Source organism: Lepus europaeus, chromosome 15 (genome assembly GCF_033115175.1).
Source record: "Lepus europaeus isolate LE1 chromosome 15, mLepTim1.pri, whole genome shotgun sequence".
In the NCBI taxonomy this organism is placed as follows: Eukaryota; Metazoa; Chordata; class Mammalia; order Lagomorpha; family Leporidae; genus Lepus; species Lepus europaeus.
In genome coordinates this window covers 27,832,406-28,120,763 of record NC_084841.1, presented here as the reverse complement: position 1 = coordinate 28,120,763, position 288,358 = coordinate 27,832,406, and the positions used below count along the sequence as shown (strand labels likewise).

Here is a 288,358-nt window from a genome sequence, read left to right as displayed (position 1 = left end):
TTTCTCAAAAAAGCAATTCAGTAGTTTAATTGAATTCTGTCCTCCTGGTGTTTCCACAGTAGTGAGGTAGACTGGCTTCTCCAACTTCCGTTCCTTGTTCTTATTCAGTTGGCAATAGGATCATCTCTTTGTCCTTCACACTCATACAGACATTATATTTGGGATAGTGAATAGGTTCTCATGAAAGTTAAATAGCTGCCATTGCTGCATATATGGTAGTTTCCTTAGAAAGTGTGTGTAATCTAAGGAGAGCAGAGAAGACCCATGGAAATTTTCAGCTTGTTTCACCTAAGCGCAGGGGAAAAGGAGGGTGTTAGGAGCTAGAGGAGGTCTCACATCTGATATGATATCTTGTCCTCATGACTAGATTGCATCTGGACTCTGCCCTGAATAATCTGCCATTGTTGAGAAATAATCTGTAAAGATGTTTAGACATGGATTTTTGAGCCTCCTGATAAATGCATCCAAGACAATGTAGAATATAGTAGTTCAGGGTCTTTATTTCCCTGTATGAGTGAAAGATGAAACTATAAAGTAAACCATCATAGTCTGGTGTTAGATGTGGGCATTTGTATTTTTGTTTATTTTAGCACATAGTTGCTTGGAAGTTATAGCCATCTAGTTTTTCAACATTGTAAATTATGGGAATTGTTCTGCACACTTAGAAATCCACTGGCATCATCCCTTACTTGAAGTGAAACTACATCTGATTTTGTGCCACCCACACTGAATGACTTTTCAGGAAAAATCTAAGGGCCACATAATCAATCTACTCAACCCACAAGGCTACTCAAGTACCATGATTTAGCCACAAGGGACTTGTAAAGAAAAAGTTGTCAGAAGAAGGAAATTACTCAAGCTTCTAATTGGGGTATTGCTGATAGCTACCACACACCAGCTCAAAAGAGTTGCCTGAACTTTATTTACACCTAGTTTTTAAAAGAAAAGACTGCATATTAAATCCATTACACATAATGCCAACATACACTAGTATGAGTATTTCTTCACTCCTATGAAGTAGGAGAACAGAATGACAACATATAAATCCACTGATTTACAGGAAGATTTTCTCATTCCATAATACGTTCATTGAGAATATGAAACTGAACAAAAAGTTGGCTTCCAATTTATTAAGTCAGAGTCCTATAGCCAAATATTCTGGACCACCCACATCTATGAGAATATTTCAAAACATATGTGAAAAATGGATTGAAAATGTTTATTTCAGTGCAAATTTTTTTGAAACACATGCATAGATTTTTTTTCATAACCCATATTCTCCGTGAACCTTTTGTGGAGACTCCCCATATCAAAACCAGGTTTCTTCCTTTTGTGTTTAGCAGCCTCCAACATGGGCCCAGTGATTGCTCTCTCCATGCTCTTGGGTATTTTCCTCCTAATTTTGCCAGAGTTGTCTGTGTGAGCAAGATGGTATGAAAAAAAGTGATAGCTTCTTTCTTCTGAAGCTAGTACATAAAAGCCTTGTAACTTTGCCTCATTCTGTCCATGCTGTGAATTGTTCACTGTGGGATAGGTAGCTGCTATGTTGTGAAGACATTCAAACGTCCTCATGGTGAGATTCATGAGGAAAGAACAACTGGGGCCAAGAGCCCATGAGTTATTGAGGAGTCCCGCCAACAGCCATATGAGTGAGCTTGGATGCAAGTCCTCTAGCCCAGTCAAGTCTTGGATGACTGCAATCTTGGCCACTATCCAAATCACAAACTTGTGAGATATCTTGAACCAGAATCACTCAGCTAGGCTATTCCCTAAAGCATGACTCATAGAAACTATAATATATATATATTGTTTTCATTGTTTTCAGCTGGTACATCTTGGGAAAATGTATTATACCACAGTAGATGAACTAATAAACTTTCTTATCTATATGATTAGTGGTTGATAATATTTATATTCCTAAATGTGTGCTTTCTAAAGTTATTTTTTACAGCTTCTAAGAGTCTAATATCAGGAATTTCTTTAACTCAAATGGCATTTCAAATCTTATTCCAGGGGGACATTATGAAAAGACTTCACAATCTTGTTAGATGTAGAGATCAGACACAAGCTTTTCTTGGAGGATTGGTCACAAAAACCCAAACACAGGAATGCAATTCATTGGTTGTTGATTCACACTTTATCAAGATATCAAACTGGGACTGTTATAAAAATCAAAGAAGATGGAAGTCACTTTAAGTTTATTATCTGCTAAAATGAAATCACCTCAAGAAATTTCTTATAATTATTTTAAGTAGAAAAATCTCTGCACATTCTCCATAGATTGTCAGCACCTAATAAATGAAGTATCTGAAACATTTTTCAATGCCAGCTTTCTCCTTATCTGAGAGGCAAACACTGAGCGTGACTCGTTCATGTCATGTTTCCCTGGTAAGTCCTCAGTGCAACTAAATAAACCGATTCAGTAAAGGTTTTGTGGTTAAAAATCTGCATTTTGCAATAATTTCCTAACATGCAGGTTCCTTCAGACTTGAGATATCCCACAGGAGAAGCATGGCCCCAGGCCTCTAATTCTTAATTCTCCAAGTTGTGTGTTAGCTTAAAATCCTATGCTCTCTATGTCAAATATACTACTTCTACCATCAAAGTGGGGTAGGGTTCAATGACTTGAGAAGTTTCCCAGTGAAATCCTTTTATGGTTCCAGCCTGTTTACTAAAAGGCATATTGAGAAAACCTAAATCATCATTGCTAAACTTTCTTGTGACTTTCTGAAATAATTGGATAATGAAAACAAATGGCTGTAGCCCTAATAAAAAGATACGAAAAAATAAAATTTATTCCCACATCTTTTTTTTGTTGTGGAGTAACTAAAAGTATGTGAGGCAATGCATATGTTAATTAACTTGATTTAGCCATTTCATGATGTCTATCCATTTCAAAACATCATTTTGTATAGCATAAATATGAACAATTTTTGTTTATCCAAAAATTAATATGAAAAATGCAGCTAATCCTAATAAATTATATAATTTGTGTTCCATAACAATTTTATTCATAATTTTCTTCTTACCTAATGAACTAGTTGACAGTGGAGGAAGAGCAATAAATATTAGCTTAACTATCAACAACTAAGATTTAAAAAAAGACATATCCAGTATATTTGAATGATCCCCATATGCAGTGCCAGAACATACCACAGCAAAATAAAAAAGATGAAGTAACTCTTACTTCATTTAGCATTCTCTAAATTTTCCAATTCATTAGTAGCCATCAATGGGTTTATCCTAAAGAGCTTAAGTTATTTTTTAATCTCATTTTTCATTTTTTCAATATTTTATTTATATAAGGTGAACACATTTTATATATTTTATATATACGGATTTAGGATTATAGTGATACTTCACACACTCTCCCCATTGCCACCAATGCTCCCACTCTCCCTCTTTCTCCTTCTCTTTTTCTTTTAATTTTTGCAAGGACATAAATTCAGTTTATTTTATAATCATAAGCTTACCCCTCCATTAAGTAAAGAATTCAACAAGTAGTAAGAAGAAACAAACACTATTCTTCAAAGTAGAGCCAAGAGCTATAAACAATAATCAAATTCCAAAATGTCAATTTTGCTCATATACATTACATTTTTTGTATTCTATTAGTTACCACAGATCAGGAAAAACATGATATTTGTCATTTGGGACTGGCTTATTTCATGATTTTTTTTCACAGGAAGAGTGGACAGTGAGAGAGAGACAGAGAGAAAGGTCTTCCTTTACTGTTGGCTCACCCTCTAATGGCCACTGCGGCCAGCGCGTTGCGGCCGGCGCATTGCAGCCGGTGCACCGTGCTGATCCAAAGCCAGGAGCCAGGTGCTTCCCCTGGTCTCCCATGCAGGTGCAAGGCCCAAGGACTTGGGCCATCCTCCACTGCACTCTTGGGCCACAGCAGAGAGCTAGACTGGAAGGGAGGCAACCAGGACAGAATCCAGCGCCCCAACTGGGACTAGAGCCTGGTTTGCCAGCACTACAGGCGGAGGATTAGCCTATTGATCCATGGTGCCAGCCAATTTCAAGATTTATGATGGTTTCCAGTTTCATCCATTTGGTTGGAAAAGTCAGGATTTCATTTTTTATGGCTAAGTAATATTCCATATATATATATACACACACACACATATATATATACATTTTCTATGTATATACATTTAAACATAGTATTCTATTTGTGTGTGTGTGTGTATGTATTTATCTAGTCATCAGTTGATGGACACCTGGGTTGATTCCATATCTTAGCTATCATTAATTGAGCTGCAATAAACATGGTGGTACAGATAAGTCTTTCATATGCTGATTTCCTTTCACCTGAGTACATTCCCAGGAACGGGAGGCTGGGTCATATGGAAGATCTAATTTCATATTTCTGAGGAATCTCCATAATGTCTTCCACAATGGCTATGCTAGTTAACATTCCTTCCAACAGTGGATTAGGGGATCTTTGCACCTATATCCTTGTCAGCACTTATTGTTTGTTGCTTTCTGTGTGAGAGCCATTCTAACTGGGGTGAGTAAAACCTCATTGTGGTTTTTATTTGCATTTTTCTGATAGTTAGTGATCTAGAGCATTTTTCATGTGTCTACAAGCTATTTAAATTGCATCTTTTGAAAAATGCCCTTTCGAGTCCTTTGCCCATTTCTTAACTGGATTGTTTATTTAGTTGTTGAGTTTCTTGAGCTCTTTATAGTTCTGGATGTTAAGCCTTTATCAGTTATATAGTTTGCAAATATTTTCTCCCATTCCAGTGATTACCTCTTCACATTGTTGAGTGCTTTCTTTCCCATGCAGAAGCTTCTTGGCTTGACATAATCCCATTTGTCTATTTTTTTTCTTTTATTTCCTGTGATTCTGGGGTATTTTCCAAGAAGTCTTTGTCTATGCAAATATCTTAAAGACTTTCCCCAATATTCTCTTCTATAATTTGATGGTATCAGGATATAGATTTATATCCCTCATCCATTTTGACTTGAGTTTTATATAAGGTATAAAGTAGGGGTCTTGTTTTATACTCTGCACGTGGATATCCAATATTCCCAGCATCTGTTCAAGAGACTGTCCTTGTTCCACAGATTGAATTTAGCTCTTTGTCAAATATTAGTTGGTTGTAGATGCATGGATTGATTTCCAGGGTTTCTATTCTGTACCATTGATCTACATGTCTATTTTTGTGCCATTATGAGACTGTTTTGATTATAATAGCCCTGTAATATGTCTTGAAATCTGGTATTGTGACTCCTCTGGCTTTTTATTGTTGTTTAAAATTGCTCTAGCTAGGTAGGTTCTCTTGCGTTTCCGTATGAATTTTAGCAACTTTTTTCTAGATTTGAGAAGAATGTCCTTGGGATGTTGATTGGGAGGATCATGTTTAATCTGTAAATTGATTGCAGTAGTATAAGCCTTTTGATGGTATTAATTTTTCCAATTCATGAGCTTGGAACATTTTTTTCATTTTTTTATCTTCTTTTTTTAAATTAAACTTTTATTTAATGAATATAAATTTCCAAAGTACAGCTTATGGGTTACAATGGCTTCCCCCTCCCAAAATTTCCCTCCCACCCACAACCCTCCCCTTTCCCACTCCCTCTCCCCTTCCAATCACATCATGATTCATTTTCAATTCTCTTTATATACAGAAGATCAGTTTAGTATATATTAGGTAACGATTTCAACAGTTTGCCCCCATATAGTAACACAAAGTGAAAAAAAAAATACTGTTGGAGTACTAGTTATAGCATTAAATAAGAGTGTACAGTACATTAAAGACAGAGATCTTACATAATATATTTTTTTAAAAAAATTAATTAATTTTCTATGCATTTCCAATTTAACACCAGGTTTTTCCTTTTTTCATTTCCAATTATCTTTATATACAGAAGATCGATTCAGTATATAATTAGTAAAGATCTAATCAGTTTGTACCCATGCAGAAACACAAAGTGTAAAAATACTGTTTCAGTACTAGTTATAGCATCACTGCACATTAGACAACATATTAGGGACAGATCCCACATGGGATGTAAGTACACAGTGACTTTTGTTGCTGACTTAACAATTTGACACTCCTGTTCATGGCGTCAGTAATCTCCCTAGGCTCTAGTCATGAGTTGCCAGGGCTATGGAAGCCTTTAGAGTTCACTGACTTTGATCTTATTCTGATAGGGTCATAGTCAAAGTAGAAGTTCTCTCCTCCCTTCAGAGAAAGGTACCTCCTTCTTTGATGGCCCCATTCTTTCCACTGGGATCTCACTCGCAGAGATCTTTCATTTAGGTCTTCTTCTTTTTTTCTTTTCCATGGTATCTTGGCTTTCCATGCCTACAATACTCTCATGGGCTCTTCAGCCAGATCTGAATGCCTTAAGGGCTGATTCTGAGGCCAGAGTGTTGTTTAGGACATAGAGATCTTTCATCTCCTTAGTGAAATTTATTCCAAGGTATTTAAAATTTTTGTAGCTATTATAAGGGGATTGTTGGCCGGTGCCGCAGCTCACTAGGCTAATCCTCCGCTTTGTGGCGCCGGCACACCGGGTTCTAGTCCCGGTCGGGGCACCGGATTCTGTCCCGGTTGCCCCTCTTACAGGCCAGCTCTCTGCTGTGGCCAGGGAGTGCAGTGGAGGATGGCCCAAGTGCTTGGGCCCTGCACCCCATGGGAGACCAGGAGAAGCACCTGGCTCCTGCCGTCGGATAAGCGTGGTGCGCTGGCCACAGCGCGCCAGCCACGGCAGCCATTGGAGGGTGAACCAACAGCAAAAAGAAGACCTTCCTCTCTGTCTCTCTCTCTCACTGTCCACTCTGCCTGTCAAAAAAAAAAAAATAAGGGGATTGTTCATACTAGTTCTTTCTTAGCCATGACATTGTCTATGTATACCAGGGGTATTAGGTTCTGTGTGTTGATTTTATATCCTGCAACTTTACCAAACTCTGTTATGGGTTCCAGTAGTCTGTTAGTGGAGTCTTTCAGTTTCCCTATATAAATAATCCTATCATTTGCAAAGAAAGATATTTGACTTCCTCCTTTCCAATCTGTACCCCTTTCATTTCTTTTTCTTGCCTAATGACTCTGGCTAAAACTTCCAGAATTATATTGATAGCAATGGTGAAAGTGTGCATCCTTGTCTGTTTCTGGATCTTAGTGGAAATGCTTCTAACTCTTCCCCATTTGATATGATGCTTGCTGTGAATTTGTCATATATTGCCTTGATTGTATCGAGGAATGTTCCTTCTACACCATTTGCTTAAAGTTTTTTTAATCATGAAATGATGTTATATTTTATCAAATGCTTTCTCTGCATCTACTAAGATAGTTATATGGTTTTTATTCTACAATTTGTTAATGTGATGTATCACATTTATTTTATTTTTTGTAAAAGATTTATGTATTTGAAATGCAGAGTTACAGAGGAAAGAGGGAGATGGAGAAGGAGAGAGAGAGAGAGATTTTGAAACCTTACATCTGCTGGTTCACACCCCAAATGGCTGCAATGACTGGGGCTCAGCGAGGCCAAAGCCAGGAGCCACCAGCTTTTCCCCAATATCCTACATGGGTGCAGGGGGTCCAAAGAATTGGTCCATCCTCCACTGCTTTCCCAGAAACATTAGCAGACTGCTGGATCATAAGCGGAGTAGCTGGGACTCAAACTGACATCCATATGGGCTGCCAGCCCCACAGGCCATGGCTTAACCTGCTGACCCTGATTTACATATTTTGAACTAACCCTGCATACCAGGGATAAATCCCACTTGGTCTGAGTAAATGATCATTCTGATATGCTATTGGATTTGATTAGCTAGTATTTTGTTGAGGATTTTTGCATCCACGTTCATACAAGATATTGGTCTATAGTTCTCTTTCATTGTTGTAACTTTTTCTGGTTTTGGAATTAAGGTGATACTGACCTTATAGAAGGAGTTTCAGAGGATTCTCTCCCTTTCAGTTGTTTTGAATAGTTTGAGAAGAATTGGAATTTGTTCTTCTTTAAAAGTCTGTTAGAATTCAGCAGTGAAGCCAACTGGTCCTGGGCCTTTCTTTGTTTGGAGGGTCTTTATTCAGTGTTCATGTTGGCTATTGTTCTGTTTAGGTTTTCGATCTTTTTATTACTCAATTTTGGTAGATTTTATGTGTCTCGGAATCTATCCATTTCTTCTAGATTTTCCAGTTTGTTGGAATATGGCTGTTTGTAGTAATTCCTGATGATTCTTTTTATTTCTGTGGTATCCTTTGTTACATCTTCATTTTCATCTCTGATTTTAATGATTTGAGTTTTTTCTCTTTTTTGGGTGGCAGGTTAATTGGGCCAATGATGTATCAATTTTGTTTATCTTTTCAAAAATCCAGCTCTTTATTTCAATGATCTTTTGTATATTTTATTTCAATGCTATCTCTTATCTAATTTCAATTACTTCTTTCCTCCTACTAATTTGGGATTTGGATTGTTCTTCTTTTCTAGGTCCTTGAGGTGCATTCATATCTCATTTATTTGATATTTTCCCGATTTCTTGATGTAGGGACCAATTGCTATAAAGTTCTCTCTTAACAGTGCATTTGCTGTGTCTTCTAAGTTTTGATATGTTGTATAGTCATCTTTATTAGTTTCCAGGAATTTTTTTATTTCCATGTCAATTTGTTCTATGACCCCACTGTTCATTCAGGAGCACGTTGTTCAGTCTCCATATGTTTGCATATTTTCTAGAGATTCTTAAGTTGTTAATTTCCAGCTTCATTCCATTGTAATCAGAAAAGATACATTGCATGGTTTCACTTTTTTTAATTTGCTGAGATTTGCTTTATAGACTAGTGTATGCTCTATCCTAGAGAAAGTTCCATCACTAATGAAAAGAATGTGTATTCTTAAACTGTGGGATGAAAAGTTCTGTAGATATCTGTTAGGTCCATTTGGTCCATAGTGTGGATTAGCTCTGTTGTTTCTTGATTTTCTTTCTATTTGATCTGTTCATTAAGTTATTTTAATTTTCAGTTGTTTCTCAAACATGACCTTAATTATAAGACTCAATAGACTGAATCTTCCAAAATACATATATAAATCATAAAGATATTACCAAGTGTCCACACATTTTTAATGAAATACCAGCTCTAAAATATTTTTGATATCATGTAGTTAAGCAGTCATAAAAAAAACTAGACTCACAACATTGCCTGATATAAAACTGTATTGTAAGAAATGTTCTGTATCTGCAGTATCCAGTACAATAGCCACTAACCACATATGATTTGGAGCACTTGAAATGTGGCTCGTGTGACTGAAGCATTGAATTTCCAGTATTTTTTATTATAAATCATTTAAACATCACTGCCATGCTGGGAGGTACAGATGAGATGAAGTCTCATGAATTAGTGCATTTGTCCTTCTGAATTCGATGTATTACATAGCTGAAAACATTATCCCAGGGGGTCCAAGTGGAATAAGATTCCATCTAACAATTTATATTTGTGAGCCCAGAGGCATCAGAGAACGGTATCTCAACTTCTGTGAAGTAGGAGATCTATTTGGTTGGTTTTCAGCACCATGGCTTCCCCATGATGCCTGTTGAATAACATGTTTCTGTGTGTGCTTCAGGATATCCCTTCATGGATTCTACAGAGGGTTTGAAAGTTACAGAGATCTGGGCTGGTGCTGAGCCATGTATTCTTTCATGTTGCTGAAACTGGCTGCTATCCAGAACTCACCCCCCACACACAATTATGAATTTTTTTCCATCACTTAACTCATTATGAAATATAAGTAGATGTTCAAAACATTTATGAGCCCTCTATTGTAGAGCAAGACACTCTTATTTTAGGTTTAAAATTCTCCCTTTCTTAACCAGGAAGAAACTGGTTTGTTTTGTTGGTTTTTGCATTCTGCTAGAGTTGCCCACAGAGGCACCAGCGAGCACAATTGAAAGCCATCAGCAAAGCACAAACACAATTGTTGAGTGTTCCCAACCATCAGACATTTATTGTGTGGATCAGTAATGTGTACCTCCCTAGTTCCATTCTCCTATCTTCTGTGCAGTTTAATATTTTCAATAGTTCCCATTGGACTAAATGTTACACAATGGTAAATAATACTGAACCAGATAGGTGAGTATCCAAATTTACACATTAGATATTATGGCTTTGTAGTCCCTGTCTAAAAGGATCAGCATTCATTCCTTTAGGCAGAAGCACACATAAGTATCAGAAAGTAAACACCTGTATACCAGACCTATTTTAGTAGATGTATATCAAATTGCTCTATTGCTCTAAGATTCTCAGTAACTTAAAACTTAATCGTCACATTTGCCCAAGAGCAATCCAAAGAAGTGCAAGGCAATTCTCAAATTATACTATAATGATGGAGAAACTATAACTTAGAGACATAGAAATTCACAGATTTATAGACAAGTAATTTTACTTAATATTAACTCTTGATTTTATCAAATAGTTAACTACGGGGATATATTTCTAGCATATTACTTTATGGGGAGCGCCCATTTCCACCCTTGCTTTAGAAGTAAAGTTCATTTCTAAGGAGAGAACCTAACATGTGGAGCTGTTCCAGCTTCTTTGGCTTTCAAGAACTGCCTGTTTCCCATCCCCAACGACCCTTTCTCATCTTCTAGGGGATCAGGCCCACAGAGGCTCCCTGTGCTCACAGATGCCTGGAGCCCAAGTCCAGTAACAGCTTGGTCTGGGGCTTCATCCAGATGTCTGGTTCCTCTTGCCTAACATCCTGGCTGTGATCCTATAATCTTTGGCTGATCTCACTTCTAGCGAAGATTTTGTCAGTTTAGATTCCAATACCACGTTGCTTTAGTTTCCAAAGTTCTGGCACATTATCTTATCAGATGTAACCTTACTCTTTCTTAGATTACTTTTTCTACCAGTTTCTTCCTGCCTTAGTTGAAGTTCACGTGTGTGACTTTTTCCCCACCTTAACTTGTATTTCTATGCATATTCTCCTGTTCCTTTGTCTTTGTTTTCTGGACTTGACTTACAAACCTTAAAAATGCACCTCAAGTGAATGAAATTATTTCCCCAAGGTCGTACAGTGAGTAAAGGGTAGAACACTGTGTTTATTGTCCCATCTGTCTCCCACCATATTTTCTTGGCAAAAAATGGGCTGAGAGCCACACTCTGCCTTGGTGGCAAGGAGGCCAGTTCTCCATCTAACAGCCCAAAACTTTGTCCTTCCATGGTGTCCTCACTTGAGTAAACACATAAATTGTAGAAAAGTAAAACACTATCAACCCAGGGACAGCCTATAAATTATAAAACACAATAAAACGAGTTTGCTTGTATGTTTGCAGCCTTGGGCTTAACATACATAACCTCTACATTGATTTATGCTTTCTTAAATAATAAGACAGTTTTATAGAAGCCTGACTCCAAACATAGCTAGCAACATAAAGTACTTTTATAATTGCAGAATTTCAGAGATTCATTTCAACTTCTGATGACCTAATAATTTAATTGAGAGAAAGGTGATGACTGTGTGTTTTCTTTTCCAACAATAAACAATGTCACTCAACTGAGTCATCAGAATTTATGATGAACTTAACTGATATTTTTCAGCTTTGACACTCCCAAGACAACTTGGTCTTTAAGAATGGGCCAAACCAATGACTTATGCCCCTTGGAAAAGTAAGGAAATTATTTAAACGCCTAACATCTCTCACTCTATCCCAAAATTATCATAACCAATATGGCAGATAGGCACCCTTTGACTTAATCTGCCTCAGCAAATATACATGAGAACCATTTCTAGGAGTGTCCATTGAATCTTTATGACTTTCTAAAAGATTTAGAGGCATCATTTGTGGAATTGTGATAAACAGAGTTTAGTATAATATTCAGATTAACATAATGTGCAGTCTAAGCCAAGGAACACTGTAAATGAGCTCACTTATTAGACATCCAAATCAGATTGAACAAAGGTAACATCTGACTTCATCTTACCTAAATAGTGACTGATGGGTTTCTGAGGCTAACAGGTCATTTTAAAAGTTTCTAAATATAAAAGGAGAACATTACAAAATTTATGGAAAATGGAATTTAAAAAAGATTAAGAGCAGGTGTGTAGGGTAATGATTAAGATGACCACATCCCCCATCACAGGGTTTGATCCCTGGCTTCAACTTCTGGCTCCGGCTTTGGGATGCAGTGCTGATGGCACAGTTGGATTCATCCTACCCATGAGGGATACCTAGACTGAGTGCCCAGCCCTGTCTATTGTGGGCATTTAGGGAGTGAACCAGAGAATGGGCTCTTGCTCTCTCTTTCTCTCTCTTTGTCACTATCTCTCTCAAATAATAAAATTAAATAAAATTTATTTTGGTACAAATTTTGAGATCTCTGCATACATTTTTCAAATGTATTATCTATAATTTTTTCAAAAGATTTATTTATTTATTTGAAAGGTAGAGTTTTAGAGAGAGAAGGAGAGACAGACCTTCTATCTGCTGGTTTACTCCCCAGATGGCCACAATGGCCACGGCTATGCCAGGCCAAAGCCAGGAGCCAGGAGCCTCTTCTGGATTTCCCACATGGATGCAGGGACCCAAGAACTTGGGCCATCTTCAACTGCTTAGCCAGGTGCCTTAGCAGGGAGCTGGATTGGAAGTGGAGCAGCCAGAATGTGAACCATAGCCCTAATGGGATGCGGCACTGCAAGTCATGGCTTAATCTGCTATGCCACAACATTGGCACTTTCCATAAATTTTTGAAGTCCACTCTATATGTAGATTTCAAAATTTTTTCCCAAAAAAAACTTATCTTTTCATTCTATTTTCCATGAAATTTTTAAGTACCTTGATATTTAGGGAAACTGATGTCCAAAATGCATTTCACTATAAAATATGTGTTTAGGTTGAGACTTTCTAATTCCCACAGCTTCATCACACACCCAGGACAGAGGGACAGTGTGGCAGCACTCTCTGCTTTCCAAGTAGGTGGTTAAGTAAAATAAAATTGACCACCACTTTCTTCTGGGTTTCATTCAATCTGCAATCAGCTGCAGTGTACAAGTCAACATCAGAAAGTCCCTGCCTCACATCTGCTATTTTGAGCTTGTTTCATTATCAGAGGGCCCGATTGGTGTAAGCTGAGATAACCAACAGATGGGCAGAACTGCACACCAAAGGCACGCAAGCCACAAAAGGCAATTTAGCAAAATAAAAAGAGGAATTATAAATATGGATATATAAAACTAACGAAGAGGTCTTTGGGCTCCACTCCATTACATCTGGAAAAGAAAAGTTGCTTTTAAGAGTCTCAAGTTTATCAAGACAGCCGTAAAGTCCATTGTTACCCCTGGTGCTGCTGCAGAATCCATCTAACCTGAAGTGTCCACAGGCACGTGGTGCCATGGCAACCGCGCTGCTGCAGGAGGGACCCCGTGAGGCAGCACACAGCCATGGTAGCTGAGGACGCTCTGCCCAGGGTCTGTGGGCCTGTCTCTGGCTCCATCCCCCAAGGTGGTCTCTTTTTCTGGGGGTAACATTCACTAGGGAAGACAACAAGACGGGTCATAATTAGGGCCGCAGAATGAGGAGAATCCAGAGCAGGCTGGCAGTGGCGTGCATTCGTGGTCCCTTCTTTATGAAGAGCAGTTCTCGTCTGAGCCCTGCCACGTGACCGCTCACCCTCAGACACAGGAGAGAGGGAGCCTTAAAGCAACGCTGCTGTGAGACAGTGACTCAAAGCAGGACTCCATTCAGGAGTGTTCATGGAATTTCTGTCCTCCCACCCACCCGCAAAAGTATTGGGATCCTGATGCTACAGAGGCCACTGCAGCTTTTTACTTAAGATGAAAGTTTTCATGTATTTTATCACCATTATTCACATCCACCAACTTCCCCTCTCCTCTCTTTTTCTCTGTTTTGCCAACTACCTCTTTGTTCACCAACTCTACACTGGTGATGAGGATTCATAAGTATTACTGGTTGTAAGAGAATAATATAATTAGTTGGGTGATACCATGAAACAAAGCTGAACATAGGAAGGCAAAGGGACCAGCATAAATTTGAACAACTCAAAGAAGACATGGGAATATTTTTCTTATCCACTGCAGTGTCACTTCATGATCTGTAAGGTTTTTCTTTTATCAGACTAAAGTCTTTTTAGCCTTAATTTGAGTCCTTTTTTTTTTTTTAAAGATTTAATTTTTTATTTGAAAGGCAGTTACACAGAGACGGATGGCTGTCAGAAGCCTTTCACAGGGAAGTCACCCTGGCCTACTGGCCAAGATGCACCCCGCAGTTCTCCAGGCTTAGGGGGATTTTTGCTTCTACCTGAGTAGGAATCTCGTTGCTCACCTCAGAAAGCAGGTTGCATCCTTACAGTGAACTGGAGGTCTCACTGGAAGAGGGAGATCTAGGTCATTGGGATTTGTCTGGAACCAGCAGAAGAGAAAATCTTGGGGTCAGAGTTTTACTGCACCGTCTAATGCAGTAGGCATCCGCTACCTGTGTAAGATGAGCACTTGAAATGTGACTAGTCAGGATCCAGACACTAATCCAAACACTAATAAGAGTGCAAAGTATCTCATTAGTATTTATTGCTCATTCCATATTAAAATCATATTTTACTTATTAGAGTACATAAAATTTGTTACTAAAATTGATTTCTGCTCTTTCTTTTAATGCTGTGTGACTTCTAAAATGTGTAAAATCACATATGTAGCTCATGTTGCATTTCTATTGAAAAGCACCAGTGGAGACCCTGGGTTTCTAATATCTGTTTTCTTAGGTGAGAAAAGGCTCAGACTGCTGCAGAAAAGCTGCCGCCCGAGTCCCACCCTATAACAAAGTGACATTTGGCCCCTCTAACACCAGGATTTTTCTTCTTTCTCTGGTTTGATGAAGCCCACGTCTTTTGGGTTAATGCAAACCCCTAGCTCTGGCAATAACATTGTGCAGCCTGAATCTGGGGGAGATAAGTACCAACCAAATTCTTGACCTCCCTATAATTGTTAACAGGCAGTTCTAGCTGTTAAAAATTGAAAAAATCTATTTACAGAGACTTGAAAAATCTGATGTGCTTTTTCTACTGGCTTTTCTCATTAACCTAACTAAACATGCATTGCAACCTATTCTAAAGCTGTACCTCCCATTAGCACAAAGGAAAATTTGTTCTCACACCTGATGCACTAGGGTAAGGAATACATACACATTTTCAGAAGAGAACCTTTTTTAAAGAAGAAAATTCTCTTTTCCCCATGTATTGTATCCTGAGAGCACAAATTAGACCTCTCAAAAAGTGTAATGTGGGTTAAGCCACCCTGCAGAAGCCCACATGTGAGAATGCCTTATTTGAGTCCTACTACAATCTTCCCATCTAGCTTCCTGCTAGTGGGCTTGGGAGGTAGCAAATGATAACCCAAGTACCTGAGATCCTGCCACCCACATGGGACACTCAGACGGAGTTTCTGGTTCCCAGCTTAGCCCTGGCTATCGTGTGCATTTGGTGAGTGAGTCAGCAAATGGAAAACCTCTGTGTGTGTGTCACTCTGTCTTTCACTTAGGTAAATAAATCTTTTAAAAATTTGTTGGAGTCGCTTAATGAGCCATTGCTCATCCTCCCATTGGCAAACTGAACATTTGGTAGAGGGTTTGGAAAGAGGTTAAAAAAACAGTTCATGTGGGCAGTTCTACTAGACTATACATACATGACAGAGTAAAGTATTTTAATTATTAGACTCAGTATTATTTACAAAAACCCAGGCATAATTACTACTGGACTGTGCTGTTGGGGTAGAAGATTTATTTAATAGGCCTGTCTTTTGCCTTTGGATTTCACCTTAAACATCCTTTTGGCTTATGAAGAGAACTGTACAGTGTCTACAATAGTCTCCCATTTCCATGCTGAGCACCCAATGTATGGAATAAGGAGTCCTTCCTGTTGACTAGACAGTATAATAAGCAATGCATTAAGCAATACAGGCTGCAAGCAAGCCTGTTTTCTCATGATTTTCCTTTTCTCTGGACCCCTTTAACCTTTCTGCATTAGTCTTTCCTTTTGACCTCTGCATTAGGTTTTCCTTAGATCTACAGAAAAGGAAGGCACATTCGGCTTTAATTACAGTCATGGGAGTCTAATGTAAAGAGTTGAAATGAAGAAGCCAGGGTGCCAGCTGCTTAACTAGTCCCTCACCCCCAGCGCCACGTGCACATGGGAAGCAGAGTCTTTGAGGAAGAGGTAGTTCACGCGGTTCCAGCCACCGAGTTATCTAATTGGCACTGTGGGAGGGTGACCTTGGAAGAGAGTTTTATTTCCCACTTTTGAGATGACTCAGCAATTGTGCTTGCCCCTCCTGGGGCTCCTGACCAGGCCCTCTGCCCTGCTCTGCCTCTGAATTCCCCACTCTGCTAGAGAAAATAAGTCCTGATGCAGCTGGGGACTGTCAAGCAGGACAGTTTTCCCATTCCTGTTTCAGTTCTCAGAAACTTTCATTGTTTTACATAATCATGTGAACCACTTCAGGAACTGTTTTAATCGTTTGTCTTTTGGCAATAAAAATCATTAAATGTGATCAAATGGAAACATTCCAGGCTTAAAAATAAAGATTAACAAATTTATCTTCATTTTAATACATAAGGACATTAAAAATGACTTCTAACAGATAATTAGCAATGAATATAGTTTAATGTGCTTTAAACCATTTAAGAAACATGATTTACTGAAAATTCATTTCAAAGGTATTATATTTGATTTTTGGTATCAAATGCAAAAATGCAAATTTAAGCTCAGTTATATTGTATTGAGGCTGAAAAAATGCTACCATGGACTCAAATTATTTTGTTTTGCTTTACAAAAAATTAACTGACTTATTTTATAATATCTATGTTTTATTTCAAATGACCAGACAAAAGGTTTAAAAATTTGTCAATTTTTCTGTAAGATAAAGATATGGACAATATTTAGTACTAGTGGATGGAACTCCAAATCAAAGTTGCTTATCATATTTTCTGTCTTTAATGTAGAGTTTTGAAATGTTAGAATTGTACAGGATCAAAATACTAGTTGTCCATATGAGTGCAATTTATAAATCTCTTAAAGGTCATCTTGAAATGAAATTGCAGACATCTGATCATTTTTATATTATTTATTATGTTTTATTTCAACTTTAGTACAACGAACTCTTGCTGACTTTAACTAATGTGGCACTTTAGGTTTAAAAGAATATATGACTAGGCCAGCGCCGCGGCTCAACAGGCTAATCCTACGCCTTGCGGCTCCAGCACACCAGGTTCTAGTCCCGGTCGGGGCACCGGATTCTGTCCCGGTTGCCCCTCTTCCAGGCCAGCTCTCTTCTATGGCCCGGGAGTGCAGTGGAGGATGGCCCAAGTGCTTGGGCCCTGCACCCCATGGGAGACCAGGAGGAGCACCGGGCTCCTGCCTTCGGATAAGCGTGGTGCACCAGCCGCAGCGTGTCGGCCATGGCGGCCATTGGAGGGTGAACCAACGGCAAAAAAAGGAAGACCTTTCTCTCTGTCTCTCTCTCTCTCACTGTCCACTCTGCTTGTCAAAAAAAAAAAAAAAGAGAGAGACTAAGAATATACTAAATAATTGTAAATTATTAACCGCAGACTCCTGTTTCTAGTAATATGGTAGATTAGATCCCTTGATCAACCCCCTGAATAGAAACAACTAAAAATACTGAGAAAAGTTAAAAGTACATTTTAAGTGTATAGTTTAGCTGTTATAAAAGTAAATTATTTGTTAATCTTACAAAACAAAGTGTAGGCAAGACTCCTGGTCGATTGGCGGATGAAGCAAACTGAGCTTTGCCCTGGGAGTTCTTGCCAAACTATGGAGAATTTAGTCTTCCACCTGTGCTTGTTTGTGTACATAGGCTACAGGGTACAGACAAAGCAGATCACTGGGGGATCTAAAATGGGAGCTCCATATAAACCTGGAATTTAAAATGTAGTCCTTTAGTGTTAGGATAAATAAATGATAATTCCAAAATGTATTCTATGCAAATTTTTGTTTTGAATTTACATGATCCAAAAGTTTAAAGTGGAGAATTTAAGTCAAGTATTGCTGGATTTTGTTGTGGCAGAGATAATAGTACTCACCCTGTATCACAGGGTTTCCTTACATTTTCCAGCTCCTTAGCAATTGGTCAATCCCTAGCAATTCAGACCAATTGGCTACAGGTAGAAAAAACACAATTTACTAGTGGGTAAAAGAATAGCAGAGCTGGTGAGACCTTCTCCAGCAATGTTGACCAAGAATAACATGTGTTTCAGATAAAATAATTACAAGAAACTGGAAACTCAATTATCCTGGATAAAAATCAGATGTCATGAAAAGTTCCTTGAACTTACAACAGAGTTTTCATGAACAGAAATCAAGCATTGTGGTATAAAGCAGCTGAAATTTGGGCATGTTAATCAAATCTGAATATGGAATGCTCTGCCTAAGTGATTGATAAAAGCAAATACAAATACAGAAATATTCAACTTACAGCAGTAGTCAAAGAAGAACTACACACGAAAATCCAAAGAACATAACCTATAGCCAAAATTTACAAAACGCAAAAATGTCACAAATGATTGAAATCTACATGAAACAAGTGTTAACAGAAACATACCTCAAAACTTTAAATATAAATATCCTACATAAGGTGAACTATCATTATTACATTTAAAGAAACAAAGAAGAATTTGAAATTTTAAACAGAGAACAAGAAACTGTAAAAATTATGAAGATGAAACAGGAATGAAGTAAAACTCCTGGAAATAAAACATGATTGACATTAAACAGCAGGTTATACAGCTGAAGAATTAGCAAATCTGCCAAATCTGAAGATAAATCTAAATAACACAGGCTACAATTCAGGAAAATGTGAAAGGGAGGTTAAAAGGAAGACAGAATTGAGGCAATCAAACATCTAATCCAAGTTTTAGAGAGAGATAGTAGATCTTCAAAAAGCAATACTTAAAGAGTTACAGAATGGTCAAGAGTTGTAAAAATAAACTAATTTTTAAAACCTGGAAGTCAATGGATTCTCAAGCAGAACCAACTCACTTAAATCCATTCTTAGACACATCATGGTGAAATTGCAGACTCCCAAAGAGAGATGTTAAACTTAGCCTGAGATAATCAACAGCTCCCTAACAAGAGAGTAGCAAAGTGAATATACTCTCAATAGGGATAACACAAGTCAGGAGGGAATGGAAATATATATATATATATATATATATATATATATATAATGCTGACAAAAAAAAAAAACATGTCAAACAAGGGCCAGATGCCCAACAAATGAGGGGAATATAAAGGCATTTTCACACAACCATAAATCTAGGGAATTCACTGTCAAAATAGGCAATGGAAGGAAATTGTAGGAAATGTACGTTAGGCACAAGAAAATTTCACTACACAGAAAGTCTGCAATGCAAAATAAGCAAGTAAAAATGAAAAGCAAGGATAATAAGCAAAAATATTGGTAAACAAGAGAATAATATCAAGCAAATGTTGAAATACAAAAACCAACAAAAATAGGGTGGATTAAAAAATAGGCCACAGTAAAAGACACTGGACATTACAAGCCTATAACTTACATGGAAAATTGGTCAGAGCTAGCGCTTAGATTGAGAGAGGTAACGATAATCTTGATTATATTAAGTATCCAGGAAAAATAGCGAGGGTGCCACAACAAGAATAGATATAGAACATATAAAATCCAACAAGCAGAGGAAAGAAAACAGAGCAATAAATCTCAATAAGATAGCAGGAAAAACAAAGGTAAATGATACAGAGGGCATCTAGAATGATGGTGGGAATCAACCAAATGCTTAAGTATTCAGAAGAGATGATATGAATTAACTCCTCAGTGTATGCCCTAAGGAAAAGCTACTTTACCAAAAGCAAGTTCTTGACTAGTCTGAGCAACATATTCAAAATGACCAGGAACTAGGATAGGGATTTAGCATTGCTGTTAAGATATCTGCAACCCATACCATCAGAGTGCCCGGGCTGAAGTCCCTGTCGCAAGCCTGATTCCAACTTCCTGATAATGTACACTCTAGAAAGCAGCAGTGATAGCACACATAGTTTAGGCCCCATCATCCACGTGGGAGACCAAGACTCAGTTCCTGGCTCCTGCCTTCTCCAGGGGCCAGCCCCTGCTGATGGGGACATTTGGGGAATGCCCCAGCAGATGTGAGTACTCACTCCCCACCTACCCACCTCTCTCCTCACTCTGCCACTCTCCCTCTCAAATACATAATTTTAATGGATAAAAAATAGAAATATTTCAGCACCTATATCACAGTGGAATAAAATAAATTTTGACATATTATACGTATGTCATATAGAGCAACAAGAATGAATAACTACATGCAGAAATATAGGTGAATCTCTCAAACACCACGTTTAGTTTAAGAGGGTAGGTACAAAAGAGAACATAGTATTTAAATGCATTTACATGGAGCACAAAAGCAGGCAAAACTAATCTATGAGGAAGGCCAGGATAGTGGTGGCGGATGGGAAGGGGATGAGACATGTGACTGGAAAAGAGAAGCAGAGGCTTCTGGGAGGTGGTAAGGCTTTCCTTTTCAGTTACACAACTGTGTCCTGTGTAAAAATTCATTAAATGACATATTCATGATCTGTGCATATTCTGTATGAATGTTAAATTCTAATAAATGGTTTTAGAAATCTAGTAACACGCTATTCATAAAAAATATACCTATCATTTAAAAAAACAAATATTAACAGTCAAAGAATGGAAAAAATTAGCAGTTAGTTACTGGATGATTAGATCAAATAGACAAAGACAAAGCTTTACTAAGGATAACAACATTCACTATAAAAGGTATAAAATACTAAATTTGCACCTAATTATAAACTCAAAATGTATAAAGTAAAATTTTACTAGAAAGAGATATTGACAAATTCACAAACATAAGAAACAGATCTGACCACACTTCTATCAGAAATCAAAAGATCAAGCAGACAAAAAAAAAATCAATACGATATAGATTAGAGAACAGCTTAAAATCTTAACCAATAGCTTTGTTGGGCACGAAAACTGAAGAACATATATTGTTCTTAAGCATATATTCAGCACTGCAAATACTGGTTTTATGTTAAACCATAAGGTTTCTTTAACAAATTTAAAAAATTGACTATATGACATTACTTTTTTTGTGATCACAAGGGAGTAGAATTAAAAATAATGAAAAAACTAATAAAAACAACACTATTTTGGAAATGTAAAATAGATACATATAACATTCAACTCATATATAAATAAATAAATCAGAATTTAAAAATAAAATAGAATAAATCACAATATAAAAAGGAGTTCAAAACCCAGGGTGGGTGACTGGAAGTTGTGGATATCAGGGTATCGATTAGATCCATGAGTATGGGGGAGTGGAGAGGGAAGACCAGAATTCCCTTGAATTGTGTTTTGATGCAATATAAATATAAAGATCACCGTGTATTCTATTTGCCTTCTAAAAGCCATTATTACCATTGTTAGAAGAGGGAATAAATTCAGGTACAGAAAACATGTGTTCATAGCCTAAACGATGGTGCTTGGTGAGTGTTGGGTATAAAGGTACCAAATGAGGAAGCCAAAGTTCTCGAACTGCTGCATACTTTGACAAGGAAAATCTATTTTTGTCTTCCAATCTACATGTATTACCTAAGTCAGGTAAATAGAACTGGTTTAAATTTAACATTTTGATGCAGACACTCTGTTATGCACTGTGGTTTCAGATGTGCAATAATATGTACAATGGTTTTATTCCCAAGGATGCCTTAAGCAGAACAAATGTGTTTTTCTATATAGCTCCTTGCCTTAATAAATATGTAATATAAATTTAAGCAAACTTCTATTTTGTATATTTGTAAACTACAAAGTAAAATGAACATTTTGTGGAGTTTGTATTTTGCATACTCAAGGTGAGAATTAAGTTTTAAATAAACCTATAATATTTTATCTGAAAAAAAAGGAGTTCATTAAAAGCTGAAGCTGCACATTCAGGTAAGTTTATTTACGCTAGAAATGAAGTCAAAATTAATGAGCTCTAAACATCCTGCTAATGTATTTAGCAGGGAAAGCAAGAGGATATACTCAAAGAAAGAAGGAAAAATTAGAGATAAGACTAAAAATTAGTCAAGTAACCAAGATATTAACAAAGCCAAAAGTTGACTCTGTGAAAAGCCTAATAAAAGTCAAATCTGAAAAGTAATAATAAGAAAAAAAAGAAGAGTAAATATAAGGGAGCAATAGTAAGGGTGAACAAGAGTACATAAAAGTTCTGCAAACATTAATAGAAAATAAAGAAAGATATTTTGTCATTGTACCAGAAAACTTTGGCTATGAGGTAAGTTCTATGAAAAACAGAGCTTATTAAAATTTATTTTAAAAGAAATATTTTATAATGGTAAAGGAAGTAGAGTCAGTTTGTATAATCTTTTCTCATATACAAAATTACTAGACCCACATAACTTTACTGACAAAACTTATCAATCAGGAGATAAATAATTTGTGATAATTCATGATAATAAAAGAGAAAAAAGTCTTACAATCCTGATAAACGGCCATGTTAATGTTGATATCAAATTCAAAGTGTGGGACATGGAAGAAAAGTGTCAGGTCAGTCCCATTCATGAATACAGATGGGAAAATCCTACATAAAATAGTAGCCCACCAAAACCACCAGTATAAAAGATAGTAAGTTGTCACCATTTTGGATTTACCTTAAGGAAACATAAAACTCATTATTTGTAATTCACTGCATTAAGGAGAAAGCATATGGTTATTTTTTGATAGATACAGGAAGAGCATTCAATAAACTGAAAATCCATTTACAACAGCATCTGTCAGTATAGTAGGAGTGGGAGTAGTGCTTATTATTATTCCCTCTGTACCCTCCAGGTCTGTTCTCTCTCTACCATGATTCAGGCTCTAAGATGCCAACCCCTAAGACCTGCATCCCGTAGATGCCTTACTGTCAACTGCATGTTGAGTTTGGTCAGTATGAATGCAAAGAGAAAGAAAGGAGGGAGGGAGGGAGAGGTGGAACCAAAACCAGCACACTTGTGCCAGCCCTGACAGCATATAATAAAGCTATAAGTCCCAGTGCATGTCAACACAAGGACTGACAAACAACCAATAGCAGAAAAGAGTAGATCAGAGAGGCCAGAGACAAGCCCAGGTACATTGGGAACCTGATTTATGAAAAAACAATTGTGATTTACAGATCAGTGAGGAAAAAGTAGATTATAACAAGCAAAAGCTTTTGGAAGAATTGGGGAAAATATATAAAATCAATTCCAAGTAGATTTAAGATTCAACATGAAAGAAAAAAGGACAATATTTTATAAATAAAAATAAGATTTGTTATTACTTTGGGGTAGGGAAAGATTTATTAAGAAACAAAAGTCAACACCAAAGAAGAAGATATTAATAAATCTGCATTAAATTTAGAACTTTAGAACATCAAGAGACACTGCAATAAAAAATAAGGGAAACACTACAGAAAGTTATTTCAAAGATATATAGCCGAAAGAAACCAATATTAAACTCTTCAAAGAATAAATAAGATAGATAATACAATCTCCTTCCACCAAAAAAAAGTAAAAGAAGTAGTTTAATTGAATATTAGAAAAGTACAGTGTTTCATACACAAAGTAAAAATTTTTATCTGCATTTTGTTGTCAGAGGAATGAAAAATCCAAACCATTATGAGATACTATTTCATACCTGACTAAAACAAAAGATCAGAAATCTTGTCAAACCAAAGAAAATGAAGTAATGTGAAATCTCATTTACATCATTGAGACTAAAAATTGCTACAGTCATTTTGGAAAACAATATTGCACTGCCCTGTAGAATGGTGTATGCACCTGGCCTATGACCCAGCTACTGCACTTCTAGACAAATAACCTAGGGGAATACTTATACATATAGACCAAGAGCAGGCATAGAAATATTCAGAAAAAAATGGTCCTAACAATATTCATCACTAATAGAATATACAAATCAATCATAATTCATATAGTAGACTAGCAATGAAAACAATTAAGCCAATTCAGCATAAACATGGCTGAATCTCAAAATATCATTGATTGTACTTACTTGAATGGGAGAAGGGGAGAGAGAAAGAGAAAGAATCTTCCAACTTCTGATTCACTGCCCCAACTGCTCATAACAGCCAGGGCGGGGCCAGGCCAAAGTCAGGGATCTGGAAATTAATCCAGTTCTCAATCTGGGACCCAAGTCCTTGAGCCTTTATCTGCTGCCCCCTGCCCCCAAGTACACATTAGTGTGAAGTTGGGTCAAATGTAGACGATCCCAGGGACATGAACTAAGCATCTACTGTGGGATGCAGCTTCCCAAACAGCATCTTAACAATTGTACAAAACAGCCCTGGTCCCCAGCTTTTCCCTTCTGCTTGGGATTAAGCTATACTTCCTGGAGTTGAGCTTACAGCCTTACTCATTTTTTATTAAATTTTTGCCATTAATTTCCTCATCTATTACACATATGCACACATGCATGCATGCGCATACACACACACCCTTCTCTTTCTAGAACTCCACTGACAAACATGCTAGATTGCTTTATCTTGCCCAGCTCATTGATCTTTATTAATTTTTTCAGTTTTTCCATTTGGATAATTTCTGTTACTTTGTATTAAAGTTTGCTCATGCTTTCCTCTCAGAATCTAATTCCCTGTTAATCCTATCCAGGGGTAAGCATTTGCTTTGGATATTTTCAATACCATTCACTTTTTTTCCTTCCCACTATTTATGCCTTCTTCCACTTTCTTGAATGTATGGAGTATATCTATATAACTTAACGTTCTTGGTTACTAACTTGATCATTTATCTCATTTCTGGGTCTGTTTATATTGGGTGCTTTTCTGTCCCTGGTGGTTCTTTGTATGTTGGGTAGTTTTTAATTGGATACAGACCTTGGGAATTTTGTATTGTAGGGTTGTTATATCTTGTTATATTCACTTAACATATTTTGATAGTTTGCTCTTAGATGCAGTTAAGTTCCTTGGAAACAGTTTTATCCTTCCCAAGATTGCTTTTAGGCTTGATGACTGAAACAGAACCCTTCTAGTCTAAGGATAATTTGAATGCACATTGGAGGCAGTATCTTTTTCAGGGCTTTACTTGATGCTTCCTTTATTAGCAGATCTCTCTCCTCTGGCTTCCAGAAGCACAAACGGCTCCATCCCTGTATGAACTAATTATGCTTCTTTTTCTTGTCCTTGGTAGTTTCCCCAAAGGCATCAATCAGTACTCATATTAAGACTTGAGTGGAAACCACCCCCCATCCCCAGAGCAGCACTTCTATGCTTTCTCAGCTCCCTCCCTTCTTCTTCCTCCCCTCTCTTCTTTCTCCTCACCTACCTGCAAGTTCTAGCCCTTGGGTCTCCCTAACTTCACATCTTTTTGCTTTCTACTTGAAGAGACAGTGGACTCTCTCTGGGCCCTTCACCATGACCTGGAATCTTCCTAGGCAAGAAACTGGAACCATCATAGGGGTTACTACTTGTTTCCCTTTTCTCAGGGATTACAGCCAGCAGGCACTGCTTTCTGTCCAATGCTTAAAACCATTATTTCACATGTTGTCTACTGTCTTTAACCCCCACAATTTGTCACTGTCAAATAGCATTACTAAATAGATTATCTCAAAAGTGCTGCCAAAAACTAAGTAGTGATTGCACCTGCTGTTGAGATCTGTTATCCAGAATTGAACAAACTCCACGTTAAGCTGATTAAATTCCCATGTTCCCAAATTCCTGCAAAACAAGAGTTTTTAGAAGCAGAAGATAGTTCATTTAATCTCTGCTGCTAGATAAAAGTGCAATAATGAGTAACCTTATCCCAGCCTATTCTTCAGACCAGTGTAGCAAAAACAGGTTAAAAAAAATGATGGAGCAATTTTCTCAAATGTACAATTAATTAAAAGTGGCTCCAAAAATATTGATCTTACGACTCTCAGTTGATCTTTAGAATTCATTTTCTCTTTAATAAGGACAGTTATGCATGAATATATAACATTTACAAATCTGAGGAGTAATGAATCATGGTTCCCTAAACTGTAACATCGAAGGAAGGGTGATTCAATTGAATCCTTAGAAAATGCTGGTGTTGAATGACTACTGTGCTCCCAAGCTGGGTCCAACCCAGGTATGCATTTTTAGAACATGGCCTCCTGAGCCACTCCTCAGCCTTCTAAAGCTTTCTCTGGAATATACAGGTGGAATGACTAGTGGCTGAGTGCATAACTCATTGATATGTGCATCACTGATAGTTAAGATCATCACAAGTAGCTAAGCGCATTAACTTGTGACTACAAGTATAACTAGTGACTAAGTGTATAACTTATAGCTGACATAGGCTCTCAGGCTAAGCAGACCTAACATTGTCTCGCTTCTCTGACTCTTACAAAAAACCAGTTACTTCATGTATAGTGTGAAGATAACAAAAGGACCCCATCTTGGATGAGCTGTAGGGTTTAAATAATTCAGAGCATTGAGATACTTAGCATTCCTTCAGAATATTAGTAAAAAATCAATAAATGCTCAGTGTTATCACTATTTTGTTCCATTGTGGCCATGTTTGCCTAGAATGCCTGCATTTACTTTTGCTCAGGCAAAGCCCTGTAGGGTTTGGCACAAGAGTCAAATAATTCTTTGTTCAACTACAATGATTCAAACCCTCTTTAAGCCCAGGTACCTGTATGTTTACCCCAGGGATATAATGCTCTTTTAATTAAATATTGTAAAATCTACAAAAATCTTGAAAAATGATGGTGAGCTGTGTGAAACTCACAGTGAGAAACAATGAACAAATAGGTCACTTGTAGGCTGAATAAATTATGCCCTTAGCGACACTGATTTTTGTAGGAAACAAATAAATTTTTTCCTACCACCTGCTGTACCTTTAAATTAAGTAGCTGGCCAATTTTCTCACCCTGCTGAAAAGTCATACCACAGCTGTGAAATAAGACATCCTCTGTTGCCTTCAGCAGTTGAGGGCTTGGATATTTGGCTCTGCCACCTTCAAAATACTTTGACTTTTTTTTAAAACATTTATTTAGTAAATATAAATTTCGAAAGTACAGTTTATGGATTACAATGGCTTTTTCCCCCCATAACTTCCCTCCCACCCGCACCCCTCCTATCTCCCACTCCTTCTTCCATTCCATTCACATCAAGATTCATTTTCAATTATCTTTATATACAGCAGATTGATTTAGTATACGTTAAGTAAAGATTTCATCAGTTTGCACCCACACAGAACATAAAGTGTAAAATACTGTTTGAGTACAAGTTATAGCATTACTTCACATTGGACAACACATTAAGGACAGAGATCCCACATGAGGAGTAAATACACAGTGGCTCCTATTGTTGAATTAACAATTTGACACTCTTGTTTATGGCGTCAGTAATCTCCTTAGGCTCTAGTCATGAGTTGCCAAGGCTATGGAAGCATTTTGAGTTTGCCGACTCCGATTTATTTAGATAAGGTCATAGTCAAAGTGGAATTTCTCTCCTCCCTTCAGAAAAAGGTACCTCCTTCTTTGATGGCCCGTTCTTTCTACTGGGATCTCACTCACAAAGATCTTTCATATAGGTTGGTGTTTTTTTTTGTTTGTTTGTTTGTTTGTTTGTTTGTTTTTTGCCAGAGTGTCTTGGCTTTCCATGCCTACAATACTCTCATGGGCTCTTCAGCCAGATCCGAATGCCTTAAGGGCTGACTCTAAGGCCAGGGTGCTGTTTAGGACATCTGCCATTCTGTGAGTCTGCTGTGTATCCCGCTTCCCATGTTGGATCGTTCTCTCCCTTTTTTATTCTATCAGTCAGTAACAGACACTAGTCTTGTTTGGGTGATCCCTTTGACTCTTAGACCTATCAGTATGATCAATTGTGAACTGAAATTGATCACTTGGACTAGTGAGATGGCATTGGTACATGCCACCTTAATGGGATTGCATTGGAATCCCCTGGTACATTTCTAACTCCACCATTTGGGGCAAGTCCGATTGAGCATGTCCCAAATTGTACATCTCTTCCCTCTCTTATTCCAACTCTATATTTAACAGGGATCACTTTTCAGTTAAATTTAAACACCTAAGAATAATTGTGTGTTAATTACAAAGGTCAACCAATAGTATTAAGTAGAACAAAAAAATACTAAAAGGGATAAAGTATTAAATTGTACATCAACAGTTAGGACAAGGGCTGATCAAATCACTGTTTCTCATAGTGTCCTTTTCACTTCAACAGGTTTCCTTTTTTGTGCTTGGTTAGTTGTCACCAATCAGGGAGAACATGATATTTGTCCCTTTGGGACTGGCTTAATTCACTCAGCATAATGTTTTCCAGATTCCTCCATTTTGTTGCAAATGACCGGATTTCATTGTTTTCGACTGCTATATAGTATTCTATAGAGTAAATGTCCCATAATTTCTTTATCCAGTCTACTGTTGATGGGCACTTGGTTGGAAGGATCAATATCATCAAAATGTCCTCTCCCAAAAGCAATGTATAGATTCAATGTGATGCCAATCAAAATACCAAAGACAGACATTCTTCTCAGATCTGGAAAAAAATGATGCTGAAATTCATATGGAGACACAGGAGACCTCAAATAGCTAAAGCAATCTTGTACAACAAAAACAAAGCTGGAGGCAGCACAATACCAGATTTCAGGACATACTACAGGGTAGTTGTTATCAAAACAGCATGGTACTGCTACAGAAACAGATGGATAGACCAATGGAACAGAACAGAAACACCAGAAATCAACCCAAACATCTACAGCCAACTTATATTTGATCAAGGATCCAAAACCAATCCCTGGAGTAAGGATAGTCTATTCAATAAATGGTGCTGGGAAAACTGGACTTCCACGTGCAGAAGCTTGAAGCAAGACCCCTACCTTTCACCTTACACAAAAATCCACTCAACATGGATTAAAGACTTAAATCTATGACCTGACACCATCAAATTTTTAGAGAACATTGGAGAGACCCTGCAAGATATAGGCACCGGAAAAGACCCTGGAAGCACAGGCAGTCAAAGCCAAAATTAACATTTGGGACCAAGTTTCTGTACTTCAAAAGAAACAGTCAGGAAAGTGAAGAGGCAACCGACAGAATGGGAAAAAATATTTGCAAACTATGCAACAGATAAAGGGTTGATAACCAGAATCTACAAAGAGATCAAGAAACTCCACAACATCAAAACAGACAACCCACTTATGGGCCAAGGACCTCAATAGACATTTTTCAAAAGAAGAAATCCAAATGGCCAACAGACACATGAAAAAATGTTCAAGATCACTAGCCATCAGGGAAATGCAAATCAAAACTACAATGAGGTTTCACCTCACCCCAGTTAGAATGGCTCACAGTCAGAAATCTACCAACAATAGATGCTGGAGAGGATGTGGGGAAAATGGGACACTAACCCACTGTTGGTGGGAATGCAAACTGGTTAAGCCACTATGGAAGTCAGTCTGGAGATTCTTCAGAAACCTGAATATAACCCTACCATACAACCCAGCCATCCCACTCCTTGGAATTTACCCAAAGGAAATTAAATTGTCAAACAAAAAAGCTGTCTGCACCTTAATGTTTATTGCAGCTCAATTCACAATAGCTAAGACCTGGAATCAACCCAAATGTCCATCAACAGTAGACTGGATACTTTGACTTTTTCACTGAGACCCACTTTTTAAAATGTCCATGAAAAGCAATTTTGTACTGTCTCTGATTCGTACTTGGCAACAGCTGCCAGTCACCTTTTCAAACTCTGTATTGCCAATAGATGTTTGTACAAGACAAAAATCTTAAAGTAAACTAGTGGGAAACCACTAGTACTGGTTGTGAAAAGGAATGAATAAGGGAGTTGATTTGCTAGGACAAAGCAGCCACCTTCTACTGCTAACCCTTTACCAGCCTCTTTAATGGAGACTATATGAACTGTAATTTTTTTAAATCCCTCATGTAATCTGACTTTAGATTTGGCAGAGAGAGAAGAAAATGAAATGTTACCAAATGTATTTGTGTCTCAGTGAAAACTGATGAAGGGAGACTGAATGACATTAAATTATTCCAGGACAAAAACAAATATTGACTCGGCAGGAAAACAGAAAATGCCAAAGACAGACAGAAGCACAAAACATCTCTCTTAAATTCTTACAAATTGCTACCAAGTTTTCTTGCTACAAAATGGACATAGCATTTTAAGGGCTATGTGTAATGTTTTTAACAGTTCTATTACCACTAACACAGCCAGGATATGAGTCTTACAATTTGATTCTCTTATATAAATGTTAACTAACTTTTTGTATAATTAGTTTGGCATGAGATAGAATCATGTTAAGGGAATAAATACATTTTCATAAATTAATCAGAGTCCATTCAAAGGCAAACACTTCCTTTTCAAAATAGCAAAAAAAAAAAAAAAAGTCCAGTTTGTTATCTTTACATGGATAATATCTCCACAGATCATCAAAATAAGACAATTCAATCTGCTATATTTTGAGGGCATAAAAATTCTTTAATAGCCAATTACACAGTTGCTTTTCAGTTGACTTATACTTTCTTCTCCAATTTTTTTTTTCTTAAAACTGGGCTACCGTTTGCATCTATGCACAAAATCCACACAATCACTATATGGGAAAGTGGCAGTGAATGATCATTAACAAACCTACATGGTGTGTTCACTATTTACCAGGCTTGATGGACATTGTCTCACTTGATCATCACAATAGCCATATATCCTAGGTGGGGACTATTTCATATATATATATATATATATATATACATATATTATATATAATATATATATGTATACAGGTATATACATATCTACATATTATACATGACAAATGAGAAGAAGGACCTTTCTGAATTGTGTTGCTCTTTCAGTCATAAACAGACCTGGTTAACACAGAGATTTGTAGAATACCCATATTCTTTATCAGTTGCTGTCCTCCCTATAGATTATGGTCACATAATCTACTTTTCTAAAATCATGTATTTATTTACCCACTTTATTTAAAAGGCAGAGAGATAGACACAGAATGATTTTCCTTCTACCAATTCACTCCCCAAATGCTTGCAACAGCCAGGGCTGGGCCAGGCAGAAGCCAGGAGCCAGATATTCCATCTGGGTCTTCTACCTGGGTGGTAGGGACTCAAGTACTTGAGCCATCACCTACTGCCTCCCAGGGTGCACATTAGCAGGCATTTGGATCAGAAATGGAGTTGGAACTTGAATCCAGGCACTCCAATTTGGGAGGCAGGTGTCCCAAGTGGAGACTTAATTGCTGCTCCAAGCGCCCCACCCTCATAATCTCCTTTGAACTGTTGATAATGACTATCTGTTCATGTGCCTGTTTGTTTAAATAGGGCCTGAGCAGATGTAGAAGTATGCCTGGGCCATACTCTCTGTTAAGAGCTATACTCATCAACAGCAATACATAAAGATATGAGGAAGTTTTGTATTAATTTATTCTTCTTTCCCATAGCAATCTGGAGATGCCCTATATTCTCTATGTCTAAAATAAGAGTCAGTCCCCTAGTTCAATCTCCTCCTAACTTTCTGTGTCATCTTGTGAGAACATCACCTTCTTCCTTTGGAGAACTTAAAATCACTTGCATTTCTCCAATTTCACACATTCAGAATATTTGTCCCTAATTTCTTCAGGTTTTATTTTCCTCTAATTCTCTCTGAAAAAAGCTCACTGCTATCTGTATTAGTTAACAGAAATGTTCATGCATTGCTACAGCTACCTTGCTTGCTTGCTCTCTCTAACTCAGCCTGTCTACCAGTGCCCTCTTGGGTGGAATATTCTCTTTGGTTTTCCCACTCCTCTGTGAAAACTCCTCTCACAAGGAATATCTCCTCCCATTTGAAATCTGAACTGAGAACATCACCCAGTACAAATGTCTGCCCTTAAAGAATATGACCATGTCTCAGTAGTGGCAATTTTCTGGCACAGTCCCCTTTTCTCTACATTTTTTTCCTTTTCACATTCAGTTATCCCCAAAGCATTTCATCGTGAATTTTTACTTTCGATTTATTTAACCATGTGTCTTTCTGAATACTTATTTTACCAACTCTAATTGTACAGTCTTACTATAGTGCTCACATTATTTTGAAAATGTTTTCCACCAAATGGGTTTCCAGCTATGGCTTCAGCAAACATCCGAAGGGAATCATTGTATATTTCATCTGCAATTTGGAAACGTGATTGAATGTAGATGGCTGCCTTTGTTCTTGTTGATACAGACTTTTTTTTCTCAATTTTATCTTGCTGTTCTGTATAAACTTGTTGGTCTTAGAATTAACAACTGTGGGACACTTCCCTAAGTACAGAGACTCACTGTCATACCCATGTATATGTTGGCTGCATTCTAGAATAAACTGGTATCAAGCGTAAAATTAAAAGTCTAGCACTTTGCACTAAAGGTGGAAAACTGAGAGACCAAGTTCTGTTTTCTACAGAAAGGAGATAAACAATTCTTGGACTTGGAGGCAAAGGCAGTGTTCTTTTCCTCACATTTGGGCCTGTACACACATTGTGTCCTCCAGATGGAAAATTCTTCTGCCCTCAGAACTCAGCTTAAATGTCATCAATCTAATCTCTGAAACTAAATAAGTTCTCTCTCTCTTTAAGAGTCCCTGGGCACTTGGTACTTTGTCACAGGACTGGACTGGAATTCTCTGTTTGCCTGTTTATGCTCACAGCAAACTATAACCTCCATCAGGCTTGGTAACTCACCTGCCCATTCACCTGGGCAGGTAGCCTGGGCTTGGAACACAGCTGCTGTTCTGTTAAATATTTATAAGCTCAGAAGACCAAGGGAGAAAGAAAGTGTGGAAAAGAGGAAGGAAAAGAGGGGGAGGAGGAAGATTAAGCATAAGCCAATCTGCTTTGCAAATAAATGTATAAGTAAATAAATCCCGAAAATAAACATTCTTTCTCATAGTTTGCCTCTTTGTTGTGAAAGTAGACTGTAGAAGCAAAAAAACTAAACAGTTTTAAGTTCTAATAAGCTGGTTACTGATGAATCAAGTTTTACACTAGATTTTTTTCTGAAAGTTTGAATATTTTAACACATTGACATTTAACAGATTAATAAATTGGAGGCTTTGCAAAGTATATAATCTCCATTTTTTTTTAAAATCCAAATGTCATAAATAGCGTTTGCTTTAAGTGAAAAATCAGAACAAGTATTTCACTACTACAGTAATGAGTTCTCTTAAAAGTTTCTGAGAAAAATCTTAAATGCATCACCTTAGTAGAAAGAAAAAATGATCACAGTGAGAACAAAGCAGGGCCCATATTTTTTAAAAAAAAAAACAAAATGCTTGGATTTTGACAAAAGTGTAATCTTTCTTACTTTCCATCTCAAACCCTTTACAATGACCATGCCCAGCTGTACCTCTGAGAGTCAGCTGAGATCTGATCCTTCTAAATATGAATTTATAAATATCTCTATGACCAAAATAACCTGATAGCTGGTAGGAATGCCATCTTTATATACCTCTAAATTCCTTCTGCATTAAGCTTAGTAGGCCAAAACCAATTTGGGTGGGATATTGTTAAATTTCTATTTTAACATCAAAGTGTAAAGGGCCCAGATATCAGTTTGTCCCTCATAATTTCCTCAATTCAGTTTACTTCTGTTTCTGTGATCAGCAGAATGACTTCTCTGCCATATTGAAAAAAATGATTGAGAGAAAGAGACGAAGCGGTAAACTTCATGGCCATACTTACAAGGAACAGTAGATATGAACACACACATATATGAAGATACTTAAAAACTTTCATGGAAGCTGAATTAAAAGATAAGTCTATTTTGGCATAAAAAATTGAAATCCATGTAGTTTTCATAATATGCACTTTTCATGAATTTTTGAAAACCCCTCAGATGTATGAATTTCTTAAAATTTTGCACCAAAATAAACTCACTTTTTAATCCCATCTTCTAAGAACTTTCTGAAGTATTGTCATTCACATAACACATACACATATTATTTCTTTAGTGCAAAGCTGTTATAAAGTACTTAATAATGCTATAATATATGCATAAATTTTCTTCTGGCTGGAGGATTAGATCAAGACTTAATCAGCTTTCCATTGAAGCTGCCAACACAACACTGTCCAGACAGTGAGAGGCCAAGAACCATGAGGCCTCCTGAACCACTCAAAGTTTCCTGTTTGGATAGGAAAAAAGATTTGCAGAGGCACAATGTGCAAGTTAGGAGGCAAGGCCAGGCATGTTGGGCTGCTGTTTTCAATCCTTAGGCAATCAAAAACAAAAGTACAAGATTTGTACTAGAAAACAATCATCCTCTTTATCTGGATTTTTTTCCATCTCCACACATGTGAGAACTGGGCATTGTTCTAGCAGTAGATCTAGCAGGATCCAGTGGAGCAGGCTCTTCCCTGAAGGCCACAGTGTGAGGGAGAACCTGGGAGAGAGAGTTACAAGAACCTCTCCCCATAAGGCATTCTGTGAGGGGGACCACTTGAGTCTCTTCATATCCAGAACCTTGGCAGAAAAATTAATCAATGTGTATTTGCCTTAATTATAGGAGATTCCATTTCTCTCTCCCACCACCAAGCTTGTTTGTTAACATGAGGAATATTTATGTTAATATGTGGCTCATTTCTCAGATATTTGCTGAAATTTACAAGTACTTATTCACCTTCTCACTTCTGCTTGTTTTATCCTTTGTTTATTTAGTCTTTTATACTTCAGATAAATACAGCCTGTAGCTACTTTACATTTAGTGAATTTTTAAAATAATTCTATCTCCTGAGAAACAAATATAACCAGTGTTATTTTTATAAAAGCATGGCTCTTTATTTTTTATTTTATTTTAAGCACTCATGGCCTTGGAAATATTTTTTCACTCACTGCTTTATAATTTATTTCTCTCATCAGCATGCTGTCTGCTTTAAAAAACAAAACTTTCTCTGATTATTTACATTCTTTTTATTCCTAAGATTCCAAGGCACTTTATCTGCACTATTTTTAATGTTTTTATGACAGAGAAGTCTATGTCTTTAAGCTTTGTATAGCTAGCGCTTAGCACAGACAATTGTTTATAGTAGGAATTCAATAAAAGTTTGCAAATAAATGCTGGACTGGAGGGATGTATTATATATTACATTATACTGAGTTAGTTACAAATCTTACCTACTTTTCTTAATTCCTTTTTGTGTTTTCTACAGTCCATGACAAAATATCATTCAACAAATGATTGATCTCTGACAAAATGAATAGAAAAGGGGATATGCAAAGAAGCAGTAGTTTGCCAAAGTTCAAGGACTTTGTCTCTTTATCTCTCTGAACATTTTTTCTCATCATTTCCTCCCAACCTACCCCCACCCCCCCCAAAAAATAGTGAATCATCTTTCTCATCTCTTGGGAATCCATTTCCAGAGAGGCAAGTGAACTCCAAAGGTACCAGTGTCCATTAATGGGGGAGAGTTTAGGGAAAGAGCAGAGTTTGGCAAAAGGAGAGCAAAAGCCATAAGGATGTTTTGGCCACTGTCAGTAAGGTGTGAACTGTGCAGCTTCAAAAGAGCAAGAGCCTCTATCTCTGTGGTCACCAAAACATGCCAATAACAAAGTTTTATTTTTACTTTCTTTCTTAAATGATCATAACTTAATTCATTATGTCTGCTCTTTTATAAGGAAAAGTATTTAAAATCCCTTTGGGTGTCTCTGTTCAAGAGTGAAAAACTTTGTTTATTCCTGCTATTAATTAAATCTTTTAGGCCGGCAACGAAGCTCACTAGGCTAATCCTCTGCCTGCAACACCAGTACTCTGGGTTCTAGTCCCAGTTGGGGCGCTGCTTCTGTCCCTGTTGCTCCTCTTCCAGTCCAGCTCTCTGCTGTGGCCTGGGAAGGCAGTGGAGGATGGCCCAGGTGTTTGGGCCCTGCACCTGCATGGGAGACCAGGAGAAGCACCTGGCTCCTGGCTTCAGATTGGCACAGTGCGCCGGCCAAGGCAGCCATTTGGGGGGGTGAACCAACGGAAGGAAGACCTTTCTTTTTCTTTTTTCTTTTTTTCAGACTTTTTTTTTATTAAACTTTTATTTAATGAATATAAATTTCCAAAGTACAGCTTATGGGTTACAATGGCTTCCCCCTCCCAAAACTTCCCTCCCACCCACAACCCTCCCCTTTCCCGCTCCCTCTCCCCTTCCAATCACATCATGACTCATTTTCAATTCTCTTTATATACAAAAGATCAGTTTAGTATATATTAGGTAACGATTTCAACAGTTTGCCCCCATATAGCAACACAAAGTGAAAAAAAAATACTGTTGGAGTACTAGTTATAGCATTAAATAAGAGTGTACAGCACATTAAAGGCAGAGATCCTACATAATATTTTTTGAAAATTAATTAATTTTCTATGCCGTTTCCAATTTAACACCAGGTTTTTTTTTTTTCATTTCCAATTATCTTTATATACAGAAGATCGATTCAGTATATAATTAGTAAAGATCTCATCAGTTTGTACCCACGCAGAAACACAAAGTATAAAAATACTGTTTCAGTACTAGTTATAGCATCACTGCACATTAGACAACACATTAAGGACAGATCCCACAGGAGATGTAAGTACACAGTGACTCCTGTTGCTGACTTAACAATTTGACACTCCTGTTCATGGCGTCAGTAATCTCCCTAGGCTCTAGTCATGAGTTGCCAGGGCTATGGAAGCCTTTAGGGTTCGCTGCCTTTGATCTTATTCTGATAGGGTCACAGTCAAAGTGGAAGTTCTCTCCTCCCTTCAGAGAAAGGTACCTCCTTCTTTGATGGCCCCGTTCTTTCCACTGGGATCTCACTAACAGAGATCTTTCATTTAGGTCTTCTTCTTTTTTTCTTTTCCATGGTATCTTGGCTTTCCATGCCTACAATACTCTCATGGGCTCTTCAGCCAGATCCGAATGCCTTAAGGGCTGATTCTGAGGCCAGAGTGTTGTTTAGGACATCTGCCATTCTATGAGTCTGCTGTGTATCCCACTTCCCATGCTGGATCTTTCTCTCCCTTTTTGATTCTATCAGTTAGTATTAGCAGACACTTGTCTTGTTTGTGTGATCCCTTTGTTTCTTAGACCTATCCAAGCCATCGAATGTGAATTGAAATTGATCACTTGGACTAGTGAGATGGCATTGGTACATGCCACCTTGATGGGATTGTATTGGAATCCCCTGGCACATTTCTAACTCCATCATTTGGGGCAAGACTGATTGTGCATGTCCCAAATTGTGCATCTCCTCCCTCTCTTTTTCCACTCTGAAATTTAACAGGGATCACTTTTCAGTTAAAATTTAAACACCTAAGAATAATTGTGTGTTATTTACAGAGTTCAACCACTAGTACTAGAACAACAACAACAACAACAAATACTAAAAAGGATAAAGTATTACATTGTACATCTAGAGTCAGGACAAAAGCTGATCAGGTCATTGTTTCTTATAGTGTCCATTTCACTTCAACAGGTTTCCCCTTTGGTGTTCAGTTGTTGCCGATCAGGGAAAACAAATGATATTTGTCTCTTTGGGACTGGCTTAATTCACTCAGCATGATGCTTTCCAGATCCTTCCATCTTGTTGCAAATGACTGGGTTTCATTGTTCCTTACTGCTGTATAGTATTCTATGGAGTACATGTCCCATAATTTCTTTATCCAGTCTACTGTTGATGGGCATTTGGGTTGGTTCCAGGTCTTAGCTATTGTGAATTGAGCTGCAATAAACATTAATGTGCAGATGGCTTTTTTATTAGCCAAATTAATTTCCTTTGGGTAAATTCCAAGGAGTGGGATGGCTGGGTTGTATGGTAGGGTTATGTTCAGGTTTCTGAGGAATCTCCAGACTGACTTCCATAGTGGCTTAACCAGTTTGCATTCCCACCAACAGTGGGTTAGTGTCCCTTTTTCCCCCACATCCTCTCCAGCATCTATTGTTGGTAGATTTCTGGATGTGAGCCATTCTCACAGGGGTGAGGTGAAACCTCATTGTGGTTTTGATTTGCATTTCCCTGATGGCTAGTGATCTTGAACATTTTTTCATGTGTCTGTTGGCCATTTGGATTTCCTCTTTTGAAAAATGTCTATTGAGGTCCTTGGCCCATCTCTTAAGTGGGTTGTTTGTTCTGTTGTTGTGGATTTTCTTGATTTCTTTGTAGATTCTGGTTATCAACCCTTTATCTGTAGTATAGTTTGCAAATATTTTTTCCCATTCTGTCGGTTGCCTCTTCACTTTCCTGACTGTTTCTTTTGAAGTACAGAAACTTCTCAATTTGATGCAATCCCAAATGTTAATTTTGGTTTTGACTGCCTGTGCTCCTGGGGTCTTTTCCAAGAAGTCTTTGCCTGTACCTATATCTTGCAGGGTTTCTCCAATGCTCTCTAATAATTTGATGGTTTTGGGTCGTAGATTTAAGTCTTTAATCCACATTGAGTGAATTTTTGTGTAAGGTGAAAGGTATGGGTCTTGCTTCAAGCTTCTGCACATGGAAATCCAATTTTCCCAGCACCATTTATTGAATAGGCTGTCCTTATTCCAGGGATTAGTTTTGGATCTTTGATCAAATATAAGTTGGCTGTAGATGTTTGGGTTGATTTCTGGTGTTTCTATTCTGTTGGAAGGAAGACCTTTCTCTCTGTCTCTCTCTCTCACTGTGTAACTCTGCCTGTCAAAAAAAAAAAATTAAATCCTTTAGTGTAATCATAAATGCTAATTTTCTTGCCTTGCTTAGGCATTATTGGCAGCAAAAATGGAAATAATTTATTCCTCCCCCTTGGTAAGTTCCCATTACTACCTAGTTTATGACAGTAAAGAGCAAAAGAAAATCCCAGAGTCAGGTGTCAATTGGAGCCCATCTGTGCATCCACAAGCAGGGGAAAAGTCTTAAGTCTCTGACTGGCTACTCCTATGAGCTGAATTCTTTCCTATGTGGCCAACTCTTTAGCATATGTCAAGGGAAGGGAAGCTGAACAACTAATGTCTTATTATGTGTGAGTCAATACATTTTATTTTTATTTTATTTATTTTATTTTTTTTATTTTTGACAGGCAGAGTGGACAGTGAGAGAGAGAGAGACAGAGAGAAGGGTCTTTCTTTGCACCCTCCAATGGCTGCCACGGCCGGCGCACTGTGCTGATCCAAAGGCAGGAGCTAGGTGCTTCTGGTCTCCTGTGGGGTGCAGGGCCCAAGGACTTGGGCCATCCTCCACTGCACTCCCTGGCCACAGCAGAGAGCTGGACTGGAAGAGGGGCAACCGGGACAGAATCCAGCGCCCCGACCAGGACTAGAACCTGGTGTGCCAGCGCCGCAAGGTGGAGGATTAGCCTATTGAGCCACGGCGCTGGCCGAGTCAATACATTTTAAAGGCTAGAGATTTTTAACAAGAATTTCACTGAGAAAAAAAGGCCAAGTCCACCCTTTTTTCAACTTTCAAAACCTAAATATGAAACTGGACACACACAGTTAGAACCAGGTTTACCAGGCTTGCCACTGAAAGCCTTGTAAAGTTTTCAGTTTTTGATGTGACCAAATTGAAGATTTTCTAAATTTGGAGATGGTCACTTTTTTAGATATTATATCCAGCATGTACAAATGATGAACTTTTATGAATCCATGAGGTCTCCCATCAACAGTTGCTATAATTGATTATTATTTATTACCTCTACAAGGGACAAAAAGCAAAATAAGATGATTTGATGGAAGTGTAGTCCCATACCATAAGCAAGTTTAGGACCACTGTCCTCTGAGAAGAGGAGGAGTGAACAAAAGACTCCAACATAAGTCTGGAATGAGCTTTATCCACTCAGCTGGGAAGCATGGAGAGTTGGCCAAGTGACTTTTGGCAAATCAAAGTAATGGAGGGTTCTTTCTCTTGATGCAGTCCCCCAAATACAGCCCATCCTGTGGGAAAAGGAACTTCAGGTCAAGACAGTTACTCACAAGTTTCTAAAACTGCTTGGCTCAGGTGAATACTAATAAAGATAACAAACTGGTTTGTCTTGTTCAGCATTTTATCTGTTTTAGCTGATGTGTGCACTAACATTTATTGAATGAAGAAATAATAATAGCACTAACAATAAAAATTGATTCTATTTATTGAGAACTCTGTAAGTGCTGGAGGCTAAGCTAAGAAATTTATGTACTTTCTCTTAATTTATCCCTGTACATTCTAAGGGGACAACAGACTAGGGATTTCAGAGGTAATTTAGTCCAATTCCTTAATTTTAGAAAAGAGTAAAATAGGCACAGATGGAATTATACCCAGTGTCACACAGTTAACTGGTGACAGAAATTGAAATAGACTTTTCTGATGTACAGCTGCTAGTGGGCTTATTTTGTGAATTTCTTTTACTCATCCCTTCTATATTATTAGAGCTGATAGTTTCCCAATAATAGTTATGGCTTGGGGAGTCACAGAATCCCTGCATCCTGTGTATCTGGGGTCAAGATAGCCTGCTGCCTGCACTGGATTCTCAATAAAGTGACTGTGACCCAGATTAGTGGAAGGGAAGGATTGAAATAACAGCTACACCACACCCCAAATTTCCTGTAAGCTTTTATCTGTACTACTGCCAATTAAATAAATTAATAAATAAATCACAAGGCCCCATGAAAGGTTGCCCTGTGGGTAATTTTCCTCTCATTCATTAGGCAGATCTTCCAAGGGAAATGTCTCAGAAACTCTGTTTTGTGGTTTTGTGTCTCTAAGCAATATCACTCCTCTGGCCAAATCCCACAGCAGGAAGGAGGAAGCCATGGTTGGAGCCTGGGGTCTGAAGTCAGAGCTACTTAGCCCTGCAAAGGTACCCTGAGCTTACTCTCCCAGGAAGCCACACTCCTGTTCTTATCTGTAAATAGAAGAGTAGCCCAGGATATCCTGACACCCAAGGGCCTTGGGATTGGTTACATTACATCTGCAAGCATGCTCACTCATCACTGTAGCTCACTCACAGGAGCCTTTAGATAATCTAAACATTACCAGAAGATGGAAATTCATTTTTAGAAAAAGAAAATCCATCATATTATGACATATTTTATAAGTGCAGCAAAGGCTGGCCACCTTTCACATGTTCTTCATCAACTCATGTGAAAGATGTTTCCCTTTCCCGCTAGGGAGCATCAAACTGTAACTAGCCTTTCCTGTTTTATGAGATGCTAACCATTTTATATAAATACATACTTACATTTTTTAAATGTATATATATATATATGTATATACATTTTAAAGCTCATCTTTACAATTTTCTCAATGTGTAGCTCATATAATCAAGAAGTTTATTGTATACTCATCTCAAATCTACAATGTATCTTAAACTTGAAAACATTGCATTTGAAAATAAAACTGTCATGCCATGCTGTCAAAAGTTTGGCGAATATCAGCATGGTCGATTTTTAGTTGGACAGTTGATTTTTATAAGATGAACTTGAATATGGACAAGATAGTCTGTCAACATCCCCATTAGTGAGGGAATCAGAAGCCACAGTTGTTGTCTTTAACTCTAGTGAAAAAGCCTTTATCTCAGAAGTATCAATGACTCTGATCTTCTGATTTCCGTCTTCTAGCAAGAAGGAGTCACAGGGAGTCAACCAGCTTGATCATCTAGTGTAAACAAGATTCTCTGTAGAGTAGACTAGAGGATCCAGACCTGATTCCAGCTTTAGTTGTTCCCTTATATAATGTCAACTCCCTCTATATGTTGATGCTCACATCAGGTATAGATTTGTAAAAACAAAATTCAAGCCCACCCAGCAGAAAATCTCTTGTATTTCATGAGTGGTGCCTCAAGAGCTTTTGTCAGCACCTTGCTCTTTCTCGTAGGAGGAGTGATTCAGACACTCATGGCCAAAAGACTGCCTGGAGTTGGACTCATGACTAGTTCCAAAGTGTTTAGCACACATTTATGGAGGCATAACTGAGCCTGCTGCAATGTTTCACCACACAAATTTGTTTCTTCATCTCATTAAGTGTCTAGAAAACTCAAACGAGGTATTTGGCAGCCAATTGCATAAATGTTCAAGAAGGAAGTTATGATAGGACTCATAACTTTCAGAGAGGAGATTTTTCCTCTTAATATTGACCACATTTTTAAAAATTTAGGATTTATAAACAGTTTAAGTATCAAAAACAGATCAAGTTAAGATGAGAATACTGTAACTAGAAGATTATAGGCTGAGCAGAAAAATCTAGCAGAAAATCAATTATCGGTTTTGCTGTTGTTATCAGATTAGTGTTCAAATATAACCACAGTTTAAGATTAAATGCTTCGTGGAGAATGGTCCAAGTGCTTGGGCCCTGCACCTGCATGGGAGACCAGGAGAAGCACTTGGCTCCAGGCTTGAGATCAGCGCAGTGTGCCAGCTGCAGCACGCTGGCTGCAGCGGCCATTGTGGGGTGAACCAATGGAAAAAAGGAAGACCTTTCTCTGTCTCTCTCTCTCACTGTCCGCTCTGCCTGTCAAATAAAAAATAAATAAATAAAAAATAAAAATAAAAAAAGATGAAATGCTTCAAAATAGCTGTTTTTACAGGGAAAAAAGCACAATGAATACTTCTTGTTAGAGAAAATTAGCCTTACCTATTGAGTTATAATCTTTTATATTTGCCAAATGGTAAATCCAATATAGGCCTAGCACTGGATAGGCTCAATGAAGAACCCTAAAGGTTCTTCCAAAAGTGAAGGTCACAGGACTGTCTGTAAACGGTAGATAGGAATATGCCCAACACCAAAACAAGTGCACAATTATATCCCCACCTCCCACCCCCAAACATGTTGCTTGGTCCTGGCAGGCAGGTGTCAACTAAACTGCCACTGAATGGCTAAAAGCTGAAAGGAAAAGGGGAAGCACTGTGTGTTACTGTATTGCATAAGACTTAACGCAGACAAGGTGAAAGGATGGCTGAGGGGGGTTTATTGTGAACCAGGAAGATGCTAAGTTACAGGGCATTCAAACTGGGAAGAACAATGTAGACAAGGCATGATGTCCAGCCCTGAGAAAGACTCAGGAGTGTTTGGGGGTTGGAGAGTGAGCACACCTGGAGAGGATGACAACTTCCGAAATAAGGATGGATTACAGATGTGTTGCGTGGTAATGGATATCTTTACTTGTTCTCTAATACTTTCAAGTCACGTGTTCTTATAAGGGACCTGAAAGGCACGAATAAGGCAGCTTATATCAGACAGTAGAAGATGCTGTAATGGTTTTAAATTATATCTGAATATTTTGATACCCCTTTCTTCAAAAGATAGAGCCTAGTTGTTCTTCCCTGAACTTGGACTAATTTCCATGACCCACTTCTAACCAGTAGAACACAGCAAAAGGGAGAGTAAGGCTAGATTATTGAAAACAAAGCTTCTGCCCAGCTGTCTCTCTTGGATCCCTCACCTGGGGGAAAGCCAACCCATGTGTTAAGGGTCGTCAAATAGTCCATGGAAAATACATGTGATGAAAAGCTCTGAGTGGATTTCAAAAAATTTTCCATGAGACATTCTCCTTTTAATTCCATGTTGAAGTACCCTCATAGCGAGTGGATACTCAAGATGCCCAATGGAGAGGTCTGTTGGGGGAGAAATGTGAGAACCCTCCCAACCAATAGTGACTAGCCAGCCCCATGAATGAACCACCTTGGCAGCATGTCTTCCATCCTGACCAGCCTTTAGCTGACTGCACCATTGAAGATCTCCCAACTTAAATTTAGGAGAGAGGTATTGAGCCCAGATTCCTCTGTTAACTGATTCCCGAGGTTCTGATACACAGAAACTGTGAGGCTGCTACATCTTGAAAATATTTGTTACAGAGCATTAGATAATGAATGAACGAAAAGGTCATTGTACCAACCTAGGACCTGGAATATGGTCTTTGCCATGAGAATTGTAAGAGAGAAATAAACCTAAACTTTTACAAGAGATAAGACCTAGGGGCTATTTGAACAAAAGAATTGAGAAAAAGAAATAAAACAAGATGGCTTAGAGAAAGTACAAGAAAGTTGCACCTGTGGTAGAAAATATCAGTTGAGAGTGAGTTGGAGAAATGGCTTTAGGAAAATCATCTTTTAACCTTGAACCTGTAGACAGCTAAACTACAGGGGCATTGCATGGTAGCATAGAGGGTAAAGCTGCTGCCTGAGATGTGAGCATCCCATATGGGTGCCAGTTCATGGTCTGACTGTTCTGCTTCTGACCCAGCTTCCTGCTAATGGCCTGGGAAAAGCAGCAGAAAATGGCCCAAGTGTTTGGGCCCCTGCCACCCACATGGGAGACCTGGATGAGGCTCCTGGCTTTGGCTTGGCACAGCCAATCTGTGGAGTAAACTAGCAGATAGAAGATGCCTCTTGCTGTCTCTTCCTCTCTCTGTAACTCTTTCACAACCAGTAAATCTTTAAAAAATAAATCTTATATTTAAAAAAGAAAGCTATGCTATAAAGGAAGCTACAATGAGAATGACAGAATGTTGAATTTAGAAGATCGCTTTGTCCAATCATTCCTTTTTCTTTTTATAACCCAGAACCCTTTTATTTAAGGTATACAAACCATGTATTTCAAAATATAATTTCAGGGACACAGTGATTCTTCCTACCCTACCCTCCCTCCCACCTGCACTCCCATCCTTCTTCCTCCTCCCTCTCCTATCCACATTCTTATTTAAAAAAAAAAGATTTAATTTATCTATTTGAAAGATTTAAAGAGAGAAGTCTTCCATCCTCTGGATCACCCCCAAATGGCCACAATGACCAGAACTGAGCCCACCTGAAACCAGGAACCAGGAGCTTGTTCTGTGTCTCCCAAGTGTGTGCAGGGGCCCAAGGACTTGAACCATCCTCCGCTGCTTTACCAGGCACATGAGCAGGGAGCTAGAACAGAAATGAAGCAACTGAGACTCAAACTGGCACTCATAGGGGATGCTGGCACCTCAGGCCGGTACTTTAACCCATTGCACCACAGTGCCGCCCCAACCCCGATTCTTATTTTTTACTGAGATGTATTTTTAATTAGCTTTATCCACATATGTTAACTTTATACTAAGTAAAGAGTTCAACAAATAATATGAAAACACAAACTGTTCCTCGACAATCAAAACAAGGGCTGTTGAAATTCATTGCATCTCCAGATAAAAGCAACACAATTTTATAAAGTCAGGACCCTGTGTTCAAAGGGGCCCCATGATTGGTTTAATGTTTTCTCTTGCCTACTTTGAACAAAGGTTCTTAAATTTTCAGCTTTCACTGGACCTGCAAATCAAGTATCCAGTTGCAATGCACTCTCTAACTTTACCCTGTTGATTACCATCCCTTGCTGAGTGTGGGATTATTCATAATATAATTCTCTTTTAAAAATATTTATTTATTTATTTGAAAGGCAAAGTTTCACAGGGGTTTTGGGGGAGAGGTATTCCATCCACTCGTTTACTCCCCAAATAGCTGCAATGGCCAGAGCTGGGCTGATCCGAAGCCAGGAAATAGAAAAGACAATAGAAAAGGCACATTAGCAGGGAGCTGGATCAGAAGTGGAGCAGCAGGAACCCGAGCCGGCACCAATATGGGACGCCAGCACCACAGGCAGTGGTTTTACCCACTATCAGAGTGCCAGTCCCTTCTCATATAATTCTAAAATTAGGGTGGAGGTTAGAGTGGTTTTGCTTGTCACTTAGTTTTCCTAACAGCCATTTTCCAGCTAATGAATCAGCATAACGGAAGTTGGTCTGAGACATGGATTTCCTTTACACTGCTAACAACTGACATGCCTGATTCTCCGATGCAGGCTCTGTTTCAAAGAGAAGGGGATCTCATTGTGGATATGCCGTCATCCTGCTGAATACTGCACCTGCCAGCTGAATGTTGCATGATGTTTTGTGGCATGGCTTAAATTATTTTATACAAGTTTACAGAGACTGACATAACTTTGGGCAAAATACTAAAGCAGTGCCACATTTTCTCCTTAGTGATTAGTTCATGATAGCTGAGCTAGATATATTTTGTCCAGAACTAATATTGTTGAGCAGGAACAAATTATTCCAAAAAGATAGCTCTTTAATTAGAAGGCAAACATTAAGAGAACTAGAATACAGTTAGTCTACTCCAACATTAATCTTGAAGAATGATAGTTGTACATTGTAATGAATCTCCCAATCCCAGCATCCAGCTACTTCATTCTTTTATTAGTTGTCAAAGAGGATTAGAGACACCTGAAATTCTGTAACTTTACAAACTATAGGGTATTTGTAATCATATTTTATTTCTGCAATGTTATAGTTTATTTAATACTTGTAGTTTCATTTATTGAGGAATAGAAAACATGTAAATATATCAGCTAGAAAAAAATCATAGCAAGTAATCACATTTGTTTTAAGTAGAATTACGATCAGTGTTTATAAATACAAAAAAATTAAACATTCAAAAGCAAAGAATGGTGAAAGGAAATAGGATACACCACAGGGGTGTTTTTATGTTTGAGTAATTAGTTCTTATAATGAAGTAACTGCAATGGCAGAAGGATTTTTCCCCTGACTATCCAACATTGTATGCTACTTCCTAGTCTGTCAGCAGAAAATGAATCCTGTTTTGCTCAACAAACATTCAATCCTGCAATTTTATAAGTGCTAGAGAAGAGCATCTTAGCCTCCATCTGTGGACTTCTAGAAGGTCCACAGGACTATGAGGTATTGATAACCTCTTCTGAAGTTGGGCATAAGACATGGTATGGATGTGGTTTTATGGAGACAAATACTTGTATTTCTCTACCAGGAATGCAGGCCCTCCTCCTGCCTGCCCCACTCCTATCTGGTCATATGGGTCCAACTCAAATCCTATCTCTTCCTAGAAGGCTTTTCTCAGCCACTTACTCCCTGAACCCTCCCTGCTCTTGGGAAACTCTCCTACCTTATGACTTCTTAGAAATTGCTCATCGCATGATCCATCCATCCTTTGGAGTATTTGGTCCATTTCCCCAATATCTTGGGAGGCTTTGCAGGGCAGGTGTGATTTGTGCTTCATTGTCTTTGTATCTCCAGCATGATATACAATAAAGGGATAATGGGGTCCTTCAGTGTGCACATGGTGATGCTGCCACTGCTGTTCAGGATGTCCTGGTCTCAGGGCCTCTCTCCTGGTATCCTCTGAAGGATCTATGAACCTGTTGCAAATACTTTCCCTGATTAGCTTGCCTCCACTTGCTGATCTCACTAAATTCCACTGTGTGTGTGTTGACCTTTTATTGAATATTTCACACTCATTCTTCCCCTTATACTCCACATTTATTGCATCTGTGTTGATAAGGGGTGTTTGAATTTGAATGCAGGGAAAAGTATTTCTGGATGATCATAATTTTGTTTGAAAAAATTATCTGGGGTTTTATGTTATTTCCCTGGTATTCTTGAATATACTTGAATATGCTCCAAAAAAGTATGCAGTCATTAGAATGCCTCAATCTCCTTTAGCCAGTTTATGATAAAATTACTGGAGAAATATAATGTGAAAAAACAAGAATTGCTTTAGAAATGTATAAGCCATTTAACATAGCTAGGCATGAGTGTGCATGCATGCTGGTGCACATGTTTATGTATTTTGAGAAATGCTGGTTCCCCATTCTGTTTTAATACCTATCAAAACCTGCTTTGTTATAGAATTACTTGCACACTTATTTGTCCTTCTCCTCTAAACTGGAGATTTCTAGGGGGTGGGGGCAGAGTATGTTTTCTGAAGGCCTTTCACTAGGTCTAGCACCAATGGTGCCTTGCTTGTGGAAGGTTCACAACGCATTTTAACTTAATTGAAAGTGAGTATTCACAGTTCCATGAAATGCTAAGAGAATGTTCATTGAACATCAGGTATAACTTATGGACATTGCTCCTTCCAGATGGGTGGTGAAGATCAGGCAGGTTGCAATCAACTATTAACAGAAGCAACACTTTCCCCCACTTGGAAAAACGTGGCCAATCTTACCAACATGGAAATTTCTGAGGCAGAGAAGATCCAGAATCCCAGTGAACTAGAACTTGATATCGATGTACAGTCTTTCCAAATAGCTCCTTAACAGAATGTGTGCATTTCTGAGCTGCTACAGACAGACCCTTCTTCTAGGTGAAGGTGCAGAAGCACGCTGTTTTTGTCCAGCTCTTCCCCTCAACCACCTTTGTGCATTTAGGGAGAATTCACTTCCAGGCTCTCTGCAGGTGCTTGCAACATCTGTGAATCAGTCAGAGCCTTAGGGGGAGGAGTTTCATTTTCTGCCAAGCACCACAGAAACCAATGTTCCAATGTGAAAGGGACCGGAGACTGTATGAGAAGCAGGGATTTTGGCACCCCCTGCCTCCAACCTCGCCCCACAACACATTTTGTCTACGTTGTGGAAGGCCTAAAGTAAACTTGCTTGAATTTTTTAAAGATTCTGTGCTGTTTATGTGAAACTTTCCTCCAAATGAAAAGTGAACTTCCAGATAAATCCCAAAAACCTTTTTGTGTAGATGGGCTCTGGAAAGTACATCAGGGAGAAAGTCTCAAGAACTGAGCATGTAATACCGTCTTTCTTTCTGGTTCTCAAGAACCATTTCTCTCAAAGCACTTTATGAAATGGAAACAAAAAGCCAGCCACTTTAAGACTAAAGATAGCAGCCAATCACTGCAGAATAGCTTGTCTTTTCTATTCCTGTTTCATTTGTAAAGTTTATATACAAAAGCAAATTAAAAAGCTTTTATTTCTCCTTTGGAAAAAGGAAGGTTAAAAAGTGAGAAAGATTCAAATATCCTACTTTTAGAAAAGATTTATTTATTTTTTTAATTTTTATTTATTTTTTATTTTTATTTTTTGACAGGCAGAGTTAGACAGTGAGAGAGAGAGAGACAGAGAGAAAGGTCTTCCTTCCGTTGGTTCACTCCCCAAACGGCATGCTGTGCCAATCTGAATCCAGGAACCAGGTGCTTCCTCCTGGTCTCCCAGGTGGGTGCAGGGCCCAAGCACTTGGGCCATCCTCCACTGCCTTCCCGGGCCACAGCAGAGAGCTGGACTGGAATAGGAGCAACTGGGACAAAATTCCGTGCCCCAACCGGGACTAGAACCTGGGGTGCTGGCGCCGCAGACGGAAGATTAGCCTAGTGAGCTGCAGCGCTGGCCAAAATTTATTTACTTTAAAGGCAGTTATAAAGTTGGAGGGAGAGAGACAGAGAGATCTTCCATCAGCTGGTTCACTCCCCAAAGGGCAGCAATAGCCAGGGCTGGACCAGACCAAAGCCAGGACCAAGAACTTCATCCAGTTTTCCCACTAGGGTGGCAGGGTACCAAGCACGTGAGTCATTTTTTTGTGCTTTCCCAGGTGCGTTAGCAGGGAGCTGGGTCAGAAGTGGAACATTTGGGACTTAAACTGAAGCACATAGGGGTTGCTGGCAGTGAAGGGGACTTGCTGCACCATGATGCCAGTCCCACAAACATCTTCCGTGAACTTTGACCTTCTCTCAGTTCTACACACTCTCCTAACCTGTCCCATTCATGTATAGTAACACTGGGTTTCTCTGAGAGCTCTTACTGATCAAGTGGCCAATGTTAGTATTGGTTTTCTAGACTTACATGCATAAACTAGATCTCAATATGTTTCCTTATTCCCTGCAGATGTATGTGGGATACTATATAATTTTGAAGTACTTTGGAAATTACTATCCATTTAGCATCCACTAAATTATATTTTGCTCAAGTTTGCTGTGGAGATTATGGAAATAACACATCTGATTAGAGTAACTACTTAAGGGAATTAAGTTGTGGGTGTCTCTTAACATATACTTAGCTTGAAGAAAAACAAAGGTACATATCAAGATCCTCTTAGAAACTACCAGGAAATAAAAATTGCAAAATACAAGAGTCCTTTAAGTGTTTGTGGAAAAATAGAATTAAAAGAGAAGTTTGGGTGCAAAATTTTTTAAAAACTACGTGCAGATCTTTCAGGAACTTTTTGAAGGGCTCTTGTATGCATGGCTTTAAACTTCTGCGTTAAAGTAAACTTCTTTTGATTCCATTTTTCATGGACTTTTTGAGGCGTCCTTGTACACCTTTGCCTTCTTATGAAGAACTAATACAGTGTCCCTCAACAAAATCCTGATGGCTACAGAGTGGCTTTGACTTTGGTTGTTGGCATCAGTGATAGCTGAAAAGAAGGAGGAAGATCTCAGCTCTTTTTTGGTACATACCCTCTCATCCATTTGGGTAACTGATGCCTGATTTTCATTGAATACCACACTGTTTACAACATTGTTTTTTAATTATGAAAGGGTGTTGGCACTATATTCCTTTTGTCTCACTGTGGAGCAAAAGGCAGTATTTTCTTTTTTTAAAAAAATATTTATTTATTTATTTGAAAGGCAGACTTACAGAGAGGCAGAGCCAGAGAGAGGTCTTCCATCCACTGGTTCACTCCCCAAATGGCTGCAATGGCAGCTGCACCGATCCCAAGCTAGGAACCAGGAATTTCATTCAGGTATCCCATGCGGGTGCAGGGGCCCAAAGACTTAGGCCATCTTCCACTGCTTTTCCAGGCCATAGCAGAGGGCTGCGGAAGTGGAGCTGCCAGGTCAAATCGGCACCCGTATGGCATGCCGGCACTGAGTTTGGTGGCTTTACCTACTAATACCACAGCGCCAGCCCCCAAGGCACTATTTTCTAATAAAAGAATGTCACCAGTTAAGGAGAGAGAATTTTTGGAGCTCCTAACATTGTTATGTAGAAAGGCAGATACTTCATCTGCAAAGGTGCAAATAAAATTCTTGCCAACATCAGAGATATGCATTGACATGGGTGGAGTATTTCCCAAGGCTTTCCAAGGAGTAGATGGGATTGTATTCTAAAAGTCTCTTAAACATATTTATTTCTGCATCTGGTCTTATCTATCTAGCATTGACTCATAGCATTGACTCATAGACTCAAGAAGGGAGAATGAAAGGAAGGAGGAAAAAATGGAAGATGTGGAAAATGAAAGAAAAAGAACAGGGAAGAAAGAAGGAAGGATGGAAGGACCCAGGGAGAGAAGGCAGGCAGGCAGGCAGGCAGGCATTAATTGAGAATTCACGATGTTTTAGGCACTGTGTTACATGCTTTCTCACTAAAGAGGATGCTATAATTCAAAAATGTTGAGTTATTTTCCCAATACAATATACCTATCAGGGGATGGACCCAGGTTCGTTCTTTATTGAAGCTCTTCTTTCAACAATGCTGTATTGTCTCTCCTCAGGATGCTTGCTATTTTTTTTTTTTTTTTTTTTTTGGACAGGCAGAGTGGACAGTGAGAGAGAGACAGAGAGAAAGGTCTTCCTTTGCCATTGGTTCACCCTCCAATGGCCGCCGCGGTAGGCGCGCTGCGGCCGGCGCACCGCGCTGATCCGATGGCAGGAGCCAGGTGCTTCTCCTGGTCTCCCATGGGGTGCAGGGCCCAAGGACTTGGGCCATCCTCCACTGCACTCCCAGGCCACAGCAGAGAGCTGGCCTGGAAGAGGGGCAACCGGGACAGGATCGGTGCCCCGACCGGGACTGGAACCTCGTGTGCCGGCGCCGCAAGGCGGAGGATTAGCCTAGTGAGCCGCGGCACCGGCTAAGATGCTTGCTAAATTTTAATGGATGATGATCAAATAAAAAAAAAACTCCATAAACAAGTGTGTATCTTCAAACACTTCTACCCTTTGCGGTACAAACATATGGGTCATCCAAAGTTAGTCATCCCCTTCAACAACTAAGACATATATCGTCTGCCTAATACTAATATATATATATATATATAATACATATATATATATAATATATATAACAAAGACAAAATTGTCTGCCTAATATTAAGTCCAATTGTGCTAAAGCTATTCTAAATACAGTCCTGATGTTCAATAATTTTTAGTGATTTTATTAAACATTGGTAAAAACTCAGGGTGGATGCTTTGGTGCAGCAGGTTAAGCTGCTACTTGGAATGCCCACATTCCAGGTAGGTGTGCCTGCTTTGAGTCCAAGCAACTCTGCTTCTGATCCATCTCCCTACTAAAGTGCCTCCGAGATGGCTCAAGTACTTGAATCCCTGCCACGAGTGTGGGTGGCCCTGATGGATTTGCAGCCTCCTGTCTTCAGCCCAGCCCAGTCCTGGCTGCTTCATGCATTTAGGGGAGCGAGTCAGTGGTTGGAGGATCTCTGTGTGTGAATGTGTGACTGTGTGACTCTGCCTTTCATATAAATAAAAATAAACAAGCTTTCTTTGTAAATGTGGGTAACATCTATGCAAAGCAAGTTAATGAGTGGATTCTTTTGTTTCTTCCTAGGTAAGATTTTAAAGGGCTTGCTGGGTGTTAGGAAGGGGTCATGAAGTTTTATAAACATCTCTCTGAGATCATCATTACTATTAAACAGGTGAAATGACAGTTCAAAGAAAGAAATGATTTAATCAAATAGTTCATAAGTGGCCAATCCGGGTGGCAAATCAAGATATTTTTATTTCCAACTCCACATAATTAGCCTCTAGGTGTACTATTGGCCAGTGGTGTATTTACACTGAATAATCTTGTCATGACTATTAGTCAATGTTATAATTATGCTGTTCAATTTTGGTATAACTTAAATCTGGGTCATTAGATTCAGTAATTAGTAACTATATGATTTTATCTTGGGAATAAATCAGTATATGCCACTACAATAATGATTCTAATTTGAAAATAAACTGTGTATCATTTGCAACTGGTTTGTAGGGAATCATATATAAAATTCTCTTGCTTGCTCTAAGATTGAATTAGAGTTAATCTTGTAATAACAAAGGAATAATAGTATCTAACCCCTCATTGTGCTTGATGTCATTACCAACATTCATGTAACTATTTTTCCCATTGTTAGATGGACTGAAGCAGAAGGGAAGGTACAAGACTACAGTTCCAGATTCATCAAAAACATCAGTGTAATGGAAGGCAGGATGATTGTTCTAGAATAAAAATTAACATCCAGTGCAGATATGATCCTTAAATGAATCCTGATCTGAGAAAAACACATATACATTGCCTTATAAGACACTTGGAAACAGTTTTGGAAATTTGGGTATGGACTATGTAGTAGATTCTATTAACTCCATGTTAAATTTCTTCACTATCATTGTATTATCATGGCCATGTAGGAACATGTCCATGTTCTTAGAGATTATATAATAACACATTTAGGGTTGTAGCCTTGGGATATCTGCCACTTTCTATCAAATAATCCAGAATACATACATACAAACACACACACACACACGTCCACAGAGTGAGAGATAAAGCAAATCTAGCAAATGTTAAATAAGCAGCTATGTGTTGGAGCAGAAGGGGAGATTTCTTTCAGCTCCTAAATTCTAAAAAGTAACCCCTCTTAGCTATTTACCAATCTTTCCCTGTTTTGTGTTTGTCTCACCAGTCACTTTAAATATGAATTCTTGCAAAATAGCTCTCATTTGAAATTCTCAACATTTTAATTCCTTCCATGAGTTTCTATGTCTCCTGTACTCCTAGCCCCCATATCTGTAGTTCACTTTCCTACAGGTTTTTTCTCTTTGAAACCGCATTTTCCAATGCTTCATCCTGGATGAGTCACACCTTTCTGGCATACAAAAGAGTTGCTTAATTTTGACATGCTTGGCTCACTAAGGTACTATTTACTGGGGACAGTGATAAGCAGGAAGTATAGGTCCCTCAGGATTTCCTGCCAGATGCAGTTGCAGTGCCTTAGGGATTTGTATAATTCTCGTGGAGCTCCAGGAGATACTGAGCAGACATTCACTAGAAGGTCCACCTTTCTTCAACATCATTATATATAGATTCTAGTCTTTTATCTGACACTGGCTTTTTATTGACCAGAAAAATTAAACCAGCTTCTTAGCTTTACATATCATGGCCTTGTTCTGAAAACTGCTTTTGCCTCCTTGTACTTTGCTAACACCTCTGATGAGAAGTTTTTGCAGAAATAAAGAGCATCCAAAGGTAATATACTGGATACTTTTGTTGAACATTCTATGTGGATTCTGAAGAAAAATTATGGCAATTGCAAATTACATCCATGGATGAAGATAAGTGAAAAAATGTCCTATATGAGACTAAACAGTGATTTTTTTTAATCAACATGTATATACTTTGCATCTCTATCCAATCAGCAATGAGTGAAAAAGCATACAAGTCATTTTGGCCTTTTACTGATGATCATGGAAAACCTACCTGTTATCTTTTATCAGGTGGTCTCTTATTTTTTTGAATTGTCTAACGTTAGTTTCTTTGTAATATTACAAAATATTAAAGCAGAGAAATGGAGGTAACCCAAAGGATGAGATATAGCAAATGAGGTGAGGTTTTAAGATGTGTGCAAAGGGTGTTGGAAATAACATATGTAGTAGGGGTCACAATCACACACTCATACAGCAGTCAGAAGCTAACATGAATGAGTGAAACATGTCTAAGTATTTTTTTTTTTATTTCACAGGTTGAGAGAGAGAGAGAGAGAGAGAGAGAGAGAGAGAAAGAGAAAGGTCTTCCTTCTGTTGGTTCACTCCCCAAATGGCCACTATGGCGGGTGCTATGCCCATCCGAAGCCAGGAGCCAGGCACTTTTTCCTGGTCTCCCATGCGGGTGCAGGGCCCAAGCACTTGGGCCATCCTCCACTGCCCTCCCGGGCCACAGCAGAGAGCTGGACTGGAAGAGGAGCAGCTGGGACTACAACCCAGCGCCCATTTGGGATGCCAGCACCACAGGCAGAGGATTAATCAAGTGAGCCACGGCGCTGGCCCATGTCTAAGTATAAAAGCCACTCTTCTCTTTGACAGTTAGAATCTCTCCACATTGCCCTAAAAACATAGAGTCCTATCAATTTAACCATTGTTTTAATAGTGAATTGGATACATAAAAAATATTTTTCTCATGTAATAAAAACAATGCAAATGACATAGTAAATGGTGGAGGTATGACTTCAGGGTTGAGAAATACAAGAGGAGAGTAGAGGGAATATGAGAGGGCAAATGTCACTTAGCAGAGTACTTACTTCTCAGCCCAAGCCCCTTGCCTCTTCTACCACTTGAGGACAGAGCAACAATGTGCCATCCATGAGGAATGACACCCACCAGATGACAAATCTCCTGATACTTTGATCATGTACTTCTTAGCCTGTAGATTGTGAGCAATAATTATTTATTGTTTGTAATTCATCCAGTATAAGGTATGTTGTTATAGCGACCTCAACACATTGAGAAAGGGATAGACACTGTTTTTCAAGAATTGTTGCAGAAACCAATTTTATGATAAAATCACTCAATTAAAAAAATTTGACCAAAAATCTTTTGTGCAAAATATTTTTTAAAAAAATTCCTTGAATTGCACTCAATTTTAAAGCTAAGGCTGCCCTTATGACTTCTCTATTACATACAAATGGAGTCATACTGTATCAAACATTGAAATATGAATTGTGGAATTAAACTACTAAGCAAGTTTAACACTACAGAAAGCATCACTTTCTGGGAAGATTCATCTAGTTGATGAAAACAGTTGTGCCCTTAAGAAAGGTGTTTATGAAAATGGTAAACACTAGAATAATTTTGAGCCAGCCCTACTTCACAGAATGTGTTTAAAATCTCATGATAGCTAAGGTCCAATGATCTTGAATTCAGGAAGAGAATAAACCAACTGGTTCAAGGAAAGAAGTAATTTTCTTGTGGCCTCAGAGCATGAAATAGCTTAAATCAACTTAAATGGCACATTATTGAAGGTACTTTGTACAGCTACAGAAAAAATAATGGTAGTTAGATAAGAGAAGTTCTTGTATTCTATTGCAAAATAGGGTAGTTGTAGATAATAATAATGTACTGTAAACAAATATACATTTTTAAGTTAAAGGAGAATATCTTTGAGTTTTTTCAGTTCAAAAAAGAGATGATAAATGTTTGGGGAATAGTTACATTTACCCTAAATTGAACATTGCACAATATATACAAGTAACAAGACCATACATGTCACTTCATAAATATGTACATTTTTTGTATCAGTTAAAATAAAATTTCAAAATAATACTTGAAAGATGCCATATTAAAAACATCTAATTAGTCTCCATTAGAGTGCTCCAAGCTTTTGTAAAAGGAAGCCCAGTCTCAAAACAGAGTTATCTCATATGGAATTTTCTTTTTTTCTAATTTTTATTAATATAAAAAGAAAAGATTTCATGTATTTCACAGATAAAATTCTACTAAGATAACCATACTTTCTTTCCTACCCCTCTCACCCTCATTCTCCCCATTTCTCTTTTTTCCTTTATTTTTTCCCTTTTATTTTTGCAATAACATACTTTCAAATTACTTTATAATCAAAGGCTTAATGCATCACTAACCATAATGTTAATAAGAAAAAAATAGAAAGATCACTATTCCACAGGAACATAGACAAGGGCTATAAATAATAGTCAAATCATAAGATATAAATTTCATTCTTATACATGGGACTTTTTTGTATTCTATATTAACTACCACATATTAGAGAAAACACAGTATTTTTCTTTTGGGGACTGGCTTATTTCACTAAGCATAATGGTCTCCAGTTGCATCCATTTTGTTGCATAAGATGGGATTTCTTTCATTTTTATAGCTGAGAAGTATGCCACTATGCATTATACCACATTTTCTTTACCCAGTCAACAGTTGATGGATATCTAGGTTAACTACATATGTTAGCTATTGTGAATTGCGGTGCTATAAACACAGGAGTACAGGTAACTCTTCCATATGCTGATTTCATTTCATTTGGGCAAATTGCTGGGAGTAAGGACAGCTGAGTCATATGGTAAATTTATTTTTAGATTTCTGAGGAATCTCAATACGGCCTTTCATAATGGTTCTATTTACATTCTTACAATAAACAGTGTGTCAGGGTACCTTTTTCTCTACATCCTCATGAACATAATTTTTTTAAAAAATTTTTGGGTGATAGTCATTTTAACTGTAGTAAGGTGATACCTCATTGTGGTTTGTATTTACATTCCCCTCATGGTTTCTGATCTTGAGCATTTTTTTAAAGATTTATTTTATTTATTTGAAAGAGTTACAGAGAGAGGTAGAGACAGAGAGAGAGTTCTTTCATCCACTGGTTCACTCCCCAGATGGCCACAACAGCCAGAGTTGCACCGATCTGAAGCCAGGAGCCAGGAGCTTCCTCTGGGTCTCCCACATGGGTGCAGGATCCCAAGGACCTGGGCCATCCTCTACTGCTATCCCAGGCCATAGCAGAGAGCTGGATTGGAAAAGGAGCAGCTGGGACTAGAACCTGCACCCATATGGGATGCCGGCACTTCAGGCCAGAGCTTTAACCCATTGCACCACAGCACCGACCCCTGATCTTGAACATTTTTTCAATTCTCTGTTAGCCATTTGTATTTCATCCTTTGAATAATGCCTGTTCATGTCTCTTTCCCATTTCTTAATTGGATTGTTTTGTTATTGTTGAGTTTCTTAAACTCCTAATATATTCTGGATATTGAGCCTCTATCAGATGCGCAATTTGCAAAACATTTGCTCTCATTCTGTCAGTTGCCTTTTCGCTTTGTTGAGCATTTCCTTTCCAGTGCAAAAGCTTCTTAGCTTGATGTAATTACATTTGTCCATTTTTGTTTTTATTATCTGTGCTTCAGTGGTCTTATATGAAAAGTCTTTGCCTACACAAATATCTTGCAGAGTTTCCCCAGTGTTTAGTAATTTGATGGTAACAGGTTGTAGATTCATATATTTGATTCATTTTGCGTTCATTTTTGTATAAGGTGTAAGGTAGGGGTCTTGTTTTGTCCTTCTGCTTGCAGAGATCCAATTTTCCTTACACCATTTATTAAAGAGACTGTCTTTTCTCCAGGGAATTATTTTAGTTCATTGTCAAAGATTAGTTGGTTGTAGATGCATGGATTAATTTCTGGGGTTTCTATTCTGTTTCATTGGTCCTCATATCTATTTTTGTGTTACAGTACCAATGGAATCCTCTCAAACTCCTTCTATGAGGCCTGCTTCATCTTAATTCCCAAACCAGAAAAAGATACAAAATAGAAAGAAAACTATAATATCCCTGATGAACAATGATACAAAAATCCTCAACAAGATACTAGCTAATACATCAAAAAGATCATCCACCAAGACCAAGTGGGATTTATTCCATGGGTGGCTCAACATAGGCAAATCAATAAGCACAATACATCACATTAACAAATTATTGAATACAAATCATATTATCTCAAAGATGCAGAGAGAGCATCTGATAAAAATACAACTTCCTTTCACAATAAAAAAAAATTAAGCAAATTGGGTTTAGAAGGAATACTCCTCAACACAATCAAGGCAACATATGACAAACCCACAGCCAACATCATATTGAATAAGGAAATATTGGAAGCATTTCCACTAAGTTCCAGAACCAGACAAGGATGCCCACTTTTACCATTGTTATTCAATATAGTTCTAGAAGTTTTAACCATTAGGCAAGAAAAATAAATCCAAGTGATACAAATTGGAAAGCAGGAAGTCAAGCTATTCCTGTTTGCAGATGACACGATCCTATGCATAGGGAAACCAAAAGATTCCACTAAGAGACTATTGGAACTTATAAGACAGCTTGGAAAAGTTGCAGGTTATAAAATCAACACACAAAATCGATAGCATTTGTATACAAAAACAATGCCATGACTGAGGAAGAAGTTGTAAGATTGGTCCCATTCAAAATGGCTATAAAAAATTTTTAAATACTTTGGAATAAATTTAACCAATGAATTTTCTTTTTATACCAATACATCAGCACTATCATCCACATGCTTCATTAGGTTGTAGACAACTAAAGATGACAATTTATTAGCTAAAAATAAGACGATGAAAAGAACAGGGTAGAAATATTTTTCCTTGGGTACATCCCTATAACATTATCAAAATGGTAAGGAGAATTTGGTTAGCACCAGAACCATGGTATATTCTAATGATGACTAATAGTTGCTTGTTTATGGATGAGTCACAAAATTTAAATCTTATCTGTAGAAAAAGTGCAAGTGTTTAATCTATGAGTCTTGCTTAACTTATTACATGTTGGTAAGAGAAAATGTGTAAATGGATGATGACAGAATAATAACAAAGTTTGAGGATAAAGGAAAAAGAGAGTTTAACCTACCAACAGATGAGGATAGTAGCAGACTAATATCACAATGAGGGCAGTTTAGGAATTTAAGGAGTTCAGAATGGAAAGCTATGATTAGCAGAACACAATTAATGGCGCACGAGGAATCAGGGTGTCAAGAGTAAAGAGCCAAATGCCAAAGTGTTGTGGGTCTTACAAGAGTATGTCATCTTCATCAATCTCAAACACCAGGGCAGTTTTGTAAGAAACTTTCTGAAGGAGAACTGATGGCTTGATCTTGACATTGGTAGAACAAGATGCTCTGCATGGGTGAATAGTTACAAAACACTATTTGGCTGGAATCTGAAGGAGGCACACCATTGTGCTAAGAAATTCTAGCATTTCATTAACCATAATGAGAACCATAATAAGGTTTATTATGCTCTTACTCACTCATCTCCCATTACATCCTGTTTAGTTACCCATACCCCATTACGCCTTGTTACAGAGGGTCCTTTGGAAGACTGGCTAGAAACTCCTCATATTCCATACCATTAAGGAAATTTATTTTCATACCTCAGGGCTGGCATTGTGGCATAGTGAGTAAAGCCATTGCCTGAGATGCCAGAATCCCACATGGGCATTGGTTGGAGTCCCAACTGCTCCACTTCCATAAAGTTCCCTGCTAATGTGCCTAAGAAAGCAGCAAAGGATGGTCCAAGTCCTTGGGTCCTATACCCACGTGGGAGACCCAGAAGAAGCTCTTTATACCAGCCCAGCTCCAGCTTTGCAGTCAACTGGGGAGTGAATCAGTAAATAGAAGTTTCTCTTCCTCCTTCCCTGCCTCCCTCCCTCTCTCTCTCCCCCTCTTTTTCTTACCCCCTCTCTGTAACTCCACCTTTCCAATAAATATCTTCTCAAACAAAATTCACACCTCTTCTGTCTTCTCCTACTTTTTTATTGAATTTATTTTCATGTGGTTTTTGTCCCAAGTTTTATGTGGGAATGGAGGTAGAGTTCCAGGAGTCCTTTCTGATCTTGATGTTATCTCACATCAGTAAAGCTCCTCCCTTTCTAGGGCATCCATGCCCGGCCATCGACCCCCTCTTCCTCACTGTCTCCTTGGACTCTGAAAAGAAGGCTCTTTCCACTTCCTCCTCAAAAAATAAGTAAATAAATAAAAAATAAAAAGAGCAAAAAAGAGAGAGTAAGGGAGGGAGACAGACAGACAAGACAAAGTAATACAGAAAAGACCAGCAAATCACTGCGTCTCAGCTAGTTTAAGCTGGGTCCCATGAATGTCCATGAACGGTGCTGAGGTCTGTCTTATACAAACAAGGAGCCATGTTGTTTGCCTTTCAGCCCAAATGCAGCATGATGTGTTTCCCTTGGCAGCTATGTCCTCCCTGTGCAAGATGACCTGGCTCACAGGACTACTGTGAATCACCTGACCTACCTTTGCAATAGTAGTCAGCAGGTGGCAGGGGATAAGTAATGAGGCCAAGGGGGAAGTGTCTCTTCCATCCAATCACATGGGCTGTTTCATTCAATGCAAACACTAAGGTACAGTGAGCTATGCTCACCCTGTCCTTACCACACGGAACAAGGCTTAGCTTGATTATTTCAGCCAACAGTGGAGCCTTACAGGTGTAGGAGAGACCCTGGAGAGCGACAGGAGAAGGCACTGACCACAGTTTCTTTGGCAGGAACAGGTGAGATGCCAACATGCCAAGTCCCCCAGTTGTGGCTTAACCCCTGTCACCCCATTGACAGCTTCTCCTACTGCACCAAGACACAATCTGTTCAGTGTATCCTATGATGAACTGAAAGAATCCATTTGCTCTTTTAAAACCTTTAATGAAGAAACAGAATGAATAGTGGCTAAAATAATTTCCTAGCTTTTGTCTTTCCTTCTTCAACTTCTCCAGGTTTGCTGAGAATTTATTCAGATTGTGAGTGACAAGGGTTCACTGCCTGTGCACTTCTCTTCTTGTTCCTCCTACCTCCTCCCTCTCACCATCCACTACCACACCCCAACCACAGGGACACTCCTCAAGGCATGGTAAACTCTGGAGACAGATGGCTTGGATAAAAGTGGGTGGGACTGAGAGCTTGTAGATGTGGCAGTGAGGCTGTGTTTCTAGCCTGAAGAAGGCCAACAGAAAAGATGCAAGGGCAGTAGGCCAGCAGTTAGGAAGAGAAATACCTTCATTCTCTCTTCCTTCCCCTCTACTACTGTTCCCACCCCTCCCCTCCCCTTTCCTTTCTCTTCCCTCTCCTTTGTCCCTTCCTTTTCTTTCTTTTCCCTTCCCTTCCACCTCCCTCTCTCCTCTCCTTTCTTCTCTTCTCCTCTCTCTCCTCTCTTTCTCCTTTCTCTCTCCCTTCTTCTCTTCTTTCTCTCCTCTTCTTTTTCTCCCTTCTCTGCTCTCCTCTCTCTTCTCTCTTCTCGTCTCTCCCTGATCCTCCTCCTCCTTTCCTCTCTCTCTCTCCTCCTTACTTGCAAGAATGAAAGATTAATATATTTACAATGCGGAGAAAACAAGCATTTGGGGACTTTATTTTCATTTTCCACATAGCTCATCCTGGCCCCTGCGATCCCTTTTAACTAGGTTACCAGGGTCTGTGACTTCTTTCTTCCTTCCCTTCCCTCCCCTTCCCTCTGCTCCCCTCCCCTCCCCTTCCTTCCTCCTCCCCTCCCCTCCCCTCCCTCCCTCCCTCCCTCCCTCCCTCTCTCCCTCTCTCTCTCTCTCTTTCTCTTTCTTTTCTTTCTTTCTTTTGTTTTTTTTTATTTGTTTGTTTTTACCTAAACCAGACTCTATAGCCACACCTCACATTGATAAGCCATTACCTGAGCTCTTCTATGAATCTCGTCCCTGCTAGGTATGCATTTCACCAAGCTCCCAAGCAAAATGAACAGTGAGCAGAAGATTGGAGCGATTATACTGGCTTTTAATATCATTACAGTAGTTCTTGTTCTGATTCTGGCGAAGGGCTTCGGGTTACGGCGGAAGCCTGCCTGACACCTTCTGGGTGGCAGTAATTGGAAGCATTGTTTTCTCAGAAGCCAGGAAAATGCCTTATGTCTATTTTTTTTAAACATAGGAAGTGCAAGAGAAGAGAAAAAAATGACAAACAGGAAGAGTGACAGGCTCTGAGCATGTTTTTCCAATCTAGAAAAAACTGGAATGAAATAATAATAAAGATGTTTAAGAAAATATCTTGGCTGGCACCATGGCTTAACAGGCTAATCCTCTGCCTTGCGGTGCCGGCACACCAGGTTCTAGTCCTGGTTGGGGCGCCGAATTCTATCCCGGTTGCCCCTCTTCCAGGCCAGCTCTCTGCTATGGCCCGGGAAGGCAGTGGAGTGATGGCCCAAGTCCTTGGGCCCTGCACCCGCATGGGAGACCAGGAGAAGCACCTGGCTCCTGCCTTCGGATCAGCGAGATGCACCGGCCACAGTGGCCGGTGAACCAACGGCAAAAAGGAAGACCTTTCTCTCTGTCTCTCTCTCTCTCACTATCCACTCTGCCTGTCAAAAAAAAAAAAAAAAAAAAGAAAGAAAGAAGAAAATATCTTTTAACAGGACACCCCCCCCACACACACACACACAGTGTGAATTTTGGGTTTGCTTTTTATGACTGTTGAGGGTAGTGCAGGCCAGGCAAGACCAAGGGAGGCTGTGTTTCATGCTAAGGTGCAAACAGCAAAGCAAGCCAAATCCTGATGCACAGAAGGCTGATGAGCTGGCAAGTAGACGCTATTTGCCAAAGCCACTTGATGGCCAGGCCAGGCTGCAGAACCCCAGGTCCTCAGAAATTTGTACACTGGCTTTCAGATGTACAGGAGACATCAGGTATCCTTTGAATCAGAGGGAGTTCTGGCTGGAGGTGTCTGTTCATAAAGGGAATTACCAATGTATGACAGCTCCTAGCCTTACATAGGATCTGGGACATCAAACTTGGCCTGGGCCCAGTTTTGTAACCTAGGAACAGCCTTCACTTCTCTGAACCTTGATCTCCCACTCTTCAAAATGAACAAATTGACCAGTGATTGTGAGTTAACACAACCTAGGCTAAAAAATGTGTTTTTTTTTAGGGCTCAATATAAATACAATCTACAGATTTAATTTAATTCACAACTTACTAACATTAAATAACTGAAGTGAAATATTTTTAAAACTGTATTTATACTTACTACCTGCCATTTACTCTAATGTTTTTTTTTTCTCTCTTCTTTAATGCTGGTCAGATGCCATTAATTTCATGACCTATTGAATAGATTACAACTCACAGCTTGAAATCTCTGCTTAAAAAATTCATTCATTCAACCTGTATTTATTAAACACCAACATGTGCCTGGTTGCCAGGTATTGCTAAGTTCACTGAACAAAACAGATAAAAATGTTTGCCCTTATAAATCTCACATTTCAGAAGTGTATAATATAGGTTATCACATATATGAGCATATATGTGATATAAATAATAAACTATATACCATGTTGTAATGTAACAGATATTCCCACTGCCCTACTCATATCCTTGGACTACATCATGTTGGAGTTTTCCCTTCTATTCCTGGGATTAGCATCTGCATCTCTTTGTTTGGGACTTTTTCCAAAGTCACAGAAGGTTTATTTGCCCACCTAGAGAAGTGCCTGGAACTTATCACTCCACTCTCAAGCAGCCCATGACCAGTGACTCCTGGAAGCTGGCATATAAATACTGCAGCTCCTTCTCCACTTGGGTGGGATAACCATGAAGTATTGCCCCCATAAACCACAGGCACTTAAATTCTTATATAAGGTCTAGTTCTGTGGGAACCCAAACTTTGAATAAAGGTAAGAACTTCTGTGGTATACAACGAATGTCAAGAGAATAGAGAGGGCCCTGAGACATCATTTTAAACAAAGAGGTCAGGGAACTAATGGGAAATAAGTGGTATTTCAGGAAAGACCTGAAGAAGGTAGGGAGAAAGGCATGTAGCTATGGGAGGAGGGGAAGTGAGCGTTCCAGGCAAAAATAACAGCAAGGGCAAAGTTCCAGAGACAAGAGTGAGTACATAAGTGCTACAGATTGCATGTCTGCATTCCCCCCCCCACCTGCCCAACTCATACATTTGGAACCTTAAAATCAAGTGTGATGGTGTCTGGAGGTTGGGCCTTTGGGAAGTGATTAGGTTCAGATGAGTTTGAGGCTGGGGCCTTCATCTCGGGATGGACCCTTATAAGGAAATAAAGAGAATCAGAGCTCTGTCTTCCCTGTGAGTATAACAAGAAAGGAACCATCTGTAGGTCAGAGGACCCTCACCTAGAACTTGACCAAGCTGGCACTGTGGTATATAACTCACTCTCCAGAACTATGTTTTTTGGCTTAGCCACCCCATCTGTGGGATTTTGTAATAGCAGTCCCAACTAAGAAAACAGGTGACACAAGGAGAGAAAGACAGAAGACTAATGGCAGGGAGATCAGAGATAAAATGGGCAGATCTAAGCAGGTACTTTCAACTCTAACATTTTATTTTATGACTGTATGTTAAAGATTGAATGTTGCAACACCTGACAACCTGATTAAAAAGTACACCTTGTCTTTTAAAGTTGGGAAATGTGATAATGGCAGGCAGAAAGGCTGATTGAGCTGGCAGTGTGCACTGTGAGTAAACATTTCAGTACTTCAATCCACGTTCACTGGAGGTTTTACTTTTAGCTTTCTGCACTGCCTTGCGTGATTTTCCATGATTAAATAATCCTGATTGCCAGGCTTCAGTGATACCCTAGTAGCTTTCATGTTTCTGATCATCAAGTGATCTTAGCCTTTTAACTTGCTGTCCATGACCCCCACGCAAGTGTTCCAGCATCAGACTCCTCATCTAAAAGATGGCTCTTCCTGCCCTGTCACAGACACATCATCATGACTACTTGGAAATAACTCGGCCACTTCTCTTGGCGAGATCAGCAGAGCAAGAAGATTCCTAGGGGGTGGAGGAATAACTTTTAGGTTATTCCTAAAGTGGAAGCGAGGAGCCTCCTATTTTTGTAGAGTCACATTACAGAAAATGGCATTCTTTCTCTGCCCGTTCAAAAGACCCCACTGTTTGCTGAACTCTTTCAGTTACAGAGATTCACTGCTCTGCAGTATGATCCTTTCAAATCTCAAGTTCTATTCTATTAAAAGTTCTCCATATTTTTGTCTTCAATTTCTTTCACCAATGTCTTATACAGACCTTTTTCCAAATTTTATTTTGTTATAAATGGGGCTGCTTTCTTCATTTCTTTTTAGATAGCTTGTTCCTAGTATAAAGAAATGCTCCTGAGTTTTTCCATTATTTTGAATTAAACTCCAAAGAACGTTGTGGGAATCTCAGAGGAAGCATCTCTTTCATGTGGCAATCCTGGCGCCAGCACCCCAGGTTCTAGTCCCGGTTAGGGCACTGGATTCTGTCCCAGTTGCTCCTCTTCCAGTCCAGCTCTCTGCTGTGGCCCAGGAGTGCAGTGGAGGATGGCCCAAGTGCTTGGGTCCTGCACCCGCCTGGGAGACCAGGAGAAGCACCTGGCTCCTGGCTTCGGATCAGCGCAGTGCGCTGGCCGCAGCGCACCAACAACAGCGGCCATTGTGGGGGTGAACCAACGGCAAAGGAAGACCTTTCTCTCTCTCTCTTTCTCTCTCTCACTGTCCACTCTGCCTGTCAAAAAAAAAAAAAAAATTGCCCTTCCATTTTCTTGGGTCAAATCATCATTAGGTTTATAGGACATTCCATATGTGACCAGATTAGCAGAACTTGGATATAACTTAGTTGATTGACTTATCAACAACAATATTAATTGTAAAGGTTACTATGTACACTATGTTCTTCAAAGTGCTTTTATGTTAATTATTTCCCACAATTCTTAAGGTAATGCTATGATATAAGTAAAGGTTAATCTATTATTCCTAAATTATATATGACAACCATATGAAACATGGAGGTTAATAATTTTCCCACAACACATAACCAGGAGGCTGTGAAACCAAGCATGCAGATTGGCTAGTTTGACTCCAGAGCTCCTGTTATTCACTGCCTCTCGCAATTACCACCTCCCCCTGACAAACACTTGGCTACTTAGGGTGAGTACAGCCAAGAACCCTGTGGTTTCCAGTTCAGTGCCTTTTCCTCCCATTACATTATCCTGAGTGTGCATACAATGTCCTTGGGAGAAAAGAGGAGGTACTTCTGGAGAAAGGAGTACAGCGTGGCATTCCCAAATCCAAATCCCCAGAACTGTTGAGCTGCTGCTTGTTACCAAAAGTAACCTTCCCTTTTTGTAAAATGAGACAGGAAAATGAGCATCAACCAAACAAAAGGTGGTCTTGATCTAGAAATGATTCCTAGAGGCTCCCCCATTCCCACACTTCAACCACCAGGGAAAACAGAGCACGGTGAGATTTTCACCTTGAACCAGGATAGAAATGATGGCCTCCAGCCACAGGTCCTTGTCACCTGAGACTGTTGACATGGTGAAAAATCCAGTGTGAAAGCTTCCTTTGTGTGGTGTTTTCCTTCTCCCTTAAGGAACTAAGGGGTGGGGACTGGAGGAAGAGAAAGCAATGGCTTTGGTTTACAAAGCTGACCCTGAAAGATTTCATCAGAAAGTGAACTTTCAGGAAGGGTTCAAGAGGCCAAAATCTCAGGGAAAGGGACCAAGGAGGAGATGACAATTGTAAATGGTGTCGTTTCATGGCAACAGCCAAAGTGATCCATAAGTCCACTGTATCACACAGCCCATTGGATGGGGGCTTATTACAGAACAGGCTGCACAGTCCTCGAATCATCACAGAGGTACTTCCTGTCCATGACTTAATTTGTACTCTTTCCTATCCCCCCTTTCTCTGTTTTGTTTTACTTAACACAGATCACTGCTTGGCATATGGTACATTTGTTTCCTTGTTTTGTAGAATGTCCTTCCCCACTGAAATATAATACCATGGAATACAGCTCAGGCTGAGTCTTTTCTTTCTTTTTTTTCCTACAGATCAGGACCTAGACCTGAGCCTGGCATTTGTTGTTGAATGACAGGGTTTTTTAATGAAAGCAATAAAATTGGGAGGAGGAAAAGGGAGCAGATGGATAAAGGTTATAACAAAAAGATCAATCATCCCAATAGCGAGCAAACATGAAAAATGAGATGTATAATCTTCCTACAGATAGGAAGGTGGAGCAAGGTGAGAGGAACTCTAAGTCTTTGTTGTTATAAAAAAAGAGAAACACTCATCTTGTGTACAAATGTGGAGTATATTTTAAGACTCTTTTCTGTCTGGTCTCACAAAAGTAAAGAATTTCAACAGCCAAACACATGATCTGAATTAGCTACAATCTTCACAATGAACCTAAAAGCAATGGATGGTATCCCTACTTTGAAGATAAGAGAGTAGGGGCAAGATTCAGCATTCCATTCAAAATAACCAAAAGGTAGACAACAACCCAAATGTCAACCAATGGATGAATGAATACACAAAATATGATACAGCCATACATTCAGCTCTAAAAAGAAATCAAGACTATAATACAGATAACCCTTGAAAAATAGTGTGCTGGAGCTAGCATTGTGATACAGTGGGTTAAGCCATCACTTGCAGCACCGAAATCCCATTTCAAAAGCCCATTCGAGTCCTGACTGCTCTGCTTCTGACCCAGCTCTCTGCTTATGTGCCGGGGAAAGGAGTAGAAGATAGCCCAAGTACTGGAGTCCCTGGAGCCCATGTAGGAAACAAGAATGGATTTCCTGGTCCTGACTTTGGCCTGACGCAAACCTGGCTGTTGTGGCCATTTGGGGAGTGAATAAACAGAAGATATCTCTCTGTGTCTGTCTTTTCCCCTCCCTCTCTGTTGCTCTAGCTTTTAGATAAATAAATAATACATTTTAAAAAAGAAAAGAATATGCTATATGAAATAAGGAAGATACAAAATGTCACATATTATATGACTGCATTTATAGAAAATAACCAGAATAATTAAAGCCATGGACACAAACAGTAAGCCAGATGGTGATTTCCAGCAACTGGAGGTTAGGGAAGGATAGGGAGTTACTGCTCAATGAATGTCTATGAGATCTACCTTGGGGGTGATAGAAATGTTTTAGAACTAGATAGAGGTAATGTTTGCAGAATGCTACATAAGAATGTAATAATTGTTAACTGTATTGTAATTGACTTTATATTGTATGAATTTTACCTCACTGAAATTAATTTAATCATTTAATTGAAAGATTACACAACTTGCACAAAGTCACACCACTAGTAAATGTTAGTTAAAATTTCAACCCATTTCTGGGTAGCTCCATAATCCAAATTTTTAGCATTCTGTCTTGCTGCTTTCAAGACTAAGATAAAGCCTTGGAGTTGATATCCTAGGAAATTCTGTTCAATAGTAAGCCTGAAAATCACAAGAGAAGAAAGCCACAAAAGTATCTGTATTGTATTTGTTTACTGCTTCTAAGTTTCTGGATGTTCTAGCTAGCAACAGCCCTTTCATTTTCCCTCTCAGAATCAGATAGTGCTAGAGGTGAAAAGTACCTGGAAGCACATTTAGTATAGGCTGTCTTAACTTAATGCCCAGGAATAAGATTCAGGAAGTCTATTAGCAGCTTAGAATAACATTCAAACTTTAGTAGGTAAGTGAATATGCAAATGTTTCTTTAGAAAAATGCATTTTTTCCTATCTTTAAAGTTGTCAAAAACATCAAAAGTTAAAGCAGGTATGGTCTGGGCCTCTCATTAAGAGATGACAAATTGCAGTGGCAGCACCTGAGGCCACGTCTGTGCAGGGCAGTAGGCTGTGGCAGGCGCTCTCCTGGGGCCGTGAGCAGGCAGCAGTGCATGGCACCCACTTTCCATTAACTTTAAACACAGAAGAGCAAACCTATACTAAGAGTTCAACAATTTGCACAAACAAAAACTTGTTCTTCAACAGTCCAGACATGGGCTGTTCAAAGTCATTGCATCTTGAAGTTAATTTCACTTCTTCTTCTTCTTTTTTTTTTTTTTTTTTTTTTTTTGGTAGAAACTCAATTAACTTTAAAGAAGCACCCAAAATGATACATAATTTGTGAGCACTTAGACTTAATTATAACTTATGGGACATGGGAATATCCTCCACATAACATTAAAAGAAAGTAAGTCCTTAAGAACAAGTTTTAGCATTAATTAAAGAAGCACTTAAGAAAACAAGTAATGGAGTTGGACACTTAGGCATAACTAAAACTTATGAGACATTACAATATCCTACACTGAATATACTAAAACAAAATAAATCTTTGGGAACAAGTTTTACTGTTAACTGTCATGATACAGCTCTTTGAGAACAGAGGTTCTGCATAAGAAGTTAGTGATTCCAGTTGTTAATTTAACAATCAATGTTCTTATGTATGACATTAGCAATCACCCAAGGCTCTCAACATGAGCTGCCTTTGCTATAGAAGCCTGTTTAATCCACAAACTCCGTCAGTATTTAGACAAGGCCATAAGCAAAGTGGGACTTCTCTCCTCCTCCAAGAAAAATACCTCCATCTTTGATGACTACTTCTTTCCACTGGGGTCTCACCCACCGAGGTCCTTCATGTAGTACATTTTTTGCCACAGTATCTTGGCTTTCCATGCCTTCATTGCCAGACCAGAATGCCTTAAGGGCTGATTCTGAGGTCAGTGTTACTTAAATCTATTGTCATTCTATGAGTCAGCAGTGTGGATTGCTTTACATATTGGGGCATTCACTCCTTTTTAATTCTATTTATGATTATTATCAGACACTTAATCCTATTTATATGATCACTAACACTTAATACTATCTATATAATCATTTTGATACTAAATCCTATACATATGAACACTTTAACACTGCAGATGGTATTTTTACCACTTGTTTTAAGGAGATTTGTGGTCCCATGGCAAGTTTCTAAACTGCACTCTTAGAAGTAAGTCCATAGGAATGTATGCAGAACTATACAGTTTTACAGTTACAAACTTCATACACTTCATAATTACAACTTCAGGAACATGGAGATTCTTCCCCCTGTGCCCACCCCCCCACACCCAAATTCCCACCCCATTCTTATTATTTACTGAGATCTTTTTCAATTGCCTTTATATACATATGATTAACTCTATATTAACTAAGGAGTTCAACAAATAGTATGGAGAAAACAAACTGTTCCTCAGCAGTCAAGACAAGGGCTGTTCAAGTCATTGCTTCTCAAAGTGTCAATTTCACTTCTACAGAATGCCTTTCAGGTGCTCTATTAATTATCACAGATCAGGAAGAACATATGGTATTTGTTCCTTTGGGACTGGCCTATTTCACTAAGTGTGATGTTTTAAAGATTCATACATTTTGCTGCAAATATCTGGATTTCATTTTTTTTTTACCTCTGTGTAGTATTCCATGGTATACAGATCCAATAATTCAATTATCCAGTCTTCAGTTGATGGGCATTTGGGTTGACTCCATGTCTTAGCTTTGTGAATTGAGCTGCAATAAATATGGAGTACAGATAACTCTTTCACATGTTAATTTCATTTCCCTTGGGTAAATTCCCAGGAGTGGGATGGCTGGGTCATATGGCGGGTCTATATCCAGATTTCTGGGGTATTTCCATACTTTCTTCCATAGTTTCTTTACCAGTTTACATTCCCACCAACAGTAGGTTAGGGTACATTTTCCCCCACATCCTCACCAGCATTTGTAGTTTGTTGATTTCTGTATGCAAGCCATTCTAACCCCAGTGAGGTGAAACCTCATTATGGTTTTGCTTTGCATTTCCCTGAAGGGTAGTGATCCTGAGCATTTTTTCATGTGTCTGTGTCCGTTTGTATTTCCTCTTTTGAAAATGTCTGTTTAAGTATTTTGCCCATTTCTTAACTGGGTTATTAGTTTTGTTGTTCTCAAGTTTCTTGATATCTTTATATATTGTGAATATTAATTCTTTATCAGTTATATAGTTTACAAATAATTTCTCCCATTCTGGCAATTGCCTCTTCACTTTCTGGAGTGTTTTTGGGTTTTTTTGTTTGTTTGTTTGTTTGTCTTTGCTTTTGTTTTTGTTTTTGCAGGACAGAAGCTTCTCAATTTGATGTAATCCCAATTGTGAATTTTGGCTTTGATTGCCTGTGCCTCTGGGGTCTTTTCTAAGAACTCTATGATTGTGCTAATGTCTTCCAGGGTTTCCCCAATGTTCTCTAATAATTTGATGGTATCAGGTCATAGATTTAGGTATTTAATTCACTTTGAGTGGATTTTTGTGTAAGGTGTAAAGAAGGGGTTTTGTTTCATACTGCTGCATGTGGAAATACAGTTTTCCCAGTACATTTGTTGAAGAGACTGTCCTTGCTCCAGGGATTAGTTTTAGCTCCTTTCTTAAAGATAAGTTAGTTGTAGATGCTTGGATTGATTTTTGGTGTTTCTATTCTGTTCCATTGGTCTATCCTTCTGTTTTTGTACCAGTACCAGGCTATTTAGATTATAACTGCCCTGTAGCATGTCTTGAAATCTGGTACTGTGATGCCTCCAGTTTTGTTTTTGTTGTATAAGATTGCTTTAGCTATTCAAGTCTCCTGTGTCTCCATATGAATTTTCAGCATCTTTTCTATATCTGAAAAGAATATCCTTGGTATTTTTATTCATATCACACTGAATCAGTACATTGCTTTCAGAAGTATGGACATTTTGATGATGTTGATTCTTCCAATCCATAAACATGAAAGACTTTTCATTTTTTTATATCTTCTATTTCTTTCTTTAATGTTTTGTAATTCTCATAGTAGAGTTTTTTGACATCTTCAGTTAAATTTGTTCCAAGGTATCTGATTTTTTTTTTTTTTTTGCAGCTATTGTGAATGGGACTGAGCTTAGAAGTTCTTGCCCAGCTGTAATATTGTCTGTGTATACAAAGGCTGTTGATTTTTGTGTATTGATTTTATATCCTGCTACTTATCAAACTCTTCTATGAATTCCAATAGTCTCTTAGTGAGTCTTTTGGATCCTTTATATATAGAATCATATATCTACAAATAGGGATAATTTGACTTCCTCCTTCCCAATTTGTATCGTTTTCTTGCCTAATGGCTCTGGCTAAAACCTTCAGGACTTCATTGAATAGTAATGGCGAGAGTGGGCATCCTCATCTGGTTCCATGCACTGTTGAGAAGAATGTGCATTCTGTGTCTGTAGCATAGAAATTCTATAGATATCTCTTAGGTCCATTTGGTCTTTAATGTCAATCAAGTTTGTTGTTTCCTTGCTGATTTTCTGTCTGGTTGATCTGTCCATTTCTGAAAGTGGGGTATTGAAGTCCCCATTACTACTGTATTTGAGTCTATGCCTCCCATGAGATCTTTAACATTTATTTAAATAACCAGGTGCCCTCTAACTAGGTGCATATACATTTATATTAGTTATATCTTCCTGTTGAATTGATCCCTTAATCATTACAGAGTGCCTTTCTTTGTCTCTTTCAACAGTTTTTGTGTTAAAGTCTATTTTTTCTGATATTAAGATGGCTATGACAGCTCTGTTTTGGTTTCTGTTAGCATGGAATATCTTTTTCCAGCCTTTCACTTTCAGTCTGTGTGTATCTTTGTTGGTGAGATGTATTTCTTGTAGGCGGCAAATTGATGAGTTTGTTTTTTAATTCACTCAGACACTCTATGTCTTTTAACTGAAGAGTTGAGGCCATTTACAGTGAAGGTGAGATTGATAAGTAACAACTTTGCCCTGCCATATTTCCATAAATATTCCTATTATTTACTTTGGATTTCCTTTGTACTTTTATGGGGAAATTTTTTGCCCTTACCTACTTTCATAGTGATGACTATGTTTCTGTGTACAACACATCCTTAAGCATCTTTTATAAGGCTGGATGGGTGGTGACAAATTCTTTCAATTTCTGTTTGTTATGGAATGTCTTTATTTAACCTTCATTCATAAATGAGAGCCTTTCAGGGTACAGTATTCTGGATTGACAGGTTTTTTTTTTTTCTCTTAAGCCTTAGAATATATCTCACCAATCTCTCCTAGCCTATAGGTTTCTGATGAGTAGTACACTGTGAGTCTAATTGGAGATCCTCCAAAAGTTATCTGGTGTTTCTCAAATGTACATTTTAGAACTTTTCTTTATGTTTTACTGTGGAAAGTTTTTGATTACAATTTGTCATGGTGAAGCTCTGTTCTGGTCATGTCTATTAGGAGTTCTATGTGCTTCCTGTACTTGGATATCCCTTTCTTCCTCCAAATTAGGAAAGTTTTTTGTTATTATTTTAGTAAAAAGCCCTTCTATTCTCTTTTTCCATGCCTTCTAGGTACTCCTAGAACAGGTATGTTTGGTCATTTGATAGTATCCTATAGATTCCCAAAAGTATTTTTTAGTTGTCTGATTTCTTCTTCTTGTTTTTGGTCTGACAGTATAATTTCCTGTGATTTGTCTTCCTAGTTGGCTTTACTCTGCTTGTCCAATTCTGTTGTTAAGGCTTTCCATTGCATTTTTTATTTGTTCTATTGAATTCTTCATTTCCATGATTTCATTTTGATTTTTCTTTAAGATGTCAGTTTCATGTATGGATTTCATTAGTTCTCACATTTGCTTCTGATTACTTCTAAATAATCCTACAATCAATTTTTTGAATTCCATTTCTGGCATTTCTTTTGCAAGTGTTATGTCATCTTCCTTTTTCTTGTTCTTTAATTGGTGCTTTTATTATTGAGCATTTGTGGAGATACTCATTTGTTTGTTTTGTTTGTTTGTTTGTTTTTTGTTTTTTTCTGTGGTGGCTTTTATCTTTGAACTATGCCTCTGTGGATTAATGGACTGTCTACTTTTTCAGTGATTACCTGAATACCTAGAGGCATGTATTGGGTCTGGCCAGGGTGAAGGGAGTATCTAAGGTGACACACTAAGTTAAGTGTGTTAAATCTCCTCTTTTTTTTTTTTTTTTAATCAGAGGGGAGGTTTGTTCTGTTCTGTAGGCACAGACACAGCTCACCTCCTCATCTCAAAGGAGACTAGTGCCTAGGCACTAGCCCTAGTGGGTATAATATTCATCCACCCTGCCACAAGGACCACACAAAGGAACTGTGCGTTCCTCAGTGTAAGCACAGATTCCCCAACAATGTCCCTCACTAGGAAACCAAGGATCCCTGGGTGTGTGGAGCCTCCCACAGTGACTGCCCTCCCACAGTGACTGCCACGCCCTCCCGCCTCTCAGTTCTCCCTGCCAGACTCAGGAGTCTCTGCTCTGCTGGTTGCTAGGTGCAGACACATGCAGGTGCAGCTGCTATGCATGTCCAAATGGTGCCAGCACACTATCAGCTTATTACAGGACACCACTGCAGGGTGATCAAGGAAAGACAAATGTGCCCCCACCCCTTTTTTTCTCCTCTAGTTTGGCAGATACACTATCCCCAAAGGATTCCAAGCCGGATTCCCTCCAGGCTCTTCCTGCAGCTCTCTTGCCAGTGGCTTGGGCTGCTGCCCTCTAGCCTCACCTCATTCTCCAAAGCTAGTGTGGAGGCTCTAGGCCGCTGGGGTTCTGAGTTGTATGCATCCACACCCTCACAGGGGTCCATACCGTCCCTTTAATTTGCATGGAGTTTCCTCTGCCATTTTCACCCTAACTCTTCTCTGAGACTGCACTTTCTCCACTTTTTTTTAAACTATCTTCTCCTAGACTAGAGCAGTAAGCTCCTTTCCTACTCCACCTTTAATCCACAGCTTTCCCTTATATCTTGATACTGAATTAGACTCACAGTACTTGTTCTCTTCATGATCTGTTTACAAAGTTCTAGAAGAAAAGTAATATTTTAAAATGCCATTTTTTAAATTTTTTTTTTAAAAATGGCATTTTTAAACTTCTATCTCAAGATTGATTTTTGAATCTTTCTTTATTAATATGAATAATAATATGTTAAAATAGAAAAAAATACATGTATAATTTAAATGTATAAAACATAGAAAATAGATTGACCATAAAAAGTTTAAGTGGGAGGCAATTCTAAGGGAAGTTATTCAAGTTGAAAGAAAAAGATACTACTGAGAAACACAAAAGCATAAGAAAGTATAAAACTCACTGGTAATGTTAAATATAAGTGTACTTCAAAAACTCATGGAAAACAGAGTTAAAGGATAGGTTTATTTTAATGCTAAGAATATTTGAAATCCATGCATATGTAAGTTCTCTAAAAAGTTCATGAAAATGTATATTATGAAAAAACTATGCATGAATTTTCAATTTTGGCACCAAAATAAACTTATCTTTTCATTCTATTTTTCCGTGAACTTGTTCAAGGATCCTCTTATAGAGACAAATAGAGAATATCATAATACTGTAATGGTAATATCTAAATAAATAAGGTTTAATGTTGATAACAATGATAATAAAAATATTAAGATTAAGAGTATCTCCCGGCCAGCGTCCCTGCTCACTAGGCTAATCCTCTGCCTGTGGCATTGGCATCCCGGGTTCTAGTCCAGGTTGGGGTGCCAGATTCTGTCCCGGTTGCTCCTCTTACAGTCCAGCCCTCTGCTGTGGCCCAGGAGTGCAGTGGAGGATGGCCCAAGTCCTTGGGCCCTGCACCTGCATGGGAGACCAGGAGAAGAACTTGGCTCCTGGCTTTGGATTGGCACAACATGCTGGCCGTGGCGGCCACTTGGGGGTGAACCAACGGAAAAAGGAAGACTTTCTCTCTGTCTCTCTCTCTATTTCACTGTCTAACTCTGCCTGTCAGAAAAAAAAAAAAGTATCTACCAAGTTTTGTTCATGGATAAATAATATAAAATACATAGCATATTATCTCACTATCACACAGGGCATGGAGAGAGGGAATAAACATTTGGAGCTTTTGCATGTTATTAAACTTAATGTCATTAATATTTAATATCATTGTCATCCTAAAAGACAAAATTATAATCTCTTATGAAAGTTTCATGGTAACCACAAAGAAAATATCAATAAAAGATGTAAAAAGGATAAAGGAGTCAAAGTGTATCACTATAAAAAGAATAATCTAAGCTGAAAGATAAAAGCAGTAGGAAGGAATAAAGATGGGTTATCACAGCTCTCTGCTGTGGCCCAAGTGCTTGGGCCCTGCACCCCATGGGAGACCAGGAGAAGCACCTGGCTCCTGGCTTCGGATCAGCGCGGTGCGCCGGCCGCGGCAGCCATTGGAGGGTGAACCAACGGCAAAGGAAGACCTTTCTCTCTGTCTCTCTCTCTCTCACTGTCCACTCTGCCTGTCAAAAAAATAAATAAATAAAAACATAAAAAAAAGACTGAGTCATGAAGAAAAGAAAACCTAAACAGAAGATTGTTAATACATCAGGATATCAGATTAGTAATCAAAAGTCTCCCAAAAAGGAAAAGTACAAGACCAAATGGCTTCACTAGTGAATTCTACCAAACATTAAAACTAGAAGTAGGGGCCAGTGCTGTGGCGTAGCAGGTAAGGCCGCCGCCTGCAGTGCCAGCATCACATATGTGCACTGGTGGAGTCCCAGATGCTCCACTCCAATACAACTCTCTGTTATGGCCTAGGAAAGCCATAGAAGATGCCCAAAGTTCTTGTGCCCCTGCACCCATGTGGGAGATCGGGGGAGAGGAGGGAGCTCCAGGCTCCTGGCTTTGGATCTGTGCAGCTCCAACCTCCATTGAGGACATTTGGGGAGTGAACCAGTAGGTGGAAGACTGTTTTTCTGCTTCTGCCACTGCTTCTCTATAACTATGCCTTTCAAATAAATAAATAAATCTTTTTTGTTTGTTTGTTTTTTAAATAATTATTTATTTGTTTATTTGAAAGTCAGAGTTACACAGAGGAGAGAGAGGAGAGAGGATAAAGGAGAGAGAGAGAGAGAGAGAGAGAGAGAGAGAGAGAGGTCTTCCATCCACTGGTTCACTCTCCAATTGGCCACAACGGCCAGAGCTGCACCGATCTGAAGCCAGGAGCCAAGAGCTGGATCAGAAATGGAGCAGCCAGCCAGGTCTCGAACTGGCACCCATATGGGATGCCAGTGCTTCAGGCCAGGGCGTTAATCCACTGCACCACAGCGCCGGCCCCATAAATAAATCTTTTTAAAAAATTAATACAATTCTTTCCCAAACTCTTACAGAGTATTGAAGAAGTATTCCAAACTCATTTGATGAGACCAGGATTATCCTGATACCTAAGCCCAGCAAAGACACAAAAAAATAAACTTACAGACTCATATCCCTCATGAACATTCATGCAAACCTCCTCATCAAAATACTAGTAAACCAAACTCAACAGCATATTAAAAGTCTCATGCACCATGGCCAAGTGGAATTTTTCCTTAGAAATCCAAGGATGGGTCAACATACACAAATAAGTTAATGTGATATAACACATTAACAGAATAAAGGGTAAAAATAACACAATCGCCTCAATAGATGCAGAAAAGTCATCTCACAAAATTCAATAGTATTTCATGACAAGAAAAATCACTTAAAAACTATAAATAGAAATAAAATATCTCAACACAACAAAATCATCTAAGGCAAGCCCACATCTCTAACATCATACTCCGGTGAAAAACTGAAGGCTTTTCCTCTACTTTCTGAAAATGGGACCATGGTGCCCATTCTTTCCTCGTTTATTGAACAGAGTGCTGGAAGCCCTAGCCAGAAAATAAGGTGTGAAAATGAAATTAAAAGGAAGAAGTAAAATTGTTCTGGTTTGCAGACAACATGATTTTATACATAAATGCCCTAAACACTACACACAAACATACCAACACACACTATTAAAACTACAAAGTTCAGTGAAGGATGCAAAATCAACATACAAGACTCTGTTGCATTTCTATACAATAATAATAAGTAACCTAAAAAGAAAGTGAAGAAAGGAATCCCATTTGCAAAATTAATAAAACATTGCAAGGTGGTAAAACACTCGTGCACTCAGAACTAAAAAGCACTGATGGAAGAAATTAAAGAAGACACATATCAGGGATGGTTGTTATGCAGCAGTTAAGTTACCATTTGAGATGCCTGCATCCCGTATTGGAGTGTTGGGGTTTGGACTCCACCACCACTTCCAATGTAGTTTCCTGCTGATGTGCACCCTGGGAGGCAGTAGTGATGGCACACGTACTTGGGTCCCTGCCACTCATGTGGGAGACCAGGATGGAGTTTTAGGCTCCTGGCTTCAGCCTGTCCTAGGCCTGGCTGTTACAGGTATTTGGGGAGTAAACCAATGCATGGAAATTCTCAATCTCTCTCTCTCTCAAATAAATAAATAAATAAATCCCACAGTGACCCAGGCATGCCAGCACAGAAGCTGGGAAACTCAATCTAGGTCTCTCACATGAGCGACAGGAATCCAATTATCTGAGCCATTATCACCGGTTTTCGGGGTCCATGTTACTAGGAACCTGGAATAAGGAGCTAGAGCCAGATATCAAACTCAGGTACTCCAGTGTGGGACATACATGTCTTAACTGCTAGACCTGCCTACCCCAATGTAACTTTTTAAATGAATAGCGCTATTGAAAACAGATACTTCTAACACTTTTCGAGTAGTACACTAGTAACGTTCAACTATGACAAGTGTTAACTAAAAATTGAAATTAAACTCAACTTAGAGTCAGATCTTCAAAGCACAGCATCTCAGAAGTGTTAAGCTAGCATCTTTTTAAAAATGAAATATACATAATCACATTAGTGTCCCTAAAATATTGATAATTGATCAATAATTTGGAGAAGCAAATAGCTTTATGCTGTTAAAATTATTTAAGATTTTTTATGTTATTTCATTCTTTAAAGATTTCTACTTTCATTAATTTGTAGTATAATAGTGCATACATAATTTATAAATAAAAAGACATCTGTATTTGAGAAGGCATGCCCAAAACATGATTGAAACCATGAGCACCAAACCTTGGAGATCACATCTCTGGAATATACTTCCTCAAACTTTAATGTGCATTGGAGCTAGCTGGGGAGCTTGTTAAGCTGCAAGTCTGATTCAGAAAGTGGGACTGAGGTCTGAGATCTTGCATTTTTAACAACTCCCTTGTGGTACCAATGCAGCTGGTCCAAGGACAACACATTGAATGCCAAGAACTCACACCACAATAGCCTGAAGATACTTGTGTAGCTATTACAAAAACTAGCATCAGTTGCATTTTTCCCAGATGTTCAGTTCTCCCTCTTTGGATTTAGGACATATGGGTCCTAATCCATTAACAGACCAGTTCCTTAGCATCTTCCCACTGCATTTCCCCATTGAGAAAATTATTCCCAACCCCATTCTCATAAAGGCTTGTTGTTCTCAGATTCACTGCTTATCTACCAGTAGGTTGTAGGTTTCCTCAGAAGGAAAAAAAAACTGTCTACTGATAGTAGCGTTTTACAATTACGCATGGTTTTTAATCTAACAGGTACACACGAGTCAACTCATGTCAGCCTCATGTTGGTCATTGGAGGTAGAAGACAGCAGAAGTAGTGTAAGCCCATTGAGAACTGATGCAACAGAAACAGGCAGGGCAACTTCTGAGGTGGGTTGATCAAGGGAAGCTTTAAGAAGGAACTACCATAGAGCCTGAAGAAAGAATGGGTAGGTTTTTGAGTAGATGAAGATGAGGAAAGTAACATTCCCAGCAAAAAGGATGGATTCAAACCACTGCAGATATTCATTGAGCAAAGGGGTTCTAACTTTATTCTGTGGGAGTTGGGTACCAGTAAAATGTTTTATTTAAGGGCTGACATAATCAGATTCACCATGGAGGCATTTGAGTTATATGTAGGCAGAAGTGGTGAAAGTGATTCTACAAGGGAACTAGTGAAAAGGAAAAAGTAAAACACAGGGGAAAAAATATTTACAGGATTTTGTTCCTGATTGGATGTGGAGTGTGACAGAAAGAACATTGTCAGTTAAAGCCATCAAAAAAAAAAAAAAAAGCTTTATATCTCAAGGCCCATAAAAATGTGCATGCCCTTTGACCTAAATACACCTCACCTGGGATATTACACGAAGGAAATAACTTCCCGAATGGCATAATCTTCATTGTAGCATTATTTATAAAAGTAAGTTTTGGGAATAACATAAATGTCCATAATATGGAATCATTAAGTACATGTTTATACATTAAGATTATAATGAAATTATAACAGTAAACAAAAAAATTGAAGGAAATTCTAAAAGGCATAGACATATTTTCAGGACAGGGAGAATTAATATGTTAATATCATTTTTTCAAATTAATATATAATTCCAAATATATAGAATTCCAAAAAAAATTTTTAAGAAAGATTTATTTATTTATTTGAAAGGCAGAGTTACAGAGAGGCAGAGACAGAGAGAGAATTCTTCCACCCGCTGGTTCACTCACCAAAGGCCAGTCCGAAGCCAGCCAGGAACCAGGAGCTTCCTCCGGGTCTCCCACATTGGTGCAGGGGCCCAAGAACTTAGGCCATATTCTACTGCTTTCCCAGGCTGTAGTAGAGAGCTGGATCAGAAGTGGAGCAGTTGGGACTAAAACCGGCGCCCATATGGGATGCTGGCACTGCAGGCAGCAGCTTTTTTACCCACTATGCCACAGCACCGACCCCAGAAATATTTTCAAATGAACAAGTTGATCCTACAATTTTAGGAAAAATAAATGTGTCAAGAGTTGGCATTGTGAGGTAGCTGGTAACCTCTACCTGCAGTACCAACATCCCATATGGGTGCCAACTTGTGTCCGGGCTGCTCCACTTCCAATCTGGCTCCCTGCTAATGGCCTGGGAAAAACAGCAGAAAATGGCCCAAGTACTTGGAACTCTGCTACCCATGTGGGAGACTTGGAAGAAGCTCTTGGCTTTGTTTGCCCAGCCCTGGCTGTTGAAGCTATCTGGAGAGTGAAGCAGCAGATGCAAGATTTCTATTTTTCTCGCACTCTCTCTAACCCTTTCAAATAAGTAAATCTTGTAAAAAAATAAATAAATAAATTGTGTCATATTTTTGAGAAGATTTTAAAAGGAATGATAGGCTAATTGCAATAACAGGTATCATAATAATATATAATTTTTATAGTTATAGTAATCAAAATTGTGCATTTTTGGCATACAAATAGGCATCTAGAACAAATAGTGTTCAGAAAAAATACAGTAAGTATAAATGGAAATAAAATGCATAACATGTGAAATGAAAAATCAGTGGAGAAACCATGGATTTTTTTAGGGGTAAGGTTATGGAGTAATTGACCATGCATTCAGCAAAGCAAAACTCTCTACCTTATATAATATTTATAAATAAATTCTTACATTATTAAAGATCTTTTTTTAAAAAAAATTAACAATATTAAATGCAAAGAAGCATGACAGAAAAACCAGAAGTCTTAATATAATGTAACTGACAGATTTGACAAGATGAAAATAAAAATCTGTTGCAGTAAGTCCACAAACAAAATCAAGGGAAACATGACAGACACAGAGAAATATTTATAAACACATTTAACACAGGGTTAATATTTATGATAATAAAAAGATTTCATAATTTTTTAAAAGATGAATGTTCCCAAAGAAAAATGAGCACAGGATAGAACAAACACAACATAAAAGAAAAATTTAAATAGTGATAAGCACATGATCTCAGCCTCCTACAAATCACAGGACTGGTAATTACAAGCACCAGACACAATATTGTGTTTATTAGACTGGCAAATTTGAGAGAACGCATCTTTTCTGGCAGGAGTGTATATTGATAAACATTTGGGATAAAATATGGAAATATAGATGGAAATTTAGTTTCTATTACTCAAAATCTCATTTCTAGAAACCTCTACAACATTTTTGGAGAGCAGTTTGGCAGCAGTCATTGATCAAAATTTTAATGCTCAATCTTCTTGCCACAAAAATGTTGCTTCTAGATATCTATCCCAGAATATACTCAAAGATAATCGGGCAACTCTTTATTGTCAAATAAAAAGTTGTAATTACCAAAGATCTAACAACGGAAAAATGGCTAAGTAAATTTTAAACTATGCAGCTACTAAAATATTGGAGTAAATCTCTGGATAATAACTAAGAATATAAAAATTGCATTAAACTTCAAAGAGACAAGTCATGGATATTATTATTTTTTATTTTTTATTTTTTATTTCATAAATGTGAATTTACAAAGTGCAACTTTTGTATTGTTGTGTCTTTCCCCCCCAACCTCCCTCCCTCCCGTGACCCTCCCCTCTCCCTCCCCCTCTCCCTCTCCCATCCTGCCCTTTATTGAGTTTCGTGAGTGCAGCCTGTTGAAACCCTCATGGATATTATTTTAGTTTTAGTTTTAAAAAAATATCCTGTGCAGATAGAGACATGACTACATACAGGTATGAAAAAGGGCAGTTATGCACCAATCTGTTCGTGGTGGTTATTTCTGGAAATGAGATTAGATGGAAGAAAGAGGATGTGTTACTTGGGAGGATCTTTTTACTAAAAAGATACAGTTTTGTTATTTTAAGATTTATTTATTTATTTGTTTGAAAAGCAGAATGACACAGAGGGAAGGAAGAAGAGAAACAGACAGAAAGAGAAAGATATCTTGATTAGATGTCTCATTCCCCAAATGCCCACAAGAGCCTGGGGCTGGATCTGGCTGAAGCCAGGATACAGGAGGAACTCCAGCTGGGTCTCCCACACAGGTGGCAGGAACCCACGTACTTGAACCATCATCTGTTCTTTTCCAGATGCATTAGCAGGAAGCTGGATTGGAAGTGGAGTAGCTGGGACTCAAACTAGGCACTCCAATATGGGACATGGCAACCCAACAGGCAGTTTAACCCACTGCACCACAATGCCTACCCCAGATTTTTTTGATAAAGATTTATTTATTTTACTTGAAAGTCCCATACACAGACAGAAGGAGAGGCAGAGAGAGAGAGAGCAAGACAGAGAGAGAGAGAGGTCTTTCATCTGCTGGTACACTCCCCAAATGGCTGCAACAGCCAGAGCTGCGGTGATCCAAAACCAGGAGCCAGGAGCTTCCTCTGGGTCTCCCACATGGGTGCAGGGGCCCAAGGACTTGGGCCATCTTCTACTGCTTTCCCAGGCCATAGCAGAGAGCTGGATTGCATGTGGAGCAGCCACGTCTCAATCTGGTACCCATAAGGGATGCCAGCAACGCAGGAGGTGGTTTACCCGCTATGCCACAGCGCCGGCCCTGATTTTTTTTTAATGGTGCTGGGATTTTGGATGATTTTCTACTCTTTGATATTTTTAGCATTTTTCCACTTTTGTAAATAAAGGAGTATATTCAGCAAAGAAGAAAAGTGAAAGACCAATGACAAAACCATCCCCACTTACAGAAGAGGAGAAGGAAGGGCGGTGACAGACACGGAAGAGAACCAGGGAGGCTCAGGGACCTGAAAACCCATGAGTGAGAGCTTCAGGAGGAGTGCAGCAGCGTGGAAGGCTGCAGAAAGGCCTGAGGTGACCCAGCTCAGAGTACAATTGATGGGCAGTAGCTGCAGAGGGCAGGGAACAACAGGACTCCAGGCAGCTGCCTGTGCAGCTTTGTAAAAGAGAGAAGTCAGAGCCCCACCCCGAACCTGCTGAATTGGACTTTGCAAGTGCCACCCAGGTGCCTCAGATGACTTCAGTGTGCAGCTGGTTGGGAACAACTGAGTTAAGGCACTGAACGGGGAGTAGGGCAGGAAAACTGATGTGTGTAGATCATGTGTCAAACCCCAAGTTTGACAGATGAAGAATGAATGAACTTTTTTAAGCCACTCAAAAGTTAGCAGAGTCAGGGAATATGTGGAGGAAGTTGTAGGCTGAGATGAAGAAGCTTCATGGGGCAGAAAAGATTAAATATGCCAGGAAGATAGGGGAAAGGGGAAGGGAAAAAAGGAACTTGATCTTTCTGTTGGAGGCACTTCATACATGCTATCACCATCATTATTCCTCTCACTGGACCTCTGAGGCATATGTTACCGTGTCTGATCTCCAGTGAGTCAGTGAAGTTCAGAGAAGCCATATGGTTAGTAGGACCCAACCCCATGCCAACTCCAGGGTTCCCTCCTCTGCCTGGGGCTTGGAGACAGTGCACAGATATGGGTTCAGGACTCAGCTGGAGCAGTCATCTTAGAAAAAAGGCATGCTTTCTCTGACTTAGATTCAGAAGAGCAGCAAGAGAACACAAAGAATGAGGTAGGCACTGGATAGAATATGGAGAAGGAGGCAGTGACGAAACAGCTGTGGAGCAGACAAGAAGCTGGTTAAGGCTCCCAGCAGACTTCATCTCAGTAGCACAGATGAGATAATTCACTGACACTGAAAGTTTGTGACTAAGGGACAGTGCTGGTGTGCTGTACAATGGAGCAGAAAGCCAACCCTGGCCTTCTTTCCCATTAAGGTGGAGATTAGTCACTCAACAAGCAATCTGGCACCTGTTGTAAGCCATAAGTACAGGTGAGCTGAGCTGCCTGCCCCTGAAAGGAGGAAGACCTAGGTCTCAATCTTCTAAGAGCTGACAGTCTAGATACACCTTGAGTGATTTTTTTCACTATCTGTTAAAATAGTCTGATTAGAACAACTATAAAAGAAACTGAGCAAGTCTTTGCTTTGCAAAGATAATATAGAAATAGACACGATCCCCTGACTTAACAATGGTTTGATTTATAATTTTGTGGTGTTATGATGGTGTAGAAGTATACCATACAGCCATTCAATACAGCATTCAATAAGTTAGATGAGATATTCAACACTATTACAGAATAGGCTTTGTGTTAGATAATTTTCCCCTAAGTATAGGCTGTTAACAGTGTTCTGAGCTTCGTTAAAGAAGGTCAGGCTAAGCTATGGTACATCATATTTTCAAGTTACAATGGATTTATTTGGATATAACCCCATATGAAGTCAAGGAGAATTTGTACTATGCCATTAAAGTTCTCAAGCCCTCCAGTGGTTTTGAAAATAAACAGAAATTGCATGCCTTCATGCACATCCATGAGTGGAAGGAAATGTACTTAGATCATCACAGGAATTGTGTACAGACTGTGTATGAAAACTGCATCTCCCATTGGCTAAGAGAGCTAGACAGAATATGTTTACCTGCATATGGATGTCATTGAATAGGAGGTGTTAGGAAACTCAGCCTGCAGAAATGCTTCTGGGCTTCCAATACAAAAGGATCATCAAAGTGCCATGGGCTTTGCAATAGCTTCCTGAGGCTTGGTAAGCAGCAACTACATGCTCAATGCCAGGTGCACCAGAGTGGCAGTCAAATCAAAGGGGAAACCCAGTGTTCCTGCAGCTGTTTTTTGAAACTCAATAGCCTTTATTTAAAATATCTCCCTAGCCACCCTCCAGGTTATATAACAATCAGATGCAATATTAATTAGCAACATCAAACAGACACTAGCTACCTACTCACTCAAGGATAACTATTTGAATCAGGCAACTGCTACTACTATTTGTTTCAGTACTTTTGCAAGAGAAAAAGTGAGTGGTGGTTGTGTGTGGTTTTGTTAATACTAAAACCAAAAAAAAAAAAAAAAAAAGGAAAAGGAACAGCATCAGAATGTACAACCCTACTAGAAAAGATAAGTAGATAAATTATATATTTGTGAACAACAACAAAGTGTGGGTTATTTGGGCACGACTACAATTCACGTGACAAGGAATAAACCTCCACATCCTGGAAGTTTGGACTTCCGGTATTAAAAATAGAAAGCAAACCTGTTTGGACCAATGACCCTTGATTTTCCTTTGCCCTTTCTCTCTGACTCCTCCTCCTCAGGGAAGGTCAGACTGAAATCCCAGAGCCCCCAACCCCCCTAGCACAAATATTAAGCTGCTATTCAGTGTTGCTGGGAAATAAGAAATTTGACACCGAGGCCCTCTCCATGGCTTGGCAGCAAAGAGAAATATCATCTTTGAGGTCATTCGACCGATTCAGACATTCTTATTTCTGTTTTGTCTGTGTTTTCTGCTACAGTGTCAACGCAGGATGCGTGGCCTTGATCGTGCAGATCTGATCTGGGGAGAATTTGTGAATTCTTCCCATCTTCCCTGCATTCCGGCTCCTCCGACCGCGTCCCTCACCTTGTCAAACTGGCAGGCTCTGGACATTTTGTGTGCTGAAGAAAATCACTGTTTCGCCTCCAGCAAGGAACGTAAATGTTGCAACCCTGACTCCTCCTCTAATGAAGAAAGAGTGGACAAGTGCACCGAGTTGAGCTGCTGCTCGCAGAAGCCACTGGGCTGCCCACGGAGGCTGAAAGCCCCAGACAGCGCTGCTCCTGGGCTGGGCTTCCCGCCCTGGCCGTTCTTCTCCCCCCCCTTTCTGGATTTTACCGGCTGTTCGCAAAACAGCTTTGCACACAATGGATCTCCACGTCCCAGCGCAGCAAGTGCTCAAGGCCTGATATGGCAGATCCTGCTCGCCAGCAAAAGTGAGTCCCTGGGGCAGACGGCGTGCGTGCGGACAGGGCGACGTGGGTGGGATCTGTCTCCCCGGTTGAGGGTTCCAGGCGGGTGTGCGGGAGGGGAGCGAGTTCGGTGCCGGGCGCGGGCTGCTTAAGCTAACGCCGGCAAGCCTTGGAGCAGGCAGGGACTGGAAAAGCCGCGGGGTCCTGGCTCAGACAGCTGGGATATCCCCTAACACAGAAACTAAAAATACCCCAAAAGGGGGTTGGCCACCCGGACTGCGCGCTGACAACCGGACTCCTTACGCCTTGGTCTGTTTCAAAGGCACCTGCACGCTCAAGGAGTTTCGGTGTGATTGTGGGATTTTCAGAATGAACATGATTTACGACAAAATGAACAGGAAAAAAAAAAATAAAGCAGGAAGGAGAGAAGAGGGCCAGCAGGTGATGTGGTGACAGTGGGACTGGAGTTTTCCCACCCACCTGCAGCGTCAGCCTCCTCGGGAGGGCGTCCATCCGTCCAGCGGGGGAAAGTTCAGTGTTATCTGTGCTGACCTGAAGGTAGCGTGGGTGCAGCGGGTAAGCAGACTGGGCAAGCACGGTTTGACCTCAGCTGAGGTGCAGCAGGCAAGGCTGCTGGAAGGAGACCCCGCTGGATGGGAGAGCCACAGAGGTGGAGGGAGCGGGGAGTCACTCTCAGGGAACTGGAGAGCTGCGGGAAGGGGTATGCCAGGCGCAGCTCTGGCTCTGTGGGAGAGGAAAAGATCATTTTAGTGGCATCTACCTATATCCTCGGGAAGCAACTCTGTTGCCCTACTGACAAGCAGCATAAGAGTTTCCTATAATTGGAATTGCAAATGTTTGCAAAACGGTGTTACATATCTGAACCAATCTGTTTGTTTTCATTCATCAAGTTGGCTAGCAAAGATTTTCCTCCTGAATCCCTGTTTCTGGCCAGTGGAGTGCTGCTAATCCTAGCCCTGCCTTTTGGCTGTGCAACCTTGGCCAAGACATTTGCCCTTCCTGGGACTTAGTTTACTCTACAATTTAGGAAAATTGGAGTAGGAGGAGGGAGGGAGAGAGAGAATGTATGAATAGAGAGATGCAATGTTTAATGGGTAGAAGTGCTGAATAGTGCCAGAAAGAGCAGATGGAAATTTTTATTTCAGTGATTCCTTAAAATTGGTGGTCATGGGTTGTTTGGAAAATTAGCAACAAGCCCTCTTGTTGGAGGAAATGTGCTTACGGAATAGACATCAAATTGGGCTTACCATCCCTGAGGGTCACCTGGGAAAGTCCCCTGTGTCTAAGGAGAGCCATAGAGACCACCCTGTAGTCCCCTGCTGGCAGTAGGGGGGCTGATCATGGGGTAATAGCCTTCTCAGGGTCTAGGGTGAGCCACACTTTGCAAAGAGCCACCCTGGTAGCTGCCTGCAGGTCACTAGATGCACCAACCTCTCTCTGTGTCCTGTGCTCTGGACATGCTGTTCCCTCTGCCAGGACCACTCTCTCTGGTCCTCACTGCATAATAGTCCTCCTCCCTTCCTCACAGCTCCTTTAATGCCCTTCCCAGTGTGATGGGTTTTACACCTGGAGTTTTCAGGCCTATAGACAGCCTTGGGGAACCGCCTGAAGTGGGGCTGTCAAAATTGCAGGGTATTTTTCAAATCACCTGGCTGGAAGTCAGACAATGGCCCCAAGGCTTTTTTGGTAAACCAAGAAAGGTCTGCTCCCCAGTGCAAGGTATGACTAGGAAGCACTGTTCTTTGTGGACCTCTGGACTTTGCCTTGAAAGGACTAAGGACTTGTACCTTTTAGAGACCACATAGTATGGCAGAAAACACAGGATGCTTTGGAACTCAACAGATTGGGCTTCAAAATCTTGGCTTTAATACTTTGGCAAGTCACTGAACTCTGAGTTTCACTTTCCCTGTCTGCTAAATGGAGAACAATGTTGCTTTTCTTGCATGGCTGTTGGGAGAATGAAAATATGCCGAATTTGGCCCATAGTCAATGATAAACTGTGAACATTAATATTAATGTGGGTTATGAGTAAGTGTTCGATAGTCTCAGGCTTTTAGAGCAGACTCTGTCCTGTGGGGCTTACATTAGCAGAAGAATGAACAGAATCTGTTCTGGACTTATTATTCTCAAGGATGAATAGGGGAAGGGAAGGTTGGAATACAGAGTCAGGTTTACTGTTATGACAAGCACAGCACTATGTCTTGCCAGCAAGTTAAATATGTCCAGACTGGCATGGGTTCTCGACCCTTCTTTTAGTTCCCTTTGGCCCATACAGAAGAACTAGATCTGTGCCTGTGGCTACAAACAGCTGGGCTTGGAGGCAGAAGTCCCATGGCTGAATCCATCTCGAGATATTGCCAAAACTGTCTCTATATACAGAAATATCTCCATTGTTATCTTTCATAGTTTGGCATAGATTTAGTAATCTCAACTTTGTTTGGTCTCATTGGGGTCCTAGCCCTTCATTGGCAACTGGTCAAATGACCTAGAATTGGGCCAAGAAATACCAGGAAAATAACACAAAATTGGGTACTCACAAAGGAGCCAAAGATCAATCAGCATATCCTGGCAAAGCACTCTTTCATGCGAAGATGACGATGTTGGTACTTAGTCTTTGTGGAGTCTTCAAATGTACTAAGCACTCTCACGCATTACCTCAACTGATTCTCATATTAACACTGCAGGGTTTGAGTTGTCATTCAGTGCTTTATAGAGGACACTGAGGCTTAGAGAAATTTACATAACTTGCCCAGTGGCTTAGCATGAGGCAGCACCAAGATCCAAGCCCAGGTCTGTCTGACTTTACAGGCACTTTTTTTCCACTACTCAGTGTTTCCAAGCTCCCCAATGTTACCATGTAGCATCAGGCTGATTCCACTGGGATTCTTCCAAGAGGCATGGTTAATAAAATCACCTGCATAATTTACTGGTCTGAGCACACACTTTGGCTGTAACACATATTTACAGGTAGAAATAGTGAATAATTTCCCTGACCCTTCCCAAGTCCAGCTACTAGACTCCAAAGAGGCCAGACCTACCCTCAGAAGGCGAGGTTTGCACTCTGCCACTGACTTCCTAGGTAAAGCATTTTTTTTCTCTTTTTTTAACTTTTATTTAATAAATATAAATTTCCAAAGTACAGTTTATGGATTACAATAGCTTTTTCCCCCCATAACTTCCCTCCCACCCACAACTCTCCCATCTCCCACTCCCTCTCCCCTTCAAGAGCTCCCTGCACATTCACTCTCTCTCACCTTTAGAATCAAGGCATCATTTCCATTGACTTCCCTGTGTTAAGCTAGGTATTCATCTATATATTCAACAGGTAGTTGCTAAGCTCTTGTTTTGTGCCAGGCACTTGACAGCATGGGGAATAAAAATCAGGCAAGATTCCAGGTCTTCTGGTACTTCAAAGCTAGAGTAACAGGTAACAGGTGGGTTAACAAATACATAAAGATCATCTCAAATATTGATAAATGCTATGCTGAAAAAGCGAAGCTATGGGTTACAGGGTAGCAAGGCTCAGGGGCAAGTCATGGAAAATGTCCATAACCTGCATTTGAAAAAAAGAATGGTCTGCCCTTAACAGAAGAAACCTCAAGGAAAAAAAAAAAAATCCTGAAATGGAATAAATGAAGCAATAGAGTCACAGCCAAAGAGATGGGCTCTTTAGAAATCAACTTGGGAGTTATTGTTCAAATTCCTGTTATATGGAGAGTCTTCAAGATGTTTGTGGAAAAAGTGGAATTAGAAGATAAGTTTATTTTGAAGCAAAAAAATTTAAATCCATTCATATCAGAAGTTCATGGAAAATACACATATGAAAAAAAAACTGTATGTGAGTTTCAAATGTCTTTTCCTTTGCAATAAATAAGTGTATCTTTTTTTAAAAGATTTTTTTATAGGGTCAGTGCTGTGGCGTAGTGGGTAAAGTTGCTGGCTGCAGTGCCGGTATCCTTTATGGGTGCTGGTTCGAGTCCCGGCTGCTCCACTTCCAATCAAGCTCTCTGCTATGGCCTCGGAAAGCAGTAGAAGATGGCCCAGGTCTTTGGGCCCCTGCAACCACATGGGAAACACTGAAGATGCTCCTGGCTCCTGGCTTTGGGTCAGCCCAGCTCTGGCTGCAGTGGTCATGTGGAGAGTGAACCAGCAGATGGAAGATCTCTCTCTCTCTCTCTCCCCCCCCCCTCTCTCTCTCTGCCTCTCAGAGTTACAGACAGAAAGACAAGAGACAGAGAGAGAAAGGTCTGCCATCCACTGTTTCACTCTCCAAATGACTGCAATGGCCGAAGCTGGACCAGACCAAAGCCAGGAACCTGGAGGCTCTTCTGGGTCTCCCACATGGGTGCCGGAGCCCAAGGACTTGGGCTGTCTTCTGCTGCTTTCCCAGGTACATTGGCAGGGAGCTGGATGGGAAGGGAGCAGCCAGATCTTGAACAGGTACCCATGGGAAAGCCAGCATTGCAGGCGGTGGCTTTACCTGCTGTGCCACAACACTGGCCCTGATAAACATATCTTTCAACTGCATTATTCCATAAACATTTTGAAGTCCCTCTGTAGTGTTTTTGGCTATGCTGTATTCTTTCTATCTTATTTAATCAACCCAACAATCTCACAAGTTAGCTAATTTCTCCTTGATTGTATAGTTGGGGGAACTGAGGCTTCTAGAGGTTAAAGGGCTACTCAAGGTGGCAAAGCTGGTATTTGAATCTCTCAGTCTGCTTTGCTCCAAAGCTCACAACTTTTTGCTAATGCAGCATGTGGCCTTTGAGATAATCTCTTTTTGGAGATAGTGAAGAGCCAGGAGAAGGAAAATATCTTATGTGTATTAGGCAGCCAAATGTTGACAACAGTTTCTATCTAATGTCTCAAATTTCAGACAGGAAATCTAAATGTACTCTTTAGAAGCCACTCACCTCATGGGGCTCTCAAGCACTTGAACCATGGCTAATACAAATTGAGCTATGCTGTAAGTGTACAATACACATAGTCTTTTTAAAGTTTTTGTATTTATCTGAAAGGCAGAATTACACACAGAGAGAAAAGGAGAGGCAGAGAGAGAGAGAGAGAGGGAAGGGGGGTCTTTCATCCACTGGTTCACTTCCCAATTGGCTGCAATGGCTAGAGCTGAGCTGATCTGAAGCCAGGAGCCAGGAGCTTCTTCTGGGTCTTCCACAGGGTGCAGGGGCCCAAGCATTTGGGCCATCTTATACTGCTTTCCCAGTCCATTGCAGAGAGCTTGATTGGAAGTGGAGCAGCCGGGACTAGAACTGGTGCCCATATGGGATGCTGGCACTACATGTGGCGGCTTTACCCACTATGCCGCAGCACCAGCCCCAAATACACATAGAGTTCAATGTCCTCCTATTAAAGTAAAATATTTCTTAATGTTATATTGATTGAAACTATTAAAATGATACTATTTTAGATATAGTAACTTAGATGAAATATACTAAAACTAATTCCACCCACCTCCTTTTAATTTGTTTTTATGTGATCTCATAGAATTTTTATTTTATTTTATTTTTAACTTTCATTTAATAAATATACATTTCCAAAGTACGACATTTGAATTATAGTGGTTTGTCCCCCCATAACCTCCATCCCACCTGCAACCATCCCATCTCTCACTCCCTCTCCCATCCCATTCTTCATCATGATTCATTTTCAATTATCTTTATATACAGAAGATCAACTTAGTAAATACTAAGTAAAGATTTCAACAGACTGCACCCACAACAACACACAAAGTATATAGTAATGTTTGGGTAGTAATCATATAGATGACTCATATTATATTTTCATTAAACAGCACTGGTCGACACTGATAAGTTGACAGACATGATAGGGATATTTTACCACTTCTTTCCTCTCTTCTTGTCCCAGCTTCCTCTCACATATCCCCCCAAATTCAGTTAAATGGAGATGCAAAAGAAAAGAGGTGCCCCTTCCCCCTCCTCCACACTCATCCTGCAGATGAACGGGTGATCATTCAAAGTCTACTCCATCACTTTCTTTTGGATTTGACAAAATAGTTTCAGGGGTTACACTGATTCCCAGGATCCATCCCCTCACTCAGACAAATCTCAAGAGGTTTTCAGATATTTTGTGACCAAAGGACACTTTAAAATCTGAATTTCAAATTTTGCCTTTAAGTCACTTCCTAGGGCCATGTCTTTGTAGTTCTTGGCACTTTTAAAAATCAGACAAAGAGATAACCAGGGCTTCATGTTTTTGTGCAAGCTCATTAAGTAAGTCGTCTCAAACAGTGATAAATGCTTCCTGCCTCTCTCCTCTTGATTCAAACAGCTTGAACAAGAAACAGTCCCAGTTTCCAGAAGGAACTACTCCAGGGGCACCACAAAAGGCCACCTTTGATTTCTTTTGTCCACTAACTAAAATGGCTTTCAAACATATCAATGAAGTAAGGACACAATTTGCTCATGGAGTTTCATTTATTGCAAAGGGAAGAACAGTCAGATTCTGGTACTGGAGGAAGCCTCTGAGCTAGGAGGTCAGAGGCCTGGGTTCCACTTTGTTTGCTGATTCACATGTTGCTCTTTCCCTATCCCCCATCAATCTTGAAGTAAGTTTAGAGTCGATGAACTAATGCCACATAAAATACTAATGGAAAAGTGGGCTATGAAAACAGTGTGTGGTGGCCATTGATAACATGTTGTTGGTTTCTTTAGCCGTTTGCCTACAGAGAGGGGTTTCCTTTACATAGCTGGGTCAAAACACTGTGCAAGGGCCTGCGCCGCAGCTCAATAGGCTAATCTTCCACCTGCGGCGCTGGCACACTGGGTTCTAGTCCCGGTTGGGGCGCCGGATTCTGTCCTGGTTGCTCCTCTTCCAGGCCAGCTCTCTGCTATGGCCCAGGAGTGCAGTGGAGGATGGCCCAAGTGCTTGGGCCCTGCACCCGCATGGGAGACCAGGAGAAGCACCTGGCTCCTGCCTTCAGATCAGTGCAATGCGCCGGCCACAGCGGCCATTGGAGGGTGAACCAACGGCAAAGGAAGACTTTTCTCTCTGTCCTCTCTCTCTCACTGTCCACTATGTCTGTTAAAAAAAAAAAAAAAAAAAAAAAACACTGTGCAAGATGCTGTTTTTGATGTACAAATAACATTTGTCAATTTCCACCTGAACTCTAAATCTGGGGTGTGGGCACAGGCAGGCGAGCTGTGATGAGGCTGACATGAGTGGGCTTGAAGCACCTGCACAACCAGCAGCAACACACATTTTTCAGCATCTTCTAAGCCAGCAAGTCTGCACCAGACCCCCTGGGGATAAATAGAAGAATAGCATGAGGGCCCGAAGCTGGAGAAGCATGCAAGAAAACTTCCTCCAGGTGTTACACGGATGACACAAAAGCCTAGCATGTTGGACTTCCAAAGAGCAAAATATACCTAGCTGTAAGGAAACTCTAAATCAAAGGCGGGCTTTCAGGGAAAGACGAATGGAGGGGAGGAGGGGGGACCCCCATAAGGAAAGGCCCCTATGGGTGCTCATGGGCCACCACAACAGCAGTGAGCATTGGGTCCTTGGTGCCTGGAAGACAATAGTTGGCCTGAGTCAGTGGCTTCAGATTGTGTGGAGCTTTCCATCAGGACACCTGGGAAGCTTTGAAAAACTAGCGACGCCCCAGCCCCACCTCCACAGCCTTCAGTTTGTCTACTTCAGGTTGGGCCCTGCATGTCCATGTTTTTGCTTGTTTGCTTTTTATTTTTATTTCCCCAGAGTGTTCTCATATGAAACCAGAGCTGAGAATTGCTGAAGAAAAAAAAAGATTTTTTATACCATAACCATGGGAAAATAAAACTATTTTTTTAAAAGAGATGAACTGTACAGCCAACGATTGTGATCTTTACTTTGTGTAAATTTGAACTATGGATAGACTTAGGTGCAGACTCCTGATTCACAGGGGCTTGCTCACCGTTGAGTCCATCTACTTGGCTGCTGCAGCTGCAAGTCCCTTTGTAACCAGATGTCCATTCGCGCCTTCTGTGAGCTCCCGACGGCACCCTGCAGTCAATCCTAGCTGAGTGTGGTGCAGTTGGTATCCGACAGCTGCTTGTATCCACCAAGCTTTGTACAACCATTGCAAAGAGCTTTTATTATCATGTTCATTATTGCCCAATTAGCTATTTTATAAAAATAACTAATCCCGCCTCAGCTCCGCAACTTTACAAATTGGGAAATAGAGTTTAATTCCTTGCCTTGAGCCATTGAGGCTTGCAGTGACAGAGGTGAAATTAGAAGTCTCAGCTTCGGAATTCCCCGTATTTTATTAGACTCCCAAAGTCATCAGTCTGCCTAGGCGCCTGTTTTCCAATACTCTCTGTATAGCAATGTTATTTCTGACATGAATTAATTAGTGTTACAGATCAGTAAGGGAAACTGCAACTCTGTGATTACATGAATGTCTGCAACCCACAGGCCACCCAGCAGCCCCCTGAGCCCCATCCCTACTGCCTTAGAGCCTCAGTTCAACTGAACTTCGGTGGTACATATACTGAGTTCCTCTGTTCTTACCATTGAGCCACGAAGGTTTCCATTGCTGTTCCTGCTGCCCCCTCTCCTGAGACTTTACAACTGTTCTAATTTCTCTTAGCTGATGCTCTTGTTCACTAAAAGGATGTTAATTTTTTTTTTTTATTTTTGTCAGGCAGAGTGGACAGTGAGAGAGAGAGACAGAGAGAAAGGTCTTCTTTTTTGCCGTTGGTTCACCCTCCAATGGCCGCCGCGGTAGTGTTAATTTTTATTGCACCCCTGAACAAACGATAAAAGCTCAGCAGTGTTTAAGAAGTCCTTATTTGTGATTGAGAACTTCTGATTTCATTGGTGAGACTGGTGGGGGGAAGGGCTTTCTGAAGAATGATAGGGAAAAAGCTAGAATATCTGAAAAGACACTAGAGCCTCTTTAAGACCAGATGAAAGGTTAATTTGTGCCATTGGCAACTGATTGGTTTTTTCTTCTGTCTCTAAATCCATTACTAATTTAAGAAAAATTTCAAAAAGCTGTACCAATAGAAAAAAGCAAGCTTTTCAAACAGTCCTTAGCACTTGCCTTCCTATGGAAATGACCTTAGCTGCCTTAAAAACTAGGCACAACCCACTGAATCAAGATTCTGGGAGTGGAACCAGAGCCACTATATTTATTTCTAGTTCTGCAGCTGATTACATACTTTTTAAATAAAAATTTATTTATTAATTTGAAAGTCAGAGTCACACACACACAGAGAAAGAGAGGTCTTCCATCTTCTGGTTCACTCCCCAGATGGCCACAACAGCAAAGGCTGTGCTGATCCAAAGCCAGGAGCCAGGAGCTTCTTCCAGGTCTCCCACGCAGGTGCTGGGACCCAAGGACTCGGGCCATTTTCCACTGCTTTCCCAGGCCATAGCAGAGAGCTGGATCAAAAGTGGAGCAGGTGGAAATCCAGCCGGCGTCCATATGGGATGGCAGCACTTCAGGCAGTGGCTTTACCTGCTATGCCACAGTTCCAACCCCAGTGATTACATCTTAATTACTTAGTTTTATTTCTTCTTCTGCATTGTTTTAGGTTGAATAACCCAGAAAACCACCCAAACTATACTTTTGTTATGTAGCAATTTCATCACTATATTTTTTGGAAAATAGGATTCTAAAATGATACTAAATGTTACTACTTCCATATACAGATCCCTATATTCTGAGTGGCCCTGAAAAGTCTCATGACTAAAACTGATGTGCAATTTGGAAATCAGGTTGCCAGAAACTTGATAATTGTGAGATTGAAAGATAAGGGTGAGGCTTCTCCGCCACACATGTCTTATATTTCCCAATTGCTGTGCTGATCTTTAGTTAACCAAGACTTGCTTTCTTGTCTCAGCCATTTGAAAGCCAATTAATTGCATTCCTGCTCACGCCCTTATTAAAAAGATGATTACAGCAGTCTCCACAGATTGTCATTGGGTAGACTTTACTAAGCAAATTGGGTAAGAATTAACTGCATCGTTACATAGTCTCATTGGGGCTACAGTGGCCCAGTCTTATTCTCATGTTCTCTAAAGAGCCAATTCCAAGTCACCATAAGTATGGAAGAAGCTATAATAGGAAGGATGATTCTAGAATCAGGGACTGAGGGTCCTTAAATCTCATATTCCAGGGCCGGCGCTGTGGCACAGCAGGTTAAAGCCATGGCCTGCAGTACCAGCGTCCCATATGGGTGCTGGTTCGTGTCCCGGCTGCTCCACTTCCAATCCAGCTCTCTGCTGTGGCCTGAGAAAGCAGTAGAAGATGGCGCATGTCCTTGGGCCCCTGCACTCATGCGGGAGATCTAGAAGAAGCTCCTGGCTCCTGGCTCCTGGATTCAGATCATCCCAGCTCTGGCTATTGCGGTTATTTGGGGAGTGATCCAGCGGATGGAACACCTCTCTCGCTCGCTCGCTCTCTCTCTCTCTCTCTCTCTGGCTCTACCTCTCTCTATAATTCTGACTTTCAAATAAATAAAATAAATGTTTTAAAAAATCTCACATTCCAACACTTCTCAGAAGCTTGGATATAATTTGTTCTATTTTATTACTTTATTTTGAAAAGGGCAGGGGGAGAAATCTTCCATTTGCTGGCTGCCTCATTCTTCAAATGCCTGCAATAGCCGGGGCTGAGTCATGCTGAAGTTGGGGACCTGGAATTCCATCTAAGTCTCCCATGTGGGTCCTTGATCCATTACCTGCTGGCTCCCTGGGTATACATTATCAGGAAGCTGAAACTGGAAGCAGAGCCATGACTCAAACCCAAGTACTATGATATGGGGTACAGGTATCCCAAGCATTGTCATAACTGCTAGGCCAATGGCCACCCCGGAATGTTTTTGTATTAGATTTGAAAGGGTGCAAGGTGATATGCCAGGCTTACTTTGCTGGAGTGCTAAGATTACAAAGCTAGGAGAAAATAAGCAACTGTCAAAGAGATTGCAAGAAGGATGGAGCAAAGTGTGCTGTCAGTCAAGCATCATGGACATCAGATTTTTTTTTAATTCATTTGACTAATAGTTGTAGAGGTTCCACTATGTTTCAGGGGAGCATTTTAGGAGCTGGAGATAGGTCCCAGTGTTCCTGCTCTGTGGTGTTTATATTCCATGGGAGGAATGAATTAATGCTGTGTAGAAAAATAAAATGAGTGGAAGCCCTATTGCCAGCATCCTGTATAAGCTCTGCTTTAATTCCCAGCTGCTCCACTTCCAATCCAGCTCCCTGCTAATTGGCCTGGGAAAGGCAGCAGAGGCTTGCCCAAGTATTTGGGTCCCTGCAGCCACATGGGAGATCCAGATGAAGTTCCTGGCTCCTGGATTTGGCCTGACCCAGCCCTGGCTATAGCAGTCATCTGGAGGTGAGCCAGGAAATGAAAGCTACCCTCTTCTCTCTCTCTGTAACTCTGACTTTCAAATAAATAAATATTTTTAAAAGAAAGAGAAGAGAGGGAGGGAGTGAGGGAGGGAAGAAAGGATAGCCAAGGTAAATAGAGCCAATGAGCAAACAGTGAGGGGGTCTGAGGTCCTGGGCTGGAGTTAGGAATTTCAGGGCTTTAAGGAAATCCCTAGAAGATTCTATGCAAGGTGTATTATGTTTTCCAATGCATTTTTTAAATTTCACAGGCTTCTGTGTGAGAATGTGTTGTAGACAGGGAGAGGAAGGACTAGGGCAGGCTGCTCAGGGATCCATGCAAGAGGCAAGAGGGGATCATGCACAAGAGATAGTGGAGAAGTGGAAGAGGTGCTGGATTCAGGACCAGCTTGCAGGTAGTCCTGGTTGGGGCGCCGGATTCTATTCCGGTTGCCCCTCTTCCAGGCCAGCTCTCTGCTGTGGCCCGGGAGTTCAGTGGAGGATGGCCCAAGTGCTTGGGCCCTGTACCCGCATGGAAGACCAGGAGAAGCACCTGGCTCCTGGCTTCGGATCAGCGAGATGCGCTGGCCGCAGCGGCCATTGGAGGGTGAACCAACGGCAAAAACGGAAGACCTTTCTCTCTGTCTCTCTCTCTCACTATCCACTCTGCCTGTCAAAAAAAAAATAAATAAATAAAATAAAATAAAATACTGAAGAAACCAAAGTTACTCAACAAGCCATGCATCGAATTCCAGTCGCTCCCTATAGCCTTCTGAGGCTGGCCTTTGGAAACTACAAGGAAAAAGAATTATTAACTCATTTGTTATTCAATATTTTTAAAGCAAATAATGTAATGTTTCTCTCTGGGGGAACAGTCATTCACTCTGCCTTTTCTACTTTCTACTGAATATCGGCTTCTAGAAAATTCTTCTCTCATTACTTGATTTCCAAATAGTCAGCATTGAAGGTAAAAGACCTCTGCCCCTTCCAAATGACAATAACAATAGATTTAGCAGAACTGAGGTGTGTACAAAGAAATTCGTTAAGATTGCTGTAAGTATGTAATGAATTCTTCAGCAAGGACTAGAAAGGCAGTAATTAGGATGATTCATCTTCCATGCTATATTTTTCAATTTTTATGTATTTTCATTACATTGAAGGTAGTTTTTTACTTCAGTTGCCAGAGAGTAATTTTCAATGGAAACTGACGTGCATTCATTCAAAGTATTAAATTTATCTAATCAAGTCATCAATCTGTTCATTTGGCTGTTTGATTTTCAATAAAAGTATTATATTATTTTATAATACATATCAGATAGTTCCTATGGTTATTTTAACTTCCAAATTCAAAACAGCAAAGAAAATGGAAATATAGATACCGTTGTTTAAACTATACTCCTAATTAAGTTTGGAAGGTTGCCATAGCAACACCAATTAAAGGTCGAAAGCCATTTCAAATATTTGAATATCCTCTAGGTAGCTCCAAATCCTACAGAGAGCTTTAATTTAAAAGTGCAACTTTAAACCAATGATGTAACTTTATTCTTCATTGGAATAGCTATGGTTAATGATCTTGCAAAGAGTGAGAGTGAATATATATCAAATGTAGATTATGTCCAAGCCAAAAGTCATTCAAAGATTAGAGTAAGGCAATGGCAAATATGTTGTCTTAGAAGTAACTCTATCCCCTTATATGGGGCTTGACTCAATGAATTTTATGTTTCTTTTAGCAACTTTTCTGATTTTACTTTTCCAAGGACATTACTGAAGCATAAGCATTGTACACATCTAATTTTAAAAATTTTATTAATTTTATACATAGTCTAAAATTCAAAAGAATATTCATGAAAAAAAATCTCCCTCTCGGAGATGTACAATTTGGGACATGCTCAATCAGACTTGCCCCAAATGGTAGAGTTAGAAACGTGCCAGGGGATTCCAATTCAATCCCATCAAGGTGGCATGTACCAATGCTGTCTCACTAGTCCAAGTGATCAATTTGAGTTCACAATTGATCATAATGATAGGTCTAAGAGTCAAAGGGATCACATAAACAAGACTAGTGTCTGCTAATACTAACTGATAGAGTTAAAAAGTGAGAGAACAATCCAACATGGGAAGCGGGATACACAGCAGACTCATAGAATGGCAGATGTCCTAAACAGCACTCTGGCCTCAGAATCAGCCCTTAAAGCATTCAGATATGGCTGAAGAGCCCATGAGAGTATTTTAGGCATGGAAAGCCAAGACACTCTGGCAAAAACAAATAAACAAACAAACAAACACCTAAATGAAAGATCTCTGCAAGTGAGATCCCAGTAGAAAGAATGGGACATCAAAGAAGGAGGTACCTTTCTCTGAAGGGAGGAGAGAATTTACACTTTGACTATGACCTTGTCTAAATAAATTCGGAGTCAGTGAACTCAAAAGGCTTCCATAGCCTTGGCTACTCATGACAAGAGCCTAGGGAGATTACTGACACCATAAACTAGAGTGTCAATTTGTTAAGTCAACAACAGGAGTCACTGTGCACTTACTGTGCACTTACTCCTCATGTAGGATCTCTGTCCTTAATGTGCTGTACATTGTGAATTAACGCTATAACTAGTACTCAAACAGTATTTTACACTTTGTGTTTCTGTGTGGGTGCAAACTGTTGAAATCTTTACTTAATATATGCTAAATTGATCTTCTGTATATAAAGAGAATTGAAAATGAATCAATGTGAATGGAAGGGGAGAGGGAGCAGGAGAGGGGAGGGTTGAGGGTGGGAGTGAAGTTATGGGGGGGAGCCATTGTAATCCATAAGCTGTACTTTGGAAATTTATATTCATTAAATAAAAGTTAAAAAAAAAATCTCCCTCTCCTGTCTCATAGCCTTCACAAGAATATACCAAATATATGAATATGGGCCATATGTCTTTTTTTAAAGGATTATTTTATCTATTTGAAAGAGTTACAGAGAGAGGTAGAGTCAGAGAGAGAAAGTTCTTCCATTCTGCTGGTTCACTCCTCAAATGACCGCAACGGCCGGAGCTGAACTGATCCGAAGCCAGGAGCCAGGAGGTTCCTTTAGGTCTGCTATGTGGGTACAGGGGCCCAAAGACTTGGGCCATCTTCTACTGCTTTCCCAGGCCCTCAGCAGGGAGCTGGATCAGAAGAGGAGCAGCCAGGACTAGAACCGGTGCCCATGTGGGATGCCAGCACCACAGGCTGGGGCTTTAACCTACTGTACCACAGTACCAGCCCCAGCCATATATCTTTTTTAAGTTATTTCACATTGCAGATGCTATGAGTTGGTGAAGCCAGAGCCTACAAACTATTGCTTACTCCCTAGTGCAAATAGCACCCTCTCTTTATTTGTTCCTTTCTAAACTCAGATGTATTATTCAATGTGGTTATTTGAGGATGAACAGCAGAATTTTCAGAAAAGGATTTATCTACTCAATAGGTGAGATGACAGGAGATGCCCATCTCTGGATATTGATAGGCAAGTACTTTCAGTGGTGATTTTACAAATAATGCAGATGAAGTTGGTAAGTATTAAGATGGGAGTCTTGAATCTGGGCCTGCTTGGATTCAGTCTTCTTCAGGGACTTGAGAATGTTGGGGTTCAGTTAAAATCCTAGAGTTGCATGCATATCCACTTTCAAGGGCCTAAATGGAAAAGCTCCCTGACGTCAGAATCTTAAGTAACCACAGGTCTTGGGAGTCTCTCAGCAAAAAAAGATTGCATAGGTTGGGTGTTTAGAAACATGAGTAGAGGGCCGATGCCGTGGCTTAACAGGCTAATCCTCCGCCTTGCGGCGCCGACACACCGGGTTCTAGTCCCGGTTGGGGCGTCGGATTCTATCCCGGTTGCCCCTCTTCCAGGCCAGCTCTCTGCTATGGCCCGGGAAGTCAGTGGAGGATGGCCCAAGTGCTTGGGCCCTGTACCCGCATGGGAGACCAGGAGAAGCATCTGGCTCCTGGCTTCGGATCAGCGTGATGCGCTGGACGCAGCGGCCATTGGAGGGTGAACCAACGGCAAAAAGGAAGACCTTTCTCTCTGTCTCTCTCTCTCTCTCTCTCTCACTATCCACCCTGCCTGTCAAAAAAAAAAAAAAATGGCAGCACAAAAAAAAAAAGAAAAGAGTGAAGCTGGGCAGCAAGTTAGTTAGCCCTCTCCACCTTATATTTTCATCAGTACAATGAGGATACTAAAACATACATTCCAGGGTTTCTGGGAAAATAAGACAAGGTAAGGCATATAAAATACTTGGCACCAAGGAAGAATTCAATTCATGTGAGTCATTGGTATCATCCTCACAGAAGAGTTTATTACTTAATTGGGGAGACCAATAAAAGTGCAGGTCAACAAGGCAAAATTCCAAGGGTGTGGGGCAAGTGCTAAGTGTGAACTCAGCATGAATTAACAAACCTTAAAGGCCCCTAGGAATCACTGCTCAATTCTACTTTCCTCCCTTCTTGCATTTCACCAGCAACCAACACAGTTCTTCTGACTCACAGTCAGAAATATAAGGGCATTGACTGATGCCCTTATAAAAGAATTTACCTCCTCTGTTGATAAGAGCAGTGCATTTCTTCTTTCTGCTCAGTTTGCTTTAAGGCTGTGCCACTGAGAAGTTGTATGAACCATAGAAAGTTGAATAATCACTGGAGCCACAGACTCTGTGCTTGTAGAAAAGGAAAAGTTAATGCCTATGTGGTGTGACTGTTTTGAAGGTGGAGTAAGATAATGGAGACATTCTTTCTCTACAGTTGACCCTCAATGAGTTTTTTCCTGTGACCCTGCAACCCCATACAGATGGTTTAAGCAGTGTGACATGAACAGAGGATAGGCCCTAAAATGATGGCATATGGTTTGTTGATTTGGAGCTTTGGCCACAGAGCCACAAATGGCACAATTTCAAGGCCATTGTTCTTGCCAAATATTGATCTGGAGAGCTAAGTTATGAGGGTTTTGAATCCAAATCTGATAAGTGTGCAGGAAAACTCAAGAGAGATGAAGCTAGGAAATTAGTTCCATATACCTTCTCCATTTGCCCTACATTTAATGCCAGCAGGCAAACCCTAACTGGTTGGGCAGTGTACAGTTCCCAGAAATGAAGAGATGGTAGAAATACCTGTTCTTCCTCTAGTAGAGCCACAGCAAATGGGAAAAGCTCAGAAATATATCAGCAGCATTGTCAAGAGGCACAATGGATAGGGCTAGAAATGTGCCGGGAAGAAGCTACACTGTTGGTGAAAGCACGGTTCCTTAATGGAACAGAATAGACTGCCAGACCGGCCTCCAACCGGACAAAGACCTACATGGCCAGAGCCTGGACTGGGATCTACAGAAACTGGACCCTAGAAGCGTGAGATAGAAAACCAGCCCAATAAGGCATTGCTGTTCCTATTTATGAGATGAAATAATATGGGAATTGTGACTCACTAAACCACATGGAAGGTCAAACAATTGTGAAAGAAAGATACCGGGCATCCTGTGACCACATGGAGGGGCCCTCCAATTTGGGAATCCATGTGCTGATAGTCCACGGAGACTGCACTGAAAGGAACAGCCAGGTTTAGAAGCTTATTTTTGGTCTATATTTAATCTGGGTTCTGTCCATCTCTTTCTGATTTCTTAAATGGTATCCTGATCGGTGATGTAAAGAAACTTTCATTAGTGAATAAAGCAGTCTATAAGAAACTAAGATAGGTATAGAAATAGTAGCAAAATAAGCTTCAAAATTTCATGTGTCATACTGTAATGGTGGGAATTGATAATGGACAGGGAACGCTTTAAAATAGAAGACAGAATCCCAGTGTAATAATTTAAGAGGTTGAATATTACTTTACATAGAAATTGCCTATAGCTTAGGGAAGTCATCAACCAAAGAATAAGCTATGCTATAGGTCTTCAAGTTATCTTAAAACTGTGTTGGGAATGTAAGGAATTGAAAATACAGGTTCAAATGCAAAACCACTTCTCTTCACAGTATTATTTCATAGAGATGTGCTTTACAAAATAGCCACAATTGGGACATTTTCATGGCTATTCCTTTGGAAGCAATGAATTTTCAATAAGATGTGATCACACTACAATGTGATAGGTAGCTCTGATTATCCAAGCTCTAGGGCACTATTCAATAGCAAAGCATTACATTCTCAGGGAATCTGTCTTCTGTATAAGTAGGCAGCTGCTATTGAAACTTCCTTTTTGTGGGTGAATTCACCCAACAAATGGCAAGCATTCAATAGGAGTGGAAGAATTACTGCCTATTGTTAATGACAACTGAAAATGAAAGGCCTTAATAAAATCTCACACTTGGACTTGGCTACTGAGTCAGTGCTTAATCATGTTATCTCATATTTAGATCTTAACCATTAATTGCTGTGGTTTTCTCCCCCTCAGTTTTAACAGCAATTTTTAATTCTCTAGGGAATTCAATGATTTCAAAAACACAAGAGAATCTTAATAGTGCCAACCCCAAAAATAGTAACTTCTTTCCTTCTAATTGATGTCATCCTGTCAAGTATTAACTATATACAATTATGAACTGAGTGGTGAATGACTTCTATCTTCTGAGCACTGCTCATAGAAGAAGAACCCTGAGATTTTCCCAGGAGTAGAAATTCTTCCCAGAAAATGCATTTCATTATGTGAAGTAGGAATAAAAAGCCCAAACAATCGAATCATGCCAAAGTTGCTCTCTTATATAATATTTAGGAAATATAACTCTTGTGACTACCTACCAAAGTCATGTTCTAATACATGTATGTACGGTGATTTTGTGCCAGGAGACTTCCCTAGGAAAATAAAGGAAGTCACTGTTTCTGAGGACTATAAGTTTCCTTCTTTGTGGGTAGTGCACTGGTAATATTATTAGTGCACAGAGAAATGCAATATTTTAGTCTAAAAGTCAGAATCCCCTGGTCCTAATTATAGCTGACCTTATGACATCACTTTGTACCTCTGAGTTTTATTTTTCAACAATTTCATGATTCTTAGTAGATGGGAAGCCCATAATTTAAACACATCAAAAAGAGCTAAATATCCTGCTTACTCACTAGCTTCCTAAATTTCAGGAAACATCTTTAACTTGATTACCACCCCCAGAGACATAATGATCAGGTGAATGATAAATGTGTATTTCAGCCTTTAATATGTTTCTCAGAAATGACTAGCCTGGTAAAATTCTACCGTGATGTTATCTAGAAGAATGTATTTCATCTTGTTCAACATGGTCTTCAAATATTAAGGATGTTTCTAATATGTCTTAGACTAGGATCAGCAAAGTTTTTTCTAGAGTCAGTTAGTAAATATTTTTAGGCTCTGTGGACCATATAGTCTCTGTTACAATTACTCAACTCTCCCATTGTCATACTAAAGTCACTATAGACAGTGCCTAAATGAATGTGTGTTCCAATAAAAACTGTCAGCAGGTCAGATATAGCACACAAACTGTTCTAGAGTCTCTTAATGCCAAGTGTACATTTGCTATTGTGACATAGATGATTTATCCCCAATTTTGTTTAACTTTTAGCCAATATTATACTAGTACCCCATGAATATGTTATCATATCATACATGAGTCTATCTGAAGTTTTGTTAATATATGAATATTATATCATGGATTTGTTGTCATGTCATCTATGACTTTTTAAAATCTTTGTTTTCTCTATCCATCTTCAGTCAACAAAAAACACACCTTAAGGCAGAAAGTATCTTAACTGTTTATGGGATAATATAGCAGATCCTCTCACCTTTGCTTAACTCTTTTAATGCAAGTGGCTTTGCATAATTATAGTACTGTACAATAAGTCTACTTATCCTATCCTTATCTGCCTTGACATTACTATACCACGTGATAGATAATCTTTGTAGACAGAATACTTCCAGTCTTTGTGATTTGTCCTTAAAGAACCCCCACTTTATCATCTGCTCAGCCATTTTACACCTGTATGCCTAAGACACTTTCAGCCTTATGAATACTTGAAGTGTAGCAACTGGACTGGAACGCAGTGTTCCAGATTGCTCACATCGTCTCTTCCTGATGATGCCCATTTGTACCCTTTGACTGAAGCAGCCAACAAAGAAAGTCAAAGGGTGAAAATGGGAAGGAAATTGAGAAAGCCCAGAGGATTGTTAGGAAGCAAAATAGACTACATAAAAAGAAAATATTGACTCTTGCAAAATGCTCTGATCTGGCTACTAATACTTTCCATAATCTCGTTAAGCCCTAGTTGTGACCACAATTAAGCTTTCTGGAGTGTTGAAAGAATAAGAACAAAAAAACCAACATCCTGCTTTGCTTAGAAATGATCCAGGAGTAGTTTAGAGTCAATATGTCTGGTAAGAGTTTGCCTTTGATGCATACCAATCATGCAAAACATTTACACAAACCCACTCTCTTTCTCTTGGATGAGAAAATCTGGAACATACTGTAGCATAATGGGCTAACTAATTCTGGACTGAGCTCTGCTACCCAGACAGATCTGCATTTCCAAGCTGGAAAGATCCAATCTTGCCTTGAATTATCTTCTCTGCCCTTCTGACCCAATAAGAAAAGTTACCTTGAATTCATTGAGATCAGTTATACAAAGAACTATGTTGTCATTCAAAGTCCTGTGCATAAATTCAAGTTAAAATTTATCATAGTCATCATTGGGAATCATAAATCAAAAAGTCCATAAAACAAGAATTTCTCAACCCTCCCGGACACTGTGCTGCCTGCTGGGGAAATGCAGTAAACTCAGTTGTTTTTGCTCATGCAAAGCATATAATATCTGAGGTAGTGGATGCTGATCGAATTCTAGTACTTTAAATGTGGTAAGGACAACAAAGGGGAGATGTTATTCTCTAAGAGAGCAACACTCCAAATGATGCTTGCTCCAGATAAAAATGAGGTGGAAGAAACAGCATGTGCAAAGGCACTAAGGCAGAATGAAAGAAGCACTGTGGATGAGCAAAGTTGAATGAAAGAATGGCCAGGCCATACAAAATCTCAAGGGACAATAGGCAACATTAGTTGAGGTGTTTGAAGTGAGACGTAGCATGACCTATTTGGTATTTATAAAAATAAAAAAAAAAACCACTCAGGCTACTGTGTAGAATCTTGTTTGGGGTGAATATAGATGCCTATGGATTTCCTTGGCAGTCAAGGCCATTGGTTGTAAAAATGAGCAATGATGACAAATTACCTGTTATCATTTTTTAAAGATTTTATTTATTTATTTGAAAGAGTCCCATGGAAGGAGAAGGTGGGGCAGAGGCAGACAGAGACAGAGAGAGAAAGAGAATACACATCTTCTCTGTTGGCTCACTCCCCAAATGGCCATAATGTCCAGAGCTGAATCAGGTTAAACCAGGAGCCAGGAGCTTCATCTGGGTCTCCCATGTGGGTGCAGGGGCCCAAGGACTGGGGCCATGTTATGCTGCTTTCCCAGGTGCATTAGCAGGGAGCTGGAGCAGCTGGTATGTGAACTAGTGCCCACATGGGATGGCAGTGCTGCAGGCAGACTTAACCTGCTGTGCCACAGCACCTGGTATCATTTTTATAGACTAGAGAATGGCCCAAGTACATGTATCATCTCACAGTTAAGATATTTTCCAATGTTTTATGGCTGAATATTTTTTACTTATAAAAGGGAGCAAATATCATGTATTTAATATATACAGTTTTAACTACACTCCCAAACATCCTCCTTCCTTTTTTATTTTTCTTTGCAATGACATGCATTCAATTTTCTTTATAATCACAAGCATAATCCTCCACTAAATAAAGAATTCAGGGGCTAGCACTATGGCAGAGAGGGTAAAGCCACCAGTGTCCCATATGGGTACTAGTTCGAGCCCTGGCTGCTCTTCTTCCCTTACAGCTCCCTGCTAATGCACCTGAGAAAGCAGTGGAAGATGGCCCAAGTCTCTGTGCCTCTGTACCCACGTGGGAGACCTGAAAGAAGTTCCTGACTCCTGGCTTCAGCCTGGCCCAGCTCAAGCCATTGTGGCCATTTGGAGAGCGAACCTGTGGATGGAAAATCTCTCTCTCTTTGTCTCTCCCTCACTCTATTTCTGTAACTCTGCCTTTCAAACAAATAAATAAATTTTTTAAAATAATTATTTATTTGAAAGTAAGAGTTACACAGAGAGAGAAGGAGAGGCTGATAGAGAAAGAGGTCTTCCATCTGCTGGTTCACTCCCCAGTTGGCCGCAACAGCCAGAGCTGTGCTGATCGGAAGCCAGGAGCCAGAAGCTTCTTCTGGGTCTCCCACATGGCCGCAGGGGCCCAAGAACTTAGACCATCCTCTAGTGCTTTCCCAGGCCATAGCAGAGAGCTGGATCAGAAGTGGAGCAGCCAGGTCTCGAACTGGCACTCATATGGCTTGCTGCCATTGGAGGTGATGGCTTAACCTGCTACACCACAGCACCGGCCCCATAAATAAATCTTTAAAAAAATTTCAACAAGTAGTAGGTCGAAAAATCACTGTTCCTCTAGAGTATAGACAAGGGCTATAAATCATAATCAAATCTCAAAATGTCAATTTCATTCATATGCATTATAATTTTTTGTATTCTCTCTATTAGTTACCAGGAAAACATTAGTTCAAGCAAAACATATGATAATGGTCTTTTAGGAACTGGCTTATTTCACTAATGGTCTCCAGTTGCATCCATTTTATTGTGAAAGAATTTCATCTTTTACAGCTGCATAGTATTCCATGATGTATATCTATCATGATTTCTTTTAAGATTTTTTTATTTATTTGAAAGGCAGAGAGAGAGAGAGAGAGAGAGAGAGAGAGAACGAGCGAATCTTCCATCTGCTTGTTCATTCTCCAATGACTACAACAGCCAGAGCTGGCTGGTCTGAAGCTAGGAACCTGAAGCTTCTTCCAGGTCTCCCATATGGGTGCAGGGGCCCAAGTGTTTAGGCCATCCTCCACTCCATTTTCAGGCACATCAGCTGGAACAGAAGTGGTGCAGCTGGGACTCAAACAGGCACCCATGTGGAATGTCACTGCTGCAGGTGGCGGCTTTATCCGCTATACCACAGCACCAGCCCCCGTAATTTCTTTATCCAGTCATCATTCGATGGACATCTGGGTTGATACCATATCTTTGCTATTGTGAGCTGAGCTGCTATAAACATGGGGGTTTGGGAACATGTGGGAGTCAATATTGTACCATACTGATTGACATTTCCTAGTCAATTTTAATACCTTAGGATCTCTGGTACTTACTATAGAGGATGAAAAAGGAGATAAAATTACCATCTGGGTAGGAACTTAAAAGACACGACTTTCCTTAATGTCTATTTTGTATTTCATTTCCATGAATTATTTCTAGTAATTACTCCACTATAGTTGCACTATAAACTCGTCAGTTTTGAATTAAGTCTTAATAGTCATTTGGTCTGTGAGGGTTTGTTTTTCTCTCTCTTTTTGCCTACCTCTCTATGCACTTTGCCCCAGGAAAATAATTTTTAATATTTTTGATAGGTGAAGTTTGAGAAATTTTTAATTTTATTTGATACTTTAAGGAGATGGAAGAAAGCAATTTTACATAAGAATATAATTGCTGGCTTCCAGAATATTATGAAGTAGGTTCCTAAGGTAGGTGGAAGATTGTAAAAATAATTTTTATATTGGCTTAAAATTTCTGTAACTTTTTTTGGGCATTATATAATGGAAAATAAAAAGAAATTGATACAGCCTACAACCCTATCACTCAGAAAAAGGAATCACTTGCCACTGTTATTTACATATAATTTTTTTTCCCACTCATGTTTTTAAAAATCAGAAATATCAGCCAGTGCCTTGGCTCACTTGGCTAATCCTCCGCCTGTGGCGTCAGCACCCAGGGTTCTAGTCCTGGTTGGGGCACTGGATTCTATCCTGGTTGCTCCTCTTCCAGTCCAGCTCTCTGCTGTGGCCTGGGAAGGCAGTGGAGGATGGCCCAAGTGCTTGGGCCCTGTACCCGCATGGGAGACCAGGAGGAAGCACCTGGCTTCTGGCTTTGGATCAGCGCGGTGCACCGGCCGCAGTGCACTGGCCATAGCGGCCATTTGGGGGGTGAACCAACAGAAGGAAGACCTTTCTCTCTGTCTGTCTCTCTCACTGTCTAACTCTGCCTGTCAAAAAAAAAATCAGAAATATCTTGTATGTGTATTTTTTGAACTCTTTCTTAAACTTAATGCTACATGATAGTCAACTATACACATAAATATATATGTATATATAGATATGTACATTTGTATGTATATACATATATATACATTTGATTTTATGAAAGTAGGATTTTGCTAATTTAATAAGTTTAAAATAATCATTCCTTTGGTTGCCATGTACAATTAATTTTTTGTACATTTATATCTTTCATACTTTATGAAATTTTCTTTTGTATTAATTATGAAGATTTCCATCTGGCTCTCAATATTTGGAACATGCTCAATCGGACTGGCCGCAAATGGTGGAGTTAGAAATGTGCCAGGGGATTCCAACACAATCCCATCAAGATGGCATGTACCAATGCCATCGCACTAGTCCAAGTGATCAATTTCAGCTCACAATTGATAGCTCTGATAGCTCTAAGAGTCAAAGAGATCACACAAACAAGACAAGTATCTGCTAATACTAACTGATAGAATCAAAAAGGGAGAGAAAGATCCAACATGGGAAGTGGGATACACAGCAGACTCATAGGATGGCAGATGTCCTAAACAACACTCTGGCCTCAGAATCAGCCCTCAAGGCATTCAGATCTGGCTGAAGAGCCCATGAGAGTATAGCAGGCATGGAAAGCCAAGATATCATGGAAAAAAAAAAAAAGACCTAAATGAATGATCTCTGTGAGTGAGATCCCAGTGGAAAGAACGGGGCCATCAAAGAAGGAGGTACCCTTCTCCGAAGGGAGGAGAGAACTTCCACTTTGACTATGACCCTATCGGAATAAGATCAAAGTCAGCGAACTCTAAAGGCTTCCATAGCCCTGGCAACTCATGACTAGAGCCTAGGGAGATTACTGACGCCATGAACAGGAGTGTCAAATTGTTAAATCAGCAACAGGAGTCACTGTGTACTTACACCCCACGTGGGATCTGTCCCTAATGTGTCGTCTAAAGCCAAGTGATGCTATAACTAGTACTGAAACAGTATTTTTATACTTTGCATTTCTGTGTGGGCACAAACTGATGAGGTCTTTACTAATTATATACTGAAGTGATCTTCTGTATATAAAGAGAATTGGAAATGAAAAAAAAAACAACCTGGTGTTAAAATGGAAATGGCATAGAAAATTAATTAATTTGAAAAAAAATTATGTAGGATCTCTGTCTTTAATGTGCTGTACATTGCTATTTAATGCTATAATTAGTAATCCAATGGTAGTTTTTTCACTTGATGTTGCTATATGGGCAAAATGTTGAAATCTTTACCTAATATATACTAAACTGATCTTCTGTATACAAAGAGAATTGAAAATGAATCTTTACATGAATGGAAGGGGAAAGGGAGCGGGAAAGGGGAGGGTTGCGGGCGGGAGGGAAGTTATGGGAGGGGGGAAGCCATTGTAACCCATAAGCTGTACTTTGGAAATTTATATTCATTAAATAAAAGTTTAATAATAAAAAAAATAAAAAAATATTCAATAAGAAAGATGAAAAAGGGGCCAGCACTGTGGCTGAACAGATAGAGCCACCGCCTGCAGTGCTAGCATCCCATATGGGTGCCAGTTCAAGTCCCAGCTACTCCACTTCCCATCCATCCAGCTCTCTGCTATGGCCCGGGAAAAAAAAATATAACCTTTAAAGGATAGCAATCTGTCTTTTATAAGTCATTATATTTTCCACAATTTGATATTTTCCCTTAATTATGTTTAAATTCTGTCTGCTTTTTCCTTTGTGATTACTTTTTAGCTGTTGACTCAACAAATACTGAGTGTGTATTATTTCAGTCATTGAGGGACCAGGGGTAAAACAAAAACCAAGACAGAGATGGCTTTGCCTTCTCAGACCTTACAGTTTAATGAGGGAAATAACCAAGCAAAAACCATCCCATTATAAAATCCCATAAAATAAGCCACATAAGTGGGAGGGTGTAGTAGGCACTTGATCTGGACTTGCAGCATAAAGGAAGCTTCTAGAAGGAAATAACTGAGAATGAAGACACAAAACAGTATGTGCTAGGGTTCTTGTTCAGTGACTTAATGTGCAATGTCCTCTCTACACGGAACATTGTGTGTGTGTGTGTGTGTGTGTGTGAAGGAAGGCAGGCAGAAATGACCAAGGCTGGGCAGGAGACCACAGGTGGGAGGAAGTGATGACGGGCAGTGAATGTGTTTATGTACTCATTCCTTTTCATTGAGTAATCCATGTTTCCATGAGTTTAAGTTCTCATTCATGTGGTACTACTTATTTCAGAATGATCTACATAGTTTTATTGCTATGCCAATTATTGGGCCAGAACTACACTGGCTTTAAGCTTTATGAAACATTTAAACTGATCATACGTGCATACTCTCATCTCCTTTTCTTTTTTTTTTTTCTTAAAGATTTTGTTTCTTTATTTGAGAGGTAGAGTTACAGACAGTGAGAGAAAGCGACAGAGAGAAAGGTCTTCCATCCGTTGGTTCACTCCCCAAATGGCCGCAATGGCCAGAGCTGCGCCGATCCGAAGTCAGGAGCCAAGAGCTTCTTCCGGAACTCCCATGCGTGTGCAGGGGTCCAAGGACTTGGGCCATCTTCTACTGCTTTCCCAGGCCATAACAGAGAGCTGGATTGGAAGAGGAGCAGCCGGGACTAGAACTGGCACCCATATGGGATGCCGGCACTGCAGGCAGAGGATTAACCTACTGTGCCATGGTGCTGGCTGCCTCTTTTTATTTTCAAACTGAATTCTTCTACTCTTGCCTATGTGCTTTCTAGGTGCATAAGGTGAATTATAAAATTATTTTTGAAAGTTAAAGAATTTTTGTATGTGTATCATATATGCATATGTGTTTGCATATATGTATGTACATACACAAAATTGCCCTTTATAATTTGGCAATGAGTTAAATCTATGGATTAGTGTGCGAGAACTGATATTTTAACACTGAGTTAGCCCCTTAGGAAACATTGAAAATCTCCACATGCATTTAAATATTCTTTTATTTCTCTTTTTAAATCTTTATAGTTTTATTCATACAGGTTGTACATATTTCTGATCAGTCTTAATGAGACATTGTTATGTATTAGGATATTCTTTTATATTTTGTAATTTTAGTTTTTCATTATAAATGAATCTTTTTTCCATATCTGGACCTTCAGACAAATATTAACGTAGGTATATTTACTTTCTAGCTGTATATGTAAACTGATTATAATTAATTATGAGTTTTTAAGTTATCTATAATAGTTTGTAATCAGTATCTATAAATACTGATACCTTTTCTCCTAATAATTGCATCAATTTTTTTAGTAAACATTCTTAGCCATTGGTTTGATAAAGCTATGAAACGAAATTTTACTCAACTATATTTGCAGAAATGCTGCTACACACAGGCATTTCTTTTTATTTGATATTTTACTGCATTGAGCACAACTTGTAATATTGTTAAAAAATAACAATGATAATATTAGGCACCCTGCCTTTATAATAATCACAATTACAAAAGAATGCCACTTGTGCAACATTTCTAAAGTATGTACTGTGGAAGCTAATAAAATAAACTTGGAAAATTGTACAAATGAAATGTTTTCTCCTATGGATTCATAATTCTTATTAATACATTCAAAGTCTGAGGTCTGCAATAAAGAACCTAGTTTAAGTTTAACCAAGCACTGCTAAAATATATTTGATGACAGGAAGCATTCTCTCACTTAGAAATTTGCATCACTTATGACAATCAAAATCATATTAATTTGATTTTGCTTCTTCCTGGTTTTTGAAAAGCATTTTTCATACTTCTTTAACTTTTCTTTTTTATCTATATTTGTTATATGGACTATAGTTTAGCTTTGCTTTTACTTTTCTCTAATAATATAGAAAATAGTCATCTTTTTATTTCTACAAGTGGTTACACTTGAGGCTTCTAAAATATTTTTACCAATAGCTTATACTAAGCAAAGTCAAAGATATAGCCATCTACCTTTCTAATCCATTTCAGAATTAAATGTCATCTTTGAAGAACCCCATCAAAGGTAAGAAATTTAATCCATTTTTTTCATTCCAACCTTTGTCTCAGTATTTGTAAAAACCAATTTTACATTTTATTTGATTACTATCAGTAAATATTTTATATGACATGATTCTCTTGTAAAATATTTGATCTATTCAACAATATCATCACTATACAATACATTCTTGGGCAGCTCAGTAGTTACCTGCTGTTGTCCTCTATGCCATACACTTCTCATTTTTTACTACTCAGCTTTCACTTTTATCTTGGTCAGCTAAAGGATAGCTTCAAGATTATCCCAAGGCCGGCGCCGTGGCTCAACAGGTTAATCCTCTACCTTGCGGTGCCGGCACACCGGATTCTGTCCCGGTTGCCCCTCTTCCAGCCAGCTCTCTGCTATGGCCCAGGAGTGCAGTGGAGGATGGCCCAAGTTCTTGGGCCCTGCACCAACATGGGAGACCAGGAGAAGCACCTGGCTCCTGCCATCGGATCAGCGCAGTGCGCCGGCCACAGCACGCCAGCCACGGTGGCCATTGGAGGGTGAACCAACGGCAAAGGAAGACCTTTCTCGCTGTCCCTCTCTCACTGTCCATCTGCCTGTAAAAAAAAAAAAAAAAAAAGATTATCCCAAGTAGATCAAGGAGGTCATATACTTTTTTTTTTAATCCTTGATTAGCTTAGAATAAATTTCTATTGACTTTGAACATAATGAATGATTTGTCTGGATATGAAATCCTTGTCTCCCATCTTTCTTGTCCCCTTGCATTGAGTCATGTAGTGGAAAAATCTGAGATCCTCCATAGTTCTATTTTTTAGAACCTGCTTATCTTCCAGAATGTTTATATTTGTCTTTATAATTCAAATATGTTGTCATGATTTATCTAGGTGTGAGCTCATTTTACTGATTTTGCACAGTACTTGCTGAAATGTTCTATTTGCAGCCTCAGCTCTTTCATTACCATGATCACTGGAAATGTTTTCTGTTGTGACTTATCTTAAATTATTTAAAATATTTTCCACTAGATTTCTTTGTTCTCTTTTTAAAAATTTGTTATTTTAACTGGCAAATCTTTTTGTAGAGGTGTATTTTAAATCTAATGAAGCAGAGAGACCAAACTTGTACAATCTGATTAGCTTTGTCAAACACATGTGTCTGTATAATCTGCACCCCTATCAAGATACAGAAAATTTCCATCAGTCCAGAAAAGTCTTTCACACTCCTTCTCAGGCACACCACCACTAAAAGCAACTACTGATTGGATTTGTTATTCTGAATATTATATAAAAAGAATAATACAATATTATGTATAAAAATTCTTAGACATCATTTCACTTCTTTCTCCTGTATATTGAGAACTATCCGTACAATTGTTTGTACCAGGTGTGTACGTTATTATAGGAATATACTATAATTCAGGTTTTTTTGCAGTGTTCTACTTTCAGTTTATTTTGTACTCATAAGATTAACCCTGCCCTACGTAAAGAGTTCAACAAACAGTATGAAGAAAAAAAAAATGTTTCTCAACAGTAGAGACAAGGGTTGTCCACAATCATCGACTATCAATATGTCAATTTCATTCATATTGTTACATAATTCATTTCTTGATTGTCCTGTTTGTGATACCTGGGATATTTCCAGTTTGGGGCTATTATGGGCTGCTATTAACATTTTTGTAAAATTAATGGTGGATTTTTTTAAAATTTACATTAAATAATTACCTAATAGTAGAATTTTGGAGACAAAGGGTAGGTATATGCTCAATTGTATAAAAGCTGCCAACAGTTCACTGAGTTGTGCCCTTTTACACTGTTACCAATAATTTATGAGGGTTTCAGTTACTCTGTATCCTTGGTAAAATTTGGTGTTTTCACTGTTTCCTTTTAGCTATCCTAGAGGGTATCCAGTGCTAGCTCATTGGGATCATGGCCCTCTTTTTCATGAGCGCAAATTAGCCCTAATTTGATTCTTTTCACTATTTTATGTATCTGCCATCTTTTATTCCATTGATTCCTTTTTGAGAGTATTATGTAGGGCATCTATATTTTGGGGAGTGCCTGATTCCATTTCCTATAGTGTCAGTTCTGCCAGTTACTACCTTCAATAAGCATATTAGAACTATTATTCCATTTTTTTGCTACCCTGCATTCCCTCTTTATTCCAGCTAGCACATTTTTCCTCTTATCCATTTATTTCATAATGGCTATCTGTCCTTTTTTACAGCATTTTCTATACCAGTTGAATAGGAGAAACAGTTTTCAAAATTGTCTTGAGATGATGTTTCATTTCCCTTGTTATGCACTCTTTCCATTGTCTGTGCTATTTATTTTTTCATGCTTACTCACCCAGGAATGAAAACCAATCCACTTAGACCCAATGTTTGTGAACATTTCGCATGTGCAATGTGTTCTTGAACCTGCTCAATATGTACTAACCTGTAAGTTTTCCAGTCTACAGCTGGAGGGCAGAATGACATGTCCTAGTTCAGTATCAGCTTCTCACAGGAATGCTAGTGATGTTGCTTTCTTCTCTGATATACAATCCTCTCTTCCTATTCTTTTGCACAAAAAATAGAGAACACAGAGATTCATCCTCTTTGGATTTCCCTTATTTTAGGACACGTCCTTTCCACCTGTCACTAGCCCCACAGTTTTACTTGCTGGAATGTCTTATAGGATTCAAAGTGCCATTGCCCAAACTTTTAAGATCCAACTTCATTGTTTTTTGATATATAAGATTTGTATATGGATACAGAATGGACTCTCTGCTAGGATGAAGGTGTTTCTATCCATTTGAGGGATGGCTGAGCAGTTTTCAGAAAAGAAATGAGCTAGCTTTTTGCTTCCTGTGAAGAAGCCAATAGTTTGATTTTGTTTCCAGTAGCAAATGATATGTTGGTTAATAATTATAATTCTCAATTCAGTGCCATGGATACTGTTAGCCATGATACATCTTCAGAGTTCTGGCTATTAACTTGGTTTAAATCCTGATCTTGGCTTTTATTATTGCCTGACATTTTCCTTCTCTTACTTCACTTGTATGAACAACTAATATATTTTTCTGTTTTAGAAATATAAAGAAACACATAATGAACTCTAGCAGTCTAGCATTTTGAAGTACTGTCTCACTAAGGAAACTCACAGATAACAAATTGTCCTGGAAAGAAGGGTGGTGGGAAGATAATTCATCATACTTTTTTTTTAACTTTTATTTAATGAATATAAATTTCCAGTGTACAGCTTATGGATTACAATGGCTTCCCCCTCCCATAACTTCCCTCCCACCCACAACCCTCCCCTCTCCCACTCCCTCTCCCCTTCCATTTGCATCAAGATTCATTTTCAATTCTCTTTATATACAGAAGATCAATTTAGTATAAAGATTTCAACAGTTTGCACCCACATAGAAACACAAAGTGAAACATACTGTTTGAGTACTAGTTATAGCATTAAATCACAATGTACAGCACATTAAGGACAGAGATCCCACATGAGGAGCAAGTGCACAGTGGCTCCTGTTGTTGACCCAACAAATTGACACTCTAGTTTATGGCGCCAGTAACCATCCTAGGCTGTCGTCATGAGTTGCCAAGGCTATGGAAGCCTTCCAAGTTTGCCGACTCTGATCATATTTAGACAAGGTCATAAAAGACAGAGTGAGGATAGTAACCAATGATCCTAAGAGTGGCATTTACCAGGTTTGAACAATTATACAGCATTAAGTGGGGAAGAGGACCATCAGTACACACAGGTTGGGAGTAGAGCCATTGGTGGTAGAGTAGAGGTTATAATTACAAAGGAATGAGGCCCAAGTGTGCTAGACAGGGTCTAGAACAAAGGACAGAGTCATTCTTAGAGGAGCTAAGAAAGGTGCTAAGATACAAGTAATTTTTCTGATTGAGAGGCAAATAGAACCTGATAGAAGGGGCTTGATAATAATCTGGTGGGCTTTAGGCCTTGTAAATTCAGAGGCCCAGGCCTATCTATCTCTTCACATGGGGTATATCCTAAGGGAGGTGTGAACCTCCTAGGGGAAGGCACTCTGTTGACTTTCATTATTTGGCTGGCCTGGGAGGAGAGCTGGCCAGGTAAAGTCAGGGGGCATCTCTAACAAGAAATTTACAGTTCTGCCTGCAATGTTGCTGACCCTACTTGACCATCCCCTCAGCTGCAGTGGTCACTTTGGAAGTTGGGCTGAGTGAAGGGCTTTTCAGCTTAGAGCCAATAAGATCTGTGGCTCTGACCTGGGCATCCTTCGACTCCAGGGCAGGTCCATTTCCAGTGATCCAACTCTTGGCAGAGCTGCCAGGGCTCTTCACAAGCTGACTTCTGCTGAAGCCCAGGCTTACCACATTGAAAGCCACTGCAGTGGACTGGCCTGTTGGGTCTCTTTGAGGCAGATCACTGTACAGATCAGCCATTAATAGTCCTGCCACCCATTGCTTCTGATGCCGAGCTTTCTTTTCCTCCTGGTTTGTGTTAAAGCAGACCAGAGGATGCAAGTCAAGGGAGTGCCCGTGTCCCATCTCTAATCTTCGGTGGCCTGAACTACAAGTCTATAGTCACAGGCATGTTCTGTAGAAGTTTTTCTAAGGTAGACAATACCCATGAGGAAAATTATATTCTCACTTTAAAACTTTCTTTCCCTTTGGTCTGAAAGGGAGGTTTTTTCTACTTACTGTATACTTCGCTGATGGCGAAGTGAATCTAGCTATGAGATTATTATTTAAGTTCTTATTTTGACTATGCTATTACAGAAAAATGTTAGCCATCTCTTTTATAAGGTCTAAAGATTAAATTGTGCGTCCTACAGATTCCTTCATAATAGAATTAGTTTCCTACCTTGAAGAGAATAGAGAAATGAAAGAACAAGTTGGGCTTAGAATAGAGAAATGAGGGAGCAAGTCCTAGATCGCTTGCTGACATACTTTTATTACTTTCTTCAAAGAGTGTTTAGGTCTATGTCTCCAAAGATGTGGCATGATATTCTCTGAGTAACACTTGAATTGAAGTCAACTAAACTTTACTGAGGCTATATGATGTGTCAGACACTTTAGTAGGAAGTAGAAATAAAGAACTGTGTAAGACAAGGCCTTTTGCCTTGGGTAATTGAAGATCTTCCTTCTGTCTCTTGCATCATCAGATGGGGACTGCTGATCCAGTCTTTGGAATTGGTGAACAATCTCCTACATTGCCTAAACAATCTTTTGACTCTCACTCATATATATTTTAATTTCTATCTCAGAATTATGCTTATCAGGAAAGTTTTGACCCTGAAATTTGATTGAATTGTGCCATGAGGGTAATAAGATTGGTGAGAGGGAGAGTCTTTGAAGAACAGTACTAAATGGAGTAGGCACAGAAGCTGAGCCTTGGATCATCCTGTAAGTACCTTCTTCTGCTTATGAGAAATCTCAGAGCTTACCTCCTCAGGAAAGAGGCTACCTTCATACTAAGAGTCAAATTGTACTTAATCTCATCTTCCCAACTGAGTATGTAATATATACTGTCAGCCCAGGAAACTTTCCAACCAAGGAGTAAGATTACAAAGTTAATTTTTGATCCCTTTTGAAAGAAAAGTGTCAAATAATTAGTCTTAAAATACACATTCCTGTGGCGGGCTTTTGGCCTAGTGGTTAACAGAGCTGTGTCCCATATTTGAGTGCCTGAGTTCAATACCCACCTCTGACTCCTGACCCCAACTTTCTGCTAATGCAAAAACTGGGCGACACCAGTGACGTTTGAAGGAGTTAGATTCCTGCCACCCACTTGGATTGTGTTCCTGGCTCCTGGATTTGGCCTTGGCATAGCTCCAGCTATCTCAGGCATCTGCCTCTCAAATAAATTTTAAAAATAAGATATATCTTTCCTAAAGTTCCAGAAAAACATGCCATCCAGCAACATTTTTGTTTTGTTTTGTTTTGTTTTGTTTTTTGACAGAGTGGACGGTGAGAGAGAGAGACAGAGAGAAATGTTGCCATCCAGCAACATTTCTAAGAAATGCACATATCCCTCCCTGTGGTGGTCTTCCTTATCACCACCACAAAAATTAGAGCTGTGTTGTTGTCTTTGTTAACTATCATGACCCTCAAAAAAGAAATCAATCTGGCTTTCTCAATCTTGGCTTGCAACATCAAGGATATCAAACAAAGATAAAGGTTCAAGGAGGGTAAGCTCAACTACCTGCCCAAAATATTGAGTAAAGCAATGTTGAGCTTGGGTAAAGGCTTAAAATTTTTTCCACTAGACACAAAGAACTCTTTGTGAATAAGAGTAAGTTAGGGGACCAGCATTGTGGCATAGTGGTTAAAGCCACTGCCTGCAGTTCCAGCATCCCATATGGGCACTGGTTCAAGTCCCAGCTGCTCAAATTCCAATCCAGCTCTCTGCTGTAGTCTTGGAAATCAGTGGAAGATGGCCTAAGTCCTTAGGCCCCTGCACCCATGTGGAAGACGCAGAAGAAGCTCCTGGCTCCTGACTTCAGATCGGTCTGGCTCTGGCCGCTGCTGCCATCTGGGGAGTGAAACAGTGGATGGAAGACCTCTCTTGCACTCTCTGCCTCTGCTTCTCTGTAGCTCTGCCTTTCAAATAAATAAATCTTAACAAAAGAAGAGTAAGCTAGTCATACTAATATTTTGCATGGTTCATATGAATTTCTGCTCTCTTTTATAGACGTTTGACAAGTCAGTCACTAGCAAAGCTATATTAGATTGGTATAGATCACCATCAGATGCATAGTATCAAGCTCAGTCACTGTGCTTTCATGTAATAGGTTTCTACTCCCCTCCTTCAGACCCCATATGGACAAAATGACTTTGTGGACCAAAGTTCTGACATAACTGGATGATGTCAACTTCTCTGAGATTGCAGATACAGTGTAATGTTTCCAGACTTATCTTTCTCTGACCATGGTAGGGAACCCAAGAAATCTTGATTCCTTTTTTTTCCCCATTACTGGACCTTGCTAATTACACACTCAACAACATGTCCTGCTGAGCAAAATATCATCTGTGGCCACTATCACCTCTGACATAACCAGATATGGGGTGGTACCTAGAGGGTATGTTCATGTCATATTTTACTAAGTTCTATGGATCAAGGACCCATTCAGATCCGTACTCCCTATAGAAAAGGATAGCTCAGTCTTTCAGAAAGGATTATTCTCAAGCAAGGGAGTATTAAGGCAATGTGTCAACAAGGTGGCCCAGTAACTGATGTTCCTTCTAGAGCCAAATGAAATTACTTGCTCAGTCCCACTCCTCTCACAGTGCCGTTTGGGAACAGGATCTACCCAGGATTTGGCTGACCATAAGAAGTATCACGGATCTATAACATGTTTAAGAACAGGCCCAGGACTGGTATGCAGCATGCTCTATTTTGTTGTCAGAGGACAGATGCTCCACTAACAAAGGAGTTTGTATGAAAATTTCAGGGATGCGTAAAATAACTGCCACTTGAATGATTTTCTAGGCTTTCAGAAGAGTATAGGGATATCCTAAGACTATATTGCATCTGTGTCTTTAGTGATCCCCTCACTGAGACCACAAGTTTCAGCATTACTTTACTTTCAAGCAGAGGCCTTCAGTTATTTTTAAAAAGTAGAGAGAAGGCCGGCGCCATGGCTCACTTGGCTAATCCTCCACCTGCAGTGCCGACACCCCGGGTTCTAGTCCCTGTTGGGGTGCTGAGTACTAATCCTGGTTGCTCCTCTTCCAGTCCAGCTCTCTGCTGTGGCCCGGGAGGGCAGCGGAGGATGGCCCAAGTGCTTGAGTCCCTGCACCCACATGGGAAACCAGGAGGAAGTACCCAGCTCCTGGCTTCGGATCGACACAGTGCCGGCTGTAGCGGCCATTAGGGGAGTGAACCAATGGAAGGGAGACCTTTCTCTCTGTCTCTCTCTCACTGTCTATAACTCTCTCTCTGTCTCTCTCAGTGTCTAACTCTGCCTGGCAAAAAATTCTAAAAAAAGTAGAAAGGAGGCATATTATTGTGATCACCTTTCTTTTTTAACATATATTTATTTATTTGAACAAGTAACAGAGAAGGAGAGACGGAGAGGAAGAGAGAGACATCTTCTATCTCTTGGTTCACTCCCTAAATGCCCGTAACAGCCAGGGGTAGGCCAGACTGAAGCCAGGAGGCAAGAATTCCATCCAGGTCTCCAATGTGTGTGTGTCAGAAATGCAAGCACTTGGGCTGCCTCTCGGATACTTGAGCAAGAAGCTGGATTGGAAGCACAGGTTAGCTGGGAGTTGAATCAGCACTCCAATATAAAAGTCAGGCATCCCAAGCAGTGGCTTAAACTACTATGCCACAATGTCCACTCCTTATGATCACCATTCTTTACTAAATATAGTCATTTAATTTTTCAATCATTTCCAAACTGCTTTACCCACTCAGGATAATCTGGGCACTATACTAGAAACCAATATGAAAAGGTGACCATTCTGTACCCTCAATAAGTACACAGTCTAGTGCAGATGAACATATGCAGTCATGGTTATGAGGGACATCAGTTATCAAAGAAGAAGGAAGAGAATAAGGAGAGAATTATGTGAGAGAAAATAGCAAACACAAGCTCACAGTAATTTTCTTACCCCTGGCATTACAGGCAATTGCAAGTAGTCTGCTGGAAAGGGAACACAGAGAAGGAGAAATGACAGCAACTGTGGCCAGAAAAGTAGGTGGGAAAAGACTATGAGCAATCTTGAATACTGTGCTAAGTGGTTTCATCTGTGATTAGGGGACATTGTAGAGAACTGGAACGCAGGTCTTTTGGTACAAAGGCCAGGGTTTTCTTTGTTGTATTTGCACTTGTTGTTCCAAATGCTAGTGACAGCCACACTGAATTTGACCAAAGATCTCTCAGTGAAAACAGGTACTTTAGAGAGGCAATCAGTGAATTCTATTATTATCATCTCCATCTTGCAGATGTGGAGACAGAAACAGAAGTAAGTCACTTGTCTGAGGTCACACAATCAGGTAGGTAATCCCAGGCAATCTGGCTTCAGAGTCTCTGGTCCTCTGCCCAACACTTTACCATCTCTTGATCCCTCTTGGTCTTTATGCATTTATGTGTGTTCCAGTGATACTACTACTGGTGAAGAAAGGCGGCCTTCCAGAATAGATTTGATAAGTGGCAAAATTGGAAACTTAAAATATTAATAGCTATGATAACACAAGTCTTGAGTCAAACAAACTCCAGTCATTTTCCCCCAGACACCTTTTTCTTCACCCATTCATGGCTATTTGATACCAGACATCGAGAAGTAAGCATCCGAACCCTTTTAAGAGCAAAAAAGCGTAAGAAAGATCTGCAAAGTTAATGGATTTTGAGTCAGACTTCTGAACCACTACAGTTGTCTTATCTATCCAAAACATTGAAAGTTCAAGATAAGAGAGGATTATTTGCCTGATAAATATTGACTGGTTGGTTGTGTTTAAATCTTCATGGAGAAAATGGAAAAGACATTGGAAATTAGAGTGAAGTCTAATCAAGACAGGCAGGTACTGTGAGAGTTTCTTTCCACGCATTAATATTAACAGCATGCAAACAGATTGCAAAGCTGTCTTCTTACTTTATACTTACCAAAGGGGCAAGATACTGTTTTCCTTGGAGGCACAAATGTTAAATATACTCAAATGGGGCTGGCACTGTGGCACAGAAGGTTAAAGCCCTGGCCTGAAGCGCCGACATCCCATATGGGTGCTGGTTCTAGTCCCAGCTGCTCCTCTTCCGATCCAGCTCTCTTCTATGGCTTGGGAAAGCAGTATAAGATGGCCCCAGCCCTTGGGCCCCTGCACCTACTGGGCAACCTGGAAGAAGCTCCTGGTTCCTGGCTTCAGATTGGCACAGCTCTGGTCATTGCAGCCATCTGGCAAGTGAACCAGTGGATGGAAGACCTCGCTCTCTGTCTCTATCTCTCTGTAACGCTGTCTTTCAAATAAATAAAATAAATCTTTAAAAACATATACTCAAGCCAGCGCCACTGCTCAATAGGCTAATCCTCTGCCTACGGCACCGGCACCCTGGGTTCTAGTCCCAGTCGGGGTGCTGGATTCTGTCCTGGTTGCTCCTCTTCCAGTCCAGCTCTTTGCTGTGGCCTGGGAGTTCAATGGAGGATGGCCCAGGTCCTTGGTCCCTGCACCCACATGGGAGACCAGGAGAGGCACCTGGCTCCTGGCTTCGGATCGGCACGGTGCGCTGGCTGCAGTGGCCATTGGGGGGTGAACCAATGGAAAAGGAAGACCTTTCTCTCTGTCTCTCTCTCTCACTGTCCACTCTGCCTGTCAAAAAAAATTTTTTTTTAAATACTCAAATATTCTGGCTTCACAAACCAGTGTGTTTTGAATATCCAGAACCTCAAATCTCTTGCTTAAAATCATTATTTGTTGGAAGTTCAACATCAAAGATTTCCCCTATGGGAAGAGGTGTGACTCAAAAGGCTATAACCAGCACAACAGGAAACATTGCAGCAACAGGTATCTAATAATATAATGAAAAGCTTTAAATCAGTGAGTACTATGAAAGTGTATCTACTCTACAAGGTGCTAATATCTCTTTCCCCCAGAATGTTTGAGTACAGATGGAAACACTGGTAGGAAGTGATTCCAAAGATGGAAAAAAACAAACAAACAACAACAACAACAACAAAAAACATGATATTTAAGGCTGGATCAAGATGAACTCTGAAAATTCCACCTCCTCTAAAGTATTATGAAATAATTAAAAAGATTGGCCTGCACAAAGATCTTAGTACTCCATCATCTTACTTATTGATACTATGTGGAAAAGGATATTCAGTCTATATATAGTTAGGAAACTTTTTCATCTTCATGTTTGTTTTTATGCCTTTGAAATTTTAATATATATTGCATATGTGAGGGAGGAAGTAGTGTAAATACGTTTAATAACATTTCACTAATCCTTCTACTGTGTTTACACAGTAGAACCCAGAAAAGCATTTCTATAAATATACTGTAGAGCAAAATACTAGGGCCCCAATGTCTTCCCACATACTTTATCTCTGATATTTTTTGGTAATGAATCCCTCATTTTATACATGAACATTTTGTTTCATTTTAATTACAATGAAAACACCATAAGGAGGACTATGGTTCATACAAATAATTTTTTCTTTTTTCTTTTAAGATTTATTTATTTACTTATTTTAAAGGCAGAGTTACTGAGAGGCAGAGAGAGAGAGTCTTCTATCCACTGGTTCACTCCCCCAAATGGCTGCAATGGCTGGGGCTGAGTGGATTTGAAGCCTGGAGCCAGGAACTTCTTCTGGGTCTCCCACATGGCTGCTGGGGCCCAGGGATTTGGACCATCTTTTACTCTTCCCAGGCCACAGCAAAGAGCTGGATCAGAAGTGGAACAACCAGGTCTCAAATCGACACCCATATGGGATGCCAGCACTGTAGGCTGCCTGCAATACCATAGCACCAGGCCCTCTATTAACTTTCTATAGATAGACTTCTTGTTTTTTTTAAGATTTTTGGTTATTTATTTGAGAAGTAGAGTTACAGTTAGAGAAGGGGAGAAACAGAGAAAAAGCTCTTCCATCTGCTGGTTCACTCCCCAAATGACCACAACATCCAGAGCTGGGCTGGTCAAAAGCCAGGAGGCCAGAGTTTTTATGGGTCTCACATATGAATACAGGGGCCCAAGCACTTGGACCATCTTCTACAGCTTTCCCAGGCCATTAGCAGGGAGCTGGATAGGAAGAAGAGCAGCCAGGACAGGGACTGGCAACCATATGGGATGCCAGTGTTGCAGGTGGAACCTCAGCTTACTGTGCCACAGTGCCGGCCCCCACTTCTTTTTTTCACCCCAAAATCCACTTGTTTGGGTTCAAGATCCCCCTTCCTGTACGTAGTTCACATTTGAAAAGCATGTGTTACAATGCATAGTCAAACTAGAACTTTCCCAATATCCTAGGCCAGAGTAAAATGGAACTACACCATTTACATCTGATGAATCCACTACAAGTTGGACTGTGCCAGAAGCAGTGCAAGCTTCAGACAATGTGAGACTACTAGTAGTAATATGATGGGAGAAATAAAAGTGCCTAGATGATAAGACATTCCATCACTCCATAAACTAGCTCTCTCATCTGGGTCAAATGGTAATTTCTCAGGAGCATTTGCAAAACTAGATCAAATTCTTGTTGCCTAGTGAGAATGTATCAAGCAGTGATAATTGCTGAGTTGAAAGAATTGGTTCATTTTGCTACTGCAATGCAGAGAGGCAGTGATAATGGTTTGGTTATACCTTGTTAGAAAACCTACAAGAAGATTCCAAGACCTTACTGGGCAATGAGTTCAATTTAGAAGTCAACTTCTTTCTGCTTTGGCTTTCCTTGTATAAGCCATCTCATTCAGTGATCAACTACATATTTTTAAGGCTCATGCTTTTTTTTTTCTTTTTTGCAAGAAATTCCCAAGTAAAGGATTTTCCTAAGAACCAAGTAATTTCCTAGGTTTGCTCTTGAAGCACTTTGGTGGACACTACATAAAGTAAACCCAGTCACCATGACCTATCTGTGTTCCAAGCCAGCATAGACTTTATCTTTTTCCATAAACATTCGTATGTAGCACTCATCAGTCATTCTTCAAGCTATGCATTCAAGCAAGCACAGATCAGTGCCAGCTGTCCCACTCCCCTTCTCTTCTGCTGCCAAAACTCTCCAAACAGCAGCCTGAGCCAAAGTCCAGCTAATTAGCACTTCTTTCTTTCACCTTACTCCCTTGCTGCAAAACAATGCTTAGCATGCTTATACCACTCTCATTGTGGATTCTCAGACAGTGCTTGAGTTTACACATCTTTTGTAGCTTCCCTGAATTAGAAAAGATGGATACACATTTTCAGCCACTCTTAAGAAATAGAAGGTTCTTCAACAATGAACTTCATTATTAAAGCATGGGAGGATTAGAAAAGTTTCAGTGGTGGATTTCTGCTCAACTCTATGCACTGCCTTTCCTTTGCAGAGAACGTCCAGGGATGTCTTTAGTTCCATTCTCACAGCAGCTCTGGGAGATCATTATTATTAGCATCATCATAGAAGAAGAGACCATGAAAAACAGCACAGAAATGTGCACATGGCCACATGGACAACAAACAGCCAGACCAGGACCTGGACTTTTATGTCCTGATAGATACTGGATCCAGGACTCTTGCTTTAACTCTATCACTGCATTCCCAGTCCATGAAAGGAATCAAAGTCTGGAATGCAATTCAAATTGAAAGAACAATAATAATAGTAAAGTTAACAATGTTTGGTATTTGCTATGTAGATACTACACAATGGCTTTATATGTATTATTGCTCTGACTTATCATTTGAATGTTATCTTTATTGTCCATATTTAATGAAGGAACTAGGGTTCAGAGAGCTTAAGTGACTTGCCCGAAGTTATAAAACTTGATAGAGACAGAGTTCATCCCCAGGTTTTTGTATGTCAAGTCATAGAATTTTCTAGTGTCATGCAGTTAAAAATTGGGAAGAAAAATAGGGCCTTATGAATAGAGTCCTGCGCAAGAAAATTTAGAGTCCAAAGATAGAATAGTACTTCAAAGTGCTTCAAAGTAGTGCTTGCAAAGGATTGATCTGAATTTGAATTCTAATCCTGCCTCTATTGATCTATGTAATCCAGAGAAGATCTGTTGGCCCTTTGGACTTTTGGCTTCTTATAAACTGAGTTTGGGACTACTTGGCCTGATATCTCACAGAAGAGTATCCAATCAGCTCAGACATGTCCAGAGTCTTTTTAAAGTTAGACAGCACCAGACAAAGGCAAGATGCCCTTTCTGTAAGAATTATGCTATATCTCTAGTGTCCTGACACAGCACATCAATGCCCACAAGCTCTGGGCTCTTTCCTGAGACCTATACTCTCTGCTGTTTGGCCAACGTGGTTAAGAAAATATTTGTCCATGGAGAATATGTCCATAAGGGTCTATTTATTTCTTGTAGTATAAAAAGGCATTAAGTGAAATTAGATGTGAGAATATTTTCCATGAGTATACTTCTGAGAGCCTTCTCACTGGCTGCTGAGCCAAGCAATTGTCTGTCAACAACCCGAGTAGATAGAATCTCTGCACTAAAGGTTTTTATATTCCGAGAATGATGAGAAATCTTCTCTTTCCTTAGAGCCAAGGGGCTCAGAGGGCAGGTTCTAAGGCAGCTTGTAGCCAAGTTAGGACTGATTTTCTTGATTGTCCAAAATTCATGTCTACCATGCGTCTCCTTGGTACGTGGTGTATGGAATAGATGTGTTCATTTTGTTATTTGTAAACACCGTAATAGCCCTGTGAAGTACTTTTATTCTCATTTTACAAATGAAAAAAATGAGTCTATGGGAGAAATACCTAGGATCTCATAGCCAGCAAGTTTCCCACTAGTTTCCCTGTCACTTCCTCCATTCCATGTCATCTGAACAACAGGCAGTTTCAAAGTGTGCAACTTGTCCCGTGCTACCTCTCCTTGCTTGGAGCTTGGAGGATGATGCTGGCTGGAAGTAAATATTACATTTTCTACAGCACACAACCATACTTTGATTGGGCCGGACTGTGACCCTTAAATGAATTTTTTTTTTTGACAGTACATGAGGGCATTTGTTTCTGTCATAGTCATTCAATACTGAATGTCTAATTAGTTCTGATGATAGTTATAATATTTTTTTAAATTTTTGAAGGCTTGCAGGAATCTTGGGATAAGGAAGCAGCAAAACGCCATGGGAATTGAAATATATAAAACATGAACTTTCATTCTCCTTTACATGTGTACAATAACTTTATTGAGAATATCAAGATAGCTTGTGGGATTATTATATTACTTATATAATATCCAGATTTTACTTACAGAACTGACAAGGGTAAAATATAAACAGGAAGAATAGGGCCAGCACTGTGGCACAGTGGATAAAGTATCCGCCTGCAGTACAGGTGTCCCATGTGGGCACCAGTTAGAGTCCCAGCTGCTCCACCTCCAGTCCAGCTCCCTGCTAATGTGCCCGGGAAAGCATCAGAAGATGGTCCAAATTCCTGGACCCCTATACCACTTGGGAGACCCAGATGAAGCTCCTGGCTCCTGGTTTTAGCCTAGCCTAGCCCCAGCTGTTAGGGCCACTTGGGGAGTGAACTGGCAGATGGAGGGTCTCTCTATCTCTCTCTATCTCTATCTCTATCTATCATCTATCTGTCTATCTCTATCTATCTCTATCTTTGCTTTCAAGTAAATAAAATAAGTCATTTTTAAAAAATAAAGGGGAAGACTATATTTTCAGACGGCATGGTTTATTTTTTTTTTAATTTCTGAAAGTGTTTCTAAAAACTTTTTAAAATCTCCCCTTAAATCTCATCCCATTAAGGCAAATTCATAGTTATAAAAATGGCACATGGCAAACCTTTCTGTCACACTCACAGGAGACAGAGAATTATTATTGTTATCCCTAGAATTCTAGCACCAAAAAGAAGATCCCAGCTGTTCCTTTCGGAAAGCGGCTTTTGTTTTTCAGCCAGATGTGCCATCTGTCTCACATCAGCACCACTTTCATATCCCATGTATCTTTAACTGAAAATTCCACAAAGTGACACAGCCTGGCTCTGGGGAGAAAAGAAACAAGGATCGCCCCACATTCCTAGCTGACCCTGCCCTTCTCCTACAGTCTTTATGTGGGAGAAAAGCCGGTTGATTTGGGACCTGTGAGCCTCCGTAAACGTCTGTGAGGTTGGAGGGCTCAAAGCCTCCTTTCTATGCTTCCCCCACCTTCTCTCCTTCTTCTGAGGGGAAGCTCCATTGTAACACAAGAGCCTCCTTCCAGGGGACTCTGCCTGCTCTGGATGAATGCAGAGCCCAACACCCAGCCTGGAGACAAGCAGTGCCCAGGTGGGTGGCACCTCGGCAGCTTCTTCAAACTGGGCTGTGGTTATTGTGCCAGTGGCTGACATCTAGGAGCAAGGGCTTCATGATTCACTGGCTGAGGGAAAGCTGCTGTGAAGACAGCCTTAGGATGGACTTTATGGTCCAAACCAGGGAGACATTCCATTCTTTTTAGTGGCAAAGAAGGAGAAGGAAGGAGAGGAGAGATCAAAGAGCCAATGGTGGAATTTGGTAATAATAGTAATAACAATAATAATAATAAAACACAGGAAACCAAAAAGACATTTCTTTCGGCAGCCAAAATATTTTTCTGTTTATAGGACTAGTGTCTCCACCTTAAAATAACAAGCAATAAAATAAGATCAAATGGCCAGTTTACTAAGCAGCAGGGGCAAGGAAACTAGGATCAAGAATTCATACTTTTGTCTTACGTCTGAGAAAAGAGAGGGCCCAGAGAAGCCCTGGAGAGAAGAGAGCGCTGGGTGCCTCCTGCAGAATCATGCCTTTGTTTTGTGACAGCAAACCTCCTGGAAGGTTATCAGCTTTGCAGCTTCCCTTGGAACTGAGGAATGCTCCTTAGAGTCAAGGGCATGTTACAATGAAGTGTTCTGTTTATTTCCTTTGGCAAGCATGAGATGACTTTGGTAGCAATCCTCCAATAGGGCCAGGGACACCACCACTGGCGCAGGAAAGGGGAGTCTTCCCAGGTCAAGGTTTCTGGACTTTCCTGCTCTAAGCGTGCACTCAGAGAGCCCTGGGAGGTCCACAGGAGGAGAAGGAGCTTTGTCAGTAGCACTGGCAAATTGCTCAAGTTGAACTGGGCTACACAGAATGCTTCTGTGTCAGCGGGCATCCTAATGGAAGGTGTAGAATGTTGTAAAATGGATGGAAGTGCTGGCTGGAAACATAGTCCCAGCTCTGCTGTACAACCCTCCAGAACAGCTCCAGCTTTGTCAGGGCAGGCATGAGCAGCACGATTTCTCTCTCAGCAGGATGGGTGTTGCTCCTTTGGCAAGCCAGTCTCAGTCATGCTCGTGCCATTGCTTGTCCAGGGTGTGCCCTCGGGAGCTGGTGCAGAATTGTGGCAGTAAACGTCAGTGGAAGAAAACCTCGGGCCTTTTCTGCTTGGAGCACTGCTCCAGGCGCCAATTTGACTAAAGAGTGTGTTCGGAGCACAAGTCCCTGGTGGTGAAGGCTTCCCTGAGAGGGTGAGTCTCGGCCATTGGATTGAGAGCAACACCGTGGGGATGGTACCAGGTTGAATGGCTGGTTTATTTTCAGCCTCCACCCAGGCCCTGTAGGCCTTTCCCTCCAGCCTCGAGGTCTAAACTGACAGAATGAGGGGGCCTTTCGAAGGGTGCCAGAGAGCTCTCTCATCTGTTGCCACCGTGTCTGCATGCCACAAGCAGCAGGCAGTCTACAACCTAAAAGAACCTAACTGTGTCACCTGACTTAGGGGCCCCAGCCTCCCAAGTGTGAGAATTAAATATCAGTTGTTTATTAGTCACCCAAGCTAGGAAACTTCATTGTAACAGCCTGAATACATTTAGATACCCCGGAGACTCATTCACTCAGGGAAGGCCTCGCCTGTTTGCAAACACATTGGACAGTCTCACCCATGGCTGTGGGCTGCTGCTCAGCTCCCGGCAGGAATTCCATGCTTGTCACCCACACAGCACTTCCTGTCTGGTAGCCTGGGAGTAAGAGTAGGCGGCTTTCAGCAGGAACTGCTTTTTGCCTGCTGAGTCCTCACCTGCCTTATGGCCTATATTTATTTTCCTTCTATTCCCTAGGCTAATGGTATTACTTTCTCCCTAGGGGTATTCCTTTACTATCAGGAAAAATAGGCCAAACTAGCTTCACATTCAAGAGTGTGATTTTGCAAGTACTTCCAACCAGGGTATGGATGGGCAACTTCCTCAAAGGAACAGCAGGATGTCTCCCATGTGCCATTACAATGGCGTCCTTGGGTGGCCAGAGTCATGGACAGTCAGACATGGGAAATTTCTACTTTGGTGAGCAAAATTCAGTTTACTGATTTTCTTTTTTTTTTAACTTTTATTTAATAAATATAAATTTCCAAAGTACAGCTTATGGATTACAATGGCTTCCCCCCCCCCATAACTTCCCTCCCACCCACAACCATCACATCTCCCGCTCCCTCTCCCATTCCATTCACATCAAGATTCATTTTCAATTATTTTTATATACAGAAGATCAGTTGAGTATAAATTAAGTAAAAATTTCAACAGTTTGTACCCACTCCAAAACACAAAGTGTAATGTACTATTTGAGTACTAGTTATAGCATTAATTCACATTGTATAACACATAAAGGACAGAGATCCTACATGAGGAGTAAGTGCACAGTGACTCCTGTTGTTGACTTAACAAATTGACACTCTTGTTTATGGTGTCAGTAATCACCGCAGGCTCTTGTCATGAGTTCCCAAGGCTATGGAAGCATTTTGAGTTCACCAACTCAAGTCAAAGTGGAAGTTCTCTCCTCCCTTCAGAGAAAGGTACCTCCTTCTTTGATGGCCCATTCTTTCTACTGGGATCTCACTTGCAGAGATCTTTCATTTAGGTGTTTGTTTTTTTTTTTGTTTTTTTTTGTTTGTTTGTTTTTTTACCAGAGTGTTTTGGATTTCCATGACTAAAATACTCTCATGGGCTCTTCAGCCAGATCTGAATGCCTTAAGGGCTGATTCTGAGGCCGGAGTGCTGTTTAGGACATCTGCCCTTCTATGAGTCTGCTGTGTATCCCGCTTCCCATGTTGGATCGTTCTCTCCTTCTTAATTCTATCGGATAGTATTAGCAGACACTAGTCTTGTTTTTGTGATCTCTTTGACTCTTAGACCTATCATTATGATCAATTGTGAACTGAAATTGCTCACTCAGACTAGTGAAATGGCATTGGTACCTGCCACCTTGATGGGATTGAATTGGAATCCCCTGGCGCATTTCTAACTCTACCGTTTGGGGCAAGTCAGATTGAACATGTCCCAAATTGTACATCTCCTCCCTCTCATATTCCCACTCACATTTAACAGAGATCAGTTTTCAGTTAAATTTAAACACCTAAGAATAACTGTGTGTTAATCACAGAGTTCAACAAATAGCATTAAGTAGGACAAAAAATACTAAAATGGATAAGTATTAAGTTGTTCATCAACCGTAAGGACAAGGGCTGATCAAGTCACTGTTTCTCATAGTGTCCATTTCACTTCAACAGGTTTCCTTTTTGGTGCTCGGTTAGTTGTCACCGATCAGGGAGAACATATGATATTTGTTCCTCTGGGACTGGCTATTTCACTCAGCATGATGTGTTCCAGATTCTTCCATTTTGTTGCAAATGACCAGATTTCATTGTTTTTTACTGCTGTATAGTATTCTATAGAGTGTATGTCCCATAATTTCTTTATTTTTTATTTATTTATTTATTTTTTGACAGGCAGAGTGGACAGTGAGAGAGAGAGAGAGACACAGAGAAAGGTCTTCCTTTTCCATCGGTTCACCCCCCAATAGCCACTGTGACTGGTGCGCTGTGGCCGGCACAACGTGTTGAACCAAAGCCAGGAGCCAGGTGCTTCTCCTGGTCTCCCATGCTGTGGCAGGGACCAGGGACTTGGGCCATCCTTCACTGCCCTCCCGGGCCATAGCAGAGAGCTGGACAGGAAGAGGAGCTACCAGAACAGAATCCAGTGCCCTGACTGGGACTAGAACCCAGTGTGCTGGCACCACAGGCGGAGGATTAGCCTATTGAGCCACAGCACAGGCCCCCAAAATTTCTTTATCCAGTCTACTGTTGATAGGCATTTAGGTTGATTCCAGGTCTTAGCTATTGTGAATTGAGCTGCAATAAACATTAATGTGCAGATGGCTTTTTTGTTTGCCAATTCAATTTCCTTTGGGTAAATTCCAAGGAGTGGGATGGCTGGGTTGTATGGTAGGATTATATTCAGGTTTCTGAAGAATCTCCAGACTGACTTCCATAGTGGCTTAACCAGTTTGCATTCCCACTAACAGTGGGTTAGTGTCCCTTTTCCCCACATCCTCTCCAGCATCTATTGTTGGTAGATTTCTGACTGTGAGCCATTCTAACTGGGGTGAGGTGAAACCTCATTGTGGTTTTGATTTGCATTTCCCTGATTGCTAGTGATCCTGAACATTTTTTCATGTATCTGTTGGCCATTTGGATTTCTTCTTTTGAAAAATCATATCATCTGCAAAGAGGGATAGTTTGACATCTTCCTTCCCGATTTGTATCCCTTTAATTTCTTTTTCTTGCCTGATGGCTCTGGCTAAAACTTCCAGAACTATATTGAATAGCAGTGATGAGAGTGGGCTTCCTGTCTGGTACCAGATCTCAGTGGAAATGCTTCCAACTTTTCCCCATTCAATAGGATGCTGGCCGTGGGTTTTGCATAAATTGCTTTGATTGTATTGGGGAATGTTCCTTCCATACCCAATTTGCTTAGAGTTTTCATCATGAAAGGGTGTTGAATTTTATTGAATGCTTTCTCTGCATCTATTGAGATAATCATATGATTTTTCTTCTGCAGTTTGTTAATGTGTTGTATCACGTTGATTGTTTTGCAAACATTGAACCATCCTTGCATACCAGGGATAAATCCCACTTTTTCTGGGTGGATGATCTTTCTGATGTGTTGTTGAATTCTGTTGGTGAGAATTTTATTGAGGATTTTTGCATCTATGTCATCAGGAATATTCGTCTGTAATTTTCTTTCAATGCTGCATCTTTCTCCGACCTAGGGATTAAGGTGATGCTGGCTTCATAGAAAGAATTTGGGAGGATTCCCTCTCTTTCGATTGTTCTGAATAGTTTGAGAAGAATTGGAGTTAGTTCTTCTTTAAATGTCTGGTAGAACTCAGCAGTGAATTCATCTGGTCCTGGGCTTTTCTTTGTTGGGAGGGTCTTTATTACTGTTTCAATTTCTTTCTCAGTTATGGGTCTGTTTATGTTTTCTGTGTCTTCATGGTTCAATTTAGGTAGGTTGCATGTGTCCAGGAATCTGTCCATTTCTGATAGATTTTCCTGTTTGCTGGCACACAAGTCCTTGTAGTAATTTCTGATGATTCTTTTTATTTCTGTGGTATCTGTTGTTAAGTTTCCTTTTTCATCTCTGATTTATTGATTTGGGTCTTATCTCTTCCTTTTTTAGTTAGCTGGGCCAAGGGTGTGTCAATTTTGTTTATTTTTTCAAAAAAACATCTCTTCGTTTGGCTGATTTTTTGTAATGTTTTTTGGATTCAATCCAATTCTTCTCTGATTTTAATTATTTCTCTTCTGCTACTAGATTTGGGTCTGGTTTGCTGCAGTTTTTCTAGATCCTTGAGATGTGTCGAAAGCTCATGTATTTGGTGCCTTTCCAATTTCTTTCTTTTTTTTTTTTAATGCACTAATTCTGGAAGTCAGATTTGTTTCACTTTCCATAGTTTGTTGCTTTGTTGTTGCTGCTTTTAATATCATGTATAATTTGTTTGCTTATTGACTATTCTAAGCTATTTTTTTTTGACAGGCAGAGTGGACAGTGAGAGAGAGAGACAGAGAGAAAGGTCTTCCGTTTTTGCCGTTGGTTCACCCTCCAATGGCCACTGTGGCCGGCTCATCGAGCTGATCCGAAGCCAGGAGCCAGGTGCTTCTCCTGGTCTCCCATGTGGGTGCAGGGCCCAAGCACTTGGGCCATCCTCCACTGCACTCCCGGGCCATAGCAGAGAGCTGGCCTGGAAGAGGGGCAACCGGGATAGAATATGGCACCCCAACCGGGACTAGAACCCGGTGTGCCGGCGCCACAATGCGGAAGATTAGCCTGTTAAGCCACGGCGCCGGCCCCCAATTTCTTAATGTAGGCACCTATTGCTATAAACTTTCCTCTTAACACTGCTTTGGCTGTATCCCATAAGTTTTGATATGCTGTGTTATTATCCTCATTTACTTCCAGAAAGTTTTTTATTTATCTTTTGATTTCTTCTATGACCCAGTGTTCATTCAGGAGCATGTTGTTCAGTCTCCATGTGTTTGCATACTCCCTAGGGATTCCTGAGTTGCTAATTTCCAACTTCATTTCACTGTGGTCTGAGAAGCTGCATGGTATGATTCTAATTCTTTTGAATTTGCTGAGACTTGCTTTATGGCCTAGTATGTGGTCAGTCCTAGAGTAGGTTCCATGCACTGCTGAGAAGAATGTAAAATCTTTAAATGTAGGATTGAAAGTTTTGTAGGTATCTATTAGATCCATTTGGGCAACAGTGTCGATTAAATCTACTGTGTCCTTGTTGATCTTCTGTCCGGTTGATCTGTCTATTTCTGAGAGTGGAGTATTGAAGTCCTCCAGTACTAGTGTATTGGGGCATAAGTCTCCCTTTAAGTCCCTTAACATATCTTTTAAGTAAACCATTGCCCTGTAATTAGGTGCATATGCATTTATAATAGTTACGTCTTCCTGTTGAATTGAACCCTTAATCATTATATAGTGCCCCTCTTTGTCTCTCTTAACAGTTTTTGTATTAAAGTTTATTTTGTCTGATATTAATATGGCTACAGCTGCTTTTTTTGGTTTCTGTTGGCATGGAATATCTTTTTCCAACCTTTCACTTTCAGTCTGCATGTATCTTTGTTGGAAAGATGTTTCTTGTAAGCAGCAAATAGATGGGTTTTGTTCCTTAATCCATTCATCCAGTCTGTGTCTTTTAACTGGAGAGTTGAGGCCATTAATGTTCAATGTGACTATTGATAAGTAGTAACTTTGCCCTGCCATTTTTCCAAAGATATTTTCTAATATATGCTTTGACCTTCCTGTGATCTTTTACTGGGAGGTTTTCTTCCTTTACCTTCTTTCATATTGATGGCCGTGTTTCTGTGTTTCTGTGTATAATATATCTTTAAGCATCTTTTGAAGGACTGGATGAGTGGCAGCAAATTCTTTCAGTTTCTGTTTGCTGTGGAAGGTCGTTATTTCACCTTCATTCACAAATGAGAGCTTTGCAGGATATAATATTCTGAGCTGGCAGTTTTTCTCTCTTAGTACCTGGGATATATCTTGCCATTCCCTCCTAGCCTGTCATGTTGAGGATCTCTTTTGGTCATGTTTATTATGGGTTCTATTAGCTTCCTGTACTATGATGTCTCTATCCTTCTCCAAACCCGGGAAGTTTTCTGCTAGTATCTCACTAAAAAGGCCTTCTAATCCCTTCTCCCTCTCCATGCCTTCAGGAACTCCTAGAACCCAGATTTTTTTTAATAGTATCCTGTAGATTCCTGACAATATTTTTTAGATTTCTAATTTCCTCTTCTTTTCTTTGGTTTGACTGTATACTTTCCTGTTCCCTGTCTTCTAAGTCCAATATTCTCTCTTTTGTTTCACTCCTTCTGTTTTTAAGGCTCTCTAATGTGTTTGTAATTTGATCTATTGAATTCTTCAGTTCATTTTTATTTCTTTTCACTATCACAATTTCATGTTGTACTAGTTTCTTCATTTCATTTTGATTCTTCCTTAAGATTTCATTTTCATGAGAGGGATTTTCTATCATGTCCAGTAAGGATTTCATGCATCCTTTGGAAAGCTTAATGCCATTCTCCCAAGAACGTGATAGCTTATCATGTCCTGGCCTCCTCTCATGCTGGGGGAGGAGACAGAAGAGGAAGCTCCACCCTTCACAATGCCAGCTGCACACCCTGCCTTGCCCAGGCATAAGTAATCTTCAAAGTGCTCATGGGCGGAGGGGCTGGTGACATCAGAGAAGTGAACAGGTGGCACAAGCAGTTTAAAGGAGATTGTCCTAAAGCTGTAGCATGAATGCTATATAGCCATTCATTTACCAAGCAGTTACTGAGTAGCTACCATGTGCCAGGCTTTGGGTTGTGTTCTGGAGACAGGTAAATGACATGACTGCTGAAAACTCTGGGGATCTGAGTCTAGGGCAAAACTTGTAGCAATGAAGTTCCCTGCTTTGGAGAGAGTGCCTTGACCCCGTCCCGCCCCCAAAGTAGGAGGCTGAGCTTCTGGAGGTAGAAGGAAGACATAAGTCTCAAGAACAAGATGCAAGGAGGTACTTCATCTGGGGGGGACCTGGGCTTTGGGGAATTCCTACAGAGTCTCTATTTGCATTAAAGATCCCAAAATGTACATGTCCTTACAGAAACCCTTCTCTATGTGTGCCCAGATTCTGAGCAGGGAGACAGCACATGCATGAGAACTTTCAAGAAAATGGGACTATTACTCCTTCCCTTTGCTTTTTCTCTATTTTGTTTCTTTTGTGTTCACCCTCTTCCCTATTATCTTGCCACACGTGTGCTCTCCCTGCCCTGAAAGACTAGTGGCTCCTCACTGTCTGCAGGGTTGGGACTGGGCTCTTCTTGAGCCTTCTGCAGAGCATGGGTTCAGAGAATCATTGTCTTGGTGTTCATTTATTAAGCCTGTATTTCCTGGAAACTTGAGAATTGATATTTTCCCTCCCAGTCAGTTTGCCTATTTTTGCTTAGAACCCGCTAAAGATGATGGTGCTCTCCTTGTTGCCTCCATGCCTAGCCGATTACAGTAGACATGACTGAGCAGGCTTTCCCATGGCCTCTAGTTCCTGGAATCACCTAAAACAAAATGCATCTTGTGCTTTTTGGCAAGACATTGCCTTGCCTTCCCTATCCCAACAGAGTACTGATAAAAATAAAATCCTCTATACTTTAATATGCAGATCAATTATTAACAGTGGACTGTACCTTTCACCAGGTTGTAAAAGGATGACTAGTTAGGGCCACAATGTTCTCATTGTCAGTGAAGGCAATACAGAGGAGATGTCACCTCAGGCCACTTTCTTCTGACACTCCTGACCACAATGCAGTGGGTTCCAGCCAGGAGTGTGAGTGAGATCACAGACCACAGGAGGGCCACAAGTGAGAGACTTGGGCCAACGTCCCCTTTCCTCTGCCCCTTCTGGCTCTCTCCTTTCATCTTTTTTGTCTGGAATTGGAAATGAGCAGGGCTGGGGTTGGATTTAGGTATCTATGATGACAAAATAGTCTAATGGGTAGATCTGTGTTTTAACAAGATGAGGGCAAAGGGAAGGTGTGTTCTCTGAAGAACTCCATATGGAGGCTCATTTGAGACACCAGGAGTTCTAGAGAGAATCTAGATGATCAGGCATAGGAGCAAAGATCAAAAGGTCAGTGCGCTGAAGTTCTGGTCACGTGGCATACCAGCCCTGGGAATGGTGGTAAGAAACACTGGGGAGACAAGGAGGCTGCATTGGTGTAAAGTTGGGAACATCTCCAGATCTTAAAGGGTGGCAGAGAGGCCAGAGAGCAAACTCTTAACAACCACAGTCTATGCCAGGGAGAGGTCTGGGTGATTTTGGCTTTATCTTTTTTAAATGACTTAATTTTATTCACCAGAATTAAAAATATAGAAAAATTTGACAGAAAAATACATTCAGTTCCCATCTACCCACTCTCCCCTACACATGATTATCTCTATTAATATCTTGACTTTGGTTCATTTATGATGATGAACCAATATTGATATATTATTAACTAAAGTCCATAGTTTACTGTTTGTGTTGTACATTCTGTGGCTACAAACAAATGCTTGATGACAGCTGTTTACCATCACAGCAGCATAAAAATAGATTCACTTCCCTAAAACTCCCTTGTGTTCTAGCTATTCATCCAAACTTCCCTTCTCCCAATCCCTGCCAATTACTGATCTCTTTACTATCTCTATAGTCTAGAATGTTACATAGTTGTAATCATGCGGACCATAGTGTTTTTAGACTGGCATCTCTCCACGATATTAAGATTCCTCCACGCCTTCCCGTGACTTGATTGCTTATCTCTTTTCAGCACCATTTTCATTTTTTAGAAAGCTTGTGTTTAATAAATATAAATTTCATAGATACAGCCTTTGGGATATTGCAGTTCTTTCCCCCTTACGCGTCCTCCCACCCCAACTCCCATCCCACCTCCCACTCCTGCTCCCATCCCATTCTTCATTAAGATTCATTTTTAATTATCTTTATATACAGAAGATCAACTCCATTCTAAGTAAAGATTTTAACAGTTTGTACTCACACAGACACACAAACTATAAAGTACTGTTTGAAGACAAGTTTTACCATTCATTCTCATAGTACAATTCATTAAGGACAGAGGTCCTACATGGGGAGCAGGTGCACAGTGACTCCTGTTGTTGATTTAACAATTGACACTCTTATTTATGACATCAATGATCACCTGAGGTTCTTGTCATACCTGCCAAGGCTATGGAAGCCTTTTGAGTCCACAAACTCTGTCACTATTTAGACAGGACCATAAGCAAAGTGGATGTTCTCTCCTCCCTTCAGAGAAAAGTACATCCTTCTTTGATGGCCCCTTCTTTCCACTGGGATCCCACTCACAGAGATCCTTTGACAGCACCATTTTCAGAACCATTGGGAGAATGAACCACAGTCTGTTTATCTGTTAGAGTAGACTTCAGCAAGATAGGAGGCAGAAAAAATGGAAAGGGTAGATGTAGTGAGGGCAGCAAAGGACACAGAATATGATAGAAGCAAGAACAAGAAGGGTTTGGAAAAGTGGGAAAAATAAGCTAGATGGAAAGACACAGCAGCCTAAACTTTGTGTGGCAGGGTTCTTGTGTCCAGTGCTCACTGAGAGAGGCTGGTTTCTCACCAACCTCCATCATGGGGTCAGGAGCTATGTCAGCTTGATTTTGAGAATCCAACTCATGGAAGGCATTTAATACTCATATTTGTTGATCCAACCAAAACTCCAAATTTTTCTGAAAAATCCCAGAAGCTAGAAACTCCAAAGCCAAGCAGCCCCTGAAGCTGCCATCTCAGAAAGTTCTGAGCTACTTGCTCAGAGGAGACCCTACATACAACGTGGCAGGAAACATCTTGCCTGGTGCACTTACCCCCTTGATCAAGAGTGTATCTCTCTTGCCACCCTCTACATCTGGTTTATGAGATGCTGTGAGGCCAGAACCAGATTCAAGCAGTAGGGAGATGACAAAACCAATCAGACACAAATAGCAGAGGCAGGAACATAGGGTTGGGCAAGGAGCAGCTGCCTTGCCACCTTGGGGTCTCTTCAGTAGCAATCCCAGGACCAGGAGGACAGTTCCATGGGGAGAAGTACCCAGGGGTGATTCTATGTGATCTTAATGCCAGTCTCAGAGATCTTCAAGCCACAGCACAGCAGAAGTAGTCCACGTGACTCCCATGAAATTGGAAATGCAAACAATGGGAAAGTGTATGCCGACCGGGGCACAGCACCAACTTTGGGGACAGTTAGCATCTCCTAAGGTATTCACATCCGGCCATTTCTACTATATCTGACTGGTTTCTGAGGCATTCTTGGTGCATAGGAACTCTTAGAGAGGAAAGAGCTCCTACCATAAATTTCTCATTGTCCAAAAATTTTTATGAACAGGTACAACATGTGTTCACAAGATTCAGTCTGTTTTCATAAGCATCTGCTACTTGGGTGCTAACCAGAGGAGAATTTCCATCTAATTTTATTGCTCATTTACACTTGCTTTCATGCCTGGGAGGGACTAGTCATAAAAATTCAGGATAACATCCAGCATTTGGCACCAGTGGAGAGAAAAAGAGACAGCTTTGGTCAGTGCTACTCCTTCCCAGGAATGTGACTCACAGACAACACGCAGCCTCTCTCTCTCTCTCTGCTCCTCTCATCCACACTTTGTCTTCCTGGTTTTCCAGACCCCTCTCTGGACTTGAGTTCCTTTTACCTAATTTAACTCCTTTTCTCTCCTCCCACCCTAAATTCTTAGCCATAGACATTGGAGCACATTTAAATATCTACCCATAATGAAGCAAAATCTCATCATGGGGGCCCAGTGAATTGGGAAGTGGGAGAGAAAGGGAGGCTCAGGACTGAGAATGGTACAGAGAGGTGGGCACAGATTCCTTCACAGAGACTCAACTTCCAGGGACTTTAAAGAGCAGACACTTAGGATAGAGCCCAGAGCCATGCCCCTTACTGTTAATAACACTCAATCGTAAGTCACTCATCCACTGATGCATTTACTCAGCAAGAATAGACCTTGGCAATACAACGACAGATGAAACATAGTCCTGGCTCCCAATAATCATGTGGGTGAGACAGGCATGTGGACCACTAATGGTGAAAACAAGTGTGAGGAAGCCAATGATTTTGAGGGCTAATAGGGTCATGTGCCTGCCTAAGAGGGCCAGAGACTCAAATGGGCTGCCCTGGAAAAGAATGCCTCAGGACTTGATGCCTGAGGTTTGCAGGAGGAGGACCCTGGGCAATTTGTTTCTGGCAGAAGAAGCTTACTGAAAAGGCACTGAGGAATCACGGTGGTAACTGAAAAACTAGAGAGTCGGGAAGCTGGAACCCTAAGTATGTGGTGTGGGGAGAAATGAGACCTGGACAGGATGGCAGAGCCTACCGGGAACGATGGACTTGAAGCCAAAGGGAAGGCTGAGGCTAAGGAAAATTACAGAAGCACTGCGGGCAGGAGAGAGATTTCATCAGATTTACCTTGGCAGAAGGAAAGTTCTGGCTGAAATGTGAGGAATGGTTTGGAGAACACCGAGGAGGCTGCCACAGCCAAGTGACCTAGAAGCTGTGTTTCTTCATGATCACTTTGGCTTTCCACATGTGGCCATCTCAAGCGAACGTGTGAGAAGGGCTTTCTTGAAAACAACTCATTTGCTCACTGCCTAGTTTCTGTGCTGTTGATGACTGTAATGGCTTGATTTTACAGTTACCATCATGCAAAATGTACCACTATAAAGATATATCATCCTGATAAAACTTGTTATGTGTCCAGGGACCATACCTACCTCTGCCCATTATTTTGCCCAATATCAAGCTCAGGGAGCCAGTTGCCTGGCATCTTCTCACAGCCTGTGTTGGGAAGAACTTTCCTCTTTGGTTATCAGTACATAAACACACAGTTAATAAGATTATTGTCCTAGCTCAGGATGGCAGAAGAAGATTGGTTCACATGAGAAAGAACACTGATCACCAAGGAGTTCATTTGCTCATTTCTCTTCACTATAGGACAATACTCAAATGAAGCTTCATTTCAAAGGACAAGCAATGGCTTATTTAGGCCAAAACAATTGTTTGTTTGGTTGTTGTTGTTTTTAGTTTGGTAGTTCCCTTCATTTTTTTCAATTTGGCTTTTTAAAAAATTTTATTTATATAAGATGAACAAATATATGTATTTCATATATACAGATTTAAGAACATAGTGATACTTCCCACCCTAACCTCCACCCCTGCTCCCACTCTCACTCCTCCTTTCTTATTCTTTCTTTGAATTTTTACAATGACATACTCTTAGTTTATTTTGTAATCATAAACTTAAGCCTCCACTAAGTACAGAATTCAACTAATAGTAAAAAGAAAAAAAAAAAAACACTGTTTCTCAATAGTAAAGACAAGAGCTGTAAACAATAATCAACTCTCAGTGTCAATTTCACTCATATATATTACATTTATTATGTTCTTTTATTTTTTTATAATGGAGTTATTCTTTTTTTAAGATTTACTTTATTTTTTTGAAAGAGTTACAGAGAGAGGTAGAGACAGAGAGAGAGGTCTTCCATTCGCTGGTTCACTCCCCAGATGGCCACAATGGCCGGAGCTGTGCCGATTTGAAGCCAGGAGCTTCTTCTGGGTCTCCCACATGGGTACAGGGACCCAAGGACTTGTGCCATCTTCTACTGCTTTGCCAGGCCATAGCAGAGAGCTGGATCGGAAGAGGAGCAGCTGGGACTCAAACTGGCACCCATATGAGATGTCGGTGCTTCAGGCCAGGGCTTTAACCCTCTGCACCCCAGCACTGGCCCCTCGTTTAGTTACTTTTTGATGCTCTCATGAAGAAGGCAGATTCTGAAGCAAACTGTCTGTCCTGTGTGAGCAGTGTGGAGTTGAAGAAGGACACAATCTCTGTGACTCAGTTTCCACCTGCAAAATTAGATGATATTGTCCAGTGCCAGTGTGCTGGCACTGCTGGAGCAAAGTGCCCCAAACTGAGTATGGTTTAAACAACAGGAACGTACGGTCTCATTATTCTAGAGACCAGGAGTCTAAAAACCAGAGAACCATCACTTTTGCTCTCCTCTGAAACCTTTGAGGAAGAATCTCTTCCATGCCTCTCTTCTAGCTTCCAGTGACTGTCTGGCAATCTTTGGCATTCCTTGACTCATAGAAGCATCGCCTGATCTTTGCTTTCATCTATACGGGTCCTTCCCATAAGGCCCCCAGTCCTATTGTATTAGGGCCCACCCTAATGACTGCATCTTAACCAGTTATACCTCCAATGACCCTATTTCTAAATATGGTCACATTCTAAAGTGTGAGGACTTCAAGGTATAAATCTCCTGGGGAAGAAAGGGGCACAAGGCAACCCAAATACTACCTAATAGACTTTTCCATAAAAATTCGAAGATCAACTCCATTAAAGTACTTAAAATAGTGCCTGATACTTAGAGAGCCCTCATTAATTGTTAAGGTTTGTTAGATACACATAAAAATCGCTCAGGCCAGCAGAAAGAATCGGGATTCAGCTGGTGTGCACTAGGAGTAACAAATCCAAACCACTAGTTGCCTGTGAATATTTTGGTTGGTCAGGGCTTATGCCAGACCAGGTGAGTGTTTTGAATAATACTCTTGGCTAAAAGTGCAAGATGAGAAGTTGTAAACCCAGTGGGGTCAGGTTTTTCTTGCCCTTTCTCCAAGCTGTGTATACTATACAATGCAGCTAGTCCCAGTGGGCAAAAAGCCATTCTCATTTCCTTCCAAGGGAAACTGATGACAGCCCGGTCCACCTGAAAGCCAGCTTTTCACTGTGGCTCACCCATATGGGCTGGAGAAGGGACCACCACATGGAGTCTGGTGAGGGCACTTGTTAGAGTATGTCCTGCATAGGATGACCCCAGGGCGCTTGAAGGAGCAGCTGACACCAGCAAGAGTATTTGCTTGACTCATCTGCCTTAGAATCAGCCCTTTAAAAAATAAATAGAGTGGCCGGCGCCACGGCTCACTAGGCTAATCATCCGCCTTGTGGCGCCGGCACACCGGGTTCTAGTCCCGGTCGGGGCACCGGATTCTGTCCCAGTTGCCCCTCTTCCAGGCCAGCTCTCTGCTGTGGCCAGGGAGTGAAGTGGAGGATGGCCCAAGTGCTTGGGTCCTGCACCCCATAGGAGACCAGAATAAGCCCCTGGCTCCTGGCTTTGGATCAGCGCGGTGCGCCGGCCGCGGCGGCCATTGGAGGGTGAACCAACAGCAAAGGAAGACCTTTCTCTCTGTCTCTCTCTCTCACTGTCCACTCTGCCTGTCAAAAAATAAATAAATAAATAAAGTATAAGCATGTTGATCTTTTATGTGGGTGATTAAAAAAAATCATGTGACCCAAAATGCATTCCAAATAAATAATACAAAGAGGAAATACAAGAAGGCAGGCTGTTGAAATTAGCAAGAGCTGAAGCTGGAGAACCTAGTAACCTCTTGCTAGAACTTTCTGGGCATAGAGTTTCTTCTGAGAACTTTTACAGTCTGCCAAAAGCAACTGTGGTAGCAGAAGACCAAGGGTACAGCACCTGCCTAGCAAAGGAGACTGACACAACAAGCCAAGGTCAAACTGAGCTGACAGCACACCTCAGTTTCGACCTATGGCATCTCAAATGTTGGAGAGCCAGCGTGACAATTGGCTCCCATCTGGCGCAGCAGTGCCATGGTAGCTTGATAGACCTCGGAGCCTCAATGCATGCTGGGAGCTCTATGATCTTTTGAGTTACCTCTCAACCTTGACCTTTGATCAGCCTGAGGGTGCTAAGGTGGTTGGGAACACTGTATTCCAGCTGCCAGTATTCCATACAGAAATTCATGCAACAAAATACAATCATAAGTGCCTTCCTCCCATCTACCCCTCAACACAAGCCTTCAACAGGCTGTTCTCAAAGAACAAACTGCTGCAGCATCTTCTCTGGCTTCCACTTCTGGTTCTCAGTGGTGGGGCTGTGGGAATAGAATCCCTGCCTTCTACAGTGTAACTTCCCCTAATAGGAGTTCCACAGTTAATCATTGACAACTAAGCAAATTCACAGAGTGCCAGGATTAGGTCTTACTGTCAGCCCGGCACATTTTCTAAAAGTGCATTTCCAGGAGGACTTTGCCCCGTTGGGCTCCTCCTAAGTTTCTAGGACAAACACACACACACTCACACACAAACACACACACACACTCACTGCTCCTGTAATTTTAGTAAGGAGAGACCCAAACCTAAAACTTCAGGGAACCTACTTGGAAGCTTTTTCCAGGCAAGTGAACTCTCCTCTTTGAACTCTCGACTAAATAGATATTATGAGAAAATTAAATTACACTACCTGAGAAGAAACCATTGTAGTCCATCCTGCCTTGGAGAATTTGTAAAGAGAACTTTGCTATGTAAAATAACTCAAAATGTTAATATTTTAGTATTTGATCAATGGAGATATATGCCTACCATGAAATTAGCACATTCTAGAGTGCAGGTTGGAATGGATAGGGAAATTGATGTCCCTCTTATTATGTGGATGAGGCATCTGAACGAAGGGAAAGACCGAGTTCCAGAAAGCAAGACTCCTGACTCGCAAGTCAGCAGGTTCCTTCCAGAGGAGAGCTGGAAGCTAGAGGGTGCTTCACAATGTCCTACAAGAGTTATTTCTCTAAATTCCTTCGAGCAGGCCCCTGAAACATTGTTTATGCAAAGCAAAACTTTTTCCTGATGCAACACAACACTGGACTTTGGCCCAGGTCACATCAAATAACACCTACATGTGCTGAGTATTGACTGTATGTGTGGCTCTGTGCTAAACGTCACTGTTGCATTTCCTCACGTGTAACAGTCAGAGGGCCTGCCTCATAGAAGTCTCAGGGCACTTGTATTATTGGAAAGATTGAATAAATACATGTGAAGTGCTTAGGGCTCCACCACCCTATCTCATCTATAGTCCTGGTGAGACCTTGCTTTTGCAATCTTTCCTGTGAAGAAGGGAAAAGGGAGACATAACAGGTAAGGGCTGTGTGGGGCAATAGATCCCATGTCCATGGCTAATTCACTCATTCTAGGCCACCTGATTTGTTGCTCATCTTTTTCCCTTGGAAGTTTAAGAATCTTTCGTTTAAAGCAAATGTTCTTTTGAGAGATAACCTTTAAACAGCCTACCATTATCAGGAATTCTTTTATGTCTTCTCTGGAATTTAAAAGAGCAAGTTCTTACAGGTAAGGGCACAAGGAAAAGTCCAACATTCTGATGCTTTAGAATTCAGTCCAAACCTACGTAGAGATAAATCAAAGGAAATCTAGTCTGATTCACTTGCCCGTGAAGGTAACCTCAAGTCATGTTGGGATTGCCTTCTTTTGGTTGGGAGAAAAAAATGTTTTGAAAACGGTTAGGCTCAGAGTGTCTTGGCAAGAGGAGCTGATGTGGTCCTTCAAATCCCTGGCTTGTTTTCCTCTCAGAGACTTATCAGCCTGTAACCCTGAACTTTTGGCACTTCACTCAGTTCTTGGCCTTCTATCAAAACTGAAATTATCACATGTGTCTATGCAGCTGAACCAACAAGACTGGGATTTCATCTGGGTTCTCTGACCCTGCTCCCAGGGTGAACTGAAGGGGGAAACAACCTGGAGATTAGGGGACCCCATTTTTTGTGTCCTGGAGAATGTGGACCTCAGTTAAAATAAGTGAGGTAACTGTCATTCGATCCTTTAGAAGGAGCTCCAGGCATGGGGATTGGGTCACACTCCTGGGCTAAGGGAGAGATGCCATGGGCCTGCCAGCTTTACTGAGGCCCTGAAGCATAGAGCAAGCAGCCACCAAGAGCCCCGTACACAGTTCTGTGAGGTGCCTTTGATAAGGACCTTGGCAACTCATTGTGTGTTCAGTGGGGGCAGAGGCAACAAGGAGACAGACTGATAGGCAAGAGAATACGAGAATTCCCAGGGATAGTTCCTGCAGAAAGAAAACCTCCCAAGGATGTCATGGCAATCTACTCTTTTAAAGCACTGTCATAAGGAAGAGGGAGAAGGAGTACTCGTGTTTGCTCAAAATGACAAAACTAGGAAAAGTAAAAGGAAATAATAGAGTAGCTGGATTTTCTTTGAGCAATTAGAGCTGTCTACAGTAACCAGCTGTTTGTGGTGGTGCCTTTGTTGATACTTCACGTGTCCACGCAGTAGATGGAAGGTAAAGCAGAGGGAGCTGAGGAGATGAAGAGGGAATGCTTTCCTATGGTGGCTGATGGAACTGCAGAATCTCTCAAGCTGCCACTAACTGTAAGAGTATGATTTTATGATTGTTTCTTTGCATGAACAACAAAGGTGAGTTTATGATCTCTGTTCAACAAACTGTAGTTTTCCACATTAACTATTGTGCGTATGGAAAGTCTGAGAAACAGGAAGGCTAAGAAGGTTTCAGTGTATTTTAAAATACTTTGTGAGAGGACATCAGATCACAAAGGTCAGTTCCTGGTGTGGGTAGAACTGGGCTGTGGAGCCAGAGCCCACAGAGGTTCAGATACTGCCTGTGCCCGTAGCAGGGTCTGTGGACTTGGACAGCTCACCTCATTTATTTTGGATTACTTTTGTGGCTGGAATAGCAATGATAGCCCTTGCTATATACTGTCATTGCCAGCCTCCAGTCAGTGCACTTAAAACATGAGAACGATGCCTGGCCATAGTGAACAGTCAAGTGCTGGTAATACTTGTCATGGAAGAAGGAATTAATATTACTGCTCAAATCCACGGGAGAATTTAACAGTACAACATTATTGCAACAAAAAAATAATTTATATTTCTTTTGTTTTATAATATAGCAAAAAGAGAACTTAAATACCACTGCTTGTTTTGGTACTAATAGACATTTCTTTTGGTGGAGGAGGCAATTCAGAAGTGCAAACTTCTGCCAATGGAGCGCATCACAATAATCTCATGACATAATGGAAAAAAGTCAAGTCCAGGAATTTTTTATTATTATTATTTTATTGCTGGTGAAACTCAAAAAGAATTAGAATTGTCTTAGTCCAATTTCTGTTGCTAGAATGGAATACCTGAGGCTGTGTAAATTCCGAAGGAAAGATGTTTCTTTTGGCTGACAGTTCTAGAGGCTGACAAGTCCAAGAGCAGGCAGCTGCATCTAGTGAGGGCCTCTGGACGCTTCACCTCATGGGGCAAAGAAGGGAAGCAGGCACATATGGAGAAAATAGAGCCCATAGAGCAGCTGTGCTTTATCACAACCTGCTCACATCCTAATTCAGTCCATCAGCAGCAAAAATCCACTCCCAAGAGAAAGACATCAAGCCCTATTTGCAACCTAAACTCTTTTATTTCAAATTTTTACTTTTGATGATATGTAACAATTGTACGTATTTGTGGAGTACCATATAATGCTTCAGCAGTTGTATACATTGTCTAATGTTCAAGTCAGGGCAAACATAGCTCCTCAAATGTTTATTATTTTCAAGGTGAAATTTTTAAAATCCTTTCTTCAAAGTTAATTTTCACCAAAAAATATGTGTATGTTATTATTATCTGTGGTAACCCTCACTATGCAATAGATTAGGTGTTCTAATAAACTCCTAAAGATCCTGCCTCCCAGCATTGCTTCAGTGAGGACCAAGCCTCAACCCGAGTTTTGCTGAAGTCAAAACATAGCAGAATCACTGGGATTTCCAGTGTTTACTGTGGCTATGTCATGGCTTCTACATTGCCCAAAGACACACAAATCAAGGTTTCATCTAGAAAGCTCATCTGCCCCATGGTTGACAGTGCAGTAACATCTGATTAACGACAAAATGATCTGTACTCTAAATTTTTTTTTCTCATCTTAAGATGACCAGAGGAAAAGAAAAAAATGTGCAAGAGACCTTATATTTCTCATCTTAAGGTGAGAACTGCTCATTTGCACTGAGTTTATGAGGGGTCTAGGAGCCATTACATCCACCTTGATTCTTTGTATTTTTCGGGCTCTGGATTCCAAGCACTTCACTAAGATAGTATCTCATAAAAGCAAAGGGAGAAAGAAGCTGAATGACCCTCTCAGGACATCTTATGCAGATCTTGAGATCCTGACTGCTCGTTTGTCCAAATGGAATGGATCTCTGGGTAAACAACAAAGGCCTCCCACTGTTAGACAAAATGTTTTCCAGTCTTGGGGGTGACACAACTTTGCTTCTGTGTGAAATAAGACAGTTCTAGCCAAATGCTCAGTGATCAATTGTGTATGACAGAAAGAACTTATTCTTCTCGCTCCCAATCAATGCAGCAAGACCACAGACAACTCTGACTGGTCTCTTTGGAAACTGGATGGTGCCAAGAATGAGCAATTAAATTGGTTCCTTTTGCTTTGGATTATCTATAAAACCAATATTATTTAAAAATGCTAACAACTGTTATGCTTCACCAGTGGGATCCAGGGCGTGATTCAGTACTTAGGTAATGTGTGTTGATCACCCACATGTGTCCATTCCCTGGGACGTGGTATATATATATAAGACAGGTGTATATATATAATATATAATATATGGTATATATATATATAATATATGGTATATATATATATATAATATATAATATATGGTATATATATATAAGACAGGTGAAAATCTCCCAATATAAGAAAGAAGTTGTTTCTCCTCTTTGCCTTGGTCTTCACTGCTTCTGTCTCTGTTTTTCCTTTCTCCTTTTATCATTGATGAGACTAGCAGTCAGTTCTACATGCATGGAAATCTATCTTCTATGTAGAATAAAACTTAATTTAAAGAACAAAAAACTCTTTCAACAGTAACACAACTCAGACTATTTGGCTGGATAATATGGGACTTAAATAGAATTATGAGCTGTTTTTATTTTGCCTAGCCCACATATTGATGTTAAATTCTCTTCACAAAGCTTTCATTCATCTGGAAGATTCCACATACTGATCTGAATGGCGTGTCCACAAAGCCTTTTGGTGTGAGATGGTGCACAGTATGCTAGTCACTCCCAGGTATTAAGTACATTATTAAAAATTCAGCGGGAGATGGTAGGACATAGATAGTAGGATACCCTCAAAGCGTACACTGGCCCACATATGATCATTGATCAATTCTACCTACCTACGGTTTGAAGACCTTAAGATAGCCATCAGGACTATCAGAAGAATATCTCCAGAAGAATCTGAAGAAACACTTGAATTAGTATGGAAGAAGGAAAGGAGCAAGACAGACAACTTTTACCTCCACATGCAGAGTTTTTGTGGGTAGCACAGGTCTCTTTCTCCTAAGAGACTTTACTACTCCAGAAAGCTTTAGGATCTATTCCTCTTTCTCATAAAAAAAAAAAAAAATGGACTACCCAGATTAAATTATTGGAACCTCCTCTTAACTCCTTGCATCACAAAGAATTGCACTTAATCTGTGAATGAGTCCTGATGTTATGAAAATTGGATACTGCAAATTGATGTTATTAAAGCTATTAGGAGATGGGGAGGACTCTTTTAGAAGATTAACACAGTCTGAATGGCAGCTCTCTCTTGGTAGGCATTAGCCTAGAAATGTTTTTCAACTTAATGACGTCATTAAATAATTTGAAATTAATATAAGCACATAAAACCTCTCCCGACAACTAATTGAAATTCAGGGTGCCAAGTATTTCCTCTCTCACTGTTACTTCACCTGCTGAAAGTTATGGCTCACCATTCTAATAGACTAACAATTAATCTTTAATGTCTAATTAGTACAAAACAGTGCTGGGGTTATTAAGCATGACTTTGATAAGTTTATCTGCTAATGATGTCACCTAAGGTTAAATAAATAGAATGACCATCAGAATTGCAATGTGAAATTTGTCAGCTGAGGTTAAATGGTTGCTGGATATTCAACTACATGCCCCAGTAATCTTTAAGGACAAATCTGCATTCCTACCAGGCCTCAAAAATTGCCATTTTAGGACGTAGTTGAATATACTGCTGATTACTTCTGCCTAAGAACATACTAATCAATGGTATCTTTTTAAGTATCTATTATGTTCAACTGATTCCAAAAACATATTTGATCTTAGAGAAGACAGGAGATACATACCTTCATAAAAAATTAAATAACTGTACAAACCTATATGCAATAAATATCAAATGTCATATTTATGAGGAACATGGAATGCTGCATTAAGTCTGTGTGTGATGCCTCATCCTCCCCCAGGCTAAAGTAGGTATTTTTCTAAGCAATGTAAGGTAATATATTCTATTACTATATAGGTTTTGACCCCTAATTAGCACTCAGTAACATTATAGCATAGATGAAGTTACATATAGAAAGTAAATACTAATAGACATGAGAAATTTTTTTTTATTTTTTTAACTTTTATTTAGTAAATATAAATTTTATTTAGTAAATATAAATTTCCAAAGTACAGGTTATAGATTACAATGGCTTTCCCCCCCCCCATAACTTCCCTCCCACCCGCAACCCTCCCCTCTCCTGCTCCCTCTCCCCTTCCATTCACATCAAGATTCATTTTCAATTCTCTTTATATACAGAAGATCAATTTAGCATATATTAAGTAAAGATTTCAACAGTTTGCACCCACACAGAACAAAAAGTGTAAAATACTGTTTCAGTACTAGTTATAGCATTAATTCACATTGAACAACACATTAAGGACAGAGATCCTACATGAGGAGTAAGTGCACAGTGACTCCTGTTGTTGACTTAACAAATTGACACTCTTGTTTATGGCCTCAGTAATCTCCCTAGGCTCTTGTCATGAGTTGCCAAGGCTATGGAATCCTTTTGGGTTCGCTGACTTCTATCTTATTTAGACAAGGTCATAGTCAAAGTGGAAGTTCTCTCCTCCTTTCAGAGAAAGGTACCTCCTTCTTTGATGGCCCATTCTTTCTACTGGGATCTCACTCACAGAGATCTTTCATTTAGGTCCTTTTTTTTGCCAGAGTGTTTTGGATTTCCATGACTAAAATACTCTCATGGGCTCTTCAGCCAGATCTGAATGCCTTAAGGGCTGATTCTGAGGCCAGAGTACTGTTTAGGACATCTGCCCTTCTATGAGTATTCTGTGTATCCCGCTTCCCATGTTGGATCGTTCTCTCCTTTTTAATTCTATCAGCTAGTATTAGCAGACACTAGTCTTGTTTTTGTGATCCCTTTGACTCTTAGTCCTATCATTATGATCAATTGTGAATTCAAATTGATCACTTGGACTAGTGAGATGGCACTGGTACATGCCACCTTGATGGGATTGAATTGGAATCCCCTGGCACGTTTCTAACTCTGCCATTTGGGGCAAGTCAGCTTGAGCATGAGAAATTTTAGAAGATATGGATGGTTAATATCAGAACAATTAGAGAAGCAAGAGAGAAAACAGAGTGACGTGAAAAATATATCTTTTTATTTGTTCAGCAAATATCTTAATCCATTTTTAGTTACTCTTAAAAAAAATCCCAAGACTAGGTCATGAATAAAGAAAAAAAGTTAATTTAGCTCACAGTTTTTGACGCTAGAAGTTCAAGAGTGGGTAACCCTATTGGTTTGCCCTCTGATGAGGGCCTTCTGGCTGCCTCACAATATGGCAGATGGCATTATGGTGTGTTAGAGGTGGGGGGAGCAGTCCTGGGGTGAAATGGAAAGCATGAGGGATTCAGAGGACAGACTTGCTTTTGTTTTTTTAATAACCTGCTTACTCTAGGACTAACCAGGGCCCTGCAGGAATGGACATTGACTTCTTCCAAGGGAACAGCTCCCAAAGACCCAATTACCTTCCTTTAGGCCCCACTTCTTAAAGATACTACCACCTCCCAACACCACTACCTTGAGAACCCAGTTCCCAACAAATGAACCTTTCAGGGGTACACCCATACCATATCCGAACTGTAGCAAAAGCTATAGCTCCTGCACCATGTGCTACATAGAGGATTACCATTGACACAGAAGTGAAGAAACGTTGATCTTAAGGTGGATTGATGTTGTCTATCTCAAAATTTGAGACATCTGGAGACCAGCCTGGATGGAGTGAGGTGAATAGGTGCATGGTTGGAGGTAGTACTTGGGACTGGTGGGGGACTCTGAGAAATGGAGTTCATTAGGTGTGCAGAGTCCTCTATCCTGAGGACAGTGAAAGTCAGCAAAAGAATTTAAGTTAACAAAAGTTTTAAAGTCACAGGAAAAGTCCCAGATGTTCCTATACTATCATCATTGGATGGTTCATTAACATCTTTTAAGCAGTTTTCTAGTGTAAACGTTAGCCAAGCTACCCACACAAAGAAATGTTATTTAACAGAATATATATATATATATACATATACATATATATATACACATACATATATATATATTCAGAACTGGAATATATTTAAACTTTTATTATTTTTACTTAAGTAACATGTAAATATTATTAGCAAGGCTTTATGATTTTTCATAGATATAACTTCTTTAAATATGTTTTTAAAGGTTTGGTGCCTTGTTAACATGTGGTTTGGATATAATCTTAGACAAAAATAATTTTAGAAGATTGCACATCCATTTCATAACTCAATAGAATAGTAGAACTTAATCATACTAAATTCATCATAGAGGAAACTTGGCTAGCATTCATCTGTTCCATTATATTTTACGTCAGTCAGACATGTGATAATTAGCACCATTATCTGGACCATCTACTATACATTCCAGCTCCTCTGTATCTCCTATGGAACATGCAGTGAATACTGTGCTCTTCTGCATCTGCAGCCAGATTTTACCAATGTGCGTTCTAGCCACATCCTCGTTCCTTCATGGGCCATCTGACCATCTTCAGAGTCCATGGAGCAAGCACACTACTCACACTTACCCCCGATACGAGATGTCATGAACACATGAGAGCCAAGCATACTCATCTCCTAGAGCAATGGGAAGATGGGAAGCTCATGGGTTTAGAAATACTCACTAATAGTGTTTTTCCAGAAGTTCTCATTTTCAAGTGAGTGACACAAAATGACTGACACAAAAGTGACTGGCAAAAATTTACACTTTGAGCAATAAAAAGAAGAGTGACCCAATTTAAAAGTAGGTATAACATATGAATAGACATTTCTTAAAAAGTAATATACAAGTGACCAATAAGCACGGAGAAAATGCTCAACATTCACTTGGGAGATGCAAATTAAAACCACAATGAGTCATCTCCTCACACCCACCAGAATGGTTACAAAAACAATCAAAGACAGACAATAACAAGAAATGAAGGTGTGGAGACATTAGAATATTCACACTCTGATGGTGGGCATGTCAAATAGGGCAGCTGCTTAAGAAAACAGTTTGGCAGTTATCATATGACCCAGTAATTCTACTACTAGTTATGTATGCCTCCACAAATTGAAAATGGATACTGAAACAAATACTTACACATGAATGTTCATAGCAGAACCATTCTCTCTATCCAATGGTTGAAACAAGTCCGTTGTCCTTCAGTTGATAAGTAGATCAACAAAATGTGGCAATCCATACAATGGAATATTGTTCAGCCATAAACTTTACCATGACATGGATGAGCTGGATCAGAAGTGGAGCAGTTGGGTCTCAAACTGGTGTCCACATGGGATGCCAGCATTGCAAGTGGTTGCTTTACCCACTATGCCACAATGCTGGCCCCCCAAAATAACTTTAGAAGTCCCTTTAAATCAGATCCCCATGTGCTAAGCATATAACATTGCCTAAGTCCAACTCACCTTTGTTTCTCTGAATTCATAGTCTAGCCTGGCAGGAGTCAGGAAGGAGCTAGTGCAGGTGGGGCAGGTCTCACAAGGCCTCAGGTGCTCTTTGTGGTACTCAGGATGGGGTTCTTACCCATAATTTCCTGTCTGAAGCTGGAGGTCAAAACAAGAGACCCATTCCAGAAGAGTTCACTGTGGTGAAGCCAAGATGGTAGGTCCCAAAACAGGTCATGGAAGCAAGGTCCTGGTTATACAGCGGGCAACAAAGAGCCCAAAGACAGTGGACTGGGTGTGAGCATAGGGGGGAATTCATTAAAAAACTATGTGGAAGAAAGGCAGGAATAGCCAATGGGAAAAATTGAAATCTTGCCTGGCATCAGGCACCTTTGCTTGAAAGAAAAAAGCACAGAAGACATTTGGTTGTCCACTAACAAGTATGAACAGTTTGATTGTGGTGTTTTCAAATCATGCATTTTTTGGCAGAGGAAATGAATAAACCAGAGATGTGTGTGTCAACATAAAAAATAAACCAAAAAACCGTACCCTTTAAAGGAACACATACCAACAATAATCATTCTCTTTCCAATTTATTTCAATAATTTGTTTATTGGAGCATCCATCTGAGTGTCTTTCGACTGCAGGTTACTCGTTTTTTTGAAGAGGTAAGAGGCAGAAAATTTCATTTGCCAAACATAAGAGAAAAACAAAGAAGAATTTAACTTCTGCATAGAAGGTCACTCTTGCCAGAGACCATGGAGAAAGGCAAAGTTCTGCATTTTGTTTCCCAATTTTTTCTTTTAATAAAGTGCCATAGCGTGCAGGCCAGACTTGCCACTTGAGCTGCTAAGTGAATCTGCCAAATCCCTTAGAACTGAGCTGTTTCCCTCCCCGGGGAAAAAGGCCAGTGCTGAGGAGGGGGAAAAGCATATGATCAATGGACCCTGTGCCCAAAATCATAACCCAATTTTCTCTGCCTGCTGTTCCGCCATCACAGTGATGGTTTTCTGCATTGTAAGAGGTTCTCATAAATTGAACCTACCCCTGTGAGGTATTGAATTTTGTGTGTGAATGTCCCTGAAAAACAAGACCTTGATAAATTAATCCACAGTTGGGCAAGTGAGTTCAAGTGGGTAGGAGCAGGTTGGAATTCAGACAAAAAGGTGAAAAGTGTGTGGAGACAAAAAGGGTGGGAATAAGATACAGTTTGCCAACCAGACCATGTTTTCATCAAGCTAACTCATCTAGAGTCCATCTGAAGAATGATTACAACAGCAAGCAAAACATTCTGAGCCCAACAGCATATCAGAAACCATCTGCTTGTCCACAACAAATCAAAATGAATTCTATTTTTCATCAAATCGTTTCCGGAACCAGAAGTCATTTCTTCTTAAATAAAAATGTTAGTTTCCTCAGGACACATCAAGCTCTGTATGCTATCCTAGAAAAGAAAGGCACCCAGCAATAAAAGTGGACCCCATGTCTCTACTATTGGTCAGAGTAGTAGGATTCAGTGGGAGGTCAGGAGCTCATGCTGACACCTTCTAGGGAGTGCAGAGTTGACTCCACAGGGAACAGGACAGTTTGGAGAAGGCTTGATAATGGAATGCTTTTGAAAAGGTGTAAGTCCAGTATCCAAAACCAAAAAAGAATTCAGTATCAGGGCTAGAAGCTGTGAGATTCTAGGAACTACCCACCTTTGAAGGATCAAAGGGTGGGAACGATCACTAGACCCTTTCCTTTCTGGAAACGAGAGTTCTACAGAGAGGGCCACCCCAGGGAGGCAGCGACCTTCATTCAGCCCAAGATAATATTCAGCAATAGTCCAGCAAGGCAGCAGATTGTGAATTTCCCCTTTCTTCCTCTTCTTTCTGATCTCTGCCAAGATTCCCTGTGGGTCAAGTTCATCATGAAATCAGAAGGTAGGAGAGCCCATGGACACAGGGCATAGAGTTCAGAGTAGGAAGCAAGGTGGGCATGTGTGAAGAGACAAGGGAGATGGGAGAAGGGATATGGTCAGCACAGCAGATTTCCAGCTCACAGCCCTGTCATGGTCACAGTCATTAGTGTATAGGTTGAATGTCTCTGGGCCCTGCATGGAGCATTTAGGCAGGGAGGCTACACTGAGCTTAAGGCTACACGTAGCTAGAGTGTTACCTCTTCATTAATTTAGATATTTTAGTTCACTCTTCAAAACTGCCCCAGCCTCTTCTTAAGAAAACTAATTGCTTTGGCTTGAGAGGAGGTCAGCGAGACGGTTTGCTTTTAATATTGACAACTTATTGAATATGTAGCATAGCTTTATTCTGGTTTGAGAACCCCTAGTGTTTCAAAATGCACACATGGTTGAGTTTATTTGCATCACAAAAAATAATTTTATACTTTTTTTTCCCAAAAAGATTCTTTAAAAGACGTTTCCTAGAGTAAATTAAGGGCCATTGGCAGGGAAGGGAAATGTCCCTTGAAAAGACATTTTAAGGGATTTGAGGGACATGTTAAACCTAGATGGGGATTCAGCAGGTAATTCATGCTATAGATTAAATTTGTTGAAATACTTCTTATTGCAATTGGCAAGTAACCACACCCTTGAGCCCCCAAATTCCCAGTGCTGCTAGCTTTGACCATTTTGCCTAAGTCCTTCCTTAGTAATCCAGCAATGAAAGGGTCACCCGCCCCATATCTAGCACAGGTGCATATGCATCAGCTATGAATAGTCAGTGCCAAGAACATACCAGGTGCCAGAGCATTTGAATATCACTTGTATTCACACAACTCATTTAGAAGCTATTCCTCACCTGTACTGAGAAAAATATGGACTCGTTTTCTAGCCCATTAGTTCATACATTATGTTGAGCATTCTCCCTCTACTGACATTGCCTCATGCATTTTTAGGATTCAACCGGCTGGAAAACACCTCTCTATCCAAAGGAAGTTTTTGTTGATTTTTCTGGAATAAATCTGAATGCCTCCCTGTGGACAAATAATGGGACTTTCACATTTTTGCAAAAGCCAGGGTTGTTATCATCATTACATGTTTATCTTTGATGCTCTAAGTGATTGTTTAGTGGTTTGCAATCTGGGATGTATCTGCTACAGTAATTAAAGCAGGATAGGATTTTTCCAGATTTTCACACCAGTTAAAGAATTGTTACTCATCACCTATTAGTCCCATCACTCAACATGTTCTGGGGATGAAAAGGAAATATTTTATAAATACAAAAGCAAGGAAAAACAAGAGACAAACATTCCCAAACCAGAAAAAGAGGAAACTGAATCCAGTCTCTAGAACAGATAAGCACTAAACTGAGCTTCTCAATGGCTCAAACTCTGTCCATTCATTCAGTATTTTAGTCTTCGTGCCTGTAACAGTGCCTAGCACATAGTTGGCATTCTATTTGCTTAATGAACTGATTAAATCATTTAAGCTGATTCTGACCCTTTTACTAAAGTTGTGTTTATGACAGTTGTTTTTGAACACATTAAATTTTGAGTCAAAAAGGACTTTTCTTTCTATCTTGAAGCAAACAAACTGATGCTATCAAATGAAAAGAAAATTCTGAGAAGCACTGTCTTCTGCTTCTATCTGTTCCCTGCCTCTAAGTCTAGGCTTCACAGCACACTCCATCACTGTAGGCTTCTGTTGAGCTTTTAACGATACTTGAGGTACATTCTCTCCAGCTTGATCATTGTTTTCCTCAGATTCTAATTTTGTAATCAAAATGCGCAGTGCAAATACTGTTGCTGATATTATAGCTCATGGCATCTTTCCTAGCATTTCAATGAAGGTTAGTTCTTAAATGACGGACAATGCAATCACAATTTCTCATTGGAACCTCTCAGTTGAGCCAAAGTTTACTTTAGAACCTAAGCTTTACTTAGAATCTGCAACACTATGCCATACGAAATTAAATAGAAGCTTCTAAAAGAAATACTCTGCAACACAGAGACTGAGCATTACATACACCAGTAGGCAGAGGACAGGAAACTCAAGCTATAGTCAAAGTCAGAGAGATGCCACAGCTATTTACATTTTTAAAAATGTATGTATTTATTTGAAAGGCAGAATGGCAGGGAGACAGTGGAAGAAACAAAGAGGTATTCTATCTGCTGGTTCACTTCCCAAATGACCCCACCAATTGGGGCTGAGCCAGGCCAAAGCCAGGAGCACAGGACTTCATCTGGGTCTGCCATGTAGGCGGCAGGAGTCCAGTCAGTTGGGTGGTCTGCAGCAGTCAGAACTCATATTAACACAGGAATATTGAATACTGCCATTACAAGCTGCAGCTTAACCTGCTACACCCTAATGCCAGCCCCTACATTTGCATTCAAGAATGCTAAATGCAGACTATGCAAGTAAGCAAGCCCCCTTGAGAGATCATGCCGTATGGAAGTGGAGAACCTTCCATAGCACCTAGCAATTTGGTTACTTAGTGACTATTAAGTGATATCCAAGAGTTACATAATTCAGAAAGTCTACAATTAAAAAAAGCCAAAGCCAATTCTAGTCAATAGTGGCAAATCACTACCTGCTTGAAGATTTTCCACAATATTGTGATTATAATGTCCACACAGACTGCTAATACTGCAATGGTCAAGGAAGAAATAATATCAAAATCATAGGACTATGTGAAACATGGCTGTATGGTACTTAAGCTTTTGGCATAAATCCAGTTTACACTATCACAAAATCACATCTCAAATATTAATTTATATCATTAGCACACTCATTGTTCCATCAGCATTTTTCTCAAGTTTTCCTGGGCCTTTCTCAGGAACCTGATATGCAGAAAATAATAATATTTTAATTGATCCAACTACTATACCAAAATACTTATGAACCTAAAATCTGTTTTCTCCTTACTGATAAACTAACACACATCATAAGTATTTAATGAAACAAAGTCTTTCCACAAGCTACACACCTAGATTAAGGGTAATGCAGCCAAACTGTCAGGTAGAGACTCCAGTCCCCTGTCAATCAACATTGGCAAAGCTCCTGTGTTCTTACCTGGAGACATTCAATTCTTGGTGGAAGAAGAATCTAAACAAAATTTATCATTGATCAACATACTATGAAACTAATGAGCTACAAATCTGTTGAGGGAAATTGCTCTAGTCTTGTTCATGCAGAGCTTGCTCTTCAAGATCTCAGGTGTGGGAATTTGATTCACTGATAGCCCAGTGAGAATATGAACAGAGAAGAAACATGTGGGTTTACATGGGCATGCTGTATCCATCTTATATATAAAGCAAATAAAGAGAAATGTAAAATTAGAACTTAGAGCATCATTTTATAAAACTCTTCAGTGTGTGTGATCCATGATATAGTCATGCTATACATAGGTTTTCAACACTTCTGGGTTACTTAATTCTGACAGTTTTTCTTTCATAAAGGATGATTGGTTAACCCTTTCATTTCTCATTGCTCCTCTAGGAATGAAATATTTTCCTTATCATTTGGTTCAAAATGTTTTCTAACTTCTATTGATGTTTCTTTTTAGAATCATGGATTTATTCAAAGTATATTACTTAATTTACAAACATGAGGATTGTCTAATTACCTCTCTGATATTGATTCCTAAATTAATTCCGCTGTGGTCATAAAGTATATTCTGGGGCCAGTGTTGTGGTATAGCGGGTAAAGCTGCCATCTGTGATGCTAACATCCCATATGGGCACAAGTTTAAGTCCTGGCTGCTCTACTTCTAATCAGCTCCCTGCTAACATGCCTTGGAAAGCAGCAGAGGATGGCTGCACCCACATGGGAGACCCAGAAGAGGTGCCTGGCTCCTGGTTTCAGACTGGCCCAGCTCCAACCATGGCAGCCATTCGGGAAGTGAAGCAGCACATGGAAGATTTCTCTCTCTCTCTCTCTCTCTCTCTCTCTCTCTCTCTCTCTGTAATCTCTGCCTTTCAAATAAATAAATCTTTAAAAAAGAAAGCATATGCCTTTTCAACCCTCTGAAATTTGCCAAAATGTTTTTATGGTCCAATATGTGATCCCTTTTTGTGACTCTTCCATGTGCAGTTGAAAAGGATGTGCATGCAATAGTTAATTGACTATTTATCCTATAAATATCACTTAAGTAAAGATTATTTTATCTCTTTTTTTAAGATTTATTTATTTGCTTGAGAGTCAGAGTTAAGATAGAGAGATGGAGAGACAGAGAGAGATCCTCCATCCACTGGTTCACTCCCCAAGTGGCTGCTACAGCCAGAGCTGGGCCGATCCAAAGCCAGGAGCCAGGAGCTTATTCCATGTCTCACAAACAGGCACAGTGGCTCAAACACTGGGCCATCCTCCACTGCTTTCCCAGGTCATCAGCAGGGAACTTATTTAGAAGAGGAGCATCCAGGACTCAAACTGGCACCCATGTGAGATGCTGGTACCACAGGCAGATGTCTAACCTATGCCACAGTGCTGGCCCCAAAGATTCTTAATCAGTTCTTATAAAGAATCTATGCCCTTATTAGTATTTCTTTTGCATGTTTACTCAAATATGAGAATGATATTTTGTATCCCCTATTATTGTGTATTTCACTATCTTTCCTTTTACTTCTTGTAATTTTTTCTTTTAAGTATTTTGGGACCATGAAATTAGGTGAATGCAAACTTCAATTATACTGATGAATTGACTGTCTTATTATGAAATATCATTCTTTATATGTAGTAATGCTTCTTGCATAAAATATTTCTTTATATGATCTCAGATATAGCCACACCAGTTTTCTTTTTATTAGTGTTTTGATGGTGCTTTTCCCATACATATACTTTGTACTTTGAACCTTTTGAGATACTTATAACTTTGTTTTTAGAGTCTTTAATCCATTTATATTTAATGTAATTCCTGTGTTATTTGCATTTACATCTACTATCTTAATATGTCTTTTCTCTTGTCTCATATATTCTTTGTTCCTTTTTAAATACTTTCTTGTCTTTTCAAGATTTTGATCAATGACAATTTATTAAATTATTCCATTTGTTCTCTTTATTACCTTGTCAGTTAGGCCTCTGTGATACTTAGCATTCACCCTAGGAATTTAACATGCATCTTTGAGTTATTATAGTGTGTTTTAAGTTATTACTTTTATCCCTTTCTCTTTTTTAAAAAGATTTATTTATTTATTTGAAAGAATTACAGAGAAAGAAGTAGAGACAGAGAGAGATCTTCCATCTGTTGGTTCACTCCCCAAATAGTTTCAATGGCTGGGACTTGGCAGGTGGAAGCCAGGACTCAGGAGCTTCATCTGGGTCTCCCATGTGGGTGCCAGGGCCTAAGCACTTGGGTCATCCTCTTCTGCCTTTCCAGGCACCTTAGCACGAAGCTGGATCAGAAGTGGAGCAGCTGGGACTTGAACTGGCATCCATAAGGGATGCCGGCCCTGCAGATGGCAGCTTTACTTGCTAGGCCACAGCACTGGCCCTTATCCCTTTCTTAATCATGTTAAGTAGCCTGTAACAACTTAAGTCCATTTACAACCATTTCTGCCTTTTGTATTTGTTATGCATTTTAATTCTACATAAATTGTTAAAACCACCGAACATTGTTATTGTTACTCTTTTAAATGATTGGTGTTTATTTAAACTTTCCAGCTATTTATCTTTTCTGATGTTCTTTATTCCTTTCCATATCACCATCCTAATGCGATCAAGTTTTTTGTACCTATAAAACTCATATTGGAATTTCTTTTAGTTCAGAATGCTGTGAAACTAGATATCCATCTTGGCTAGAAGTGGAACTTCTCAGTTTAGAGGGGGGAAAAAACAGTATGCTTGAATTTATTATCATAAAACATTCTGGAATATTAGGCCACATGGACTCCTAAGACTTTCTAGCAAAATATAATCTAGTGATTAAATGCCCATGTCCAACTTAAAGTACCTGAGTTTGCTTCCTAACTCTGGCTCCTGTTTCCAGCTTTCTACTAATGTAGAACCTGTAAGGCAGTGGTGAGGGCTCTAAGTAACTGTGTTTCTGTCATCTATGTGGGAGACCTGATTGATGTTTCCAGCTCTTGCCTCAGCCCTGGCCATTGTAGGTATTTGAGGAATGAACCAGTGAGCAGAAACCCTGTTTCTTAAATAATAACAACAACCATCATAATAACAAGACTGTGGCAATAGCAAGTTATTTTATAGTAATTATAATGGATTATGTCCCCCAAGAATGTCTTTTATGGGCATTCTTATTACAGAATCCAATTGTCACATTGTACAGGCCATCCTGTCCAAAGCATGGGTGATTCTGCTGAAAAATTATCTGAATATTATAAAGACAAGATAATTATAACACATGACGAATGACATAGAAATAACCACTTGGATACACAACCATGAAATCTAGTACAATAGTTTGTAGTTATTTTGAAGACCCACTCTAAGGTAAAACAGAAAAAAGAAATTATCGTGGAGAGCTCCATCTTAGTCTCAAGCATCTTGTTATAGTGCAAGCCCCGCCTTCAACAACCAACTCTGAATCATTATTGTTAGCATATGAATTCTAAATGATGTCATTCTGACTATAGATCCACATGCACCTAAGTGTGTTTAAGGAGTATGTGAGTGGAAATCATAACTATAGCAAATGCCTTGACCACTGGCAAATGACCACGTTAGACATGTTTGAAATACTGCCTAATAGAACTTCTCTGAAGAGATTTACCATGAACAAGTGCCCAGTTTACCCTCTCCCAAAATGTGATTCCATGTTCACCAGCAGGATCCAGTCTGCTCAAATAGTCATGGTGCAGTGTTGTCTTAATTTGTCTTAACTGTTTCCCACCATGCTTCCATAAAAGTTTATAAGACAAGCAAGAAAACTTCTATGCATATTATTCTTTCAGCATATATTGCTCACATATTTTGCCATAAAATTTAGCCTCTTTACAGTTCACCTGGAGCTATGCCAAGGTGAAATCTCACCATCATGACTGAGTGGGAATCTTATCAACTTCTAGAGGCAATTGACTGAATACTTATGACTTAAGGAGATGATACCATAGGGATGAGTTTCCTGGAACAGAACCATCAGAACAGAGTTGAATCGATAAATGTGGTTCTAATTCCTGAGAACACAAATCCCAGTGTAAAAGAATACTTATTTCCAGACAATAACAACTTCTGCAATGGAGCTACTTGTTCCACTAACCTCTAAAGCAGAGAAGCTGTTAAAAAGTGAGCATGTTAGTTAACCAGATACCATATATATGAGGAAGCTGTGTGGATACCAGTGTGCATTGTTGCTATTTTTCCCACTTTTTAATTTTTTATTATATTTAAAGTATACAAATTTCATGTATTTCATGTAAACAGATTTAGAAATAGCGATACTTCCAACCCTACACTCCCTCCCACTCACACTCCCATGCTTCCTCCTACCTCTCCTATTCTCTTAATTGTTATGATAGTATACTTTCAGTTTATCTTATGCTCATAAGATTAGCCCTACACTAAGTAAAGAGTTCAGCAAAAAGTATGAAAAAAAAAAAAAACGCTGTTCCCCAACAATAGAGACAATAGCTATAAACAATCTTCAAAGCTCAAAATTTCAGTTTCACTCCTATACATTACATTTTTGGTACTCTGTTAGTTACCACAAATCAGTGAAAATGTATGGTATTTGTCTTTTGGGACCAGTTTATTTCACTAAGTATAATGGTTTCCAGTTGCATCTATTCTGTTGCAAAACACAAGATTTAGTTCTCTTTTACAACTGGGCAGTAGTCCATAATGTATATATTCCATTTTATTAAATCATCAGCTGATGGACATCTGGGTTGATTCCATATCTTAGCTATTGTGGATTGAGCTACAATAAACATGGGGGTACAGATAACTCTTTCATATGCTGATTTCATTTCCCTTGGGTAAATTCCCAGGAATAGAATTGCTGGGTCATATGGTATATGTATATTCAGATTTCTGAGGTATCTCCATACTGTCTTCCACAATGGCTGTACTACTATACATTCCCACCAACAGTGGATTGAGATACCTGTTTCCTCACATCCTCACCAGCATTTATTATTTGTTGATTTCTGTGTGAGAGCCATTCTAACTGTGGTGAGGTGAAACCTCATTGTGATTTTGATTTGCATTTCCCTTACAGCTAATGATCCTGAGAATTTTTTTCATGTAAGTGTCTGTTGGCCACTTGAATTTCCTCTTTAGTAAAATGCTTGTTCAAGACTTTAACAATTTTTAAACTGGATAAATAATATTAATTATTTATTAAAATAATTATATTGATTTTTAAAATAATTTTATATTAAATATTAAGTATTATTAAATATTGAAATAATTAAATAAAATTAAAATAATTTTAACTGCTGTTGTTGAGTTTCCTGAGCTCTTTATATATTCTGGATATTAACTCTTTATCAGTTGCACAGTTTGCAAATATTTTCTCACATTTTTTCAGTTGCCTCTTCACTTTGCTGAGTGTTTCTTTTGCAATGCAGGAACTTCTCAGTTTGATGCAATCCTATTTGCCAATTTTGGCTCTGATTGTCTGTGCTTCTGGGGTCTTTTTCAAGAAGTCTTTGCCTGTGCCAATATCTTGTAGAACTTCTCCACTGTTCACCTCTAGTAATTTGATGTTATCAGGTCATATATGCAGATCCTTGATCCAGTATGCATTGATTTTTGTATAAGGGGTAAGGTAAGGGTCTTGTTTCATATTTCTGCATGCAGAGATCCAGTTTTTCAAGCACCAATTGTTGAAGACACTATCCTTTCTCCAGGGATTGATCTTAGCTCCTTTGTCAAAGATTAGTTGGTTATAGATGTGTGGATTGATTTCTGGAGTTTGTATTCTATTCCATTGGTCTACATGTCAATTTTTGTTTCAGTACCAGGCTGTTTTCATTATAACTGCTTCATAATATGTCTTGGAATCTGGTGTTATGATACCTCCAGCTTTGTTTTTTTATATAAGATTGCTTTAGGTATTTGGAGTCTCTTATGTTTCCATATGAATTTCCGCATCATTTTTTTCTAGATCTGAGAGGAATGCCATTGGTATTTTGATTGGGATCATTGACTCTGTAAATTACCTTCAGTAGTATGGCATTTTTAACTTTTTCTTCCCATGAAAGGATGCTACAATGATTTGTGCAGGTGATAAGATGGCAGCTGAAGGAAGATGATAACACATGGGAAGGCCATCAGGAGTAGATTTTTGTCCCATTATAAGACCGGTGGGGTGGGCATCCAGCCTAGCTGGTAAGATGCCCATGTCCCACACTGAAGTGCCTGGGTTTGAGTCTTGGCTTTGGCTTCTGATTCCAGCTTCTTGATAATGCAGAACCTGGGAGCCAACAGTGATAGCTCAAGTAATTGAACTCTTGCCACCTATATGGGAAATAAAAATTACATTTATAGCTTCCTGCTTTGGCCCTGACTCCTCCCTCCCTCTCTCTCTGTCTCTCCCTCTCAGTCTGTTTCAAGTACTAAACTTTTTAGAAGGCAGTGGTGAAATTCTCCATGACTCTGTAAGTCTTCATGCTATATAACTGCTTAAATTAAAAACTAATTTGGGGGTGGGGGAGGCTGGTGCTGTGGTGTAGTAGGCTAAGTCTCCTCCTGAAGCACCAACATCCCATATGGGTGCCAGTTCTAGTTCCAGCTGCTCCTTTTCCAATCCAGCTCCCTGCTTATGGTCTGGGAATGCAGTAGAAGATGGCCCAAGTGCTTGCGCCCCTGAACCCACAATGGGAGATCCAGAGGAAGCTCCTGGCTACTGATTGAATCAGTCAGCTCTGGCCATTGTGGCCATTTGGGAGTGAACCAGCAAATAAAAGACCTTTCTCTCTGTCTTTCCCTCTCTCTGTAACTCTACCTCTCAAATAAATAAAATCTTTTAAAAAATCTAATTCAAAAAATTTGAGTTCTTTGAAGATTGCATAGGCCATCCACTGACATTTCCAGTGTCAATGTGCAAAAAGAACTATTTTTTTCCAACAAGTGGAGCACACTCAATCCAGAACTTTAAAAATCAGTCCTGAATACTCTCTTCCCCACTACCTCTATCAATTCCAATAGCAAATATTTTTATCTTTATCTCTAAAATAGATCTCAGGCCACCTTACTTCATTTCATCAGTTTCACTGTCCCTGAATCATGATATTATCATTTCTGAACTAGACCAGTCTTCCATTGGTCTCCTCTAAAAATGGGTCCTAATGTCTCCATCATTCTTTCCATAGTGTCTCTCTCTCTCTCTCTCTCTCTCTCTCTCTCTCTTTCTCTCTCCTTCCCTCTCTCTCTCTCTCCCTGTCTCCCTCTCTCCCTCTCCCTTCCTTCTATCCTCCCTCCCTCTCCCTTTCAGTCTCTTTGTCTCTCTACCTTTCAGTTAAGTCTTTTAAAAATCTGAAAAATACTGTATCACCAATTAAAACCCTAGTGGTTTGAGATCCAAACTCATAGACCCTAATACATTCAGCCCCTACCTGCCTCTTCTCTCTTATACCAGATTCCTGTTTTCATAGACACTAACCATGCTTGCTTCTGGAGAACCTCAAGCAACCCACACAAATTCTTGGTTCAGGACTGCTTGTGCTTGCTGTTCCCTTGCCAAGAATGCTTTTTTAGGATCTTAAGCAGTTGACTCCTCTCCACTTTTTATCTATCAGTTTATATGGTTCATATTAAGAGATCCCTTCCCATTTGTACATTGTCCTTGGCTTCATTGGGTGTTACAACACCACAGTTACTTCCTCCATGGAATTTAACATTATCTATAGCTGTTTGTTGGCAGGTTTACTTGTTACCTACATTTGTCCCCTCACTGAAATTTATGGCCCAGTTATCAGTTAACAGTTTGGGCAAGTTTCCATTCTGTAGTTTATATAGTCTTTGAGTGATAATGATATACTTAGTAAGCCCACAAAATTAGGTAGCTTAACCTTTGGATACTTATTGATATTTAATGTTTAAGGATGATTCTAAGACAAAAATATCCTGACTCACTGCTTAAAATAGGTCAAAATATATCTAGTCCATCATAAACCTCAGCTTCAATAAACAGATATTCAACCAGATGGTTGCAGTGAGTGAATTGCCAAAGCCTCTTATGAAGTGGTTACACCATGTGTCTCTTCTCAGGAATGCTAGTGCAAGAGAAACTTGAAGTGTGAAAAGCTAGGAAACATTGCCACTTGAAGAGCATTAGGAAATTAACATAAGCATTCTTTAATATTACAATGGGAATCTGTGATTCAATTTGCATGTACAACTTCAGAACTATATATGCTTCTTTTAGTCAAATACATCCCCAGGTGGCATTTACTGTCTCTCTGTCCTTTTGCCTTGCAAATTCCACTCTGATCTTGGCAACATTGAATAGAACTAAAAGCACAGCCTTCACTCCTTCCACTCCTGTCCTAATGTAAGCCTTTCTTCTAGGTAGCCCACATGGATAGTTCACTTCATCATTATCTCACATCCTAGCTGCTCCTCAGGAATTAACATTCATCTGAATAGTCTGTGATCTAGTGTTTGAATAAAGCAAATCCACTTTCATTCTGGCAGGCTTTCCAGAAGTCTCAGGGCCTTGCTATCCAGGTAATACAACATCCAGGGTCTCCCAATCAGAGGAAAGTCTGATCCAACAAGACCACTGGCAGTAAACGCGGCCATGCATGGTCCTTCCAGGTGTTCACTTGACTATGTTAATGCACTCTCCTGTCATTTTCATAGCAATGATTCTTGAGGAGTTTATTATTTAAATTATAAGGCATTGCAGTGGAGCTGGGGGGAGAGGAAATTGTTCAGTAGTAGATGCAGGGACCTGGCATGCAGACAAATAGCATCTGAACCCAGTCCCTCAGATAGATCATCCCCAACCCTTGCTTCTTGCTTTCCATCTTGGATATGAAACAGCTGTATCAGCTCCTCTCTGAGATCACCTCAGCCCAGACCCTCTTTGATTTGAGAAGCCTTTCCTTCTAAAGCTGCACTGCTTATCAGCAATTTCCTTAAAGGGTTGTATATGTACTTATATACTTAGTAATCTCATAAGTTTCATAAGATGAGAATCCATGAAATTCATTTTTGTGCTACTTTTGTATCCTTGCTTATTTGGAATGGAAAAATCCTTGTATTTGCTTCCTTAAGACATGGATGAAAAGTAGGAAAAATGTACCCCAGATGCCAACAAGTGCCTTTGATTAAAGACAAGGTTAAGTCCTATGAATCTGATCTAGCCAAACTTTGCTGTTTGTTTTTAGGGCTTGTTCTAGGTTTTGGGTATTTTGGGAATTAGCAGAAAGCTAAGACAAGATTGAAGCTTACAAAACAATGATACAAAGATAGATTTTCTTTTGTATCATGCTTACATTGTAACCAGAATGTCATTAAAAAGCCTTTTGTTTATTGAAACGGATAAAAGTTTGGTATATCTTGTGATAAATGTAATAATCAAGTGCCCAGGATTTTTCTTTATGTGCAAGACTTGCTGTTAAATAACAGTCATTTATTGAGGCCATGTATCATACCCACAGAAGAGTATGATTAGGTGCTAAATCCACAGGAGCTCAAGTGTTTAAAAGCCTTGGAAAATTTGCTATAAAAAGTAGTACCTGGCAAACTTCAAGTTTTTCCTTTATTCACAAGACTTTTGGAACAAGACTAGGGTCAACAGTGTTTAAGGCCCACCAAGAAAAGAATCTATTATTTGCAAATTATCTTCTGTGCAACTATGATTTTCCGACATGATCTGGACTGCGTAGGTGCTAGTTCTAGCCAGATCTTCGTCAGCCAAGTCACGGGGACAGTCAGAACATTTATCCAGACAATCAAAGTCAGAACTACCCTATCAGAAAATGAAAGGTAATTTGCCTGATGAAGCAATCAACATCACCTATTAATCCCAATTATTGGAGCTCCTATGATTCTTACCACACTCAGGTAGTTCCAGGACAAAGTCCTCAGCACACTGGAGTCCATTCAGTCAGTTGTTTTGGTTTTCTACTTTGCTTCTGTGATTATGACCATGGTTTTGAAAATAAAGCCATGTGGACGGAGTTGTGATTCTAGGGATCAGAATGCCCCTGATAGAGATGGCACTACCTTTTCTAGAAAAAATGGTCCTGCGAAAGTCCCTTCCATAGCATTAATCTGTGGTCATAATAAATGGGTATCTAACTATCCAGCCCAAACTTTCACAACAAAGCCTTAATGAGGTCAAGTAAATTCAGAGTTGGAATAAAATGACCAGCTTTAAAATAAAGGTCAAGAGGAAGGAAGTAAGACCCTGTAGGATCTTTCTAGAGTTTCACAGCTAGCTGGGCATGAAATAGGAACTCCAATTGCTCCTTCATTATGTTAGTATGTATCTCTGATGTCTGGCTACCAATAGCCATGTGATCCATAGCCTGGGAAGGAAGAGCATTGTAGAGCAGGGGTCAACAGGATTTTTGTAGTGGATAAGACAGTGGCATGGGATGTTATATAGTCTCTGTCGCAACTGCCCAACTCTGTCATTATAGTGTGAGAACAGCCATAGGCAATATACAAAGAAACAGGCACAGCTGTGTTCAATAAAGCTTTATTGATGGATGCTGAAATAGGAATTTCACACAATTTTCACATGTCACAAAATATTATATCATTTGGAATGCTTTTCAACTGTATACATGGATTTCAAAAAAACTTTGCAGCAAAACAACTTACCTTTTATTTTATTGTATTTTATTTTTTAAAATAAAATGTTTTATTTAATTTTCCATTAACATTTGGAATTAACCCTTATATTTAAAGATGAGAAAACCATTCTTAATGATCAATGGACTAGATCTGGCTCAGGGCATTAGTTTGGCTCTGTTACAGTGACAAATCAGCCCATGAGAATTGATTCTGTACCTTTGGTGATGTTCTGATTCTATTCTACATCCTACAGCCTCAACTCTCACTCTACCTCCGCAGGGGTACTGTTACATTATTTGGTGAAATTAGGTTACTCTTTTATTTCATCTCTGAAGTTTCTTATTTAATAAAAGCCACCCCAGGCATGACTAAAACCTCAAGGCTCACTCAGAAAAGGATTGAGGGGAAGAATTCTTTCTGCCAAGCACAGACCAAACCACAGATGTCAGTGATGTTGTTGGTGAGTATTAATGGCTTGAGTTGCATTTAATAACAGTGAACAAAAAGAAGTATAAATGTCACTTGTTAACATGGCTTTAGAGGAAAATATAGAAAATTCCCCAAAACTGCTTGCTAAGATCACTGACTACATGGTTACCATGAAAGGAAATACTTGGATTTGTATATAAACAACTGCCTCAAGGAATTTGCCAAATTCCTAGGACCAGTAGGAGCTCTAGACCCATTCTTGGGCAGGTCTGGATTGATTTCTGACTTCACGAAACAAGCATTCCCCTGAAATTCAAGGGCTTTGGCTCCGCTGGCATTGCTTAATTTTTGTCAGTAGGGTGGAGCGCCCTCTAAAGACACTAGTTTTTTCTGGATTGAGAATAAGCAGATGCAGTTCTATGGTTTTTCTAAGTTGGATGAGAGCAATCAGTCTAAGCTAAGGGGAAATTTTTAGTCTGCTATAATTTGAAAATTACCTCCAAAACCCATACTGAACTTCAGTTCCCATCAAGACACTATTGGAAGCTGGAAACTCAGAGGTGATTAGGTCTTGAGGGCTCCATGCCCATGAATGGACTACTGCCATTTTTGCAAGGGTGGGCTAGCTATCTCAGGAGTGACTCTGATCACAGGGGGCTCTCTTCTCTTGCCCTTGCTTCATCTCTGTCTTCCATGTGCTCACTTGGGCATCTACCATGTTGATTCAGCACAAAGACCATCACCAGAAACCAAAAGCCAATGCCATGCTCTTGGAAGTTCCTGTCTCCGGAACTTTGAGCCAAATAAACTTCTTTTCTTTATAAATATAAATAGTCTGTGCTATTTTGTCACAGCATGAGAAAACAGACTAAAACATGCTGGGTTTTTTTTATTATTATTATTAATGAGCACACCATCAGAGGAAAAGAGCGAGCCATGGAATTTCTCTGAAAACCAAAAGAAGCCTGAAGCAGTGAGTGGCACAGTAGGGACTTACAGCTACAGCCACTGAAGGGTGAGGAGGTAGAAGCAGATCACATGAACTGTACTCTGGAACCCTCCCGTGGGGGTAAGAGGCCCTAAAGACGATGTTCTACATCCCTAAAATCACTTTCCTGGTGAAGTGTTGTCTATTATGCTATAGTTGACAAGACTTTCTGGGTGCAAGTGACAGATATCCAACTCAAACTGACCTAGTTAGAAAAACTAACACATAAATATCATTAAATATAGCTCCTTCCGTTTCTCTTTCTTTCTTCTCTGCTTTCATCTGTGTTGGCTCTGCGATGTGCCAGGCTTTTTCCTTCTGGAAGGAAAAACAGGCTCCAGCCTTTCTGGACTCCTAGTCCTTACCGCTCACAGTCTCCAAAGAATGAGATTCCCCACAGCCATCTGTTTCTGTAACTAGAACTCAATGGCCCTGCCGAAGTCATATGCTTATTCTTGAACTTATCAATAAGTCCAAGGGACAGAACACTGCCCACATGGATCACAGACTCACCCATAGCTGGGTGAGATAAATCCTTAGATTGATACTCACTGCAATCATCTGGAATGCACAAGAGGAAATTCTGAAGATGAAAGAATGTGAGACAGACATGAAATCAACTGCCGTGTACTACATTAGATATTCATTGTATCTAGTAAAACTGTGGCTTTTACCAGCAATAAACAAATCAGAAGCCACCTTATGAATCGTCAGTTGTCTCTAGAATTTTTTAGTCCCTTTTCATTTCATGGAAGATTTATTTCCTTCCTTTCACTGAATTATAAGTTGAACCAATGCAAATGAAAAAGACCTTATCCTATTTTCAGTGCAATTGTGGTCTGGATCAGGAGGCCAACACGTGATGGAAAATCAGTAGACTCTTCAGATGTAAAGAAGGTATTAGAACACACAAAAAAGCTTTCTTTCAAGGTGTCTTTTAAAAATTGCCAAAAGTCATTTAAAGCAGAATTAAAATAGGGAGGCAACTTTTATTTCCAGAAAGAAATTATAGTTCCTAGGAGAAAAAAAGGGAATAAAATCAGAATTTCACTTTGGTTCTTCTCTCATCCTCTTCATGCTTTTCTATGGCTTTAAGATAAAAAGACACTGTACTAACAGTGGAAACCCAAGGGTCTTGGAATCTCCAGTTCCCATGAATAAGATGAGATATTCAATGAACAGAGCCTATGATGTTGTTTGCTGGGGACATGCTGTGATCCTGTGCCCAACTTCCTCATCGATAGTTTGAGCTTACAATGGATGTGGCATCCCCAATCCCTAGGAGCTACCTAGCTCTGCTGTGTTAGGGAAAGAAGCAGGCCCTCTCAAAGGAGACATCTCAACAATAGGAAATGGTAGATCAAGCTCCATATGGTGGCATCTGCCTTTCACCCCCCTTAAAGTGTCCTAACTACCCCCTACCATTGGAAAAAAAAAAAAAAGCCAGACCTTATATAGGAAGTCAAGAGGATACTATACTGATGGCCAGCTCCGTGGCTCAAAAGGCTAATCCTCCGCCTGTGGCACCGGCACACCAGGTTCTAGTCCCAGTCGGGGCACCGGATTCTGTTCCGGTTGCCCCTCTTCCAGGCTAGCTCTCTGCCGTGGCCTGGGAGTGCAATGGAGGATGGCCCAAGTGCTTGGGTCCTGCACCCCACAGGAGACCAGGAGAAGCACCTGGCTCCTGCCTTCGGATCAGCGCGGTGCACCGGCCGCAGCGTGCCAGCCGCAGCAGCCATTGGAGGGTAAACCAACGGCAAAGGAAGACCTTTCTCTCTGTCTTTCTCTCTCACTGTCCACTCTGCCTGTCAAAAAAAAAAAAAAAAAGGATACTATACTGATACAAATACTGCCCCCGGACCTCGTAAGATCACATTTCAGATCTCAGATACTCCCCTGGTCACATCTACCTAAAGTTCCACTTAGAGAAGTATGAAGGAATTAATGTTTTTGACATTCTGAAGAAAGATGAACTGAAGCTTCTTGTATTTTGCTCCAAGAAATTCTATCAGTATATCACGTCTCTTGATAAAAGTTGTCATTTTTTCCATGTTGAATCTGTCTGTAAATACTGTGAATGTGGTGACCACATTTTAGATGTTTCTCAACAGATAGAGCACATAGCGATCTCTCAATACATATTTGTAGGGTGGATGAATGAATGGAAAGATGGACTGGGCAGATACTATTCCTAGAACTCAAGCCAGAAGGCAACGTTAAAAATAACAAAGAGGAATGTTGATATTGCTATACAGTATAATAAACAAATCTGGAGTGAAAGAATTGGGTAGCTTATGAAATAAAATTTTCTTTTTTAATCCAAAGAAGATTTGTGATTTTAAACAAGTCCAAGTTTAATGTAGAAGCTGGTTATTCAAAAAGAAAACTTTGAAAAGCAGCCTAAAGGACAAAGCAGCCTAGTGTTTGTGTATTTAGGGACAGAAGCCTCAGGCAGGGCATTGCTTGGGCTATTTCTTAGAACATGAGATTGGCTTTGAATTAGGAGCCAAACCAGGGGAGCAATGAGACATTCTGGGAGTCTGAGTCACAAGACTTGAGGAAGCTTGGGTGAGAAGCAGTCCCATCTAGGTATCTGTCATTCTTCCTTGAAATCTCATCTCACAGGCCACATTCTAAGAAATGGGTTCAGGGTCACTGGGGCAGGGAGCTGTCTGTACTCAGAATCTTCTCCAGAAGTAGGGAGAGGGGGAGATCCAGGTCCGTTTCCCTTACTGCCTATGTCAAAGGGAAGAATGACAAAGGACTCACTGATATGATCACTTTGATCAAAGGAGTTCAGAGAGCTATCTAGGGAAGATATTTGAGTAAAGAATGTAGACTACAGAAAGAGCCAAGTGTAAAAGTCCTGAAGTAGGGACATGCATGATATATTCCAGGAGCATCAAGGAGACCAGATTGGCTGAACTGGCAAAAGTGATAGTAGAAGCATAACAGGAAGATGACTTCACAAAGATACCTTGAGGTTAGCTCCTGAAGAGTCTTATAAGCAATTGTAACATTTTTTAAAATTTATTTTTTATTTATTTGAAAGGCAGAGTGACACACAGAGAAAGAGAGAGAGATGAAGAGAGACACAAGTATCTTCCATACACAGGTTCACTCCCCAGATGCCCTGAAACCAAGAGCCAGGAACCCCATCCCAGTCTCCCACACAAGTGGATAAGACTCCAATGTTTGAGCCACCATCTGCTGCCTCCTAGGGTGCATGTTAGTAAGAAGCTGGACTGGAAGCAGATATGAGACTCTATCCCAGGCACTTCAATAATGGGACGTGGGCAGCAGCTTAACCCACTATGCCACAAAGCCCACTCCCATTGTAATAACTTTCACTTTGAACAGTATGAGAAGACATTGACAGAGAAAGAATTTGATTTAACTTATGTTCTAAAAGAATCATACTGGTTACTGTGTAGGAAACAAGATTCTAGGACAAGGAAAGATGCAATGAGACCAGCTAGGTGTCTAATACAACCATCCAGGCAAATGATGATCAATTAGATGAGATGGTGGCAGTAAAGTGAGAGGAAGACTCATAGGATTTGCCAATAATTGGAGGTGGGGAAAAAGAGAGAGGGCTCAATATGATGTCAATGCCTTATATCTCAAACAATGAAGACATGAAGTCAACACTTTTTTATTTTGCTCTTCACTGATGTAGGAGTGGACATAATTATCAACCTCATTAGGTGGCAGTCAAAATAAGCACCTGGATGATTTGCAGCACAAGAAAAAAAAAAAAAAAACAAAGGGAGATGACCTTGTATTGTTCTGCCTATGCAAGAAACGCACAAAAATGTATCATGAGTATGTTTTCCAATACATTAATATTCACAGCTGAAATCGCAAATTCTGTTACTTAAATCGTTTTACTAATGAGTTTGCAGCGATTTGTAAGTCATTGTACCTTTATGTGAAAGGTCAGAACCCAAAATTACCATGGCACAGTGAGATAAACTCTGGTCCTGGATTCAAATCTCATGCTTGGAACTTTCTTGCTTTGTAATTCCCATCAACTCCCTTAATCCTCTTAAACCTCAGTTCTCATGTCTTAAAAATAAGATTGATGGGTGCCCATTTCATCAGTTCTGGAACAACATCAAAATTCCATATGCCAATAACCACTAATGGCCTCCATGGGAAACAGAAGTTTTAAACAAATATTTTGCTTTGCCCGTATTGTAATTAATATCCTTGTTAATTGTTCTTCCTCGATACAGGCAATTGATGATGTTTTCTTAACTGTTATTTATGTGAGGGAAGAGGTGAAGCCCATTAGTTCAATTAGTTATGTTCTGTAATTAATGAAGTATCCTTGTTAAGTGTGCACAAATTAACTTCACCTCTTGCCTCAGCTTACCAAATGAGTGGGATTGATTACAGCAGGAATCAGGCAATATAATGCAAATCTGTCACTGCTACAGATATGACAGTTCAAAACTTGAGCATCCATGCTGGTAGTTGGTCATATTTTCTTCATTTCTGAGGATGACCTAGGATTCTTTATGATGACAGCAAGGATAAATCCATTTATCAACAAGTAAAAAAATGGAAAGAAAATGTAAGACAAAATAGCTATAAACTTATAAATGTGTCATAAAGAATTCAGGCATTATAATAGCTGCAAGATCACCCTCATAGCCACCAAGAGTTTCTCTATCTTGCATTATGTGAGTTTCCACTGCAAGTTCTACAAGCCTTTGCTTCCTCAGCTGTAAAAGGAGAAGTTGGATATCGTTACTTTTAAAATGCCTTCCAGCTTGAGAGTTCTGTAATTCTTTGAGTCTTCTACCTGGAAATGGTTCCTTTCATAAAGTGTAAGATATATACATTTGCAAATATTTCATTTAATCCTAAGCTGCAATCAATTTTGGTGAACTGCAGTTATCTGATCTGTAAACATATCCTCTGGGATCTGAGAAAATTATTATCAAAACTAGTGAAAGGAATTATCCACTGTGTGTGAATGATTTGGAATCTGAAAAGTAGGTGCTCTCTGATAACAAGGAATCTGATGATAAACATGTTTTACTGCAAGAAAAGCAAATTAGGGTGACACCTGAGGAACAGATATGGCTTCATGCTTAAATAGGCAGTCATCAGACATAGTTTCAGAGTTCTGCAAAGTGACAGGGCAGCTACTTTTTGCAGAAATAACAATGTGTGTGTGTGTGTGTGTGTGTGTGTGTGAGAGAGAGAGAGAGAGAGAGAGAGAGAGAGAGACTCTTGCATTTGCATCATGTTGCAAACTTGCTGGCAGAATGGTGAGCAAGAATTGGGAGAAAAATGCAATCATAGAAACAGCAACTCACTCTGAGAAAATCAAAGACTTTTTTTAGAATGTAACATTAGTTCTGTGTCTGAAAAATTGGGTTGCAAATCACTTCCTTCATTTGCTTGTTATATAATAACAATCATTTCAGTGTCACTGACAAAAAGCTCAGAAGGGAATTACTGCTTATTGGCCACTTTCACATATGGCTCTTGTATGGAAAAAGGCACCAAAGGTGAGGCGTGTAAATCTCTGTCGCACAGATTGAATAGGCAGATTTGAGATGGATCAGCACTTATCTTTAGGGAGAGGCAGTTCCAGATGAAATGGGTTCACGAGCAACATGCAAGGGTGAGGCCAATGGACATTCTAAAGCCTTTTCCTAAATTCCAAATCATAGGTCTCTCTTCAAATTATCAAGGAGCAAATTAAATGCTAGATTTTGTAATCTAAGGGTTATTTAATCTGTATAGATTTGGTTTAATGGATGGCTACCAATTATTTCTTCTTGAAAGAGAATAATGAGAGCCACCCTTTATTGAGTGTTCACTGTATGCCAGACTGTCACACATATGATTTCCCCTCTTCAGCCCTGCAAGGTGGATGTTATTATCCCACACTAATGAGAAGGAAATGGAGACATAAAAATGTTATTTACTCACAAAGAGCAATTTAACTGAGGAGCTACGGTTTATCTCCAGGTCTTACCAAGACCAAGTCCTGTGATCTGTCCAATAGCCTCGCTTGCATCTCAAGTTGTGTGATCTTTACCAAATATATACATCACCCCAGCGTCTAGGGCCTGGTCCACTCCTCTCTCTTTTGCCTATCGTGGTGCTGTAAGTAAGATATGAATAATGTGAAATCATTATTTACAAGATATTACTTAAAATGTGTGGAAAAATGAAATTAAAAGATAAGTTTATTTTGTCACAAAACATTTTTAAACCCATGAGTAGTTGTTATCGCTGAAAATTTTGAAGATCGCCCATATGACATTGTCTTCAGAATATCGTTTCTTTGTTCCGTGTTGGTTTTCTCTTTTGTAGAAATACTCATTTTAATTGTGCTGCAAACTAACAATATGCATGTAATATTTTCTCTAGGGCACATATCTCTCAACACATTATCAGGACTGAATTTAATAAATTTTAATAAAGAAGTTATAAACTAGACTATTGTTAAGCAATATTGCCATTAGTGTCTATTTGTGGTTTCCGTTTGTCCCTTAAAATGTATAATCTTAAAATGAAACTAATTACTGCCTTTGTTGTGTGAAATCTTGGCAATCCTATGCCTTCCTATTACCAGTATCCTTTTCCTCTAAATACATCGAAATATTAACTTCGAATTCATTCTAGTGGTTCTTTTAAAATATATGTGCTAATAATTTGAAGGGGAGGCAACTCTTACTAAGTAGTCTCCCAATTTCCATGAGTATATCTGAAACAAAACCTAACACAGAGAGCATTTAGATGCCAATTATTTCTGAAACATCCATCAATCATCCCATAGTCTGAGACTCCCAGTTTTGTTCATTACATTTTATCATGTGTAAATATTTTTAACATACCACTGGTTTCTGCGAGACACACAAGTTTACGACTATATACAGAATAATATTGTCTATATGGAATCTTGAAAAGTATGTGGCCAAGTGACTTCACTTTATATAATGAATAATATAATGGGAATGCAGTTTATAGTTAAGGAAAAGGAATCATGTAGGGTAGGCCTGCATGACTTTCCTAGAAGAGTGATACCATATAATGCATAAACACCAAAAACTGAAGGTAGTATTTTTTTATTTATTTGAAAGATAGAGTTACGGAGATGTAGAGCCGGGGGGGGGGGGGTGTCTTCTGTCTGTTGATTCACTCTTCAAATGGCTGCAACAGCCAGAGCTAAGCTGATCTGAAGCCAGGAGCCAGGAGTTCCTCCAGGTCTCCCATGCGGGTACAGGGGCCCAAGGACGGGGCCATCTTCAACTGCCTTCCCAGACCATACCAGAGAGCTGGTTCGGAAGTGGAACAGCTGGGACTTGAACCAGCATCCATATGGGATGCCAGCACTGCAGGCCAGGGCTTTAACTCACTATGCCACAGCACCGGCCCCTAAAAGTAGTAGTTTTGAACTTCTCCATTACGCTCTGTGAATTTCTGAAAAATACCTTCCCATTATAATGAGCTAAATTATGATATGGTACCAAGCCAACTCCACCACTGGGTTCAGATACCCCAAGCTGTGTTGTAAAATAACAATCATTGTGTTATACTCACAAATTCTATGGTTTGGGAAATACAAAACAGACTGCCGAGGTCTTGTTTCTGTCATGTAACATCTGCAGTCTCAGCCAAGAGTACTCAGTAGTCTGGGGTTGAAGTCATCTGAAGCCTTCTTCATTCACATGTTGGGTGCCTGGCTGAGATAACTCAAGTTAGCCAGGACTCTTGATAAGAGCACCTAATTGTAAACTCACTTGCAGATCTGGGATGTGTGATGACTCAATTTTGAGAGTGAGCATTTTGAGAGCAAGAGTTCCAAGACACTGTATTCCCCAAGAGAAGGTTCTTGCTCTTTTCTCACTGAGTTCTGAAATTCATGCAACATCACTGGGTGAACCAACGGCAAAGGAAGACCTTTCTCTCTGTCTCTCTCTCTCACTGTCCACTCTGCCTGTCAAAAAAAAAAATGGCAAATTCACACTGAAGAAGAACATCTTGGATAGGAGATATTATTGGCAGCCTTGATCATCTTTGAAATATACTTTATACCATGCCTTGATATACAACAGCAAGCATTTATTTCTTCTTCAAACAAAGTCTATTGTGGATCCAGGCAATCCTCAGAGCAGCTGTCCTATTAGTTTAGCAAACCAACCAAGATGCTATTTCTATCATTTCTTTTCCATATCAACTCAAGATTCCACAACCACTGCTGCAACCAAAGAGAACTCTTAGATGCTCTTGGGAGGGATTTAAGTCATGTCTGCTTACATTTCATGATTCACTTAGCCACTGCTTAAATTCAGTAGTGCAAGCAAGTGTGACTGATAAGAGTGCTAGATGGGGCCAGCGCCATGGCTTGCTTGGTGAATCCTCTGCCTGCAGCGCCAGCATCCCATATGGGCACTGGGTTCTAGTCCCAGTTGCTCCTCTTCCAGTCCAGCTCTCTGCTGTGGCCCGGGAAGGCACTGGAGGATGGCCCAAGTGGTTGGGCCCCTGTACCCGCTTGGGAGACCAGGAGGAAGCACTGGCTCCTGGCTTTGGATCGGCGCAACACTGGCCATAGCGGCCCTTTGGGTGGTGAACCAACAGATGGAAGACCTTTCTCTCTGTCTCTCTCTCTCACTGTCTAACTCTGCCTGTCAAAAAAAAAAGTGCTAGAAATATTGTCAGATGGCAATAATGTTTACTATATCCTCCAAGACATTACCAGGTGGTAAAATCCTAAAATCCCCTCCAATAATTACTTTTGTACTTTAACAAATCATTCATTCCTTCATTCATCCAACAAATGTGTTTTAGATGCCTACTACATAAAAAATATCAGTAACTCAAATATAACTCACTCAGGAAAACCAACTGAAATTCCAGTTGCTTTGTCATGGATTATTATAGAGGTGAATGTCTTTCTCAGCTTCTACATTGCCTCATCCCCTGTACTGCATATGAAATAAGATTTTTTTCTATCCTACTTCCCATGGGTATTGATTTTGTAGTTTTCATACACTTCATACACTTCTGTAAGTCAACTCTTTTTTAATATTCATTATATATTTTCCCCTTAGCTGGCCTTAATTTCATGACAAACTATTGAGGATGAGGCTGTATTCCAAAAAAATTATATGGGGTGACTATTAATTGAACATTGCCATGGTAATTAGCTGTCTTAAAAATTAAATCATTTCAATACAGCATAGAATTTTCATGCATCATTGTTCTGAAAACAGGATTTTATTTCTTATTATTTTAAAAGAAATTTAGATATTAATACTGCAAATAGTGGACAAGTCTGATCAGAAGTCTCCTGTTTTTCCAAAAGCAGAGCCTATAGCTACTTTTCAATTCAAAAAGAATGAAAACCAGCGGGAGTTCTGTTTGGTGCCAGTCCCCATTTTAGTCTTCAAATAGGAATTTGTTTTTCTAATAGAAAACCATATAACAATCCTCAATCCCTGGTGAGAAAGAATGAACAGAAAGAAATGGAGTCTATGGCAGACTGGGGAGTCTGTGGCTGGGCAGCTGTCTTCCTGGATGACTTGAGCTGTGTAGAAATCATGCCTGCCCTTGGTTAGTACATGCACCAAACCATGCTATGGACCATCCTACTGATAATTCCCAAACTTCTGACAACTTGGGGCAAGTTCTTTCTAATGGTAAATGATAGAAAATAAAACAATGGGATTCATAGGAAGCACACTTTAGAAATGCAGTAATGCCTTCAAAATCTGTTTAAATAAACATGTAGACAGTAAAACTATAAGCAGAGTTACTAAAGCTTTTCAAACAACGCTCCTGCCTTTTAAAGTACCCCCAAAATGGCAAGAGCACCTGTCAGAAATTGGATGAGCAGCTTAGGTGTCTGCCAGTCTACCCTGGTATCACACATGTAAGCTGGGTTAAAGCTGGATATTTACACAATTCTACTTGAAGGTTTTAATTTGATAAAAGCATACACTTCCTTAGATCTCCCAAAGTAGCAGAACCAGTTAGCTCTCAAATCAGAATATAATATTTGGCTAAGCTGCAAGAAATAAACAGAGATATTACCCAAATTGAGTTCCAAATTCCTGGCTTGGGGACCTGGCCCAACCATGGCTGTTGGGGGCATTTGAGGAGTGAACCAGCAGATGGAAAATCTCTTTTCACTCAGTATCTTTGCCTTTCACATAAAATGAAAATAAATCTTTTTTTTCCACTAGAAAAAAAACAGATTTTATCAAAACCACAAGCAAAACTAATGATTTGGTGATAAGTTTATTTCCCATAATAATGGGAAATCTTCAGGTCAGATGGTTGTAAACTAACTTGGAGATGGTTAAACTGAAACGAAAAGTTATTAGACCACTCAACATTTTGACTTCCTAGAATTTTATTAGTAGATAAGTATTATCAGTTTCATTTATTTGGTGCTTTACAGTCTAAAGCACTATTTTACTGAGTAAAGCAGTACAGTTTCAAAGCCATCATTTTGTTTTCTTCCAAAATGTTTGATGGATAATCTACCCTCAAAGATCAAAGAAATTCTATATGTTTGTATATTTTATGTGCATGTGTCTTGCATATTTGTTTTTTTTTAAATTTTAAGAATCATGTATTTGAAAACACCTCTTAAATATCTAACATGGTATAGTTTGTTTAACCAGTAAACTTAAGCACAACCATCTAAAATGTTTTTAGTTTCTTTCTACCAACAAGTTTAAAACACATGATACACAGATTCAGGTCACACAAATTAAAATGTATCTTTGATTGATTTTAGCAGCTTAAATTTATGGACAATCTTATCCATAAGCCATTTAAAATAAAACTCTTAATAAAATTTCCCCATGTGGACATACAATATGTACACACATATAACACAGCATAGTAGACCAATATAGCAATTTTAATAATAGCTTTTAAAATCTTTAACTCTTTTTGTAGATTGCCAATTGATTTGAATTGCTTTTTGTTTTTAGTAACCTCGGTTAACCATACTTTCTCTCAGTTGGTACTGTTAATACATTATTGGCTTCATCTGTTTACAGAGCCATCCCAAAGTACTGAATACAATAGAAGTGGCTGGAAAAAGTCCATAGGAACCTATAGGAGGACAGCTAAACACAGAACCAACAACGCTTTAGTTTTATGAGCAGCAAATCATATATAACTGTGGATGACAAAAGACTTTAAGTCGCCATGTTTAAAATTATAAACTCATCAACCAACAAGAGGCATTTGCTTACTCCACAGTATTTTTGAAAGTACCTGTAGGATTTTACAATTATTTAACCCTTTAGGCCTCTGGGACTTTCTCATTATATAACTATCATGTCTAGTAACACAAGATCATTAGACTTTTTAATTCTCAAACATTTGTATTAATAGCATTTTCCATTATAGAAACTTAAAGTTTGGTACCACATCACATCTTGACAGTACTTCTAATATAATCCAAATAGCCTGATTAGTTGGTGTCTCTATAAGATGAGAGATATAGGTCCTTCGATTTTTTCAGTTGGGCCCAAACTGGAAAAACCAAAGTCCAGGATTTACTGGAAATTTTAGAGTCCAGATTGTTTGAAACTTTGATTTTTTGAATGCCTGTCAAGAATGCCAAGAAGGCTCAAAATCCAAAATACCTGGTTGAAATAAGATTCCTTAAAATCATGACATAATATAGACCAAATTTGATCATTGTTACAAGGTGATGATTCAAATCTTTGAAAATAAGCACATATTTAAATAACCCATAGCTCTTAATAAAACTTCAGCTGTTTTTGAACAATTAGAATTTAACAGACATCAAGAGAACATAATAGATTACTTTAACACATTGATTTAACAGAGCATCAGAGTTTAATTCTATGTCAAAGAGAAATTGAGCTTCCTGTGATCTTTTGCTGTGAGGTTTCCTTCCTTTACCTTCTTTCATATTGGTGACCATGTTTCTGTGTTTCTGTGTGTAACACATCTTTAAGCATCTTTTGCAGGGCAGGATGAGTAGCAACAAATTCTTTCAGTTTCTGTTTGCTATGAAAAGTCTTAATTTCACCTTCATTCACAAATGAGAGCTTTGCCGGATATAATATTCTGGGCTGGCAGTTTTTCTCTCTTAGTACCTGGGCTATGTCTCGCCATTCCCTTCTAGCTTGTAGGGTTTCTGATGAGAAGTCTGCTGTGAGTCTAATTGGAGATCCTCTGAGAGTAATCTGGCGTTTCTCTCTTGCACATTTTAGGATCTTTTCTTTATGTTTCACTGTGGTGAGTTTGATTACGACGTGTTGTGGTGAGGATCTCTTTTGGTCATGTTTATTAGGGGTTCTATAAGCTTCCTGTACTAAGATGCCTCTGTCCTTCTCCAAACCTGGGAAATTTTCTGCTAGTATGTCACTGAAAATGCCTTCTAATCCTTTCTCCCTCTCCATGCCTTCAGGAACTCCTAGAACCCGAATGTTGGGTTTTTTAATAGCATCCTGCAGATTCCCGACAATATTTTTTAGATTTCTAATTTCTTCTTCTCTTCTTTGGTTTGCCTGTTTCCTTTCCTGTTCTCTGTCTTCTAAGTCTGATATTCTTTCTTCTGCTTCGCCCATTCTGTTTTTAAGGCTCTCTAATGTGTTTCTCATTTGATCTATTGAATTCTTCATTTCATTATGATTTCTCATCACTATCACAGTTTCTTGTTCCACTAGTTGTTTCATTTCATTTTGATTCCTCCTTAATATTTCATTTTCATGAGAGAGATTTTCTATCTTGTCCATTAAGGATTTCTGTAGTTCAATAATTTGTTTTTGAGAACTTCTTTATGTTCTTATCAATTTTTTGAGATCCGCTTCTTGCATTTCCTCGATCTCATCATCTTCATAATCTTGAATTGGGGTATCTTTTTCATTTGGGGGTGTCATAGTATCTTCTTTGTTCTTGTTACCTCGGTTTTTGCGTTTGTTGTTTGGCATGTTGGAGATATTTGGTTTCTTCTCTGTGGTGTTTTTTCTTGTTATACTATGGCTCTATATTAAGTGGACTGTCTGCTTTCAGTGGAGCCTTAGAGGCTTGAGATGAGTGTGGACTGAGAGCTGTGTTTGGTTCCTCAGGGTTGAGGGTGTGTCAAAGATGACACTCCCAGGTTAGGTGTGGTAAATCTCTCTTTCTTTCTTTTTTTGATTCAAAAGGGAAGTTATTCCGCACAGCTGAACGTAATTGGAGGTAGTTAGCAGGCAAATGATATACCCACAGGAGCCAGAGATTGGAAGCTCTCTCCCAAGGACCACACAGGGAATCTGTGCTGCCCTCAGCGTGGGCTCCAATTCTCCTGCAGTCTCCCACTGGGTGGTCAAGTTAGATGCTAATCTCCTGTTATTTCACCCCTCCCCCCAGAGTCAGGTTTTTCTGCTAGGCTCAGGGCCGGTGCAGACCTGAGGTCACCCTGCTTATGACGTATGTCCAAAATGGCGCCTGCTCTGTCTTGCTCGCCTTTGAGAGGTGAGCGGAGAGAGAGAAACTTGTGTCCGTATCGGTCACTTTTTTTTTTCCTCTCTCTCTTCTAGTTAGCCTGGTGAACTTTTCCCCATGGAGTTTCAAGCCTCATTCCCTCTAGTCTCCTCTTTCCGCTTGCCCGCTGGTGTCTCGGGCTATTGAGGTTCGGCTCACCTCGCGTTCCAGCGCTGGTGTGTTGAGTCTGCCACTGGTGTCCCGAACTTGGGCTCCCACGCTCTCCACGCAGGTCCACTGTGAATCACTAGTTCCGGAAGAGTTTCCTCTGCTGTTTCTTCCCCTACTCTTCCTTGACCCTGCAGTATCTCCACTTTTATTAACCTGTCTCTCCCCCGGAATAATAGTGTGCTCCCTGCCTATTCCGCCATCTTGCCGCTCTCTTGTGTCTTGCATATTTGAAACTTTGCAGGTCACAGACTATCAAGGCCCTCCCCTTATATGCACAATACATATAATGTGCTTCTTTTTCATATTTAAGTACAAATAATAGCATTTTAATATCATTATGTTATTAAAACTAAATATATATGAAATACATGAAATCATGAAATTTATTCCCTTTATATCAATTTAAAAAGTTAAAACAAGGAATTACCTTGTTAGCAATATCAAATTCCTATAAAATGCTAGTTAAAAACATCTCCCTCAAATTCAAAGTTTGAAGGAAATGGCTCCTAAAATCTCTCTCTTTTTTGAGAGAATAAAGGGAATTGGTATTTATTGCGTGTGTCCTATATACCAGGTACTCATCCACAGTATCATATTTAGTCCTTACAACAATCCTATCAGGTAAAGACTGTTATTCCTCTCTTATAAATAAACAGTCCATACCTCCTGAAGATGAAAGCTTGTTCCCATTTACGTGACCAATCAGCAGAGAACCTTGGATTCCACCCCAATCTCTGCAGCATCAAAGCCTTTTTCCTTCCATCTAGTCTCTCCTTAGTTTACACAGTGGTTTCCCATACATAGTGGCTACCTACCCCAGATAACATAAAACCTTTGTTTCCCTCAAGAAAAACTAGAAGCTAAATCTTCTACTCCCTTTGATGACATCACACACACACACACACACACACCAATTCTTAAAAAAAAAGATACCCTGAAAGTTAAACTTAAATCAGATGGTTAGAGTCTTGCTTTGTATGACCTAGTCAATCAACATCAGAAGACTGTTTATATAAAGTAAGTAGAGATTGAAGCAATTTTTAGATAAGTTTTTAGATAAGATAATAAGCAATTTTTAATTGCTACTCAGGGAAAGACAATCTGAAATATTTAGGATGGTGTGTTGCAAAATTATTCAACTTGTTAGTACTATAGATTCAAAGAACTTAGTTAAGACAACTTTAAACTTCATTTCTTTAAAGATCACTGGAAAAATTAAACCTGGAATTCTCTGTTGTTGTCCTATTTGTATCATAAATTTAAATATATGGTGTTCTAATAAATTTTCTTCCAATTTTACCATAGTGAATTTCCTGACATACCCTACCCTGTGACAGTCTTGCAAACTAGTTGGTTCCAAGAGAAGTGCTATATGTATTTGATGTATCTGTTTTTGTTTTTGTTTTGTTTTGTTTTGTTTTTTTGTTTTTGTTTTTTTTTTGTTTTTGTTTTTGTTTTTTTGCTTTTTGCCACATTTCGTTGTTTCTTTTGGAACACGGGAATATATTCATCCAAGCATAAACCAATAATATTTTTCCCAAAGTCAGTAATATTTTGAATCTCTTCTGAGGTATTCTGGTTCTTTTAAATTGTGACTGTCTTAGTTTGCCTCTCCTGATTTGAGATTTATCCTTTATTTGGGGGCTGTGATTTTTACAAAATGTTTTTGTCAACTAATCCTGAGTGTTTTGGACAAACAGAGCCTTTAGCTATCATGAGGACCATTACCCTTAAGCCTCCAGTTAAGCTTTGCCTCCCAAGACATAGATACTCTGATCGTCAACATCTACTTTGGATGAAAAATGATAGAAATTTCTTTGCATTTCATTGCAACATGGGCTGGATATCTACTTTTTCAAACTGCGGTTTTAGAATTTCTGAAGTGGGAATTGATAGCAGACTCCTGAGAACCTGAGATGGCATTTCGTGCTTCCAGAAGCGAGGTGAGAAGGGAAGCATGGTTAATCGCATGCAGGCACAGTTCTAAGCAGTGCTACTACGGCAAGCAGCAAACACAGTTCAGCTTGAAGGACACAGTAACTGACCTCAGGAGAGTGGGCCTCCTGGGAACAACCCCAAACATGACCTGTCATTTTGTTTTATGTCTTTGCTGTCTTTTCTAACTGGATTGACATAGATATTACAAAACAAAATTATGGGAGAAGTCAGTTGCATATTACTGACTTTTAATGGATTGTTGTGTTAGAAAGAGAAGATGCAGCTCACTCCAGCATCCTATCCTTCTCCCAATATCCATTCCCATTCTGGGGCCCCAGTTGTTTAGCAGCCAGGAATAGGATCTATGTGGGCAAGAAGAGGATGAGGGGTTGGGTAAGAAGCTTCTGCTCTTTCTTGTTCCAAGGCTCTTTGTGTATCTCCAATTCCCTCTTCCTTTCCTCTTTTCCAACTCTCTACCTAAAGAGTGAAAAGATGTCTTGCTTCAGAAAAATGTAGGAACTAAATAAGAATATAAACTGGATTTTTTAATGAAAACCAGTCTGCTTGCCCCAGTTAATTAAACAGTCACTCCTGAAGCAGCACTGGCCTCAGAAAAGCCCTGGGGTCATTCTTCAGTGCTTTAGGCCTGGTCATTCCCAGGCCCCCATCCTTCCCTCCTGAGAGAAGGATTAAGTTCCCACAGTTCTAAACCACTGACAGCCTGCGTGGCACCCCATTGTGTTCCTGATTTCCTTTACTCAGCAGGAGCTATAATGATGACACATATGTTGGGGAAATGGTGAGGTGTTCCCTAGCCCTCAATCAGGAATGAGGTTGTCACCCCTGTGCTGAACACAGTACTATTAGAAAGAGCACTGTTAATGTTTGCTTTTTTGTAAGAGTACGGAGACCTTTATGGGAAGAAATTAATCTCCAGTGTAATGAAACAGTGTGCACATTACAAGGAGATGCAGTTATAAAGAAAATAACTATTACAATTGATTTATTTTCATGTGGTTTGCACTATACTGGGGGCTCCTTTAGGGCAAGTACCGCATATATTGCATCTACATATGTTCCTGTTAAATATGTTCCTACATATGTTCCAGGGGCTAGTGTGTTCCCTGCTAAAGAGTTGGTACTGCATAGTTCCTATCAAATACCAATAACAAATTTGCAGATAGAATCAGGTTTTGGCAGTGAGTGAACACGTCTAACTTTGTAAGAATTCCATCAGCCAAGATTCTGGGGTCATGCCAAAGTTGTTCTAGAATTTGTCGAGGTTCCTTGTCAACTAATTCATGTCACTAACAACTCGAGGCAATTTTATGCAGTCTGTTGTGAGCAGTCACACTTAAAGAAATTAGTAGGGACCTGATTATTTTGGTGTAAAAAAAATTCATCCAACGTAATGGCATTCAAATACCATTTACATTACGTATATTTTGAGAAAGTGTCTTTATGCAAGTCAGCCTTTCTGTTGCCCACTGAGCATGCTAGCTTGTGTCCAGGAATAGCTAAAAGTAGTTCAAAGCTAACTTAACATTACCAGGCTTTCTTCACAAGCATATTTTTGGGAAATGATCTGACTTTTGGCACATAATAGTCCAAATAAATATCAAATACGCTGAGGTGATGGCTTAATTTTATTTTCCTATCTCAACTAGAATTGCTGCATCATTAATAGAAATATATACTATTTCTTATATTTTATATAATTTTTCTAAAAAAGTTAATAACAAAAGGATAACATACATTGTCTTGAAATACCAAGCTTTTATTTAGTCTTTCATTAGCAAACATTAGTTGAGGGCCTGTCATGAGCCAGTAATTTGACAAAATTTTAGACTCAAAGGTAAATTAAGACCCCTGTCATAAGGATGGTCATAATGGGAAAAGTGAGTACATTTCCTTTTTTTAAGTTGCAATAATGCATCAACTGTGGTGTGTACAAGTAGAATTCAGGAAGCAATGAAAACACTCCAACAGAATTCAAAAACTTCTCGAATAAGTGGGTGCCACAAAAAGGAGCAGAGGGTACATTTGGGAGTAATAGGCAACCTCCAATAACCCAACCAGTGCAAAGTTTGTAAGAGCTCTGTTCAGCAAGGACTCGTTCCCTGAACTAGGAGAAAAGGCAGGCATTTGGTGTGCAGTTGACATAAAGTAGGTGCTGTCCACTTTTTTTTTCCTATGAGTCTATCAAATGCAGGAACAAATGCTACAGAAAAATATTTCTCTTCTTTATTTTTCCCTTCTTTACTGAAGTCACCCTTAGGAAAACTGGATGCTCCAGCAGTAGGTGCCAAACAAAAATCAAGTAGGTATTTCTCCGAAGTCAGAAAGGCCTGGGCTCTCTTACCAATACAAAGTGTTTGGGAAATCAGTTGTGAGTATCTGCTGAATCAGGCTGATGCGAGAACTAGCTTTGCACAGCCCATCATATTCAGTCCTTGGAGATTTGACAGGACTTATATTTTATCACGAATACAAAGGGGATGAGCTCTGTTCTAATATATTCATAACTTGCTTGGCCACGCTGGGAAATAATATACATATGGTAATTTCAGAGACACAGTGTTCCCATTGCTCTTTTCTCATTCTGGGAACTCTGGGTGGCTTTTGTAAGTGCTGCAAAAAATCAAAGGCAAAATTACCTGAAAATGTGATTTTATATTCTGCCTATTCTCACTTTTGGGTGCCCACACACAAAGTGTGTGTGTGTGTGTGTACATATATATATATATATATATATATATATATATAATATTCTTTTCTATTTTGACCTAGACAGCACAGCCCCTTACTATAGAGTGTTTTGAAATGACTCAATGACATCATTCATTTGTTCATTTGCGAGTACATATTAAGTACCTACCTTATGAAAGGCACTATGTTAAATTTTTATATTAGAACGATGAGAAAGAAGGAAGCATCTGACCATCTAACTCAGGGACTGGTTTTTTTTTTTCAAACTTTTCCAAAATCTGTGGAAAAAAGAGGGTGGGGAGGAGAATATAACATGGGTGCCTTAGATAGAAATAGATAACAATGAATGAGACAGTGGAGTGATGCAAAAGCTCTTCCAGGACACATGATTTCAATTAATAGGGTAAACTCACAAGGTGAGACTATAGCATGATTAGGCCAATGGCTTGGGAAAGAAAGCCCCCTTTATAGACTTGGCATATTAAAATAAGATGCCTAGACCAATTTTATTAGAAATTCCATTGTATGTTTTACTTAGGGTGTATCTTAATTAAAGTGTATTAAACTGTCAGAACTAATATATTAGTCCTTTGTAATCAGTCACTTCTTCATTTACTTAATGTATTTAACAAGCATTTACCAACTTGCTACTATAAGTTAGTCAGTCATGATAGGCACTGCCCTCCTTGAGTTTCCATTCAGGTGAGAGGATAGGGGGAAAAAAATAAAGTAACAAACAATACACCAAATATTTGGGCACTGAGACATGTGTTATGCAGAAAACAAAGGCTGTGTGTCTGTAGGAGCTACTTTACAGAAGTCCATCTGGAGGCACCAGCTGTACAAATAGGAAAGAGTAAAAGACTTTCAAGCAGAGAACAGAATATTTACCCTCAATACCTCTTTTTCTAGAAAATAGTTCTTCCCAGACAGGAGCAGTACAACTATCTAAATCAGCGTCAGCAAGCGCTGGCCAGCATGCTAAATCCCAACTGCCACTGTTTTTATGGATAAAGTTTTATGCATGTTTTGTAAATGAGATGTTTTTGGAGCACAGCCAAGCTGTTCTTTTACAAGTTGCCTGAGGCTGTTTTCACACCATAGTAGCAGACCCCTGGACCACAATGCCACAAACATTCACTATCTAGCTCTTTTTTAAAAAAAAAAGATTTATTTATTTATTTATTTGAAAGGCAGAGTTACAGAGAGCCTGAGGCAGAGAGGGAAAGACATCTTCAACCCGCTGGTTCACTCCCCAGATGGCCGCAATGGCCAGAGCTGTGCCGATCCGAAGTCAGGAGCCAGGAGCTTCTTCTGGGTCTCCCAAGTGGTTGCAGGGGCTCAAGAAAAATTGGGTCATCTTCCACTGCTTTCCCAGGCCATAGCAGAGAGCTGGATCAGGAGTGGAGCAGCCAGGACTCAAACCAGCGCCCGAATGGGATGCTGGCACGGCAGGCGATGGATTTACCTGCTATGCCACAGCATCAGCCCCCGTCTAACTCTTTATTGGAAAAGTTGGCCAGCTCTTCAACTAAGCCACTCATTGGCATAACCATCACAAGATTTTTTTTTAATTCTGCTGTTTTCAGCCCTATGAGTATCCACAGTTTACAGAAACTCAGTTAAATGTACCTAGTGATGATAGCCAACATTTGTGCAGTGAATGTATATCCCAGGATCTCTTAAATACTTTACGTGAATTGTATTCCCTTTAATACTCAGAACAATCCTATATGGTAGATGTTATTATTACTGTGGCTTATGGATAAGGAAACTCAGAAAGATTAAGGAGCCCCCTAGATGTCACACAGCAGACTAATGGTAGAGTCAAGATTCAAAACTTAGAGTCAGCATTGTGGTGTAGCCAATAAAGCCGCCACCTGCAACCTGCAACACTGGCATCCCATATGGTTGCTAGTTCGAGTCCCAAATGCCCACTTCACATCCGGCTTCCAGATAATGCACCTGGAAAAGCAGCAGAAGATGGCCCCAGTGCTTGGGCGCCTGCACCCACGTGGGAGACCTAGAGGAAGTTCCTGAATCCTGGTTTTGGCCTGGCCCAGCCCCAACTGTTGCTGCCATTTGGGGAGTGAACCAGCAGACGGAAGATTTCCTTCTTTCTTTATCTCTCTGTCTCTTCATATCTCTCTTTAACTCTGATTTTCAAATAAATAAATAAATCTAAAAAAATTTCAAAGCAAGACAGGTTAATTAGAAGCATTATTTTAAGCTGTGTCTGTGATTAACACACTTTCTGCAACCCCACCATCATAATATAGATAGCTGCCTTTCTATTCCTAATTGGCACAAGGCAGCAAATATCTTGTACCAAAGAATTTAGAGCTTGCTTTGAAGACATACTGTATTGTTATTCCTTACTTATTATTCAGAACTTAAAGTCTTCCAAGTAATTCCCTCTCAAGATTCATGGAAGAGCATTAGGTAGATAACTGGTGCTTTCAAGTGTGGCCTTGCCCACACTAGCAGTCCCAACTGCTTCTTTAATTATCCAGATGTGCTCACTGTTAAATTCCCTAGATGATTCTGCAACTCTCCTCTTTTTTGTGTCTGGGAGATGTGCCACTAGAGCAAACACTGACCTACCCCTTCCTCATCCTCATTTCCTAAGGCTCCAATACACCTTCAGGCTTCCAATACACCTAAGGCTTCAATACACCTTGTAATATTCAAAATATTATAGAACAAATCTGCTTAGTAACTGACCAATCAGAACAGATGCTGGCCAGTACACCTTAACAGTAGATACCAGTTGAATGGCAGCCTTAGTGTTTTCTTGTTTTGCATTTTTCCATTAAAATATTTTATTGACAATATACATATTTATGGGGCACCATGTGACTTTTCTTTTTTCTTTGTGCTCCTAGAAGCATTTTTATATTTAATATTTCACAATGTTAACATCATATTCACTTCATATGAAGATATTGCATATATACACATATAAACTAATTTTTCTTGAAAAACGTAGATATTAATATCATAATATGGGATTCATGACCATGACCACAAAGTGAGGAAAGATGATATAACTTCAGTGGAGACAATATTTATAACAGTCTATATGTCAAATAATATGGCACCTACTCAATTTTTTGCTTTATATATATTAACTTCCATAATTAATAAACAATATTTGTCTTTTAGGATCTGGCTTATTTCACATAACATAATGATATTCCTTTCTATCCATTTTATTGCAAAGATCTGGATTTTATTCTTTTTATGGTTGAGTAATATTCTATCACATATATATATATATACATTTCCTTTATGTAGTCATCAGTTGATGGACCATCTGGGCTGATACCATATCATTCCTATTGTGTATTGGGCTGCTATAAATATCACAATGCAGGCATCTCTTTCATATGCTGACTTCATTCCATCTGGATATATTCCCAGAAGTGGGATAGCTTAGTCATGTGGTAGATCAATTTTAATTTTGACTAATCTCTATACTGTTTTCCATAATTGTACTAATTTGCACTCCCACTAACAGTGTATTAGGGTAACTTTTTCTTCACAACTTCTCCAGCATTTGTTTTTTATTTTTGTTTTTGTTTTTGTTTTGTTCTATATTTTGAATAATAGCAATTCGAACAGGAATGAGATGATACTTAATTCTAGTTTTTATTTGCATTTTCCTGATGACTATTGATCCTGTTGGCCATTTATATGTTTTCTTTGAAAAATATCTATTCAAATCCTTTGCCCATTTCTTAATTGTATGTTTTGTTATTGAGTTTCTTAAGTTTTCTATATATTCTATATATCTATATTCAACAAGGCCTGTTCTTTACACTGGGATCTCACTCACAGAGATCTTTCATTTAGGTCCTCTTTTTTTTGCCAATTGCCTATACTTTTGATGTGTTACCCAAAAAGCCTTTAAAAGTCTTTGCCTAAAGAAGGATATGCTTTTCTCTGAAGGGAGGAGAGAACTTCCATTTTACTTATGGCCTTGTCTAAATACTGATTGAGATTGTGAACTCAAAAGGCTTCCATAGCCTTGACAACTCATGTCAAGAGCCTCAGGTGACTTGTTAATTTAACAATTAACACTCTTATGTATGACATCATATCATTGATGTCATACATAACATACATAACAGGAGTCACTGTGCACTTACTTCCCATGAAGGACTTCTGTCTTCAATGTGTTTTATTAAGAGAATTAATATAAAACTTATTCTCAAACTGTGTATGTGTATATGCGTGCAAATTGTTGAAATCTTCATTTAGTATAAAGTTGGTCTTCTGAGTATGAAGTTAATTGAAAATTAATCTTAATGGAGAATAGGACTGGGAATGGGAGAGGGAGGAGGAGGTCAGGTGGGAGTGGGAGTGAGAGGGCAGGAATGCTAGAAAGAATTATTATATTCCTAAAGTTGTACTTAGGAATTTGTACTCCTTAAATAAAAGGTTTCTTTGGGGAAAAAAAAGTCTTTGTCTAGTCCAAGGTCTGGCAGTTTTCCCCTATATTTTATCTGGCAGTTTAATATTTTCAAGTCTTAAGTTTTGATCCTTGATGCATCTTGAGTTGATTTTTATCTTTGTTGTCATCCTTCTTCTCCCTACCTAATAAGGCCTAAATCCATCAACAGTATTGTATTTTTCATTTATTATTTCCAGTCCTCAACAAGTAACATTGATATAGCGTTAAGTGTTCACTTTTGTTTAATATAATGAATTGCTGAATTATTCATATTATAACCTAGGGATGAGGCAACCAGGCAAAGAAGTCTTTGTCTTATTATATATTCTATTTCCTCAAGAATAAACAACGCATATGAATGGTATCTGTATCATCCAAAATGCCACAGTATAGTCAACTATAAAACTGACAGATGGATATGGACTTTGAAGGTTGTTCAAATCTCTTACTCAAAACGATGATGATGGATTTAAGAAAGGAGAGAGAAGGACAATCACCTGAAGTGAGAGTCTTCAGGCATAATAAAGGTTCAGAAGACTTTTTTCTGCATTTATTAAGTAGAATAGAACTAATAAGGAGCCTCCATATCTTCATAAAGAATCGAAGTCAGTTCCTTAACGAACTGCATCTGGATCCTCCAGCCTATAATAAACCTCATAGTTTATTATTTCTTTCTACACACATCGTAAATAAGTATAATGCTCAATGGTTGGGATGGAGCAGTTTAGTTAAATTAATGTTCTTAAAAACTTGAACTTAACTTGAAAATTTGTGTTTCAATCTTTATTCTCTTAAAAATATATTTAATGTTTATAGCTTATTTTTCACTGATTTATTTATAATTGTTTTTTGTACTCTTTGATCACTATCTTATCTTTCCCCTACCATTTGCCCCTGACAAGAACTCTCTTTTATTTATTTTTGATATCTTTGAACTTAGAATGTTCATAATTTCTGCATATCATAGAGTTTTCTGTTGGTAGTGAGTACAAAAATGTGTAGCTGTCTCCTTCTTGCCCTCTGCTAGCTACTCCCATCTCTTTTATATATTGCAATTTAACATAAGATTTTCTGTTAAAATCATGCTGCTTAAAAACAATGTCTTGGGTGGACATTGTGGTGGAGTGTTAAGCTGCTGCTTTGGAGCCACCAATCCATGCCAGAGTGCTACTTAGAGTCCCAGCCACTCCACTTCCAATCCAGCTTCCTACTAATGCATCAAGGGAGGCAACAGTTAATGGCTCTAGTGCTTGGGCCCCTGCCATTGCCATGGGAGACCTGGATAGAATTCCTGGCACCTGGCTTCAGCCTGGCTCAGCCCTGGCTGTTGTGGGCATTTGGGGAATGAGCCAGCAGATGGAAGATTCCAGTGTGTGTGTGTGTGTGTGTGTCACTCTGCCTTTCAAGCAGATAAAAAAATATGTTTCAAATGTCTTTAAAAGACATTTACTTAAACAGGTCTGGATAAATAATTATAGCCCAGTCACTGAAAACCTGTGTGGTCCCTAGACCAATCATAAACCTTCTCGAAGCTTCGTTTTTTAATGAGCAGAATGAAGACAATAATATGTGTCGTTACCTCCATGTTGCTTTGCAGATTAAAAAGAAGAATGTGAGTGTACTTCCTCATGTTTAGGCAGTATTTGCTGATGGTATCCTGCTTTAGAAATCGCAGGGCACCGAGCATCACAGGAGCTTCACTTTTTCTTTTCCTTTTCTGTCTGTCTCCTTCTACCTTCTTTCTCATCTATCAGAGTTCAAGAAGAAAAAATATTTATGCAGACATTTTCTTTTACATTTTCTCTATGCTTCCTCCTGTAAAACTATAGTTCTCAAAGTGTAGACCTTGGCCAGCAATGTCAGCATCACCTGGAAATATAGTAAAAATGAAAATCATCAGAACCCACTCCAGACCTAGGAATCAGAAACTCTGGAGCTAAAATTGAGCAATCTATGTTTCAAACCTCCCACATGCTTCTGAAGTTTGAAACACATTGTTAATAATAACGACTTGAGAAAATGCAAGATTACTAAATAGGGCAAAGATATACTAATTCTGACCACAGTAAGATAAGAAAAGAAGGGGAAAACCCATTCCCATAGAACAGTTGGAGAGTAGTTTGCAGTGGGAATTCTACAAAAAGTAGAGACAGCATGGAGAAGTGGGGACAATTTAATCACTCAGCATCAAGCAGGGCTCTGCCAATGACTCCCAGCCAGCAGTTGGAGGGGACACCATCTTCTTGGAACAGGACACCTGACAACCAGCAGGGAGGAAGCACTAGAGGCTGCTGCAGACCTCACATGACTGGGGGATTTTATTGCAGAGATAAATCCACAGTCCCCACTGACTTTGAGTCTGGCATGAAGCGTTGGCAGGGAGTAGGGCACCCACGTAGGCCCATGAAGTACATCCCCTCCCATTCAATTAGGTGTTTGGACTCAACTTGCTGAGGCCATACACCAGCGAACCTCTATCAGTTAGGCAGCTGGCTCTGGGAACACCATAGTTCTTTCAGTGGATGATGGAAGCTTGTGGGGCTCCTGTTCCCTGTGATCATAGATCTGTGATTATGGGAGATTTGTGCCTTGTGACGGTGAGATTTCTGTTGACTGTGTAACAGGGTATGCAATAGGGTTTGGAAATCACTACGTCTGGCTTCAGAGGCTCAGGTTTCCATGCTTATACTGAGAAATGGACAGATACGTTGTATGATTCATACACTAGCATGAGTGAGGTGCTAGACACTGTGAGCTCACCTTGGCAAAAAATGAGTGATGCTATGATAACACCAGCCAATGCAATCATACTGTCCCCCCTGCTTGAGATAGAGGAGATTGACCATGCCCAACATGGGTATCATCTTGCACTCTTGCCTCCCCCTCAAGAACTAGCCAGACCTCCCTACCCCAACCTAGCATACCCTTCTATATATTCACTGAAGGAGCAGAACTCCACTAAGCCACAGAGATGTGTTTCAAATATAGAAGCCATCACAGGGAAAAATCAACAAGTGGTTCCACAAATACCTAAAAATGAGTGTAGAAATACAAGAAATATGAACTCTCCAAAAGGAACACAACATTTCAATATTAGAATGTGAATATGAAGAGACTGATGAAATTCCCAAAAGGAATTCAAAAGAATGATCATAAGATTACTCAGAAACATGGAGAAGAAAATACATGAGTTAAAGAAATCCATACATGACATGAATGAAAAATCTGCTGAGAGATAGAGATAGATATACTGAAGAGAAATCAAACTAAAATATTAGAAATAAAGAATTCAATATGTCAAATAAAATACACTGTGGAAAGCCTTAATAATAGACTTGGTGAGGTAGAGAAAAATATCCAAGCTAGAAGACAAACATTTGGAAATATCTCAGTCAGACAAAAGAAGAAGGAGAAAAAGGAAAAGGAAATTAGAAAAGCTGAAATTGTATTCAAGATTTATGGAATACTATCAAATAACCAAATGTACCTATCTTGGAGTTCCTGAAAGTATGGAAAGAGAAAATGGATTAGAAGACATATTTTGTGAAAAAGTAGCAGAAAATCCCCTAATTTGGAGAAAGATAGGGGCATCCAAGTATGGGAAGCACATAGAACCCTTAGTAAACGTGATCATAAAAGATATACACTACAAAACATTATAGTCAAACTTTCAAAAGTAAAACATAAAGAAAAGATTCTGAAAAAATGCATTAGAGAAACACCAGATTACCTTTAAGGGATCTCCAATTAGACTGAAAGCTGATTTCTCATTAGACACCCTACAGGCTAAGAAAGAATAGAGAGGCATAGTACATGTCCTAAAAGAAAAAAAAAACTGTCAACTCAGAATACTGTAACCAGAAAATTTCCATTTATAAATGAAGAGGAAATAAAGACTTTCCAAACAAAGAAATTGAAAGAAGTTATTACCACTCATCCAGCCTTACAAATGGTACTTAAGGGTGTGCTGCACACAGAAACAGAGAAAGATAGTCAGCAACATGAAAGAATATGAAGGCAGAAAGTCTCCTAGTAGAAATACAGAGGAAATCCAAAGCAAACAATAGGAATATTTATGGGAAAATGGCAGGATAAAATTGCTACTTATCAATAATTACCTTGAATATAAATGGCCTAAATTCTCCAATTAAAACATATAGAGGCCGGCCCCACGGCTCACTTTGCTAATCCTCTGCCTGCGGCACCAGCACCCCGGGTTCTAGTCCCAGTTGGGGCACTGGATTCTGTCCCGGTTGCTCCTACTCCAGTCCATCTCTCTGCGGTGGCCTGGGAGAGCAGTGGAGGATGGCCTAAGTGCTTGGGCTCTTCACCCACATGGGAGACCAGGAGGAAGCACCTGGCTCCTGGCTTCGGATCAGCGCAGCGCGCCAGCCGTAGCAACCATTTGGGGGGTAAACCAATGGAAGGAAGATCTTTCTCTCTGTCTCTCTCTTCACTGTCTAACTCTGCCTGTCAAAAAAAAAAAACATATAGACTGACTGAATGGATTAAAAAACATGACCCATCTCACTGCCTACAATAAACACACCCCACCAACAAAGACATACACAGATGGAAAAAGATATTCCATGCTAACAGGATGCAAAAATGAGCAGGAGTAAGCATCCAAATATGAGACAAAATAGACTTTAACACAAAAACCATTAAAAGATACAAAGAGGGGTATTATATAATGATTAGGGGATCAATTCAACAGAAATATGTGACTATAGTAAATGTACATTTACTATATTTACCCAGTGCTAGGGCACCTGGCTATTTAAAACAAATGTTAAAAAATTTTAAAAAAATGTTAATACATCTAAAAGGATACATAGGCACCAATACGATAAGTATGGGAGACTTCAACACACTGCTTTCATCAATGCACAGATCAACTAGACAAAAAAAAAATCAGTGAATAAACAACAGAGCTAATCTAAACTATGGACCCTATGGATCTAATTGATATCTATGGAACATTTAATCCCACAGCTGCAGAATATACATTCTTTTTATCATTGCATGGTATCATTGCATTTGTTAGGATAGACCATTTGATAGACCATAAAGCAAGACTCAGCCAATTCAAAAAATTTAAAGCATACAATGTATCTTTACTGACCACAATAGAATAAAGCTAGAAATTAATAATTTAAGAAACTCTAGAAAATATGCAAACACATGGAGTCTGAACAACATGCTTCTGAATCAGCAATTGGTCATAGAAGAAATCAAAAGGGAAATCAAAAAAATTCCTAGAAACAAATGAAGATGACAACCAACTGGTATCATTATAACTGCCCTGAAGAATGTCTTAAAATCTGGTATTGTGATGCCTCCAGATTTGTTTTTGTTGTTTAAGATTGCTTTAGCTATTCAGGGTCTCTTTTGTTTCCATATGAATTATAGCATTTTTCCCTAGATCTTAGAAGAATGTCCTTTTTTTGATTTGCATTGCATTCAATATGGAAAGTGCTTTGGGTAGTATGGACATTTTGGTGATATTAATTTGGTTATAATGATAACCAAATGGTATCAAAATTTATGAGATACAGCAAAAGCAGTGGGAAAAAGAGGGAAGATTGCAGCAATTAGCACCTACGTCAAGAAATTGCAAAGGCATCAAGTAAATTATCCAATAGTGTATCTCCAGGAACTAGAAAAAGAAGGACCCCTAACCTGTAATTAGTAGGAGGAAAGAAATAATTAAAATTAGAGAAGAAATAAACAAAATTGAAAGAAAAGATACAAAAGATTAGTGAAATGAGGAGCTGAGTTTTTGAAAAAAGAAACAAAATTGATATACCATTGGCCCAATTAATCCCAAAAAAGGAGAGAAGACACAATTTTAAAAGTCATAGATGAAAAAGATGTTACAGTGGATACCACAGAAACAAAAGGAATCAACAGGAATTATTACAAACAGTTATATGCCAACAAACTGGAAATTCTAGAAGAAATGGATTTATGGATACATGTACCAAAATTGAATCATGAAGACACTGAAGAAAATTGACCAATAACCAAGATAGAGATTTAATCAATCATAAAGACCTTCCCAAAAAAGAAAATATCAGCATCAGAAGGCTTTACTGCTGAATTCTATTAGACTTTTAAAGAAAAACTAATTTTTATTCCTCTCAAACTGTTCAAAAGAATTTAAAGGATGGGAATCCCTCCAGACTTCTTCTATGAAGCTAGCATCATATTAATTCCAAAAACAGAAAAAGATAAAACAAACCAAGAGAATTATAGACCAACATCCATGATGAACATAGATGCAACAAAATATTAGCTATTCGAATCCAACAACACATCAGAAAGATCATTCACTTGGACCAAGTGAGGTTTGTCATTGGTATACAGGGATGGTTCAATATACAAAATTCAATAAATGTGATATACAACATTAACAAATTGAAAAACAACAACCATATGATGATTTAAATAGATGCAGAGAAAGCTTTTGATAAAATACAGTGTCTTTCTATGATAAAAAACTTAAAGTAAATTAGGTATAGAAGGGACATTCATCAACACAATTCAGGCAATATGACAAAACCACAGCCAGCATCATATTGAATGGGGAAACGTTGGAAGCATTTCCACTAAGATCCAGAACAATATAAGGATGTACACTTTCATCATCACTATTCTAGAAGTTTTAGCCAGAGCCATTAGACAAGAAAAAGATATCAAATGGACACAAAATGGAAAGGAGAAAGTCAAGTTATCCTTGTTTGCAAATGACATGATCCTATATATCTGGGAACCAAAAAACTGCACTAAGAAACTATTGGGCTTAAAAGGGAATTTGGTAAAAACACACAAAAATCAACAATGTTTGTGTATACAGAAAATGCCATGGCTTAGAAAGAACTTCTAAGATCAGTCTCATTTATAACACCTAATAAAAAATTTAAATGCTTTGGAATAAATGTAACCAAGGATGTGAAAGATCTCTACAATGAAAATTACAAAACATTAAAGAGAGAAACAGAGGAAGGCACAAAAAATTGAAGAATCTTCTATGTTAGTGGATTGGAAGAATTAATATCACCAAAATGTCCATACTACCCAAAGCACTTTCCATATTGAATGCAATGCAAATCAAAAAAAGGACATTCTTCTAAGATCTAGGGAAAAATGCTATAATTTATATGGAAACAAAAGAGACCCTGAATAGCTAAAGCAATCTTAAACAACAAAAACAAAGCTGGAGGCATCACAATACCAGATTTCAAGACATTCTTCAGGGCAGTTATAATGAAAACAGCCTGGTACTGGCACAAAAATAGACATGTAGAGGGATGGAACAGAATAAAAATCTCATAAATTAATCTGTGTAACTACAACCAAATAATCTTTGTTAAATGAGCTAAAAATCAGTTCCTGAAGAATGGACAGTTTCTTCAAAAAATGGTGTTGAGAAAATTCAATCTACACATGCACAAGTGTGAAGCACCCCTACCTTACACCATATGCAAAAATCAACTGACAATGCATTAAGGATCTAAATCTATCACCTGACCATCAAATTGCTCGAAGAAAACATTGGGAAAATTCTGCAAGACATCAGCATAGGCAATGACTTCTTGGAAAAGACCCCAGAAGCACAGGCAATAAAAGCAAAATTTGACAAATGGGATTACATCAAGCTATGAAGCCTCCTCACTACAAAGCAAACACTCATCAAAGTAAAGAGGCAACCAATTGAATGGAAGAAAATATTTGCAAACTATGCAACTGATAAAAGGATTGATACCAAGAATTTACAAAGAGCTCAAAAAACTCAGTAACAAAAAAAAGCAATCCAGTTTAAAAAATGGGAAAATAACATGATCAGACATTTTTCCAAAGATGAAATACAAATGGCCAACAGTCATATGAAAAACTGCTCAGGTGCAGTGGCTGATACATCAAATGGAGAACACCAGAAAATCCAGAAGTTGAAATCTGGCTAGAGAAACTAGAAAAGCTGGAAGGGAATGCAATCCATCTTAAACAGAATAAAGAATCTGTCAAGATATTCAGAAGCCTGAGATGAGATTTTAAAGAGTTTGTTGTAAAAGATAATCCAGGTATACAGTAGACTCATAGAAGGGCAGATGTCCTCAACAGCACTCTGGCCTCAGAATCATCCCTTAAGGCATTCAGATCTGGCTGAAGAGCCCATGAGAGTATTTTAGGCATGGAAAGCCAAGACACTCTGAAAAAAAAAAAAACCTAAATGAAAGATCTCTGCAAGTGAGATCCTAGTAGAAAGAATGGGCCATCAAAGAAGGAGGTACTTTTCTCTGAAGGGAGGAGAGAACTTCCACTTTGATAATGACCTTGTCTAAATAAGTTCGAAGTTGGCGAACTCAAAAGGCTTCCTTCCATAGCCTTGGCAACTCATGACAAGAGCCTAGGGGGATTACTGACACCATAAACAAGAGTGTCAAATTGTTAAGTCAACAACAGGACTCACTGTGCACTTACTCCCCATGTAGGATCTCTGTTCTTAATGTGTTGTTCAATGTGAATTAATGCTATAACTAGTACTCAAACAATACTTTACACTTTGTGTTTCGGTGCTGGTGCAAACTGTTGAAATCGTTACTTAATATACACTAAATCGATCTTCTGTATATAAAGAGAATTGAAAATGACTCTTGATGTGAATGGAATGGGAGAGGAAGCGGAAGATGGGAGGGTTGCGGGTGGGAGGGAAGTTATGGGGCGGGGGAGCCACTGTAAGCCATAAACTGTACTTTGGAAATTTATATTTATTAAATAAAAGTTAAAAAAAAAAAGAATGAAGAGCCCATGACGATATTTTAGGCAAGGAAGGCCAAGACACTCTGGAAAAAAAAAAAAAACCTAGATGAAAGATCTCTGCGAGTGAGATCCCAGTGGAAAGAACAGGCCATCAAAGAGGGAGGTACCTTTCTCTGAAGGGAGGAGAGAACTTCCACTTTGACTATGGCCTTGTCTAAATAAGATCAGAGTCGGCGAACTCAAAAGGCTTCCATATCCTTGGCAACTCATGACAGGAGCCTAGAGTGATTACTGATGCCATAAACAAGAGTGTCAATTTGTTGGGTCAACAACAGGACTCACTGTGCACTTACTCCCCATATAGGATCTCTGTTCTTAATGTGTTGTACAATGTGAATTAATGCTATAACTAGTACTCAAACAGTATTTTACACTTTGTCTTTCAGTGTGGGTGCAAACTGTTGAAATCTTTACTTAATATATACTAAATCGATCTTCTTTATATAAAGAGAATTGAAAATGAATCTTGATGTGAATGGAATGGGAGAGGAAGCGGGAGATGGGAGGGTTGCGGGTGGGAGGGAAGTTATGGGGGGAGAAAGCCACTGTAATCTATAAACTCTACTTTCGAAATTTATATTTATTAAATAATTTTTTTAAAAAAACCCACATTCCTTGACATAATTGCCAGAACATTTCTATGCAGAAAAAAAAAAGATAATCCAGGAGCAAGTAAGGAGGATCAAGACTTAAGACAGAATAGGCACAAATTCAGAGGCAAAAAAGGACCAATGAAGTCTAAACCATCATCAAAGGGAGGTGGTTATGTGTCCCTCCTGCTGCCTCTGCTTCCCTCCTTTCTCACTAGAAACCAATGCACACAAAAGCTAGGTCAAGAGGCTTGAAGGACAGAGGCAGCAAAATACTGTGTGTGTCGAACAAATCAGGGGCAGAGAAGAAAGCAACTCTGCAAGATTGAGTTTGCTTTGCAGTTGCTGATCCCTAGGCATGGTTTCTCTCACCAGCTCGCTCTCCTTCTCCATGCTTCTCCCTTAGCTGACCTCACTAGGACAAAATTCTGTTTCTTGACTAAAATGTAAGAAATTTTTAACTTCTATTTCTTAATTTTAAAAGACTCAGACTAGAACTCTCTAAGAAAAAATGACACAAAACTCTAAATCAGATTAAATTAAATTTTTACTTTAGGTAGCCTTACATACATTATTTTTCTTCAGGTCAGAAATTCAAAAGCAACAACACAATGTTCCTCAACCCAGTGTCACAGATGGTTTAGGTGAGTTGCCTGCATCATGCCAACTCCTAGAAATATTCTAGAAAAGTAGCTCCCAAACATTGTTGCACATTAAAATTTCAACACTCACATGGCATCCCACACCATTAAATCAGAACATCTAGTGATGAGAGCCGAGGTCAATTTTTAAAGTTTCTTACATGATTTCAATGGGCAACAGATCTTTGGAACTACTGTCTTAGAAAATGTTTAATAATTCCCCAATACTGGCTTGATATAGTGTCACTGTGCTTTTTGCCAACACGTGAAAAGAAACAGAAGACATTTTATTTTCAATTAAATTGAATGAAATGCCTGTTCATTGAAATTGTATACTAACTTATTACAGGAGGAGAGTTGTTTATATCAGTCAAGATAATAATCAAACCAGTATCTCAGCATTCTATAGTCAAAACAAAAGCCAGTGGTTAATACTTTTTAAAATTTTAAAAAGAATACAAATTTCATAAGTACAACTTTAGGAATACAGTTATCCTTCCCACCATACCCACCCTTCCACCCACACACTCCCACCCCTCCTCCTCTTCCCTCTCCCCTTCTCAGTCCCATTCTCCATTAAGATTCATTTTCAATTAACTTTGTATACAGAAGACCAAATCTATAATTGGTAAAGATTTCAACAACTTGTGCATACACACACATACACACACACACAAAACACCCTGATAACTAGTTTTACAGTTAACTCGCATAATATAACTCATTGAGGACAGAAGTCCTTCATGAAGAGTTAGTGCACAGTAACTCCTGTTGTGAATTTTAACAACTAACACTCTTATGTATGATGTCATTGACCACCCAATGCTCTTGACATAAGCTGCCTAGGATATGGAAGCCTTTTGAGTCCACAAACTCCATCAGTATTTAGACAAGGCCATAAGCAAAGTGGAAGTTCTCTCATCCCTTTAGAGAATAGTACATCCTACTTCAATGGCCACTTCGTTCTGCCGGGGTCTTGTTACAGAGATCCTTTTGTACAACATTTTTTGCCACACTGTCTTAGCTTTCCGTGCCTGATATTCTCTCACAGGCCTTTCAGCCAGACCAGGAAGCCTTAAGGGCTGATATTTTTAAAAAAGATTTATTTATTTTACTTGAAAGAGTTACACAGAGAGATGAAAAGGGAGGGAGGGAGGGAGAGAGGGAGGGAGGCAAGGAGGAGGGAGGGAAAGAGAGAGAGAGACAGAGAGAGAGAGATCAGTCTTCCATCTTCTGGTTCACTCCCCAAATGGCTGCAACGGCTGGAGCTGTGCCGATCCGAAGGCAGGAGCCAGGAGCTTCCTCTGGGTCTCCCACGTGGGTGGAGGGGCCTAAGGACCCGAGCCATCTTCCATTACTTTACCAGGCCCCAGGAGAGAGCTAGATTGGAATTGGAGCAGCCAGAACTCAAACTGGCGCCCATTTGGGATGTTGGCACTGCAGGCAGTGGCTTTACCCTCTATGCCATAGCACCAGCCTCAGGGCTGATTCTGAGGTCAGAGTATTTCTTAAAGTGATCATCATTCTATGGATATGTGGATTGCTTCCCATGTTGGAACATTCTCCCCTTTTTAATTCTACCTATTATTATTACCAGACACTTGGTCTTATTTATATGATCACTCTAACATTTAATCCTATCTATATGTTTACTTTAACACTAATATGATCACTTTAATAATTAAGATGGAATTTTGCCACCAGACATAATGGGATTTGGAGTCCCATGAAAAGTTTTTAAACTGTACCCTTAGAAGTAAGTCACTAGGAATATATGCAGACCTATATAGCTTTGCAGTGACAAATGTCCTCCTCCCTTTCTTATTCCCACTCTTATAGATCCATCCTCAATTGACTTTATACACACGTGATTAACTCTATGTTAAGTAAGGAGTCCACCAAATAGTATGAAGGAAAAAAACAACAATAACAATAAAAAGACGGAACGGTTCCTTGACCATCAACACAAGGGCAGCTCAAGTCATCCCTTCTCAAAGAGTCAATTTCACTGCTACAGATTTTGTTTTAGGTGCTCTATTAGTTCTCACAGATCAGGGAGAACATATGATCTTTGTTCCTTTGGGACTGGCTTATTTCACTAAGTATGATGTTTTCCAGATTTATTCATTCTGTTGCAAATAAAAAGATTTCATTTTTTAACCACCGCGTAGTATTTCATAGTGAACATATCCCATAATTTCTTTATCCAGTCTTCAGTTGATGGGCATTTGGGTTGATTCCATGTCTTTGCTATTGTGAAATTGGGCTGCAATAAAGGTGAGATGCAGATAACACTTTTATTTAATGATTTCATTTCCCTTGGGTAAATTCAAAGGGTGGGAAGGCTGGGTCATATGGTAGGTCTATATTCAAATTTCAGAGGTATCTCCATACAGTCTTCCTTAATGTCTTTCCCAGTTTACATTCCCAAAAGTGGATTAGGGCACCTTTTTCCACACATTCTCACCAGAATTTGCTGGTTTTGATTTCTGTATGAAAGCCATTCTAACCGGCATGAGGTGAAACATCATTGTGGTTTTGATTTGATTTTGGTGATGGCTAGTGATCCTGAGCATTTTTTCATATGTCTGTTGGCCATTTGAATTTCCTCTTTTGAAAAATGTCTGTTTAAGTCCTTGGCCCATCTCTTAAGAGGGTTGTTTGTTTGGTTGTTGTGGAGTTTCTTGTCTCTTTGTAGATTTTAGTTACTAATCCTTTATCAGTTGCATAATTTGCAAATAATTTCTGCCATTCTGTTGATTGCCTCTTAATATTCCTGAGTGTTTCTTTTGCACTACAGAAACTTCTCAATTTTATGTAATCCCATTTTTTTATTTTTGTTTTGACTGCTTGTGCCTCCGGGGTCTTTTCCAAGAACACTATGACTATGCCAATGTCTTCCAGGGTTTCCCCAATGTTCTTTAATAATTTTATGGTGTCCGGTTGTAGATTTACATCTTTAATCCATGTTGAGTGGTTTTTTTGTAAGGTATAATGTAGGAGTCTTGTTTCATACTTCTGCATGTGGAAATCCAGTTTTCCCAGCACTATTGTTGAAGAGACTGTCCTTGCTTCATATATTGGTGTTAGCCCCTTAGTCAAACATAAGTTGGTTGTAGAAGTTTGGTTTGATTTCTGGCATTTCTATTCTGTCCCATTGGTCTATCCATCTGTTTTTGTATCAGTACCATGCAGTTTTGATTATAACTGCCTTATAGAATTTCTTGAAATCTGGTATTGTGATCCCTCAGCTCTTTTTTTGTTGTAGAAGACTGCTTTAGCCATTCAAGGTCTCCTGTGCCTTAATATGAATTTCAGCATCATTTTTTCTATATCTGAGAAGAATGTCTTTGATATTTTTATGCATGTTACATTGAATCATTGAAATTGCTTTCAGAAGAATGGACATTTTTATGATACTGATTCTTCCAATCATGAACATTGAAGATTTTTTGATTCTTTCAATCCATGAACATGGAGCTTTTTCCTTTTTTTGTATCTTCTTCTATTTCTTTCTTTCATGTAATTCTTTTTAATGTAATTTCTTTTTGTAATTCTCATTGTAGAGGTCTTTGATATCCATGGTTAAATTTATTCCAAGGTATTTGAATTTTTTGTAGCTATTATGAATGGAATTTATTTTAGAAGCTCAATCTCAGCCTTGGCACTGTCTGTGTATACAAAGGATGTTGATTTTTGTGTATTGACATTACATCCTGCTACTTTACCAAACTCCTCTATTAGTTCCCATATTCTCTTAGTGGAGTCTTTTGGGTCCCCTATATATAGAATCATGTAATCTGAAAATAGGGATAGTTTGACTTCCTTATTTCCAATTTGTATCCCTTTCATTTCTTTTTCTTGCCTGATGGCTCTGGCTAAAACTTCTAGGACTATACTGAATAGCAATGGCGAGAGTTGGCATCCCTGTCTGGTGCCAGATTTCAATGGAAATGCCTCCAATTTTTCCCCATTTAATGTAATTCTGGCTATGGGTTTGTCATAAATTGCCTTAATTTTGTTGAGGAATGTTTCTTCTAAACCCAATTTACTTAAAGTTTGTATTTTGTCAAGTGTTTTCTATGCGTCTATTGAGATAATCATATGATTTTTGTTTCTCAATTTGTTAATGTGGTATATCACATTGATTGATTTTCAAATGTTGAACCATCCCTGCATACCAGGGATAAATCCCACATGGTCTGGTTGAATGATCTTTCTGATGTGTAGTTGCATTTGGTTGGCCAGGATTTTGTTGAGTATTTTTGCATCTATGTTTATCAGGGAGATAGGTCTATAGTTTTTATTCTCTGTTGCATCTTTTCCAGGTTTAGGAATTAAGGGGATATTGGCTTCACAGAAAGAATTTCAGAGGATTCCCTCCCTTTCAATTGTTTTGAATAATTACAGAAGAACTGGGATTAGTTCTTCTTTAAATGTCTGGTAGAAATCAGCAGTGAATCCATCTGGTCCTGGGCTCTTCTTTTTTGGTAGCATGTTTATTACAGATTCAATTTCTTTCATGGTTACGGGTATGTTTAGGTTTTCTATGTCTTCATGGCTCAGTTTAGGTAGGTTGTATCCATTTCTTCTAGGTTTCCCAATTTGTTGGCATACATCTATTTGTAGTGGTTTCTGATGATTCTTTTTCTTTCTGTTGTGTATGTTTCATATTTCCATTACCATCTTTAATTTTACTGATTTGAGTCCTCTCCTTTTTTTGGTTAGTTGGGCCAATGGTGTGTCAATTTTGTTTAATTTTTCTAAAAACCAGCTCTTCATTTTGTTGATCTTTTATATTGTTTTTTAGTTTCAATTTTGTTGATTTCTTCTCTAATTTAATGATTTCTTTTCTTCTACTGGATTTGGGTTTGGTTTGCTTGTTTTTCTAGATCCTTGAGGTGCATAGAGAGATCATTTAGTTGGCACATTTCCAGTTTATTGATGTAGGCAAAATTGCTATAAACTTTCCTCTTAGCACTGCTTTTGCTGTATCCCACAAATTTTGATAAGTTCTATTGTCATTTTCATTTGTTTCTAGAAATGTTTTGATTTCTCTTTTGATTTCTTCTATGACCCATTGTTCAGTCAGAATCATGTTGTTCATTCTCAATGTGTTTGTGTATGATGCAGATATTCTTGAGTTGTTGATTTTGAGCTTCATTGCATTGTGGCCTGAGTAGCTGCATGGTAGAATTTCAATTTTTTTGAATTTGCTGAGACTCCCATTAAGGCCTAGCATGTGGTCAATCCTAGAGAAAGTTCTGTGCACTGGGGAGAAATATGCATACTCTGTGGCTGTGGGGTGGAAGGCTCTGTAGATATCTACTAGGTCTATTTGGTCTATAGTGTCAATTAGCTCTGTTGTTTCCTTGTTGGTTTTCTGTCTGGTTAATCTGTCCATTGCTGAAAGTGGGATATTGAAGTCCCCTGTTACTATTGTATTTGAGTCTATATTTCCCTTTAAATCCATTAATAATTCTTTCAAATAGCCAGGTGCCCTGTAATTAGGTGCATGTACATTTATAATAGTAATGTCTTTGTTTGGATTGATCCTTTAATCATTATATAGTGTCCTTCTTTGTCTCTTTTAATAGCTTTTGTGTTAAAGTCTATTATGTCTGATATTAGGATTGCCACACCAGTTCTTTTTTGGTTTATTTTAGCTTGAAATATCTTTTTCCATCCTTTCACTTTCAGTCTGTGTGCATTTTTGCTAGTGAAGTGTGATTCCTGAAGGCAAAAAATAGATGGATTTTCTTTTCTAATCCATTCAGCTAGTCTGTGTCATTTAACTGTAGAGTTGAGAACATTTACATTCAGTGTGACTATTGTTAAATACTGTCTTTTCCCTGCCATGTTTCCTTAAGTAGAGCTGTTTATGTATTTTGCCTTTTTGTATTTTAGCTGGGTCATTTTCTATGTTCATCTTTTTTTGTTGTTCTGTTTCTGTGTTTCTGCATACAACACATCCTTGAGCCAGTGTTGTATGGTTGGGCACAAAGATACAAATTCTTTCAATTTCCGTTTGTTATGGAATATCTTTATTTCCCCTTCATTCATAAATGATAGCTTTGCAGGGTACAGTATTTTGGGTTGGCAGTGTTTTTCTTTTAAAATTTGGAATATATCATGCCATTGCCTCCTTGCCTGTAAGGTTTGTGATGAGTAGTCCTGGGTGATTCTGATTGGATTACCTCTGAATGTGATTTGTCATTTCTCTCTGGCACATTTTTTTTCCTATAGACTCTTTTTTTTTATTTCATAAATGTGAATTTACAAAGTGCAACTTTTGTATTGTTGTGGCTTCCCCCCCCCAACCTCCCTCCCTCCCGTGGCCCTCCCCTCTCCCTCTCCCATCCCGCCCTTTATCGAGTTTCATTTTCAATTACCTTCATATACTGAAGATCAACTTAGTATATACTAAGCAAGGATTTCAACAGGCTGCACTCACACAACTGCACAAGGTATAGGGTATTGTTCGACTAGTAGTGTTTTTAAGTTTCATAGTAAAACACATTAAGGACAGAGATCCTACATGGGGAGCATGTACCCAGTGACTCCTGTTGTTGATTTAACAATTGGCACTCTTATTTATGACGTCAGCAATCACCCGAAACTCTTGCTATGAGCTGTCTAGGCTATGGAAGTCCCTTGAGTTCACCGACTCTGAACTTGTTTAGTCAAGGCCGTGTCACAGTGGAGGTTCCTTCCTCCCTTCAGAGAAAGGCGCCTCGCTCCTTGATGGCCTGTTCCTTCTGCTGGGGTCTTGTTCACCAGGGTCTTTCATTTAGATTGGTTTTTGCCACCGTGTCATGGCTTTCCATGCCTGTGAGACTCTCATGGACCTTTTAGCCAGATCCGAATGTCCCAAGGGTTGATTCTGAGGCAGGAGTGCTGTTTTGGGCATTTGCCATTCTATGAGTCTGCTGTGTGTGCTGCTTCCCCCGCAGGATCATTCTCTCCCTTTTAATTCTATCCTTCATTATTTGCTTACACTGGTCTTATTTGTGAAATCTCTTTGACACATACCCTATCTTTTTGATTGGTTGTGTGTTTATACTTATCACTTTACCAAGTGCGCTGGCATTGGTACCTGTCTCTGGCACATTTTAAGATTTGTTCTTTGTGTTTCACTGAGCTGAGTGTTGCCACAGTGTGTCATGGTGAATTCCTTTTCTGGTCATGTCTGTTAGGAGTCCTGTATATTTGTTATATTTGGACATCTCTTTCAACCTGCCTATTGTGGAAGTTTTCCAATATTATCTCATTAAGAAGGCCTTCTAATCTGTTCTCTCTTTCCACACCCTCAGGCACTCCTTTTACCTGGACGTTACAATGCTTGATTGAATCTTGTAAATCTCCAACCGTGATTTTTAATTTTTTAATTTCTTCTTCTTGTGTTTGGTCTGACTGTATAATTTCTGGAAGTTTGTCTTCGAGTTCTGATGTTCACTCTTTTATTTCATCTGTTCAATTTCTGAGAGATTCCACGGCATTTTTTATTTGGTCAATTGAATTTTTCATTTCCAGTATTTCATTCTGGCTTCTCTTTAGAATCTCTATTTCTTGGGTGTGCTTTTCATTCAGATCTTGAATCTGTTCCCAATTGCTTCTAAGTAATCTGATTATTAATTTTCTGAATTCTTTTTCTGACATGATGTCTTCTTCGGCCTCTATTATTGAAGCTTTAGATTGCTCCATTGGTGAGTTCATAGGTTCTTCCATATTGTTACTCAGGATTTTTCCTTTGTTCTTTGGCATTTCTGTTTGGTTTCTGTTTAGTTTAATTTTTAAGTTGATTTCCCTCTGCTATGGGCTGTTATGGGTCTGTGCCGATTGCCAGTGTAAGCAAGTAGCTCTGCCTCGTAGAGCTTTGTTTATTTCTGGGAGCTGAAGGAGGTGGGTAATTAAGTAGGCAGGTACCCAAGCTTTGATGTACTAAGCCCTGCCCACTGGGGGGCTGGTCTCCCTGTTCCTTTGTTTGCCCGAAAGCACCTGGGCCTCCATTGTTTAGCCTTCCCTTTGCCCCCTGCGTGATGAGAGGGGAGTCACTCTGAACCATTGTCATTCTTGTTCCTGGGTGCGGTGGCCCCTGCTACTGAAGTTTGCGTGTGGGAGGCAAAAGCACAGCCCACCCACCTGCACTCCAGATTGTAAACAAGATGGTTGCTCTCCACCTGATGCAGCTCTGGTTGTGGAGGGAGGAAGACACAGAGAGATTGCGGCCTGTTCAATCTCTCTGTTTGTCCCCCAGAATTGTGCCTTCCCCCCACTTACAGAACCAAGCATTGTTCACTTTGCTTCCCCACTCATCCGTGTCTTTATCTCCATGGGCTCACACCCTCTCACCTGTTTCCCCCAGGGTGCAGCAGCAGCTGCCTTCCCACTGGTTCTCCACTTTGTTCTCCAAATCTATCCATTTCTTCTAGTTTTCCCAGTTTGTTGGCATACAGCTTTTTGTAGTGGTTTCTGATGATTCTTTTTATTTCTGTAGTGTCTGTTATTACATTGCCTTTTTGATCTCTAATTTTATTGATTTGGGTCTTCTCTCTCCTTTTTTTGGTTGGTTGAGCCAATGGTGTGTCAATTTTGTTTATTTTTCAAAAAACCAACTCTTCATATTGCTGATCTTTTTTTAAATTATTCAATTTTGTTTATTTCTTCACTAATTTTAGTTATTTCTTTTCTCCTACTAGTTTTGGGTTTGGTTTGCTGTTGTTTTTCTAAATCCTTGAGATGTATTGATAGCTCATTTATTTGGTGCCTTTCCAATTTCTTGATGAAGGCACCAATTGCTATAAACTTTCCTCTTAACATTGCTTTTGCTGTATCACAAAAGTTTTGATATGTTGTGTTGTCATCTGCATTTGTTTCCAGAAAATTTTTGATTTCTCTCTTGATTTATTCTATGATCCACTGCATGTTGTTCAGTCTCCACGTGCTTGCATATGTTTTAGCAATATTTGAGTTGCTGATTTTGAGCTTCATTCCATTGTGATCCGAGAAGATGCATGGTACGATTTTGATTTTTTTCAATTTGCTGAGATTTGCTTTATGGCCTAATATGTGGTCAATCCTAAAGGAAGTTCCATGCACTGGGGAAAAGAATGTGTATTCTGCAACTGTAGAATGAAAAGTTCTGTAGATATATGTTAAGTACACTTGGTCAATAGTGTCGATTAACTCTGTCGTTTCCTTGCTGATTTTCTGTCTGGATGATCTGTCCATTGCTGAAAGTGAGGTATTGAATTTCCACATTACTATTGTATTGAAGTCTATGTCTCCCTTTAGACCCCTTAACATTTCTTTTTAATTGCCAGGTTCTCTGTAATTAGCTGCACATACATTTATAATAGTTACATCTTTCTGTTGAATTGATCCCTTAATCTTTACATAGTGCCCTTCTTTGTCTCTTTTAACAATTTTTGTGTTTTGTGTAGATCTCCATGGGTGGCAAGAATCTAATCACTTGTGACATCACCACTGCCTGCCAGGGTCAGCAGGAAGCTGGAATCAGGAGCTGGAGCCTGATGTCAAACCTATGTACTCTGAAGTGAGATGCAGACATCTCAACTATTGGACCAAATAGCCATACCTGGGATTTTATTTTTAAATAGTAATAAAATAGGATATGTGTGGTGCAGCAGGTTAAACTGCAGCTTGAGACACTCCAATTCTATGTCCATATCAGAATGTTTAATTTGCATACAGGCTATTTTATGCTTCTGATCCAACTTCCTACTAATGACCATAGGGGAAGCAAATAATGGCCAAAGTGGTTGGGCTCCTACTATCCATGTGTGAGACCTATGTTGATTTCCTGGCTTCACCCTCACCCAGCTCTGGCTGTTATGGCCATTTGAGAAGTGAATCAACAGATGCAAGATATTCTCTCTCTCACTCTTTCTCTCCCTCTCATTTTTTTTTGACAGGCAGAGTGCTCAGTGAGAGAGAGAAAGAGAGACAGAGAGAAAGGTCTTCCTTTTGCCGTTGGTTCACCCTCCAATGGCCACTGTGGCTGGCGCGCTGCAGCCGGCGCATCATACTGATCCAAAGCCAGGTGCTTCTCCTGGTCTCCCATGCAGGTGCAGGGCCCAAGCACTTGGGCCATCCTCCACTGCCTTCCCGGGCCACAGCAGAGAGCTGGACTAGAAGAGGGGCAACCAGGACAGAATCCGGCGCCCCATCCGGGACTAGAACCCAGGGTGCTGGTGCCGCAGGTGGAGGATTAGCCTATTGAGCCACGGTGCTGGCCTTTCTCTCTCTCTCTCTCTCTCTCTCTCTCTCTCTCTCTCTCTCTCTCTCTCCTCTTCCCTTTCAAATAAATAAATAAGTCTTTAATAATAAGAAATAATTTAAGTCCAGATCTCAGAAGGTATCTTTTGTACCAGTGACCTTTCTGCATATGGATTCTATATTCTAGAAATAGTGAAGGAGGAGGCAGATGTTAATGGCCTTAACTATACTTGACAGAAACCCCTTAGAAGCTTTAGAGGCCACACAAAACCTTTCCTGAAGATCTGTGATGTGCAGGTTGAATTTATGTATATTTTCCTCTTCCATGTGATATGAATTCATTGGTAGGCTCAAATCAATTTCCCCTGAAGAAACTGGAATTCCTGAGAGAATTCAGTGGCTTTGCTGGGGATGCCAGAATGAAGACCGAAGGGTGAGGCAGTTTGAACATCTCCCTCCCATTTTTCCTTTCTCTCATGCTGAGAAAGTGCTAAAGGGATAAGTATCCTTTTTGAACCATTTGTTCCTGTGGACTTTTTGTAGTATCTCCTTAATCATTCCAAAAGTTCCTTCTAATAGTGAGAACTCTCCTTCAAAGACGAATGAGGCAGCATTGCAGTGAACTCAGAACACTGTAGTGGCTTCTTCTGGGAGATTAGTATTGTTCCCCTGGAGGGCCCAGGTTCATCATTGGAACAGGGATGGTGACGTATCCACATTAGGCCAACCAGATCCTGCATGTTCCAGTTGTGCTCTCTGATTTAAAGTACTGCTAACTTTCAAATCGGTTCATGCAGTAAGTCTGAATTGGTTACAGGAGAGGTGTTCATAAGCCTATGCAGCCCACCCAAACGCAAATCACCTGTGTTTGTTTCTCAGGGCTGCCACAACAAAGTACCACAATGAGATGATTTAAAACAGCAGAAATTCATGTTCTCACAGTCTGCAGGCTGGAAGCCCAGAACTGAGGTTTCAACAGGACTGTGTCACCTCTGGGATGCCAAGTAAAATGCTTCCTTGCATCTTCATGGCTGGTGTTGGGCAGAATCCTTGGAATTCCTTGGCTCGTCACTGCACCACTGCAGTCTTAACCTTCAACATCACATGGTGTCCTCCCTGTGTGTCTCCTCCCTGAATCCTATAAGGACACTCGTCCCATTGGATTAAAGGCCCACTCTGCTCTCGTATGACTTCATCTTGACTAAGCCCCTGGGCAATGACCACCCTTTCTCATAAGCTCATATTCTGAGGTACTGGAGGACTTCAACATTTAGTTGAGTGGTGGTGACACAATGAACTTATAATTTCAACAAGACAAATGATATGTGAGAACTTTTCTATTTGCATCCTCTGTGGGGACTAGGCTTCCGAATTTATAAAATTTTATAGCTAAAAATTCACTTGCTTTCTGGAAAATCATATTGGACAAGCTCCATGATCAGTGCCAGCCCCTTCAGAAACATGTAGTCTATCCTGTGTGCCTCACCCAACATAGGATGACAAATGGGCTCAGGCTTCCAGTGAAAAGAGATTTATGGTGCACCCCCTATACCTTGCAACATTCACTCCCACCCCTCCCAATTCTTCTCTTGCTCATCTCCTCTGTTTTGCTGAAACCACAGCTGCTTTGAATCTGGCCATTTTGATTCTGCTGCAGGTGAGCTGTAAACCAAATCAAGCCAAACTAGAGAAATCCAACCACAGTCACAAGCAAATTATCCAATTATTATTTCCTGCAGTGAGGAGAGGGGTAGTATATCCCAAGGCAGACATTTATCTGCTTAGAGAATCTGCTTGCAAACTGGTTGGTGCTCATTAGAGCTGCACAGACTGGTGACTGAGGACACAGAGCCAAGAACAAACCCTTGCAGGCACCCCAGGTAAATCTGGCAAGTTCTGTGCTTTCAACTTCTGCATTCTGAAGCAAACATCCACATTTGATTGGCTTTGCAACATGCCCAGGGTAAGTCACTGGGGGTTCTGGATTCTGGGCACATTTCCCTGTGCCACAAGTACTCTCCCTCTCCCTCTCCCTCTCCCCCTTCCCACTCCCCTTCCCACTCCCCCTCTCTCCCTCTCTCTCAGGATCTGGCCCTCTGAGGGATAGCAAGGAAAGTGTGTTTAGAGACCCCAAGGCCTGTGTCCACTCCCAATCCACTTCTTGGTGCTTCATCTGCTTTCTGGCGTTGGTAATGAGAAAATGGAAAGGAGATGAATCACTCTAACACTGGCAAAGGATGGGTGATGAAGGGAAGAGGACGAAAATGAAAGAAAAGGGAATAAGTATCAAAGCATGCAAAGAGTGAACACTGATTAAAATGATTGAGACATCATTATAAGAAGTGTTGATGTCTCTGAAGAGGTGGCCTGGCTAAGTGCTGGAATCCTCCCAAATGTCAGAGTCTCACACAGTCTTGAAACTACTTGAGCCCCAACCCCACATTCACCATGGTTGTTTACTTGACCTTTGTTTAAATTCTGCCTGCCCTTGCTGGTCCAGAGACCCAGAATGTTGAGTAAGGTTCTGTTGGAGTTGCACAAGCCCACAGTGGCTTATCCCTTGGCATCTGATTTATGGATGCAGGAAAGCTGAGCAAAAAACAAATCTCTCTCAGTATTTAGAAGTTAGATTTGTGTCTTAGTCTATTTTCTGTTGGTCTCACCGAATATTCCAGACTGGGAAATTTATTCTTACACTTCTGGAAGCTGAGAAATCAAGAATGAAGGGATGGCACCAAATGAAAGCCTCTTTGTTGGTGGGGATTCTGAGACACTGAAGCAGTGCAGACCACCACACCATAGACAAAACAAGCTCGCTAACTGGGTCTCACTTTTCTTATAAAGTCACTAATGCCATCATGCAGGCCCCATCCTCATGAACTCACCTCATCTTAACTAGCTCCCGAGGATCTCATCTCGAAATACCACCAACATACGACTTAGGGGATCCAGACCATAAAATCTACAGCACTAGAATTTCAACACAAAGGACAAGACTTGCTATTACTTTATTTGCTTTTACAATGAATTGAGCACATCAAGAACACTAACACTTAGTTCTCTTGGTGCCTAAATGCCAATCATAATTTTGCTCAGTTTTCTCAGTTGGTGTCCTAGTTCCTGTCTAGTCCTCCTACAGTGCACACTATTGAAATAAAAGCTGCCAGCATTACTACCACCAGCATCCAAAGGGGAGAGAATACCACACCATCTTTTGTTGTCCCTGTGAGGTTTTGCATTTTAATCATTAACAGATGGTGCCAGTTCCTTTGCACTCAGGAGCCACAGAGGTGGAGAGCCACACTCTGAATCAGTTCAGCTCTGATTTGGACCACTGGGTTTTCAACAGCAAAGTTTCATAAGGAAAGAAAGAAAATAGAGGGAAGGGGCCAGTAGTGGAGGCAGACTTAATGGTTTGGCCTATGAGTTGTACTTCATGCATCAGCTGTCACTTAACAACAAGGAAATGATCTGAGACTTGTGTTATTAGGCAATTTTGTCATTGTGCACACATCATTGAATGTACTAACACAAACTAAGATGGCAACAGTGTCACTAGGCAATGTAAAGAGACCAATGTTGTGCCTGTGGCTTGTCATTGGCCAGAACATCATTAAAACAGGCCTGGCTGTAAATGGAGAGCCAATTATCTCTGCAACTCCAACTTCTCAGAAGTTAACTATTTGACAGATATGTTCTGAAGTTGGGAGGGTGGGGGTGAGGACAAGATTAATTAACAAGGTTGTCCAGGAAGTAGTGGATCAAATGCCTTCTTTTTCATTACAGTTTATTCAAAACGGGCTTCTGAACCCAGAAGAATATTATCATTTTCACAAGTAAGGAGGTGAAGTAACAGACTAGTATTTGCAATAACCATATAATTTACAACCCACAAAGTTCACCTGTTTAAAGTATACCACCATTCATTGGATTTTATTGTATTTAAAGAAGTATGCCACCATCACCACACTCTAATTTTAGAACATCAGCTCAAGAAATACACATTCAGAGCACTGCCCATTGTCTTTTTTTCCCGTATCCTATTCCTTATTAACCACTAATATATGTCCTGTCTCTGTAGATTTGCCTCTCTGTATATTTCATATATATGAAGTCGTACTGTGTATGGACTGTTGTGTATGGTTCCTTTCTCTTAGGGCAATCTTTGTGAAACTCATCTTTGTTGTAACATGTATCAGGACTTCTTTCTTTATACTGCTGAATAATATTCTTTTGTAGAGATATAACACATTTTGTTCATCTATTCTCTGGCTGTAAGACAGCACACTAGCATTTTGATTAAAAAAGCAAATTGCCATGATCCCTATAGTCTGAATTGTACACCTTTTGAGCTGTACATGTGAGTTTATACAACAGTTCCTGATCTTAGTATCTAGAATTTAAGGGTATTGCATATTGATAGGAAAATGATATCTGTTTAAGTTTGTGGAGAGTGGGTGTTTGCAGAATGTCCTGATGATAATGGCATAATAACATCAGGATATACATATTTGTGTTTTTCAACTATCTTAATAGAGTGAATCTATAGTTAATACTTTACTCCTTCTTTCAAATAAAGTAACTTTAGAATGTATGAAATTTTAATAGTATGCACAAATAATATAGCAACTGCCTTTGTGTGTTCAGCTGAGAAATTCACAGCTGAGGTTGTGGGCAGGCTCCATCACTGGTTTGCCAGGAAAAGCTTTGCCTTTTCCCTGCTTCTGGCTCAAATATGATTGAGGAGGCATGGAAAAGCAGAGGGATATGGTGCAAAGAGGGTTTAATGGGTTGTATAATTTGCTCTGGAATCCATGTTCAGGCAGCTCTTAAGCTGGCAAAACCCTTCATGCCCATTGGGGAATAGTGGCCTGCTGAAGACCCTGGAATCCTGGCATGGCCACTTCCTATCTTTGGGTCATGGAGTGAATACTTATTTCTTTCTCATTCTCAGTTGCAACTGAAGATAATGGTTCTTACTTCCTAGAGATCCTTAGAAGACTACCATAATCTTTGGCACAAAACAAATGTGTAATCAATGTTAACTAGTAATATCATTAACATTTATTAATTGCTTGCTACTACCTGGGAACTGTGCATTGACTCTCACAACAATCCAGTGATGTAGCTATTCCTACTTTACAGATAAATAAGCTGAGACTCAAGGACTTGCATGTCTTGTTCAAGATCAGATGGCTGCAATAGCTCATGTCATATTTTTATCTCTTTCAGTCTGATTCAACATCCTATGCACACCTATTGGACTATGCTGCCTGTATGTAATTAATCAGTCTAGCCAATACAATGTATACTAGGATACAGCCTCAGCAACACACACAGAAAGAAAAATCCCCTATTTTTAAAATAAAAATGAACGATTAATTCAATGAGAGCACTTTGGGAAATGCTATCAACAAAACCCATGAGGGAGAAAGAAGCAAGGGCCTGAGATAGAGCTGTTGCAACAAATTTGGGGCTTGAATCTCAAATTACAACAATCTGGTCAATGCTACTTCTTCTCAGTTCTGGGGAGTGAGAACCCCTGGGTTAAGAGGATTAAAGAAGCTGCACATGACACTTTTGCACTAAAACAGCACAATGACTCGTTTCCAGCAGCTAGGGAATTAGTCTATTATACCCATGTGGATATTTCAGTTCTCAACTTAATGATTTAAGATGTTCCCATTAACCATCACTGCTCACCCACCAACAGCACTTTTGAATTAGCTGTGGGAACAAAAGAGTAAACAGAAGCACAGTTTATCACCCTGCCAAGTTCAACTACCCCTGAACAAGGCAGCATTGGACAGTGAAACAAACAACTAGACTGAAAAGCAGGAGTCAGCAACAACACATGCTACTAATTTGCTACTCCATGAGGGCCATTAACTCTGTTGCCCCAAAAGGGAAATGCAGTTCAAAGGCTACAAACCAATGGCACTTGAAAGGTCCCCAAAGGGGCTGAAGCAACAGGGAAACTGAAAGAGATCTTTCTTTTCTTAGGTTTTATTTTATTTTATTTATTTATTTTTAATTTTTTTTAATATAAAGAGGACAGATTTCATGTATTTCATAGGTACAATTCTAAGAAGATAACCATACTTTCCTTCTTGCCTTTCTCCCTCCTTCAATCCTCTCCTTCCTTCTTTCCTTTTTTTTTCTTTAATCTTTGCAAAAACATAATTTCAAGCTACTCTAAATTCACAGGCTTAATACACCACTAACCACAGTATTCAACAAGTAAAAAGTATGAAGGCCACAGTTCCACAGGAGTATAAACAAGGGCTAAATACAACAATCCAGTCACAAGATGTCTGTGCCATTCCTACACATTTTTTGTATTCTATATTAACTATTTCATATCAAGGAAAATATACATTTATCTTTTTGGAACTAGCTTATTTCACTAAGCATAATTGTAAAACAGTATTTCTACTAGTATTTCCCCCTTTTAAACAGTCTCCCTGATTACAAGTGTAAAATAAGAACAATTCTGGCTAGTAATCCTAAATAATCCCAAATCTTTGAAACTAAGACGAGGAAATATTTATTCTCTTATACTTCTAGGTAAAAAAAAAAAAAGCACTCTTGATTCAGATTACCATGATTATAAAAATCTGCTTTAATTAAGAGAGTTCTTTCCCTTCTTATGATATTAGTAGCCTGAACTGCTTAAAAAGCTTTGCATGTACTCCCCACTATGGGGATTTAGAAATCAAGAAAAAGGTAACATTTTAAGAATGCCCTTAATACTTCAATCAATTGAAGATTATATTTTTTAATCAATTCCTTGAGAATTCATTTCATTAGTTGGAGGTTACAGTTTGTTGCTCATTCCCCTCCCACTTTATTTTTTTTAACTTTTATTTAATGAATATAAATTTCCAAAGTACATCTTAAATACCTCTCACTGCCTCTGGGCCAAACTAAGCAGAAAGTAATTTTGTTCAGGTCCACTGCTGGTGGCCACCTCATCCCCACGCCCAACTCGTGGTTGCCTGGGTCAAGATGACCGTTGTCAATTTCTGCGGATGCACATTCATGCCACAGTTGTTCACTGAACTGGAATGACCCACCCTGCTTTTAGTGGTCTTGATACCATGCTCTCATGCTTGTAAAATCCAGCTCTAGACTGTCAACATTCCCTGCTGGTCAATCAAGCACCACCTGGACAACGATCTGAAGTCACCTGCTTTAGATATGACTGCTCATAACCAATACCATGACCTTGGGCAGGTTATAATAATAATAAAGCTTCTAGCACTTCACAGTGTAAACTGTTACAAAGCACTTCCATATACCGTCTCTGGTAAAAAGTTATTACCTTCCATGAATACCAGTTGATCTATATGCTACTGATAAAAGCTAACAGATGGAAAACATTTTGAAAAATAAGGGCATGGGACAAATCAAAGGCAATCCTCTTACTCTATTGACTGGTAGGACTCGAATTTCATTTTGTCAGTCCAACTTTGATTTCAGCTGGCTTCCAGGGTTCTTATTCTGGATGTTTGCTAAGAATGGGAGGTCAACAATGCCAAGATCAGGTCAGGGCATTCTGCAAGAATCTTCTTGGAAAGAAATTAGTTCAGGAATTTACCCTGGATATCAGTGGTAGGAAAAGGGCCTTTTGTGAATTTTCCAGAGGATATTATTGTAAGAATACCAAATACAGTGTATTCTGGAGTAAGGTTATGGACTGCAGGTGAGACAGTGAGCTTCTAGCTTCCTAAAGTCACATTTCAGGGTTGACAGTCCCTTGTCTGTCCTTGCAGTCCTCCTCCAAGTTGCTAACTCCTCTAGGATTTCATATGATCTCATTGGAAGCATCCACAATGATGAAGGTGGCCCATTTTATCTTCGGCCATAATTTTAAAACATTGTTCTGCCTTCTAATATGTACCATTTTTTCTAGCTCTGCCCAGCAATGAGCAATTGGACTATCCAGTAAGGTACTCCACTACCCTTTTATGGAACCCAAATCTGTCTTCAAATAATTTCTACCAGGTAGAAGTACCTGTGGTTTGAAAGCATCCCTAAAAGTTCAAGGGTTGGAAGCTTGATCTCTATGCAACAGTGTAGGGAGCTAGGGCCTAACAAGAGGTGATTAGGTCTTGAAGTCTCTGCCCTCCTGGTGGTTCACGTCATCACAGGAATGGTGAGTCTGTTATAAAAGCAGGTTAGGTTCCCTCGTGCTCTCAGTCTGTGCTCATGCTTGCCTTCTGTTGCCCTCTCTCATCCCCTCTCACACATGCTTTGCTGCAGTGCTACCTCTTTCCAGGGTGGGTGCGACACAGTGCTAGATATAAGCACTTTGACCTTGGATTTGCCGACCCTCAGAACTCTTTGTTACAGATAAATGACTTTCATTTATGAATTAGAAGGTTTCTCTTCTTGTGATTTGGATACATTTTCTTGGTGGTCATTGTAGTCCAGAATAGTTTCCCAATGGATACTAAAAGCATGTGAGAGCGAGCACATCACCCTTCCCACACTCAAGTTCTCCTGTCTTCTGTCTTCTACATCTCTTCCATCTCTTATAACAAATACACTCAGCTTTCTTATAATACTAGAAATTAAATGCAAACTAAGAAACAAAAAGCAAAGAAATTCACTGAAAAGAGCCAAGGAATTTTCTTTGGTTCAAGCCTTTACAGGTTTCTATCTCTAAAGCTTTATAAATATGATTTATCTAATGAGGGTGGAAGAGTATAATAATAGACTATAAGTAAATATTCATTGTAGCTGCCATGGACTGATTAAATTATTTTTAGGAGATTTATTTGAAAGAGTTACAGAGAGAGATAGAGACAGAGAGGTCTTCCATCCATTGGTGCACTCCCCAATTGTCCACAATGGCCGGAGCTGTGCCGATCCAAAGCCAGGATCCAGGAGATTCTTCTGGGTCTCCCACGTGGGTGCAGGGGCCCAAGGACTTGGGTCATCTTCTACTGTTATCCCAGTTCATAGCAGAGAGCTGGATCAGAAGAGGAGCATCTGGAACTAGAACTGGTGCCCATATGGGATTCCAGCACTTCAGGCCAGGGCTTTAACCCTCTGTGCCACAGAACCAGTTCATGGACTGATTAAATTCTAAAAGACCTCAAGTATAATATATTCCTAGCTCCTTGTTTTGCATAAGGCTTTACATGGGGAAGAAAAGTGACTTGTTCAAGGGCCACTGGATCAATTTGACAGAGTTAGACACTGAAATCATATATTCTGTCTTACAATCCCTTGCTCCCTCCATGCATCTCTATGGAATAATGAAATCAATACAGACATCATGCAACGATCCTAGAATAGTACCCTACACATATCAGGAACTCAATAACTGTTGGCCGAATTAATATGTGAATAAACAAGTCAATGAGTGAATTACTGGGACTCATTTTTGATGATGACATTTTACAGACTCCCTCCAAATGTCACATGTTATTAATTAATTTTAATTAGCTCTATTAAGAAACTTGGTTCTCAAAATGTACTTATGTAGATTAGATAAAATAATGCACCAAATTGCTTAGAAACAGTGTCTGGCCATGAGTAATGTTAACTAATTATTCTCTTTTTTCTAACCATTTTTAAAAACAAGATTAAGCAGATGCAATAAAACTCACTAATCTGGAAATCACTTTACAATTCATGAACAAAAGGAATTCTGCCATTACAGTAATAATAGTACTGTTTGTCAATTCATATACAGTGCCTTCAATGACTTTACCCCTGTGGTTGCCACCCAATAAGACACACAAAAAAATTCTAGATTCTTTCACTTCCTCCTGGGGACTTGTGTTCACTCAGCACCCTGATCTTTGGGTCTGTCTCCCGTTCCCAGTCAGCACCTGCCTGTTGGACCTCACATCTGAATGGACTTCACCCTATTTGACCCTTAATGTTCTTGCTCCCTCCCTCAATCTCAATCTGAATCAGGAGTTTAGAATTCCCTTTTGCTTCCCTCCACTCCCAGCCACTCCAGTAGTTCTAACCAGAGACCCTTCCCTTGACTCAACGTTGGTGCTTTTGCCTCTGACTTGTAAAGATCAGGCACTCTTGGGGCCAGTGCTGTGGCGCAGCGGGTTAACGCCCTGGCCTGAAGCACCGGCATCCCATATGGGCGTCGGTTCAAAACCCAGCTGCTCCTCTTCGGATCCAACTCTTTGCTATGGCCTGGGAAAGCAGTAGAAGATATCCCAAGTCCTTGGGCCTCTGCACCCACGTGGGAGACCCAGAATAAGCTCCTGGCTCCTGGATCCTGGATCCTGGCTTCAGATTGGCACAGCTCCAGCCGTTGTGGCCAATTGGGGAGTGAACCATCAGATGGAAGACCCCTCTCTCTCTCTCTCTCTCTCTCTCTCTCTCTCTGCCTCTCCTCTCTATATGTAACTCTGACTTTCAAATAAATAAATCTTTAAAAAAAAAAAAAAAGATCAGGCACTCTTAATACTGTAGCAGTTGTAATGTATCTTCACTTCTGATAGCTGTGGCAGGGGGATAGAACTTAGACCTACCTATGTCTGTATTTCAGGTAAAGAGAAAATGGAATATTACCGAGAGTTGATTTTTAGTCTTTTATTTTTGTAGTAACTAAACTGATTCCCCACCCCATCCCCTTCCTTTCTGTTGTTTTAAGTCCCCCAGCTTACTGGTGCTCAGATCCATCCTGTCTAGAAAGTGATTCCCACGTGCTTTATAGCATGCGTTTGTTCTTTTCCTTTCAAGGGCTTCAGGTGCATGTCTACAAATTGGTCCCATTTGATCTGTGTCAGTTGCCAGAATGTTTGAAGCTTATTTCTGAGCATATTTGACAATTTGTCAAAACTAAAGACTACACATGGGCTAGTATCAGTAAGCAAGAAAGAGCTTTGAAAATACATTAGTTAGGATGATAGCTGGAGTTGTAGTGTAGGCAAGAAATATTTATTATTCTTTGCATCTCTGTCTTGTGATGGATTTCCATTTATTGCCTTCTCATTTGTTGATTGTGTATCAAACACACTGTCTCACCCAGATTGTAAGTTGCTTTATACCATGGACTTCACCTGATTCTGTCCCCAGCACCCACAGTAGTTCTTGATAACTATCAGGAAACCAATCAGTGTTTTCTGAATAATGAAGAAAGGATGAATGTGAAGCAAGATACAGTTGTGGTGGAACATAGCATTTGGCTTCAAAGAGATCTCATTTCAAGTTTTGGTTATGCCCCTTCCCAGCTATAAGACATCTTTGAATTAGTTTCTTCACCAATAAAATGAATATAATAATAGTACCTACATCAAAGATTTTGTGGGAGAATTAAATAATGCACACACAGTTATTTCACAGTAGATGGCATATTTTCAGAACCTGGTAAATGTTGACTATTATTTTCAGTGAAAATCTTCAACTGTTGAAGCTTATTAAAGATAATTGAACCAATTTAATATGACTAGTAGTGATGACTGTACAAAAGACAAATTAGTAGAATTAATTTGTCAGCAAGATATTCTTTAGAGTCAAGCTGACAAAAAAAACCAGTATTGATCATACCCACTTTATGTAAAGCACTATGCTAAGCTTTGGAGAGTAAATGGTGAGCAAGAATAAATATGATACAGCCTAGGAACATAAAATCTAGGCAACTAGGTACGTGTGCAACACTCTGCTGGGTAGACATAAGTAGGAGGCACTAACACTTCCCACCTCATCTAACTTACTCTTGATGCTCTGCAGAAAATTACTCTACAACACTAAGCTTCCATTTGATTCTTCCAGTGACAAGAAACCTACTGTCTCTTGAAACAGTATTCGAATGTAATCACCATAATCCAAATCTTTCTTAAAACTTGCACAAATCTGATTTTTACACAGCTTCTGCCTTTTATATGTACCAAGTTTAAATCCATTTTTCCCTTTTTATCAGAGATCAGCAAAATAAGGCCTGCAGGCCAAATCTAGCTACCATTTCTTTAAAATTTTATCAGAACACAGGTTTATTCATTTGCATACTGTTTATGGCTAATTTTATCTTACCATAACAATAGTATATTTACCATGCAGCTCTTGAAGAAAAACTCTTTTGACTTCTGCTCTATATGACAGAACATAATGAGAACTAACATGATTCCAGGAGAAAGGAACTGAGGGTTCCATGTGGGAATAAATAGAGGCAGAATTAAATATCATTATCACCTCCCTTATTCTGGGTGCCATACTTTCAGTAATGTGGCCATGGACCACATTGGTCTTTGATACACAGTAATGGAGGGTATAAAAGGATAGCTATCTAAAATGTTATACCTTCTGACCCTGCATTATGGTATAGACTACTGTTGGAAAGTATATATAAGTTTTCAAATCATTATATCTGTCTGACTTGCCCAGAATAACAGAACATAATTCAGCATATGTTCCAGGTCTGTCTCAGTCAGGGTCAGGCAGGAAGCAGGTAGCATTTTTAAGAAAGTTTTTGGAGAGTGTAGTAAAGAGACTACATACATGTGGTTAGAGTTGAAAGAACAAAGGAATTTTTCTCTGCCTACTCTGCATAAAAACCAATTGAGAAGGGAAGAATTTTTCTGGGGTCCTGCCCAGCTGGAGTTACGGTAGAAGAGACACAACCACTGCTAGAACTGAGCCAGGTAGAAACCAGAGATGGAGGGGCAGAGACATCCTGACATCTTGTCTTTTATCCTCTACTTACCATAGTTTGGGAAAGCCATTTAAAGTTGGAAGACAAAGGAGCTACAGGAACCAGACCCACAGGGCACAGAGCAGATGAGGAGTATGTAAAGGAGCTGATGTGGGGAATAGCCAGGGCCAAACTGGGTGCCAGGTCTTCAGCAAAGCCTGAATGAGTAAGGATGGTTAAAGTCAGCATGCCCAAGGCCTGGCATGCAACAAATGTTGAGTTACAGAAACCATGATCTGTTTTATGCTCTCCTACCCCAAAGCTCTCCCTCTCTCTCTGCTCCCTCCCCTAGCCTCTGCTAGCTCCTCATGGTTCCATGAAGTGTATAAAACAAAATGGGGTTTTATTTGGCAGGGAACAGAGTGGAAAAGTTGTTCTGAACAGAGCTGAGACATTATCAAAGAGAGAACTTTACATCCTGAAATAATTCCCAGAATCTAAAATGCATTCTAGAATATTCTCTCTCTTTTTTATTTTTTAATGAAAACTTCAGTATCACTATACCTTATGGAGAAAGATTGGTGGCTTCTGAGAAGCCTGCCCCAGACATCTGTGTCACAGCTCTGGATTCAGCAGACATCTCATTACCCAATGCCTTGGGGCTGCTGCTTAATGCTCGAATAGTCCCCATCATATCCAAGGCTATGGCTGCAAAGACGTCTGGGCTCTCAATTCATTATGCCAATAGCAGCGACATTGAGAAATTCTCAGTGGTACAAAACCACTGGTGGAAGTCCACGGCTGCCTGCCAGTCACTTACTCCTCCAACACTGAGTCAGCTGGAAGAATATTCAACACTGGCATCCTCAAGGGATAATTCTTAGGAGTCTGGATTTTACAGACTTAGAAATGATTTGACAGCCTTGTTTTGATCCGCTACTCCATTTGCTTTTATGCGGAATGCACAAAACAAAATTGGGCATTCAGCTAGGAATTTCTGTCCATATAGCAAAGTCAGTTTTTCAGAGTAGGTACAGAGGAATAAGGGGCCTGTTTTGTATTCAGATCCTGAAGTCATCTTTTTTTTCTTACTCAGATCCACATTTCCAGCAATTATCCACTCATGGTCATAGATCGGTGTCATTTAGTTCCCAGAATGTAAAAGGTTCTTAGACAAAACTTGCTCTGATGGGAGCATGGGGAGAACCATGAACCCTGATGGGCACAACCCAACTAATATAAACCTGGACCCAGTAGCCCAGGGAATAACCCCTTCTTTTCACACTTTGAAAAGCATTCTCTTGCCAATGCTCACTTGAGCCAATGAGACAGAATTGAACTGGAACCACAAGCTGGGATTGCCAAATTCCCAATTCAGTTGTAATTTACTTTTAGAATTTGTCAATAAATTCCATTCAATGTCCCCAGGTCCAAGTTTCAAAATATCCAATCCCAGCTAGGTTGATGGGCAAAATTTGAGCAAGAGCTATAGGTTAGATAATGCTATGGAATCATTGTGAATTTTGTGATTTTAATCTTTGCACTGTGGTTTTGTAAAAGCATGTCTATGCTCTTATGAAAGCACACTGAAATATTTAGGGGTAGAGAAACATCATGACCATGACTTCTTTGCAAATATTTTTTTTTTAAATTTTGTTCACAGAGAAGGTATAGGATGACTAATCAAACGTGATGAAACATTAACATTTTAGGGTATTTGGGTGAAAAGTACATGATACTTTTTTTTTTTTACAGTTTTCACAACTTTTCTGTAATGCTAACATTTCTTCATAATAAAATTATCAAAAACTAATTCCCAAAGAAACTAGAACTGTTTTATGCCTATCATTGAAATAATGGTGACTTTACTGTGCACTTGCTCCTCAGGTGGGATCTCTGTCCTTAATGTGCTGTACATTGTGATTTAATGCTGTAACTAGTACTCAAACAGTATGTTTCACTTTGTGTTTCTATGTGGGTGCAAACTGTTGAAATCTTTATACTAAATTGATCTTCTGTATATAAAGAGAATTGAAAATGAATCTTGATGCAAATGGAAGGGGAGAGGGAGCGGGAGAGGGGAGGGTTGCGGGTGGGAAGGAAGTTATGGGGGTGGGGGGAAGCCATTGTAATCCATAAGCTGTACACTGGAAATTTATATTCATTAAATAAAAGTTAAAAAAAATAAAAAAAAAATTAAAAAAAAATAAATTTGATATTATTCAAATTAAAAAAAAAAGAAATAATGGTGACTTTAGCCATGCTAAAAACCACAAAATGAGCCAAAAATGGCATCTCCTGTTCTATTATCTTAGAGCTAAAATGAGTCATTTCCTCTTTCAGCTACAGAACTCTACTCCTATTCATGGAGGAAAACACCAAGGATGCTTTGCACATGAACCCTGAAGGTAAGAGGGACTGGATCCCATGCCCTTCTGTCCCATCACCACCTACTACCCATGACATCCAGGCAGGGCAGGGACTCAACTGTCTTGGTGCACAGAGAAGATTGTCTCAAACCATTCAACATCCACACTGTCACATGCTGCTGTCCTCAAAGGCCTCAGAGCACCTGATGCTCATCCTCTTTTGTTTTGCTCAGAGAAAATAGCAAAGCTATGAATAGTTGATATCTCCTAGTAGCGCAATTATGAGCGACTTTTATTTTCTCCTTACAATTTTCTGTACTTGAGAGATTTCCAACAATGACTCAGTTACTTTTATAATCAGAAAGAGAAACATTGTGGTTTTCGTGATTTTCCCAAACAGTTCTACACAAATTCTGTGTCAACATTCTGGGCCCTCTCCAGCCCCTTGACATCACAACTGCTGCGTGTCTCCTCCCTCCGGGGCTCAGGATCTTCCCCATCCGCCAGCTGTGATGAAACCCTAGGATACCAGGGCTGACTGGCAAACAGGTCACGAAGTGTTATTACTCCATTTTACAGATGGAGAAACTGAACCCCATGGCTTGCCTCTGTATACACAAGCACTACAGGCAGATGGGATCTGGACTCCATGAGAAGAGCTTGACATGTATAGTAACCTTCTTTCAGAGGAAGTTAAGAACCCATGAGGTTAGAAATGGAAAATTCTAGATAAAATTTTACTGAGGTTTCCTGGGCCACCTCAAGGTGTTAATTAGTTTTCCGACACTGAAAGTGTAATAGCCCTTTGAGAGCCACTTGTTTGTCAAGAATAGAACCTTGAACTTTCCCTCTGTACTAGGGTTTCTCAAATAATCGTGCTGTCATTCTGGGCTAGATGGTTCTTTGTCCTGGGGGTTGTCCTGTGCTCTAAATTATCCCCCTTTTAAAATTTATTTATGTGAGAGGCAAAGAGATAGAGAGGGGGAAGACAGAGGGAGATATCTCCCATCCATTGGTTCACTCCCCAAATGGCAGCAACATCCAGGACTGCGCAGGACCGAGCCAGGAGCCAGGAACTCCATCCAGGTCTCCCACATGGTTGGCAGGGACCTAAGCTCTTGGGCCGTCTTCCACTGCTTTCCCACGCACATTAACAGAAAACTGGATAGGAAGTGGAACAGCCAGGACTCTAACCCATTCCCTAGCACTTCAATATGAGCTGCCAGTGTCACAAGCAGCAGCTTAAGCTGCAGCCCTACAATGCCAGCCCCTCTGTAGGATCCTTTGCAGTATCCCTGGTCTCTCCCCACCAGTAGAACACCAACCTCACCCAAGCTAAACAACCAACAATGTCTTCAGACATTGCCCAAAGCTCCAAGGAGAAAAAATTCCACATTCCCCTCCCCAGCAGTGGCAATAAAATAATTCCTCTAGATGTTGCCAAATACAGCCCAGGTGGGGCCTGCTCTAAGCTAGTTTAATAGAAAGGTTTTTTTCATTCAAATAGACTCAAATGTATTGGGTTCAGACTAAATATTAAGAACCACTTACAGAAGGGATAAAGTAAGTCATCAGAATGCTTTGGGAACAGGAGGATCCCATGGCACAGCTGCCCTGCCTGGGAACATCTGGCAACATCGGTGCTGGTGAATCAACCCAGCCAGACCTCTGTGAGGTTCTTTCTCATTTCTGGGATTCTGCCCTTGGATGCCATGACACTTACTTGGAGGAAAGGCAAGAGTCATGCCGAGTACTGGGCATCGTCTTTCACTTCAGGGAGTGAGGGGCCCAGGGGCACTCTGCAGCCTGAGCTGTGCGGCAAAGTATCAACAACATTCGGTTGCTCTTTGTATATGAGGGGATTTCAGAATGGAAAAATAAAATGAAAAGATAGACTTCTTTTGGTACAAAGTATTTGAAATCCATGCAGTTTTTCACAATTCACGTTTTTCCTGAACTTTTTGAAGACTCCTCATGTTTACAGATGGACCACATGTTTGCATGAAAGATTTGAGAGTTAGCCTCCAATTTATTTTATAAAAATCTGATACTTTTTCAACCAACAGTTGTCCCTTCTGGATGGTTACTTCACAAGAAATCCTGTACCCATTCCCTAAATAGTACAGAGTAGGTGAGGAGGTGATAGTAGCGGATTTACCTGTAGAAACAATTGGCAAACGTGCGCCCTAGGAGTGATTCTCAAAGTGCTGAGGTTGGTAAATGCTTTTCCTGTTCCTCTCCACGTGTACCTCATGGGCCTTTCATTCCCCTGCTTGGTCTTGTTCCCTGACATCCACCCCCGTCACCCCCTTGGTGTTTGGTTTTGCAAAGATGCATCTGATGCCAGTGTGTATCTGTGAAAACACTGGCAGGGACTTGAAAGCAGTTCCATGGTCTTCCAAGAGAAACAGAAACACAGTTCAGTTTCAGGATGAAAAGAACTTCCAGAAAGCAACATGCGTAAAAGAATTCAGGAGGAAAAACTCCCTAAATTGGGGGGAGGATGGTATTAGAACTAGGATTAGAATTACAATTCCTCTTCAAGACTGAATCAAAAGTGCTAGAGTTCATTGTGTGGCCTTTAAACTGATTTCTGGTCCCTTTGATTTAACTATTAACTTTCCAAGCCTGCGCTGATGGTAATGATCACTCGGTAACAGTCACCCCATGGCACCTCCAACCCAGGGTGGAACAAAACACCGCACTGCCTGGCATGCCAGATTCTTTTGCAAGCACTCTGGCAAACTCTGGGCTCTGCCCATTCCACCCTCCTACTTCCAGCCTTGCCTGGGCTCCCATCCACACACTTCTTCTTTTTTTTTTATTTTTTATTTTTGACAGGCAGAGTGGACAGTGAGAGAGAGACAGAGAGAAAGGTCTTCCTTTTGCCGTTGGTTCACCCTCCAATCAATGGCCGCCGCGGTAGGCGCGCTGCGGCCGGTGCACCGCGCCGATCCGATGGCAGGAGCCAGGTGCTTCTCCTGGTCTCCCATGGGGTGCAGGGCCCAAGCACTTGGGCCATCCTCCACTGCACTCCCTGGCCACAGCAGAGAGCTGGCCTGGAAGAGGGGCAACCGGGACAGGACCGGTGCCCCGACTGGGACTAGAACCCAGTGTGCCGGCGCCGCGAGGCGGAGGATTAGCCTAGTGAGCCGCGGCGCCAGCCCCCATCCACACACTTCTGATCTTAACTCTCCCCATACAGCAAGAGGCCAAGAAGAACCAAGAAGCAGCTCAGGGCACTGATTGTGCCCATGCACAGGATGTGCTTTGAGGTACATTTGAGGCTCCATGCCCCTAATCTTTCCACCCACATTTACCTACTAGAGTCACCCAAATTCCTACCGTTTGTGCATCTGCTTGGACCAAAGTATGGTATTGCTCAAAACCTGCATACAACCTAAGAAGGTTAAGACCTTAATTATGGACAGCAATTTGTTAATGATATTGCTGGTGTTTTGCTAGGAATAGGAACTTAGGCTGGGACACAAGACAGGTTAATTTCATTGCTGTGGAGAGACTGAAATGATCAGGATATTGAGCCCTAGAACTGCACTATCATATAGCAGCTACTAGCCTCCTATGACAATTTAAATGTAAATTAATTAAAATTAAATAATAATACAAATTCATTTCCTCAGTCCCATTGGCTCCATTTCAATTATGGCTAGCGGCTGCCCTACTGGACAGAACAGATCTAGAACATTTGCTTCATCATAAGTTCTATCAGACTAAGGCTAATCCTCTCAATGGGGAGTTCTGGGAAGGAAACATAGCCCTTTATTACCAGCTCTGTGGGGTGGGATACAGAAGAATAGGAGAGAATTCCTAAAGGAAATTTACGGAGGCCAGAGACAAACTTTGAACACCTTGCGCCAGCCCCAGCCCTGAGCGATCATGAATCTGCCCTGCCACAAAGCTCTTTATGTTGACACCTGGGAATAAAAAAGCACCTGGCCCCTGACTAGGCTGGGCTCCTTGTGAAGCAAGAGACTCTATGTTGAACTCTGAGACAAGAGAACTAAGAGTGTTTACTCACACACAGGAGCCAACGGGCTCCCAGTCACAAAGGAAATCACTACCCTGGTGGCACTAGGAAGCTTGGCAGGCTCCGAGAGTTCAGTTAGAAATGGACATTTCCAAATCAAAAGGACATTTAGGGGAAAAGGAGCAAATTTGTCTGGAGGGAAATGTCCATTCAGAGAATCTACAGAATATGAAGCACTCCAAGGACTAATCGTCACCACTTACCCATGACAGTAGCAGACACTTACATAGCACTTGTAGCCACATGGAGCACTTGCACAATAACCATCTTCACCATAATTGGCTGAGTGAAGCAGGGTAGATGGGACCCTCTCATACTTGGTATTAGAAGAACTTCATGTTCAAAAGAGGAAGAGTCATGCCAGGGTCAATCTGGCTGAGAAATCACAGAACCAGCCCTAGAAACCACCCACCTGTTTTGTCTGCAGCTTGTGTCAGTGTCTTCGAATGATGGGGGCTACTTGGTACCTATGCAGCTCTCTACGGGTGTCAGTCACAAAGTGTGACTGCAAACTCAGCTCACAGCAACCCCAAGCCAACAACCAAGTCCCCGATGGTTTCCTGAGCTCTTTCTTCCAAAACGACTCGTGCAAGCTGCCAAAGAGAGGACAAAGTGGTCTCGTGGCTGGAAAGCTGGGTTAGTTTTTTTTTTTAATTTTTTTTTTTTTTGACAGGCAGAGTGGACAGTGAGAGAGAGAGAGAGACAGAGAGAAAGGTCTTCCTTTGCCATTGGTTCACCCTCCAATGGCCGCCGCGGTAGGTGCGCTGCGGCCGGCGCACCCCGCTGATCCGATGCCAGGAGCCAGGTGCTTCTCCTGGTCTCCCATGGGGTGCAGGGCCCAAGCACTTGGGCCATCCTCCACTGTACTCCCTGGCCGCAGCAGAGAGCTGGCCTGGAAGAGGGGCAACCGGGACAGAATCCGGTGCTCCGACCGGGACTAGAACCCGGTGTGCCAGCGCCGCAAGGGTTAGGGTTAGCGCCGGCCAAAAGCTGGGTTAGTTTTTTCAGCAGGCCCTTTCCTCACCAGTGCTTTTGTCCAGATCCTGCAGGGAGCGCCTACGATGCGGTCAGCACCAGAGGTTCTCAATCTGCTTTCCTGTGCAGGAGACATGAGGGATGTTCCCCTGCTTCCCCAAATACTCAGGCAGCTGTAGGGGACCCTTAAACACGTCGATGGATTTTGTTTTCTAGAAAAGCCTCAAAAAACTGGAGCTGAGTGGTTCATTTATAGGGCTTCCAATCGTTCGGACCAAATATTTATGATTTATTCTCAAATTTGAAAGAACTTTTTACTAACAATCTAATATTTGAGGACCAGTTACAAATTTAGCCATACAGCAAACCAGATTCTATATTTTCCTTTGACATATCAAGCACATAAATAACTACATATGCAGAGTAATTGTTGGGCTTTTCCTTTCAATGTTTTTTTTTTTTTAATTTTTCACAGGCAGAGTGGACAGTAAGAGAGAGAGAGACAGAGAGAAAGGTCTTCCTTTGCCGTTGGTTCACCCTCCAATGGCCGCCACGGCCGGCGCACTGCAGCCAGTGCATCGCGCTGATCCGAAGCCAGGAGCCAGGTGCTTCTCCTGGTCTCCCATGGGGTGCAGGGCCCAAGCACGTGGACCATCCTCCACTGCACTCCCGGGCCACAGCAGAGAGCTGGCCTGGAAGAGGAGCAACCAGGACAGAATCCAGCACCCCGACCGGGACTAGAACCCGGTGTGCCGGCACCGCTAGGCGGAGGATTAGCCTGTTGAGCTACGGCGCCAGCCTCAATGTGTTCTAATAACGAATGAATCATGGCCCTGAAATCTGAAAAGAGAAAATCAAAACGATGACCAAATAGAGCAATATTGAGGTTAGGGCCAAAACGACATGATTACTTTAAATGTATTTGACAAGCAATACTCCTATCAGTCCTCATAAGATTGTCCTATACCACATTCTATTCCCAGAGCTGCTCATATCTGGTGCATCATAGATGTCTGCTTGATATTTATCAAAGGTTGGATAGATGGATGAATGGACAGACAGACAACTGTTACATAAGTTGACTCTACCATTTTCTTTCTTCCTTTTTTTTTTTTTGGACTGGCAGAGTTAGACAGTGAGAGAGAGACAGAGAGAAAGGTCTTCCTTCCATTGGTTCACCCCCCAAATGGCTGCTATGGCCAGCGCTGCGCCCATCTGAAGCCAGGAGCCAGATGCTTCCTCCTGGTCTCCTATGTGGGTGCAGGGCCCAAGGACCTGGGCCATCCTCCACTGCCTTCCCAGCAGAGAGCTGGACTGGAAGAGGAGCAACCGGGACAGGATCTGGCACCCCAACCGGGACTAGAACCCAGGGTGCCAGCGCCACAGAGGATTAGCCTAGTGAGCTGCGGCGCTGGCCGACCCCACCATTTTCTGGAAATAAAGTTGAAAAGCCCTGATTCCTAGTTTCCCTGTCCCCTAGTCTCACAGAGTCTGCACTGGGGATATTTCTTCCCTCGCTTTCAGACCCAGTCTGACAAAGAGCCCTGGCCATTACCTCTTTGAGCGGACAGATGTCTTGTCTGCTAAGCTAGAGCTTCTGAGGAAAACTGAGTAACACGGGAAAAAAAGGAAAAAAAGAAAAAGGTGGATGTAATAAGAACGACAAGCAATTATCTCACTAGATAACTAGCCCAGACATTTTGAATGAAGATGCAAGTCTGAAAGAACGTATTGTATGTGAGTGAGAAAGGGTGACCAAGTCAGACAGGATGTACGTGTACAAAACAGCACAGGAGGAAGGAGCAGTCTGCTCAGACGCAGGTTTCCAGGCAGTAGGAAGGAGGTGGGGTTCAGCCCTCACGCCTGCCCACCCTTCTCCCCTCTGCTCCCTGTCTCCCGCTTGGAACCTCTGGATCCTCTTTCTTTGCCTAACAAGCACCCGCAGGAGCTGAGGGGCCAGAGTGAAACATGCCCACACCTTCCCAGAGAGATCTCTAGTGTTAGACTTCTCTTTAGCAAGATGACCCAGCCCTTCTCCGAGGCTCTAATAAAAGGAATTTTTCCATGAAATTGCCCTTTACCCACTTGTCAGAAGCTTAATGGCAAATTATGGCTACTTGCCCCAGGGGTGTCTTAAATCCCCTTAAGACTGACAGAGTGATGGAATTCAGAGAAATGGGAGCTATTCTTAAAGACAAGTGTGCAGGCTGTGGGACATCAAGAACTGTTGAAATCGTTCAGTATAGCCTGAGAGACAGGCACTTGCTCAAGCTACCCACACTGATCCATACAGGGAGCTTGGCTGTCAGCCACTGCTCAGAATTGTGCCACAAACACTGGAGTAAATTCTGCATCCCACCCTGGTGGAGACCATTCCCATATATTTGTACCATTCAATTTTTGTTGGGGAATTGTTTTTGTGATGTGCACATTTTTATTGGGATTTTTTGTCCTCGATTGCAAAGGTAATAATGCTTTATTTAGGCTTTAGTGATGAGTTGTCATCCTTTTTTATTTTGAATCATCCTTTCAACAATAACCAGTGCTAATCTACTGGTGAATATTTCCAGCCTTTCTGCTATGCACATAGGCAGAGATGGGTATTATAATCGGGATCAAACATACCTCCATCCTAAACACCAAAACTGAATTGTCTGGTTTTGTTTTATTTTGTTTACTTGTCACATATTTCCTTGTCATTCATATTTTTATCACATTTTAAAGACTAAATAGTATTCTAGTGTGTGCCTATGCTGCAATTTAGCTCAATAATTCTTTGTGATTTGATATTTAGATTGTATGTCCAATGTGTTTTTATAAATAGCACAGGGGAAAATCTTTTTGTTCAGAATTTTTTTTTCATTTTTCTGTTCATTTAAGATAAATTTCCAGAAGTTTATTTTCTGATTTACGGTGCGTGTACATTCTTAAGGCTTTAAATATGTATTATCTGAATGTTTATGCTCACTTCCATTCAAAATACAATGTGCTTGTCCCATCTACCGCTCAGCAGTCAGAAGTGTTTACATACTCAACAATGCCATCCTGAAATTTCACAGGGTTGAAAAGAGAATGAAATATTTTACATGAAAATACTTTGAACACTAAAAATTCTGTTAAAACACCCATTTTCATTATCATCCATTTTTAAACCACCAAACAGGGAAAAGGCATTATCTCCCTCAACCACAAATTCTGATGATGAACAGCCCAGTAAGAGCACAGAATCCTTGCCAAATTCCTTCTAAATGTAGCAGACATGCACGACATTTCATTTAGCCAGAGCCATTTATTAAGCACCTACTATGCATGGAGCTTTATCCTATGTATGGGAAGAAAAAAAAACACAGCTGACAGTTGTACTCTTGCAAATAAATAGTGTCATTTTTGTGGGGCAAAGATGAGAAAGCCACATGGTGGGAAGGTGAAGACCCCCATGGGATCTACTTTGAAAAACACTAGATGGTGGGCCGGCGCCAAGGCTCACTTGGCTAATCCTCTACCTGCGGCGCTGGCACCCCAGGTTCTAGTCCCAGTTGGGGCTCCAGATTCTGTCCCGGTTGCTCCTCTTCCAGGCCAGTGCTCTGCTGTGGCCCGGGAGTGCAGTGGAGGATGGCCCAAGTGCTTAGGCCTGCACCTGCATGAGAGACCAGGAGAAGCACCTGGCTCCTGGCTTCGGATCAGCGCAGCGCCAGCCATAGCAGCCGCTTGGGGTGTGAACCAACAGAAAAAGGAGGACCTTTCTCTCTGTCTCTCTCTCTCTCACTGTCTAACTCTGCCTGTAAAAAAAAAAAAAAAAAAAAAAAAGACTGGATGGCTGCCATTTCTCTTGAAGTCAGCTGATAGTTTTGTGAGTGAAATGCTCAAGCTAAAGTGGAGTGTACTATGACTTGGGACTAGAGAAAGCATTTTACAGAGATGTAAGGGAAGATATAGGATCGAGACATAGCAACTGATGGAGCTTTGGAGGGAAAGACAGAGATGCCCAATAAGGAATGTTGCCAAGTGTCTGCTGTGAAATGCCATTGCCTAATCCAGTGGTACTTTATTAATAATGCATTTTATCTGTCTTAAGTATAGGATAACTCTTGCTCTAACCTGCGGACTCAAATGTTTTAGCCAAAACTTTAAAATTGTAAAATATGTAGTATCAGTATTATTATTGTACATTTTGTAATTTAAAATGGGTGAATTTCTTTGTTTTCCCCAAAGAACCCATTTATTTAATAGGTACAAGTTCCATAAGCACAACTTTAAGAATATAGTGATTCTTCCTATCATATCTGCCCTCCCTCCCCACCTCCTGCTCCCTCTCCCATTTCCAGTCCCATTCTCCATTAATAAAAACAATAATTAACACGCAATTATTCTTAGGTGTTTAAAATTAACTGAAAAGTGATCCCTGTTAAATATAAGAGTGGGAATAAGAGAGGGAGGAGATGTACAATTTGGGACATGTTCAAGCTGACTTGTCCCAAATGGTGGAGTTAGAAATGTGCCAGGGGATGCCAATTAAATCCCATCAAGGTGGCATGTACCAATGCCATCTCACTAGTCCAAGTGATCAATTTCAGTTCACAATTGATCACACTGATAGGTCTAAGAGCCAAATGGGTCACACAAACAAGACTAGTGTCTGCTAATACTAACTGCTAGAATCAAAAAGGGAAAAAACGATCCAACATGGGAAGCGGAATACACAGCAGACTCATAGAAGGGCAGATGTCCTCAACAGCACTCTGGCCTCAGAATCATCCCTTAAGGCATTCAGATCTGGCTGAAGAGCCCATGAGAGTATTTTAGGCATGGAAAGCCAAGACACTCTGGAAAAAAAAAAAAAAACCTAAATGAAAGATCTCTGCGAGTGAGATCCCAGTGGAAAGAACGGGGCCATCAAAGAAGGAGGTACCTTTCTCTGAAGGGAGGAGAGAACTTCCACTTTGACTATAACATTGAATAAGATTGAAGTCGGCGAACTCAAAAGGCTTCCATAGCCTTGGCAACTCATGACTAGAGCCTAGGGAGATTTCTGACGCCATAAACAAGAGTGTCAAATTGTTAAGTCAACAACAGGAGTCACTGTGCACTTACTCCTTAGGTGGGATCTCGGTCCTTAATGTCCGATGTGAATTAATGCTATAACTAGTACTCAAACAGTATTTTACACTTTATGTTCTGTGTGGGTGCAAACTGATGAAATCTTTACTTAATATATACTAAATCAATCTTCTGTATATAAAGAGAATTGAAAATAAATCTTGATGTGAATGGAATGGGAGAGGGAGCGGGAGATGGGAGGGGTGCGAGTGGGAGGGAAGTTATAGGGGGGAAAAAGCCATTGTAATCCATAACCTGTACTTTGTAAATTTATATTTACTAAATAAAAGTTAAAAAAAAAGAAGAGGAAGAACAAGAGGAGGAGGAGGTGGAAGGGGGGAAGAAAGGGGAGGAGAGAAAAAAAGAAATAAGGAAAGGTAAGAAGCATAGGTTTTTATTATGAATGCTCTTGTAACATAGCTGGATAAAATCATGTTCTGACCATAATGTAATAAATTCCCTATTATTGAAAAAAAAAAGAAAAACAAACAAAAAAACAATAACAACAAAAGAACTGTCCCTTGACAGTCAGGACAAGGGCTGTTCAAGTTAAAATAGGTGAATTTCAAATGTTAAGTCTTTAAAGTACAGCTAATAAACTCATCAATTACGACTTTTTGTGAAAATGCATTTGTTAACTTCATCAATTACATCAAATAACAATGATTATTTAACAACTTGAAAAAAAAATGAAATGTGCTGTAGAATCCTTTCCTCTCTTTTCACAAAACCCATCGAGCCTAGTGTGACCTCCAGACAGCTAGAGGATGGACTCTAAATGTGCCTGTTGTAGGCTGTCCTGCCCGGTTACTCCTCTTCATTCCATGAGCATTTAAGTGTTGTGCACTCTGAGCACCTGTGTCCTGCAGGAACCCTCTTCTGAACTGACAGCATCGGAAAAAGTACATTCTACTGCTCTTCCTATATTGATCCACAGGGCATGTGTACAAAAAAAGCTTTGAAAACTTTAAAAGGTGAAGATTCCCATGGCATCTTTTAGGTAATTAAAAGGCTTCAAAAATGCATTCCAGACACCCATCTGTAGGCCAGCCCCTCTGCCTAAGGTCAGTTATGAATAACTTCCTGAGACAGTTAGGTGTCTGACCTGCAGATAAATGAGCAATCCAAACTGCTGAGTATACCATCATCAAAACAGTAGATTTTCCTTCCAATTTACACTGTTCTTGCAATAATATTAAAATTAACTTCTGTCACATGGGAATGTGACCATGTGATGTCTGCCAGGCCCAGGACGAAAATCATTATGGATAAACCACCAGGAGTGCTTACACAGATAAAGAGAAATACACCAACATTTGGGTGCTGACTTCCCAATTGTTTCATTCCTTTTGATGGGCTCAGAGTGGGGTATCTGGAAGACACATCCCTGATTAGCTGCTGTACAAAAAGGTGATGCTCTTATTATAAAGCAGTGAGTCAACAATGACTTCCTAGGCCTGCCAGGTTCATGTCACGGTGGTCAAATGTGCAGATGTTTGCATAAGGTCCATTCTGCTTCCATTTGCCCAGGAGGCCTAGCATCCAGCTGGGATTTAGGCTATTGTTTGTTGATATGCACTTAGCGGCATGGAGGACTTATTAAGGTGCACAGAGGGATCCTCATAAAACTGACGGTAGCACTGGGCTTTTAAGGTGTTAAACATATTATCTCATGTCTTCCTTTAGCTTGTAGAAACACACTACTATTTGAAGGGCATCTATCCAACGTTAACTATCTGAAATATGCTATCCCGGGAGCAAGCCAAATGGGTTTTTAAGAAAAATCAATGTAACAAAATCCATTTACCTACAGACTAGTAGGAAACTTCTTTAGCCCTCATTCAGAACCTAGTTATTCTAATTTTGAATTGCTTTGCTTTTTTTTTTTTTTTTTAAACTTAGTTACCGGGTTTCTGAATTCACATCAAAACAGAAGAAAAGTAGTGTGGAAGGGGCTATTGAGTTAGCCAGAACAGAGATGACTGGCAAAACTGAGAACTGCTCACTAGCTGTCAAATTGAATATAAGGAAAAAGACATCAGAAAGGAAAGGGAGAGAAGAGAAAGCGGGTGAGGGGTGCAGAATGAGGAAAGAAGGAAGGAAGGAAAAGCTGCACAGACTCAAGCTGAAAAGACTGTGGTCCAGGCTTCTGATTAAACCCAAGTCCTTTGTCTGTAGAAGCCTCTGAGCCTATGTCCCCCACTTCATGCCAGTGTTGATTTGTTTATAAACAACTTCAGTATTCCAGGAAAGAATCAATTAAGAAGACAAGGAAAGTATATAATTTTAGAAATGTACAATCAATTCATTATAACATTAATGTTTTGGCTACTAAAAGGGTATGTTTTAGATATTTAGATATTTATGTGATTGTATGCATGTGTCAATGAAAAGAGGGCCATTATTTCCTCATCCTTTGATGAGTTTATAATTGAAGTTTGGCCTGTTCCTAAGAGGCCGCTACATGTCCTTGATTTCTTTATTGGCTTTCAGAAGAATGGACATTTTGATGATATTGCCAATCCATGAAAATGGAAGATTTTTCCCTTTTTTTGTTTCTTCTTCTATTTCTTTTTTTAATGTTTTGAAATTCACTGTAGAGGTCTTTGACATCCTTGGTTAAAGTTATCCCAAGGTATTTGATTTTTTTTTTGTAGCTATTGTGAATGGGATTGATTTAGAAGCTCAATCTCAGCCCTGGCATAATCTGTGTATACAAAGACTGTTGATTTTATATCCTGCTACTTAACCAAACTCTTCTAAGAGTTCCAATAACCTCTTAGTGGTGTCTTTTGGATCCCAAAATATAGAATCATGTCATCTGCAAGTAGGGATAGTGTGACTTCCTCCTTTCCAATTTATATCCCTTTGATTTCTTTTTCTTGCCTAATGGCTCTGGCTAAATCTTCCAGGACTACTGAATAGTAATGGTGAGAGTAGGCATCCTTGTCTGGTTCCAGATCTCAGTGGGAATGCTCCCAAAATTTCCCCATTCAACATGATGCTGGCCATGGGTTTTTCATAAGTTGCCTTGATTGTGTCGAGGAATGTTCCTTCTATACACAGTTTGCTTAAGGTTTTATCATGAAAGGGTGTTGTATTTTATCAAATGCTTTCTCTGCAGCTATTGAGATAATCATATGGTTTTTTTCTTCAGTTTGTTAATGTTACGTATCACATTGATTGATTTGTGAATGTTGAACCACCCCTGCATACCAGGGATAAATCCCTCTTGGTCCAGATGAATGATCTTTCTGGTGTGTTGTTGGATTCAATTGGCTAGAACTTTGTGAGTATTTTTGCGTCTATATTCATCAGGGAACTTGGTCTGTTGTTCTCTTTCTATATTGCATCTTTTTCATGTTTATGAATTAAGGTGATGCTGGCTTCATAGAAAGAATTTGGGAGGATTCCCTCTCTTTCAATTGTTTTGAATAGCTTGAGAAGAATTGCAGTTCATTCTTTAAATGTCTGGTAGAATTCAGCCATGAAGCCATCTGGTCCTGGGCTTTTCTTTGTTGTTAGGGTCTTTATTACTGATTTGATTTCCATCTTGGTTATGGCTCTGTTTAGGTTTTCTGAGTTTTCATGGCTCAATTTAGATAGGTTGTATGTGTCCGGAAATCTATCCATTTCTTCTAGGTTTCCCAATTTGTTGGCATACAACTTTCTGTAGTGGTTTCTGATGATTCTTTCTATCTCTGTGGTATCTATTGTTCATTTCCTTTTTCAGCTCTAATTTTATTTATTTGTGTCCTCTCTCTCCTTTTTTTGGTTAGTTGGGCCTATGTTGTGTCAATTTTGTTTTGTTTTTTTTTTCTTTTAAAAAAAAAAGCTCTTCATTTGTTGATCTTATGTATTTTTTTGTCACAATCTTGTTTATTCAGTAATTATTTCCTTTCTCCTACTAGTTTTGGGTTTGATTTGCTGTTGTTTTTCTAGATCCTTGATATGCACTAATAGTTCATTTATTTGGTGCCTTTTCAATTTCTTGATGTAGGCACCTATTGTGAAAAATGTTCCAAAATTGCTTTTGCTGTATCGCAAAAGTTTTGATGTGTTGTCATGTGCATTTGTCTCCAGAAATTTTTTTATTTCTCTTTGGATTTCTTCTTTGACTTACTGTTCATTCAGGAGCATGTTTTCCAGTCTCTGTGTGTTTGCATATGTTCTAGAGATATTTGAGTTGCTGATTTCCAGTTTCAATCCATTGTCCTCTGAGAAGATGCATGGTATGATTTCAATTTTTTTCAATTTGCTGATACTTGCTTTAGGTTCTAGTATGTGGTCAATCCTAGAGAAAGTTCCATGCACTGGTGGAAATAATGTGTATTCTGCAACTGCAGAATGAAACGTTCTGTAGGTATCTGTTATGGCCACTTAGTCTATAGTGTATAGTGTTGATTAAATCTGTTGTTTCCTTGCTGATTTTCTGTCTGGTTAATTTATCCATTGCTGAAAGTAGGGTGTTGAAATTCCCTTTACTATTGTATTGGAGTCTATGTCTCCCTTTAGATCCCTAAACATTCCTTTTAAATAGCCAGGTGCCCTGTAATTAAGAGCATACATGTTTATGGTAGTTACATCTTCCTGTTTAATTGATCCCTTAATCTTTTTTTAAAAAACTTTATTTAAAAAATATAAATTTCATAGGCACAACTTTTGGAATATACCATTTTTCCCCCTTCCATACATGCTTTCACACCCCTAAACCATCCAAGCTCCTACTCCCTCTCCCATACCATTCTCCAGTAAGCTTCATTTTTAATTATCTTTATATACAGAAGATCAACTCTTTACTAAGTAAATATTTCAACAGTTTGCCCCTACACAGACACACAAAGTATAAAGTACTGTTTAAAGACAAGTTTTACTGTTAATTTTCATAGTACAACTCATTAAGGACAGAGGTCCTACATGTGGAGAAAGTGCACAGTGACTCCTATTGTTGATTTAACAATTGACTCTCTTATTTATGATGTCAGTTATCAGCCAAAGCCTTTGTCATGAGCTGTCATGGCTATGGAAGACTTTTGAGTCCACAAACTGTCAGTATTTATATAGGGCCAAAAGCAAAGTGGAAGTTCTCACCTCCCTTCAGAGAAAAGTACATCTTTCTTTGATGGTCCTTTCTTTCCACTGCAATTTCACTCACAGAGAACTTTCATATAGATCATTTTTTGCCATAGTGTCTTGGCTTTCCATGCCTGAAATGCTCTCATGGCATTTTCAGCCAGATCCAATGCCTTAAAGGCTGATTCTGAGGTCAGAGTGCTATTTAGGACATTTGTCATTCAATGAGTCTGCTGTGTGGCCTGCTTCCCATGTTGGATCATTCTCTCTTCTTTAATTCTATTTATTGTTATTGCCAGACACTTGGTCTTATTTAAGTGATCCCTTTGACACTTAATCCTATCTCTATGATCAGTTACACACTTAATATGATTACTTTAACATTAAAATGGCATTAGTACCTGCCAACTTAATGGAATTTGGAGTCCCATGGCAAACTTTTAGCTTTACCCTTGGGTGTAATTCCATGGGAACATGTGCCAAACTCTACATATCCGCCCTTTCTTATTCCAACTCTTATTATTCACAGAGATCCATTTTCAATTGTATTTAAACACCTAAGAATATTTCTGTGTTAAATAAAGAGTTTAACCAATGGTATTAAGAAGAAAAATAAAATACTAAAAAGAATAAAAGAGTAGGTTGTTCCACGACAGTCAGGACAAGGGCTGATCTAGTCATTACTTCTCATAGTGTCATTTCACTTCTACAGGTTTTATTTTAGGGCTCAGTTAGTTGTCACAGGTCAGAGAGAACATATGATATTTGTCCCTTTGGAACTGGGTTATTTCACTCAGTATGTATTCCAAATTTCTCCATTTTGTTGCAAGTGACCAGATTTCATTTTTTATTGTTGTGTGCTATTCCATAGAGTAAATATCCCATAATTTCTCTATCCAGTCTTCAGTTGATGGGCATTTAGGTTGATTCCATGTCTTAGCTAGTGTGAATTGAGCTACAATAAACATGGGGGTGCAGATAGCTCTTTTATTTACTGATTTCAATTTCCTTAGGTAAATTACAAGGAGTAATATAGCTGGGTAATACGGTAGGGCTATATTCAGATTTCTGAGGTATCTCCAGACTGACTTCCATAGCAGCTTAACCAGTTTGCATTCCCAAAAAGAGTGGATTAATGTACCTTTTTCCCCACATCCTCGCCAGCATCTGTTGTTGGTAGATTTCTGTATGAACACCATTCTAACCGGGGTGAAGTGAAACCTCATTGTGGTTTTAATTTGCATTTCCCTGATGGCTAATAATCCTGAGCATTTTTTCATGTGTCTGTTGACCATTTGAATTTCCTCTTTTGAAAATGTGTTTAAGTCCTTGGCCCATCTCTTAAGTGGGTTATTTGTTTTGTTATTTTAGAGTTTCTTGCTCTCTTTGTAGATTCTGGTTATTAATCCTTTATCAGTTGCATAGTTTGCAAATAATTTCTCCCATTCTGTGGGTTGCCTCTTCACTTTCCTCACTATTTCTTTTTCAGTAAAGAAACTTCTCAATTTGATCTAATCCGAGTTGTTAATTTTGGCTTTGACTGCCTGTGCCTCTGGGGTCTTTTCCTGTGCTAATATCTTGCAGGATTCCCTGTAAGGTGTAAGGTAGGGGTCTTGCTTCACACTTCTGCATGTGGAAATCCAGTTTGCCCAGCACCATTTGTTGAATAGACTGTTCTTGTTCCAGCAGTTGGTTTTAGCTCCTTGATAAAATATAAGTTGGCTGTAGATGTTTGTATTGATTTCTGGTGTTTCTATTCTGTTCCATTGGTCTATCTATCTGTTTTTGTATCAGTGCCATGCTGTTTTGATTATAACTGCTTTATAGTATGGCTTGAAATCTGGTATTGTGATCCCTCAGCTTTGTTTTTGTTGTATAAGACTGCTTGAGCCATTTGAGGTCTCCTGTGCCTCCATATGAATTTCAACATCATTTTTTCCAGATCTGAGAAGAATGTCTTTGGTATATTGATTGGTAATACATTGAACCTGTAAATTGTTTTTGGGAGAATGGACACTTTGATGATATTGATTCTTCCAATCCATGAACATGGAAGATTTTTTCCATTTTTTTGTATTTTCTTGTATTTATTTATTTAATGTTTTTGTAATTCCCATCGTGGAACAATTTGGCATCCTTGGTTAAGTTTATTCCAAGGTATTTGATTTTTTGTAGCTATTATAAATGGGATTGATCTTAGAAGTTCTTTCTCAGCCATGGCATTGTCTATGTATACAAAGGCTGTTGATTTTTGCATACTGATTTCGTATCCTTCTACTTTACCAAACTCTTCTTTGAGTTCCAGTAGTCTCTTAGTGGAGTTCTTCGGATACCTTATATAAAGAATCATGCCATCTGCAAATAGGGATAGTTTGACTTCTTCTTTCCCAACTTGTATCCCTTTGAATTCTTTTTCTTGCTTAATGGCCCTGACTAAAACTTTCAGGACTATATTGAATAGCATGGTGATAGTGGATTCCTTAATCTTTACATAGTGCCCTTCTTTGTCTCTTTTAACAGATTTTGTGTTAAAGTCTATTTTGTCTGATATTAGGATGGCTACACAAGGTCTTTATTGGTTTCTGTTAGCATGAAATATCTTTTTTCATCCTTTCACTTTCAGTCTGTATGTGTTTTTACTGGTGAGATGTATTTCTTGTAGGCAGCAAATAGATGGGTTTTGTTTTTTCATTTAGTCAGTTAATCTGTGTCTTTTAACTAGAGAGTTGTGGCCATTTACATTCAACGTGACTATTGATAAAGTAAGGATGTTGACCTGCATGTGTCCATAAATATGCCTGTTGCTTCCTTTGATTTCATTTGTACTTTCACTGGGAGATTTTCTGCCTTTACCTTCTTTCAGAGTGATGACCATGTTTCTGTCTTTCTGTAGGCAGCCTTAGGCATCTCTTGCAGGGCTGTACGGGTAACAAATTCTTTCAATTGCTGTTTGTTATGGAATGTCTTTATTTCACCTTCATTCATAAATGAGAGCATTGCAGGGTACAGTATTCTAGGTTGACAATTTTTTTCTATTAAGCCTTGGAATATAGCTTGCCATTCTCTCCTAGCCTGTAGGGTTTCTAATGAGAAGTCTACTAACTGGAGATCCTCTGAAAGTAATCTGCCACTTCTCTTGTGTACATTTTAGAACCTTTTCTTTATGTTTCACTGTGGAAAGTTTGATTACAGTGTGTTGTTGTGAAAATCTTTTCTAGTCATGTCTATTAGAAGTTCTATGTGCTTCCTGTATCTGGATGTCCCTTTCTTTCTCCAAATTAGGGAATTTTTTTGTTATTATTTCACTAAAAAGGTCTTCTAATCCTTTCTCTCTTTCCATGCCTTCAAGAACTCCTAGAACCCATATGTTGTGTCATTTGATAGTATCTTGTAGATTCCCAACAGTGTTTTTAGTTTTCTGATTTCTTCTTGTTGCTTTTGGTTTGACTGTGTAATTTCCTGTGATTTGCCTTCTAAGTTGGATATTCTTTCTTCTGCTTCACTGGTTCTGTTGTTAAGGCTTTCCACTGCACATTTTATTTGTTCTATTGAATTCTTCATTTCCAAGATTTCATTTTGATTTCTCTTTAAGATGCTATGAACTGTTTAAAGTACCCATGTACATATTACTCAGTAACATAAAGGGTCTATTATTAATGGCAAGAAAGAATGCAGAGTTTAAGGCCAAGTGCTCTCTTAGAAAAAGAGCATGGACTTGCAGCATGGACTGCAAGAGCCTCTCATTTTTGGTTATACAGAGCTCTTGGAGCCTTCAAGTCTAGAGGCTCAGAACTTTGCCTTCCTGTGACCAATAATGGAGGAGATAGCAGGGTTAAAGACTAGTACTAGATTAGAAATCTATTATTTTGCCTATGTTCAGAAGGTACAGTTCAATGACTTGAACCCATCTAACTACTAGAGAAGCAATTAAGTGAACTTAAATTGTGTGGACAAAAAAGAAGAACCAAATTCTAATGAGCATTGGAAGTTTTTCCTACTCCTACAAATGAACTCATATGGATTTTACCAAAGTGGTAGGGAAAAAGCAGGAAATATAGAGGAGAAATGCCTTTGACACATTCTTGGTAATTTCTTCTTGGACTTTCCAGCTCTTAGATGTGCACAGTTTGGCCTTCAAGCTCCAAACATTCTCCCATCAAGCACTTGGCCAAGGCAGTTCATGCCAAGTATCATCTGGTTAACTGACTTCACTCCCACTCAAGCCTGAAGTGTAGGTACTATTAATCATCCCCATGTTATAGTCAAGGGTACTGAGGCCCAGGGGATTTCTATGAGTAGTTCAAGGTCACATGGCTGGAGAGTGTTATATGGAGGAAGAGGAACTTTGCCTCAGTTTCTTCATATGTAATACCGAGAAGTAGATCAGAATATCTTTCAAGTCTTTTGACTCCTTTCAGATACATGTTTCGGATTCAAAATTTCTTATTTCTTTTTTTTAAGATTTATTTACTTATTTGAAAGGCAGAGTGATGGAGGGGAGAGAGAGAGAGAGAAATCACCCATCCACTGGTTCACTCCCTAAATGCCTGCAACAGCCAAGGCTAAGCCAGGCCAAAGCCAGGAACCAGGAATTCTATCCAGGTCTCCCATGTGAGTGATAGGAACACAAGCACATGGCATGACTCACTGCTGGACTGGAAGTGCTCAGGAACTGTCATGATATGGGATCCAGGCAGCCCAACCCACTGCCCCACAATGCCTGCCCAATATTTCATGTTTCTTTATTTTTTTATTTTAACTTTAACTCTCTGTTATGGATTAAATGGAACTTGGTTTCCCAAACTCAGAGATGTGTAACCCCCAGAGTTTTAGGTTAATGGTTGATGGTTTAATGCTAATGGTTGATGCATTACAATGGAGATTTAATCTAATTATGGTGGCTAGGAGGTGAGGCCAGTGGCAAGTCTTCAGGTTATTAGGGGCTTTTCCCTGGAAGGTGGCTTTCATGAGAGGATTAGTTATTTAAGCCAAGCTTGGCTTATCATTTGTCTCTCTGCTTCCTGCTTCACCATATGGTCATTCCTCTGCACACCTCTACCATTGCCAGCCCCAATCAGGTGCTGAACTAATGGAGCCATTTGATCCTCCAAACTGTAAGCTAAAATTAGCTTTTTCCTCCTAAGAAGCTTCTCTCAGATACTTTAGTTAAGGTGATAAAAAAGCTGACTAATACACCCTCACATCCCAAGCCTAAGTTTCTAGAAATTAACATATAGATGATACACAAGGTTGTACCAATACAATAATGATTTTCTTATGGAAAAATGAAATCATTTTGTGTTTGAATGAACTGCACACACACACAGCACAGAGACTCCCCAATAAGTAAATAACCTTATTTGAACAGTCTTGCAAAAACATATGTTCTCTTCCTACTACTCTTGCCTGTATTAGTCAGTTTTACCATAGTAACAAACAATGGTTTATAGCATTTGCTTTTCACTCACTTTACATAAGGACTTTGGGTTAATTGTTGGTTGGCAGTGATTCTGCTAAGATAGGCTGAGCTCAACTGAGCTCATCTAAATCTCACCGGTCTTCTCTTGTCACTATTGACAATACCTTGAGGCCACATGGAGAACAAGAACACAAGCTCCTAAGCCAAACCATGCAACTGTGTTTAGTGCTTTGGCAATACACATAGAAAATATTGCAACCATTTGTATCCCATTGGTCAAAGCTGTTCATATGTCCACCTCCAAAGTCATTGAGATGGGATGTGTACTCCTCCAATAGGATGCAAGAGTATGTTCTATGGCAGTAGAGATATACAGTCCTGTGCCTTGGAGAGAGCAAATAGTTGGGAAGAATAATACAATGAGCTCACACTCTGCCTCCATTGAAGTTCTAAATGCAGCATTCCCAAGGAAAGATAGCCACTCTCCTCCTTCCACCAGCACTTTCCTTCCCCACTCCTTTCAGCTTCAGCTGGTTTCTCAAACTTCTCCTTAAATAAGAATCATATGAAAGTTTGTTCAAAACCTCCTTTTATAGACCATACCCTCTATAGATTTTGACTCATTTCATCTGAGTTGGACAGTGGGCCCAGAACAGACTCCAGAAACAATGTACCAGGAATACCCATGGTATTCCCTCTGGATTCCCACCCACAGCACCCAGCATTAGATCTACTTTGGATAAGGGAGTTGCCCTTGGAGAGCCCTCTGTCAAGAAAAGGGATACCTTAGAAGACTCAGAACCTGTCGCCCCAAGGTCCTGTGTCCTGCCCCTACTCTCTAATGCCTGGTTGGAGTTTGCACTTCTGGAGTTCCTTGAATATCAAGTGGTCTTAAACAACACAAATCTCATGGCGTAGAACGCTGCATTCCTCTCTTTCCATATACCACTCAATAGATGTGTGACCCTGAACAACTCCTAGAGCTTCTCTGGACCTTAGTATCTGTCTCTAGATGGTGGAGTAATAATAGTACCCTATACTCAACTTCTTGTAAGGATGAAGAGTTAACAAAGCCTCTGATAGGTAATGTGGACTATACAAGGCTTTGCTGATTTTATGACCACAGTTCTGAGCACATTGGAGGTTTTCTACATAATGTGGTTGGTTTAAACCACTGAGTCTCTTGAGCCTCCATTTTCTTCTCTGTGAAATGGATGCAATAAAGTTGTAGTGATAGTAATAGCAGCTGCTTTTCATGCTATACAGAAAATTGTAAGAAAAAAATGTGATGATGTACCAGTGATTTATAAACTGTAGATGACCATGTAAACAAAAGTTTTTCCATTTTAGCTTTGACTTTGGTGTTGATTTGAACTAGGACTCTGAGGTCAAAGATCAAAGGCCAAAGTTTCTGCTCTGCTGTGTTCAGTGCACCATTATGGACAGAGGTGCTCCTTGCCTGGGTCACAGTTTCCTCTTCTATCTGTGGAGTCTCCTAGTGAGACATTGTATGTTATCAATCAGTAGTTCCTAACCCCAGCTACAAGTTAGAGCTTTATTTTAAATGCTCACGTCTAAGTGGACCAACTCTGTGCCAATTAATCAGAATCTGTAGGGATAGGGCACAAAAATAGGTACCTGGTTGTAAGGTGAATGATGGATGGAAAATCACTGATGTTAGTGGAACAGCTTTGTAAATACAAAACATAATGTACAACTTAGGAGTGCCTCTTTAAATTGTTGTTAATTGATTGATGGTATCATGAGGTACTAGGCCAATGTGGATTTTCCACCATCTGTCCGAGGTGCGTACTGTCCAGGATGAATTGAAACTCACCCAGTTCCTATTCATGACTTTAAGCCAAAAGGGCTAAGTGAAAACAAGACTCTCTCACATAAAGCATGTTGCTGGTGTGCTGTGCTGAGGGAGTAGAGACTGGATTTGGAAGTGATGCCTCCAGCCATGGGGAAGCATTCCGCTTTGTTAAAAAGACTCCAGTGCAAAGGCACATCCATCACAGTGTGGTGGCTTACCCTGATTAGGTTACAGCCAGGAAACCTTCTGCAGTGGTCCCCCCAGTGCAGTTCAAATCCTGAATCAGCTCCTGTTTGGACAAGTGCTATCTCTGCTAATCATCTTCATCTTACAGAATACAGCCCTCACTGTGCACATTGATGCATCTCACAGAGCAGAGCGGGGGTGGGGGGGGGGGTGTCTGAAATCAGAGGTTGACATTTGACAGCAGTTGCTATACTATTTGTGATAACCCACACACCATGATGTTCTGACTACCAGATTCTAAAGTAATGAGTGTTTTATATAGAAATAATTTCCATGTAGGAAGTTCCAGGTGTTCCCCACCAAACTGTATCTCAAAACAAAAAATATGATAAAAACTTGCTCAAGAAGCAACAAATTGTAAATTAATTATTGTGCTGTCATTTGGGTAATAGACTGTTTGTCAACCAAAGGCCGATATATTAGGGCTTGATCCTCCAAGTCTCCTGTTAATGGATTAAGGATGGAATTTAATCCAGTTATGATGTCTGAAAGTGGGGCCTTAGAATGTAATTAGATTGGATTAGGTTATTGGGCCCTGTGACTAGATCACTGTTGCAGTCTAAGGAGAATCCGTATAGAGGGTGAAAAATGAGCCTACTCTCTGTCTCTCTACTTCCGGCTTACCATGTGGTTGTTCCTCCACATACTCCACCATAGCTAACCTCCACCCTCATTAGTGTCCAGACTAATAAGGCAACTTGATCATGGACCATGAACCTCCAAAACAATGAGCTGAAACCAAACTTCTTTCCTAAGTTACTCCTCTCAGGTATTTGTTAAAATGATTAAAAGCTGACTCATACAAGTGGTGATTAACAATAATAACAATAATAGATGACCACATGAGCCAAGGTCTTCCTGAGAACATTCACAGACAAATGTGTAAATATACTGCCTGTACTGCAGGCACATAAACATTCAATGCTGTGGATACATGTTTGCCCAATGCTAGAATCATCATCTCTCACCTTTGGGCCAGGGTTCTCTTGAAACTACATACCCAACTGTCAATGTATGCATGAAAGAAGAGAAAACTCTACTTAAAATTTCTTCAGATTCTGCTATTAAAGACAGAAAACTATTCTGTCTCTAAATCTACTATTTAATATTAATGCCATAGGACCAACCCTGCCCATAGAGTTTTGGCCCATAGCTTAAGAGTCTTGTTCTGTTTTGATTATTTTTTTTTCACTTTCATTGATTCATTTATTCAGCCTATATAATCATTGACTCTTGGCTTTGGGCAGAGCTTGTATAACAATCTTAATCTTTACCCTGGTGTGAAATAGCTAATCCTTCCTATTCCACACCCTACCCTGAGCAGGTTATATCCTTTGTTTTCTGAACAAAATGTTGCCATTCTGTATTGAAAAGAAAAGCCAGACTCCTGGAAATCAAAGAGTACATATGGGCTTCTCTCCCTGTTATTTTAGCCTCGGGCCTAAAGTGGAGTACAGCAGGCAAGCAGACCAGTAGCTAGAGGAACCCAAGGAAAGCACCTAATTTGGGGCTCAACAATTAAAATGATGGATCTTTATATTCAAAATTTGTTTGCTCAATGAGACTTTTTGCATTTTTAAAACAAGAAAGGCACTTGAAATTTAATTTGGGTTAATAGGCAATATGGCAGGCAATGCACTAATTATTTTAAAGAACCAAAGTTAGCAATGAACATAAAGTGATTATGAGATGTGTAGGGCATCCCTAAAGTCCAAGTCTTAATATGTCTTAAATAAAAAACCTAGAGTTTGTCAAATGTCTGCCAACAGTAGAATGAATAAATAAATTATGGTGTTTCATTCAATGTAATATGAATGAAGATGAATGAAATGAGATGAAAATAAATTATGCAAAACTGCATGGGCTAACAAGGATGACTCATTCAACAATGTGGAATGAGAGAATCCAGATACACACACTCCAAAAATGCATGCTGTATAATTCTAAGTACATAAAGCTCAAAAGTAGACAAAAGTTTTCTGCGATGTTAGAAGCAGCGAGAGTGACTTCTATCAGAAAGGGTGGATAGAGATTGGGAGGAAGCATGAGTTGGATTTCTGGGGTACTATTAGTGTTCTGTGTCTTGCCTTGGTTTGGAAAATGGATTATATTGATTTGGTGACAGCTATTGGATTGAGTTAGTATTTGTGCATGCTATTTGTGTGACAGTCTTTAAGAAAACCTTGAATTGGGCCCTGCTTGGCCACTGAGGAATTGGGATAGCAAGAGCTAAAAGTGTTCTCAGAACCCCTGCCTAGGGTGTCATATCCATTTCTAGAGTCAAACATTGGGGCTACAGTAGCAGATAACATAGAAGAAGGTGTAGACTACTCACTCAGGAATTACCCAATAGTAAATCTGTGGAGCAAGTACCACAAATAGAAAGCTGAGATTATTGTCATTCAGTATTGGTTCTGGATCAGGATGGACCAGAACATGCAGTCAAAGCCTACTTTGTTTTATCCAAAGGAGGAAGGATTGATAGTGGTGAGAGGTACTTTGGGAACTCAGGCCTGTCATTGTTAACTCTCAGAAGATCACACTGCCTCCTCTCCTTTGGCATGCCCTCCTAGTGTTAAAAGTGAAATCAACCCAGACCATGGGACTATGGCCCTTGTTTTCCAACTGGGGAGAAGGCTCTAGTTTCTCAAAAGGGTAAGCTTCCATGGTATGGATTGCCATGACCTCTTTCTCAACAGTTGTCCTCTGTGGAAGAGACTTGACTTAATGGAGGACAATAATGAAGGGATGCTTTTGGGAAAGACAGGGTCAAAATAGGATAAGCTTTGATGCAGGACACCAAGGTGATTTTCCCAGAGCTCATTCACAGTTGGACATAGCATGGTGGAAATAAGGTAAAAAAAATATATATATATATATATTTGAACAGGGTAAAGGGGAGAAGCATCAAGATGGGAGAGTCTTTGAGATTCAGAATCAAGGACTCAAAGGCATGAGTCAGGGGTAAGGTGTGGGTCTGTGGGCTTCCTATAAACTGCTCTATAGATCCAAGTCGCACATTTTCAAACCATAGTCATGCCAGGGAATGAGAGAGGAGTAAAACCCAAGATAATTGTTTTGTCCTGGGGTTGAGTGTGTAGAGGCAACTTTTTGTTCGCTGGCCTCCAAATATTTATACCATTTGCTGCTCCAACTTGAAAGGCAAGCTATGGAGCATTGTTGGCTGTTCAGTCCCAGTTGGGGTGACTAAGGAGAGCCATGCTTGCCCTTGATCAAGAGCTTACTTGTAATAGAGGGTGGACTCAGAAAGACATAAACAGGATTATCACATGCCTCATGTTTGCCAGCCATCAAGCATGGTGATCGCAAAAGCAAGAGGTGCCTGGCCCTGGGAATACTGCGATGTATGATAAGGGTTGACATTGAACACAGCTTCCTTTGAGGTGAGCAGTTGCCATTGTCTTTCTCTCTGGAGGTTTATTTATCCCACTGTTTGTGCCTGTTGAGTGTAAGCTGCAGGAGGAGTTGGGAAATCGTTACTGAAACACAACAAAACTGCTATGAGTATGTATGTCTAATTTCTGGGCAAAGGAATTTTAGGTATTAGAATATACATGGTAGTGACCAGATTCCAGGATATGTCTCAGGAAATCCCAGAGAAAATTTTCTTCCTTTTAGTACATAAAATGCTTCCTGGAGCCATTTTTGTAGAAAAAAAAACTTAAGTTAGCAGAGTTTCTTTGATCCAGGACCAAAGCATAAGACAGAATAAACAGAAGACAAGATATATTCCTGCCTGCCTCACTCTAACTCCCCATGTCAGTATTTCTTCTCAAAACTTGTGGAACCCTGATTTGGCAGAGCTATCCTGAGAGTATCTGACCTTACTTAATAGATGTGATTTATAGAATGTTGATCTCTAGCATTTTGATGCAATGTCCAAAAGAGTATGGAAGCTTCAATAATGGAATATAGAACAACTTCAGCCAGTGGATGGAACCCTATCTTCAAGCCAAATTGCCAGAGCAAGAAATACCTCTAGGGTTACATGTACCTAATGAAGATGGATAATTGAGTGTTTGTGATGCAGGGATTTTTATTAGGGAAGTAGCTAGGATAGCTTCTCAGCCCTGGCACTCCTGTTCTTGCTCAGGACTATGGTGCACAAGACTTTACTTATGATTCATGATGGGTCTGTGTCTCTGTCTCCACTGTCCCACAGAAGGGGGAATAATTGTACCAACCATTAAAGACTGCTCACAATCAGGGTGACTTATCAGATGCTCTTAGGTTCACCAGATTTCTCTTTCTTGTGGCCTTGCAACTGATATTTACAAAACCTACCTGTTAGAAAGGGAGGGTAAAAACATACTCATAGACTGATGTGAGAGAAAAAAAAATAAAATTTAAATGATGAAGGCCCAGTGCCTGATCCAGACCAAAGCAGATATGGCAGAAGTGATAGACACTAGGAGCCTTTGATCACTTGTCTTAAATTGTATGATCCTGAAGGGTTAGATGAAGAAAGAGGCTTGGTATGTATAACCCTGGAGGAGCATTTGGGAACAATCTTGGAACAGTGAGTAGCAGGTCCCCAAAGAACATTCTACTCAAAGAATCTGTAAGAGGGTGAAGATCCATTACTGAATGGGAGCCTCAATATAACAGAGATATTTGATGGAACCTACATGCCCCAAGCCTGTATGATCACCACGATTTCTATGACTATGTCTCAGTGGGAGTATTGGCAAGTGGAAAAAGCCTTCGAGAAATTGCCAGTTGAGTGATGTGAAGCTGGCCCATGGAGAGCCACCCTCTGGTCAGGAAGAATGGGCACAGGCTGGACTTTGTAGAGGCTCATCAAACAACAGGATTATTTCAGATGTCCCAGGATGGGCTGACTTGCCCTCTGGTTGTTCTTCTCTTGCTTTAAAAAGCAATAAAGCCTAAAGAAAAAAGTTTAAGCCACACATTTCTGAGAATTTACACTTAATTCATCAAATCCATTGTTTTCTAAGAGTTGTCTGAAGTCCAGTAACACTAATGAGGCTTTACCCCCCACCAAATGTCTTTAAAAATCCTTTTTTCTTAGAAGGCCATTTCAAGGCTTTGAAAGTTGTTCCAAGGGCAATAATAATGATATTAATAATAAATTGCTCAAAACTCATAATCCCTGCAGGTTCAAAATCTACTTAATACTCTGTACCCATGGGATTCAAATTATTACTGCAGTTTATTTTCTCCTATTTCTGGGGCTTTTTAAAAGAGAAAAAAAAAAAACATGTGGAAATTCAGTACAGTTCGTTGCATTATTCACTTCATGGTCCTGCGCATGGCCCAGAAGACCCTTAAAACCTTCTCAGTCTGCGTCTTCAGAGGAGGCTCCCTAGCTTGACTGCATCAATGGGGTGCAGGTAGGGACCTGGGGTGTTGACTTTCCAGCGTGATTATTTTTGGCCAGTAGATCAAAGCCAGAGCCCTCCTGGAATGGTTCTCTTGGAGGGCACACAATCCGTGCCACAGAAAATGGGTGATATATTGTTAGATGACAGCTGGGTGGGAAGAGAACAATTTTTCTTTGCGGTGTGTGCAAAGGAGCCAATGGCTGTGGCTCCCCTTGAACTCTCTATGTTGTCATCTGATGACCTCTGGTGGTGGAATTTTTCCCAGCGTGTGTGAACCAATACTTTTGTGCCAAGCCATCCCGTGTTACATTTTCCAACATTCCTTTCCTCCTGTTTTGTCATTCACATTAAGCAAGGAGCAAGAATCAGTTGCAAACACGCAGAATAAAGTGGTGTGTGTGCCTGACCAGACTGTCACTTTACAAAACTTGCCTGGTGCCTTCTCTTTTAGTGAATCTCTGATACATTCCCTGGAGCAAGAAAAGGGAGCCAACATGAAGGAAAATGTGGCATCCGTGATTGTTTTCCTCCTGCTACTTTTTCTCAACATCCGTCTTCTGAATGGTAAGTGAGAGACTGCCTGGGTCTCTTTCATCCCCCGGGGTGTTTGTCAAGAGGTTTGAGGGAGCATCCATCACAGTCTCCTTGCAATGCAGTTATGAAAAACAATTGTGTTTATGTCATGTCCTGCTATTAAATCATTTGCAATATTTTTCACTAAAAGTAATGAAACCAATGCAGTATCTTGTCCGTCTGCTGTCTGCCTTCTTCCTCATTTGGGGAGGGCAATGAAACAGCTCCTGGGATGACAGGACCTGAGTTCCGGTCCAGGTTTTGCCAGTTACTAGTTATGGGGTCTTGAGCCAACTATCTAATCACTCTGGGTCTCCAATTTCAAAGTGAGGCCTGTGATATTTCCTGCACCTGAGATGAAATAATGTATGTGAGACATCTTTGAAAAACAATAAAAAGATGCAAAAAGGATACCTGTTACATGGTGGGAAACAGGTACAACCAACTCTGTTATCTGTACTAACAGGAAATGAAGTCCTCCACTGAATGGCAGGGTATTTGCCTGTGTGCACACAATTCTGTATGTCTAGCCCTGTGCATTCTGGGTGAGCATTCTTCTGTGAGCCTATGTTTATTTTAACTCTCCTACATGTGACTTATTGTGGATACTTCTCCATATATACCCAACATGTACATGTATGTATGTGCGTCTATATGTATGCATATATATATATATATATTCTTCCATGTTCTTCCAAAGGTATGACCCTGTGTGTAGATATTTCTGTGAGTATGCACGTGTGAACTTCAGACATAGAGTCTATGGGATGTGTGGACATACGTGGATGTGGTATCTCTGGCCATCCCTGAGTTTTGTGCATTTAGACGGTTTATTGATTTTAACTCTCTTAAATATTCTGCACTGAATATTTGACTAATTTTAATTTTACAAGCTTCCCCTCCTCTTCTTGAATCTCCTAAAGTTACTATTAAATACCAGTAAAATAAGAGACACGCTTTCAGAGAGACAAAAAGGAAAGAAGAGGTCAGAATAATCAATAAGAGAAACTCTCTGTACTCCAGTAATCAACAATTGTCCAAATTGGCTTCAAATGTGCTCATGATTGAGCCATAGCATTTGGAATTAAAGAAACTTTTAACTTGACACACTTCTTCCCACCCATGACAAAAAAAACAAAACTTGTAATTTTGCCATGATTCCCAGCAACATACTAGCCTGCAGAGGCTTCCCTTAGAGGATGGGCAATATGAAAAAATGTTGGCTGAGCCGGCTCCCAGCTGGCAGGGAGGGTTCCCAGCGGGCCTGAAGCTGGAGGAATGAAGTCCCTGCTCCCCGTCCCAGCCTGGTGTCCCAGGCCCATCCTGAGCACCACATGATGACAGTTCATGCTGTTCTTTCTGGCCACCTTTGCCTGCAGTCCCCTCTCCTCAGCCATGTGCTCCTCACAGAGGTCTCCTCCTAACTTGCTCAACCAGAAGTTCTGGCCTAGGATTCTCTGTGAGGGACAGGGAATAAATGTGAGAGAAAGCAGAGAACTCCAACTTGCCGAGGACATCGGAAGTGCCCTATTCTGCTCATGACTTCCTGAACTAAATGCCGTGCCCACCTGCCAGGGAAGGAGGAGCAGCTGGAGTTACAGAGTTGGGTGTGGTCAGCCACCCCAGCCCAGCAGCATCCAGCCAAACTCCCAGGGTTATTCTGTCTTTGCCTCTGACAACCATGCCAGAGGAAGGTGGAGCAGCTTGCCAAAAATTTTGGAGAGCAGGCAACTAAAAATTATATCCCCTTGACATTATATTCTCCATAGCCCCTCATTCAAACCTTCCAGCTTCTAACCTGGGCCTGGATCCAGATCTAAAATATCAATGGTAACTCACAGATAGGAGAGCTACCCTATCCCCTACCTCTTACCCTGCCTCCCACCCAAAAAGATCGATGTAATTAGAAGAAAGCCCCTTTCAACCTCACCACCAAAATACCCAGGGAGAAAGGGAAATAATAAGAGAGGGAGGGGAACTGAAACCCAGGATTCAGAAACGGGAATGGGAAGAGTTGGTTCATGATTACATAGAGTTAAATAGGAGGGTTAAGTTCTGGTGTTCTACAGCACAGAAAGGTGAATGTTGGTTATAATAATCTGTGTATATTATTTCAAAATAGCCCAAAGAGAGGATTTTGGATGTTTCCAAGACAAATAATAAATGTTTGCTGATTAACTTGATCTGATCATTAAATATTGTGAACATATAGTGCAATGTCACAATGTACTCCACAAATATATACAATTATTGTATGACAATTTAAAATGGGGAACGAGAGGGTGGGGATTTAGACTGTGAAACTGGTCACAGAGTCAAAACTGATTGAAATCAGGGCTAGGTGGAGGGAAACAGGAGAAGAGGAGAGGAGAGGGGAGGGGAGGGGAGGGAAGGGGAGGGGAGGGGAGAAGATCAGCTGAGGATGCGCAAAGGGTCCCTCAGTGATATGGTGATCAGAAACAAGATCAGAAACAGAGGCCAGGTTAGTTACGTGGAAATGGCAGAAAGGTGGAAATTAGGAAACTAGGGGGTGTGGGCAGAGAGCAAGCTGTTGATTGACAAAGCATCCATAGGCTGCCGATACCCAGGGACAATTCTTTGGCCATCCTTATGCTTGGGGAGTGTATCAGCACTGGTGCTGAGAGAGGCTGTTGGTACCTCCATCTCAAAGTACACACACTCTACCACAAAACTCTGTCTCTCTGAGAGCCATGCCAACACCCAGGTGCTGATACCTCAACATTTCTGAGTACCACACCCGTAGGCTGACTCACCCTGAGACTTCAGCACTGAGCCAAGTCCCATAGATTTGCTTTGGTAACCAGAAAAATGGGCTATTAGTTGAATGGACCTCAATATTGACTTCAACAGCTTGTGGTTTTCTACAGGGCAGTCACCTCCTGGAAAACCTTTCATCTTCAAATGCCGCTCTCCTGAGAAGGAAACATTCACCTGCTGGTGGAGGCCTGGAGCAGATGGAGGACTTCCTACCAATTACACACTGATGTACCACAAGGAAGGGTACAGAGTTCTCTTCTATCCATACCCTATGGCCAAAGTACACTGGTTCTGAGTTAGAATTACCACCCTTGCCTGGATTTATATCAAAAAGCATCATACCACTTGTTAAAAGGAAAGTCCAGTTTCCATGGCATCAGTTTTTATCCATTTGAGTCTTTTTAAAAATGAAGTGTAACTTGATATTTTTAAGTATACATTTAAAATGCATATGCCAAGATGCTGCATTGTACAGAGCCCCATTATATGTATTCTCATGTTAAGGGCCTTCAACAGCTTGTCATATACATAGGTGGGTCAGCCACAGAGGCACTACAATATTAGCAGTCTTTCCTGGTCAGTCTGTTTTCCTGAGTGTTGGCTCATCTCAGATGTTCATCTCCAAACTTTGCACCATTTATACATTTTTAGTAAACATGTTACTTTCATCATATAAGAAGATTTTGCAAAGCATCATCATGTGATTTTTGACAAATATAGTACCCCAGGTTTTCAATTTTTTGCATATCCAAAAAAGATCCTTGTGAGGAAAGTAAGGGTTTTCTCTTGGCCAGTTGCTGTTCCAGGACACACAATCTCCCAGAGGGCACATGTGGGTCTTGGATTGCCAGGAAGATTAAAGGAGATCATCCTCGCATTAGTACTTTGTGAGGTGCACATCCTGGAAAGCCTGGGAGAGCTGTTTCCTGCCTCCCGCCCAAGAAAACAGTTTCTGGTGATGACAGTTGCACCGCTTTCTAATGACTGCACTCCATTGTACACAAAGCTGTCCTCCCATCTGGGATACAAAGGGGCATCATGCAAACAGATTTCAGGAATGCCAACTGACAACTGAAGCTGAACACGCCTCCATACCCAAGATGTGTCTGGAGTTGAGGCTCCTAAGTCAACAGAGGAGCAGCTGAGTGTGCCACTTGACACCTGAAATATCCCCTTCCAGGGTCACTCCACTCTGTGACGGACTTGGAACATTTGAATATATAGTAACATCAGTTTTCATCCATTTGAGTCTTTTAAAATGAAGTGTAACTTGATATTTTTAAGTATACATTTAAAATGCATATGCCAAAATGCTGCATTGTACAGAGCCCCATTATATGTGTTCAAGCTAAAGTTCAAGTTTCCCACCCCAGAAATAGCAGTGCCTTGGCCATTGAAAGTGTTTATGAGCAAGGGGAATATATCACAAAGCCAACCAAGACAACTACAGAAGAAAAGGGTTAATGAGAAGCAGAGTAGCTGGGTCCCAGAAACCACCTTTCTAATTCCTTCTCCAGCTCATTTGCACTCTCTCAATCTCGCTCTCGCTCCCCCTCACTCCCTCACTCCTGGCTGACATGAGTAGAGCACAGAAACCAGGGAGCTATTCTTCAGCTCCAGTTTTGTACTTCTACTCTCTGACCCCCAAACATCAGTGGGGTTGATCTGTTAAGAAAATCTAAACTGTTTCAATTACTTTCTTACTCACTCCTAATACATTTTACTCATTGCAGAGAAACAATCACCCATGAGTGTCCAGACTACAAGACCAGTGGTCCCAACTCGTGTTACTTTAGCAAGAAGCACACCTCCATATGGACAATATACATCATCACAGTGAATGCCACCAACCAGATGGGAAGCAGTGTTTCAGATCCACGTTATGTGGATGTGACTTACATAGGTAAGGGGAGGGGGAGTGAGTGAGGAATTTGTTACTCCATTATGTATTTACCAGTGGTCAAACTCAGTTTGAGTTTTCTTGGCTTTTGAATGGATCCCCCAAAAAATGAAATAATTCACAATTTCATTGTCAAGCAAGAATTTCAAATAATTTGTATTGAGTCATTCGTGACAGACTAGTGTTTGAGATCCTTGAATCCTCTGGCCTTCCCTTGACTCCTGTTCCTGTCCCCTGCATGTAGCATGAATGTTATGTGTGTGCCTCCCTTACCAACTCTTCTCTCCTGCCCTCCCCGTGCAATCCGTGTCCTCTTCTTACTTGACAAATTGAAATTTCTTTTCTTTCTTTTCAATAGAGATCTGCTCCATATAGAAGCAACACTCCAAGGGGTTTATATGATTCCATATCCACAGGAATCACTCCATTTAATTTGCTCCAATCTCAATTCTCATATGCATGTACTTCCTAGAAGTCTGAACTATTATTTTACAAATAAGAATTCCGGACTGGTGCCGTGGCTTAACAGGCTAATTCTCCGCCTTGCGGCGCCGGCACACCAGGTTCTAGTCCCGGTTGGGGCACCGGATTCTATCCCGGTTGCCCTTCTTCCAGGCCAGCTCTCTGCTATGGCCCGGGAAGGCAGTGGAGGATGGCCCAAGTGCTTGGGCCCTGCACCCGCATGGAAGACCAGGAGAAGCACCTGGCTCCTGGCTTCAGATCAGCGCGATGCGCCGGCCGCAGCGGCCATTGGAGGGTGAACCAACGGCAAAAAGGAAGACCTTTCTCTCTGTCTCTCTTTCTCTCACTATCCACTCTGCCTGTTAAAAAAAAAAAAAAAAAAAAGAATTGTGGAGTAAATAGTATCACTTGAGCAACAGGCCGAAGGTCAAGATCTCAAGGACAATCTTTGGAGAATCCATTAGCAAAGCACAACAAAGTGGACCTGATAGATGCTTCTTGCTTTGCTTGGCTAACATTAAGCTGCAGGGCAATTGGGTGTTACTCTGCCCACAGGGAAGCACTACAGTCCTCCACTCTACCAGCTGAGCTATGGAAGGGAGCGCCAATTGGGCATTACTACAACAGCTTTTATTATCTAATGAGGATGACAAAGGAAATCCTAGGGAAAGTGATGGCTTGCCTAGGAGTTGGCCTCACACTTACCTTGGGTAACAGCCTGTACAGTAGTTACCCATGTCTCTCTGACTTGCCTAACACCACACAACAAGGAAAATCACAGTATTCACTTTCATATCACAACAAGGAAAATCACAGTATTCACTTCCATATCACTTCCACTGGCATGTTATCAATGATTGATCCTAAAAAACTAGAAAAGTTTCCAATACCAACTGACATATGCTTGAAGAATATTTTCTTCCCCCAGCAAATAACTGGAATGAAGATGGGATTAGAAACTTAATTTGATCTTAGTTTAAGAAAATAATAAAGGTAATCTCTCTGGCAGGGAAGAATAAAATAAATTCTGATCCTGTATATTTAGTGGAGATATGAAGTCTTTAAGATGCCAAATGCTGATTAATTCTTCATTTTCATGGGTTTTTCCCCCTTGAAATGCCTTGTCCTCAAGTTTTATAAATTGAAAGCAAACAATGAAAACAACAGAAATTCTGAAACAAGCAACTGTTATATTGAATATGATTCTCTCTCTCTCTCTCTCTCTCTCTCAACAAATGGGCTCACTAAAGCAGTGAAGTCAATAAGTGTTATCAAATTTGCATTAACTCTGGAAGAGAAATCTCTGGTGAAAGAATGTGTCGGGCTGCATGTTTCAGAATAAGACAAGTGCGTGGAGAATTTCTGTATAACCCTTCAGCATACATTGTTGGTGACAGGCCATGGAAGTTCATTAGCAACCAGTTTTTACCACAGTACATTTTCTGTCCACTCAGCTCTCATCCAGTGACAACCCACAACAGAAAATGACAACACTAGCAAATAATGGGACAGAAATAAATTTCTTTGTTGTCATTGTCACTGGGTAACATGTATCTATGTTTAAGATACCTGAAAGCTGTAGTTCCCAACTGGTGGCTATTTTGTCCCCCACAGGATACTTGGCAAAGTTTAGACAATTTCACATTTCTCAACTTGCAGGTGGGCAGAGGGTGGTACTGACTTGTGGTAGGTGGAGGCAGAGATGCTACTGTGCATCCTACAGTAACTAGCACAGCCCCCACAACAAGGAAACATCTGGCCCAAAATGCCAGTGGCACTGAGGTTAGAAAACTGCTGGAAAGGATTCGTTCTACACATTTTACCTGCACATTTGCACAGATTTTTTATCTCAGACATTGCTCAATAGATATTTAAGATTTACATTAATTGATTCTGTTTCAGTAAATTCACTTAAAATATTCTTTCTTAGGTGTTTACTCAGTAATGTATAAGCATTAGGATTAGTGGAAACTTAACATTCACTTTTTTGGGCAAATGTAGGTCATAATGCCACATTCATCCATGGTAGCTACATATACTCTTTGTCCACGCAGTATAGAGACTGATTTGAGGACTTAATAAATGAATGGAGAAAGTGTTACTGACAGCAGAAGTGAGACCAGGATAAGGCAAGCCAGCACCTCTGACGCTTCACTATTAGGGAGGTACCACAGGCCCTTTGCTTACCAGAATCTGAGAGTAAGCACCTCCTTCATTTTTTTTTATTTTGTAAAATACACATAGCATAAAGTTCACCATATTAACCATTTTGTTTTTTTTAATCTTTTATTTAATGAATATACATTTCCAAAGTACAGCTTATGGATTACAATGGTTTTCCCCCTCCCATAACTTCCCTCCCACCCGCAACTCTCCCCTTTCCCCTCGCTTTCCCCTTCCATTCACATCAAGATTCATTTTCAATTTTCTTTTTTTTTAACTTTTATTTAATGAATATAAATTTCCAGTGTACAGCTTATGGATTACAATGGCTTCCCCTCCCATAACTTCCCTCCCACCCGCAACCCTCCCCACTCCCACTCCCTCTCCCCTTCCATTTGCATCAAGATTCATTTTCAATTCTCTTTATATACAGAAGATCAATTTAGTATAAAGATTTCAACAGTTTGCATCCACACATAAACTCAAAGTGAAACATACTGTTTGAGTACTAGTAATAGCATTAAATCAAAATGTACAGCACATTAAGGACAGAGATCCCACATGAGGAGCAAGTGCACAGTGGCTCCTGTTGTTGACCCAACAAATTGACACTCTAGTTTATAGCGCCAGTAACCATCCTAGGCTGTCGTCATGAGTTGCCAAGGCTATGGAAGCCTTCCAAGTTTACCGACTCTATCATATTTAGACAAGGTCATAAAAGACAGGGTGAGGATAGTAACCAATGATCCTAAGAATGGCATTTACCAGGTTTGAACAATTATACAGCATTAAGTGGAGAAGAGGACCATCAGTACACACAGGTTGGGAGTAGAGCCATTGGTGGTAGAGTAGAGGTTATGATTACAAAGGAATGAGGCCCAAGTACGCTAGACAGGGCCTAGAACAAAGGACAGAGTCATTATTAGAGGAGCTAAGAAAGGTGCTGTCTAAGCTACAATGAAGTTTTCTGATTGAGAGGCAAATAGAACCTGATAGAAGGGGCTTGATAATAATCTGGTGGGCTTTAGGCCTTGTAAGTTAAGAGGCCCAGACCTATCTCTTCACATGGGGTATATCCTAAGGGAGGTGTGAACCTCCTAGGGGAAGGCACTCTGTTGACTTTCATTACTTGGTTGGCCTGGGAGGAGAGCTGGCCAGGTAAAGGCAGGGGGCATCTCTAACAAGAAATTTACAGTTCTGCCTTCAATGTTGCTGACCCTACTTGACCATCCCCTCAGCTGCAGTGGTCACTTTGGAAGTTGGGCTGAGTGAAGGGCTTTTCAGCTTAGAGCCAATAAGATCTGTGGCTCTGACCTGGGCATCCTTCGACTCCAGGGCAGGTCCATTTCCAGTGATCCAACTCTTGGCAGAGCTGCCAGGGCTCTTCACAAGCTGACTTCTGCTGAAGCCCAGGCTTACCACATTGCAAGCCACTGCAGTGGACTGGCCTGTTGGGTCTCCTTGAGGGCAGATCACTGTACAGATCAGCCATTAATAGGCCTGCCACCCATTGCTTCTGATGCCGAGCTTTCTTTTCCTCCTGGTTTGTGTTAAAGCAGACCAGAGGATGCAAGTCAAGGGAGTGCCCAAGTCCCATCTCTAATCTTCTGTGGCCTGAACTACAAGTCTATAGTCACAGGCATGTTCTGTAGTAGTTTTTCTAAGGTAGACAATGCCCATGAGGAAAATTATATTCTCACTTTAAAACTTTCTTTCCCTTTGGTCTGAAAGGGAGGTTTTTTCTACTTACTGTATATTTCACTGATGGCGAAGTGAATCTAGCTATGAGATTATTATTTAAGTTCTTATTTTGGCTATGCTATTACAGAAAAATGTTAGCCATCTCTTTTATAAGGTCTAAAGATTAAATTGTGCATCCTACAGATTCCTTCATAATAGAATTAGTTTCCTACCTTGAGGAGAATAGAGAAATGAAAGAACAAGTTGGGCTTAGAATAGAGAAATGAGGGAGCAAGTCCTAGATCACTTGCTGACAATAGCAATATTACATGAATACTTAGCAAACCGTTTCAACCATTAGATAACAACTTAAGAAAACATTTACCAGAAGGTCCAATGCCTTCTATAAATTTTAAGAATCATGTGTTTGAAAACACCTCTTAAATATCTAACATGGTGTAGTTTGTTTAACCAGTAAACTTAAGCACAACCATCTAAAATGTTTTTAGTTTCTTTCTACCAACACGTTTAAAACATATGATACACAGATTCAGGTCACAGAAATTAAAATGTATCTTTGATTGATTTTCTTTCATATTGGTGACCATGTTTCTGTGTTTCTGTGTGTAACACATCTTTAAGCATCTTTTGCAGGGCAGGATGAGTGGCAACAAATTCTTTCAGTTTCTGTTTGCTATGAAAAGTCTTAATTTCACCTTCATTCACAAATGAGAGCTTTGCAGGATATAGTATTCTGGGCTGGCAGTTTTTCTCTCTTAGTACCTGGGCTATGTCTCGCCATTCCCTTCTAGCTTGTAGGGTTTCTGATGAGAAGTCTGCTGTGAGTCTAATTGGAGATCCTCTGAGAGCAATCTGACGTTTCTCTCTTGCACATTTTAGGATCTTTTCTTTATGTTTCACTGTGGTGAGTTTGATTACAACATGTCATGTTGAGGATCTCTTTTGGTCATGTTTATTAGGGGTTCTATAAGCTTCCTGTACTAAGATGCCTCTGTCCTTCTCCAAACCTGGGAAATTTTCTGCTAGTATCTCACTGAAAATGCCTTCTAATCCTTTCTCCCTCTCCATGCCTTCAGGAACTCCTAGAACCCGAATGTTAGTTTTTTTAATAGTATCCTGTAGATTCCCGACAATATTTTTTAGATTTCTAATTTCTTCTTCTTTTCTTTGGTTTGCCTGTTTCCTTTCCTGTTCTCTGTCTTCTAAGTCTGATATTCTCTCTTCTGCTTCGCCCATTCTGTTTTTAAGGCTCTCTAATGTGTTTGTCATTTGGTCTATTGAATTCTTCATTTCATTATGATTTCTCGTCACTATCACAGTTTCTTGTTCCACTAGTTGTTTCATTTCATTTTGATTCCTCCTTAATATTTCACTTTCACGAGAGAGATTTTCTATCTTGTCCATGAAGGATTTCTGTAGTTCAAGAATTTGTTTTTGAGAACTTCTTTATGTTCTTATCAATTTTTTGAGATCCGCTTTTTGCATTTCTTCGATCTCATCATCTTCATAATCTTGAACTGGGGTGTCTTTTTCATTTGGGGGCGTCATAGTGTCTTCCTTGTTCTTGTTAGCTTGGTTTTTGCGTTTGTTGTTTGGCATGTTGGAGATATTTGGTTTCTTCACTGTGGTGTTTTTTCTTGTTACACTATGGCTCTATATTAAGTGGACTGTCTGCTTTCGGTGGAGCCTTAGATGCTTGAGATGAGTGTGGACTGAGAGCTGTGTTTGGTTCCTCAGGGTTGAGGGTGTGTCAAAGATGACACTCCCAGGTTAGGTGTGGTAAATCTCTCTTTTTTTGATTCAAAAGGGAAGTAATTCCGCACAGCTGAATGTAATTGGAGGTAGTTAGCAGGCGAATGATATACCCACAGGAGCCAGAGATCGGAAGCTCTTTCCCAAGGACCACACAGGGAATCTGTGCTGCCCTCAGTGTGGGCTCCAATTCTCCTGCAGTCTCCCACTGGGTTGCCAAGTTAGATCCTAATCTCCTGTTATTTCACCCCTCCCCCCAGAGTCTGGTGTTTCTGCTAGGCTCAGGGCCGGTGCAGACCTGAGGTCGCCCTGCTTATGACGTATGTCCAAAATGGCGCCTGCTCTGTCTCGCTCGCCTTTGAGAGGTGAGCGGAGAGAGAGAAACTTGTGTCCGTATCGATCACTTTTTTTATTTTTTTCCTCTCTCTCTTCTAGTTAGCCTGGTGAATTTTTCCCCACGGAGTTTCAAGCCTCGTTCCCTCTAGCCTCCTCTTTCCGCTTGCCCGCTGGCGTCTCGGGCTATTGAGGTTCGGCTCACCTCGCGTTCCAGCGCTGGTGTGTTGAGTCTGCCGCTGGTGTCCCGAACTTAGGCTCCCACGCTCTCCACGCAGGTCCACTGTGAATCACTAGTTCCGGAAGAGTTTCCTCTGCTGTTTCGTCCCCTACTCTTCCTTGACCCTGCAGTATCTCCACTTATATTAAACTGTCTTTCCCCCAGACTAATAGTGTGCTCCCTGCCTATTCTGCCATCTTGCCGCTCTCTCAATTTTCTTTATGTACAGAAAATCAGTTTAGTATATATGAAGATTTTGACAGTTTGCCCTCACATAGCAACACAAAGTGAAAAAATACTATTGGAGTACTAGTTATAGCATTAAATAACAGTGCACAGCACATTAATGACAGAGATCCTACATGATATTTTTTTAAAAATTGATTAATTTTCTATGTAATTTCCAATTTAACACCAAGGTTTTTGGTTTGTTTTTTTTTTTTCATTTTCAATTATCTTTATATACAGGAGATCGATTCAGTATATACTAAGTAAAGATTTCATCAGTTTGCACCCACACAGAAACACAAAGTGTAAAAATACTGTTTCAGTACTAGCTATATCATTACTTCACATTGGACAACCCATTAAGAACAGATCCCACATGGGACATAGGTACACAGTGACTCTTGATGTTGATTTAACAATTTAACACTCTTGTTTATGGCGTCAGTAATCTCCCTAGGCTCTAGTCATGAGTTGCCAAGGCTATGGAAGCCTTTAGGGTTCGCTGACTTCGATCTGATTCTGACAGGATCATAGTCAAAGAGGAAGTTCTCTCCTCCCTTCAGAGAAAGGTACCTCCTACCTTGATGGCCCCGTTCTTTCCACTGGGATCACACTCGCTGAGATCCTCATTTAGGTCTTCTTCTTCTTCTTTTTTTTTTCCAAGAATGTCTTGGCTTTCCATGCCTACAATACTCTCATGGGCTCTTCAGCCAGATCTGAACATATTAACCATTTTAAAATGTTCGATTCGGTGGTATTTCTTCTGTCTCTATGCTATGCAAACATTATCTAGTTCCAGTTCCCAGCTGAGGAAAATAACCTATGTTAAGTTCCCTGCTGAGTCTTCCATCCCAACTCCCACTTTCAAATCCCAGCCCAATTTGTATCACCTACTCCCTCTCATCATGAAAATAACCCAGGTTGGTAGAAAGCAGAGAGCATGATGAGAATGAAATCTCAGCTGCATGTTATTCTGTCTATCCAACCTCATTTTCAAGGACCAACGTGACAGATGACATTCTAAGAGGCAGATGGCATGGGGCTTGTGGAAATGCAGCAGGCAGAGCAGGCTGATAAATAGAAAATGCAATCATAATCAAAAACAGCAGAGCCAAATAAAAGGTACCAGCAATGAATGCTATTGAAGTTTCTTTTCCATCTACAGTTGAACCAGACCCTCCTGTGAACCTGACTTTGGAAGTAAAACATCCAGAGGACAGAAAACCCTACTTGTGGACAAAGTGGCTTCCACCTACCTTGGTTGATGTAAGATCTGGTTGGCTCACACTACAGTATGAAATTCGATTAAAACCTGAGAAAGCAGCTGAGTGGGAGGTGAGTCAAACAGGAAACATGTCTTTTGGCAAGGATGGAGCCCTCATAATCAAGAGGACCTTCCTCCTAATTATTAGGCTATGACGTAGGCTTCTCAATACAAACATGACCCACTCAGATATGGAAAGGCCCCCCCGTTGGAATTGAAGGGGGCTCCTTGTACTGCACAGCCTGCCCCCCCCAGGATCCAGTCTCCTCCCTAAGTATATCTTAGCTGTGGACAACTATGGGAGTACTTCAGTGATACCAGGGGTGGTGGTCAGGGAGATCTTCAGCATAATCTGTCCGTGGGCAACAGCTGTGCTTGCATTCACTTTAAAATGCTCCAAGGAGTGGGCATTGTTGTGCAGCAGATTAAGCTACCACTTGGGACACCTGCATTCCCAGAGTGCCAGTTTGAGTCCTGGTTACTCCACACTTCTTATCCAGCTTCCTGCTCATGTGCCTGGGAAAGCATTAGATAATGCCCCAAATACTTGGTTTCCTGCCCACCCACGTGGAATTCTAGGCTCCTGTCTGTGACCTGGCTCAGCCATGGCTATTGCAAGCATGGATAGAAGATACCACTACCCCTATTCTCTTCCCTTCAAATAAATAAATAAAAATAAATAAATAAGCATTTATATAAATATATCAATGTAAAGAAATAATACAGTAAGTTACAATCATCCTAACATTCTTCTACCCTCAAACACTTTAATACAAGCCCCTTTAAAAAGGGACCATTCCTGAACACATCCAAAATAATAAGATCACAAATAGGAAACTTAATGAAAATTCCTTAACATCATCTAGCAGCCAGTCCATATTTTAATACCCTCCCACCAGCTGCTTCAAGAACATGACTAATAGTTCATTTGTCTCCAGGACCACACACTGTGGCTGGTTCTTATAATACTTGTCCCATAGAATGCCAGGCCACTGGTCCCATAGGATGTCCCACATTCTTTATTGGTCTGATTTGCTGTCTGTGGGGTCATTTAGCTAATTTCTCTAACTCCATACTTCCTGTAATGAAACATTAGATCAGATTCTGGTTGAACAGTTTTGGGGCAGCATACTTCAGAGAGTATATTATGTGCTTCACGTTGCATTGTATTGGTGGAGACACAAACCATCCCTTTAATTCCCATAAGTGATTCTAAAACTAATGTGTGGGATGGAGAGATGACAAACTGATTCCTTGGTTATAAAGTCATGTTTAATTCATGCATTATTATTTCAGTGTGCATGAATACCCAGCTCTCCCCCTTTTAGTGGTTTTAACACCAATGAACAATCCTTGAGTTAGTTGCTTGGTTAGCGCTTATACAGTAAGAACTATGCAATTTCATTATTCCTTCTACATTTATTAACTGCCTTTCATAAAGTAGAGTGGAGGAGTAAATGTTTGTCTGTCTGAAATAGAGTTCCAGATAGGGGAAATCTGTTAAGGTTTGGTATGAACATTTTCAAGAGAAAGAAAACACAGAGCTAAGCAGGTGAGAAGGTGATAACAATGTATTCTCTAAGTATAATTAATACAGCTTAACTCTTCCAATAGCTTGTTATTTAGGGAAGAAGTCGTTTTCTTCATAACCTAAATAAAAAATTGTTTTCTTTAGACTCATTTTGCTGGGCAGCAGACACAGTTTAAGATTCTCAGCTTATATCCAGGACAGAAATACCTTGTCCAGGTTCGCTGCAAGCCAGATCATGGGTTCTGGAGTGTGTGGAGCCCTGAGAGCTCCATTCAGATACCTAATGGTGAGTTTCTTGGCTACCTTTGACTCATATTCTAAATATTTTTAAGATGGCAAACCTGCACATAATAACTACTAATGGAAAAACTACTTTGAGTCTTCACCAGAGCAAGAAATACAAGTGGGTCTGTGGTCCTTCTACCTCATGAAAGGATGTTTGGAAGGGTGGCATGGCTCCCTGGGTCACTGTCAGTGAGGACCAGTTTCTAGGATAGGGTTGCAGAAACTGTCTCAGAGGGCCTAATGGTCAGTCATCCTATCTTCCCCATCTGCCACACCTGCCCATCCAGTCAAGGTCATGATCCAGTCCCCCCAAAGTCTGTTCAGTGATTTCCCATCTCAACAACATGAACTGATGTTTAACGTCTGACATAGATTATGTCTTGGTCTCTCAGTTAAGGCACAGTATACAAGAGGCACTCAGTTCTAATAAAGTACCAATAAATTTGGTGGCGTCTATTCATAGGGTCATAATTCATCTTGTGTTTCTGGTGTATTTTTACAAAAATTCATTACTTTGTTTAGGCTTCCCAACTCTCCCAGGTCTTCAGAGAGAATTTCATGACTGTTAGGAATTAAAAGAGGAAATGGAAGCTCAGGGAAGTTAGACTTTTTCAGAACCACCTGGCAAATTCTAGCTCTTCTAATAAGTTGCCTGGCCAAAGTATCAGTGCTTTCATTGGCTTAGCTTTCTGGAAAGAGCACTGAAGAGTGAGTTAGGACTTGCATTTTGCCCACCTCTGGGTCATACTAAATAAAAGCGCAGGGCCTAGAGGTGGAAGGCCTGGGTTCAAATCCCAGACTTCACTTCTATAGTGATGTGACCATGAATAAATTACTCTTTTCTATTTTCCTGTCTATAAAACAAGGCAATGTATGTAAAGAGCTTAAGAATGTAAGAATGGAATAGATGTTAGCTTTATGATTATAACTTCAGCTAACCATATGCCCTCAGATATCCTCTTTAAGACTCAAGTAAAAGAATATGTGAAAGGATTTTAAAATTTATAGAGCACTATAAAAATATATGTAACTTATTGAAATATATTTAATATTGAAAAAAGTTAAACTTCCCACTGATGCTACTTTGCTTTGGATTGCTCTTCAAATGAAAAGAGATAGGTGTGTGGGAGGATGGGGGGGGACTCTTTATTCAAGTTTTATTCATAGGTTTGTTTTGTTTTCTTTTTTAATGATACTGTATGTGATCAAAGTTTCCTGGCTGTTTGTTTTTCAGACTCTACCATGAAAGATATAACCGTGTGGATCTTTGTGGCTGTTCTTTCTACCATCATCTGTTTGATTATGATCTGGGCAGTGGCTTTGAAGGGCTATAGGTACTGCATTGTCTCTCAATCCTTCTCCCAGTCATGGTTGTCAGGGATAATGGCAACAAAAAAAGATAATAGACAGATGATGGGAACCTGCAGATAATCCAAGCACCTCATTTTAGCCATTAGTTTTGCAGTGTTCACTCATTAAAAAAAAAAAATAGGTTCCTTTGAGGCCAGTACTCTTCCCATCAAAAAGAGGTTCACAGTTGAGAAATAGTAACAATCTGGCAAGCACGGATGAAATCATGAGAAGGAAAAAATCTGAATAATCCACCAACTTCAAAATCATCCTCCTAAATTAACCACAGCAAGTGTTAATGGGGGTCTCTGTAATTATTTTCTTCATCATTGATTACTAGTCTTGTGTAGCCTGAGAACTCTAACTCCATCGCCCACAGATCATGTAGCAGTAATTTTGGAGATAATACTGATCTTTCAAAAATTACAAAGTGAAAAGATGACTCATTTATCCAATTTCACAAATTATTTTGTAGCATGGTGACCTGCATCTTTCCACCAGTTCCTGGGCCAAAAATAAAAGGATTTGATACTCATCTGCTGGAGGTAAGTGCCAAAGACAGAGAACATGACTCACAGCTTTGTAACAATTAACATCACACTTGCACACGCAATCCCTCTCGAGCTAGTCTGGCCGGCTTAACCATCCTTCCCCAGCTGTTTCTGCTCATCAGCATGTGTGTTAACAGAAAAGATGTGTGGGGAGCAAGGGTGCTTACGATCAGACACAGAATGTCAGAGGGCAAGGAGAGAAAGCCAAGAAAACATGAAAACACATAGTAGTACTTGCTAGATTTACCAGGTCTGTACATAAGCACACAGAGATAAACATTTTATGAAAAAATCAACTTAGGGGCAAGTATTTTGATTATTACAAAGTGGGGACCTACAATCAATCCCTCCATCCTGTACTGGTAATAGCTTCCACTAGAAGGTTCTTTCCATAAGGCTGTGGAAACAAAATATTCTATTGAAATTGTTGGAGCTGAGACGGGGTGAGTACAGTGGAGGCTGGTATTTGCCAGGATCTATTTAGACTGATTGAAGAGGGAAATCCATTTAAATGTTTTGAATGAAAAGTGGGGTTGGGACATTTTAAATTTTCCTCTGTATTGAAATAAAAAGTTTCAACTAGACCTTCAGCTCAATGGTGAGATACACACACACACACACACATATTTATGGATGTATATGGAATTACTTGAATGTAAAAGCACATGCCACTTGACTACTGTGGAGCCAACAGTGCAACAATAGGAAAAGGAAATGCCAGAGAATTTGGCTTATCTGCATTCATTTTGGCTATGAATATCAGACCAGGGACTAGAGCCCAGAGTTCAGGTTGCTGGTCAAGTGCTCTTCCACCACTATCCAGCCTAGCATTGACCTTTCATGAATGTCTTAGCTAACTAAACTAACTACTGTCTACCTCACAATTCAACCTGCTAGCCATGGAGATATAATGATAAAATACATACTTTCATATCAAAAAATGTTTTAGTATTCTTAATTGTATTACCTCTAATCCTCAAAAAGAACCCTCCCAAATGGGTAGTATTGTCCCCAGTTTAAAAATGGAGCTGAGATTCAGAAAGCAGTGTGTCCAAAGTAATATATTCTGCAATAAATAATAAAACAGGCCAGACACCAGCACCTGACCTGCGTCAGAGGCTGGCAAAAAAGGAGGAAAAGTAGGAGAGATGGGAGGAGAGAAGAGGGAAGTTAACAGGCAGCTCTCCTTGTGTCTGTTCAACAGAAGGGCAGGTCTGAGGAACTCCTGAGTGCCTTGGGATGTCAGGACTTCCCTCCCACTGCTGACTGTGAGGACTTGCTGGTGGAGTTTCTAGAAGTGGACGACAGTGAGGACCAGCGGCTGATGCCAGCCCACTCAAAAGAACACTCCGGTCCAGGCATGAAACCCACACACCTCGATCCTGACAACGACTCTGGCCGGGGAAGCTGTGGCAGTCCTTCCCTTTTGTCTGAAAAGTGTGAGGAGCCCCAGGCTAATCCGTCCACGTTCCATACCCCTGAGGTTATTGAGCAGCCAAAGAAGCCCAAAGCAAATGTCACCCACACTTGGGACCCCCAGACTATAAGCCTGGTAGGCAAAATGCCCTACCTGAGTGTCAGTGGGTCCAAATCTTCAACATGGCCTTTACTGCAGCCCAGTCAGCACAACCCAAATTCTCCTTACCACAACATTGCTGACATGTGTAAGCTGGCCATGAGCCCAGCAGGTGCACTGGCCACTTCACTGGACAAAACAGACAAAGATGCTTTACAATCCTCTAAAACCATTGAGGCTGGAGGAGAGGAAAAGGCAACCAAGCAGAGAGAAGTGGAGAGCTCCCATTCCAAGGCTGAGCAAGACACAGGATGGCTGCTGCCCAAAGAGAAACCCCCCTTTACCTCCCCAAAGCCGCTGGATTATGTGGAGATTCACAAGGTCAACAAAGATGGAGCACTATCATTGCTACTGAAACAGAAAGAGAATGGTGACCAGACTGGGAAGGCTGGGACCCCTGAAACCAGCAAGGAGTACGCTAAAGTGTCCAGGGTTATGGATAACAACATCCTGGTGTTAGTGCAAGATCCAAGAGTCCAAAACGTGGCTTTGTTTGAAGAGTCAACCAAGGAGGCTCCGCCATCACCTTCTCAGAACCAAGCTGAGAAAGACCTGTCCAGCTTCTCCATGGCCCCAAACGACTGCAGACTCCAGCGGGGGGGGCTGGATTACCTGGATCCTGCATGTCTCATGCACTCCCTTCATTGATAGCTTGACTCATGGGATGATTGTTTCAAATGTGATTTCCTTTCAGGTAACACTACAGAATCCAAGAAATACGGTCTACTAGTGTGTGCTCGAGAATGTGGTTAGAATGACGCTTACTCAAGCTCACGGTTTCTCCTTTTCATGCTCAATTTTCAGCCACTTGCCTTTTTTCTTCAATAGCTGATTCCAGAACAAATCATTTCATTTCCTAACTGTGATTTGTAGATTTCCTCTTTGCTATTCATTATACAATTATATGCTTGATGAAATAAAAGCACATTGCTTCGTACTCTTGAGGGACAGTGCCGATAGGTATCTCCTCTGGAAAAGGCTTTCATGGTTTGGTTTGTGCCAAAAAGAAATGATATGGTCAAAATGCTTACCACAGGGAGATGACAGCTATGTGGAAAATGCCATGAAAACCACTTTTGAAAGCCAATTGTTTAATCTTTATACCACACTATCATTTTTATTATAATTACCCAAATATAACACATTTAAGGAAAGAATGCATCCCAGAACACTTGACAAATCATTGACGTAAGTTCTGGCACCTTACTGACACATTGCCCGTACGCAAGTAAAGGGAGGCCTCCAATGTTTCCTTAAGATACTTTTAATAAGTTCAGGATACATTTCTCTCCCATCCCTGAATTTTATTTCATTCCAAAGCCTCTGGAGAATATAGTTTAGGAAAGTGAAATTTTCTTACACAAGAGGCAAATGAATTTCATGTGACAAATTCTTTTAAAATGTTTTCCTGCCTCATTTCAGCAGGATAGATAATTTATTATATACCCTAATCTTTTCTTGGAGGATAAAACATCCCAAAAGACTAACTTTAATTTAAAAGATAATCATAGCAGGATGCTAATAGAAATACTGCCTTATTGTACATACAAATTCTACTTTATTATGAACCCCCAAGTGTAACAATGTATTTTTGAAGACTATTTTTCTATCACTTAGGTAAAATAAAAGACTATTTTCTATCTTCCCAGTACAGCTGTTTACGTATTCAGTGGGCACAGTGTTTTCTGCTACGAGGTTGTAGTATTTACAGCACATAGTTGTATATGCAGTTTCTGTTTGTGGAGTACAACGCCACACCAACCCTAAAGCCATTGAGAAATATGAAGTGGGTAACAAAATTCAGTTTCCAACACATCATTGTGTAGATTATCTGATTCTATTTACCTTTAGGATACTTCACACAACAACCAGGATCCCATTCCAGAAGTTATTCCTCCCTGTCACCCCATAAGGAGAGGGCTGGTCTGGGGTCTCTGACCTTCTATGGGGTGAATCTTCATGACATTACCATGAAAAATAAGAGGGGTGACTTTTAACACTGTTTCAGAGAAAGAAGTTTGCTTTTGTTTTATTTCTCTGATAAATTTTGGAAAGCAAAAAATATTTTAAACAAAGCCAGCAGTTAGTATCTCTCTGGGGTAGATCAGTTTGCAAAATCTTGGCTGAGGTAGAAATGTGCTCACATGAGAAGAGTCTAAGTAAAAGTTCTAGGAAACCAAACATCTGTAGAGCGATAAGAACAGCTCCAAAGGTCAGGGAATAGTAGTCAAACTCTCCAGGTCAGTTCCAAGGGCAGGCCTCTTGAGAGGGGTCCAAAGCTTGGATCTTCATTTAAAGGGAACACCTATAATTTATCTACTGTACAAACTGCCTCCTTCTATTTTTCATTTTGCCTATTGGCAAACCCACTGTCTGTATCCATTCACTAACGGGGCATAGAGAACTTGACTCACCTCTGTGAGTAAAACATTCCACCTCAAAAAGCTCATAGTGACAGGAAATTGTCCAAGTTCATTCAATCTCCCAGATCCTCCATTCTCGTGTGTCTAAGGACAAGCTGCATTTCCATGATCTGGGCACTGTTTGTAAATTCTGTTTGCAGAATCTCAGGCCCCAACCAGACCTTCAGAATCAGAATCTGCATTTTACCGAAATCTCCAGATGATTCAAGTGTACATTGAAGTTGGAGAAGCACTACTTTAATGACCATTTCCACTAAAGGTTACTTTAGTACATGGAAACAATCCTGGCTTGGAAAATTTAGCCAAATCAGTTTGACTTGCAGTGAACAACACTGTGCATGAGGAGAAGGGAACACAGCAAAACCTATGAGGGATTAAAGAGTCACATCACAGAGAATCCTATGTGAGTTCTAGATAAGAGAATGGCCCGTAAAATACACACAACTTCCTAGAGGGCCAGGGAATACAGCCCACCTTCAGGAACACTGAACAAAAAGACAATGATGTTCAAAGCCAACATACACCTAATCTTTCTAGCATAGTCCATCCTTCATTGATCAATTGATTGATTGATAGGTAGATATCACCTTCAAAAACTTATAAACAATCCACTTCTGACAAACAATTTTGCAGACATGAAAACATGCTATGCCTAAAATCTTGAACTAAATCCTTAAAACACCAATTAGTTACTCATTAAAAAAAACCAAGACTATAATTCCACGGTCAGTTAAAACTCTTTATTTGAACTAGTTTTTTTTTTTTTTTTAATGGTCCTACATATTTTCCACTAAGGAGACAGTTGCTTCAATGAAAGAATGTATACTAGAGATCAAGAAATCTGGGTTCTAGTTCTAGCTGTTTTGCCTTGGATCCACTCTCTTCTCCGAGTCTCAGCTTCCTCTGAAGATGCTGGACAAAATAATCTCTAAGTTCATTTTAAATTCTGCCTCCTTGTTTCCGTGACTCACTGACTATTTTCCTACAGAAATAATTAAAACCAATGCCTTGTATCTTAATTCCTATATCAAATAATTGCTCTTCCTCATGCAAATGGGAAGTAATCCTCAGTAATGCACTTGCCTCACTTCACTTTTTAAATCCTCAGTTCTAATTGGTCTTAATATATTGCCCACACCTTTTATCAGTTGTCTAGATGCAGAAACTTATTCTAAGATAATGTGCATGTTCATTCATAGAGAAAAGAGTCTTACTGAATGAAACACTAATCCTTAGGAAAAAATGATCTTTTGCTGAATTAAGCCATATTCATTCCTTTCTGAGTCTAACTGCTCCAAATGTCTCCTCTTCTATCTGGATGTTGATTTTCCCCCCTCATCATACATTATGAACAAATATTGCACATTTAGCTTATAGAGGTTGTCCTCTGAATTTAAAAAGCAAATTGAATTTTTATTTAATAAAAATACCAAAATATCCAAGTTACAAAGCACATGTGAACTGGATAATAATCGAGGTATGATTTATGGAGGTTTATGACCCAAACAGCAAAGTGTTCTCTGATCAGTTTTAACAAAGTTATATATGGCACTTAATAGGCAGACAGGTTATTATCACCTATGCCACTGACGCTTAATAGACTTTGCATTCTCTGAAGTGCCTAAGACCAATCCTGGTAGTTAATTATGTACTAAAGACTCTAGTTTTTAACTACTTTCTTCTGAAAGGGTTGACCCCTTGCTGCCTACACAAGATCAAAGTAGTTTGACTCTTGGTCCTATGGTGACCCAACTGAACTGAAGAATCCTATGTGTTAATGAGCAGCTAAAGGGCCCTGAGTTCTGGTGAGCAGTTCATTTTTGGAAAAAAAGAAAATCTAGTTCTTTCTTGAACTGCCCACCCCCCCCTCCCCCCAACCCTCTGGCTGTCCATCACTTGTGGAAAAACTTGGTCCTACTTTAGCAACTTCCCTGTCTCCTTAGTGAAGAAACAGATTTGTACACGTATTACAAAGTGCCTTCCTTTGCTTTTTTAAAAAATTTGCATTTTTTGTAAAAAAAAAAAGTATATTGATTAGAAAGTAAAATTTCCCTTTTATGTAACTGAAAGGAGAACCAAGGAGAGGTAAGGCCAGAAAGAAAATGACAGAATAGTCCAAGGACCAGCTCGCTGGGGTTGTTCATTGGGTTTTCATATATTGTTTAATTGTAATACCACCAAGTTGATGGGAATTATAGTGTAATTTACTTCTCCTCATAAGAAATTTGGTCTGGCTATGATTTGGGCATAAACCTGCCACCTTATAATTCTACATTCTTCACTTTAAAATCTAGTGATACCCTTTTGAATGCCAATGAATTGCCAGGGCTTTAAAAGCACATTGCACACACATTGGAACTTTGCACAGAGATTGGAAAATATTAATGACTTTGAATTACCTTTCCAACTGTTGTTAACATAGATTTTTCATTGAAGAAAGTCTCACATGTACTTCACTGAACAAATTTGCTTTTCTGATTCAAGCACAATAGTGTCATCAAAAAAAATATGTGCAGGTCTAAGTCAAATCTCTGCCACTAAACAGGCTATGTTAACTTGAATGAGTCCTTAAAACTCTGACAACAAGTTTCCTCACCTGTTAAAAAAGTGAGTTGACCAAAAATGTGCCTAAGGCCTCTTCCAGTTCTGTCTTTAATTATCATGATCATAAATAATATCCAGGCTTTCAGGTCAAGGCCCATATACAGTGCAAGCAAGTGTTGCTTACATAGCCTTGACCTAAGCAGTGAAGTCATGAAACAGCATGTCTGTAACAATATTTATGAGAAAAACAGAGATATGGCCCTCCAAGTCCAACTGATGTAACTCTTCTTGCCTAGCCTTAGATACTGAGGAGCTTCTACTTCCTCTCTTCAGGGTCTATTATTTTTCCCAAGAGTTACTTAATATTCAGTAGCAAATAGAGAATCCGCAAGAAATGAAATTATTGAAAAACAATGATTTTGACCCTGCAAAGAATGAATCAAATGTTAAACCAGCAGCACATACATCCAAGCCCAAGTTGAGGGTCCCAAATACACCCCATTTAGAGATTTGCATCTTGGAGATTAGAGCCTTCTTTCATTAAGTATTAAACTAATTCTAAGATTGTTGATAAACCCAAGCTATGCTAATGAGTAGATACTGGAGATCTTAAGAGAAATTTCAAAAATACACAATGATTGCCACAAAGCTTGTGATTTAATCAGAAATCTCTTTACAATTACAACTTGGACTTATTCCATGATTAGCAGAGTTGGGCTTCTTCCATGATTTGCAGTATATATCATCTGAAAATCAAATGTTTCTCTCCCCAGACTTTCACTTTTCAGGATGGTGATTTTTGTTCTGGGTCCCTCACAGTATCAATATTTATGAAAGGAGAAAAATAGAAAATAGAATGTTTTCAGGGGTTTTGGCCAACTCAAGATCACATATAACAACAAGTAGCCCACTAAGCACATATTTTGCTGGACATGGCAAAATCTACAATCTATTCAGTGTTCTGAGCTTGTGGTGAGAAGCTGTGTACATCATTCATAGCACTCTATGCCAATGGCCATCTTGTGCATAATCAGTTCCTGTGATTTATGCTCTGCTTTCAATTTGGAAAGCACTGAGGCACCTAATGTAAAAAAACATATTCTGCTTAATTGGTTGTTGTCAGTGAACAGAACTCTCAGATAGTCTATTAACATTTTACCTGCTGCTGATTGAAATAAAACTAATACCTTTGACAAGTGAAGTAGTCATTTAAAAAATAACTTTTAATAGTTATAGCCAAATTAAGCTTCAATTGGATAAACCCAAAATGCAGTCTTAATTTTTTTGTGAACATTTTGCAAATCCTTGGCAGGGGAAGGATTTCAATTTTATCATGTTATCTAAAATCAAAAAAGTGTATGGAAAAGATACCTCTGAAAAATAATTTGTATTATAAAATTCCTGAAAACAATGTTTTTGAATTTTGAAGGTAACTACCTCCCTTGTGTCCTAACATCCTTCCTTCAAAGCTGCTTGTAGTTTAGAAACAAAAAAAAACCTCAAGCTTTGACCTTTTTTGGCAGCATATCTGATGTATTCGCCATGTGATATTCCTGACTTCAAAGTAACCATTATATTATTTTATATTATAATGGCTTTATGCGGTTCAAAAACAACACATACCACATTGAAATATATAATCCTCATGTTGAGAAGCTCACCATGTAATACCAATGAAAACCATTATTTAATTACTTAGAATCTATCCACATGTAGTTTCTATATGATTGTGTCTGTCTGTAAGACAAAATTGAAGAAGTATGTTATCATGTGTTTCTGTGAAAATGGTGAATGTACAAGTTTCTTTTCTTAGTCTTTGTCCAGATGTAGTGTTATATTCCAGTGTACAGCTGATCTGGGGTGTCAGATGTTTAGTAATCTCCAACAGTTGTCTAAGCCAACCCCCTCAGCTTTGCTCCAAGTGGCCAGAAATGCTTCAGAGTATTATTTGCATCATGAGGCTTGTTTTTGTGCTTCACCATTCATTTTAAACAATGTAAAATCTCATGTGGAAACCAAAGTAATCTAGAACCAGCCTCCTGAGTGATTGTGTCTTCTGTAAAGCCATATTGCAGTGAAGATGGTGTGGCAGCATCAGCTTCCATATTTTCACAGCTAGCACTACCTCTGCTTTTCCTCTGTTTCTAGCAAATGCCAAGCAAAATCTTCTACACTAGGTAGGAAATTAAAAGTGATTGTCAGAAGAAGTCACTGGGGTTGTTATTTATTAGAAGTTTTAACTCACCACTTAGCAGGTTTGTGCTAGGTTTTCTGAGTAGCCATTTTTATATTTTTCCATTTTATAACACCTAGCTGACACGTAAATTCAGAAAGGACTTACAGGAAGTCATCAGGTGAAAAACCAACACCACCAGTGAATATAGATGTATTCTTAATGATAAGTCACATCAAGATGGTTGTCCAAAGCCATGATAATAAATATCATTATTGAAAATACCCAGATCAGTGCCTGCACAGTCAGAATTTATTTGTCTTGCCTACCTTTCCTCTGTTTGTTTTTTAATGGAGATGAACAGAATAACAAGAGTATGACTGAAGCAATTTCCTTGCAGACTTTTTGCCACTAAAATGTTTACAATTTGATTCTTCTAATCCTCCTAGAAATAAATCTCTTCCTAATGTGATTATTTTTTAGCTGTCAAATATACTAGGCTATGGGAAAAGTCAGCTAGGAATAATCTGGTTTTGATTTTAAAAACTCATTTCTATATGTAGTTATTATAATGCCCATTTTTTTTCTTGCTAGCCTTAAAGAATGATCTGATTTGTTACAGTGCATTTTCATTCTGCAAATCTTTGGTTACTGCACTTTGCGCTTTCAATTTGCCATGGGTTGATTCATTTGTCTCCTTCCATTTTGAGGGGACAACATGGATAGGTAAAATAGTATGGGAGACAATGTTCACTGCTATTATTATAACATCTTCATTCTTACTGCAAGCCAAAGATAATGCTTGCCAAACACAATCTTAGGCATCCCAATATAATATGGCTATTATAATTCTGTTCATGTCATTATTGAAAATATCCAGCTCAGCACTTGGCTCAATAAATGTTTATTTCCTTTGCCTACCCTTCCTTTATATTTTTATGTTGTTTGAAATGTAAATGAGCAGAATAATGTGTGTGGCTGAAGCAATTTTCTTGAAGGTTTTTTTGCTTCTAAAAAATTGATAATCAGGAAATTCTTTATATAAGTTGGTTCAAAATGGTTTCCCCCTTTATCCTCACCCTTCTGTATGATCGCAAGACAAAATATCCTTCCTTTACCTCATGCCTTTCACCTAAGAGGCTGCTAAATGTAAAGTGAGATGGAAGTAGGAGCACGGGGAGCAAATAAGAGAGGCTCATTTGAATGTTGTGAAATACAAGAAGGACCAACCCAGTTTTTAGAAGTGGAATCTCTGAACAGTATGATTCAACCATGTTATTAACAACATCTTTTCTGACAAAATCCATCAGAGGAACTGGGAATAAATAACCTTTTCCTTTTATTATATAGAGATCTAGAAACCATTCTTGTGCTGAGCAATGAGAAATGGCATGGGGGGTACGCTTCACAAATTCTCTACTGTGATTCAATTATCTAATGCCATGTCCTACAGAAGAATGAGAAATTTCTTTTTCAAATGAGTCTCATGCTTTAAAATTTGGCTTCAAAGAAACCCAGACCCTCCCATGCTTCTACTGGAGCCATCCACCCTTAATTCTTGGGCCTACTTGTATTTTTAAGCTGCAAAATTTGGAGTGTCAGTCACCACAGGATGGATACAATTCATGACAAGCTGGAGAAATCATATGTAGCTAATTTTCCAAAAGTATTGCATGTGATTTCCTGAAAGAAAACAGAAATTACATATTGCCACCTCTTGCCAGAATCCTATCTGAAACTTTAACTCAGACTCCCTACAATCTGCTAATCAACTTTTATGCTTTCTCAATGCCCTCTATTATTTAGGGACTAGGAAACACAACTTCCATATGTTAGAATCCTTGAAATCTTAGGGTGAGAGAGGAGGGTGGGAGTAGGAAGGAGTATAAACAATAGGGTTACTGAGAAGCCCCCCACAAAGACCTTCCTGGCCAGGATGTGAAAAGAGCAATTCCTGCTGGCTTGACCTGTGAAAGCCCCTCCAAACCATGCAGATGAACTTGAACCTGTTTTTGATATCACAAAATGTATTCCATCCTGGTGGTCCTGACACCTAAGGAATTCTTCCCTCTACAGTCTCCTCCACCCATCCCACAGTACCCCTCAACTCTGCTGCCCATGCACACACTAGGCATTTTTCTCTAGTTATGAGTAGATTCACAATAAAACATTTGCATACAAATTGACTCGAAGCACAGATATTTTTATGAATGCGATAAAATATTTTTTTAAGAAAAGGCTAGAGAATGTCAGTCAAATAAAACATCATGTGGATGTTGGTTGGCAAACACTGGTATAAGAAATGGGAGCTCAGGAACTTTTATTACTGTATTTACAAATGTGTTTGAAAGAATTTGTTAATGCCACAGGTTTGTTTATAAGATGATACATTTGTTCCTTTTAAAGTATTAAATTACCAGAAGAGCTTAAATGACATTTGCCAGTAATTGTACTTGATGTGATCAATATTGATATTACTGCTAAACTCTGTAACTTTATGATGCATTTTTCAATCTTTTTCAGAGCAAATGCTTTTGCAATGGTAGCAATGCTTAGTTTAAATTGACTTAATAAATTATTTCCTGAGCAATGGATTCTGGAGGATCTTTTTATATTTATATATTTATATATATATATATATGTATATGGAATTTGTGTCATATGAAAAATGTAAATTATATTATTCCTTTGCTTCAGCAAACTTGTTATTACACATAATTTAAAAGAAGGGAAAATAGGGCATTCATAGTCTTCCTGGAAATAAAATATGCAGACACATGCTAAAATATTCATCTTAGGACACTCATCCATGACATTTTCTTCAGGCGCAAGTTTCTGTGCTCATCTTTCAACGCCTTCTGATTTTATTTTCCTACTAAATCTAAATCAAAACTGAATCTTTCTTCCAGTTCAGTGAAATATTACGTCGCATCTCTCCACAGCCCTCATGTTTTGTCAGTCTTTTTTCATTTGCCAGACTCGAGCCTTGAAGACACAAACATGCTTGCAAACAGCCAGAAGTGTTATGGATCTTCTCCTGGCCACAACCAAGAACAATCAAAAGGAAACTTTTCCAAAGGCAGTTAAAGCTACAAATCTCAGGGCCAAAGAGTCTTAGTTTCTTTTGTTTGCTTGTCCAAGCTAGAATTATCCTATGTTTTCACTTAAACTCCAGCTGTAGCTTAGTCAATCACTTATGATCCTTTATTTATCACATAAAACATTTCATAAGCATCTAAAAATTACTTAGGAGAACATAAAAAGGTCCATTTACCAACTTCCAAATTTCATCAATGTTAATATTTTATTTATCTATTCCATACCTTTTTGTTTAGCAATGAAACATTACAAATAAAGTAATTTACATCCATCAATAACCAAATTTTTCACCATTTCCTTCGGTGAAAATCACAGTCCTGCCGTTATGTCTGTCCTTTCTTATTTTTCAAAATGCAGTTACCTCATATCTATGACTCCATCAATAATTGAGGCAAGGGTATCTGCATACTTATGAATTTCACATAAATAAAAGCATATATCATTCTGTACCTTGAGTTTTTTTCTTTTAGCACTGTTTTTCATAGAGATATTTCCAGATTGTTATTTCTGTCTGCTGTATGCAGTTGAACACATATATACAATTTATTGATTAATATTACTATTCTAAGTGACTCTGCAATGAGCATTTCCTATGCCAGTCTTAGATTGAATATGTACAAAAGTTTATCTAGAATATATACCTAGAGGTAGAATTGTTGGGTCA

At 39.7% G+C, this 288,358-nt stretch overlaps 1 protein-coding gene across 3 annotated transcripts; it reads left to right on the top strand.

Moving 5' to 3' along the window:
* The first annotated feature begins 86,024 nt into the window (after positions 1 to 86,024).
* PRLR (prolactin receptor) lies at positions 86,025 to 287,189 on the top strand. 3 transcript variants are annotated; one of them, XM_062211718.1, is made up of 11 exons: positions 86,025 to 86,530; positions 114,021 to 114,054; positions 230,723 to 230,787; positions 259,240 to 259,352; positions 262,250 to 262,382; positions 263,873 to 264,042; positions 272,064 to 272,233; positions 273,838 to 273,979; positions 275,213 to 275,312; positions 275,804 to 275,873; positions 277,084 to 287,189. In XM_062211718.1, exons 4-11 carry the CDS (start codon positions 259,283 to 259,285, stop codon positions 278,101 to 278,103), a joined length of 1,875 nt encoding a protein of 624 aa, XP_062067702.1. In that variant the 5' UTR covers positions 86,025 to 86,530; positions 114,021 to 114,054; positions 230,723 to 230,787; positions 259,240 to 259,282; the 3' UTR covers positions 278,104 to 287,189. The 3 variants fall into 3 exon arrangements, with proteins under 3 accessions (XP_062067702.1, XP_062067700.1, XP_062067703.1); XM_062211716.1 differs by lacking the exon at positions 114,021 to 114,054; XM_062211719.1 differs by lacking the exons at positions 86,025 to 86,530; positions 114,021 to 114,054; positions 230,723 to 230,787 and having other exon boundaries at positions 259,270 to 259,352; positions 262,233 to 262,382.
* Positions 287,190 to 288,358: the final 1,169 nt, after the last annotated feature.

What these genes read in the sequence shown, in the direction of transcription:
- PRLR (XM_062211716.1), top strand. Translation starts at nt 259,283, where the DNA reads ATGAAGGAAAATGTGGCATCCGTGATTGTTTTCCTCCTGCTACTTTTT. An exon ending in CAACATCCGTCTTCTGAATG is followed by an intron (nt 259,353 to 262,249) that starts GTAAGTGAGAGA and finishes GGTTTTCTACAG; the next exon opens with GGCAGTCACCTCCTGGAAAA. An exon ending in CTGATGTACCACAAGGAAGG is followed by an intron (nt 262,383 to 263,872) that starts GTACAGAGTTCT and finishes TACTCATTGCAG; the next exon opens with AGAAACAATCACCCATGAGT.